Source organism: Pipistrellus hanaki (assembly GCF_964339955.1).
Source record: "Pipistrellus hanaki genome assembly, chromosome: 13".
Taxonomy (NCBI): domain Eukaryota; kingdom Metazoa; phylum Chordata; class Mammalia; order Chiroptera; family Vespertilionidae; genus Pipistrellus; species Pipistrellus hanaki.
In genome coordinates, this window is record NC_140515.1 from 52919262 (window position 1) to 53206723 (window position 287462).

Consider the following 287462-nt stretch of genomic DNA (forward strand, 5'->3'; position numbering starts at 1 on the left):
GTAAAATGAAGGATACATACATAATTAGTATATCTCTACCAGAGTACATTGGTACAAACCAGCTGTACATTTCTTACCTCTCTCCCTCCACTCCCTCCAAATTAGATTCAAACATCACGATATGAGACACTGTACCTAATTGTGACAATGTCCTTGATCCTTTGGCCTTCAGTCTTTTTCATTTCCTAATGCAGTCATTCACTTAGAGAAACTAAATTGAGCTACCTATAAAGTCCTGCCTTTTTAGGATCTAGGCTTCTCAATGTTTTGCTGACCGTTAGGTAGAAATATTTCATCACTTAGATATTAATTGTTTAGGTTTAGCACAAATATACCCAGGTTCTAGGCCAATAAGATTTGCATGCCTACCCAGTTTGATTTTTTTATTATCTTAGCAAAAGTAATTTCTCATAAAAACAATCTACTAATAATTTCTACTTTATTATTCCAAGAGCTCTTATAAGTACATGTATCTCTACAATGGCATAAAACTTCCTTTTCTCATTAAATATAAAACTTTAATTAAAACAAAGCAATGAAGTCAAATTCTAATTCCTTTAAGTAGTCAATAAAATGGAATTTAAAGAGAGATGAACAGTGGATTTTTAAATGATCCACCCAATCTTTTATTTTATTTTATATTTTATTGATTTTTCATAGAGAGGAGGGGAGAGAGATAGAGAGGTAGAAACGTCAATGACAGAGAAACACCGACCAGCTGCCTCTTGCACACCCCCTACTGGGGATGTGCCTGCAACCCAGATACATGCCCTTGACCAGAATCGAACCTGGGACCTTCCAGTCTGCAGACCGACGCTCTACCACTGAGCCAAACCGGTTTCGGCGATCCACCCAATCTTTTTAAAAATTCCATTATATTCCAAAAATAAATTATCTGAGATAGTAAGTTATTTCTTTAAAGGAGGCAGGTTTTCCAATGAAATTGTTATTATTCACTCAGTCAATATTAAAATAATCAGTTATAGGGAATACTGTGTCTACAAAATAAATGTCTGGTCTGCTAATGGACACATAATCTCTTTGCAGATCATTTCTGTATAATTTTATTTTATCTTAGCATTCATTATGGAAACAGGTAGTTCTCTCATTTTAGTGAATGCAAATACGCCAGCAGCAAGCAACTACGCAGTTGTATAACTTTCAGCATTTGTTCCACAATATTTGAAGTTTGACCTCAGTTGCCATAAAATTTTTTTAAGTTCATTTGATCTTATATAGATACAAGGGAAGAATTCTCTCCATCAATTCAATTCTGTCATTACATACCTTGGGCACTCTAAATAATCTAACTATTCTAAGTGTCTCTTCTTGTACATACTTGCCAGTTCTCCCCTTTTTAAGATAAGTGATATTTAAAAAAATTAATATGTGGCTGTTAAAAATTACATCCAACAGGAGAACCATTATCTTGAATATTAGAGGAAGCAACAGTCTTTGAAAAAACGACTTGCTGTCAACTAAAATAAAACTTAAAAAATTGTCATGCTTTATGAAACTAAAGGAAAAAGCTATCATAATATGAAAATGATGGTGCCTTATTCATGAACCCATATTAGGGTATTTGCCACATAGTACTCACTAAATAAATAGTTGTCAATTTAATAGTTGAAATTTTTCTAAACTAAGAAAAAAAATAATACTGGTGTATGCATATAAATACCAAACTTTTGGGGGGTGTGCAGGAGGCAGCTGACCGATGTTTCTAACTCTCTATCCTCTCCCTTCGTCTCTGTAAAAAAATAAAAAAATAAATAAAAAATATATTTTTAAAATCCTTATAGGTGGGGGATGGGCGAAAAGTAAAGGAATTAAGTCCAAATTGGTAGTTACAGAATAAGTCATAGGGATATAAAGTACACCATGGGTAATGTAGTCAATACTATTTTAATAACTATCTATGGTATCAAATGGGTACTAGATTTATTGGGGTGATCACTTAGTAAGTTATAGAATGTCCAGTCACTGGGTTATATACCTGAAACTAAAATAATATTGTATGTCAACTGTAACTGAAAAATAAAAATAAAAATTTTAAACAACCCTTTTGCGTTAATATTGAATGGATTACCACCATCCTGCTGGACTCAATACTTGATACTCCAGTTTGAAGCCCTTTCAAAATATGTTACTATACTTAACTTTTAACAGCATAGCACACCTATTAAAATCACATGCCTTACTAGAATACTAATAAAGTTACTGCAGCCTGAAAGAAGAAGGCACGGTTTTGAAAGGGAAGATAGATTGGCGTGTTAGAGACTCAAGCAGCTTTGCTACCTGTTTCATCCATCATCATCGCCACGGGCTGCCACCACATGTGATCAGATGGCTTAGAATAACAACAGTTTGGCAACCATTTTTCAGTAAATTTACTTTTCCCAACCATTTCCTCATCAAAGCTCATGCAGTGGAAGACAGTTAGTAATTATTTTTAGTGGACTCCTACTGTGTGCTTGACTCAATCAGCAAAGGATATCCAAGAAGTGCGTGTAATCCACATTATCGTCTCAGCTACTAAGAATAGAATTATATGGCTGTATCCACCTGTTATCTTCCAATTGTTTGCCATTTGAAGCAGCATCCTAAAGTTTGGGTAACAAGATTGGAATATGCAGTCCGTCTTTGCACTGGCAGTTTAACCACACATCTGTAGCATCCATTTTTCAGTTGCTAGACAACTACTGTGTCTAGCTACAGTGTGACAATAATAAGAAAATTAATAACGTAGACTGTTTTTCCCCAAGCCTAATGGTTTGTTTAATTAATTGGTTGCCAAGCACAGCAAAAACTATTTTGATGTCTTAAGACATTTAGAACAGGGATAGCAATCTCTAATAGAGTGAGAACCCAAGGCTTAATGGGACTCTATTGGAGACCAGCCCAAACTGCAATAACAGAATTCTAAGTTAAACATGAAGACATATGGTTTGGCAAGCGATTTGGTGACACTGATTTATAATTTAAAATTGGAATGCCTCCAGAAAATCTCAAAATCAGGTTGTCTTCGTTAAAATGTATAGAAGAGTCTTTTTTTCTTCTCTAAGAAATCAGGCATGATGAGTACTGCCTGTGTCCAAGGCATTCTGCTGACCAACAACAAGTAAAGGGGCAGGGAAATGAATTAAGTCCCTCTTCAGCCTTCTTGAGAAATCAGGAAGGGCTTTTGGCATGGAACCACAAATGGAAGAAAAACCATTAAAAAAAAAAAAAAAAAAAGCTTGCATAATACCTGGACTCAGAGAATTGGAAAAATTAGAAACTATAATTTTTTTAAATTATAAAAAATTAGGGCTAAGAATGAGATATAGGGAAAAAAGATGGCGACCAAAGGCATCTGCTCATGGGAAGGAGCAAACAGTGATATGGTAGAATTCTGTGCCATGGACAGGTGAGGCGCTGAATGGAGTCCTAGGTAGGTAAGTGTGTTTTGCAAGTTTTCGTCACCCAGAAATCCCCAATGGCTATTTTAAAACTACATGCTTAATATGGTATGTAGTATTTTCAGTTATTTAGTGATTTTCCAATGTTTCAATTAATCTTCTGTTAGGAAAGGGTATGTATGTGTATCTGGTAATAGTCTACAAAAATTATTGACTATATTTTTTTAAATATATATTTTATTGAATTTTTACAGAGAGGAAGAGAGAGGGACAGAGAGTTAGAAACATCGATGAGAGAGAATCATTGATCAGCTACCTCTTGCAAACCCCCCACTGGGAATGTGCCCACAACCAGGGTACATGTCCTTGACCGGAATCGAACCTGGGACCTTACAGTCCACAGACCGACGCTCTATCCACTGAGCCAAACCGGTTTTGGCTATTGACTATTTTCTTATTCCCTCTTTTTCTAGAGTTAATATCAAAGGTATTCACTTTTTTTTTTTCTGCATAAAGCTTTATTGCTTCCATTTGGTCCGATGGATGGGAGAGGGCTTCGGGGTGGCTAAAAGAATGGCTAGTGTTTCAGGGAGAGGCTCAGGCAAAAGCCAGGCACCAGGGGAATGCAGAGGGGCCTCTCACAGGCCTCTGGGCTCCAAAGGCTCCTCGTCGTGCCTGAGGGTGAGCCTTTTGAAGAGAAACCTCCCCAACCTGCAGAGTTGAATCAGGTGGAGCCCATCTTCTTGCTGAGTTCCATCTCCTCATCCAGGAAGTGGTTCTCCAGGAAGTCGCAGAGATGAGGGTCTGTGAGGTAGAACCCAGGGCCTGCAGCGCCATCAGGGTCTGGTTCAGATTCCTCTCCAAGGCCACGGCAGCTTCCACGGCGTCCTGAGTTTTGCCCACTCATCTTGGGGAGGCTTCAGCACGTCCTGGAAGAGGATGCGGCCACTGCGCTGGTTTTGCAACTTTAAGAGAATGCTCAGCACCTTTGCACTCCTCCACCAGCTCACAGAAAAAGTGGCCCCTGCCCTCAAGAGCCACATCGTGGAGGCCTTTAAAATAAAAGCCCGGAGAGAGGTAGGTGTGGGAGGCCAGCAGGTGCAGGCTGGCCAGGTGGTTGACGGCAGTCTCCACCTCAGTGGAATAATTCCGGCAAATTTGGGAGCTCGTGGTTGTTCGGCAATAAGGAGTTAAGATAGAAAAAACACACACGCCGGTGTGTTGGCTGGTCTTAAAGGTGGTCCTGGGCCTGTTCTATCCAAACACAGCTGAAGCAAGAGACAGATTTGGGATGGCCGAGGGCACTGTCTATTCACTTTTTAATATAGCATAATTCTGCCCACACATTCCAAGTCCCCAAGTCTCCCCTCTCTCCCTGAGGCAGATTCAGTTCTCTAAGTGGAATTATAGAAATAATCAGTTATAATTATTGTATGTTCAGTTATATAACTTCCAACAAGTAAAATTTAGGAATATTCAGAGTTCTCCTTTATGTTAATTCTTAGGGGGAAATAAGCCATGCATTAGGCTGGTGTAGTCAGTGTTGGTTGGGGTGGCCTGTCCTGGAACCCCTTTATGGGGCCAGTGAGCCCATCCCCTAGCCATTGTAGGTTTTGGCTGCTCATGGCTCTCAGCTGTCTCCTCTTTGGAGGAGAATTGTTTTTGGCCAAGGAGGCGTCACTCTGGAAATGCCTGGGAGACAGTGTCCTCTCTCACCCCCACGACTGACTGATAAGTGATTAAACTACTGAGTTGTTGAAACTAGAGAAACCTGACCTGAAGGATACAGGAAATATACAAAAGACATGTTTCTTTCCCAGAGGCCATCCTTCACAGCTTAACGGAATGAGCCACATGGGGTTCTTCTGCCCAAGGGAGAGATGTGTAACATCTCCACCAACTCCCACCTCTACAACAAGAGAAAGTAAGCAACTGACTGGGCAGGAGGCACAGACTCTAAAAGCTAAAAAACAAAAACAAACAAAGTGGCAAGAAAATGCATTTCTGGGGGAACTAAATAACTGGCAGCAAGAACTTTGAAGACAGCATTTAAGGACAGAATGCTGCTTAGGAAGCACAGAGGGGGGTGTTAATGCTTACAAATGCCTCTATTATAGGAGCAGAACTAAAATTAGCTGCAAATGGTAATAAGAATCATTACATACAAACAACAGTAATAAAAGTAACAATGTCTATTGTAGGTTGAGCACCTGCCAAGTGTGAGGCTTAGTGCCAGGCTCTTCACATGTATCCATCATAATCCCAACAACAAGTCTCCAAGGCTGGAATGGGACCAGCACCCATCTCTTCCCATTATGTCATCTGGCCCCTCATTCCATTTCAAACTCACATAGGAAAGAGTCGTGTGAAATGGGCAGGAAACGGCAAATGGAATCCTTAATATCACTTCCTTTTCCTTAGCCCACAGCGTGGTGGGACCAGGCGCTTCATCTTTCTTCGTGTTTCCCCATGTTTTCTGCATTCAATTTGTTCTTAAATAAATTGGAAAATTATGAGAATATATAAGTCTACTTAATGTTAAACTATTTTGAAATTTATGATCAATTTAATTGCTAGGTGAAGAGGTGTTTTTGTATACATAAGAGCTCATTTCGCTTTCTCATCTATCACTTTAGGCTTTAATGTGTCAGTACAAATAAGTCCAAGGTTGTGTAAATGACTCTTTAATAGGTGTTCAGCACCAAGGACAGCAGCTGCAGGATGCTATTGTGAGACTGAGGGCTGTGGCAGCTTTCCCTGGAGAAGGGGGCTTCTTTCCTCCTGCTTTCTGAACATGGAATTTCTACTTTCATCCACGGCCATGCAGATGTATTTTTTTTAACTAATCTTTTTAAAAAATATATATTTTATTGATTTTGTACAGAGAGGAAGGGAGAGAGACAGAGAGTTAGAAACATCGATGAGAGAGAGTCATTGATCAGCTGCCTCTTGCACACCCCCTACTGGGGATATGCCCGCAACCAAGGTACATGCCCTTGACCGGAATCGAACCCGGGACCCTTCAGTCCCCAAGCCGACGCTCTATCCATTGAGCCAAACCGGTCTCGGCAGATGTATATTTTTAAAGAGAGAGAAAATCCTAAATGTGTTCCTTAAGGCATGGGCCTGGGCTGAATGCCAGCTAGCAATGAATAAAAGCAACCCCAGCACATGCAATGGCTGTCAGATTAAAAATTAAAAAAATTAGGACACTAAGAACTCTACTTAGATTAAAATATACCTGGGTGCTAGGGCTCAGGTTTCTGGGATTATCGCCTAAAATTCTGTCCTTCGGTGGAGTAAGTGAAAATGCTCTGCAATGTCACTTTCTTTTCCCCAGTGAGCCACTTTCTGACAAGCAATTGGCCCTCTAACAGGTGACCTTGACCCAGAAACTAAACTGCACTCCCATTTTATAAATGAAGAAGCTGAGTCTCAGAGAACTTGAGCAATCTGCCAATGCACATAGTAGCTAGTTGAAAGCAAGACTGAAACAAGAGACCAGGCTTCCTGGTCCTCTTATGCAATTCCTGAGATGCCTCCTACTGAAGGGGAGAGTCTGTCCTGGCTCCTCCTCTTAGTCCAGAAGTCACCGCACCCTCCCATCTCCCCCAGGCCCTCTCCAGCGACACCATCACCACTTGCTTCCTAGGAGAATTCAGCACCTGGCTCACCTTGTCTTGTAGCCCTTTCCCATCCTCAGCTGACCTTTCTCCAGACTTCAGCCTGTATCCCGAGGGTCACTGTTCCACCAGATCCTCTGAACACCACTTTTCTCTGACATCACTTCTGTCTGCTGCTGTTCCTTGCAGGATGGATGCTTTCTTTCAGCTGTAATTTAATAAAGCTCAAACTAGGTTTTGGCCAAGCGGCCTATGTCAGGAGCTTAGAAACAAAGTAGCTACGTGCACTTCCTGCTTGCCCTGTTCTCAGCCCAGCTTTTCTGACAAAACAGCATTTTATTTATTTATTTATTTATTTTAAAGCAGTTTTTCTTTTCTTTTTAAAAAAACATATTTTATTGATTTTTTTACAGAGAGGAAGAGAAAGGAATAGAGAGTCAGAAACATCGATGAGAGAGAAACATCGATCAGCTGCCTCCTGCACACCCTCCACTGGAGATGTGACCGCAATCAAGGTAGTACATGCCCTTGACCGGAATTGAACCTGGGACCTTTCAGTCCGCAGGCCGATGCTCTATCCACTGAGCCAAACCGGTTTCGGCAACAGCATTTTATTTTATATTTTTTGCCTGATTTGTAGTTGTGGGGTCCTGTCCTCTTACCTACTCATGAGATCTTGCCTCCGTAACCAGCCAGCTCCTCCATTTCCTCTGAACTTGGGACCCTCACTTGCTGGGCTCCCTGGGGAAGGGTTCCTGCTTCTTAATTCCATCCTGCAGGTTGTTGATTTCATATTAGTCAATCCATATTATCCATATATTGTACTCATAAAAACGTCATTTTCATTTGGTTTAACTTAATATAGGGAAGCCCTACATGAACACCAAGACACCAGACACTGTTGAATTGTAACTGGGTGAACTTTGAAAGGAGGGTTCTCTTCTAAGTGGTGCCCTCATTTTTGGAGGGCACGGCCTCTCTCGTGCCATACAGGCTCAGGTATATGTGAGACTGTGTGTGTATATAAACACACACGTCTTGATGCCTGCTTGTTATTTTTACTGACGACCCTTTAACATGGGAACATAATAGTTTATCAATAAAAACCAAGCCAAGGCCCTCGGTCCTGCACTCTGAGCAGACACAGAGGGCCTCCTGTTCACAGCTGGGTCCTCAGTGGGTGGGTTCTAACAGGAACCACAATCTTCAGATGCTCTGATGTGGGCATGGCGGTGTCATTCCGCCATAGGCTTGGTTTCCAGCCAAGAGAGCAGCAATACCCCACAGCCGAGGAGCCGGCACATCTGCCTGCTCGGGAGGAAATTTGGCTCTGTCACCGCAGGTCTCAAAGTGGAGCTGGAACAGTTTTCCATTAGACATTCTCATTTGCATTTTTCTTACTAACAGCTATTTAGAGAAGAGCGCTAGAGATGCTAGCTGATGATTACAGGAACTGGGTGTGCTTCTATCCACAGACCTGCAGGCAGAAGGGATTTAGCAAAGCTATCATTTAAATACTTAAGGGAAAACACTTAAAAAGCAGATACTCCATCTCACTTTTGTGTCAGTAATAGCTTATCTTCTCAGGACTGTTGGGTATAGCAAATATTAGATTCCTCCACATGCCATCTGGGTGATCTTAGACAAAGCATTCAGCCTTCCTAAATCTCAGTTTCCTCATCTGTAAAATGGGGATAAGAATATGTTTCTCACAGGATTGCTGTGAGGACTATGTGAGTTAATGTTTACATTTTAGTGGGGCAGGCAGACAACAAACAGTGGTCAAACTAGTAAGTGTTTGGTGGTTTTGTGATGAATGGGAACTATTCAGGGTACCATGACAGTGGCAAATGGGGATCTGCATTGGTCAAGGGTACCAGGGGCTGCTTTATGTCTTAGGGAAAATGATGTCATTATTATATCTAGTTATTAAAAGACAAAGTGAGCATCTTGAGACTGTTATTAAAGTTTAGATGGGGAATGCATAGCTTTGGGTCAAAGAGGCAGGTAAGTGGCTATCCATGCTATCTCCTTAGTATTTCTAATGTGCTTGATTAAGCAAAATAAAGGAACTAAGTTAGAAGCAGGCTCATACTTCTGGTGCAGGGTTCTCACGGTGGCACTACTGATATTTTAGTGGGATAATTCTTTGTGGTGGGGCCTGTCCTGTGCCTTGTAGAGTGTTTAGCAGCCTCCCTGGCTTCTACTCACCCCCTAGTCCTGCTTTTCTGCTTGAGTAACTGGACACACTTAGCTTCTCAGAGGTCCCTGCAAGCTCTGACTTGTCCACCCGACTTGTGCTTCAGGAGGTCAAATTAGGGCTATTTCTCTGACCTCATGGTCCCCCTTCCAGAACTTCACTTCCCCAGCTCCTCCTGCAACTGGAATATGTCCAATTTCTAGAATAAATCCTACTCCTATTCCATAACACTGACAGCGTTTTACTGATTGACCTTTGATTATATCTCTCTCTTCCTTAGCCTTCCTCAGAACTAGAACTGCAGAAGCCACTGCTATTGAAACCATTATTATCACATCCATCCCAAGGGAGGAAGCTAAGGGCATGAATCATCACCCAGAACAGAGGCTGAGAGAAGCAGGCCGGGCCGTCACTTCCTTCCTAATTCAATGGGCACAAATATATGTCTCTCTACTATGCCTGTTCCAAGAGCTCAATTTGTTTTGTCCGCAATGGAAGATTGTAGACCAGGAGAAAACTAACTCTTTGTGGGTCGAAAGAGGAAGGCTTTCCCACAAGCAATCCCAGGTTTAGGATTTAGACTGTGGTGACAGGTTCAACAGAGCAGGGCCCACCACATCCCAACTGAAAGTGGTGACCACAGTGCAACCTTGGGAGTCCCTGTCTTAGTTCAGGTTCCCCAGAGGCAGACTGAGAGATGAGGATTCAAAGCAAGTGTTCACTTAACAGGTGGTGTGAGAGGCATGGAGAAGTGAGGCAGGCAGGCAGCCAATAAGGGGTTTGTTATCAAGCTAGTGACTGCATGGGTAACTGGAGTCAATTCCACTAGAGACCTCTGAAACCAGTATAGAATGCACTTAGTTATTCCATCAGGGGTTGATGACTTTGGGAAAGGATATTATGTTAATTCCTGATGTACACTTATGACCTGCTCAATACACAGAAGACCCCAGCTGCTACAAATGCAGATGCTGGCAGTTGGACATGGGCCAGCATGCACTAAAATGGTAAGGCCCAAGGGAATGTGCAGAGAGCACTGACAGCATTTATTACTCTCTGCAAGACCAGGCTTTGTGCCCAAGACTCAATACTCATACAAAAACCAGATCTCTGAAATGAAGCACATAAAAATGTTAAAAAGGATCTGTCCTGTGCCTTGCCTCTAATCTCAGGAAGTGGCTGACACCACTGTCTTTGAATCTGAAGTCCTGCAAGCTGGAATCGTCCCTACTCATATTCCTCTGGCCAGTTTAGAGCAATATGGAATGTGTTACATCTGTTTGTTCAGTTTATTTCCTTTATTTTTTCCTCCTGGTCTTACATCATCTTCAGACTTGATGGTCATTCCTTCTCTTCTTCTTCTATTGGTACCATTGGACCAAACAGAAAGAGGCAGGGGATTGTTATTGGAAACTCCACAAGGTGAAATTTGATCATCAGCACTCTTTGAATGTAGATTTTTTTTCTTATTGGGAAAACTGAGCCCACATCCTTTTGATCTATAAGAGGGCCTGGCTCAACTTTATATCGTGGACTTAAGGGAACATCATAGAGAAATGGCCCCTTAATTTCATTCTCCACATTGTGAGTTGGCCTTTTGGTAGAAAGGATAAGGAGATAGATTATAGGAATATCACTGCACACTTCTCTCCTGCAGGAAGTGCCTTTAGCCTGAGAGGGATTTCATGGTAAAGGGATACGATGGGCCAGGGCAGGGCTCCTGGTGCTGATAGTTCACTCTGACTCCTGAGGGCCAGCTTAGATGAAGCCTCTAAAGGAGGAGAGATAAGAGTCTTGGAGTTCCTCTCTGGTCCAGGTTATCTAGACTTGAGCATGGGATATATAAAGGGACCCAGGGAAAGGACCAAACTCAGAATGAAATGCCTCTATGACTGGAGTTCCACTTGTCATGAAACTCAAGGAAGAGAGAGCGAGTGAAAGAAAACGAGGAAGAAAAAGAGGAAGAAAGAAGGGAGAGCTGGATTAGAGCTGGATTGCCCAGCCTGTGAAATGGTGTCATCTTAATTTTGAGATGACGTCCTTAAAGCTCAGAGAGGTTAAGTGTCTTTCCTCAGATGACTTAGTCAGTGGCAAAACCCAGACTCAAACCCCATCTGACTTACTCCAAAATATGTTCAACTTTGCAACCCAACGCAAGCATTATATTTGGCAGGCAGCTGGGTTTGGTGCAGCTCCCTGCAGAGGTGAGGAGAGCCCAATAAATGCAAGTACCCAAGGGCCACTCATTACCCATTCATTCACATTATTAATGACAATTGGATAATAAATAACATTAGAGAAATTACTACATGCTATACACTATGCATGAGACTCAATCTTTAGAACAACCTCATTGCACATTAGAATTACTCAGGGAGCCTTTAAGCATATGAACTCCTAGTGACCTCACCCTAGATCAATTATATTAAATTAGAGGCCCTGTGCATGGATTCATGCACCAGTGTGGTTCCTCGGCCTGGCCTGTGCCCTCTTACAATCTGAGACCCCTCAGGGGATGTCAGACTGCTGTATTTCAGCCTGATCCCCACAGGCCAGGCTGAGGAACCCTACAGATGCATGAATCCATGCACTGGGCCTCTAGTATGCATATAAGATATTTGGTTAATCTCTTCCCCCTTTTCCCCCTCCCCACTTCTCTCTGAGATTCATCAATCTGTTCCATGTTTCCATGCCTGTGTATTGAGTGTCTGCCCCCTGGTGGTCAGTGTGCATCATAGGTATTGGTCAAATGGTCACTTAGACTTTTATACATATACTAGAGGCCCACTGCATGAAGAGATTCATGCAATAGGCCTTCCTTCCCTTGGCTTCCAGCACCAGTTTTCCTCTGGCACCCGGGACCCAGGCCTTTGCTCCGGCCAGAGTCTGCCATCTTCATCTTTGCTGCAGACTCTGGCTGCCATCTTTGTCTTTGCTGCATACTCTGGCCAGGGTCTGCTGTCTTCGCTGCAGACTCCGGAGTCTGCAGTCTTATCTTTGCTGTGGCACTCTGCTCCTGTAGATCCCTTTGCCTCCCCTTCCACCCTCCCTCTCAGCAGGTGTCCTGCCCCGCCTGGCCACTCCATGCCTGGAGCAGCAGGTGGCCGCCATATTTGGCCTTCTAATTTGCATATTCACTCTGATTGGCTGTGGGCGTAGCAGAGGTACAGTCAATTTACATGTTTGTTTATTATTAGGTAAGATAGATTCTCTTAGGATTGGAACATAGCATCAACATATTTAAAAAACTCACCTAGAATATGGAATGAACCACCAGGGTGAAGAAGAGTGGTTCCCAGACTTTAGTGTGTATCAGAATGCCTTGGAGGGTTGATAAATGATTTCTGGACTTTATCTCCGAATTTATGATTCCGTAGATCTGGGCTGGGGAACCACAATTTTGTATTTCTAACAAGTCCCCAAGTGACACTGATGCTGCTGGTCTGGAGCCCTCAATTTAGGACAACTTTGAGGAAGGTATTATAATCATTCCTACTTTGCATATTAATCAGCTTAGGTTTGGTGATGACCAAGCCAGGACTTGCACTCAGATCTGTGACCAATGCCCTTAAAATCTATCCTCTATTTGCCTCCTCTTGCACAGAAGTGATCAGGCTTGACTTTGCCAAATACTTCACTGAAAAGCAGCTCTAGCTGAATCCCAACATTGTATAAAAAAGTCTGCTGGTGGGCTGCACTAAGTCAATTCCAAATTCTTGCTTGCCAGCATTAGAAATAACAAACTAATTTAGCTTCATTAATCAAGATAATATTAATTGTTCCAACCTGCTAATGCATAAAAAACACTTCTTCCAACATGACTTCCACCTCTGGGGCCTGAAAGATCTTCCAGATAAATGTCATCTATTGAATGGACTCAGCTCTCTGTGCTGCCTGCCTAGGCACCTAGGATGTTCCTCAGGAAGCACAGCTACTGTTCCAGGTAACCCTTGGGGCAAGTCTCAGGTGCTCCAATGGAGGGCTTGGCTTATGCGGAATTCAGGAATGGTCTCCCAGGTCAATTTAGATCTTTTGTAAATGTCAGAATCTAAAGCCAAAGAGCACCACGAGCAAACTGATTACACATTCGGTTTCTTCTAGCATTTTATTTTTATTGGTACAGAGGTGAATTTCAAGGCCTTAAGAACCCAAGGGATTGCTCTTTCAACTTTAATTTTCAATTGAACTTCTAAGATGGGCTAAAAGCTTCAAGGTTCCTGAAGGAGGCCAGCCTTCTGCTTGTGTTCTCTCCCTCCCACACCCTCCCTGTCCTCAGGCTTTCTCCTTGGAAAAGTGCTCCTTGCCTATAGCAGAGGGGCATGGAGCGGAGCATGCCATGATAAGATTATTCCCTGACTCTGCTCTCTCTCTTCCATCTCCTCCCTGATCATCATCCCCCCCCCCCCAGATCCATTCAACTAGCAAGCTGATAAGAAACAGAAAGAAAAAAAAAAAGGTTTTGTGTAGATTCTCTAAAAACAGAGCCTGAGATGAATTGTGCAAATTATGAGGGAGTGCTTTTAATCCTCCTGAGAGTAAGAAAACGAGGCAGGACAGGGAAAGAACCTGGGCCAAGATGCAAGTTCAGCTGAAGTCGAGCCTCAGTCTGATCCCCTGGACAGTGCTGGAACATGAGTTGTCTCACGGTGTTCCTTCTTTTGGTGCCCCGCATGAGCCAGTGATTGGCTGCAGGCCACTGATGGGAAGAGCATAATACCTCAGACAGGGAAGGAGGGAAGGAAGGAAGGAAGGAAGGAAGGAAGGAAGGAAGGAAGGAAGGAAGGAAGGAAGGAAGGAAGGAAGGGGAAGAAAGGACTTAGTAGACTAAACTCAAAATAGTAACAAAATAGTACAGGCAGGAAAAAATTTAGGACTCCTTACTGTCACTGCAATTATATATATATATAAAAACTAGTATATGTAATATCCAATACAATTAGACAAGAGAAAGAACAAGAGATACAAGCATTAACATATAAGAAAGGCATAGGAAAAATATTACTATATGTAGATGAGAAAATTTTATATCTGAGAGTATAAGAGATCCATTGTGCTTTACAATTCAATGACAATATTTTTTCTTGGAAGCATTTTCTAATCTAGGTTTCCCTTGATCTTAACTTTACATTTATGGTGGCTTAATGTTGTTATGTGAGGTCTTTTGGGGTTAAGCAGTGATGAAAGCAGTGAGATCTCGGCTAAAGAGTGGCATGGCAAGCTAACTGCTTGCTGTCCGAGAGGTGGGCCCCCGAAGTCTGGAGTTACCTGAGCCACTCTCCTCTTTTCTTTTCTTTTCTTTCTTTCTTTCTTTCTTTCTTTCTTTCTTTCTTTCTTTCTTTCTTTCTTTCTTTCTTTCTTTCTTTCTTAATATATTTTATTGATTTTTCTTAAAGAGAGGAAAGGAGAGAGATAGAGATCTAGAAATGTCGATGAGAGAGAAACATCGACCAGCTGCCTCTTGCACACCCCCTACCGGGGATGTGCCCGCAACCAATGTACATGCCCTTGACCAGAATTGTACCTGGGACCTTTCAGTCTGCAGACCGACGCTCTACCGCTGAGCCAAACCGGTTTCAGCCACTCTCCTCTTTTCAAACTACTTCTATGATTTATGGATAGTTTAGATGAATTTGCATATTAGTAAAATACACTGTTTATACATGTGTCCCTTTCTACAAATAGAGCCAAAATATACTTTTCCCCTAAGTGTTAAAAGAAAAAAGAAGGAAAAACTGTATAATAATACTGTTGCTATGATTTTGATGCGAAGTCAACTCTCTAATACATTAAGTGGTAAAGATTTGGAAGGCAGTATCATTTCAGCTGGGAAGCCTCCAGTAGGAATAAACAGAAGGCGTGTGGGATGATAAGGAAGCAAATAATCTTGCAGAGTATTTTCAACGCTCAAAAAAAAAAAAAATCCATTTGAAAGTGAACTTGGCCACAACAGGAAATATTAGAGCCATTCCACAAGCTCATTAAACATCACCCACCTAGTTGAAAAAAGTTAGGATCACTTACTGGGAAGCGGTAATATTTTCAGTATATAAAAGTGTTAACAGTCTTTTTTTGCCTATTAACTCCAATATTGAGAATTATAAACCAATTACAAACAAAACAAAAGGGTCATAAGAAAATCAGGAAGGATCAGTGTGCAAGTGTATTTTCCGAGTTCCTCCACCTTTGTGAGTCTAGAAAAGCTACTTAACTTCTCTGGGTTCCTGTTTTTGAATTTTATAATAGGATTATTACCAATAAGGTAGTGAATAAAACAAATGAAGCAAAGGGTATATATGTTCAGAGTGTGGCAAAGTAGGTCTACAGTTACAAGAACAGGAAACACAATTTATTCTTGCATTGTTAACTATTGTATTGTTTTCCATATAAACAACTGTCACCTCACTTTTGCTACACCCTGCTACTTTTGTGTAAGAGAAACAATGAAATAAGACACCATACAGGTGTCTATTTTAAATCAATGAGACAGGTTATGGAAAGGTGGGAATGGGGTGGAAGAGTTGGGGGTCATGAACATGACCCCTTCGTGACTCTCTGCTATACACCTAGGATCTCTTCATCCAAAGTTTTCTTAACCTTTAGGCCATCAGAACGATCTAACAATATCTTGAAGGCCTAATGAATCAAACATCCAATAAAAGAAAAGCTACCTAATAATAGGAGGCCATTCCTCTATACACATACTTCTGTTAATGCACCAGGAGAGACCATGCACAGAGAGCAGCTCTTAGAGAGTGTAGTCCTAAGTGTTGTGGAGGACCAGAGGGCTGACTCATTTGGCCAACCTTACCAGAAACAGGGTCTGGGAGGCCCTCTGAGAGGACGGGACAGAGGTAGAGCAGGAAGGAAGTCTGCTTGTGCTGAGACTGCCAGAGGCCTCGGTGTAGCCAGCGCATGCGATCTAACCTGAGAGCCCAGGGAGAAGATTCCAGAAGGGCAAATTGAGAAGGATGCACAGGTCCTTCCGTTCTTCCATCTCCCACAGTAACTCAGGTTTCAAGCCTGGTTCCTAACAAATCGCCTCTATTTGTGTCAGGGGTGTACGTGATCTGCTGACCAAGGACTGCCTATGTCTTATTAGATCTCCATGCTCACAGCCTCCTGGGCGGAGAATGAGAGCCAAGACACACCACTGCTCCATGCCACCTCTGCCCTAGCTCAGATGTGCCAGGATGTGAACAATTATGTTAGTGTTACAGCTGCGGGGAGACCTGAGAATGACTGCCCCTTCTGCTGCCATTGTCCGTCCAAAAAGAAGTGGAACTAGCAAGTCTCTTCTGCAAATGGGAGTGCTTTAAACCATGCCTGGCACAAGCACAGACACCGTGGGGGCAACCTGCAGGAGTGGTATTAGCAGCGATGGTTGTCCAGGATCTCTGAGAGGATTAGCACTTAGAAAATAATCTCATTATAGTTTGCATCATCAGACAAAGGAACTCAACGGCAACATTATGAAAAGGTAAAAGGGAGCTGATATGAAGATCCAAGGCTGACACTTCTCTCCTTTATAATCAAAGCATTGAGCAGAACACACTCTTTTCCCACTGTCCTCCATCTGAATATATAGCATCTCCATCCCCACAATCCTGTCTTTCTCTCACATCCCACTTCCACCCCATCAGCAAATCCTGAAAACTCTGCCCTTCTCTCCACTCCTCTGCTCCGCACTGACCAGGCCACACACCAGGCCACACTTATGTGTGTTCCTACAGACTGGGTGTCTGGACTGTGGCTTAGGATCAGAGATAGTCTTCAACGTGGGATGGTAAGATCCTTTCTATAATGGCACTGGTTGTTAACCTTGACTGCATTTAAGAGTCACATCAGAGCTTTTAAAAAATAGCAATGTACAGTCACACCCTCCAGAGATGCTGATTTAATTGCTTTAGGTGAGTCTAAGAGTTGGTATTTCTTAAAAGCTCCCTTGGTGATTTTAATGTGCAACCAGGAGGCCAACCGCAGGTCTATATCCTTGAGTAACACGAAGGAATGCCCATTCTGGAGAGAGCCGGATCCCCAGTGTCAGGGCTGAGACCTGGGGACTGGAGCTAGTGCCAGCCCTTGAAAAACTCCCAGCTCTGCCGAGAGCATCACAGCTGCATGATCATGTCCCAGTTAGAACAGGTGTACACTTGGGGGTCTGACAGCTCTAGAGGTGCGGAACCCTTAGGAAGGTCCAGGAAAAAAATGAAAGAAAAGACTTAGGAGTCTGGAATATGAAATATATGAGGCCAAAGTCAAAAGTTAGATTTGTTTAGCCTAGAGAAGTAGAGTTAGGGGAAAAAAAAAGTTAGTAGAAACAAAGTTAAATTTACAACCATCCTTAAGTATATACATATATCCCCCCCATGAAGAAAAACCCAGTATACAAAAAATTCCAGATGTGTGAAACAGACACAGGAGAAGGTAATTATTTACACTTATACTATATATACGAACACATTAATTACAGGCAGATATTTACATAGTATTTATCAGGCACAGGATGTCATTTTAAGCTCTGTATACATTCATTGATAAAGCCCTTATAAAAATCCTATGAGACAGATACAAATATTATTTATTCTTTTAGGATAAGGAATCTGAGGCACTCAAGGATTAAGTAATGTGACTTAGTTATTTTATGGACCTGAAATTTAAATCAAGCAGACTGGTTGCAGAATCCTTGGTCTTAACCACTGCTTTGTACCATGTGTACATATGTATATATGTGAGCTATGTATGTATGTGCATACGTATATATGTATGCAAGTATAGGTATATCTATCTAGATATATGTACATCTACATACTACATAGGTAGATATGTACTGTTATATGTGAGCACACATACAGATATTCTTATACATGTGTAGGTAATGTTTTAAAGAACATATATACAGATTTTGCTTTACAAAAAGATGCACAGTTTTCTTTAAATAATAAGCATAGTTATTTAAATGATAATTTATAATATTGGGACTCACAAATGAGTAAGCAAAAATTTAAAAGAGAAAAACACTTCAATTATCATGTGATAACCCATCACAAATCCTTTGCAGTGAAAGTGTTGTTTTGAGATAGATTAAAGGGAAGTCACAAGCAGTTGAATGGAAAGTCTTGTGCATTTGTTCTGGGTTACTTTATCATGTGATGGATAAATGGGTGAAAAAATGCATTCTTTCATTTTTAGGGGAAAAAAAAAGTTAGTAGAAACAAAGTTAAATTTACAACCATCCTTAAGTATATACATATATCCCCCCCATGAAGAAATTTCGGGATTTCCCCACTAAACAAGAAATAAATATCAAAGGCTGACTTTTAAATGTTAAGGCTCTGTTAGTTGTTAGTCAGTGACTCAATGTCTCCTTGTTCTCTAATTGGCTAATTGGTGGTAAGGGAGTTGGGGAGTGGATTGTGGAGATGGCAGGACCCAGCCTGCACTTTAATAGGTCCATTAAGACCAGAGTGTGGTGAAGGGCTGAGGTGGGCAGAGCGGGGTGGAGGGGAGAAGATGGGGGGAAGCAGGGGGCATCTATAATAATGTCAACAATAAAAATAAACTAAAAAAGTTTGTGGCTGTTTCCAGATCATCGCTATTGTAAATAACGGTGAAGGCCTGGAATGGGGTGGGGTCTGGATGGAAGGGGGAAAAAGGAGGGAACTAGATGGGGGGATATCTATAATACTGTCAACAATCTATATAGGCTAAGCCAGGAGCTGCTGAGTAACAAACCGCAGAGCGGGGCAGGGAGGGTCAGGCGCCCAGGGAGAAGGGCAGGTTCACGTGTCTCCTGGTCTTTGGTGAGGCCTGTCTTCGCCATTTCAATAGCAACCTTCTCGCTAAGCCTCAGTGAATCAGATGATGACAATGAAACCTTTGAGGATTGTTAGGGAGGAGATGCACTCTCACTCACAGGCCTCTGGCTAAATTTCCCAGTATCGCTGCTAATTTTGTTAATCCTCAGGACGGAGGCAGGCTGTCAGCTGCCACACATCTCCACCGGTTCTGGGTGTAGAGAAGCAGCATATCTGATTTGGCTGTAGAGGTTATTAACAAAATCTGGGCTTTACTGGTAGGGGTAAAAAAAAATACATATATTTTTTATTGGGAAAAAATTGTAAGAGTCATAAATCAACACTCGTACGTCAGTAATCACATATACTTCTGTAAAATAACATTGTTATTATCAGTGTTTCTCACAAGCATCAGGATCCTTTACTGGATACCCTCACCAATGAGTGACAGGATTCTATTATTACTTCTATTAATACATTGTCCTTCCAAGGTAGAATCAACTTCACTAGAGAAAGCGGCAAAGCTTTATAAAAACCAATATTGAAAAGGGAACCTGTATGATAAAGTAGTAATTCTCCTAAAGTATATCTTGGAGAAAAATACAGAATTTACCAGAAATAATGTTATTTTTTCTGCATTGCTAATTCTATTTGGGCCAGTATGGTCTGTTTTGCCAGCTCGAGATACACATATGGTCACACTAGAATGAAATCTGCATATGAGGGCCGAGATCTTGGTTTTGCTCACTTTGTTTTGCTTTTTAAATTAATCACTGCCAAAGTGCAGGAAAAGCCAGCATTTCCATGTTTAAGCCTCCCACCCACCTAGAGTTGTCCAAAAGGATGAGTATGCTTAGTCCAATGAGGTCCATCCTGTATCCTTCCGGCAAGCAGAGTGGATGTGCCTTGTGGTCCTCTGTCTACTGTCTCATTGTGGGCTGAGGACTAGCTGTGTGTGGCTTTATTTGAACAAGTTTTTAAGTGAATATAAGTTTTCATTTCTCTAGAACAAGGGTCTTCAAACTACGGCCCGCGGGCCACATGCGCCCCGCAGAGGAGTCTGATCCGGCCCGCCAGGTTTTTCGGGCAGTGAGCGCAGCCGAGGTGTTACAGTAGGAATTAGTAGTTCATATAGTCCAGCCCTCCAGCTCTCTGAGGGACCGTGATCTGGCCCCCACTTTAAAAAGTTTGAGGACCCCTGCTCTAGAATAAATGCCCAGGCTGATATTGCTGGGTTGTATAAGCAGGTCTGATTTTTGTTTCAAAAGAAAGAGCCAAATTGTTTTCCAGAGTGATTTTACCATTTTATTTTATCCCCACCAGTAATGAATAAGTGACATTGTTTCTGTCTCCTCACCAGCATTTTTAAAATATTTTATTTATTTATTTTTTTTACAGAGAGGAAGAGAGAGGGATATAGAGCTAGAAACATCGATGAAAGAGAATTATTAATCAGCTGCCTTTTGCACCCCCCCCCCCCCCACCACCACCACTGGGGATGTGCTCGTAACCAAGGTACATGCCTTTGACCGGAATCAAACCTGGGACCCTTGAGTCCGCAGGCCGACGCTCTATCCACTGAGCCAAACCGGTTTCAGCCTCACCAGCATTTTTTACCCTAACCATTCTGATAGGTATAGAGTGACATCTCATTATATTTCTGATTTGCATTTCCCTAATGGCTAATGATGGTGAGCATCTTTCTATGTGTTCATTTGCCAGCTGTATGCGCTTTTCGCGTATGAAATATCTCTTCATGTCTTTGGCCCATTTTCTGATTGGATTATTTGGTTTTTACTATTGGATGTTGAGAGTTTTTTCTAAACATAAATCTTTTGTCGGATGTTATTTGATAATATTTCCCCCAGTGTATCACTTGTTTCTTCACCTTCCTAATAGTTTATTTTATAGAACAATTAAAAATTTTGATGAGGTCCTGTTTATAAATTTTTCCTTTCATTTACTTACTTTTTCCTTCAACAAATAATTATTCTTCATCTATTGTACAATTTATAAAGATAATGTTCTAGGCTCCCATGGGAATCAAAGCTGTGACCTTCCCCAAATCACTGAACTATTCTGTATTTATTTATATTTCTTGTAAAATGTTTACTGAGATGGTGCCAACATCAAGGCACTTCCAGTCTAGTTGGGGATAGTGGAGATATATCCGAATAACTAATATTACATAACAAGTGCTAAGTGCCATGGAAGAGGTAGAGATACATTTTATAAAAAGAAAATCGATTTTGGATGAGAGGGAAGTAGTAGGTGGTTTCATCACTTCTATGCCAGAGAAGGCCACAAAATGGTATAGAAACTTTCTTGGTAAACTCATTTTTTTCCAGGTTAAAATGATAATTTTTAAATAGCTAACATTAAATCTTATTCTGTGCAAAGCTATTTCATTGTATCAATTAATAACAATCTTGCAGGACAGTAGAGAGGACAGCACCATATATTTTATTTCGAGGATCTAGGATTCAATGAAGTTAAGGAACTTGCCCGAGGTCACACACACAGGAAGTAGTAAGGTTACACCAGCACTCCGGTCTAGTGATTAATGTTCTTTTAATTCTACCCAGAATCCTCCTGAGACATGTCCTTTTCCTGCTAGTATAAACTCATCAATCTTCTGGATAAGAAATGGACTGTCTGATTCACATTTTAAAAGAATACACATTTCCTTGGTGTACAAAAGTCAACGAGCTCTTCTTGATAAAGGAAGAATCCATTAGCACTCTTATGATGGTCAAGATCATGCAACAAATAGAAAATGAGCACTGCCTGGAGTCAAAAGAAAGGATGGAAATTGCTGGAATTCAGTAAAATTTTGCTGGGTGACAGCTCAGGATGGAGTAATCAAGGAAATAGCATTTCAGATAATTTTCTTGCTGGCTCATTGTGACCCAAGTCATCTTCCAGTGCCACATCTGTCGTGGGGAATGAGTTTTAAAGAATCACTAATAGCTCTGGTAAAGAATTGAAGTTGTATTTGTTCCCAGCCTAAAGGACTACAAATAGGGAAGTGGGGCTCTTTACTATTCTTAATGTAGTCTGGATTTCCATCTGTTCTTTCTCTGTGTTATTTATGACCTTGCCCAAATCACCGACCTAGTGTGTATTTGTCCTTCTTTTAAAATGTTTATAACTTAGGCAAAATGTTAGGACCTTGTAAAGAGGGGAACTTATATATTGGGTCAGTTTTACAAACACCTGCATGATGGCAAGTAACCTTTGAACCCAGCCCTCATTCTTGTCATGATGCAGACACTGTTGGGCCACACGTGGAGAGGAATCCTTTCACATTCTACATTCAAACGTTTACCCTGATGGCCTGGAATCCAGCCGCAGAAGCATAGGTCTTCACAATGTCTGCAATGAATACAAGTGTTTACCGTGGCTTACGGTAGACCAGCAGGGGGCGCCTGTAGGGAAGCATTCATGAACCACCGCAAGCATTTGTGCAGATTTATTCCCATTGCCGAGTTCACCTCACGGTCCTTGTTCACCCACGATCAGAATACCCAAGTCCTAGTTCCGTGGTTGGCAAACTGCAGCTCACGAGCCACATGTGGCTCTTTGGCCCCTTGAGTGTGGCTCTTCCACAAAATACCATGGCCTGGGCAAGTCTATTTTGAAGAAGTGGCGTTTGAAGAAGTTTAAGTTTAAAAAATCTGGCTCTGAAAAGAAATTTCAATCGTTGTACTGTTGATGTTTGGCTCTGTTAACTAATGAGTTTGCTGACTACTATCCTAGACAGCTCAAGGGGTAGAGCATGACTGAAGCAAGGCAAATGAGTTTCTCTGGGCAGTTTAATATGCAATCTGGGAAAGAGAAAACTCGCCTCAAGCTTGGATCCTGACCACTGAAGAGCAGATAAACCTGGAGCTGCGAGGTGTCATAATTTGAAGTAAATCAGCTTAACAATGAATTCCCTAGAATAGAGGACAGCAGAGAAGAAGAGGAGGAGAGAGAGAAGAGAGAAAGCAGGTGAAAGTCAGGAGATGGAGATTCTAGTTAAACTTGGGACCTCACTTGAACCCCTGATCCACATGTGCCTGAAGTTAGACCTAGCATCCTCTCTAATAAAAGAGAAACATGCAAATTGCTATACTTTTGCCACACCCACAAACCACGCCCACCAACCAATCAGGGGAAATATGCAAATCAACCCAACCAAGATGGCGGTTTATTTGCATACCCAGGCCAGAGCAAGACTGAAGACAGAGTAGAAAGAAGCCAAGTGCTGCAGAAGGGAGCAAAGCTGAGAACAAGCAAGTGGGGCGGAGGAGAAGGAAGGGAAGCAGGCGGGGTGCGGAGAAGAGAGAGAAGCCCGTGGGGCAGCAGAGACCGCAGCAGGAAGACCTATTGCAGGAATCTTCCTTCAAGGGGCCTCTAGTTTTGTATAACAAAAGGTAAAAATAAGGACACTAGACAAATGCATTTTCTCCTTCCTCTATTAGAGGACACAGAACATAATATAGTGATGGTTGCCTCCAGGGAGAGGAATTGAGAGGCTGGGAGACAAGGATGGGAACTGTGTTCCCACTTACACGTTTTAAATTTTGCACCACGCAAATGCGATCCAAACATAGACAAATAAAATTAAATAATATAGAAACAAAATACAAACTTTTCCCACTTTAACCAGTTTGTAGATAATAAAATCCCTTTAAGAGAGGAAACCAGATCTTTAGAGAAATCAACTTCTTTACCTTCCAAGTTCCCTTCTTAGAGTTTTTTTGTTTGTTTGTTTGTTTCTGTTGTGGACAGATCAACAAACGGGCAAGCCACCCATTTCTGTCTCGCAAATTTACAGAGAACAGTCTCAATCCCCCGTCATGTTGAGGATTCCAGGATTTCAGGAATCAACACAGTAGCTCCACAAACGTTTTATTCTGACGGAGTGACTCCCATCCTGCAGTTAAAACTGACAATGTGTTTTCAGAGCCCAGAGGTTGGCACTGAGGCGGTCTGTCTTGGGAAGATTCCAGGCCTTGTGCCTGATGGCCTGGAGCGGAACCTTCCAGCTCCCTGCGGCTCTTCCAAGGCCCTGGAGCTGCCCTCCATCCAGGGGGCCGAGCGCATCCCTCATCCGCAGCAATCTCGGGGCGCCCTTCTGCCAATGCGGGCTCACTCACCGGCGGGGCGACAGCGAAGGCACTTGGGGGGATTTGGCGCGCCGTGGCCCCAGACAGCTCTCCAAGCCCAGGGCGAACCCGGTCCGAGCGTCGCTAGCACAGCAGGCTGGAGAGAATGCAAGGAGTCCAGCCCGGGGGAGGGTCAGCTCGGTGACTGGTTGCCCAGGACGGACGGTGCAGTGAGCGCGACTTGTCTCCGGAGAAGGGCCACGCCGCGCCCGGGGAAGGCGCCCACACTCCGGCCCTTGGGAGAGCCAGGCCGGGCGGACCCCGGTGCCCAGGGGCAGGGACAGGAAAAACCCTCACTTCAAAGCTGGGAATGACAGGTCTCGCTTGCGGGATCCCGGGCCGAGGCCGCGACACCGCACTGCGCCACCAGGGAGCGCCCAGGAGGGGTCGCGGGTCCCAGCCCGGGCGCGCGCAGCCCCCGCCGCGGCCCCGCCTCCTCCCTCGGGCCCCGCCCTCCGGCGCGTGCGGCCGCGCTCCGGGCGCTCCGAGGCCCCCGCGGGCCGGCCGCCCTGCCCCGGCGCCGCGTCCGCGCGCCCCGCCCTCCCGCCCCGCGCCCCGCACGCGCCCCGCCCCGCCCCCCGCACGCGCTCCCGCCCCGGGCGCCTCCGATTGGCCCGCAGCCCGGCAGCACCCGGTGTCCGCGGCGGCTGCGGCCAGCGGGCCCTGGATGCCTGCGGCGCGGGCGCCTCCCTCGCAGCCGCGGCCCCGCGCTCCCGCCTCCAGGCGGCTCCCGGGTTCCCGCTGCGGCTGCGGCTCCGGCGGCCGAGCCCCGCGGCGCTGCAGATCCGGTGTGCGCGCCGGCCCGCCGCGCCCCTGCCTCCCCGCAGCCCGCAGCCTCCCGCTCCGCGCACCGCGGCAGGTGCCCCGGAGCCCCGAGGCGCGGTGGCCTGAGCCCGGCCGCCTCCGATGACCCGGGTCACGGACCTGCTCCAGCCCGGCTACCTTGCGTGAGTACCGGCGCCTCCCCGCCCCTCCCCTCCCCTCCTCTCCCGCGGCTTTGCGCCACGGCCCCTCGTAGGTTGCGGCAACTTCGGGGGTGGGTGTGTGGCGGGGCTTGAACTTGCTAGGGCGTCGTTGCGGAGTGGGGGGACCCCGCCGCTCCCCGCTGCCGGGGCCGGAGTCGCCTCTGCGTTTCCGCGGCGGTTCCATCCCCGCCGCCACGTAGCTCTCGGGCTGCGGTTCGCCGCGCACCCACTCCGCTGCGGGCGCGCCGGGGCGCCTGAACCCGTCGGGGAAGCGTCCGCATCAGCCCCACGCAGCTGACTGGACTCTTCCGGACTCTTAATTTCAGTAAAAAATGGGATCAGCAGGGACTCGGTCAAGGTCACGGCTGGTGCACGGAGTAGAAATCTGACTCGATTGCCTCTGGTCGGGTCCCCGGGCTGCCTGGAGAGGGGCGCGCGGCTGCAGGGAAGAAGGTGGTGATGGTGGTGGTGGGTGGTCGGTGGTCACCCCAGCTTCCTCCCAGTCTCTTCCTCATACTCCCTTCCCCCAGCTCCGCCTCCTTTGGAGAGGTCGGGAGCTGATCCCAAGGCGCCCCGCGGGGGGCCTTCAGGAGGAGAGCGAGGAAGCCTTGGGGCGGTGGGAACCCCTGGACCTGCGGCATTGGCAGCATCCGCTCCGTTAGCGGTAACCGCTCGGTAGGATTAGCAGAATTTGCTAGGTGCCCGCTCCGTCTCCTTCTGCCAAACGAGCCCTGTGCCCTGGAGACACGGTATCCAAGGGAATCGAACTGCACACACCAGTCTGGGCCCAGTGGCTTCCTAAGGAAGCTCCCATCAGCTTGTAGAAAATGCCTTGAGTTTAGGTTCATTTCTGCTCCCTCTTCCCACCCTTGGTCTGGATGTTCCGCCTTCTCCCAGGGGATGGTGGAGTCCGGTCTCAGGATGTGTACACGTTGTCAGGTGTGACTCTTCTCCTCCGGATCCTCTGGGGCAGCTCCTGGGGGGCTGTGACCGGTGCTCCGAACTTTGGGGAGGGGTTTGCCCCTCCTCTTCTGAGGTTATCACCTCGTCCCTCCAACTCCGTCTGCCTTTTGCCCCAACTCAGTGATGAGATGACTACTTCGTTTTTGTGAAGTTTGACAAACATCTTTGAGCCTCAACTTCTTAATCTGTAAAATGGAACGATGCCTGCCTTTTTCGTCTCCCCAAGGCAGTTGGGGGAGTCTGGGGACATGATGTAAAAGTGGAAGGAAGACGGTCCAGGAGGAACTGAACTATGGGTGGAAATGGAGGCAAATTTAAAGCAATTTTTGCAGCAGCCTCTCTAGGACCGGCTTTGCAGATCTAAACGTCCTTCTTCCCAGGGAAATTCGGTTTGGTAAGACTTTGGAAAGAGGACTTTCCATCTTCCTGTTACTCCTGTCCTGGCTAACGCACAGCGGCACAGCCTGAGCCCGGTCTCCCTTCTCCCTGCCCAGAGGCACAGAGGAGCGCTCGTCTGTGGCCGTGGCCTTCCGTCCAGTTGCTCCACAGACTGAAATACCCCACTGAGAACGGTGCATCTCCCCCTCTTCCCCGTGTAGCCTCCTGGTTATTGTCATGCTTACTCAGACTTCGGCCCCAAAGGCCAGCTAAGGACAGAAGGCTGGCCAGACCTGGGTGAGTTTGTTTTAACATCAGGTCAGCCGATTGTCTCAAACTGAGCACACCTGTGGGACCAGCGAGCAGAGTAGAGCTAGAATGTTCCCAGTCTTCCCGTGACCCCTACAGGCACTGCCACCCAAGGGTAACCACCACCCTGCTTAGTTTTGCCAGGCAGGTTTTATTTTTATGACTGTCATTTTTATTTGATCACCATTTCAAAGCAAAAAAAAAAAAAAAAAAATGAAACTGCTGGATGATTTTCTACCTCCTTCTTAAATGTGTGCAAACTCAAGGTTTCAGACTCTGAACCGAGTGTCCCCGAAACACCCTGGTCCTTGGTTCTTGGGTGGGGCAGCCAGCGGGGTCCCGGATATCACAGCGCCGACATGGATGAAAGGAGGCTGGTTTATTCAGGGAGTGGAAAATGAATTTCTGAAAGAGTGTGGTAATAAAACATGAATGAGTAAAACACGTGAATGAGTTCTCACTGGAAACATAAAAACGGAATTAATCTGTGTTCTCCAGAGTTGGGAATGGGTGAAAAGCACAGAATTTCCAGGCTGTGATTTGGGAGCTGCCTGTGCTATTGCCACAAGGTGGCGCCACCTTGGCAGGAGGAACTGCAATGCCCTCCCAGGCCCTCTGGAAGGAATCTCCAAAAACGACTTCCAAAGGCGGTAGTTTCCCCCAGTGTCTGGCAGGCAGGCCCCCCCCCCCCCCCCGCCCCCATCCCTGGGTGCCTGCTGCGCTCATGGCTGGCACGCTACCCCAGCGTATTAGGAGGGTGGCCTGGGTTGGGGCAGGTGGAGCTGAGACACTATTTATTGCCTTCTCTTGAGTGATCCCGAGCTACCATATGTCCTTGGAACTTTCCAGAGGGCCAGCTGAGAAGTCGATGGAGGTGTAGTTAGGGTCCCTTTGCTGTCCTTTCACCCCAGAGGCCCCCAAAGGCATGAGGGAAGGAGCTGTCTTTCCTGGAGCTGCCTGCTCTCCTCTCAGAGCACTGGCCCCGGTGAACTTGCAGAATAAATAGGCCTGGGTGGTAGCCAGACTGCTGCTGCTGGAAGAAAAGCCCGTGCCTTCCTCAGCATGGGGGCCAGGTTGCCAGGGAAACCCTCAGCGGGGGTGAGGATGCTGTCCCCAGCTGGGGAAGCCCGAGAGGACTGGCCAGCGCCCGTCTCCTGGGCATCACTTTCCATCTTACTGTGCCTGCGGCTCAGGGGCGGTGTGGATGATTGTATTCATGTCATGGCCGCCATGCCTCTGTTTGGTTAGTGTTGGGTGTTTGCCATTATGCTAGACACTGTATAAATATTAATCCAATCTTCACAGTGGGAGGAAGGTGGCTTTCCCACTTTATAGATGAAGTAACTGGCCTTGAAAGTAAAGCACTCTTGCCTGGCCAGCATGGCTCAGGTTGAGCATCAACCTATAAACCAGGAGGTCATGGTTTGATTCCTGGTCAGGACACATGCCTGGGGAGTGGGCTGGGGATTGAGAAGGCAGCCGAAGGTATGCAGAGGGCAGCTGATTATTAATGTTTCTTTCTCATCATTGATCTCTCTCTCTCTCTCTCCGTCTCTCTCTCCCTCCCTCCCTTCCTCCCTCCCTCCCTCCTTCCCTTCCTGCCTCCCTCCCCCCGCCTTCCTCTCTGAAATAAATAAAAATATATTTTAAAAAAGAAAGAAAATAAAGCATTCTTTCTAAGTGTATACTCTATGGCAGTGGTCGGCAAACTCATTAGTCAACAGAGCCAAATATCAACAGTACAACGATTGAAATTTCTTTGGAGAGCCAAATTTTTTAAATTTAAACTTCTCCTAATGCCACTTCTTCAAAATAGACTCCCCCAGGCCGTTGTATTTTGTGGAAGAGCCACACTCAAGGGGCCAAAGAGTTGCATGTGGCTCGAGAGCCGCGGTTTGCCGACCACTGCTCTATGGGACCTAGAGCGAGGATTGAGGCTGTTCTCTCAGAATCGAGGCAATTCTCCCTAGCTAAATTGTAAATTTGTCTTGAAATTGAAAACAAGTCTTGCATATTTCTTTAGTCTTCCCTGGCACTTAGCATAGTACTTTACATTTAGTAGCTACCGAGGCTGCGATACAGAGAAAATTCTCTGCTGAGCAAGAGGAAAATTCAGACACTGAAGGTTGAGAATTTGGGGTTGAGTCCACATAACCTGTAACACTGGACTGTGTGTACGCCCATCACGGGTAGTTTTCTTTCATGTTTAAAGTTTCAGGTCCATAGAGGCCTGTCATTTATTTTTGTGATTTACTTCTTTCCCCACCCAGTTTTTGACATGTGTTGATTACATATGTTGACAGTTGTAGGTGTAATATTTCTTTGATATCCCTTAAATAGTCCCCACTGATGGACAAATTGATGCTTTTACTTTTTGCTATTATAAACAGGATTGCGGGGGTGGGGGTTATCCTTGATAAGATCTTGTGAGGGTGCCTAGGGGTGCGTACCTCCAGAAGCTGAGTATCTGGGTAGGAGGATACTCTTGCATCAACATCTGTCTGTTATTTCAACCCTGCTAGGTTTTGTACATTGCCTCTTACCTCTCCCACCAGCTCTCTGCTGGAGTTCCTTGGGTCCTCACATCCTGGAGTGTGCCTGGCATGAACCAGATGGTCTAATTTTGGTTAATTTGTTAATCAGAAATGTATTTCACTGCTCTTTTACCAAGTACTTTCCATTCCCCTTAGAGTTCTTTAAACACACACACACACACACACACACATATATATATATATATATATATATATATAGAGAGAGAGAGAGAGAGAGAGAGAGAGAGAGATCTGGGTTTTCAAGTTTGGTTTTCTATGCATTGCTATTTTATACTAGGTAAGACTTTTAGATCATTAAACTCAGCTGAAATTTATATTTCTGTATAGTGTGAGGCAGGGATCTAATTGTTTTTCATATTGAAAACTATCCCATTATTATTTACTGAATAGTTAACTCTTTCTTATTTTGTTGTTGCTATTTCTGTCATATATAATTTCTGTTATATTTCTGGATCTGTTTCTTCACTCTGTTCTCTTTTGTGATTCCTGAGCTAATACCATTTTCATTTAATTATTAAAGCTTTGTCATCCATCTTCCCTTTTTAGCCTTTCTCTTCCAAGTTGTCTTGGCTATTCTCGACCATTTAGGCTTTGACATGAATTTTAGGATCTAGCCTAAAATACCCTTCCCATGAAAAATACTGTTACCAATGTTTGATAAAATATCAAGTAAAATTATTTTCTTTTCCTTCAAATATAGCGCTAATCAAACATTTTCACTTCGCATTCTTTACTGTGAAATTTGGTCTCCATTTTACATGGACTCACTTTAAGTGACTCTTCTCTGGTACCGGATATCCTTGAGTAATAAGGACCACATGAATACAATTTTTAAAAGCACAATTAAGATCATTTTTATTAGCCGAAACCGGTTTGGCTCAGTGGATAGAGCATCGGTCTGCGGACTGAAAGGTCCCAGGTTTGATTCCGGTCAAGGGCATGTACATTGGTTGCGGGCACATCCCCAGAAGGGGGTGTGTAGGAGGCAGCTGGTCAATGTTTCTCTCTCATCGATGTTTCTAGCTCTCTGTCCCTCTCCTTTCCTCTCTGTAAAAAATCAAAATATATTTTTTAAAAGATCATTTTTATTAAAAAACAACAACATATGAGCAGCATTAATGCCAATAATTATTCTTTGCCATTATTTTTATCTTCCTAATGCATTTTGTTTATGTACCATAATTTAGTCAACAAAATCATTGTTTAAAAAAATTTTTTTTATTGATTTCAGAAAGGAAGGGAGAGGGAGAGAGAGAGAGATAGAAACATCAATGATGAGAGAGAATCATTGATTGGCTGCCTCCTGCACGCCCCACACTGAGGATGGAGCCCGCACAGGTGCCCTGACTGGGAATAGAACTGTGAACTATCTCCTGGTTCAAAGGTGAGCACTCAACCACTGAGCCACACCAGCTGGACAACAAAATCATTCTTTTACAACATGAAGCAGTTACTTTTTATTGTATCTCCATCTTTGCACTCATCTTTATTTTCTTAGGATGAATTACTTTGTCAAAATTTGTTTACTTAAAAAAAAATCTTTGATTCATATTGCGGAATAATCTTCCAGGAGAGTGTATACGTTCACTTTGCTGTGGGTAGCGTGTGGATGTGCCAGCTCCCCATGCCTTGCCAGCAGTAAGTGTAATCATTCATCAGCATTGCCAGTTTCCCAGGCCTAGGAAACAACCCAGAATCTTGTTTTTCACTTCCCTTTCCCCCCCTAGTGAGGCAGAAGGGAGCCTCGTGTTCACTGCGGACTTCAGTGCAGAGTTTTCCAATACAGACTTCTCCAGGAGGGCTGTTTCTTTCGCTTTCTGTACATCATCACTTGGCGGTTTTGGGAGACCTCAGATTGTTTTAAACAGATTATGTTCGGATGTTAACTGTTAAATATCATTCCATCATGTGAAACTACCATATTTTATTAATCTGTTCCTCCCCGATGGACATTGGATGACTTCTCTATTTTTTTAAAGCTATTATGTTGATGTGTGCAGCAAACATCTTTGATCTACATGTACACACTTGCAAAAGAAATTCTTGAGGACATATGCCCGGAAGTGGAATCGCAGGGTCATAGTTTATGTAAAGTTATAATTTGACCATTTGGTGCCTAGGATGGCTATATTCAAACGGCCAGAGCAATGTATACATATAGTATCTTTACATTAAAGAAACAATAACACGGGAGAAGGAAGAATAAAGGTGTTGAAGTAAAAAGTGTATATGTATGTATGTTTGTATACATATAAATATCCTAAAGTTCATTTAGAAAGTTCAGAGGTTTTGGACCTTTTCATTTTGAATCTTGCATCATATATGCGATTATATATAAGTACTAGTGGTCTGGTGCATGAAATTCGTACACTTGGGGAAGGGGATACGGGGAGGAGAGTCGCTCAGCCCAGCCTGCACCCTCACAGACTGGGAGCCCTCAGGGGATGTCAGACTGCCATGGAGGTGGGAGAGACTCCAGCCACTGCCACTATTCTCACCAGCAATGAGCCTGGCTCTGGGTGATGCACTGACCATTGCCAATCTTACCCAATGGTAGTTGAGGGGCAGGACCCACTTCCAACCTCACCCAATGGTTGTTGAGGGGTGGGATTTCCTTTGGACCTCACCCAATGGTGGTGGAGGTGTGGGTCCCACTGCCAGTCTCACCCAATGGGAGTTGAGGGGTGGGACCCACTGCCAGTCTCACCCAATAGGAGTTGAGGGGCGGGACCCACTCCCAACCTCAACCAATTGGGTTCGAGGGTGGGACCCACTTCTGCCCACAGCCAATGGTTGTTGACAGGCAGAACCCACATCCAACCACAACCAATGATTGTTGAGGGGTGGGTCCAACTCCCAGCCTCACCCAATGGTTGTTGAGGGGGCGGTCTCACTTCCAAACTCACCCAATGGTTTGTTGAGGGCTGGGACCCACTTCCACCCTCACCCAATGGTTGTTGAGGGTTGGACCCTCAAACCAGTCCTCGGGCTGATGCTCTTACCACTGAACATAATTGGCCAGAGCTGTTAATTACATTTTTTAAAAATAAAATTTTTTTATTTTGGAATAATTCTAGATTTACCACACAATTGCATAGTGAGTACAGGGTTCCTGGGCACAGGTCTGCATAGCTAGTGTCTCCTGTTGTTCACAGCTTCCATAACCCCTGGCGCCAGCACAGCTAACAAGTGAAGGCTGATGCCTTGCTTGAACTGGACTATAGACTTGTGTTTCCCTAGTCTTTCACTAATAGCCTTTTTCTGTTGGAGGATCTACCCAGAACCCCGCAGTGCTTTTAGCCCCATCTGTGCATTGTCTTCCAGTGGTCTTTGAGTTTAATGACGTTAAGGAGCTCGGAGGGTGTTGTGAGGAGAGGGCCTACCTACAGCATTCGGACAGGTTCAAGACTGGGACTCAGGAGAGGACACAGTCCCCTGTTGGCTGTGTGCATGTCCCAGCTTGGAAGGCAGAGCCTCCCAGCACAATTATATCCAACAGCCAGAGTTGTAAGCTTGCGCCTGTAGGGTCTGAACACGTGGCCTCACTTGCCTGAGTGATATAGGCTGCAAATAAACCAAGTTTGATCAGGTGCATATAGTGGAGTGGGATCGAAACCCTTGAGAATGCTGTAAACATCTTGACCAAGCCCTTACTTTGCCTTGTGGCATCTGCTACAAAATAAAGACTCAGCCTGTGGGCTTGGGTGCTGTCTCTCAGGAAGCAGCATCCCACCGAGACCCAGCTTTCATTCTCTTGCCTGCCTTTTCCAAGCTTTTCAGCCGCCCCCTCTCAGGGCCATCCTGGGCCGTGTCTGGCGGCACAGTGCTGGTCCTGGGTCTTGAAGGATGCCTTTTGGATTCTCTGATGTTTTCCTCATAATAGACTGGGGTTTAGGGAAGAGCACCACAGGTATGGAGCATGCTCCTTGCACGGAGTCAGGGCACGCGATACCAACACGATTTATCCATGGATCCCTGTTGATGTTGGCCTTGGTCACCAGGATCCTGGGGTGTCTGCCAGGGTCTGCGCTGTACACCTGCTGTGATTTCCATTCCACAGTCTGAGCAATTGGAGAGAGACACATAGTGCCTCCTGGTAATGGGAAGAAGGCTCAGGGGGGAAAGTGCTTTGGGATGACACCATTGCCCCGGGTCCTTGAGGGTAGATTGGACATGAGCAGTGAGGAGGAGGCGGGGGTGGTCAAAAGGGCTGGGCCTAAAGGTGGGGGTTGTTCAGAGAGGTCTGTATTTCTGTAATTAATTTGTGCCCTGCCTTGTGGACCTACTTCCAACCACACCCAATGGTTGTTTAGGGGTGGGACCCACTTTAAACCTCACCCAATGGTAGTTGAGGGGCGGAACCCACTGCCAACCTCATCCAATGGCAGGTGAGGGGCGGGGCCCACTTCCTACCTCACCCAAGGGTGTTGGAGGTGTGGGTCCCACTCCCAACATCAACCAATGGTTGTTCAGGGGTGGGACCCACTGCCAGTCTCACCCAATGGGAGTTGAGGAGCAGGACCCACTCCCAACCTCAACCAATTGGGTTTGAGGGTGGGACCCAATTCCACACTCAGCCAGTGGTTGTTGAGTGGTGGGACTTACTTTGAACCTCACCCAATGGTGGTCGAGGTGTGGGTCCCCCTTCCAACATCAACCTATGGTTGTTCAGGGGTGGGACCCACTGCCAATCTTACCCTATGGTAGTTGAGGGGCTGGACCCACTCCCCACCTCAACCAATTGGGTTTGAGGGTGGGACCCACTTCTACCCTCAGCTAATGGTTGTTGAGGGGCGGGACCAACTTCCAACCTCACCCAATGATTGTGGAGTGGTGTGACCCATTTTGAACCTCACCCAATGGTTGTTGAGGGGGCAGTCCCACTTCTTAACTTACCCAATGGTTGTTTAGGGGTGGGACCCACAGACAACCCCACCTAATGGTTGTTGAGGGTCGGGACACAATTCCAACCACACCCAATTTTTTTTGAGAGGTGGGACCCATTTCCACCCTCAGGCAATGGTTGTTGAGGGGTTTGACCCACAAACCAGTCCTCGGGCTGATGCTCTTATCACTGAACATAATTAGCCAGAGCTGTTAATTACATTTTTAAAAATATAATTTTTTTATTTTGGAATAATTCTAGATTTACCCTAAATTGCATAGTGAGTACAGGGTTCCTATGTACAGGTCTGCATACCCTGTTTCCCCGAAAATAAGTCAGTGTCTTATTTTAATTTTTGCTCCCAAAGATGCGCTAGGTCTTATTTTCAGGGGATGTGTCTTATTTTTCCATGAACAAGAATACGGTACACATTTATTGTTAAATGAAAATAAAGGAAATTTATTACCTGTATAAGGTACGGTAGTATGGTAGTTGTCAACACAAACCAAACAAACTGTGAATCCTACAGTATCAAGAATTGACTCATTTATTCAATGACAATCATGTCATCATCTTCTGGAACATCATCATAACAATCCAATTCCTGAATTTCCTGGTGAATTTCTTATGACTCCATTTCTTTCAGAATCAGTGGACCAAATCTCTCATGTTTAGCAATAGCATTGTCTTTAAATGAGTATTTCTTGTCAAGGTAGCCTACTCACAGTGCATTTGCAATGCAACTGTCAGTGATTTTCTTCCATGAATTCTTCACCCAAGTCACAACTTCTTGCAGTTTAGGTTTCACAAAGTTTTCACGCTGATTTCTCTCCATTCTATTTTCAATGTAGTCATTAATTTCCACGGGCAAATTGTCTTTGAATGGCTTGTTTATTGCAATATCAAGAGTCTGGAGATAGGCCGTCATTCCTGCAGGAATCATTATCTGATCTATTTTTCTTTCATGAAGAAATGTCTTCATGTCTTTAGTGTGGTGAGTGCTGGCTGCATCCCAGACTAGCAGACCTCTTTGGCTCCCTCGCATAACAAGCGGCAGCATTAAATCGACCCACTTCCTTATAACTGCTTGTGTAGCCCAGGCTTTTTCAGTTTCAAGAATAAAAATGTCCAAAACACATTCAATCTTTTCCTTCTTGCCCTTAGAAATGATTAAAGGTGGGATTTTAGTGCCATCCAGATGAATTGCCAAAATACAGGAAACACCTGCACTTTCGTAAGCAGTGGGCCTAGGGGGGGCCTTATTTTCGGGGGATGCCTTATATTTCACTCAGAAGGAAACCTGTAAGGAGGTCTTATTTTCGGAGGATGTTTTATTTTCGGGGAAACACAGTAGTTCAAAGATGATGTTGTGATGAGTGCTCCTGTTTAGAGGCCAGGACTCCCTATCACAGAACTTAAATTGTGTTTGAAAATTACAATAGAATTAGTCTTTCCATTTATGTCTGCGGGTCAGATGGCACCCAGTTAGTCAAGATGCAGCCCGAGGGTTTCCCATCAGGTTCAGTTTGTTGATCCCTCATCTGGAAGGAAGAAAAGGTTAGGAATGAGAGAGCCCAGCTGGGTCAATTCTGGGTCCTAGCGCTCAAGGGCTAGCATGTGACGTCTGAGCCATCCAACCATAAGACAGGAGGGTACGTTGCAGTCTCACCGTAATCTCAGAGGAGGGGAAGAGAAACCTTACTGAGGGATGGGGGTCTCCGCAGACCTGGGTGAGCTGGGAGCAGGCAAGTCTGCTCGACCAGGACAAAGGAGCGGGAAAGAAAAATAGAGCTAATGTGTCCAGGAGGAAAGGGGTTGTATAGATAGAAGGGTTTTGCAAAAGCCAGAACAACAAGAATGATGACAAATGGTCTGGTGGAAGGAAAAGAACATTTTAATTCTCGTAATTTTAAGTAAAAGCGTCAGAGAAAAATGAAACATTGCTTTGGAGATTTGTAACCAAAGATTTAAGAACATTAGATTATAGTCTATTGAAACAATCCCCCTTCCCCCAATCACCCTCACTGTTATTAAAGAGCCAAATTAAGACCAATTTATTTACTGCATTAAGTGTAGTTTCAATGTGATGGTTTGCATGAACACAATAAGGATAGCAGTTAATTGAATGGGCTCTTTTAAAATCTGCTTTGCTGCCGATAGCTCAGTGGTTGAGCATGGACCTATAAACCAGGAGGTCACAGTTCGCTACCTTAAGAGTTCTGTAATCTTATCTATAGAATCCTGTCTACACCTTTAATTACCCTGGAGGTAGCTCTGGTAATTAAAGGATGTGTTTCCGCACCTCCCGCTGACGGGAGACGGATTGCTGAGCCCGCCATGGATCGGGCCATGAGAAAGGTCATTAAACCATCTCCCTCCTGCCATGGCGCGGAATTGGAGATTTCCTTTTGATTGCCTCACACAGCTCCACTCTCCTCTTCTTTGTCTGTTCGGTAAGATATTATCCAGGATCAGATCTCTAAAATGTTGTTGCTTATAGATCTTTGAATATAGCCACAGTTTGAAAGGCCTAGCTGAGCACAGCATCTTATTGTAAGCCCTTCTAGTATTTGTAACGATTTTCCTTTTGAAAATGTATACTCCGGTCTAGTTTAAACATTTATTTCAACTTTCACTATATTAAGGCTTAAAAAAGATAAAGAAAGCAAGCAAGCAAGCAAGCTATTTATTATTGCACTTGGACCTTGGGTCATTGAAGAAACCACAGCATGAAAAAGGGTCAGATCGGAGAGGTGTTTTGAAAATCATCTGGTCCAGAGGTAGAAAACTGGTCATCTCACCAGGTGACCTGGTACACTGATGAGACTAGTGGACTCCATGAACATGAGTCCCTGGTGACATTTTTTCCCCGTGAAATCAGTGCCTTGGTCAGTTACAGCACAGAAAGGGAAACCATGACAGGGAAATAACTGTTCTGTAAGTGCCGGATAAAGGTGCAGGCAGGAGCTTACAGGCGCCAGGCAAATCTACATGTGCCTCTTCCAGGGAGGAATCACCACCCCCTCCATGACAAAAGGGTCTAGTACAATCACTCGGCCACCAGGTACTGGACTGGTTTCCTCCCCACACATCCACTAGGCACCTGCTGTCAAGCGGAAATGGCATAGAGGAAGTCAAGCTCAAAAAGCACGGGCAGATGGTGCACCCCGCTCTGTCTCCTATGTCTGTTGCTTTGCCTCCTCCCCGTCAATCCACACCTATGTCCTCATAGAAAGTTCCCGATGATCAAACAATGTAAGAGGGAAAAACATCACAGGCCTGATTTGTGGATGATTCTCTGAGATATCATTAATGCCAACCGGAAGTGGACAACTGTAGCAGTACAGCCCCACTCAGGACCGGCTGAAGGATAGCAGTGACAGGGAATCCTCATGGTGGGCAGGATTCAAGCAGTGCATTGAGTGCCTTGTTGTCTGGACTTAGAGATGACTGGAGGATTGGACCTTCATCAATTCATGGACTAAAAGTATGGCAGGATGGGGAAGAACAGAATTGGGAGGCCTGTGACAAGGTCTGGGAAAGAGGATTGCGGATGATGGACCGCTCAGAGGAGTGAGGCTCATATGTGAACATCTTTGTGGACGTTCTCAATAATCAGGTGAACCAGAAGGCACCTAGGGTGATGGTGGCGGGTGAGGCAGCCTCTTGACCTCTTGACCAGAATGGCCATGGCAGCAGGGTCCAACCACATGGCTGCTCATGGGTCCAACCTCACAGACTTCCTCTCTGCAGGTCTACTCTATTACCACAATAGCAGAGGCAGGGAGAAGACCAAGAGGTCAGGAATTTGTGGCCTCATTCTCTCCTTGGAGTCGGATATCCAGTGGTGTGTGTGCCTCACTGTGCTGGGTAGGACATTCAGCAGAAGGGACAGGGGGGCCCAGGGCATGGTGGGGAAGACTGGTTTTGGGAGGAAGCTGCAGTCTTGTCTAGGAAACCTTGCGTAGCCACATCCGCTGTGGCCCAGGAATGACTGTGGGGCACTGGTTGGGGGAGTCCCACAGCCTGTGCATGGAAGGCAGCGAGCTGGCGACCCCCGTGTGTCCCAGTGAGAACATGTTGGACAGTTGTGTGGACAGCTGGAGCTGCTGAAACCCGGGGTCCAGGAGGGGAGGCCGACCGTGAATAAGGACCATGGTGATGAGAGTTCTCAGTGGGGTCACGGCCAACAGCCAGATGACAAAAGATAAAGAAAGAGGATAGAGCCTTAACCGGTTTTGCTCAGTGGATAGAGTGTTGGCCTGCGGACTGAAAGGTCCCAGGTTTGATTCTGGTCAAGGGCATGTACCTTGGTTGCGGGCACATCCCCAGTAGGAGGTGTGTAGGGGGAAGCTGATTGATGTTTTTCTCATCAATGTTTCTAACTCTCTATCCTCTTCCCTTCCTCTCTGTAAAAGTCAATAAAATATATTTGGGGGAAAAAAAGAAAAGAGAATAGATATGGTCAACACCAGACCAGCCCAACGTAGAAGGGCTCCATGCATATTGGTCACGCTTGCATTCTTTGCCATGAGAACAGTAAAGCCTGCCTCTGGTGCCACATGCCATCTTGGCACAGAGGAGGGAGAGGGAAGGAGTGGCCCCATTGGAGAGCTGAACTTTGAGCTGCCTGAACATTTTCCAGGAGGAAGTAGTTTTAATCAGAGTAAATAGGCGGGTGTAGTCCTTTTTCTTGGCTTTCTTCTCTTCTCAGAATGCTCGCATGAACCATATGGTGGCTCCCACTGACCTGCCTCTGTCCTTGCTCACCTCGCCATCTTCCCACCTGAGTGGCCTCCAGGTGCTCACTTGTTTAGGACCCTGCATTGGCTCCCGGGCACCTCAGGTGAAGGTCCAAGTTCTGGAACTCCCTCCATCACCTCCCTCCACAACCCTGCAGCAGATGCACCGAGCGATAGTACATCTCTGAGGGATGATTCTGTCTGTAGTCTTCCATACGCCTGGACACTTAGCCAATCTTGGCCCTCCTTAGGGCCCTGGCCCAGGCACCCCCAGCTCCTGGGCAGCTCCCCATCGGTCCCCGGTGCAGTGGCTCAGGTAGTCCTTCCCATACTGCCTGCCTGTCCTTTATTGCAAGCTGTCCAGCCTCTACTCAGCAGAGGCATGCACGCCTAGGAGAGGTCTGTGGACTGAAAACCCAGGCTCTGCAGCTGTTGTTTGCTTACACCATCACGGTGGTGTTTACACATAAACTGATACTTCTCAGTGAGTACCTGATAATGATTTGCTCTCTTTGGAAGGTAAATATTCGTCCTTTTCATCTACGATTAGTTTTCTTAATTCCTTTATTTTTATTTTTTTTAAAAATATATATTTTATTGATTTTGTACAGAGAGGAAGGGAGAGAGATAGAGAGTTAGAAACATCGATGAGAGAGAGTCATCGATCAGCTGCATCTTGCACACTCCCTACTGGGGATATGCCTGCAATCAAGGTACATGCCCTTCACCGGAATCGAACCCAGGACCCTTCAGTACCCAAGCCGACATTCTGTCCATTGAGCCAAACCGGTCTTGGCTTAATCCCTTTATTTTGATGACAAATGCAACAGTAAATGTTAGCCTACCATGCTTGATCACAAATTTAGAATTGATGACGTCTGAATTAGGGAGTTTTCATGTATATTTTTTCCATAGTCTTATGAGCTCCACTGTAATCATGTGGTCTAGTTTCAAACACAGCCAGCTGCCAACTCTTATCTTGATGCACTTTTATTACAGACAGAAGAAATGTGCCAGGCTTTCATATGGTGAAGGGGGCAAAAAGCATCATTATCCAGGTGAAACTGAAGAGCACATTCTCAGTAGGCTGAGGAATATTTTTATCGAGAGTTCATGAGGTTGTCCTCTGTGCTGGGGAACAACGTGAAATTACCCAAAGGATGGGAAGCAGTCAGGGAGACAGTACAGGGTTCCCACTGTGTTCAGAACCTCGGAAACCGAACGTAGACCCAGGGGACTGAAGGCATGGTTCTAACTCAAGGTGGCAGAGAAGTGCACTGAGCTCTAACACAGATACTGGGCTTTTGTTTCTTATAAGTACCGTCATTGCGGAGAAAGCCAGAAAATGTAATCAAGGCTTATAAAGCAGGTCATTTATTTGCCATTAATATGTAATGTGTGTATATGTGTGCATTCATCAGAGTTCTCCAGAAAAACAGAACCAATAGGATGTGTGTGTATACATACACACTGAGTGGTCAGATTATTATGATCTCTGAATGCATAATAATGCATACTGGCCACTCAGTGTGTGTGTGTGTGTGTGTGTGTGTGTGTGTGTGTGTGTGTGTGTGTATTAGAGGCCCAGTGCATGAATTCGTGTATGGGTGGGGTCCAGCCAGCCTGGCCAGGGGGAGAGAGGAGAGGACATGGGCAGTTGGCCAACCTGCCTGCTGGTCAAACTCCTGGTTGAGGAGACAATTTGCATATTAGTCTTTTATTATATAGGATATATACTGAGTGGCCAGATTATTATGCATTCAGAGATCATAATAATCTGGCCACTCAGTGTATATATATAAAATAAAGATATTTAGTCCTAACTGGTGTGGCTCAGTAGATAGAGCATTGGCCTGCGGACTGAAGGGTCCCAGGTTCGATTCCCATCAAGGTCATGTACCTTGTATGTGGGCACATTCCTAGTAGGGGGTGTGCAGGAGGCAGCTAATCAATGTTTCTCTCTCATCAATGTTTCTAACTATCCCTTTCCCTTCCTCTCTGTAAAAAAAATCAATAAAATATATTTTAAAAAATAAAAAAAAAATATTTATTATAAGGAATTACTCACATGATTATGTAGACTGACAGATCCCAAGACATGCAGCTGGAGAACCAGGGGAGCCAGTGGTGTAGGGAGTGCTCAGGCTGACACTCTATCCACTGAGCCAAACCAGCTAGGGCTTTTTTCCTTTTATATACGAAGATGTGTAATACACTTCCAGGTGTTGTAGAACAAATGAGTATTTATGGACTCTGTAACACAAGGAAAATTCCTCATTTACTTGATGTGTGGAGTTTACCGTGTTGCATCTAAGGTTCTCATTTGGCACTTAGGGTAGTAATTCTTCTTGGATGAACCTTTCTTTGCATCCTCCACCCATCAGGCTTGCACTTGATGGGTAGGAGTTATTTATATTCTTGACATGTGCTGAGTATCCTCTGGTCTTGATGCTGGTTTGACAAGGCTGCTGGCTCTGAGTTCAGTGGAGCTGGCCTTTTTAAACCAAGCCATATCTATTACTAAAAAGCTTGATATCCTTTACTGGGAAGTAAAGATTTGCTTATTGGGACATTAAACAAATCTGCTTCACATTCCTTAGTGTAGCCCACCACGTAGATATGATAGGAAACTGATATTTGCTTTTAGAAGTAAAGATGATATTTATATACTCTTAAGATGTGGGTTAGAATCAGTGGTCGCCAACCTTTCAGACCTTACGGACCACCAGGTCCGCCGACCACCGATTGGCGAACACTGGGTTAGATAAGGTGTGAGCCTCTTAGGTAGATTGGAATGATTGAAGCTGCTTGGAGGCTAACAGCATGTGGGATGTGCCAAAACATGGGACGCCGGGAACAGAAAGTGGTGGCATCTAGCCTGGTCAGGAAAGCCTTTCTAGAGTAGAGATAGATCCTGATTTGGGGAACAGTCTAAGTGACATGACTAGAAGGGAGACTTAAAGCATACATTTCCTGGGGGGACGGCAGGCGATATGGCATAACTGGTGTATCACCATGCCCAGGGTAAGCCTGCAGGTACTGCTGGAGAGCTAACCCCTATCACTCGGATAGGAAGGGTTTAAGATCTCAAGCCAGGAAGTATTGTTTTTTTCTGATCCCAGAAATCCTCTTGAGCAATGTTCAGTTCTTGGTGCTACCTTTACTTTGTCCTGAAAGAGGGAGGAAGGGGACAGACGGAATAATGTGCAGGGATGTGGATGCCAGGAAGGGTTGGATCAGACTGCACCGGGCATCATAATTCCTTTCTAAGTTAATAGCTGACATGGCACAGAATCCTCAGATGACGCGGATAGACTAATGCTTTCATTTAGCCCAAGCTAAGTCCGAGTTTCCTAAGAGATGCTTCCTCCTGGCTGTAGGACTGCTGTAAGGTTAGTAAAGCTTTTTGGTATAGTTTTTAATTTCCTCTCCGTTTTTAGAAATACTAATTTAAGAGGGTATTCTAACCAGTATTCATGTCTTTCCCCCCACTAAATCCTATAAATGAAGGAAAACAAAAGAAACAAAAACATAAACTTGAATGCAAATTCTAAGTAGTTAAAAAAAAAAATCAGTGTTTTTCATCGGCCTTACTCGTCTTTTCCATTGGGAATTCCAAATCCCAGCTTTCATTTAGAAGCGTATTTTCCATAGAAACCTGTGTCCGCTCCCTGAGCCATAGGGGAATGTGATTGCAGGAGTCTGTCTCTTCGGGTCTCAGCAGAAGCTGATCTGATAATTGGGTGATACGCTGACTGATAGGTCTCTTAGTGTGAAATGAACAATGTCATGTCTTCAGGTTTTCTGATCTTGATTCCTGCCAAAGAAATGATAACGTTGGCACTCTAGCTGAGGATCTTATTTTCTCCAGCCTCCCTTCTTGTGTCGGGGGCTGTCAGGCCTGCCGGAGGTTTACTGGAATGTAATGACACATGCCCTGGGGACCTCCGAGCTACTTCCCGCTGGAAGCCAGCGAGAGTTCATCTCATCCAAGCAGCTGATAACTTCAGGGAAGGTGGAATGTACTCTGAGAAGCCCCATGGAGGAAAATTCTAGAACGTATGCTTGGATATGTGCCAATTATGTTAGATCTTGTGCATTAGCCAAGGGCTTCAAGTGTATCAAACTGTTCTCAAGTTGGTATGTCAGTCACTTCAATTTTTTTTTTCTTAAATGTGTGTTTGTGATTCAAGTTCAAACTTGAAGACAGCATGGACTTTGGATCGTTCTTTAAAAAGTGTTTTAGACACATGGGGGCGGGCGCGGTGGGGGGGGGGGGGCGGATTTGGCCAGTGCGATTGCTTCTTACAATGACCCTCTGAGCAGCAGGGTAGGATGGTGAACAGGTTAGGAACATCGATTCGGGAGTCAAGGACCATTTATTAGTGAGTTAAAGAAACTGAAGTGATAAAAAGAACTAAAAGCAAAATGGAGAATTTATGGCAGGGATAAAAGGGCATTTCGTGGCATTCTCAGGCCGTGTTGGAGGAGGCCACCAAGATCAGCACGCTGAACGTTAATGTCATTCCCGGGAGAGTGACTCTGACATTCAGTATTGGTCCAATCAGCTGTGCCCAGTGGTCTAACCACATCTGCTCTGGGCCATTCCTGTGAAACACCTTTGAGGGTGAAAGAATGAAGGTTAGCGAGCACTGCTCACTCCAAAGAAAAGTCACAGTGAAAGTGTATTTCTTTTTTTATATATATATAATATATTTTTATTGATTTTTTAGAGTGAGGAAGGGAAAGGGAGAGAGAGTTAGAAACATCGGTGAGTGAGAAACATTGATCAGCTGCCTCCTGCATGGCCCCCACTGGGGATGTGCCCGCAACCAAGGTACATTCCCTTGACTGGAATCAAACCTGGGACCCCTCAGTCTGCAGGCTAATGCTCTATCCACTGAGCCAAACCGGTTAGGGCGAAAGTATATTTCATGTGTGGGTGTTTTTTCCTTCTCAGGCCAAGTGCCTTCCACCCCTCACCCCACACCAAGTGCCTTAAAGAGGGGAGTCCCAATATTCAGACTCCTGTGTAGGAATAAGACATTTCTCTTCAGGTCTAGCCATGGTCAAAGAGGGAAGCCTTTTTTTCTGCAATAAACACAAGTAGATTCCCTGAGCAACAAGGGAAATAGCATCTTAGGAGCTGGAGAAGCCTTACTGCCGGTGAGTCAGAGGTCACTTGCGTGTGATTTTTCATTGAAGGAGGACAGATTGCAAGCCCAGGAGGAGTGACTTTCCAGACAAAAGCAGGTTCCCAAAAGCAGGTTTGCTCTCTGTCTTGTCCATTTAGAGCCACTGTATTTATTTATTTATTATTTTTTTTTTTTACAGAAACCATTTATATAAACCAGCAGTATATACCCTTTATCACTTTCAGGACTTTGAATGTCCCAAGTTAATCTTTTTACTCTTCTCTCTACATTAGGTGCATCAACATCATCATCATCAACATCATCATCACCATCACAATCACCAACACACACACACACACACACACACACACACACACACACACACATTTTGGATCTGTAGATATCTCATTCAGTCCTTTGTCCTTGATCTTTCTGTCCTAGGTACCTTTCCAGAAAGTCTCTTGTGTAGACATTGACCTTTCATGATGAACCTTCATGTATGCATTTAATATTCTTGGAACTCTGGCTTTTGTTCATTTGCAAGGTTTGTGCTAAAACAGTGTCCTGAAAAAGTGTCCATATCCTTCCTCACGTTAGTCATTCTAGTCAGGAAGGGTGTGGACAGTTCTACCTTGGTTTTGGTCTTCTATCTCTAAAGTGGTATACATTTGGTTTCTTTTTTGAAGCCATCATCTTCTAAACTTCATCTAACTCGGTAGCTTCTTAGGATAACCACATTGAAACACAACTAAATCGATTCAGTAATCATATTGAGTAACTGCTGGGGTTTGTCATCATGGGGTGGACTTACTGCAGTATTTCCCAGATACTATATTCATTTTTTTGGATGTGAAGAGGTAGCTGTTACTAAGGAAGAGGTCTCTGAAGGCAGATTCACTTGGGAAATGCAGGGTTCCACTAAATCAAACTGGTTCTCTAGTGACAGGCGTCTCAGAGGCCCTGATAAGCTTATATGCATATTGTGCATCCCCAAGAGAGCAATACAGTTGGCAGCATTCCTCAAATCCATTCAACCGCAGCGCTCCCTTTCTCAGACCGCTTGTGGGAGCAGTAACCTGAGGAGCACACATCAGGGACATGGGGATATAATTAAATCTTGAAGTTGTATTAATTTTCTCATTAAAATGTATCCTCTGTGCTTCCATCTTCTTTTTAAAAATATATATATTTTATTGATTTTTTTACAGAGAGGAAGGGAGAGGGATAGAGAAGTAGAAACATCCATCAGTTGACTCTTGCACACCCCCTACCGGGGATGTGCCCACAACCAAGGTACATGCCCTTGACTGGAATCGAACTGGAGACCCTTCAGTCCACAGGCCGAGGCTCTATCCACTGAGCCAAACCGGTTAATGCTCTCTGCTACCATCTTCGCTGGGTATAAATCCGAGCCACCCAGGGGCAGGCACACTGACTGATGTGGAAGTCAGGAGCATCTGACTGAACCTGCTTTTGTCTGGAAAGTCACTCCTGGGCTTGCAGTCTGTCCTCCTTCAATTAAAAATCACACGCAAGTGACCTCTGACTCACCGGCAGTAAGGCTTCTCCAGCTCCTAAGATGCTATTTCTCTTGTTGCTCAGGGAATCTATTTGTGTTTATTGCAGAAAAAAGGAAGAAGCTTTTACCATTTCCCCCCAAAACAGATTTGCTCGTCGCTCTCTGTTTTGTCCATTTAGAGCCACTGTATTTATTTATTTATTTTTTACAGAAACCATTTATCTCTCCTGGGCTCAGATTCTTCTTCTTAGATTTGATATGATCAAAGCTGCCACTTTAGTCTTACTAACGGGGAACCTCAGAATCTGATTTAGAATTCTCAGAAGCCAAACACCAGTGAAGTGAAGTGAAGGAGACAGATGTGCCACCTTCTGAGAATCTCCAGAGTGCCATTATTACCGTCCGGAGGGTGTTTTAAAGGAAGAAGTCGGTCTGCATTCTCACAGTGCCCTCTAACCTGCTTCTTCCTAACCTTCAGAGACTACAAGATGGCGATGTATGAAGCTTCCCTCTTACTTTTGCAGCCCATGGTGGAGTCTGACTTCTAAGGACCAGCAGGTGCCCTAGGTTCTCTCCCTTTTCCCCCTCCTCCCCCCCGCCCCCCCCTCCACATCACTTGGGCAAAGTGGACCAAGATTTGCTTTTGACAAATCTCATTAATTAGAAAATTTTAATAGTTGAAATTTTTGTTGTGATTTGTTGGTTAAATCTCGAGATTAGTTTGCATCATACAGTCATGAGGTTTTTTAGTTACTTAACAAAAGACTTTTAAGGACTGAGACTGTTCTGTTCCCTGTGATTATTGACATTATTTGGAGATTATAATGGCAGATCACCTTCGTCCGAATAGCAACCAAATTCTGGGATCTCCTGTTCTTAGTTGTCCCATGCTAGAAAGAGAGGGCAGGGAATGTGGACCTCAAATTTGACAATTTTGGAGTGAATGTGTGGCCCCTGAGCCAGTCTGAGCCACCATCAGACCCTACCTATCGTTTGTCATTTATTTTAGTCAGAAATCTAACTATGAGTCTGCATTTTTTCATATGTAAGAGGTGGCACAGGTAGTGATTGCCTTTAGAATTTTGTGGAAGTTAAGAATATTAAATGTTATCCTATATAATAAAAGCCTAATATGCTAAGTGTCTGGTCGTCCAGTTGGCCGTTCAACCAATCAAAGCACAATATGCTAATGATATACTATGGCCACTCAACTGCTCACTATGATGTGCACTGACCACCAGGGGGCAGATGCTCTGACCAATAGGTTAGTTTGCTTTTATTATTATAGATTGTACCAGTTTGTACCCACTATCTGAAAACTGCCATTGTCCCACCCCCTGTCAACACTTGAAGACTTTTTCTTTTGGTGGGTGTGAAATAAGGTTTTAATTTGCAGTTGTGTAACTACCAATGAAGTTACACATTGGGCACTGACCATTTTTGTTTCCTCTGTACAAAAATGTGAAAGTGACTTTGGCTCTGGGTAATGGGCAGAGGCTGGATAGTGCTGAGGTACATGCCAGGAAAAGCCTACACATCCTTGAAGGACCTATAAGGAGAGATGTGGATGTTAAAGGGGGTTGTGCTAGGCTGAGGAAGGAAAGGAGAGCGGTAGAGAAAGGGTCTATCCACTTAGAGAAAACATACATCATCACGCACAGAATGTTGGTGGGAATTTGAATGTTAAAGCTGGGTCTGGTAAGATCTCAGAAATGGGGAACATGTTATTGGAATCTGGAGGAAAGGCAGTCCTTGAATAAAGTGGCAAAGAGCTTGGCAGAATTGTGTGTAGTATTTCGTGGAAGGCAGAACTTGTGAGAGATGAAGTTGGATATTTAGCTGAAGACATTTCTCAGAGAAGTGTTGAAGACATGGTCTGGCTTCTCCTTGCTGCTTATAGTTAAATGTGAGAACAGAGAGATAAATTGAAGGAGCAGTTATTTAGCAAAAGAAACCAGAACATGCAGATTTGGAAAGTCCTTAGTCTGTCCACATTGCAAAAATGAGAACATCAAGGGTGTGGATGGACAACCAATGTGCTAAAGGGATGACACGTATGACTCAGGGAACCAATCAACCATTTCAGCAAAAACCGGGAATGGAGATTCAGTTGTCCAGGAAAGATGCTCAGAGGACCCTCTGGTCTGGAGGCTTGGTTGCCTGTGAATTGCATTGGAAGCCAACAAAACCTTTGAGAACTTGTATGAACAGAAACCCCTCCAGCTTAGACTAGACAGACACAGGATGAAGTCAAGGCAGCCTATTAGACTTCTGAGATTCTGCAGGATGAGCCAATAGAGCCACCTGGCTACAAACGTGTTCTTTTTTCAAGAAAAGAGAATGATCCAAAAGGCAATTCATAGGTCTGTAGGGCTGCCACTGTCCCCATGGTCTGGGTGGGTGGGTCCATATCCTAGATTTCAGCAGGCCGAGCATTGTGGCTGCACCCAGGGTCAAGGGTGGGGCAGCTGCCCTCCTGGGCTCAGAAGGCAGGGCCACCTGGTGGGCACGAAGATAGAGCATGGAGCCAAAGAGGATTTGCTCTGCTTTCAGAGTTGCTTGAGACCCAATACCCCTTTCTTTCCAGTTTCTTCCATCTAAAATGGGAATATCTGTCCATTGACTGTCCCACCTATTGCATTTTGGAAGCAGATAACTTCTTATCTGGTGTATTTTGGAAGCAGATTAACTTCTTATCTGCTTTCATTATAAATGTGGCTTATCACCGGAAAAGAATTTTCCTTGAATGAATCATAGCTCAAGTCTCACGCATACCTAATTGAGCTGATATTTAGATGAGATCTTGGACTTAGAATTGATGCTGGAATCGGCTAAGACTTTTGTGGCTCTTGGTATGGGGTAAATGTATTTTGCATGTGAGAAGGATATGGATTTGGAGGGGGATAAAACATGGCTGCTATAGATCATCCCTAAATCCCTACTTCAGATTGAGACTGTGTTTGGAGATAGGATATTTAAAGAGACATTTCAGTTAAAATGAGGTGGTTAGGATTGGCGCTAATCCAATATGACTGAGACCCCTAAAAAGAGATATTTAGACACAGACATGTATAGAGAGAAGACCTGATAAGGACACGGGGAGGAGATAGATCTATGAGCCACGGAGAGAAGCTTCACAGGAAATCAATTCTGCCAACATCTTGATCTCACACCTTTAGCCTTTGGAACTATGAGAAAATAAATTTCTGTTGTTCCAGCCACCCAGTCTGTGGTACTCTGTTATAACAGCCCTAGCAAACCAATACACCTACCTATATGCCAGTACCACTCGGTCTTGATTAATGTAGCTTTAAAGTAAAAAGATCCAGTATTGAGTAGAGGTCATGAGAGTAGACATTCTCTCCTTTTTTGCTGATCTTAGGGGAAAGCATTCAGTCTTTTATCATTGAGTAGGATGTTCATTGTAATTTTTTTATTGTCTTTATTTTTTAATGACCTTTATACGATTGGGGAAGTTTCCTTTAGTTTATGTTTGCATAGGATTTCTATCATGAATGGGTATTAAATTTTGTCAAATGCTTTTTCTGGATCGAATGACATGATTATATTATTTTCCCCTTTTATTCTGTTAATGTGCTGAATGACACTGATTGATTTTTACATGTTGAACCAACCTTGCATCACTTAGATAAAACCCACTTGGTCATGGTATATAGGAATTCTTTTGAAATCTTGCTGAATTGATGGTCCACTAATATTTTGCTGACGATGTTTGCATTTCTGTTTATGATGGCCTTCAGTTCTGGGCTATTTGCTAGAATTAGTTATTTGATTTCATCCCTGCGTGCAGCCGTTCATTAGACATCTAGTTTCTGTAATTATTAGCTATGCACTGCTGGTAGGTATTTCTTTGAAATATTGTTTTTTTCTCCTGCTAGAAAATGGCTAAGTAAGATTTTAGTATATATTTTTTCTTTTAAAAAATATATTTTATTGATTTTTTACAGAGAGGAAGAGAGAGAGATAGAGAGTTAGAAACATCGATGACAGAGAAACATTGATTAGTTACCTCCTGCACACCTCCTACCAAGGATGTGCCTGCAACCAAGGTACATGCCCTTGACCAGAATCAAACCTGGGACCTTTCAGTCCACAGGCCAGTGCTCTATCCACTGAGCCAAACCAATTAGGGCAGTATCTATATTTTTCCTTTTGCAGAAAAGAGTTTCTTGATTTCTAGTTTATATTTTATAGTCATGTGATGAAAACTTCAAGGATATACAGTGTAAAGAGGACATTTTAAAGTATTATCATTTATTTTATTTTGCAATCACATATGGTACTTAGAATGTAAAACTTTAAACCATAAAATTTAGATTTTGGGGATATTACCTCTAGGCGTTTCATTAGAAACCCACACCCGGTCTCCTGTATCTTCATTTTGTTGAGGAGAACGACTTGTTTATTTCTAATTAAGTCAGGATGCCTGAAACCGGCAGATGATCCCTTCCTTTTCTCTGCAGGCTTGCTGAAGTCACCCGTAAATGTTTGCTGCGTAGGAGAGCGCAGCAAGATACGACCTTACGTAAACACTGCATTTAATTTTGGCAAGTCACAAAATGGGTAGACTTTATCCACCGGTAGTTTTTATCCTCCCCTCAATTTGTGGTCTCTCTTTGATTTTGCCAGGTCTTGTGTTCTCGTCTGTGTTTGGCACTGAGTCATGGGGAGGAAGCTGGACCTGTCCAGCCTGACGGATGATGAAACCGAGCATGTCCTCCAGGTGGTCCAGCGAGACTTCAACCTGCGGAAGAAAGAAGAAGAACGGCTTAGGTGAGATGCTGCCGTTGCTTGCCATCCTGGGTGCTGCGAGCGATACGTGGACAAGTGAAAACAGGTTTCCCGAGAACATTCCTTCCTGCTAGCTCTGAGCGCAGAAGTCTTTATGTCACGTCAACACACGCTTACGTGTGTTCAAGAAGGACCCCCTTCCTTTTGTTGAAAGGCTTGCCGGCTCCAGCGCCGGGCATCGCAATGCCAGTTCAGGAGTGTGACTGTTCATACGCTCAGGCAGGCTTGGGTTAGGCTACTCGCCCTGTCAATCATTAGTTGTAGAATGGGTGGGGTTGTGGTGACAGTGGCTGCTGAGCTTGCTCCGGGCTGTCGTTTTCCTGTCGGCTGGTCCTGTTGGAGCATAACCAGGGTAGTGAGCAGTTCTTGGGAGGATGACAGCCATCCCTCTGCAGTCTTCTGTGAGAAGGCTCCCTCCCCTGGGAAAGCGCTCTGGAGGCCTGGTGCAAAAGTGACCATCAGGTTGGGGGTGGGATCCTCTGGCCCAGCATCCTCCTCATCATTTCATAGAGGGGGAAACTGAGGCCCAGAGGGGTGGGGTCTTCTGACTCCTGTAGTTGATACGCCCTTGTGGAAATACTCCTGCCGCTCAGTTGGGTGAAGAAGTCCAAGAGATAGAAATGAGGCCACGTGTTGGGCCTAGAGTGTTGGACAGACGGTAAGTCCGCATCAGCTCCCCTCATCCGTCCATCTGTCCTTCCACGTGATGCCATGGTTTGGTCACGGCACCATCTTCCTCCTGAGCCACTGAGCTCCAGCCCTCAGTCTTTTAAAAAAATCTTTTTCAATTACAATTGACACACATTATTACTGTATGTTAGTTTCAGGGGCACAGCCCGGTGATGAGATATTTATATAATTTATAATATTTGCATAGAATAATTTAGAGCAGTGATTCTCAACTCTGGCTTCACATTAGCGTCACTTGGGCAAGTCTGAAAATTCCCGATGCTTTAGGCCAGTGAAGTCAGAATCCCAGGGAGTATTTTTTTTATAGCTCTGGTCATTGTGTGTCACCGCGATTGAGAATCACTGACTTGGAGCAAGGTCATCCGAACTTTCATGTACATGTGGACCGCCTGGGGATCCTGTAAAAATGCAGATTTTGACTCAGTGGGTCTGGGCTGGGGCCTGAGAGTGTCCATTTCTAGTAAGCTCCCAGGTTGCAACTGCTGCTGGTGTGTGGACCACAGGTTGAGTCCCCAAGATTTAGAGGAGTTTCTCTTGCACGTTTTATCTCCTTTACAGCTGGGATTACATTCCCCTTCTCATTCCTGATGGTCTGTAGTTCTTTCCTCTTTCTTTCTTGGAATGTTTTTGGCCAATATATTGGGAGTATTTTATTTTTTTTAAAGCAAACAAGCTAGTTAGATTTTACTTTAATTTGCTAATCCTACCCGTTCCTTCCTGCTGTCTGAATCATTAATTTCTGCGTTTATTTTTATTCATCCCTGTCTCTTATTACACTGTTTACTTTTGTTACTCATTCCTCCCTCCCCCCAGCTTTTGAATTGCTAGTTTAATTACATCTATGCTTAACTTGTTTAATGATGAAAAAATTGAAATGCAAGACTCTTCCCTCCATAGGCCTGGCTGCCTGCCACAGAACAGGGCCTCTAACAACACTCCCTGGTGAGTGTGTGACTGCAGAGCTACTCAGGGGAGAACTTTTTTTTTTTTTTTTTACACTTTTGTGATTAAGTTTTAGCTTTTTGTGATCCAAGAAGGTAAAGTTATCATTTAGATAACTTAATAAGTTTTAAGATATATGTTGGTCTAATATGACTAAATTCTTAAGTGTTTCATGAAATTTTTTTTTTGGAGGGGGTGGGGGGCAAGAGGGAATGTCTGTATGTCCTCCGTAGATTATACAATGCCATTTATTTCCATTATGTCTTCTTTGTGGGGTCACAGACATAAGACGTCTATGTTTGTAGTTAAGCCTGAGCAGGTGCTCAGAGCCTTCTGGTCTTTGCTCTGTGTAGCTCCGACATTCTCTGAGGAGCTGTCGGAGGGCAATATTGCCTGATAACCCTTCCATGGTGACCTGGGATTGCGAGAAGCAGCAACAACACATTAAAAATTCAGGGTCACACAGTGACGGACAGTCCATATAAAAATGAGCATTTCTCTCTTCCTGTTTAAAAAAAAATAGACACTCAACCAAACAATACGTCTTCCAGGTGTATGTACAACTGCATTATTGTAAAGTCTAGGGAAACGGATGTAAACTTTTGCTGAACCCTTAGTATTTATCCAACAGTAACACACAGGCAATTAAGACACTTAGGAATGTTTTTTTAGGCTCCATTTACAAATGATTATCTTAGGTTTTATCATGACATGGTTCTATTGACAATGAAAGGTCCCCCCACTTAATTCTGTCCTGTAGTTACTCAGTTTCTCCCCACAGTCTAAGCTACATGATTCACATGTATGTATCCTTCTAGAGATACTTCATACATATACAGAATCTCTCTCTCTCTTCCTCCTCCCTGTGTGTGTGTGTGTGTGTGTGTGTGTGTGTGTGTATTAGAGGATTAGAGGCCTGGTGCATGAATTCGTGCATGGGTGGGGTCTGGCCAGCCTGGTCAGGGGAGAGGACATGGGCTGTTGGCAGGCCTTCCTGCTGGTTGAACTCCTGGTCGAGGGGACAATTTGCATATTAGCCTTTTATTTTATAGGATATACACTGAGTGGCCAGATTATTATGTGTTCAGAGATCATAATAATCGGGCCACTCAGTGTGTGTGTGTGTAAATTTAATTTTTGTCCCTTTTTAATAAAATGGTATTATCCCATTGTCCCAAACCTTATTTGTTACATAACACATCTTGGAGATCTTTGCACAGCATTATTGAGTGCTTCTTCATTCTTTTTCATAACAACATAGCATTCTGTTGCCCGGGTAGACTATAGTTTATGTTCCCAGTAACTTATTGGTGTATAATTTAAACAATGTTACATGTATAACCTCAAACACATTTCATTTCAAATGAAGTTTATTTGTCGGATAATTCTCAGAGATAATGAAATTGCTAAGCGATAGGCTATACACATTTGTAATTTTGATAGTTGTAGCCGCATTGCTCTCCATAAAGGAAATAACATATATTCCCACCCAGTAATGTAACTACAGCCTAATTTTCAATAGTTCCAAAGCACACTACATGGTCCTTTCAAATTCCTGTCCCCGACTTCCTTTTTGTGTGGTCTTGCCGGAGTGTTTAGGATGGGAGTGTGACTAGTCAGATGGGCCCTGGTTTATGTCCTAACCCATCCTGGTGACTCTGTATTTTCCCTAAAACACAAAACCCACCCGATTGCTGTATAGTTTCACAGATTCAGGACACGCTGAAATGGCCAGGGTCCAGAGTCCATTAAATTTGAGTGTCTCCACAAAGCCCATCTAAATGCTAACCTGCCAGCTAGCAGACAGCTGGTAAACCCTCGGTCCTATAAATCAACATTAATGAGAATTGATTCAACAGTTTCCAAGGCCCTTATCTTATTGCGAATACAAGAAATCCCATCGGCACTCTCTCACACTGCCTAGATATTAAATAAGGCTTATGATGATTAAGTACCAGAAAAGTTAATTAAGAGGTAATTCCAGGGGAACGTACTGATCTCATAGGACAGTGGTCTTCTCCTGGATAACACAACAAAGGAGGAGTCACAAACCCCAACCAGTAGGCAGCGGCTCTGCAACCAGCAGAGCTGTGTGCCCCCCCGCCCAGCTCAGGTCAGCTGCTGTCACCGGAGAGCTTCCTCCCAGCACAGAGGGTTCTTCCTTCCACTTGAGCCTCAAGGTCAGCTCTAAAAACAGGGCCTCTGCTTGACAAACTGGACTTGAGACAACAGTGAGGTGGCTGTTCCTTGTCTTTCCCCATTGGAGAGGGCCACCATCAAACTTTAATGATATTAAACTGAAGGGTAGGGCTTATAAATATGTAAGACAGATGAGCATGTTGTCACAGATTATGGTCAGCCAACAGAGCAATTTATGCCAAAAATGTAATGAGATATAGCTCATCCAAGTTTCCGAGAGAAAATTTCTAGAGCCTTAAGACATGGTCTCAGTCATGGTGCCTTGATGAAGTCTATAGAGCATAAGAGTCCAGGTCATTAGAATGGAAAGTCTGCTCAGAATAGCATGTCATCATACCCACAGCACTGTTCCAGAGGAAACTAATACCTCGTTTAATTTCCAAAACCCCATTGGCCTCTGTGGATGAAGTTAGCATATCTCAAATACAAGGGTTAACTTGCTAATTCCTATTTCTATACAATCCACACATCAGAAAAGCCAGGCCTAAATGATCAACCCTAATTCCTAGGACAGTGGTCAGCAAACTCATTAGTCAACAGAGCGGCAAACCGAGGCTCGCGAGCCACAGTTTGCCGACCACTGTCCTAGGAGCTAGGTAAAATGCAGGGTTTCAGCGGGGTTTGTGGAACAAATGTTTATTCTGGCACAGTGTCTGGCACTTACCGTTTCTGGTTAGCGGTGGTCCTTAGTGCATCCGTGCCTGATACATAATGACCGGGTGACCACTTAGTATATAACCTTTTAACCACTGGGTTATATGCCTGAAGCGAATAGAATATTGTGCGTCAACTGCAATTATTGTAAAAGACTTTTTTTTTTTTTAAAACCCAGTGACGTGGCTCTCTGGTCATTCTGACCTGCACTTAATACTCACTTCCTATCCTGAGCGGACAGAGAGGTACTGAGTCCACGGGGCTGCTGGCATTGCCACGCTGCCTGTGGACCTCGGCTGTTTGCTTACTCAATGGTAAACAGAGCCCTTGCCAGCAGCTCTTGCCCTAAAGAGCTCCACACAGGGTGTGTTCGCTTGGCGGCTGCCCACAGGTGTCAGAGGGAGCAAACACTGGGTGGGTGACGGGCAGGACCCTCTGGAAACCAATGAGGTGGTGTCCCGTAGCCTGGGAAAGTTTCCTTTCACACAGTGCGGCCCGTCACTCCCGCTTTCAGAATGAATTTTAAGGAGGAAGACGGGAGAAGACAACCTCATTTCGTGATATACAAAGATGTTCACTGCAGCATTCTTTATGCTGTAAACATCATGAACAGCCCAGATATCCAATAATCAAGGGATGGTTACATTAAGATGCATTCATATGATATCATTTGATGCAATGATATGATATGACATTATAATACAACATAATATAACAGCCATATCTAATAACATTGGACACTGTTTAATATATTAAGTGGGGGGAAACTATATAGAATGCTGATTTGCTTTGTAAAAATCTGTCTATATAGCCCAGCTGGTGTGGCTCAGTAGTTGAGCATTGATTCACACATAAAATGACATTATCCTGTGTACTTCCATGAAGATTTATAAATATGTGATTCAATTGCATTAAAATATATACACATATGAAATGTGACCCTGGCTGGTTTGGCTCAGTGGACAGAGCATCAACCTTCGGACTGAAGGGTTCTGGATTCAATTCCAGAATAGGTCTTATTTTAATCATAAGGACTTATAACCTCATTGTAACATGGGTTGTTAGCTGTTATTCATTTCATCGTATTACCCTGTCATTAATCATTATTTTTCCCAAATCTAGGCAGCAAAAACATGAAAAAAGTATATATTTTTAGAAATTATAAATGAGTTTTTCTTTACAAACTAATATAAGTAATTTACAAAAATTCTGCAAAATACAAGAAATTATAAACCATGCAATATCCTACAATCTAAGAAATCTCTATTAGCCCCTTCCCCATTCTTTAAAAAAAAAATTTAAGTGTAGTTTGTACACAACATTATAATAGTATCAAGTGTACGATATAGTGATTTGACATTCTTAATACCTTACAATATGACAGCCCCACTAATTCCAGTTACCGTCTGTCACCATGCAAGTTATCACAATATTATTGACTGTATTCCCCTTCACTTTTTTTTAAAATTCACTTTCTGTCCTCCTCCCCATTGACATATAAAAATATGTTCAACATCACTAATCACCAGAGAAATGCACATCAAGACCACAATGAGATGCAACCTCACACCAGTCAGAATGGCTATCATAAAAACGTGAACAAATAGCATGTGTTGGCGAGGGTGTGGAGAAAAGGGAACCCCTGCACCTTTTGCTTATTCTTTCTACTTGACACACACATGTTCAGATACATGTGTGTGCTTTCTTAGATGTAATCTCAGCAACCATAACATTTTATATATTGCTTTGTCTTTTTTTTTTTTTTTTTTTTTAACTACTTGCCCATTTCCCTGTGTAGCTCCATACCCCATGAGCATCTGCAGAAAGGCCCGGTGCTGGAATGGTACCCACTCTGGTGGTTTCCCTGCTGGAAGGCTCTGCTGTGAGCTGGCTGCTCTTTTTCATCCCATCTGATGGAACTGGCCTCTTCCCTCAGAGGTTGGCAAGATAAGACAAGGCGATGAGCCCAACGTGAGCCGATTTTGTGGCTCATTGGGAAATTTATTTATGGGGATTTCAAATTTGAAATCTGAAGCCAAAGTGAGATTTGGGGGCAACCTGCAGCTTTCTCAGGTCCAGAAATTACATTTTAAAATTGGCTCCACAATGGGATGGCTGATGTATGAGAGATTTCATTAAACTATTTGACACGGGGGGGGGGGGGGGGGGCCATAGAGGGCTGACTGAGCGGAGGACAAGGAGGTACGCCATTCCAGTGCTAGTTCCAGAGGCAGTAGGAGCCAAAGGCCCTGCCAACCCACTGGGCAGGTCACTAGAAGGAAAAACCCAAAATCCAGCTAGACAGGCAGGAGCTGGGCACTGGGCATGGGAATAAGAATCAGCCAGGGAAGGGGACTTGGGATCACACACACGAACAGTTGGTGCAGAACGGGAGCCCATGCGTGGGGCTGGGACTCAGCACACACTAGGAGCCCAGCTTTTCTGGGGATTCAAGAACACTGAGGATAGAGGCATTTTACTTTCTGAAAAAGAAACTTCTTGGAAAATTAAGTTTTTATAATACAACTAGAGCCCCAGTGCACGAAACTCTAGTTGTATTATAAGGGTGTCCCTCAGCCCAGCCTGCACCCTCTCCAATCTGGGACCCACTGGGGGATGTCCGACTGCCGGTTTAGGCCTGATCCTAAACCAACAGTATGGTTTCCTAAAAAAGGACCTCTAAGCTGGAGCAAGACTCTCCCATCTGGGGGAAGGAACTTGTTATAAGTCACCTTGGGAATTGGGGAGGTTGTTGAGGAATTTCCACATGAAATTCCTCAGGGGAAGGGCCTGTTGGCTTCTGGCCACGAAGGCAGGGCCTGTTTCCAAGAACTGAAGAAGTTCGTGGAACGAGGAAGCCGGAATCCCAACAGCAGGGCAAGGAAGAAAGTGAAACTCGGGTTTCTACACTGTCCATCTGTGCTCATCACACCGTGTTTCAGATCATTTTTGGCTCAACGATATGGTACGTACCTGAGTGCCTGTGGCCGAAGAAAGGTGCTTTCATACCTGCTATAAACACAAAATAAGACTTTTCATTCTCTTTCAAGTCCTGAGTGTTTTGCACCCCCCGTGCCAAAGAAAGGCCTTCTGCAGCCAGAGGCCTGGGACCTGGAGGCCATGCCAAGAACTGGAGCCTCAGAAGTGTTATCAGAGCCCAGCAGGGTTCAACCTCTGGCGTTGGCAGTGGAAAAGTAAATAAGATCAGGAACTTCGAACCACAAAGGCAACCCAGTAGAAAATTGTTCTGAAAGAATCTGGGGTGCTGGGGAGAATGTATTATATCCAGAATTCAGAATCTGCCCGTGAGTAACAGACAGATTTGAAAGTGAAGAGAATTCGCATCAGTCCCTTTTTTTCTACATCACAGCAAACTGGCAGCATCAAACCCTCCCTGGCCATTTGTAAAGACAGACCCCTACAGGCAAGTAGGTGATCGCTTACAGTTTTATGGTGCCAGAGACAGTATAAAAAGTCTAAATACGAGGTCATTCTTTTTTTTTTTTTAATATATATTTTATTGATTTTGTACAGAGAGGAAGGGAGAGAGATAGAGTTAGAAACATCGATGAGGGAGAGTCTTCGATCAGCTGCCTCTTGCACACCCCCTACTGGGGATATGCCCGCAACCAAGGTACATGCCCTTGACCGGAATCGAACCCGGGACCCTTCAGTCCCCAAGCCGATGCTCTATCCACTAAGCCAAACTGGTTTCGGCTCATTCTAAACTTACATATCATTTCAAAGGCCATGACATACTTGATCAACCGTTAACTTCAGAGGGACATCCAAGGTTTGATTCTGTCCTGAGATGCACAAAACCTCCGCGGTGGCTTTGACACAACTCCTTGTGCTTTCCTTCCTAATCTGTGTGTTAAAGCCACAGTCAGCGTGCTATCCTGGGGCCACCTTCACACGGCAGAGATGACAAGACTATAGCAAAGGCCACGGAGAACAGATTAGGTAACGAAGACTTTGGCTGGGTCCTTAGATACCCATAAACCTCTGAGAGAAAGGACCAGCTCCGAACAACAGTGAACAGAAAGCTTGCTTTTGGGTCCTCTACCTTCCAAGCTGCCTCACCTGGCTTTCCAAACCACTGCTGTCCGAGTAAAACATAACGTGAGCCGTATCTATCAAGTTTCCTTAAATAAAGAACCAGACAAAATCAATTGTAATTGTGCGTTTTATGTAAAATGTGATTTAGATACACGTCAATGTGTCTTTAATAGAAAAATGTATTCGTAGGACACGTGACATTCTTTTTCCTGCTAGATCTTAGAAATCCAGAGGGTGTTATACTCTTAGATTCCATCTCAATTTGGACAAGCCACATTGGCACATGTGGCTAATGACTCCTGCAATGTCCCAACTCTCCCCCCTCCTCCCCACATCCTGATTTAATCCCTGCTACTTCCCCATCCCTACACCTACCCAAGTCTTTGCAAGGATGTGTACCAGATTTTCTAAGAAGGCCCTGATTTCACCCACTCTGTCACATGACGTTCGGGTGCCCCCATTTTCATTGCCAGGGACACGGCGCCACCCTGGCTATGGGCCCAGCGATGAGGCACCCCACAGGCTGGATTTGAATCTACCCCTCACTGGGTGCAGCCAGAGCAAGTTATTCGCATCTTTTCAGAGCCTTCCTGTCCCATTTTGGAAATAAGACAACAGAGTTTTTCCCAGGGCTGCTGGGAATGCGAAGAGGTGGTATTCCTGGAATTTCACACTCAGTGTGATCAGCAGCTGGCAAAGTACTTTCTTCCTCCCCTCCTTTCCCCCCTCCCCCACCCCACAGGTCCTGATGGGGCTTGAGAAGACATGTCCTCTTGTCTACCCTTATTCTGTTGCCCGGGGTGCTCCCTGCTGCCCGGAACTTTGTATCCATCCACTTACATAATCCGGCCTGTCTCTCAAGGATCGGATGGCATGTACCCTTCTCTGGGAAGTCTTCCTGTTCCTGCCTGCCATCTCGGAGCTGGAAGTATAAAATTGTGAACCCCTCCCTCTCTCTCCCTTCCTGCCACTGTCTCCACCCTGCACCGCCTTCACATTGGTCCAGGAGGTTCCTGACCTTTGCAATATCTAGCGAGTGAATATCTAGCAGCTTTGGTTTAATATACTTGACTTTTTCATTGTTAATAAATAATTTCAATAATAAATAGAAAGGAAACTTTAAAAAAAAATCATCTGAGGTCCCCTGTAGCTTTGAGATTGATACTCTGTACCCTCCATTCCTCCCCACCTCACCGGGCCCCACACCTGCCCTTCCCAAGTGTCCAGGGTCCCTCCCAGTACCTCCCAGTTCTGACTCCTACCGGGCCTTCCTCATCACAAAGTGACCCTCTTACAGAGCAGTGTTAGGCCCGCCACTCACCAATGAAACGCACTGCTCTGGGTTCTGCTGGCTCAGGGCCCGGCCAGGTGACTGGCTGGCTCACCTGCTCTACCAGTGCAGAGGAAGGCGTCCCAGCCTTGCGGCCTCCCCCTGCTGAAGCAGCAGGTGCGGGAACCGAGTAGGTTAACGCCACAGTGTCCGTGTGGCATCTCAGTTCCCCAAGGGGCCAGTGAGGAGATGCTGGTCAGGTGCATTCTATGCACACACAGTTGTTTCATAAGCCATAGGGCATGTTTATTCCAACTGAGTAAAGACAAGGCGGTCCCATTTCAAGAAGGATGTAACCAGGAGTACTTGTTAACGCATTGGATCAGTTTAACTCTCTGAAGAACACTGAGGACAGAGGCATTTTACTTTCTGAAAAAGAAATTTTCTTGAAAAATTAAGTTATAATGCAACTAGAGGTCCTGTGCACAAAATTCATGCACTGGGGGAGAGGGGGTTCCCTCAGCCCTGCCTGCACCCTTTCTAATCTGGGACCCTTCAGGGGATGTAATCAGTCAGATATCCCTCTCACAATTCGGGACTGCTGGCTCCCAACCACTTGCCTGCCTGCCAGTCTGATCACTCCCTAACCACTCCCCTGCCAGCCTGATCAATGCCTAATTGCTTCCCTGCTGGCCCAATTCCCCCAACTGCCCTCCCTTGCTGGCCCAGTCACCCCCAACTTCCCTTTCCTGCTGGACTCGTCACCCCTAACTGTTCTCCCCTGCCAGACTGGTCATCCCAAACTACCCTCCCCTGCCAGACTGGTTGCCTCTAACTGCCCTCCCCTGTAGGCCCGGTCGTCCCCAACTACCCTCCCCTGCTGGCCTGGTCACCCCTATTTGCCCTCCCCTGCTCACCTGATTGCCCACAACTACCCTCCCCTGCCGGCCATCTTTGACCACATGGGGGCAGCCATCTTGTATGAGGGTATGAAGGTCAATGTGCATATTACCTGTTTATTATATAGGATTTTAATTTGTGTAAAAGGAAGTGGGTTTTTTCCTCTCTAGTAAATGGTGATTTCCTCAAAGGAGTTTCTGTATAACAGACTAGACACACAAATCCTTTCTGGTTTTGAGAAGAGGCTTTGCTTCCCTGCGGTGATTCTTCCACACCCCCTGGCAGGTCTTCCTCATTTCCTTACGACATTGAGACTTGACTCTTGGGGGGTGGAAGATTGCCCCCCACAGGCCATGCCAGCAAGTGAGGAATTGAAACCATTAGGGCAGCAAGTGCATCTTGTTCCCTTTCTGAACAGGAGGAAGGCGGGTACATGTTACAGCTAGGACGGCAGCAGCCAAGACTCTCAGGAAAGGACTAGGCAGGAAGTCTGTTGCCAGGGTCTCATTCTCCTACCCTGGCCCTCCCTTCCTTCCCCTGGCCCTGGCCTCGCCTGGGCCCAGCAGGCCTTGGCAGGTGTAAGTACACTGTCAGCTCAGCAAACCCCGACAATTAACGGCCAGTCGCAGTTACGGGAAACAAATCCATCAAACCTAACCCCTGCTCCCTCACAGACCAAGTCCATTAGAGCATCAGCGGACCTTTGGAAGTTATCCAGATGCTAACTATCTTCTTGCAAGCATATGATAAATGAGAGATTTTTCAAGCCTGTGGCTATCTCATTAAATGTCCCCAAGACTCAATTTGAACACCAGTGCAATTAACAGTCATTTGAAAAAGCACTTTTGTAAATGTGTAACATCATAGGGTGTAAATTATGATTCCAATATAAATCTGAAGATCTTTCCTTTTTTTTTTTTTAATGTTTTTATTGATTTCAGAGAGGAAGGGAAAGGGAGAGAAAGAGAGAAACATCAATGATGAAAGGCGAATCACCGATTGGCTGCCTCCTGCATGCTCCCTGCTGGGGATTGAGCCTGCAACCTGATGTGCCCTGACCGAGAATCAAACTATGAACTCCTTGGTTCATGTCAGGACTTAACCACTGAGTCATGCTGGTTGGGCTAAGTCTGAAGATCTTCCCACAAGTGTCTTCAACTACCTGAGGGGCCAGATGGCAGAAGAAGACCAGGAATCGGGCATCAGCAGCCTCCCTTCCAGGCTTTACCTGTCACTGCCTGTGTGCCCTCCGACCCTACTTCTTCAGCTACCAAGTCAAGGATGGGGGCATGGATGCTCAGGTCCCTTTTAGGTCTCACAAACTATATTAGAGTAACTAATACCAAGCTATGTTTCTATAACAAGTAAACTCCCAAAGTCTGAGTGACTTAACCCAACAAAGGTCTCTTGCTTCCTCACACAAAGTTCCTTGTGGGTTATCGTAAACTCTCCTCTATCCAGTGTCTTAGGGACCAGGCTCCCTCATTTGCGATGTCTCAACACAGACCTCCAAGGTTCCCACAGCAAGACTTGCACCCAGATTTCTGAAATTGTACCCTAACTTGTTTCTCCAGGGCTCCTCTTGCCTTTCTAGAATTACTTCCACACATAGCAGCCAGAGTGATCCTATAAAACTGATGTCAGATCGTGTCACTCCTGTACTCTTAACTTATATTTTCTAATAGCCATACGAAAAGAACACGTAGAAAATTTTAATTTTTAATGTTTTTTTTAACCTTGTATATCCAAAATAATGGAATTTCAAAATGTAACCAATGTAAAAATTATCAGTGAGATATTTTACAATCTTCTACTAAAATTTTGTAGCCGGTTACAATTACAGTACATCTCAGTTCAGACTCGTCACAGTACACGTGCTCAGCAGCCACACCTGACTGTTGGCTAAGGTGTTGGTCAGCGCAGCTCTGGAATATTAAATCCATGGGGCAAAGACCGGTTTAGCTCACTGTTTTAGACATGACACCTAGAACAGATAAAGTAATGCTTACTATGCTAAAGAAATTGGGCAAATATCAAAATGAATAAAGAACAAAAACTTAAAGATGAAGAGAACTCATTAGGGTGAAATACATATTGACTTACACTAAAACGCTAATCAATGTATTACATAACAAATTAAACACAGCTTGAGAGAGAATTAGATGAATTCTTGAAGGCTAGAATGCAGTAGAGGGAAATGGAGGTGAGAAAATAAAGGAGAGCTTAAGAGTCAAAGGGAGGAGGGGGTAAGGGGGTCTACCAGAGTTCCAGAGGCAGAAGAGAGAAAGAATAGAATGGAGACAATATTTGAAGAGATTTTTTTTTTAATGGAAATTTCCAATAACTGATGAAAGACTCCAATCGAGATTTTCATGAAGCCCACAATTTCCAAGCAGGGTAAATAAATCTACATCTGGATTCATTTTAGTGAAGTGGTAGAACACCGAAGACAAGCAGAAGATCTCAAGAGCAGCCAGAGATAAGAGATATATTTCAAAAGAGTAACAACCAGAATGACACTTGATTGTCAACAGCAGAGGGACTATGCCTTACATCTGCCAAGAGTTATTTCAGAATAAAATTGGTAGGCTTAGGTGATGGATTGAATATGGGATCATAAAGGAAGTATTTGAAGAGTACCTGTCAAGTTTCTGGAATGCACAAGATACCTTCACTGAGATAAGGAATACTTAAAGAGAGCCAGGTTTGAAGGGGGATTTCATGCATTTGCTTTGGACAAGTTGAATTTGAGATGCTTTGAGACATTCAAGAGAAGATGAAGATCCTTTTCTATCCCATTATCTAGCGCATAGATTTTATCCTGTCTCAAAACGTATTACAAGGAACTTGGTCCTATGTCTTGCTGAAATTGACTTACAATATTGGGGAGGGCAAAGTAGGCTTACAGTTGTGAATACATGAAACACAGAGTTTATCCTTGTATTATTATTTATTAGCTAGAGGCCTGGGGCACAAAATCTGTGCACAGGTAGGGTCCCTCGGCCTGGCCTGCACCCTCTTGCAATCCGGACTGAGGGACCCCCACCCGAAGTGCACGCATTTCATGCGCTGGGCCTCAAAGTTGCTATATAAAATGCCACACATTTTAATGATTCATAGCGCCTCAGAATCAGCTTCTTTTCCAAGTGCTTATTACCCACCTGTTCTATTAACTGCCTGTCTAGAGTTTAATCAGGCATTGCTTTCAAGTTTTATATTTAAACAGAATCTACCTTCTCTCTTTTGAAAAGTGGAATCCTATTGATCTGAATCAGAGCTCTTAGTGCCTATCCTCAGAGACCATTCATGGTGGTTTGTAATCACATTTCCATGCTCTTTCTGGACCCCGTGATGTGATTTGGCTCAGGTGGGCAATTTGATGTCAGTATCAGGCTACCTGTGTGCTTTTTTGTTTTCACTAATTTTATCTCTTGTCTCAGGGTTCCAGTTTCTTATCTTATCTGGAAAATAGTCTCTTCAGTGGAGAAGATGGCAGGGGAAAAAAAAATATGTTGACGAGTTCTGAATTTCTCACTAGCATCTGTTAACTAGCATTACACCATCTGCCCTAGCAGTATCACTTTGTTTCTTATTTCTATGGCCCCGGAACATAATTTCAGACACAAGTTATTTTGAATGTCTTAGCTCATCCTGAGCTTTTCTGTAAATATTCTTATAGATCTCTGCCATTTATTTACTTTTTAAAATATATTTTTATTGATTTCATAGAGGAAGGGAGAGGGAGAGAGAGAGAAACATCAATGATGAGAGAGAATCATTGATTGGCTGCCTCCTGCACATCCCTTACTGGGAATTGAGCCCACAAACCAGGCATATGCCTTTGACCAGAATTAAACCTGGGACCCTTCAGTCCACAGACTGACATTCTATCCACTGAGCCAAACCGGCTAGGGCTCTGCCATTTATTTTTTATGTTCTTTTATTTTTAGCTTGTATTTTCAAAAAAAAAAAAAAAAAAGAGAGAGTTCTTCCATCTTTAATTTGTGCTTTTCAAAGTATGATCTTAAAGGGATGACCATACCATAGCACTTTCTTTGCATGTGGTAGATATTCCATGTTTGTGTGAATTAATGGACAGATGAATTAAATAATTTTCCACATAACCCATTGATTATTAAGATTTCTTCCCTTTGCTTCCTTATCAAAGGCACTCAATTATATTAACCACTTTCACTTGTGTGTTCTATTCTTTTTTGAACTTTTAATAATACATATACTTTTCACATGTTTTAGAAAAATGTACTTCTTTGAGGTCCTTTTCTGCATTTGATTATGCCCCGTTTTTCCTTTCTTCACTGTTATGTATTCCAAGATGGCACGATCACCTTCAAGGTTTCTGTCACTTTAGCATCACAGTGATTTTACATTTTTGGTATCTGGTTGCAGCTGGGATAGCTGGGATGACTGGGTCTCTCTTTGCATTTGGTCTTTCTCTGCAGTGTTGTAGTCTTGGGATTTTAAAGGACCTATGAGTAGAAGTTGCAAGGACTGTTGAAATCAAGGATCAGGGTAAGGCTAGTAAATGCCAATTCTTTTTTTTTTTTTTTTAATATATTTTATTGATTTTTTACAGAGAGGAAGAGAGAGGGATAGAGAGTTAGAAACATCAATGAGAGAGAATCATCGACCAGCTGCCTCTTGCACACCCCCACTGGGGATTTGCCCGCAACCAAGGTACATGCCCTTGACCGGAATCAAACCTGGGACCTTTCAGTCTGCAAGCTGACGCTCTATCCACTGAGCCAAACCAGTTTCGGCAAATGCCAACTCTTGATGAGAGGAGATGCAAAGAACAAATGACCATAGTTAATCTACCATGTATGCTGTTTGTCATCCACTTTTACTTATTTACCCAACAGTTATTGTGTACACTGGGCCACATAATATAGAAATCTAAAATGAGTAAAAGTAGTGGAATCATCAGAAACCTTGGCATTCTATGTGATTTCCAATTATATCTTTTTGTTTTCAGGTTTTTGCTCTTACCGGAAACCCTCCTTCTGGAAATGCTCTGGCTTAGAGAGGCTGGTTATTATGATCCACTCAGTTAATGTATGTGGGAAACACTGACCGGGGAACGGTGGCCATATGGTCCCTTCTCTCTGGGAGACAGTAGAACAAGCTAGTTTTGTCACAGATAGGCCTTTTTAACCTGCCAGTGACTCAGAGTTAGATCCTTGATCAGAGGCTGTTTTGTTTACTACATTTTCAAAACTTGATGTGCTGTCAGTATATTAAAATAAAACTCAAGCCGAAACCGGTTTGGCTCAATGGCTAGAGTGTCGGACTGTGGACTGAAAGGTCCCGGGTTTGATCCCGGTCAAGGGCATGTACATTGGTTGCAGGCACATCCCCAGTGAGGGATGTGCAGGAAGGAGCTGGTCCATGTTTCTCTCTCATCAATGTTTCTAGCTCTCTATCCCTCTCCCTTCCTCTCTGTAAAAAAAATCAATAAAATAAAAAAATAAAAATAAAAATAAATAAATAAATAAAACTCAAGCCCCCTGGTCTTAGCTCCATGGATGATCTAGATTCTAGAACAGTGATCCTTCGTCCTGGTGAAATGCTGGAATCACTTAGAGAGCTTTTTAAAAACCAGGTTTTCCAAAGATTGCCATGTAATTAGTTGGGAGACAAGGCGGGGATGGGGTGGGGAGTGGAATTCAGTTGAGAATATTTTTTTAAAGCTCCCATGTCAATCTAGTGTGTATTCAGAATAGAGAAGCTGCACTTAAAACAGGGGTCAGAAAACTGTTTCTTTAAATGGCACTATAGTAAATATTTTAGACTTTGCTAAAATATTTACTATAGTGCTCTGTGACAATTACTCACCTCTGCCTCTTGGGGAAAAAAAATAGCCATAAGACAATATGTGAACAAATGAGAATGTCTATGTTTCAGTTCACCTCATTTATGGATGTTCAACCTAGAATTTCACATGTCATGAAATATCCTTGGGTGGTCTTTTCCCCAGCCATTAAAATATGTAAAACCCATTCTTTACTCATGGACCATACGAAAACAGTTGGTGGGCCTCATTTGGCCCACCTGTCAGAGTTTGCGGACCCTGCTGTAGACCATCTCTGAGTGATCTAGAAGGTAGAGACAAAAGTTCTCTCCGCCACTGAAAACACTTCTTTCATGGTCTTGGAGGAGGTTTTCATCATCTTGTATTTTAAAAACTCATCATTTTTGAGTCATTGTGATATTTTTCCTTTTAAACATCTCTATGGTGATATAATTTACATGCTCTAAACCAGTGGTTGGCAAACGGCGGTTCGTGAGCCACGTGCGGCTCTTTGGCCCCTTTAGTTTTTAGCAAAGGCCAGCATAGGAGTACCCTAATTAAATTAATAACAATGTACCTACCTATATAGTTTAAATTAAAAAATTTGGCTCTCAAAAGAAATTTCAATCGTTGTACTGTTGATATTTGGCTCTGTTGACTAATGAGTTTACCAACCACTGCACTAAACTAACCCACTTTAATTATGCCATTCAACGATTTCTAGTAAATTTGTAGATTTGTGCAATCATTACTCGGATCCAGTTTTAGAATATTTTCTTAACGCCCAAAAGATCCTAGTGACCATTTGAATTCATTGTCTTTTCCCACCTCAGCCCCCTGGGCAATTAATAATCTGCTTATTGTTTCTATAGATTTGCCCTTTCTGGACATTTCACATACCTAGAATCATACATATGTAATCTTTTGCACGTGGCTCTTTTCATTCAGCATACTATTTTTGAATTAATCCATGTTGTATCATGCATAACTAATTTATTCCCCTTTATTGCTATATAACATTCTACTGGGGAGATGTATCTCATTTTATCCATTCACTCATGGATTATGGGGCTATTATGACTAATGCTGTGAGGAAATTCCTTTCTATTTCTAGTTTATTGAGAGTTTTTATCATGAAAGAATATTGGATTTGATGAAATCTTTTTTCTGCATCTGTTAATATGATCATACATTTTTGTCCTTTTCCTACTTAATGCATTAGTGAATTTTCAGAAGTTATAAATCACACTTAATAATGGTACAATATATAATCCTTTTTACATGTGCCTGGATTGGGTTAGTTAAATTCGTTGAGGATCTTTGTGTCTATATTCCTGAGGGATATTGGTCAGTAGTTTTCTTTAATCATTATTTCTTTGGGTAGTGTTGGTATCAGAATAATAGTGACCTCGAAGAATGAGCTGGGAACCATTCCTTCCTCCTCTGTTTTCTGAATGAGTTTGGGAAGAATTGGTAGCAATGAATACTCTCAATGTTTATTTCTGGGAATGTCTTTATTTTGCCTTCACTTTTTTGGAGGGATAGTTTTGCTGGATATTGAATTTTTGGTTGACAAGAATATAGGAAGAGTCGGGGACCTTTCCAATCTTTCCTAAGTGTGCATGCAGCTTTCCAGACCCCAGGGATATATTAGAGCTGATTACAACCCACCGTGGCTATATCACATCCCAGACCCCCCTGGTAACCTCTGCCTTGTCAGCTGATCTGTTTGTCCCAAATAGATATCAGCCTCTTTGTCATTCCCCATTCTTTTGCTTCTGGAATTGTTGCTCTGACAGTGCCCAAAAGCATAAAGTTTTTCTGTGCTCTGCTTCAAATCTAATGCACTTCCTTTGACAGCAGATCTGCAGGTTTTGCCGGGTTGGGGTGGCTTGGTGGTTGAGTGTCAACATATGAACCAGGAGGTCATGGGTTCGATTCCAGGTCAAGGTACATGCTTGGGTTGTAGGTTTGATCCCCATTAAGGGACATGCAGGAGGTAACCGATCACTGATTCTCTCTTATCATTGATACTTCTGTCTCCCTCTCCCTTCCTCTCTGAAATCAATAAAAACATATTAAAAACAAACAAAACAAAACAAAACTGCAGGTTTTTATGGCTTGCCTTGCCTTGGTAGAACTACCAACTTGTAGTTGTGAGAGGGGAGTGCAATGCGGAGGAGGGCAAAATGAGTAGCCCTAAACTAAAATACCCCCAACCCCCACCCCCATTCTTACCTGGGCTTCAATAGTTTTATTTGAATAAATGCTTCCAATTTGCTATATGCCTTTGCTCCATTTCCAGAGTCCCAAAATAACTGTTTTTGATATATATATTTTTTGAATTTTGTTTTTGTCCTCCTTGGTCTACCAGTGTGAGCCAGCTGACCTGAGCACTCCTGATACCAGGAATAAAAAAAATAGGAAAAAAACCGAAACCTGTTTGGCTCAGTGGATAGAGCTTCTGCGGACTGGAAGGTCCCAGGTTCGATTCCGGTCAAGGGCATGTACGTTGGTTGCAGGCACATCCCCGGTAGGGGGTGTGCAAGAGGCAGCTGGTCGATGTTTCTCTCTCATCGACGTTTCTAGCTCTCTATCTCTCTCCCTTTCTCTCTGTAAAAAATCAATAAAATATTTTAAAAAAAAAAAATAGGGAAAAGGACTATTGGGTCCGGGGGACCGAGCAGGAATAGGAGTCAGTTCCCTGAGCCTCCACACACCTCCCATTCCCAGTCTCAAGGAAGGCTGTTGTTTTGGTCTTGGCGTTATTTATGGCAAAAATGGGACCAGCAGTGGATGTGACAGTGATTTGCCATTCCAGCCCCCAGCGCTGGCTCCGGGGATGTCTGAGAGTCAGTGGGTTTGGGTCTTAGAAGTTAGTGAGATGTGAAACCCACTAATCCTACATCATGATCACAGTTCAGGCTCTCCTGCCCCATTCGTTCCTGCGCCTCCCCTATCTTCCTCCCAGTCAGCCATCGCACCAAAAGTGGGAGTCAGTTCTCAATGGAGCATTCTTTCCTGAGACCCTCTTGTAAAGAGCAGGAGACTGGTCAATAAAGCCAGTATTTCATTTTAATGGAGGAGGCAGAGTTTAACAATAGAATGCAGTAAACTGGTTTTTGCTTACAACAACAGGGTTGGGTTTTTCCCTTTATTTCCCTAATCATAGCATTTGTAGTTCATTAACAGGTTGACTTGCTCTCCTTTCCTCCTCCACCAAACTGAACAGCTGTGCAGAGGAACAATATATGTAAAGACAGCAGTGCACCTGCAGTTCAACTAGCGTGACTCGCTCACATATCCGTTCAATGCAATTGGCACCATATAGGGGTGGGCAAAAGTAGTTTTATAATTATTTATATGGAAAAAGACACACAGCTAATGATTATTACAGTAACCTTATTAGCTCAAAAGAGTAAACTCTGTGTTTCACATACTCGCGACTATAAACCTACGTTTGCCCACCCCTGTACATGAGTTGTGTGTTTCTTTTGGCAAAGTTACAACTTAATGAAAATTGAGTATTCCCGGGCACCATGTGGTGGGTTAGGCATAACAGGTTGCTAATGTGGGAATCAAGACCGAGGCAGACGCTGCCTTAAATAGGAGCTAACAGAAGCCACCTTCGTCAGTGCTGGCTTTACACAATTGCATTTCTTAGGAAGCAAGTTGTACACTGGATCTTCCTCCTGCAAAGCAGCCATCTTCCTCATGAGGGGTATGCTGTGCAGGCAGGAACCGCATGGTGAAGGGAAGTGTCCCTTTGATTGTGACCATGCTTTCTTTCTTTCTTTTTTCTTTTTCTTTTTCTTTTTTTTAATATATTTTGTTGATATATTGAAGGGAGAGAGATAGAGAGCTCAGAACATCGATGAGAGAGAGACATCGACCAGCCGCCTCTTGCACACCCCCTACCAGGGATGTGCCTGCAACCGATGTATATACATGCCCTTGACCGGAATCGAACCTGGGACCCCTCAGTCTGCAGACGGACGCTCTACCACTGAGCCAAACCGGTTTCAGCACGGCCGTGCTTTCCATGCCACGCTAAAGGGAACAGCACTTTGCAATCTCTCCACCGCAGCAGTTTCCTCTTCTCATTCAAGGCTGAGCACACCAACATTCCCCTAACGACCCTTGGAATCCAAAATGTTTTTCTGGCAGACCTGTGCGTGCTGAATTCTGGAAGGAAATCTAGCTTCTCAAAACCGCCTTAGAACATTGTGTCCAGGGTTGCAATCAAGGAAATCAGCTCTCATGTTTCCCACACGTTTTGTTTTCCAGGCAGTCCTTCTTGAAATCTTTTTTTTTTTTTTTTTGTGGAAGAGGTTAGAAGTGCATGTTCGTGGAAAGGAATGGTAGCAGGAGATTCAGGGATCCCAGGCCCCCCAACTCCCCATTTCCCTAATGATATTTACTGGGTGCATTTTACCTCAGTCTTACTTCAGAAAGGATTTGAAGTGGCTTACTGATGTCACTGCAATTCAACTAGAAGAGCCAGGCAAAGGGAAATAGTGGAGAAACAAGAAGAGATCAACTGGCATTAATCACTCTGGAGAGAGTCGTTGGAGATTCCTGTCATTCAGAGCCCATTTTCCTCCCGTGTTCTGGGAATTCAAGCAGGGAAGGCAAGGGTTGGATCTGGACACTCCATCTGGATGGTTGAGGCACTGGCTCTGCAGAACAAGACCAGCCACCACACTCTCATTTCCTGGCCTGACTCTCTGGATGCTTCCAGATTGGGGTTTTGAAGTCACCCTTCCATTGTTAGCTGAGGTACCTAATGTCAGAGGGCCACCCCACAGCATCCTTCAGTTCAATGGCATCATGTCTGGGTTTGTAACTAGCTTCTTCCGCAAGGCACCTTTTTTCTATTCTGCTGTGAGGTATGTACTTCTCATCATAGCCGTCGGCCACCATTAGTTGGGATTAAAAAGAATGAAAGGCATGCCCTGGCCAGTGTGGGTCAGTGGTTAGAGTGTCAGCTGGCCAGTGTGGGTCAGTGGTTAGAGTGTCAGCCCGCACACTGAAAAGTCGAGGGTTCGATTCCCAGTCAAGGGCATGTACCTGTGTTTTTACGTTTTCCTACCTACTTGCCAGAGAGAAATAAGAAAACTAGTAAACTACCCCAATTTGAATGCCATATCCCTCCTACTTACCTTATGATGGAAAATGTAAAGAGCAGAGAAAATGGTCAAAAGATTTAGGATCAGAGGCGAGACACTGAGACTAATGCACATTGCCTGACTTCACTTTTACCATAATCTGGTATGATTTTATAACAACTGCATTAGGCCAGTAATAGCATCGCGATATAATAAATGTGCCCACATCTGTAATTTCTCTTCTCTATAGTATTTAGGATTACCAGGGAGGATTTATAGATAACATAGTCTATAGGTATATGGAAAAAGACATATATCTTTTTGAAGATATGAAGATAGTATTGATTGTTACACTTCATCTATAAGCATGATTCAAATTATAAGTCAAATAGAAACCCAATGGAAACATCTCTCAAATTCATCTCAGAGAAGGTTCGAAGGGAACCTGTTGTCTTTGCAAGAAAGAAACCTGCACCTTCAGGGTCCTGGGGACATGGCTCCAAAAGCATGCTGATTTTGAAGGAAGTTTTTACTCCTAATGACAGGCACCTCGCGCTGTCTGCACGGGTGGGCATAAACCGGGTCTGAAGTTTTGCTAGTTTATCATCTTACACCCAAGAAGAACTCATGAGCCATCTGTTGACCAGAAAGCCAGTCAAGGAATTCTAGCAAATGCATGATTTCCCCTACCTACGGTGCAGGCACTGGCACTGACAACCCTCCCGAGCAGTCAGGTGCCAGGAGAAATGGAACCGGCAGCCATGGTCTCTGCTGCTTCCAAGCATTCATCACCTCAGAGCACAGGATCAGGTGTCTCCCTCTCTGGACTGTTAGCAACAAGACGTTGGTAGCATGCTGAACGCCGCTTAGTTCTTACAATATCTTATAGTCCCCTAAGCAAGACGTGGTGACTCACAAAGACAGTCGGCAGTCAGTAGGGATATGCACCCTGGAATTTCCTCTTCCGATGGCAGTCATCATGAACAACACTGGCTGCTTCGCTGAGGCGGTAATTTTTGGCAGTTTCGTTCTCATTCAGAATGTACTGAGGATGTGCTTATTCTTGGTGCTGCTCTCTTCCCCACCACGCAATGGACGATTCACGTGTTAACTTCTTTTTTTATTGGGTGAAAATAGCAAGAGGGATGTGCTCTTGAAGTATTGCTGACACAAGATGACTTTTTAAAAAAATAAATTTTATTGATTTTTTTACAGAGAGGATGGGAGAGAGTCAGAAACATCGATGAGAGAGAAGCATCGATCAGCTGCCTCCTGCACACCCCCTACTGGAGATGTGCCTTCAACCAAGGTGCATGCCCTTGACCGGAATCAAACCTGGGACCCTACAGTCCCTAGGCTGACGCTCTATCCATTGAGCCAAACTGGCCAAGGCTACAAAATAACTTTCACATGGAGTTAAACTTTAACTGATAGGATTCAGAATTGCTTTCAAAAATCATCAATGTTATTAAAAAAAAAAAAAAAAAAAGGAAAAAGGAAAAAAAGTCATAAATGTTGGCGTTTGGGACTTCCTGATCATGCTGGAAAAAGAATAAGGAAATAAATATATTTATCAAACTCGCCAAAACCGGTTTATCTCAGTGGATAGAGCGACTGCTTGCAGGCTGAAAGGTCCCAGGTTCGATTCCTGTCAAGGGCATGTACCTTGGTTGCGGGCACATCTTCAGTGGGAGGTGTGCAAGAGGCAGCTGATCAATGATTCTCTCTCATTGATGTTTCTGACTCTCTATCCCTCTCTCTTCCTCTCTGTAAAAAATCAATAAAATACATATTTTTAAAAAAAGAATCAAACTCCTTTGCCTCTCACATCGATGTTCCTCTCTCTCTATTTCTCTCCCTTCCTTCCTCTCTAAGAATCAATAAAAGCATTTGTTAAAAAGTGAGCGATACGCACTGTAAATATTGGGGCGTCTGCACTGTGGGGTGTGGCTGATGTCTTCCACCGAGGTCTCTTGTGTCTGCCTGTCATTAGGGGGCCTTGGGGCTTGGCACAGGGTCGGCCGCCGCTCCCTGGTTAAAGGCCTCCGGTCTCGCTTCCATTGTAAAAACACCTGTGGGCATGAGGCCCCACCCAGGGTGGTGCTTTCTCAAGGCCAGATGTTTGTGCGACATAAACAGTCTTCCCAGACATCGGGCCTCAGCCTGGCCCCATGCGGGTTGGGAGCAGGACTTAGAAATCACCAAGCAATGACACAGGGAGAGGAGGAGGCCCTCTGTGGGGATGGCCCGTGGCCTCATCGGACACGCGTGTGGACTGCTGACAAACACATTAACCACGGAAAGCTCAAGGCCTAACTTTTCCCATACACTGGAGTTTTGTGGAGCACACAACCCAGGTATTTAATGAGTCTGTGCCTCTGGGGATCTGCAGTGTTATTAAAACAAAGCCGCTCGCTTGCCGAATCGCTCAGGTGGACAACCTTCGGTCACGCATTCTGCCAGAGGAGGATTTCATGGTGTTTCATAGGTGACTTTTAAATGGCAGGTCTATTGGTGATGGGTTAGATTTTCAAATGAACACAGCCACCGCAGAAATACTTTGTGGCCCTTAATGAGTATCCACGTGATGCTTTCGCCAGGAAAAGTAACCTCAGTGGTGAAAAGATTCTTACAGGATCTGTTTCAAGTATTCAGGGGGTGCGGGTGGCTGTGGTCTGTGCTGGGGAAACAAAGGGGAGTCCAGAGGTTCACACTCTGGTGGAGGGGGCGGGCAGCAACTAGAGACTCGCAGAAGGAAGTGTACAATTACAATTGTGGCACAGGTTATGAAGGAGAAGGGTCATGATGCTGCTTAAGATGAGTTTTCTTTTTAAAAAAATATTTTTTTTAATTGATTTCAGAGAAGAAGGGAGAGGGGGAGAGAGAGAGAAACATCAATGATGATGGATCAGCTGCCTCCTGCGCACCCCCCACTGGGGACTGAGCCCACAACCGGGGCCTGTGCCCTGACTGGGAATCGAACCGTGACATCCTGGATCATAGGTCAATGCTCAACCACTGAGCCGCGCTGGTCAGACTAGGATGAGTTTTCTAGCAGCAGAGCCTGAGGCAGGGATTCAGATGCTGATGGTTTGGTGGGGAGTGCTCTTGGGAGCAGTGGTGTGTCCACGTGAGGCTGAGGCAGGGAAGAGTGAGGTCTCAGCTGGACCAAGTTTCAGTCTGATCCCATCGGGAGCTCTGGATCATGAGTTGCACAAGAATTGTCCCACCTTAAGGTGAGGGGCTGGCCTTTATAGTCTCCCCATCTCTGTGCAAGTCAGACATTGACCTAGATCTGGCCTGGGGGTGCGGGTGTGCATGGCCATGGGTTGGGGGGGGGGGGCGCGTGCTTTTGTAAGACCAATTTCCCAGGGAAGGAGGGCACCAAGTGAGAGAATGAGAGCATGGAGTTGAGTACAGCACCAATCGCATCCACTACAATGTTCTTCTTTGTTCCAACCCTCTGGCCTCACGTGTGACTCAGAAGAGCCGGTTCTCTGAAAAGGACTGCCAAGGCCTGTGGGACCTGGGGCGCACCCTGACCTTATCTCATGGATGTCTGTGGGTCTCTGCTCAGTTGTTCGCGTAACCCTGATTATTCTGGCTCACCTTGTCGTGGCTGCACTCTCAGTTAGCTTTTCTATTTCAACAGCAATGTCTCTTTGGGGCATTTTTTCACATTTCATCCGCATGTGTTGAGCCACCCAGTTCTCTTGTCTTGCGCTTTTATCCCCAAGATCTGTAAGTGCTCTAGAATTTGGCTTTAACACTTGACATATGGTATGGCTTTTCTGGGCTGTAGAGAAATCTTTCTTCCTTCACCACACATGATCAGAATTACTCTCTCCGTTTGAAATTGGCTCACGGTTGAAGATAGAAAAAAAGAGCCTTTGAGATCAAAATCTTTTTCTTTTTTTTTAATTTCACCCAAAAGGGCTGCTAGATACAATAGCTTCCTTATCTGTGTTTTCTGATGGTCTTAGGCGCCCCTGCTAGCGGTTCTCAACCTGTGAGTCTTTGCTGTAGAGCCTAAGACCATCGGAAAACACAGATATTTACATTACTATTCATAACAGTAGCAAAATGACAGTTATGAAGTAGCAACAAAAATAATTTTATGGTTGGGGGTCACCACAACATGAGGAACTGTATTAAAGGGTCAGGGCATTAGAAAGGTTGAGAACCACTGCTTTAGCCTCCGGCCTTACTCACGGTCCATGTGGTTGTGGTCGTGGTGCATAGAGTCCCTCTGGCGATAGCACTGTGGTCCTTCTTTTGAGGTGTTTTGAGACATTTGCATCATCAGCCTGGCTGCTAGATTGGAAACACGGCCAAGTTCCCGGAGTGACAGTTTTATCTGACAAATGTCTTCCAATTTTGGGACATCTGTTACTTAAAGACATACATCTAAGGACTAATTTCACATTGGAGGTTAGGACACAACAGCACATGTACATGGAGAGCCTGCTGTGTTGTAGCCATGGGCCAGGGTCGGGGGCTTCTGACACCCAGGAGGAGCTCAGAAATCAGTGTAGGTTGATAAAACAGAACCAGTTTGGTTGGAGAATGCAAAGATAAACAAAACATGGTTTCAAAAAACTCAAAATACTAGAAGGAGAAGTGGACCTGCAAACACACAGTTATGACGTGGTGGAGTATGCCTTCATTTCCTCATCTTACATTAGGGTCAAGATCTGTCTTCGGAGGGCGTTAAACGGTGCATGTAAAGTGCTCAACAGAATGACAGACGTGCCCTAGCCGATTTGGCTCAGTGGATAGAGTGTCAGAGCATGAACTGAAGGGTCCCGGGTTCGATTCCGGTCAAGGGCACATACCCAGGTTGCAGGGGGCACATACGCAGGATGCAGGCTCGATCCCCAGCAGGGGACGTGCAGGAGGCAGCTTACCAATGATTCTCTCTCATTGATGTTTCTACCTCACTTTCCCTCTCCTTTCCTCTCTGAAATTAAAAAAAAAAAGTATATTAAAAAAAAGAATGATGTATTGTCTACAGAACAAGGAGGAAGCAGTTGATTCTGCAGAGAGTAGTGGGTGGATAAGCTTATCCAAGAGAACCTAATAGACTCTGTGCCTGAGAGTTGAACAAGAGTTCGTGGGTCTGCCATCCACTCAGGATCCCATGCTGGCAGCAGCACCCATGTCTGTTGGTGGCACCATATATGTTTTTGTGGGGTGAGAAATTGGGCTCCTGTAGACAGGTGTGAGCCCCTACTATTGCTTAACATTTTTGTTAATGGAATTGCCAGTTTCGTTGCCAACGGAAATTACCAAAGGAACCACTTACAACCTCGTTTAAATACTATTTACAGATCCTCAGTGGTCTTGATTGTGCAAAACAACAATAATTGCTGAGCGTTGTGTTCCAGAAGCCTGCCAAGTCTCTTGGGAATGATACAAAATATTTTGGTAACAATTTGAGCTATTTCAGCATTATAAAATACCTACTAGGAAAAACGAACCAGTAAATATTATCACTCTTAAACATATTTTAAAGGATGGGTGTCTTTTTCGTGTCTGCTTAGCATTCAAATCTTTTCCCCCTCTTGTTGTTGCCTGACTCATGATCCTAATTACGAGGCTTTGTTTCCCCTGAAAATGGAATCCTGTTTCTGAGACACAAATATACTAGGGTGAGTCAGCAAACATTATCATCCTCAACATTATTTCTCCAGTCAGTCAAGCTCATAGATAAGAAAATATGTCAACTTCATTTCCCATAAGCTGGAGTTGTCTAGAGTAATATAGAAAAGCAGCTATTATGATGATGAATGGCGTGGTTTTCTCTAGGTGCCACCAGAGGCTTTTTAATTTTATTTGGGGGATAAATGGGTATTAAGCGTTTAATCAAATTTGAGAAATGTCTAAAGGAACTCATTTTTTCAGAGATCTTTTTCAAGTTTTACTTTCGACCAGGTTTAATCCATAACCAAATACCATTGCTGAATACAAACCTGAAATACAGGTTTCTGATATTTGGAAAGCTGGGCCTGGCTCTCCTTTCAGCCTACCCGTGATCCATTTGCTTTTAACCTGTGCGGTGCACGCGGCGCTGAATTAGATGTTGTCGGGGAAAAGGTGAAATCGTCCTGCAGTAGAAGAGAGAAAACCTAAAACCAAACAAAGGGTAGCAGTCGTCCAAACTGTCTCCTCGGATATCAGGCACACGGGTGCCCATTTGTACCTCTTTGCCATATAACATAACTTTTAACCCTTCAATCAGGGGGGCTACTGATTATAAATGTTCTGCATCACACATTATTCGGTTTTGATTGCTATGCTAGATTATGCTGGCCCTGCTGATTTTAGCTCCTAACATTCTCCTGCTGCGCCACATCACCTAACGCTTGACCAGCTATTCTACTTATTTATTCAAAACAAGCCGAGAGCCTGGGACTGGGCCCTGCGGGCAGGCCGGGCACACAGTGGTGAGTCACCCACACGGGCCGGCCCTCCTGGAGCCCCAATGGGGACAATGCACAAGGAAACAAATGAACAGATAGGCCACGTCAGTCACTGCACATTGTGATAAGGGCAGGGGCAGAGAGAACTAGAGTTCGAAGAGAGACACGTGTGGGGATGCCATCTCTACGGGGCGTTTGACAACAGGAACCTTTATGGCACTGGGTTACCCAGTATAAGCTCCACAGGAGAAGTTTCATGTAGAATTGGGTTCTAGGAAATGTTACCTGTTGTGAGAAAACGGTGAACTTCCTTCTTTGTGAAACTGAAAATCCCATCAATATACCCTTTTCCCTCTTTTGCTGTGGCTTTTGGGAAGCTAGGAGAGAACTTTGATGCTCAGTGAAAGCGTGAAAGTACCTTTTCTGGCGCTGGCTGCGGTGGCTGAGGTGGTTGGGTGTTGTCCGGTGCACTAAAGAGCAGTCAGTTCAATTCAGGACACACGCTCGGGTTGCAGGCTTGATCCCCAGGAGGCAACCGATTAATGTTTTTCTCTCACATCAGTGTTTTTCTCTCTTTCCCTCTAACGATCGATTTAAAGATCTATTAAAATAAAAAAAATAAAGTATCTCTTCTGGTCAGTATATTTGTGCAGCAGATGAGCCAAACACCCCCTGGCTCCTGCACCCCCCATCCCAAGGATGTGTTTGTAAAATTGGTGGTTCTGGGGCAGTCCCGGACACACCGGGGACACGAGTGTTCAGGCCAGAGGAGATGTTTGAAGGGCAGTTGATAAAAGGAAGTTTTCAGCCACATAGCTCACACCTCCACTTCCGCACAGAGCTCTCAATAAAGTCGACGTTACTCTCTGGTGTCTGCCAGGAATCGGTTTTGTGGTTTGGAGATGGATACACGTGTTGAGGCTGGGCTGGAACTGGCCATAGAGTTAGAGCAGATGCCTCATTCTGGTTATATTTGGTTCCTGATTTTTAAAAAAATCTCTTTTCTTTTCCTAGTGACTTCATTGTACTTACATATTTTATAAATAAGAACATTGGTGATAACTGCAAACCTAAGGCAATCATAGAACGTCTTTCAAATTCAAACCTTTGGCCCTGATCCCTACCAGCAACACCCACGGACAAGATGCTTAGTAGCGGGGGCTGCAGTGGCCTGCCCAAGTCCCCTTTGCTTGTCCAGGACACCCACAGCCCAGGGTCTCCAAGTTCTGACTGCCGATGGCTCCCAGCTGCTCCCAGCTGCTCCCAGGTCAGGAGAATTTTTCTCCCTAGAGGTTACACCCTCTTTGGGTCAGGGTGGAGTGGCTTGCTGCTACAGGGCTGACTAATAACACAGGGGCACAAAGGCCATCCTCTTTCCTCAGCGTGGGACCTGCTCTGTAGTACAACCCGTGCTCCCTGGATCAGACCACGTCTCTGCTCGCCGCCTCCCTCTTTTCTATTCTGTTTCTCTTTCTCCCCTTAGTTCAAGAGTGCGCCTACAATACATCATATACACAAGATTCCCTGTTCTCTGAGCTCTGCTCTCTCTCTCTTGCTCACTTTTTCCCAGCTACCTGTCCACTAGCTGGTTCTCCAGCACAACAGGCTTTCTTACCTGTAAAGTGAAAAAAGACTTAAAAACAGGCATTCAAGAGCTAGTATTAACTGTTGTTATGAGGTAGGGCCACATCCCATGACTAAAGAAATGCTGAGAAACTGAAACCTTACTGAAAGATTTCAGAGTGTCTTGTTATTCATTCTGATCGTTCTAGTCATCATGGCCCAATAGATGACACAGTCTGGTTGCTAAGTGATCATCTTTCCCCATCTCCCCCATTTCTAGGTGCAGGGTTGCCCTCTAGTGGACTCTGAATGAATGTTAATTGAGGGTAATAGGATATGAAATACAACTCCTGTAGCTGCATAGTGAACTGAATAAAGATTAGTCTGTCTAAACTTCAGTCTCAGCAAGCTCCTAGCAGCCTCTAGTATCACTGGCAGCTGGACTTTCCAGTGGCGGAGACCTTAGTGGCCGAGAAGAAAATCTCTCCATATGGGATTATGCCGAGTTGTCTCTTGTTTTATGGAACCATCTCCAGAAGTTTCCATATCCTTGGCCATTTGAGAAACTGTTTGATGGGCTTTGCCTATTGAACACATCTCTCTCTCTCTCACTGTGAGTCTGTAGGCAACCACTTTCATAAATTTTGCCAAATGCATATATCAACTTTGTTGCTATTTACTTAGTATTTTCCTCTTAAACATCTCACTTAAAAATATTAAATAGAATTTCAACTAACTCTAAGCATTTACATCTCTGAAATGCCAGGCTAACAATGTTTGTTAATTTTTTTCCTAATCTGTATTAAAACCAAAACATAATTTATTATTAAAAAAAAAGTATTTAGTCCTGCACCACCCACGTTCGTCTGGCCCATCAGCAGTGGTCCACTTTGGTGGTGTTCTAGGGAACACCACCAAAGGGATTTATGAAAATTAAAACTGAAATGCAGATGCTTCCCATGTTTTCCAGGGATTCAGATCCCGGGTAGGAGGGAGGAGAAGGCACGCTACCCTGTTTCTAATCTAAGAGCATCGTTAGGAAACATGGACATCGGTGTACCATTTCCATCTGTAAAACCTCTCAGAGACCAGTCCCCACAGTGATGGGCTGCCCAGGGCTGTCTGTGCGGATGACCGGCCACACGGGAAGGCCTTTGTGGAGAAATGGAGGAGGGTGAACGGACTGAGGCTGAGCTTTCAAGAAGAGAGGACGTGTAGGAAAACCTCAAAGAAAAAAAAGACAGGGCATTTTCAAAGATCAGTAAGAAATGGAACAGGCTTTGTGGCTCTCGCACCCTAAGAGGAGGGGGTGCGTTTGGAGGCACCCGGGCCATGTGGGTTCCTGTTTTGTCTTGGGGGGAACACTGGAATCTGTAAAGCATGTGAAGCAGGTGGGTGATCCAACCAGATGTTCATACTCGAAAGGACTTTCTTGCTGTAGTTGAAAGAAGAGATGGGGGAAGAGGGAGAAGTTTAGGAAGAGCCTGTTCCCCTGGTCTCGGGAGAGATGAGGCCACGTTGGACCAGGGGTGGGTTGGGGCAAAGCAAAGATGGAGACAAGTGAATGAATGCCGGGTACTTTCTATTTGGAAGATATAATGTATAGAGCATGGATTGACCATGATGTGCAAGGAGGGACAAGACCAAGAAAATGCCCGGGTCTGGCTGTAGTCGTGGGTGGATGGAGGGTCCATTCACTTAGCCCAGGAAGCTTGGGGAGGAGCGGTTTTGCAGAGACTGATCAGATTTGCTGTTTGCAGTCCTGTGTATCACGAAACAGAACTCATGAAGCTCCAGGGATTCTGTAGATTGCGTTCATAGAGCTTTTTTGATCCCCAAAGACTTTCCTTCCTGAGTGTGTTATCCCATTTAATTTCGTGTCTGTGAAATATCAATAGAAGCCGGTCCGTTGCCGACGCTGTTCTTGTGTTGCTTACAGATGTCAGAGCCGCTGATGACTTCGTTCTTCGGTTCTAAATCTGAGGGACCGGATATCAACGTCTTCGTGCCTGAGGACAAAAACACTGTCCTGTTCCCCAGTGAATGTTCTGTTCATCAAAGTGCATGTCATATTTTACCGCACAGGATTATTAGTTGACCTGATGTGGCCTCCCCTTTCAATACTGATTCAGCCTTTCCCTATTACCCATCAGGCCACAGAGCAGCCAGGGAGATGGCTGTGCAGGGCAGCCAGTCCTGCTCACGTATTGGCCGATGTGTCAGCCAGCCTACGTCACCGGAGGCTAACGCTGCAAACACTCCCCGAACTGCCGTGGAAAGATGTTTGTGATATGTTGTTGTTAAGTGAAAAATGAGGTTATAAAACCACATGGAGATTTCCAATTCTAATAGGAGGGTGGGATGAACTAGTGCAACCCTTCTTTATACTAGAAACACATAAAAATACTAATAAAATATGAGGTTTAACATAAGAAAGAGGAAATATTTGCAAGTCATAAAACTGATAAGGAACTTGTATCCAGAATACATTTAGAGAACTCCTCCAACACAACAATAAAGAGATGAATAATCTACTGTTAAAATGGGCAAAAGCTGTGAATAGATTTCTCTTCGAAGAAGATGTACAAATGGCCGATATGGATATGAAAAGGTACTCAGCATTATTCGTCATTAGGGGAATGCAAATCAATGCCTCAATTAGATAACACGCCATACTCCCTGGGTATAATGGCTCTAATAGAAAAGGCAGACAACAGCAAGTGTTGGTGAGGAGGTGGAGAAATTGGAACCCTCAAATACTGCTGATGGGGATGTAAAAATGGTACAGCCATTTGGAAAACAGTCTGGCAGTTTTTTAAAAATTTAAACATAGCATTACCATATGACCCAGTGATTTTACTCCTAGAATTTAAAAGATATATCCACACAGATGAGTGTTCATAGCAGCATTATTTATAATAGCCAAAGAATAGGAACAGCCCAGATGTCCATCAGCTGATGAATGGACAAATGAAATAAGGTATGTTAATGGAATATTATTTGGCAGTAAAAAGGAATGGAGTGCTGATACATGCTACTGCATGGATGGGCTCGGAACACATGCAAAGAAAGAAGCCAGACACAACAGGCCACAGGCGGTATGATTCCTTTTGTGTAGTATGTGTCCAGAATAAGCAAAGCCATAGAACCAGGAAGGAGTTGGTGGTTGGCAGGGACTGAGGGGCTGGCAGTGAGGAGTGACTGCATAATGTGGGCTTCTTTGGGGCTGATGGAAATGTTCTGCAATCAGGCAGGGGTGGTGCCCAACACCACTTTGTGAATGAACTAAAACCACCGAATTGTACAATCGGAAGGGTACATTCTATGGCAGGTGGATTATCTCTCTCTTTTAAAAAAAAAAAAAAAAAAAAAAAAAAGTTGGCAGGAAAGGTAAGAAAAGGAAATTCCCAGGGGGTAGAAGTGAAGAGGGAACTTTTAAAAAATACATTTTCATTGATTTCAGAGAGGAAGGGAGAGGAAGAGAGAGAAACATCAATGATGAGAGAGAATCACTGAGTGGTAGTCCGCAACCTGGGCATGTGCCTTGAGCGGGAATCGAACCATGACCTCCTGGTTCATAGATTGACACTCAGCCTCTGAGCCATGCCGTCTGGGCATGAAGAGGGAATTTAAACCGGATGGATCAGCCTGGTCCGATGGGGAGTGCTGGCCGGGGGCTCTGCGGGCTAGCGGCTGCGGCGTTCATTTTGGCGTGAGGCAAGAGAGGTGGCCTGGAGCCTTCGAGGGAGAAGCAGCTGAAAGAGAGAATCTGCATAAAGTTTAGAGTAAAACGCTTAGGCTCAACTAAGCAACATTTACAAAGAAAAGGGGGACAAAATTACAAATAATTACTAATATAGCAGAGGTCTTTTTTAAAAATATATATTTTATTGATTTTTTTTTCCCACAGGGAGGAAGGGAGAGGGATAGAGAGTTAGAAACATCGGTGAGAGAGAATCATCGATCAGCTGCCTCCTGCACACCCCGTACTGGGGATGTGCCCGCAACCAAGGTACATGCCCTTGACCGGAAACGAACCTGGGACCTTGCAGTCCGCAGGCCGATGCTCTATCCACTGAGCCAAACCGGTGTCAGCTATAGCAGAGGTCTTAAAGTCATAAAAGAAACCTGTGCACCACTTTATGCCAACACACTTGAAAATCTAAACAAAGATAGACAATTTTCTGGACTTGAAAATCATCTCATTTTAAAAATATGAGGGCAGGGGGGAGAGAGAGAGAGAGAGAGAGAGAGAGAGAGAGAGAGAGAGAGAGAGAGAGAGAGAGAGAGGGAGAGAGAGAGAGAGAGAGAGAGAGAGAGAGAGAGAGAGAGAGAGAGAGAGAGATACATAAATAGTTCAGGTAGTAGAAATCAGGTAATTCTAACATTTTCCCTTTTGCTTACCTGTTCCACGCCTAATGGGTCAGGCAAGGGAAACTCCTACGTACACAGCCTCTGTTGACCACTTCTTAGGTCATGGATTTTGAGAGTTTTCTTTTGGTCCAAGGCTCTGAGGCTCTGAGGGTTGTGTTTTATGCAGCCCTGACTCACCACTGCTTAGGAGTCCTCCACTCAGGTTGATTTGAAAGGCTTTTAAGATCCCCCGGGTGCTCCCGTTCCCAGGGATGCTAAATAGGGCCAGCACCGCATCGATCATATCCCCAGCAGGGCTGTTGGGAGGATTAATGTTTTAATACAGTAGCATAACAACACGATCTCCGGCTCCTGTAAGAAGGTGTTAATTACGTTAAAGGTTTCCTTTTCTGAAGTTGTACTTAGTTTTCTAATGATGATACGTGTCTCTGTCTAGGGTCTGACATGTAAGTAGCGGGCTGTTCGTGCTTTCTCATAGAAAATGTGACATACAGACGCCCCCAACGCTGACCCACCTGGGGGGCTCCTCTCTGGCTCTCTGGGAAGCCAGTGTGAGCTGTATTGCTGTGCAGGAAGGCCCTCCACGTGGCTTGGTCTGTGGCCGGGCCGGGGTGGGAGTGCTCTGGGGAGAGAGCCCCCTGACCTGGTCCTCTCTTCCCTTGTCCGCCCGCTGCAGTGAGATGAAGCAGAAGCTGGACGAGGAGGGCAGCAAGTGCAGCATCCTCTCCAAGCACCGCAAGTTCGTGGAGCACTGCTGCATGCGCTGCTGCTCGCCCTTCACCTTCCTCGTCAACACCAAGCGCCGCTGCGGGGACTGCGCCTTCAACGTCTGCAAGAGCTGCTGCTCCTACCAGAAGCACGAGAAGGTGTGGCTCTGCTCCGTCTGCCAGCAAGCCAGGTGAGTGGCCGGGCGGGCCCCAGGGGCCTCGTCTGGCACCGTCCATCTTCCTTCAGCCAGGTAGGGCGAGCAGCGATGGACGGGCACACAGTCCTGCGAGTAGTAGGTTACCCAGGTGAGGGGCCGCAAGGGTACTGTGTGAGCTGATATCACATTTCTCAACTTTCATTCATTCATTCATTCCACAAGTACGTGTGGGAGTCTTAGGAATGATGCTGAACCCAGAAACCATGATTTGAGCTCCATTCCAGTTTTTCTATGTTATTCAAGTTCATGGTCAGAACCTGTCCGCTTTCGGGGAGAGGGGCGGTGTTTGAAATGCACGAACGTTGCAGTGCCGCACCCAGCTGGTTGGTTGGGTGTGTCGCGCACAGCACTTGGTTCAAATGTCCATGAGGGCACCACGGTGCTGTCCAACCCGTGGTGGGTGCCTCACGGACAGGGACTGTCCCTGTCTTACTCAGCTCCATGTGAAGCACCGTACATAGCCTGGCATGTAAAAGGCACCCACATCTTCGGGCCTGAATACTAGGCCAGGGCAGTGTTCAATAGTAGACAAATGCAGAGTATGAAGGAGGTTTCGGGAATTTTAATGACCCTGGTGGTCATTAAAGAGAAAAGGATCCAGAGTGTTGGAGTGTCCTGAAGAGGTTTCATGAAGAGGAAGGGACCCTGGGTGGAGCTCAGAGAGGAGGAGCCACAGGGCATTCTTGGACAAGGGGCGGCATGAGCAGGGACCACAGCTCCCCGGGGTGTGGGGGAGGCCTGGAGCAGACCCTTGCGGAGGCATGGAGAGTTGGCCAGTTTGTGTGAAGAATCGGGGTTCGTTCCTCAGGAGGTTATGAAATCATTGAAAGTAGCAGTTGAAAACCATCGGAATAGCACTTTTTAAGATACGCTGTTCTTTCCTGTCCTTCAATATATCCACGCCCCACACAGGAGGACATAGCAGTACCGACATAATTTTGTTTCTTTTGGTTTTTCTCTGTTCCTCTCCTCTGTGGCTCAAAAAAAATCTCCAAATTTACTAAGCAGCCAATAGTCATAGCATACAGTCCCATCCTCTCCACCCCATATCCACCCTGAGTCACAGAGTTTATTATCAGTTACAATTAAGCGACACAGCGCTGTCACGAAAGAGCAGAATTGCTGAGTGACGGGTGCACGAACTCAGGCACATCACTTACAAATGGAAGAATGTGGCCCCAGAAGCCAGCCTTCTGATTCCCATCCTGTGCTGCTTTCTTCCTACAAGGCTGTCTCAAGGAGCAGCCAGATATTGAAAAACAAGTTGTCAAAGGACAGCACATGGCTCCTAAGGCTACATTTTAAATGTCCATTTCACATTCCTATCATTTCCTGAGGAGGCAGGAGGATCAGGGAATCCTGCAGAATAGTCCTGTGTTATTTCAGTGTAAACACTCCACGGCAGTTCCCCGAGTCTCAGAGGCGGACCCTGGAACATAATGGACCACACATAGCAGGATGCCTGGAAAGACATCCAAAACACGAATGTACATTTGTTCTGATTATTCTAAGAAAAGGGACGGTCAATGAGGGATCTTCTATGTTCCGCATGTCTAGCGTAGCTAGGACACACCAAGGTGGTTTAATCGGAATTGGCAGAAAGAAGTTGCTGAGGAGAAGCTGGAATTTTGCTCTTTTCATCTTGAATGATGTCTGGTGGGGGCATCTCAGGAGTCTTGGGATTATTATTTTCTGAAATCAAAGGGGACAGGAAATTTGAGCTCATTTCCGGTTTTTCTGTTATTCAAGTTCATCATCAGAACCTAGGAAAGAAGTTCCTGGGATACATGTGGTAGGTTTTTGCTTCTGGGCATTTCTCTTGAAACTGATAGAGAAGAATGTCCAGGTCAGAGTACCTCAGTCTGACCGGTTGTTACACTTTGCAGGATGTCTCAGAAAAGTCCATTTGATGTGTATAGTAACAAGCTGTCCAACCCCCAGCATTACACGAGCATTTAAGGCATATTTTGACTTGAATCAAGTATGGAAATTTCCAGATAAATAACTTTAAAAACGTCCGCAGTTTTTGAAACAAAACAACAACAACAACACAGTTTACAACAGATGGTTTAGACTTTAAATATTGATCTTCTGTAGAGAAAACCGGTGTCGTGCTGGGGGATTGTGTTATGGGGCACTCCGTACCGCCATCCACTGTGTCCCTCAGACTCTCTGCCCCTCGTGCAATCTACAATTCGCCTCTTGCTTTAGAAGTGATTTACTTCAGGTTTCAGTCTTCGGGATGTCCTCTGAGCATATTCATATCCAAGCAGTTGGATTTAAAACATTGTATACGTCAGATTCCACAAAGAACCTATTGTGCATGTGCGTGTGCAGCCTCAATGAAACGGTAGAGAGCGGCTCTGAGAAGGTGCAGAGATGACCACTTTAGTGAGGTCACTTTCAGAACCAAGTTCCCTCCCCACAGCCCACGATGTACTTTTCCTTTCCCAGGAGAATCAATCCCATGTTTGCTGCATTGGTTTCATCTCTAGCGGTTTATCCCATGGCTACCATATGCATGGTTTTTGAGATACCGTGGAACCATGAATAATTATAATAATAAAAATGTTTGTCCACAAATAACTAAGGAGCGAAGAGTTGAGGGTAGATGTTCCTGGGAAAATATTAACAAGTTGCATCAGAAGTAAGTAACTGTGTGAGGCCCCGGGGCCTGCCTCTGTGTAGCTCTAACTGAGAGACTTGCATTGGAAACGTGGGGTTCATCAGGGAGGACCCAGGGCCTAGTCACTGTCACTGCAGCTTTCTTCCTTTCCATCTCAATGAAAAAGAGCCATATGTCTTAGTGTTCTGTTTGGTTATTTATCAAAGAACTTTTATTTTAAATGAAAATTCCCTTTTCACGGTCGTTGCTGAAATTATGATCAATTCTTTTGCTCTATATGTTTTGCATTAAAATAGGTTTCTGTTGTTAGTGTCAGTTTAAAATTTTTAACCTGGGGGAATTAACAAACACATGAATTTATTATGGAATGAATGATGGATTACTTTTTTATAAAAAATGTATTTTTATTGATTTTTAGAGAGAAAGGAGATAGAAGGATAGAAACACCAATGAGAGAGGAAGACATCAATTGGCTGCCTCCTGCAAGGCCCCCACCAGGGATTGAGCCCACAACTCCGGGCATGTGCCTTGACTGGGAATTGAACTGGTGACCTTTTGGTTCCTGGAATTCAACTGCCAAGCCACATCAGCAGGCTGTTTTTGTGTGTGTTTTTTAAAAGTATATTTTTATTGATTTCAAAAAGGAAGGGAGAGGAAGAGAGAGAGATAGAAACATCGAAGATGAGAGAGAATCATTTATTGGCTGCCTCCTGCACACCCCCTACTGAGGATCAAGCCCGCACCCTGAGCATGTGCCTTTGCCCGGAATTGAATCTGGGACCCTTCAGTCTGCAGGCCAACATTCTATCCACTGAACCAAACCAGTTAGGGCTGGATGACTTATTTTAGAAGTTATAGAATCAATGGGATATTACTGAATCATCCCCTTTGTCATTTTTTTGGTTATACATAAATTTATGTTCTTGACCACTTACTATACATATTCTTTCAAACATTGTGTAAGGACATGTGGTAGTTGCATTTTGAGGTCTTCTGCAGGAAATGAAACTTTCAGAGTGAGCTCAGCCCATACATCTCAACCATTATTATTTCGGGTCAAATGGATTCAAGAACAATGTCTCTAATTTCCTTGGGAACAAACTGTCTTTCTAGTTCTTTGCTTTATTATAAAAATGGTTCTCTCTGATTTTTATCATTTTGTACTATTACCTTTAACACAGACCGGCTTGGGAGATTGTTTTCAGGGAATGAGAGAAAAAAATTATTCTTGGAACTGAAATCAAAACACATCTCCTCATCATGCCTGTGTCATTCGCTTTGGTTTTTCTGAGACAACTTAGGACTTCATTACTTTCCTCTTGGAGTTGGAATCTTGGATATCTGATCACTTATATTTTGGTATTCACACAGCCCACATGATTCACAAATTTGTATACTGCCCTTTTGGTATAAACTTCACAGTATGTTTTAGAGATACCCAATGGGTGTGCAATATCTCTAAACAGATATAACATTTAAAAATGGTCACTATTGGATAAGGACATTTACAGGTTAACAAATATATAGGTAAATATTGAACCTCACTAAAAAGCAAGTTTGTGCTTCACGTAGTATATTTTCCTCATTGGTAATTTTTTTCTTTACTCATCACACAGATTGAAAAAGGCCTTCTCATTGCTGGTAAAGTCTAAGTGGCCATAACCTTTTAACCAGCATGTATCAAGAGCCTGTAACATGTCCAAACCCTTTTACTCTATAATTTCATTTTTGAAAACCTATACCTAAATAGGAAACAAATTATTTTTTAAGTGCTGTACAAAAATGGGTGACTTATTTATAATATAAAAAAAAAGACGGTTGAATCTCAGATGAAAAGCAGGGGTGAGGGTGGGAAGAGAGATTAACCAAAGAACTTATATGCATACTAGAGGTCCAGTGCATGACATTCGTGCACTGTGGGAGGAAGGGCTCACCTCAGCCCAGCCTGTACCCTTTATCAGTCCAGGAGCCCTCAGGGGGTGTCTGACTGATGGCTTGAGCCTAAGCCATCAGTCAGACATCCTTAGCGCTGCTCTGGAGGTGGGAGAGGCTCCTGCCACCAAGGCTGTGCCCACCAGCCATCAGCTCAGTTTATGGCTGAGTGGCACTCCTCCTGTGGGAGAGCATTGACCGCCATGGGGCAGCTCCTGCGTTGAGAGTCTGCCCCCTGGTGGTCAGTGCACATCATAGTTCTTGCACCATTTGGTTGATTTGCATATTACCCTTTTATTATATAGAAATATGCATAACCCATGATACAGACAATAATATGGTGAAGGCCTGAAAGAGGGTGGAAGTGAGGTGGAGGGGGTCAGTGGGGAAAAGAGACATCTGTAATACTTTCAACAATAAAATTTTTTAAAACTAATAAAGATACATTTTTTAAAAATGTATTTTTATTGATTTCACAGAGGAAGGGAGAGGGAGAGAGAGAAACATCAATGATGAGAAAAAATCACTGATGGGATGCCTCCTGCATGCCCCACACTGAGGATTGAGCCTGCAACCCAGGCATGTGCCCTGACCAGGAATTGAACTTCGACCTGCTGGTTCCTAGGTCAACGCTCAATCACCGAGCCACATCGTATGGGTAATAAAGTAAAGTCTTTTAAAAAGAGAAAAATAATCTAAATGCCCAACAATAGAACAGTGGATGTAAAGTGGGGTACATTCAACTCAACTGAATGTGATGAGACCTTTAAAATAATGTGTGTCTTGGGTTAACGTGGATGAATCCTTACTTTAAACTGTTAGATTTAAAACTGCAATACAAAATGCACATGTAATATAATTACTATGTAATCAAGAAAATATAGGAAAAGGACTGAAAGGAAATTAACAATCAATGCTGTTTACAGTAATTAGGAAGTGGACTTATGGGTACTATTTTTCTTCTCTATTTTCCATTTTGTTTTCAAGTTTTTCCCATTTTGGACACGTGCTTTTATAACCCGGTATAAATAAGATTAAAATAAAAACACCTAAGATTTGTTCCTTTCCTTCTCGTCCCAAAATCCCCTCCTGCATCACCCAGTGTTGCTGTCCCCCAACCACCCCACTTTACACCAGCGTTAAAATCACCCAGTTTCCTAGGGAAAATGGAGCCATTGAAGGGGACTTGTATTTTGAAGAGACGGTTAATGGGCAATTTCCATTATTGATCTGTCTGTAGCAGATCTCCATAGAGACTGTGACTGCAGTACTCAGTCTAATCATTGTCAGAGTGACCTGAGTCATGAGGCAGCTGGGGATTTTTAAAATTGAAATTGCCCCCAGTGAAAGCTAAGCATCTATTTTCCGTTCACCAATTCTTTACTATCAATAGATTAAACAACAAATGAATATATCAAGAGTGCCTGCTATGGACATGGGATTGAACTTGCCTTTTCAGACGAGTTATTTCCTCTAATCCTTATAAGAACTCTGTCAGGGGCAAGAGATTAGCTCCATTTTTGAGCCTTGAAACTCTGAAACTCCAATAGACTATGTGGCTAGTCAGGGTCATCTTGTTAAGTCTCAAGTTCAGGAGTCTTCTTACCATCAGGAATATAACCTGGGCCCCTAGGCCCCTGACCTTCAGCTGCCCCACAGGCCTCCTCGCTCAGCCAGCTACCCGGACCCAGAAGCCCAGCGAGAACTTTCTTTGTTGTCCATCCTCTATGAGCGCGTGCTCTCCTTTCCAGGATGAATATGGCCATTGTCCCAGCTGTCGGAGCGGCAAGCTTTATTTAGAGAGAATTTTATATAACAGCCGCTTACATAACACTGTGTGCTAGGCAGTGCTCTAGGAGTCTTATAAATATTAACTCTTCAATATTCACCATGAAACGATGAAGTAGATACTGTTATGATCCCCATTTTACATATAGGGAAACTGAAGCATGAAGACGGGAAAGAACCTGGCCTGAATGGATTCATCTTCATGAAACATGTTTGGTTCAGTCGATGGGACGGGATTGGAAATTTTGCTGCTGTGACAGCTGGGACCACGGCCATATTCACCCAGGACAGGAGAGCATGAGCTGAGAACCTGGGGCGGGGAGGACCGGGAGGACAGAGAGCAAAGAAAGTGGTCTCAGCACATCATCTACTCAGAGGGAGGAGACCTTCCTGAAACCACTCTGTCCGCGTGGTATGTTGGAAATAGCAGGCTCTGGAATTCCTTGAGTTCCAATCCACCACGCTCTGTGCAGAGTGGGGACGATAATACCCACCTCTTGGAGTTGTTTTGAGAATAAATCGAGGGAACCTGCTTCAGTGCCTGATAGTTAGGTGTTTAGTGAATGGCAGTTACTGTGAAAACTGTGATTGTTGATCCTGGCTGGTTTGGCTCAGTGGATAGAGCATCAGCCTGTGGACTGAAGAGTCCTGGGTTCGATTCCAGCCAAGGGCACATGCCTGGGTTGCAGGCTCAGTCCCCAGTGGGGGATGTGCAGGAAGCAGCTGGTCAATGATTCTCTCTCATCATTGATGTTCCTATCTGTCTCTCCCTCTCCCTTCCTCTCTGAAATCAATAAAGAAATACATTTTTTTAAAAAAAAACAACAAAAAACTGTGTTTGTTGTTGATGTCATGGTCACAGCATTGCTGGTTCTCTAGAGACCCTAAAGAGCAGTGCCCTTCGCTTGTGGAGCACACTTGTATCGACCCTCCAGACCCACTCCCACCCCTCATCTTCTCTCCTCCCACCCCCATGCCTGCCTCCTTATCCTCTGGATTCTGGCAAGCTCTGTGTGCACAGGAAGAGCCCCCGTTAAGATTTCAGAAAAGCCTAAGCAAAGGCTGCCTCGAGCCAGTAACCTTCAGGCTTTCCTGTGGCCTGATTCACCCAAACAGGCTTGTTACTGTGATTGCATTTTGGGGCTAAGGCAACTTGGTCTTTCAAGGGGGCTGGAGTTTATAGGGGGAAAATGATCGAAAAGTATAACACAGCAGAGCCTTTGAGTGGAACTAAATGGCCATGAACAGCTCTGCATGGTAACCTAGGCAGATCCCGTGTGTCCTCTGCTCATTAGCGAGGAGAAAGACGTTGACCAATGACCAGTGGTACCAAGAGCCTTAGGAACTCCCAGCAAGTCCTTCTCAGGGGCCACAAGGCTCCTCTCAGCCATCTCTACCCCATAATCCATACTTCCCCTAGCACGGTGGTGTGCACGTGGAGTGATGGTGCCTAAAATATGGGGTGATCCCCTACCCTGGAGTCTTGTGTTGATGGGGAGCCCAGAATTTCCTGTTGGCAGCATCTCCCAGAGAAAGGGGTTAGGATTGGTGGTCTCTTGAAGTCCTTTTCCACCTGACATTCGTTCGCTACACCCATGTGGTCTACACCGGACCTCAGGATATTCTCAAAAAGGTTACTGTAAAGAAAAAGAGAAGATGCATGATCACTTAGCAATGCCTAGACCCATAGCTGGTAGCTGTTATTATGTTGTTTTCCTCGCGAGGTGGTTAAATAGCTTTTTCCTTTACTTTATGAAATATTCAGCACAGTGTTATTGCCGATGAGCATGAAAGCATTTTCTCAATCTGTAATGCCTCTTTTTTTTTTTATAGCACAGCAAGAATAATTTAATTTTGATAATGAATTCTATAGTTTCTTCCCCGGCTTTGACCCAAGGCAGTTAAAGATACTGCCGCTCGGGGATCAACAAATGAGACATGTGCATCTTCTGAAAGATTTTCCAGAATCGCTCAGTGAATGTGTGAGGATATTAGGATGCAAATAATCATTTAATAACCCTAAGTGTGTGTAACTTTACATTTTAGTGCTCATAAGCTCATATGCATTAAAAAAGGCGTACAGTAGACCAGCTTCAGTACCGATGTCAGGTAAAAATATTGGTACTCTATCAAATAATACATTTGATATTTTTTCTCTTCTCCCATTATCAGAGGATTCATTTTTATTTTTTTCTTGATTTGTCATAAACCCAAATGGCGGTAGATATGTGTTCTATTGACGAGTACTCGATTTTCTTAAACTCACTGCGTCCTTTAATCTAGAATTAAGATCTTCCTTTATTTAGGGAAAACCTTTTTCTATTATAACAAATCTTCAACTTGAGTGTGCATCAGAATCACCTAGAGAGCTTGTTAAGACAAATTGCTCGGCCTTACCCTAGAGCAGTGGTCGGCAAACTCATCAGTCAACAGAGCCAAATATCAACAGTACAACGGTTGAAATTTCTTTTGAGAGAAAAACTTTTTAAACTTCTACTAATGCCACTTCTTCAAAATAGACTCGCCCAGGCCATGGTATTTTGTGGGAGAGACACACTCAAGGCGCCAAAGAGCCTCATGCATGTGGCTCACGAGCCGCAGTTTGCAGACCACGGCCCGGAAAGTGTCTGATTTTAATAGATCTTGGAAGGGCCTCTAAAATTTGTATTTCTAAGAAACTCCCAGGCAGTGATGTTAGGCCATGTATATCACTGTGAGAGCGAGAACCACTGCTCTAACATACCGTCACACATTGGTTTTCTCTTGCTCTGACGTTACTCTTTTTCAGGGACCCCAGCTTTATGAACAGTGGGGTACATCTTTCCATCACCATCATGTTATCTCCAGTCCCCTCTAGCTCCTCTTCACTTAGCTTTCTTTTCTCCAGCCCGTCCTCTATGTGGGCACAAAGGGGCCACATGCTCACCTGACCAGCTCAGGGAGGCCTGTGTGGTGGCCTTGCAAACTCAGAGACCTAAAATGACCACAAAGGATGCTCTGGAATGATAGCTTCTTAACTAAAAGCAGTTATGGTGGGTAGTCAGGTCCTAAGCCGGTATCCTCCCTGACCAAGGTCAATCTTTACCTTACCTGAGCCTGTCTGTTGTCTTTTTGCATCTACGATAATATATCATTGGAAAGTCAAAGTCATTTTCCTTTTCCCGGACCCCTGGAAGCACAGTCCCCTCATTGTGACTGAGTTCATCGTTGACTGTGAACTGTCCACACCCACCTGAGTAAAAGAAGTGTGTGTCTATCATTTCACTTCTTACCCAATCCCAGAGGTTTCCCCGCTTTGCTTTCTCCCGCCTCCCTCATCTGTCACCAGTGGGGTCCATGTAACCCACTTACGTCTCCTCCTTTGATTGTAATGTATAAAATAAGGTGCAAACCTGCAATTTTCTGGAGCATTATCTCAATCCATTAAGATTGTGCTTCCCAGCGTTTGTCGACAGTTTGGCTCAAAACACTCACAGATAATTCTTCCCGGTTTTGAATGATTCTTACATTGACATCCTTGACAGGGCTCTCATCAATGTCCCTTCTCTTTGCCACCACTCCTGCGAATTTCTGTCATGTGCTTTTGGTTTCATTTCTTTCCTGAATTCTGCTGTCTCACTCTTTAACTATTTCTGTTGTTTCCTATTCTCTTCTTTGGAACTTTTTTTTTTTCTTTCTTTTTTTTCTGGTCTGAATGTTTTGTCTGGCTATTGTGTATAATGTTCTTGTTTTGTCTTCTTTTATATCTTGAAGTGCCTTTATGAACATTATGTGATGGTTTCTTGGAAGTATTTCACGTTTTTGAGTGGAGGAGAGCATTCTTCCTGGATCCACCCTTTTTGGAATATTTATGTGGCAAGGGAACCTTAAAAAAAAAAAAAAAAAAAAGTCCAAAGAGAACAGCAGTTCACCTGAAATTTAGGTCTGACAGAACACTTTTTCAAATGCTCACAACAACTTGCGCACACTTACAGCGAGCCTTGCCCCCACTGTGTGTGTGTGTGTGTGTGTGTGTGTACATGAGTTGTCCACATTTACTTTTGGACAACTAGCTGTCTAAGAGTAGAGTCTTGAGAGACTAGCTGTCTAAGAGCAGAGTCTCCTTGGAAGCTTGCCTACACTTTCTCCTGATCCTGCCATAGTGACTGCTTGCTCCTTTCCAATGTGGCTCCCTTTTCCAGCTGCCCCTATCCTGCCAATCACGCCGTAAAACATGTTGGGAGGCTCTCCTATCCCACAGGTCCCTCAGCCTTGCTGGGAATCCCACTGCCCTCCGGTGCCTGGGGGGCCATCTTTCAGACATGGGACAGTCACGGGCCAAGAAGACCTGCTCCCTCCAAAGAACCAGGAGGGTCCTTCTGAGCAGCAGCAGTGCGCTGTGCTGAGCAGGTTTCCCCTAAGTAGGGAGAGAGTGAGGGGGAGGGTGTCAGGCTGGCTATTGCACTCAGAAGGAAGGATAGGCCCGCTTCTATTCAGAGAGACCCAGTTGGCTCCGCCTCTGTTGTGAAGGGAGCTAGTCCCTATGAAACCCAACTTTCTTTTTCCTCTTCCTGATGCGCCCTAGACACTCTGAAAGGTGGCCTCAGAGGCAGTGATAACAGCACCAACGTTGACATTTATGGAGAGCTCATCAGAAGCCAGGCATGGTGAATAAGTCACCCGTGACCCTCTCTCCTGAATGGAATTACCTTCATGTCTACATATTATCATCCTTATAAACCCATATTTTACATGGTGATCATCATGGTAATACCTACTCTTTCTATATGATTTTACTTAAATACATCCATTCTTATCCATACTTCTATACAATATTCATCATTGAATGCCGATCTAATAGTCTATCATGATATGGTGCCATGATTTATTAACCCATTTTTATAATTTTAAACATTCATATTTCTTTTCTTAATTTTATTGTGCACCTACAGATAGTGCTCCCACGAAACATCTTTATGCAGATGTCCTTCTGCGTCTGGTTATTTTCCTAAGAAAATTTCCAGGAGTAGAATTCTTGGCTCAGAGTCTGTGCTTGTATTTTTGACTCTCCTGAGAGAGTGCCATGTTGCTTTCTCGCAGAAGTGTACGATCTCATTCCGCATCAGCCATAAACATCCAGCTCAGCACGAACGCCGCCGGTGTCGGGTTCGCCCGTTTTTTAAAATGTTCACTGCATCGCTGAGAATAAAACAGTTTTGCTGTAGGAGAGTGAAAATATGCCAGTGATTTTTGAATGTTTTCCTCCAGCTTCTTTAAAAGAGTCTATTAACCTCTTGAGATGATTGAGGACGTAGTGTCAGATTCGTGACGCTAAAACCCGGGTTGCTACTGAGCATTGTATAGAATTTTCTCCCAGCAAGTTTATTTAGCCTTGAAAGCCAAACAATAGCTCTGCACAAAACACCATAATTCATTCATCTTTTCACCCCCTTGGGAAGCTATGAAATGGAATCACGCACAGATCGATCAAGGACAAGGCATTCAAGTTACGCATAGGACAAAGGAAAAGATCCCCCAGGCTTAGCCCCTGTGGTTGGCAGCGATTCACTGAGGGGAGTGATAAGCAAAAGGAAAATATACATTTTCTCTGGCTTTAGTTCCAAACCCTTTGCTGTGTGTGTGTGTGTGGGGGGGGTTTAGTGCTTTAGCATGTGATGGTTACACTATCATGTGCAGAAAACCATTGAGACTTGTGTTGACCATGGAAGGATGGCATGTTCGTTTCCACTGGACACTGTCAGGAAGGCTGCAAATGCATCAAACCTTGGTAGATGCTCTATTTGAAAATACTGTGTTTGGTGTCACCACCTGCAAAACCCGGGCACAGCCCATTTTACCCACCCCCGTGTCATTAAAAAAAAAAAAAATTGAAAAGCAAACCCTGCCTTGTCCTGTATATCTAAATATATAATAATAAGTCCTGCTTTTCTAAATAGAATGAGTATATTGGTAGTTGGTACTCATAGGACAAATGATTAAAGAGGACAAGTGGATTGAATAACACGGCTCCTTTGGAAGAGCAAAAGTTGTCACTCATTTTAGGGGTGCACCTGGATATCTCTTCTCCCCCATATTCTGGCAACGACTGCACAGATGCCACACACACACTACCCACTTTTTATCTTTACCGCCATTACATGTGTTACCCTTCAGGTACTTTTCGTTTGCTCATTTCATCAAAGAAAAAATTAATAACACATTTCAGTTTAACCTACCTCCAGGCCAAATCTCACAAGGTATATATTATTTTACTTTTTAAAATTGTGGTCAAGTATATGTAACACAAACCTTGCCATTTTAACTATTATAACTATACAAGAGGCCCGATGCACGAAGATTCATGCAAGAATGGGCCTTCCTTCCCCTGGCTGCCAGCAGTGCCTTTGCTCTGGCCAGAGCTACCTTTCCATCTTCGCGTGATGCCCAGAGGCCCGGAGCAACTGGGGTGGTGCAGAATGCCTGCGTCGTCACCATGGCGATGATACAAGTGTCCCACCCTGCCCCCAGCTGCTTGATGCCTGTGTATGCAGATTAAGCTTACATCTTTGTTGGCTTAATTTGCATACTCGCTCCTGATTGGCTGGTGGGCCTGGTGAAGGTATGGTCAATTAACATCTTTCTCTTTTATTAGGAAGATAGTTCCGAGGCATTAAGTACATTCATGCTGTGCCTATCATTCTTTTTAGGTAATCTGCCTATATACACTGAGTGGCCAGATTATTATGATCTCTGAATGCATAATAATCTGGCCACTGTGTATTTATACCTCAAATGGGTATCAAAAGTATTCTAGACTTTTGCTGGAGATCAACCACCTATTTGCCCTGAGCTTTCTATCAGCTGGTACAAAGGAGAAAACTGATCAGGTGCACAATTTACAGTATCTTTGATATCAAATAAATGAGGTACTCAAGAGAAGCACACTGAGTGGCCAGTTTATTATACGTTCAGAAATCATACTAATCTGGCCACTCAGTATATATATTTAATTTGTTTCAGAGAAGAAGGGAGAGGGAGAGCTAGAAACATCAGTGGTGAGAGAGAATCATTGATCAGCTGCTTCCTGTACACCCCACACTGGGGATCATGCCCACAACCTGGGCATGTGCTCTGACCAGGAATTGAATATGACCTCCTGGTTCATAGGTCAATGCTCAACCACTGAGCCACACCTGCTAGGCTGCCCTTTTTTACTCTAGATGCTTTTAAGATTTTCCCATTCTTTATTTTCTTCAGTTTTACTAAAATATATCTATGCATGAGTTTTAAAATGTTTCTTATACATCTTTGGACTGCTTAAATCAGTATATTGGGATGTCTTTCATTGGTTCTGGGAAATTAGCCATTTTTCCTGGGTCAGCCACCAATAACAACTATATACTGGGAAAGACATCAAAGAATATTTTGGGATATCTAGGGTGGTAAATGCTGTTGACTAGTTATAATACCATGTTTCCCCGAAAATAAGACCTACTTACAGGTTTCCTTCTGAGTGAAATATAAGGCATCCCCCAAAAATAAGGCCCCCTTCTAGGCTCTGTCTCAGAATGCTATTGCTAAACATGATAGATTTGGTCCACTGATTCTGAAAGAAATGGAGTCACAAGACATTCACCAGGAAATTCAGGAATTGGATTGTTATGATGATGTTCCAGAAGATGATGACATGATTGTCATTGAATAAATGAGTCAATTCTTGATACTGTAGGATTCACAGTTTGTTTGGTTTGTGTTGACAACTACCATACTACCGTACCTTATACAGGCAATAAATTTCCTTTATTTTCATTTAACAATACATGTGTACCGCATTCTTCTTCATGGAAAAATAAGACATCCCCTGAAAATAAGACCTAGTGCATCTTTGGGAGCAAAAATTAATATAAGACACTGTCTTATTTTCTGGGAAACAAGGTATAAGCCCTCCTTTATAATGCAATCAGGACTCACGGGTTTGTCAATCTCAGGGGAATGATCTTATTGAAGTATGTGTGTCTTAAACCTTTTAAAACTTGAAACGTATAAATATACATTTATTCGGTAATACTTCAATAGAGGACTAAGGTATGTTTCTTGATTGTGGATGTGGTAGGATTACATATAAATTCCAATAGCAGCTTCTTTAGTTTAGAGCAAGAAGTTAAAGATACTTGCAAAGCATACTAAAAGCAAAATTCTAATGTATCTAGTTCTTTCAATCTTTTACAGTTTTCTTGCCCATATTTAATTTAGTCTACCCAGGCTTCCCCAGACTTTCAATTTCATTTTAAAAGAGCAATTCTCTTTCATTTCACACACCTTTCATTATTTTCCATAGCATTTAATTAAGTTATGTATAACTGGCACCAACATAATTAGATGCAGATTCTTGATACAACTCAACTGGCAGAGGCAGAAATCTCTGGTGTCTTAGAGAGTAGACAACTACCTGTGATCATTCAGTGTACCTTGAGGGTCATTGTGTTTTATAGGGAAAAAATGGGGAGACAAAGAGTATTGACTGAGCGGAGATTGGCTAAGACAGCATCTCCCTACTACAACTCTACTTCCTAGAATTCATTACCACTAGCGCTTTCTCTATATCTGGACCTAAACTGAGAATTCCAAAAGTCATCAAAAGGGCTTCAGAGCACAGAGAAGAAGTTGTATACAGTATTAAGATAGCACAAAGAACAAAACAAATTACAAAACCTGAACATTTTAGATCAACCTAATTTATGAATGTTAACATAAAGGATTCGCTAATAGAATCCAGGAGTGCATTTAAAAGAACAATACATCATAACAAAATAGTATTCACCTCAGAAACACAGGGAATTAAGAAATCAATCTAGTAATATAACATCACATATTAATAAGCCAAAGAAAATCAGCCATATGAGTCTCTGAATAGATGCTTTAAAATGCATTTGACAAAATCCATTATCCTTTTTATTTCGAAATCCATTCTGGAAAAAGAAGTGCCTGTTTTCTTACTGATAAATATGTGTGCATGCTTACCTACTCTCCCCCTCCCTCAAGCCAAAAGGCAGCATCAGACTCAACATTAAGTACGAGGAGCCTGGGTATTTAAGTCAAGATGTTTACAATCACCACTGTTATTTAACACGAAATAAAAAGATATAAAGTATCTAAAAACGTAAAAAGAGAAGGTAAAATCTTTTTTTAAAAAATATATTTTATTTATTTTGTACAGAGAGAAAGGGAGAGAGATAGAGAGTTAGAAACATCGATGAGAGAGAGTCATCGATCAGCTGCCTCTTGCACACCCGCTACTGGGGATATGCCCGCAACCAAGGTACATGCCCTTGACCGGAATCGAACCCGGGTCCTTCAGTCCCCAAGCCGACGCTCTATCCATTGAGCCAAACCGGTCTCGGTGAGAAGGTAAAATCTTCATTATTTCAGATGATGTCATTGTGAAACTGGGAGGTGGGACCCCTAAAAACCAATTACAATCATTCAAAGTAGGTATATAGCTACCATGTTAAGATACAAAACCCAAAAGCTTCCTTACACAGAAACAGTTAAAAATATCATAGAAAAGAACATCCCATCTGTAACAGCAAAAAGGATAAGACACCTCAAAATAACTTAACAGGAGATCCATAGACTCCATATGAGAAAAATAAAAATGTTGTAAAGAGCTCAGTTCTCTAAATCAATCTGTAACTTTAATTTGATCCCAATATAATTTTCAACAGGATGTTCCTTAAAGTTACACGAGCTAAATGTAGAAGTTCATATGGAAAAATAATGCAAGAAAAACTATGAAACCTCAGGGGGAAAATAGAAGATAATTAAAGAGCATTCTTATCCTAGATATTAACCATGCAATAAGTATGACAGTTTCATACCAGCACTGAATAGATAGCTATGTGGAACAAATTGAGAGCCAAGATGTAAGCCACATAGAGAGGGGTGAGATAGATGAATCCAGTTTGTGAAACCTATGGCATTTCAACTTGGTGAAGAAAGGTTTAATAATGGCATTTGGTTTAACTGGCCAACTTGGAAGGGGGCGGAGGGCTGTATCCTTAAGTTGCTTCTTACATCAAAATAAATTCTAGAATTCTAGATCAATCAAATATTTAAATATTAGAACTGAACTTTGTAAGAAGTAGATAAAACGTAAGAAAACATAATCTCAGAGGAGTTAAGTCCCAAACCAAGAAATTCTAGCATAAAATACATCTTACTTTGACTACATTAAAATTAGAAATTTTTGTATGATGAGAATTACTATAGACAGTCAACTACCAAGAAATAACACACGGGGAAAAATATCTGTAACATAAATTCAAAGGGCTAATGTTCTCAAATTATAAAAGTAATATAAAACAAAAAAGATACTGAAATAGAAGAAAAAAAGGTATATGAACAGGCAGCTTACAGAAAAAGAAAGAGCTATGACTGATGGCCAAAGATAATTAATATTCATTATAATTGAAACAATGCAAATCAAAATGGAAAGTAATTTTTTACCTATCAAATTAGCAAAATGGGATATCTGTAATACTTTCAACAATAAAGATAATTTTTTTAAAAAACTTAGCAAAACATTAAAGTTTTGTTGTTATATATATAATTGATTTCAGAGAGGAAGGAAGTGGGAGAAAGAGATAGAAACATCAATGATGAGCCCTAACCGATTTTAGAGAGTGTCAGCCTTTGGACTGAAGGGTTCCAGGTTCGATTCTGGTCAAGGGCATGTACCTTGGTTGTGGGCACATTCCCAGTAGAAAGTGTGCAGGAGGCAGCTAATCAATGACTCTCTCTCATTGATGTTTCTTGCTCCCTCTCCATCTTTCTTCCTCTCTGTGAAAAAATCAATAAAATAAAAAAATATATAAAAAGAAACATCAATGATGAGAGAGAATCATTGATTGGCTGCCTCATGCACGTCCACACTGAGGATTGAGCCTGCAACCAGGACATGTGCCCTGACCGGGACGGGAATCAAACCATGACTTCCTGGTTCATAGGTCAACACTCAACCACTGAGCAACAACGGCTGAGCAAAACATATTAAAATTTAACCCTTTGCACTCCGAACCATTCTGGACATTGGCTACCAGCTACTCGACGCTACTTTGCGGCGGAAACGTGCGTTGAAATAACTCAATTCCCCGTAATCACTAATAAACTGCAATGTCCCCTGAGAGGGGACATCCGAGTGATATGCTAGAATTCCGATGTCCCCTGAGAGGGGACAGCGGAGTGCAAAGCGTTAACAATATCCAGGTCTGGTATATATATGGGAAACAAGCATTCTATTCTCAATTAGTGGAAATATAATCCAGTACAAACTTTCAGAGGGCAGTTTATACATACTTTCTGAGTCAAAAATATGCACTCAAATAATTTACCTAAGAAAATACAAAGGTACAAATATGGCGATGGTATCCCATCAGCTGACCCAGCGAAATAATACAGCAGCCACCATGAGGGCGATTGTATTAACATTGATGGTCCCTTTTCCACGGTGTGTCACACTTCACCCTGTAGTTGTATGACTTTCTCATTTCAATTAGAGGACAGGACAAAACCATGAGCCTCGTGTATAGTGATTGTTGTACCACATTTTCAAATGCATTTTTGAAATTTAAATGGTATGTATCCCAAAGCACTGCTGAATTCAGGACCTTCCTCTTCCTCTCGACGTTTGTATAGGGACAAGCCTCCCAGAGGCACCTTGCTGCTGGGAGTCAAGAGCCCGCTCAGCTTCTTTCCCTTCCTCGCCCCTCAAACCTCCCAGAATTGCATTTGTGACATTGCTTTTTATGCTTCAGGAGGCAGGCTGTTCTGCCAAGAATTGGCTGTGCGCCAGAGAAAAGAGCCCTATTTTGAGAGATACTACAGGCCTTCCGTTCTGCTGAAGGAGATGGAGAGGGTGGTGCTAGGACATCTACCTAAAGGAGATTTTTAATGCACCATTTTCAAATCATGTTTATTCCACTCATCACCAAATGTTTTTTGCTGCCCCATTCTGCATGATGGGTTTATTTCTTACATTAAACGTATATATAACCTGATGGGGTCCAAGCCTTATATGAAGGGTCTCTTTTTAGATTTCTCCACATTGGTGGGAGCCCTAAAGTTTATTTCTTGTGCCTTGTACTCACCGAGCTGTCCAAAGAGAAACTTCAGGTTGTCTGGATTCATCTGAAACCTTCTGGCCATAAAACACCTCCATGTTTGCTTGATTCTTTGAATTCTCATTTTTGCAGAATGTTTAGCTTTAAAGATTTCTCATTGTCTTTAGTTGTTTCCAGGGGGGTTATAATGTAGGGTATAAAATCCACTGTACTGCCGAAGCTGGTTTGGCTCAGTGGTAGAGTGTCGGTCTGCAGACTGAAAGGTCCCAGGTTCGATTCCGGTCAAGGGCATGTACATTGGTTGAGGGCACATCCCCTGTAGGGGGTGTGCAAGAGGCGGCTGGTCAATGTTTCTCTCTCATCAATGTTTCTAGCTCTCTATATCTCTCTCCCTTCCTCTCTGTAAAAAATCAATAAAATATTTTTTTTTTAAAATCCACCGTACAGCTAGAAATGGGAGTCAGCCTATAAAATGTTTAGGTTATGATGCGACTAAAGGTCAGCAGTATTCTGTTGGACAATTCTCTCAGATCCAGCCCGGCATCTCGGAGCCCACCCTCTCCATCTGCGAAACCTGCATGTAACACGTCCCAGCAGCTTTGAGTGTGGTTTTCATTAATGGCTCAGTCCATGTATATTTAATTACCCCAAAGGCTAAATGTCAAGCTTATTTATATCCTGGGCCAGAAATCAACAATCCATCTCTAGCATTTAGCGCCCCGTGTGCTTTTCCTGTGGCCCTCCGGCTCCGTGGGCTGGGGAAACGCTGTGCTTCTCACTGGAGCGTAGGTGCCAGCTTATTTCAAGCATAAATCTTACTGCAGCCACAGTGGCTGAGGAAACACAAAAACAAGGAATGTTCACCCCGCACATCATTACCTGGCTCTTTCCCGTGGGGCCTCCTCATCAGAAAGGAAATGTCAAAACACAGGCAATCGATGCCTTCTTCATCTTGACTCTCAGTAGATCAGCTGCATTCCTTTAAGCAGATACATTCAGGGAATTGGTTCCATAACTCATTCTATAATAAAACACTTAATACGTTTATAATCAATGTGTGTCTGCCCATGCAATAATCCAAAAGAATACTAAATTGTTTTGTTTTAAATATATTTTATTGATTTTTTTTTTTTTTTACAGAGAGGAAGGGAGAGGAATAGAGAATTAGAAACTTCGATGAGAGAGAAACATTGGTCAGCTGTCTCATGCACACATACACACACACACACACACACACACATACACACACGCCCGAGGATGTGCCCACAACCAGGGTATATGCCCTTGACCGGAATCAAACCCAGGACCCCTCAGTCCGCAGGCCGACTCTATCCACTGAGCCAAACCGGTTAGAGTGTACTGGATCATTTTTGAGTGAATAACCAAATTTAAAGAAACTGAGCATTACCTTACATTTAATAGACCTTTGAGTTTTGCCATGATGAGAAAACACAACCTCTCGGCAGCTTATGTGGGAGGTGACAGGGATTTAGTCACTCACTCAACACCTGTTTGATGGGTGGCCACTATGTCAGGGCAGTGAGGTCCAGCCTTAGGGATTCAAAAATCCAGACACAGATTCTGTGTTCATGGAGCTCACAGCCTCGAAAGGGAGTAAATAAGCCACTGTGTGATTCTCTCTGGGGTGAGTACTGAAAAGGAAAGATACAGTGCTGCGAGCAGGTCCTCATTTAGACGGTGGGGACCAGGAAAGTGACCTTTGAGTTCCCCTTAAAGGGTGGCGGGAGCTGGTAGACGAAGGCGGATGGTGGCACAGCGTGGGAGGCAGGCAGAGGAGACACACATTCCAGGGGAGGCCAGACGTGCCCAGGATGGCTTGCTTCTTAATTCCTCTCTTTTTCACTTTTCTCTCCTCTTCATTTCAGTTTCCATCCTCAGTAATAAAATATCGTAGTGGTGCTAAAGGCAAATGGAAGAAGAGTATTGAATTATCAGAAGAGTTCCTGCATTTGGGCCTCCTTAGATAGCGGACCTCAGTGAGACCTCAGGGGTCGGCAGCAGAGAGAGGTACCACCTCCTGCAGGGACCCTCACAGAGAGCTACCTCCAGCAGCCTGCTTTAGAGATACAGTTTCTAGAACCTCCCACCAGAGTCTGCTCTTCTTCTCCCATCTCTTCCTGCTTTTTTCTCCTGGTTAGGACTCCCCTTGGTTCCTTGGAAGTGCCCATGCCCTAACTTTCTGGGTTATCTCCGTGACAATTCTGTGACTTTGCTTCTCCATGAGTTACAGGCTCAAGTTCAACTAAGCATCCTTCCTCCTGCCAGCACAGGGCCCAAGCCTAAACATTGGCCTTCCCAGGCCCTGTGGGCAGGACTCAGACAATCTTAGCACACCTGCTCCTTTCGCAGGGCCCAGTGTATCACACCGCTAAGTGTTTTATCTAAAAGAAAGCCAATCGTATTTAATCTGGGCATCGACTTATTCCTGCTTACCCTCTGGGAGGAAGCATGGTTCCCATGTATGGAGTTGGAAGGCAGTAGTAAAGTGCCATGGGCAGGACGAGATGAAGGTGACAGATGTGGTTTTGCACATGTTGGGCTTTGAAATGGCATATCAGATGGGGAGCTGGCCAGCCTCAGAACTCATAAGTGCCTGGATGGTAGCGAGGACCAGGAGGACAACACCAAAGAGGAATCATAAAGTGAAGGCAGAAGAGGGCCTAGGATGAGCCTGATGTTAAAAATTCAAGTTTCTGTCCAGCCAACGTGGCTCAATGGTTGAGTGTTGACTTTGGGAGTCAGGGCACATGCCCAGGGCTCGGGCTCGATAACCAGTAAGGGGCATGCAGGGGGCAGGCAATCAATGATTCTCTCTCATCATTGATGTTTCTACCTCTCCCTCCCAACCCCTTCCTCTCTAAAATATATATATAAAAAATTCAAGTTCCCTCAAAAGAGCCCACAGAACATCAAGCTAAGAAATTAAAAGAAAGGTTTGTTACCCCAGCATTAAGAGGGGGCTAGCCAGTAGACAATACTATTTCACTTTATAAAAACCTTAAAAAATGTAAATCTATAGAAATGTCCTAGAGAAATAAAGCCTAATTTGGACAAGGCAGCATTTGGCATGAAGACAGTTCAATTCGGTAGAAGATGATGCTGTATTTATTCTTAGGAGCTTAAACAAACATCTCTTAAAGTCAAGATTCAAAGCTGCTGCAGAATGCTTTTCAGTGTCTTGGATTCTCATTTGGGTGTGGGAGCAAATGGCCAAAAGGAGGCAAACTTGAATTCAACATCGACCAACACATTGGCTAGGGAAGTGGGCCGCTTGGCCTGGGGTGGGTGACCTCCATTGCCTTCAGGGTTCCTAGGAATCCTGCCTGAGGTGTGAACTGCTCTCAGAATCATCATAAAGGCCCTAGAATATTAAGCTGTCTGTAATTCAAAGGAGCATTAGCAGGGGAGTATTTGGGAATTCGTTGATAAGGAAAGAATGGAAGAGGCTTGTAGTTTATCACAGTAGAAGTGAGGATGTGAGCTAATTAAGAAAAGGGGATTTAATTTATTCTGAAGAATGGTGCCAGGGACTCCAGTCAAGCAGCTTCCACAGACTCATCGAAATGAAACTACACAAAGACATCTGCCTTTTCCGAAGTTGTGTGTCTCTCGGGATTTGTGCAAGCTGAGAAGTCTCACTCCAGCCTCTAAAATGAGATCTCTCAAGAGACTCGTAGAAGTGGCCTTGTAGACTCAGGAAGTGTAACAAATTTCAAATAAGCTAAATAACTCTAAAATGTCTTTGTGGCAGCTGTGCCTCTCAGATGCAATCATAAAGCACTAAATTTTTTCATTGCTTTGAATCAATTTAGCTTCTATCTCTAACTTTGGGGAAGATAATAGACCATTCAGTAGGTAGGCTATGTCTTGGACATGATGTATTAGCCAAAAGAAGTGATTTTCTTTTCTCAACTTTTTAGAAATGTCCCCATGTATTAGATTGGTTTCTTTGTGCTTAAAAATTCCCTTTAGTAAACCAAGATTTGTTTTATATCCTCATATAAATAATGTTTGTGTGTTTTATTTATTTAGTGTTTACATCAACTTGTGAAAGAGGAAGGAGAAGGCATCATTTAAGCACGTATTTGAAAGCGGGAGGGAGCCAGGCAGAGGAGCAGTAAAGCAGGTTGCAGGTCATGAAAGAGAATGTCTTTCAATGTCAACAGAAAGGGGTGTGGCTGGGGAAACTGTCCTTCAGGAGTGAAGGGGAAACCAGGAGCAGGTCTCACAGGGTGGGAGATATATGAGTGTGAGAGCCTGTGGTCCCCCAGTATGACCAGAGGCAGAGGACCAGCCAGGGAGTATGGAACAAATGTGGCCATCAGCATCTTTTTAAAAACTTTATTGTTGAAATAAAGTCCCCTTTTTGCCTCTATTGATCCTTTCTAGCCTCTCCCTCCTCCTACCCCAGGCCTTTACCACCCTAGCCATCAGCATCTTCATCCTTGACCGAAAACTGTGGTTGGCAAACTGCAGCTCACGAGCCACATGCGGCTCTTTGGCCCCTTGAGTGTGGCTCTTCCACAAAATACCACGACCGAGGCAAGTCTATTTTGAAGAAGTGGCGTTAGAAGAAGTTTAAGTTTAAAAAATTGGCTCTCAAAAGAAATTTCAATCGCTGTACTGTTGATATTTGGCTCTGTGGACTAATGTGTTTGCCGACCACTGCCCTGAAACAACTCTAGGTCGGTAAGAAGAAGGCAGATGTAGCTTATTTATTAGCGAATATTTTTTGCTTGCATCGTTTTGTTCTAATTCCTCAGCCACTGATGAGATACCTGGAACCAACATTCCCACCTTGTAGCTGATGAACCTGATGCTTGCAGCGGTGGTTATCACATCATCCTTGTCCTGCATCGCCCTCAGAAGCTCTCACTGAGCTGGGTAGCTCTCCAAGCTGGAATCTTAAGATTCCGAGATGTGCCCTTGGGGTGCAGGACAGGGTGTATTCACATAGAAGGAAAATGTTGATCCCAGATATAGTTGGAGCATGCCAAAATGCTGGAGGACTTGTCTGTGCCTCAAAAAAAATAAAAATAAAATATGCTATAACTCCAACAAGAACCTCCCCCCACAAAATAATAAATAAATAATTGACAAGAAACAAAAACTCACCCCAGAACCCCAAACTAAAAAAGTACACGAGGCTTAACGGAATTTTCTCCCAGGCTCTCAGGAATGCAATCATTATCATAAAGCTTTTGTACATGAAGCTCTGAGGCGCATGCCTCTTTGCTGGACATTTCTGGGCAGTGAGCAGCTTGTTATGCAGAATTGCATTTGCTTCCCTAAAACCGCACTCTGTAGTTTTCTATTTTCTTCTCTCAAATTATGTACAGGGTTTTCAGGCGAAGGTGTGTGTGGCCATGAATGTGTGAGAGCCTATGAATCTATTTCGCTGGGACAAGGTCAAGGAAAGTCACTTCCTATGCTGTGTGCATCTCTAATAATAACATGAAAGTCCTTCTCTCCATCCTTGTATTTCTGACCTTGGGACAATCTCTCCCCAGAGCTTACCGACAAGTACCTTGCATGGCGCTACTGGATGCTGAAAAGCACTCCACGGGCACTGGTCGTGTTCAGAATTTCATCAGGAAAAGTCAACGTGTCCAGTTTTGTTTCTAGGCAGACTTCTTTCTTGCTTGGCGAGCTTTGATACCTTGTATAAAACCCCTGACCATTCTGGACCCCCCATAGGAGGCTGACAGTGCTGGGGGTGCCTGTAACGTGTCCCCCGAGTGCTCGGGGCTGGCCAGGAAGGAGCTTGGCCAATGCCCTGTGTGGAAAGCTGCCATGTTGTGAAGGGCCACTGTGTGAAGGGCGGTGGCTGTGTTCGGATGGCTTCGTGCACTGGGACTTAGAGGGCAGTGTCACCCCCAGGACAGCTGGGGAAAAAGAAGGGGAGGGACAGCAGAGGAGGGTGCCCTTCGCTATGACAGGCGCCCTGGTGTGAGGCAGACATCTGTGGACAGAGCCCTCTCTCCTTGTTGACCAGCCAGACTCTCTCCTGATGCCAGTTCTGCTGAAGGATGGTTTCTGGTCTCCAACTCAACTCTACGTTGACAGGATAGTGTTTCCCTTTTAGGAGAAGAAAACCCACCTCCGCTGGCCAGCTTCAGGGTCAGGCTGTTAGCGTGAGACTGCGGAGTTGGGTTTCCTGATCCACATGTGTCATTCTTCCGGCGCCAGACACTGTATTTTTAATGAAAGAATACGGTGTTTCTCCGCAACAGTAGTTTTTATGTGTCTTTTTAAACATTGATTGTTTTTTAAAAAAAATATATTTTATTGATATTTTACAGAGAGGAGGAAGGGAGAGAGATAGAGAGCTAGAAACGTCGATGAGAGAGAGTCATCGACCAGTTGCCTCTTGCATACCCCCCACCGGGGATGTGCCCGCAACCAATGTACATGCCCTTGACCGGAATCGAATCCGGGACCTTTCAGTCCGCAGACTGACGCTCTACCACTGAGCCAAACCGGTTTTGGCGTGCAACAGTAGTTTTAATGGCCATGTGACAAATCAAAGACAACACGAACCTTTCCATGTTTTCTTTTCCCCTTTAAAATTTTATTTTTCAACAACAGTTTACATTCTATGTTATCTTGTATTAGTTCCAGGTGGACAGCATGGTGGTTAGTACCTACCTGGCACCATATGTAGTTATTACAACACTAGAGGCCCGGTGCACGAATTCATGCACGGGTAGGATCCTGCCAGCCTGCCCCGATTGGGGACCATTTGGTTGGGCTGGCCGGGGGAGGGGCCATGAGTGGTTGGCAGGCCAGCTCCAGCCCCACCCCTTGGTAGAACTCCAGGTTGAAGGGACAATTGGCATATTAGGCTTTTATTATATAAGATTATTGACTCTACTCCCTATGCTGTACTTTACATCCCGTGTCTACTCTGAAAAGGCGTCTCTGTGTTTGATTTAAATCACCGGGCACACATATGAGCAGACAGTCGCTAAGTACACTCTTAGTGGGCTTGTATTTTATCTGAAATCACAGGCGAGAGTGATTTAATGAGTATTAGCGTCATGGCACAGGGCATTTTCCTTGTCACTTCCAATTCTCACATTTAATAGCATGCTTGATCTACCAGTTAGACTGTAGGCTTCGTGTCCAAGCTGCATCAAGAGCTGGGGAGAGTAGGGAGAATTCAAACAAGAAAGGGGACCTGTTTGGATTGCCTCCTCCTCTCCCCAGAGCCCCCCCAAGGAAGGTGATTGTTGCCCAGGGAAGTCTTCACCTCCCCCTCTCCCCGGTGATGGTGCCCAGGATTGGAGATGGCATTGCAGACACGCGTTAGGATGCATTTCAGAAGCTGTGACTCTGGGCGGAGGCCCTGTAGGCCTGGAGGTGGGCTCCGCTCTGGCTGAGCCTTCCCTTGCCCGGCCTGCTCGTTCCTGCTCATTCGCAGGACAAGGCCACTGCCCTGTGACTGCACAGGGGGTGCTCCTGGGGCTGCAGCCTCTTCTCCTCCAGGTTCTAAAACTGTCACTAACTCTCAGTTCACAGACCCTGAGGTCTTTGCAGCCTGTTCGTGGTCAGCATCTCAAAACCCCAAAGATGCCCCCTCCCCAGATTATTTGCATCCCTCCTGGACTCTCTCTCCTTTCCCCTTGATCCCAGCCAGCCTGCCCCAATTGGGACCCCCCCACCCTCCCAATAAGGCATGGGTTACATCTCCCCACATCCCTCCCCCAGGTGAATCTGACTCTCAAGACAAGTTCTCCTGCTGACTGGGGGTGTTCTAGAATTATCTGGGGCTTTGCTCTGGGATGCTTTCAGCTGTGCCTAGGGCTGTCACGGGCTGCCTTGTCACATGGGACTCCAGTTGGCCACCCGGAACCCTGAGAAAGGAGGGAGAGGAGAACTGAAAGGCATGGCCCACTTCCTGAGTGCCAGGCATGCTGTATAGGTTAGCTCACCAAGTCCTTAGAAGCCTGCTATCCCTGACTCACAGGGTAGGAGATGGGCTCAGAGAGGTTAGTAACCTGCTTAGAGTCACGCAGCTGATTAGATTCTGAGCTTGGATGTGGAATCCTCTCTTTGACTCTGAAAGCCAGAATCTTTCCACTGTCTCATGTTGCTTACCTGCGGGCATGATGCTACCCCCACTGGCCTCCGGAGGCAAGTCCGTCTCAGGGGCTGCCACCCCAGAAAGTGGAGTTGGCCACTGGGCTTCCCGTTCTGGGAGGTCCGGGTCCCTTGGTACATCACAGCTTTGGAGTTGGTGGCCCCTCCCCTCCAGGAAGCTGAGCCCCTCGCCTACTCTCTCTGGCCCTTGGCTGGACCCTAGACGCCAGTCTGCCATGGCCCACCAGCAGCTCCTGCCCAGCACTGGAACAGCAGGGCACGGCAGCCGCCCTGTCTCGGCATTGCTCAGGCACAGAGGTGAGGTGCCCCCAGCTTTCCTTTTGCTTCTCTCCTCATCGCTGTTCTCAGCCTGGTCAAAACACCATCCCACTTGCACGCAAAACCAGCAACAACAATATGCATGGCTTCCAGGAAGACCTCCTGCGCCAGAGCTTCCCCAGGTCCCAGCACCCCCCCTCCCTGAGCCGAGCGGGTGAGTCAGCTTCTAGCTGCTGCCTACACAGGTGGTGCAGCTCTGAGAAGCCCCAGCCAACATGCCCCCCACCACCACCGTCCCGAGGGCGGACCAGGCCCGGCAAGTGGGGCAGGACCCTGGGGCGCCTCCTCATCCTCTGCCTTCACACGGGGAGAACCAGCTGTGCTTTGGAGGCAGTCGGAGGAGAGAGGTCCCCAGAGCCTTGCCTGAGCTTCGCCAGAGCCAGAAGCTTTCTGAGGAACGTGTGGGAGTGAGCACACAGCCCCTGGTCATGGCTGATATACACACCACACACTCACAGACACGGAGTCACACATACACAGGTACCCTCTCTGCCTCCCTCCCTCCCTTCCTTCTCTGGCTCTTCTGCCTACCTCCTGTCCTCCTTCTCTCCCCTCCCCCCATCTCCTTCTCATCCACAATATGCTCTCACACGACATCTATCTCACACACTCCACAGTCCCTCTTCCTCCTCCTCCTTTTCCTGTCCTCCCCTCCCAGTTCTCCTCTTCTCCTTCCCTTCCCCTGCCTGCCTCCTCATCCGACCTGCTCTGGAACCTGTATACATGATAGGCATAGTGTTAGTCTCTTTCTCATTCTCTCACACACACACCCTCCCCCTTTTTTCCCAGATACATTTAGGCTGTACAGCCTAACACCTCACCCCTCTTTTCTTCCTCCCCAGTCCCCAACATACACACACTGACCCTAAGTGCTCAGACCATACCTGTGACCTCTAACCCTTCACAGGTGGGCTTCCCTGGTTTTGCTTTCTCAGGCTATACCACATCTGGACATGCCCCAAATGGCAGTGAAATCCTACACTTGCCCTGGAGGGATCACTCAGTCAGCTGGAGCATTTTCCCACACACCAACAAGGTTGAAGCATCATTCCCCAGTCTGGGTGTGTGCAGGAGGCAACCGACCGATGTTTCTCTCTCTCTATCTCTTTCTCTATCTTTCTTATCTATTTCTTTATCTTCCTTCTTTTTCTAAAATTAATAGAAGCATACCCTTGGATGAGGATTAAAAAATTTTTTAACTCATGTTCCAACTTAAACTATAATTCCATCTTCATGTGGTTGTGGAGTGCCCGAGATAAGAAAACCATGCTCAGCGAGAGCAGTGACCTGAGCGTGGTCACATGGCGGCTGTGTGACAGAGGCGGGCTGGAACCAGCTCTCTGAACCTAGGCTGGGATCTGTTTCCGCTTTTCTCTTCTGACTGAAGGTGCATCTGCTCTGCCCTAAACCTCACTGTAGTATGAGACGAAGTCGAGTTTAGCACACGACAAAGGCAGCATGGCAATGCAATGGGGAGATCTCTGCAAATGATTCCCAGCCCCTGATTTCAACTCTCCTCCAACAAAACCCTCCTCTCAGTGACCCAAGAAATCACAGATTGTTTTCAACGGGTCCATGATGGCAGGGAGGCTATCCAGCCAGAACCCCTGTGTGACTTCAGGCCAAGAACTGCATACAGGAGTGTCTGGACCAGCCCCAGGTGAGCTGCTGTGAGAGCAGCTGGGCATATGGGGCTCATCCCGGCAGATCTGCCCAGAGCCCCCCTCCCATGTCGAAGCAGCGGGCTGAGAGCACAGGCAAGGATGAAGCACCGGGCAAAGGCATCCGCCTCTCTGAAAGGGGGAACATGTCCTTTGCCAGGCACGATGACAACTGCAAGGAGAATCTGGGCGCTCCGAGCACAGCAGCTGTGCTCCCTGGCAAAGCCCCTGCTTTAATGTTTGGGTGAAGCAGCGCGCTCCCCCATCGTCCTCGCTCCTCCTGTCTGCATCCGTGTGCCGGGGGATCAGCAGCCCTGCCAGCGCCCGGAGAAAAGGCTCCGCTGTTGCCATGGAGGCTTTCACCGTCTTCAGAGGCTGGGCCTTGGCTCTCTGATCCCACTGCCAACCACAACCGAAAAGGCTTGTGGAGATGGGAAATCGCTTTTGTGTGTAACCGCTAACATCACTGAGAGCTTACTCTGTGCCGAATCCCTGTTCTGAGGTTACCCTCATAGCCACTCTATAAGGCAGCACTAATAGTGGTGGTGCACCCATTTGGCAGATGCTGAAACTGAGGAAAGGCTGGGTCAAGGAACTTGCCCGAGATCCCACGGGCAGGAGGTGGTCAGGGTTTACTCAGGGTCTCTAGTTGACTCGCTTACCCTCTGCATGCGGTGCTCTCAAGAATTTGGAAATCTGCCGAAACCGGTTTGGCTCAGTGGATAGAGCCTCAGCTTGCGGACTGAAGGGTCCTGGGTCCGATCCCGGTCAAGGGCATGTACCTTGGTTGCAGGCGCATCTCCAGTAGGGGGTGTGCAAGAGGCAGCTGATCGATGTTTCTCTCTCATCTATGTTTCTGACTTTCTTTCCCTCTCCCTTCCTCTCTGTAAAAAAATCAATAAAATATAGTTGTTGTTTTTTTGTTTTTTTTAAAGAATTCGGAAATCTGAAGATTTTCAAAAGGATAGACCCTGGGGTTCTTCGTCGAATCCTGGGCAGTGGTTTCAGGTTGGGTGAGCACAGCCAAAAGGCCCCTCCAAGAGCAATTTATTCAAGGCTTCTCTCAGGAGGTATTTTTGGCTACAGACAGATGTACCAGATCTTGCTATTCAGAGCCTTGAAGTCCACCGTGTGGAGACTGCTAACATAAAATAGAAAACAGCCCACCGCCGCCACCTCCATGCTTGGCATCTCTGGCCCGGCTCCCGCTCTGGAGGTGGGATTGTAAGAAATGTGCACGATTTCCATCCCCGAGGAGAGTGTCCTCAGCCCGACCCCCGAGCTCAGGCTTCCCGAGTTTCTCAGGAGGCAGCCAGCAGCAGAGAGGCTTGGGATCGCCACAGAACCTACCAGAAGGTCCCTTCTGCTCAAATAGCTTGGACACTGGGAAGGGGATGTGTGATCCTCTGTTATTAACAGGCACAAAGGGGCGGTGTGGACCTCAATGAAGATGAGCTCCATGACTTAGGAGAACAGGAGTGTTGCTGGAGGGATGCAGCTGGAAGAGTGCTCGAGCACTGCAATGTCCTCCATCTGCTCTCCTCTGTCCACCCCTGGACCCTCTCTTTGGGTTTACCACGGCACTTCCTGTGAGTCAGACCCGCTAGCACCTTCACCGCGCATGACAAGCCCGGATAGATTGGCCGGTCGGATGACTCGTGTTGGGCCCCTTTCAGAGATCACGCCACGATTTCAGTTTATTTTTCAAATCAATCAACAGCAGCAACCTCTTTTTGGAGATTTACCATTGAACAAAAATACGTAAAGTTCACGTTTGATTTGCAGACTGCAAATGTGTTCCTGTTTGGGTAAGAAGTGGCCATGGCTGAATTTTTGCATGAAAAGGAGTAGGTGAGGCCTGTGCCTTTTCGGAGTTTGCATGTAGATCCTGTGTAAGTGGACAGAACCTATTCCTGATGCAATGCATTCCAGCAAAATGTAGACAGAATTCTGCACACACACTCGTCTGGAAGAAAGGGACCCACCGGCAGAGGGTGGGGTTAGTTGTCAGCGGGCAGGAAAACCAATCTCCTCCTCTCCTCCTGAGTGCTCTTGGTTTATCTAAGGTCCTTTGCTCAGCAGGCGCTGTCTGTGTAACAGTGGTGAGCTGTGCGCAGGAGCCTGGGTCCCCCGTGGGTACTCTGAGTCATGCACACGCAAGCACACAGGGGTGGGAGCTCACGTGATGACTTGCAGAATATTCTACCTGCCGCTTCACAATCATGAGAAAAGCACATTCTTCAAAACCATGCCTAGATCCTGTAGAGAGAAGCATCCAACTCTTTCCTGTCAAATGTTCTGCTCCCTTTGTGCGTGTGTGTGTGCATGCATCTTTGTGTATGTGTGTGTGTGTGTGTGTGTGTGTGTTTGATCAGAAATTTTAAATCAAGACCTTCTGTTTTATTTAGCCCCAGGATGAAATCTTACCTGAAAAATCAACCCAGGTCTTGGGCAGAGAGCAGACTGGCCCACCTGGCATTGGGGATGGCACTGGGCAGTTAGGAGATGTTTCTGTAGAACCTTCTGTGCTGGTGGCCTCCTGAATTCATCCTCCCTACACACAAGGGAGGGGGGCTCGCAGCAGGACGGGAGGGCCGTTGCAGGGGTCACATTTCAAGCAGGTGCCTGGGGTCACAGAGAAATGTTCTGTGATGTCCCCTTCATCATCTGTGTTACCCGTGCCCGTTGCTAACCGTGCTTTGCCGAGGAGGTGGTACTGATAGGCGCAGTCTAAAGTATACTATGTGTTATAAAGCGCCACAAGCATGATGGTCTGTTCTGATCCTTCCAACAAGGTGGCAGTGGGAATGATGCCTATTGAATAAATGAGGATGCTGACACTCCGAAAATAAACTGCCTGTGGTCACAGCCAGCGTGAGGTCTTCACGCTGTGGCTACATGTGCACACGCTGGAGTCAGTATGAACGGGGCAAAACATGTGCACACCCTCCTGTGCCCCCCCGGAACAGTGCCCGCTCGCCCTGCCCAGAGAAACCCCCTGGTTTCTCTTCCACTCCTCCTCCCCCTCCTCCCCCACTTTTCTGGCTCTTGCTGCCATGGCAGGCATGTCTATGTTGAGAACATTTAGCAAAGCAGACCCGATGGTCTGACTCATGAGAAAGTACACGATGAAACCACGTCCTGGGTGCTTCTCTATCACAGGATCTGGAATTTACAAAGCAAGAGAGTAAAACTAAAAATAAAAATCAGCCTGGCCAGCGTGGCCCCGTGGGTGAGCATGGACCTCTGAACCAGGAGGTCACGGTTGAATTCCCAAACAAGGCACCTGCCCGGGATGCAGGCTCGATTCCCAGTGAGGGGCGTGCAGGCAGCATCCGATCAGTGATTCTCTCCCGTCATTGATGTTTTTATCTCCCTCTCCCTCTCCCTTCCTCTCTGAAATCAATAAAAAAAAATATATTTTTTTAAAAGTAAATACGAGCAAACATTCACATGGCATTTCCCCACAAAGTGTTATTCAATTGGGCAGCCTTAGATGAGTTTTGGTCCCTCTCCCTCCCGCCTCGCACGCACGCACGTGCGGACGGGTTTTTCTCAGCTTGGATGTCTGCGGTTTCACAGCTCGCGTCGCCTCCCTCCGAAGCCGGTAATAGAAACAGATGGTGGCAGTGTGCTGTGCGCCGCGCCTTCCTTCCCTCGGGGGGAGCTCTCTGGCAGGAGCCCCAGGTCTTCCTCAGAAGGATTCTTGGTTCATGCTCTGTCTTTGGGTTTTCCTGGCCAGGAGGACATGGAGTGAAGATTGGGGGACCCCTGTCCCCCCGTTATCTATGCCCTGGCATTTCATTCCATCTCAAGACACCTGAACTCCATCTGGGTAGAAGAACGTGCCAGAGAGAAACCCTCTGCTTCCGGTAATTTTCATCATTCACCCCTATTGACTTGCCCTTTATTTCCACGCTCCCTCTTATTGATTACGTACTATCGTCCTCTGCCATCGGCTGCCTGGTTGTTGTCATGGATGTCTGTGACAGGACGGGATCATTTGGGTCCTGTTTGGTGCATACATGTTCAGTGTTTTGCGTATGAGCATCTGTGCAAACATTTGCACAATGGATTTAAAGGGACATTTTGTACTACTGGTTTTATTTTATTTTTTTAATGGAAAAATGTATTTCTCGTCTCTTGATTGACTACACTGCAAAGGCAGGAAGAATGCATTCGGCTGCTGCTCAGACAGCCCTGAGGTGGCGCGTGCTGGCAGGTGTTGCTGCCTGCCCTCCCTGCAGTCGGCTGAGTCTGCGGCTGGGCTCCCGCCGCATTCCAGCCGGGAGCCGGAGAGCCAGGTCTGAATGGAAGGGTGCTGACCTGTTCCAGGCAGACTCTCCACTCAGGCTCTGTGGGCAGCAACTGCGGGGACATGTGTGTTCCCGGGGATTTCACTGTGTAAGCCTGGATTTCCACATAGCTCCTGCAGAATGCTAAGTGTCTGCCACCAGAAGGGACAGTAAGGGACTTCTCAGGGACCTTAAGCTAAGAGCTCAATCCTTGGATCTGTGTTTAATGTTCTTGTCATCAAAGTCATAGATGCACCTACACAAAATGTCAGCTGGTCCTCTTAATGGATTGTACAAAAAAACCATAGCTATCCTCTTCCCCCCCACCGCCACCCTAGTCCTGCTTGCTAAATACAATCATCTTCTACGTTAGCTTTCTTGTGATATTTATCTCTATACTTCTAAATGGCTTGGTACATCTCTGTATTCCTTAATATGAAAAGCTTTCATTCTGTTATTCCTCCAAACTCCCAACACAGACAAGTCATTACCAAGGGCGGAGATTGAGAAGGGAAACAGGCATTCTGAAAGTCAGAGAGAATCGCGGGAGCCAGAGGAAAAACAGCATTTCGGAAACAGTGAAGGGGTCAAACACATCCATTGTGGGCTGGAATGGCACCTGAGCGGAGATCGATGGCATGGCCCGTTGCCTTCACAGGCAGGTCTGGGACCACGGAGGGCAATGCCGGTGGAATACGCATGGGATTGTTTGAGGAGGGGGTGGGAGCGAGGGCGTCAACACTACTTGTAAGCCATAGAGACTCCAACAACCAGCGTGGGCCTTCACTGGAAGGGAACACTCCTCACTATAGAGCATGATGTTACCACTAATGGGACAGGTGAATCAAGCAAAAAGGTGGGAATTGGGCACATTTCTTAATGTGAACGTGAAGATGTTATCGGAGCGGAACTGGCACGTTGATGCGCCAGGACCTGAGAGGGGAGGCCGTGTCAGATGCAACTGTGTGGAGCTGGAACTTCAGTTGCAAAAAGCTGTGCTCATTTGTATTCTGAGGACGAGGGAGATGAGATGCAGGGAGATAAAGCGACATCTCCAAGGCCACACGCTGAGTGATGAGGTTGGGGAAGAATCCGTTAAGTGTTGACTGTTCTTTGCTGTCTCGGTCATACTAATCAGCATGGGAAGATGCAGGCTTTTCCCTTCTGGGCCAGTGTAGCTTGGAGTACAAATTCCTGCCGCTAGAGCAAGAACTGCAGCTCTTCAAATGAACTCTGTTGAGTTCTCTTACCTCAAGTTGGTTCTGACAAGTAAAAGAAGGCAGTCCCAATCAGCTTTTGAAATAAGAAGGCAAAAAAAAAAAAAAGCCATATTCACATAACCTTTATTCCTGCCTCCAAACAGCTGAGGCTAAAAGATATCATTTCACTCCCCCTCTCCCCTCCCATCCTGCTGGTTGACAACTGCCTGGTTGTGTATGAGTCAAACTCTGAACCATACAAAGAGGAATGAATCAAGCATGGGAGTGGAGCCGAGAGCTACGGAGATCACCTGAGATATAGGAAAGTTCAGGGAGGTCAGGGCCAGCAGCCTCAAGTCTGGAGGAGGCTCCGTGAGGGCCAGATAGGGACAGTAGGGCAGGTCCTGCCCAAGGCTGCTGGGCCCAAGCCCTGTGAGTGACACCTGGGCAAGTTCTAGAAGAAGCTAGAGGGTATGCTGGCATCCACCACCAGGCCGTTTCAGAAATGGATTCTTACATAGACCTTTCTATGGGCAATGGTATTTCTGTTGTTTTTTGTTTGTTTGTTTTAATATATTTTATATATTTTTTACAGAGAGGAAGAGAGAGGGATAGAGAGTTAGAAACATCGATGAGAGAGAATCATCGATCAGCTGCCTCTTGCACACCTCCTACTGGGGATGTGCCCTCAACCAGGGTACATGCCCTTGACTGGAATCGAACCTGGAACCTTTCAGTCCACAGGCCGACGCTCTATCCACTGAGCCAAACTGGTTTCAGCTCCGTTGGTTTTGATCCCTTCCATTCCAGCCTCCCTCAAAGCTCTTCTCCCATCTCACCCCCATGGGGTTGCTAGGGCACGAGTCTCAACAACTGATCTGTGGAATCCATAGACTCTCCCCCCACTCTCCAGGCAGCAGCCTTTGCGATCCACCATTCAACAATCTCATCTTGTTATTCTGATGTTCTCTTCTGTAACTCTGTGTTTTCCTCAGGCTTCTGCGGACCCAGTCCCTGGAATGGTTCTACAATAACGTGAAGAGCCGTTTCAAGCGCTTTGGCAGCGCCAAGGTCCTGAAAAACCTGTACAGAAAGCACCGGCTGGAGAGCGGAGCGGGCTTCGACATCCTAGGTATGCTGGCCGCCTCTTACTCCCGGAGTCCTTAGAGGGATGGGGGGGATGGGGGGTAGAAGAAGGCCTTGCTTGGAGGCCCCGTATGCTGAGGCACACTCACCTGGACAGGACAAGCTCCTTAAATATCCCCCTCTAGTGAGGAGGCAAAAATAGAACCTCAATCAAAGCTTCTGTTAAGTTTTGAGTCCTTCGGTTCCAGCATCCCCAGTGGGCTGGGTATATTAGGAGCAAAGAGGACTGAAGTATTTCTGCAAATCATGGACATTCTAAATCTGGATCCTTAGAAATAAAAGATTCTTAGTCATCTTTCCCTAAGGATTTAAGCATCAGCAAGGCATCTTGGGTCGGTTGAGTAGACTAGGTCTGCACTCGGATAATGTGGCCCCCACTTCCCTTTCCTCCTACTCCAAGATGCTCCTTATACCAGACTCCGAATGTGAGGGAAGGGGAGAGTGAAAGAAAGGATGACGCCTGTGTACGCTGTTTTATTCAGTTCACACAGCCAATGTAGGGAAGCCAGAATGAGGAAGTATATGCTATAGCTCTAGTAGACCAGCCAGTACAAAGAAATTGTTGTCAGGATATGAAAAGCACCTCATCCAAAAAAGTCTGTTTTTTTTCTGTCTAGAGGGAGGTTTTTCCCCCATTACTTTGCTGACACGGATGAATGCTTTTTATTCACAAGAAAGAGGTAGAGATGAATCTCCTCCATCTCATTTAGAGCTTTTTCACCATCATTATTTGGTATTCTCCAAAATAGGATGGAAGCATTAAACCTGGGGTCATTAGCGCCTTTTGTGGTGGTTGTTAGAATCTCTGTCTTTCTGCCTATGGCAAAGAGGGCAGTGCCCAAGATTGCCACCTATTATTTTTATCTTCTCTTTGTGGGGTTTTCTAAAAAAAAAAAAAAAAAATGTTTCTAGGAATGGAGGCAGAAAAGAGAACTTTAAAGTAATGGTGTTCACAGTAGTTTTTCAACCCAAAAATATTTCTCAAGAAAGTTCCAGAATAGAACCGGCTCACTCATATGCATGTCGTCTATCCTGTCCTCTCTTGTGCACCCTCTGGTCTGCTTTACGGACCCGTTTCCATGTCCCCAAATTCAGATCTCATTGGTGTTCTCCAGGGCTCCCTGCAAATGGAAAGGAAAGCAAACCCGTGTAGAGACTCTCACAGCACGAAACACAATTCTCATCTCCTTCCATTTCTCCCCATGGCCCCACTGGTGGAGCAGGCTGACAGGAATCCCAAGTGGGCCAGCTCAGGGCTTTGAAATCCTCCAGTGTCACTTCAAAGGGTAATCGTTTGCTGGGAATAACTGTCCTCCATGATGGGAACAGATGTAGGTCCCGGGCCTTCTGTGAGTCACCACTTCTCTCACCCGGCGCTCAGTCACAGCTCTTAGCACTTTGCATCCGGTGATGGTTGACTAAGCTGGGCCCCTGAGGGGCCACGTGGCGACAACAGCTCCTTTGTCTCTGTGTTCTCAAAGCAAGGCCTAGTGCCCGGCATATATTATGATCTCCATATTGCACTAGCTAGTTCAATCTTAAAGCGTTTTGTAGGTACCAAGACATTTCATAGAAATATTAGAATTGGTTGCTTTAATACAATTGGTATTAAATCATTTTATTGATGATTTCCTCTTGATAAATAATGAAGTCAAGCAGACGGGAAACACTTTATGAGATGGTACTCAAGCCTGTAAAGCTGTGATCATAAAATGAGATTTATTCTGCACTCCACCTAGAAAAATTTAGTTCCATCTCAAGTGCTTAGGTGGCCTCCTGGTTATGTTCGATGAGTGGGGAGTCATTACCATTGTCTTCTAGCTACCACCCAACAGCCTTGTATGGTTGTCATCTGCCATCCTCAATCCTGACTACTCATTAGGACCCCCTAAGGTGTTTTAAAAAAACAATCCAGTGCCCAGATCATCTTCCAATGCTCAGTCAGTTACTTCTGAATCTCTGGAGGGGGACCCCGTTCAGATATTATTTAAAGTTCTCTGGGTAATCTTCAGGCACAGCCAATTTCTCTATAATTTGTTCAGGAGAATTCTGAATAAATGGTTCCATCTTCAATTCATCTAAGGGAACTTATTTTCAGAATCTTTTAAAAATATTTTTTTATTGATTTCAGAGAGGGAGATAGAAACATCAATGATGAGAGAGAATCATTGATTGGCTGCCTCCTCATGCCCCACACTGGAAAACAAGCCCCCAACCGGGGCATGTGCCCTGACCTGGAATTGAACCAGTGACCTCCTGGTTCATAGGTCGACGTTCAAACAATGAGCCACATCAGCTGGGCCATTTTCAGAATTTTGATTGTCATATCATGATATGCAACATCTACAGTGTGTAAGGCCTGTGCTAAGCTCCAGATCTCTCAGTGCAACTGTTAGAATCAGTGCCATGGATGTAGCTAAAGAGCAGACATACAAGGTCTCATCGCCATCATGAGGAGAGCGCTCTTGTTAGTCCTCTTCTTCAGTGTCAGAGAGGTCAGGGTGCTTGCTCAAGGTTACATGACTAATACAATAATTTGCAGGTCAAAGGAACTGACCTCACATTTCTCTGAATTCAATCCATTTTTCTGTCTTGGACTCCACATTGCCTCCAAAGAAGGTATTGGAAGAAAGTTGGGGTGGTAGCAATGCTACATCAGGCATCATCAACGTGAGAAGAAAAATGTGATTGATCCAAAGTGTAGTATTGTTGTGTAACCCAGTGATTCCCTAACTTGTTAGCAGGGCTAACTTCAAGTGGGTAATGGTGGTCTGCCAACTTAGTGCATGTTAATTATGATATCTGAAGACCTTTGATAATCATGATCCTCTCTCTCTCTCTCTCTCTCTCTCTCTCTCTCTCTCTCTCTCTCTCTCTCTCTCTCTCTCTCTCTTTCTCTCTTCTTCCCCATCCCCCAGGAGGAAGCTTTTTTGAGGCAAACCTGGAGAATGAAGGAAGTGTTTCAGGAAGTGATTCAACATTTTATAGGCAATCAGAAGGTAAGCTTGCTTAGGAATTTACAGCTAATGGAAGGTTGGAAGAATAGAAGCACCTTCAGATACTGTCCACATCTCCCAGTAGCATTGTAAACACTTGATACAACTATGTATTGCCGGATGGGAGTCTCTAGGGGTCTTCCTGTTGTTGCCTCTTATATGGATCCATCATCAAAACAGATGAGTAAATCCAAGGCGTGGCCTAGAGAAGAGCATTTGCTACCCAGCCACCGGATACCTGGTGACCAACTAGTGAGTGTTTGGAGTTGGAATATAAAAATCAGTATACCTGGGCAATTCATAGTGAAGTATTCTTATAAAGAATGTACCACTTACTGATTAACTTCCCCCTTTTTTATACCATTCTAACAGTTCCCTCAGAGCAGAGGTTAAAAGCAAAAATAAATTTCTAGTTGCAAGTAAAGCCTCCTCCAACACTTCAGCTCCCTCTCCAGAGCTCTGAGCAGAAGAGCTAAGCAGAGCTTCCAGTGGAGCCATCGTTTTACTTGTCATTCCCTTTCAGAAAGTGACCTCTGTCCTGTTTCCTAGGACACAGCATGATGGACACATTGGCTGTTGCCTTACGCGTGGCCGAGGAGGCCATCGAGGAGGCGATTTCCAAAGCAGAAGCCTATGGGGACAGCCTGGTATGGACCCCCTTCTCCTCTCTGGGGCGGTGTGGGGCGGGGTCCTGGCTGCCAGGAAAAAAGTGCTGGTTGTCAGGAAACCAGTGCCAACCTCTCCCTCCCACAAAGTGACTGTACCCCAAACCTGCCCAGCAATTGGCCATTCTCTCCCCTCCCTCTGCAGGACAAGCAGAACGAGGCCAGTTACCTGCGGGACCACAAGGAGGAGCTGACTGAGGAACTGGCCACGACCATCTTGCAGAAGGTAGGTGGCCCCACCATCCGATGACCGCGGCTTACCACCCTGGCCCCGAGCAGGGCCTCCTGAGAGCTGCAGAGCAATCACTGGCACGGCTGTTGTCGTGGGCACCATTTCTGTGCCTTGTCGCTCTGTCCTCTGTGCTCTGGAGGCTAACGCAGAGAGACTGCACTGCAAATCTAAGACCAAGGGTGGAGTGTGTTTGCCTTTAGGGATTGAGCTGCGGGGGTGGGGAGCCAAGAATCCAGCAACTGAGCAAGTTACTCACTGGCTTCTTGTTTCGAGCATTATGTGTGTGCATGCCTGTGTACCTGTGTGTGCGTGTGTGCATGTGTGGGTATCCTCCTCTTACACTTCTCAGTCTTTTGCAGAAAAAGCTCACAGTCATCCCCTGCTACCTACGTTGCCTAAACTCCTTTACCGGGTGTGTCAGTAATGACTACTTGGAAACCACCCACCCCGAAACTCTGTGGCTTTACATGGGATTATTTCTGTGTTTCACAGCCAATGCTCCACCCCATAGAATCCAATTCAGTTCTGACACTAGGCAGCATTAGCACAGACTCCACACGTGAGGGGCTCAGTCCCACAAGATGCCGGTGCAAGTCTCTGGAATCCCCACGTCACCCACTTCTGCCCAGCCCTCCACAAATTCAGGGCTTCCCCATGACTTCTCTCAATTTGGATCATTTGCTAGAAGAACTCATAGAACGCAGGAAAGTGATATATAATACTTACAATGACCTCTTTATTATTATGAAGGATACAAATGAACAGCCAGTGGAAGAGATAATAGGACCACAAGATCTGGGGGGATGCGTGTACAAATGTTCCTTGTCCTCTCTGTGCCTGTGCCAGCCAGGAAGCTCCCCCAAGCCTCAGTGTTTTTAATAGATGCTTCATTTAGTAGGCATAATTGCTTAAGTCATTGACCACCTGAATGAACTCAATCTTTAGTCCCTCCCCCCCCCCCCCCCCCAGAGGTTGGGGTAGAGCTTAAAGTTCCTTGGTTTACATGATTGGGGTTTTAATTGCTTTTCAGTTACAGTTGACATACAATATTATATTCATTTCTTATTACAACATAGTGATTAGACATTTATGAAATGGTCACCCCAATAAGTTTAATATCCATCTGATACCATACATAGTCATCACAGAATTATTGAGCATGTTCCCTATGCTGTACTTCACATCCCCATGACTACTCTGTGACTACCAATTTGTACTTCTTCATCCCTCACCTTTTTCACCCATCCAGCCTATCCTCTCCAATCTGGCCACTATCAGTTTGTCCTCTATATCTATGAATATGTTTCTGTTTGGTTGTTCCTTTATTTTGTTTTTAAGATCCTACATGTAAGTGAAATAGTATGGTATTTGTCTTTCTCTGGTTGTTTTTGTTTTGTTTTGTTTTGTTTTTTAGCCACCAGCCTCCTTCTATCTAGTGGCCTTGGCCATGAGTCACCTCATTAGCATAACAAAGGCACTCCTGTCACTCAAACTATTCCAAGGATTTTTGAAGCTCTGTACCAGAAATCAGTCTAACAGCAAATATGTTTTTTTATTGTACCACAGTTTATTTCTCGCTCATGCATCTGTTCTGGCTCCATCTAAAGCAGTGGGTTGGGTCAAGTGTGTTCACTCTGGGGCCCTACTGAGGGCACATCAGCTACTCATGGCCATGACCAAGCACAAGGCAGCAAGAGGAAGCCAATGACATCTATCAAGGCCTAGGCTCAGCCATAACTCCCTGTAACCCACTCCCTCCTCACATGTCATTGGCTAAACCCAGGCACACAGTCAACACAAAGCCAAAGGTGGGAGGTACACCTGACCCTTGAACAATGTTGGGGTTAGGGGGGTAACCACCTGTGCAGTTGAAAATCCATGTATAATTTAAGTCAGCTTTCTGCTTATGCAGATTCTCAACTGCAGTAAGAAAAATACAGGTAAGCCTGGCTGGTGTGGCTCTGTGGTTGAGTGTCAATCCATGAGTCAGGAGGTCACAGTTCAATTCCTGGTCAGGGCACCTGCCCAAGTTGCAGGCTAGGTCCCCAGTAGGGGGTGTGCAGCCGATTAATAGTTCTCTCTCATCATTGATGTTTCTATCTCTCCCTCTCCCTTCCTCTCGGAAATCAATAAAAATATATTTTTAAAAAAGAAAAATACAGTTGACCCTTGAACCATATGAGTTAGAACTGCATGGATTCACATATATGTGGATTTTTTAAAAATCTGCATTTAAGTAGACCCATGGAGTTCACACCTGTGTTATTCAGGGGTCACCTGTATATTCTCCCTGTCCTGGGAGAAACACAGAGTCACACAGAGTCACACGATGAAGGAAGCATTGGACAAGTTCAGTCTTCCCTTTGGTCACAGTAATTCATGTCTCTTCCCCATGACGCTCTTCTCACCTAAACACCCCCAAATGCCTCATTCAATAACAGATCAAAGTTATTGTACATGTGATTCAGAGTCAGGTCCTTTTAAGATGGAGACCTATGAACTGAGCAAACAACTCGTCTGTCCCCATACACCAACATGCAATGCTGGAATAGGACAGCCAACCACCCCACCCACCTGCAGAGATGGGAGGTGACTGGCCCACAGCAGTTCTGAAATCCTGCTTGGTGCCCGTGCCAGGTCCCCACTCTGCAGGCAGGGGGTGCGCCTTGATGAGGCCCAGGTCTGTCCCTGTGGGTGCACTGTAGTTCGTTGCTCTTCTTGGCTCTCAGCCTTCCTCTTCATCATCTTGTCTGGTCCAAAAAGGCTTTGGGGAATACGCTCATCTTGGCAGCTCAGCAGTTTTCTCAGCTACTTCCTGCCTGTAGGAGGTTGGGAGCCCAGAGACGATTGTGTAAATGGACTCATTCAATCCCCATGGCTGTGCCCAACACAGCAAGCGGTGCAAAGCCAGCTGAAGCCAGCCCTGATGACTCCGGCTATCTGCCCCCTGCATAGGCCTTCCCGGTGCTTCCTAAAATCAAGATTTAGAGCCAGAGACTCTGTTTTGAGACCCAGCTCCACTATTTAGGAGCTGTGCATCCTTAACTGATAAGTTAACCTCTCTGAGCCTGTTTCATCATCTGTAAACCAGGTGGAGTTACCGTCTGTAGCTCTTAGCAGTGTTTTGAGGATTAAATGAGGTAAAGCATCTATGGTGCCCGGCCCAGAGTCTGGCACGTGATGGCCATCATAAAATGATTCTTTGTAAACTGTCAAGTGCCGTGGACTGTTCAAGGCTAGAGTTGTACTGTTTTGTCATAAGGCAGATCTGAAGGAGGCTGGCGTTCTGTGGAAAGCAAGCTCTTGCGTGGCTGAAAGAAAAATCCCAAAGGTGGTCCCGGTTGCTCCACGTAGCAGGACTCTCCAGTAACTCTCCCTCTCTGTCACCCACCCCCTCCCCAGATCATCAGGAAACAGAAGAGCAAAAGTGAGCAGCAAATGGACGAAGAACCAGAGTGGTCACAGCCGCAGAGCTGCAGTGTGAAGGTGGCTGACGAAGGGACCTCGGCCTCCCCGGGAGGCCAACCTGCCTCCAGCATCCCCTGGGTGAGTCTCCAGGCCGTAACGCAGGTGTCCTGCCCGCTCTCCCCGGAAACCGGGGCAGCACACTTAACCATCTGTAATTAATGCCTGTGCCCCCCGGATGGCATAAAGGAAAAGGGTGGTGGGCAGGGGGAGAAACTGAGGAAGAGTGTGTGAGAGTCGGGGTAGAAGGGCTGAGGGAGGAGAAAGAAGGAATAGATGCAAAGGGATGGTTGAAGAATCCAGAGGTGGGTTTTTCCACAGAGGCCAATCTAGGGAACATGGAGATGTCAGTAGGCACTTTTTCATTCATTCCAGAAAGAGTTATTTACTAAGTCCCTTGAGTGGGAGGAAAAATCCATATCAGGAAGATCACTTGCTTTTCCAAAACAAAAAAGGGACAGCAAGAGAATGGCCACCGCCATCTGAGTCACCAAAATAGCCACACTGAGACATAACCAGGAAGTCGAGGTGTGGCTCAGCCTTCCTGTCTGTTACCCTGAGACTAAGCCAAGGGCGCAGTCTCGAAGCACAGTGCCCTTCCTGTGACCGGCCTGGGCCTGCTCTGTCTGCAGCAGCGGCACCCGCCTGTGGAATCCAGGCTCTCCGGGTGCGAGGCCCCAGCGGAGGGCACGCAGAGCATGGGAGAAGCAGAGGCTGAGCCTGGGGAGACTCAGCAAGAGGAGGACTGGCTAGTTGGGCGTGGGTTCCACAGCTCCAGGTGCCAGCAGGCAGAGCATGGGGCTAGCCCAGTGGTCAGCAAACTCATTAGTCCACAGAGCCCAATATCAACAGTACAACGATTGACATTTCTTTCGAGAACCACATTTTTTAAACATAAACTTCTTCAAAGTAGACTTGCCCAGGCCGTGGTATTTTGTGGAAGAGCCACATTCAAGGGGCCAAAGAGCCTCATGTGGTTCGTGAGCTGCAGTTTGCCGACCACAGGGCTAGGGCAACACACAGGTACAGCTTAAAACTAGAACGTCAAATGAGTGGGGAGCAGGGGTGCAGGTGGGGGGCAATGCATAGTGCTTACCCAACTCCTCCTGGAGGTTAGGGGCAAGTGCCCCCTTTCTGAACAGAGGGAAAGAAGGGTATGCAGAGCAGCCACAGGGCAGACACGCCATCCCAGAAGGGATGGGCAGCAGCCTCGCCTGCATACACCTGCCCGGGGTTCGCCAGCCGCCAGGCCCGTGGGGATGACAAGGAGCCTGCTATGGCTTTATCCGAGCTTTAACTTCCCTGGCTGATTGGCAGGCCCTTCCCTCGTTGTCGTCACCGTGCAGTCAGCGTGTGTGTGTGTCCCCGCCGCCTTCCCTAAGGGAGCCTTTTAGCGCAAAGTTCCCGCCTGGGTTCCAAACCAGCACCTCTCGGGCCTTTCTCTTCTGGTCGGAGATCTGTCTTGCCAGACGCCTGCCTCCCACGCGGCGCGGCCTTCACTCTGGCTTCGACGCCGAGGTAGACAGCGCTGACTCATTCCTTACTCTTTTCCTGGGCAAAGAGCAGAATATGGTCTCTTTCCCGATGTTGGTATAGAATAGGGCCCGGGGAAGTCCCTCTGTGACTCTCAAACATCTTTTGAATCTCTTTGCAAGTTATGTGCACTCCCCAGGATCAGTCCACTTTTGGGGAAGGGGGGCATCACAGAGGTATCAGGAGATAGAACCTCGAGTTTGTAGTTTGAAATAAAAGCCCATAAAGGACATTGGTGCACCCCCTTGGGTAAGCACTTCTTCCGGTTAACACTTTAACCCCGGGTTATGTGGCCTGGCAGGGGAGTGGGCACCGTACCTCAGGGACAAGATCACTACAACCTTCATCCTGAGCTTGGATGTTTCATCAAGGCGTCTCCTCCTGTCCCTTCCTGCGAGTTCTCCCCAGGCCGTGACTGGTACCATGGAAACAGCATGTTTTCACCTACAGTGCTCAGTCAGGAGACGTGAACGCTTGCCTTTCTGCAGCCACACTATGCTCATGGGAACCGCCCCACACAGAGCAGCCTGACTCTGGGAATAAAGAGAAATCCAGCATCCAGCTCCGCCCGGGGCACAGTTGCCCCCCCCTGAGCATCGTGATTGCCAATGGTCACAGGCCCAACTTCCCTTGGCCAGGACCCCTTTTCCTTCCCCTCTAGCCGGCACCACAGCAGGGCCAGCCTGGGGCCCTCGAGGTGGGGGCACATCTAGTGGACAAGGATCAGCTTCCTCATGGGTTCCATGCAGAGCATCTGGGCACACTGCCCACCCACATGGGCGAGGCCAATGCTTCCCTCCCCTCCCTGCCGTACCCCTGCCCCGCCTGGTCCACTCCAGGCCCTAGACCCCTGCGATGAGGGAGCCTTTGCTGGGACCACATTCGGGAATTGGGGCCTGAGAGGGACTGTCAAGGCCACCACATTGCCTGACTCTGGCTGCCCCATTCACCTGGAATACAATATGAGGAGCAACCCCAGCGTGATGGCCACAAACGCTGACGAGGCCCGAGTGGGAGGGGACAGGAACCATTGCTGTGAGGAGCAGGCACTCTGTTTGCCCATCACAAGATGGGGATGCAGGCATCATTAGACCCATTTTACAGGTGAGGAGACGGAGGCTAAAGCTTTCACATAACTTCCTTAAGGTCACCCACGTGCTAGTGGGTGGGGCCAGGCATTGAATACCTTTTTCCTGCTCCAATGCCCTTGATCTAGCATCTTCCTCTGTACAGCTCGGGGAGTAACTGCTCCGAGTTCGGAGCGCTGCAGGCTCCCTGGGCCTAACTGCAAATCCCAAACTTAATTCATTCCCATTCAGCCAGGGTTTCTCATCTGTTCTCTTGAAAGTTCAGTGTGATTGTTCTCTTTTTAATTTCCTCCGTTATTGTGTGGTTCTCTGCCTGCAGGGGGTCAGCGCCAGCCACCTTTCAAAGCCTATGATGCAATATCCTAAAAGGTCCAGCCCAGGGTTATCATTCATTCAGTGCCTGTTCCTTTGGGCGCCTGTATATAAAAATGTGTCTCCGTAATAATACGATGATCCTCCTGATATCATGATGGTGGCAGCAGGGGCCAGGCACTCGGGATGTGCCAGTGAGTAAGCCTGGCCCTGACTCTCTCTCTGTCTCTCTTCTTTTCTATTTCCCTCCCCCGTTTCACTGTATCACTGCTGTTTTCTGCCTCCCAGTTGCTCTCTCCTTTGACAGGCTGTCCCACAGACCTGAAGTCATTTTTATTATTGTTATAATTATTGGATTGAATTCAATGGCTACGACTGACCCTCCAAACACAAAGCAAAGCTGTCTCAATTGTTGAGTCATCTGACCGCTATTACCGGTCCCTTAGCTCCCAAACCCTCGATGCTAAAAACGTTCTGTCCCTGTTTTATGCTGTGAGCTCCTTGACCGTGAAGACTGTTCTGATAGGGATTGGTGCCTCGAGGAGCCTGGCAGGCCATGATGACAATTAGAGCAATCATAGCGCCGTTTCTAGAGGTGTAGGTAGAATGCGCTGCTGCTGCCCACTCAGGACGCAGCGACTGTAAAGGAAGGGGCCGTTGGCCCTTGAACAACAGGGCTTGACCTACGCAGGCCCACTTCTATGTGGATTTTTCCCAACAAATACTGTGACTGTATTTTCTCTGCCTTATGATTTTCTTTCCTCTAGCTTACCTTATTATTAAACACACACACACACACACACACACACACACACACACACACACAATATACAGCCCAGCCAGTGTGGTTCAGTGTTTGAGCATCAGCCCATGAACCAGGAGGTCCCGTTAAGATTCCTGGTCAGGGCACATGCCTGGGTTGTGGGCTTGGTCCCCAGTGGAGGCATGCAGGAGGCAACTGATCAATGATCCTCTCTCATTATTGATGTTTCTATCTCTTTCTCCTTCTCCCTTCCTCTTTCTGGAATCAATTTTTCCAAGTTGTTTAAAACATAGAAAACAGCCGAAACCGGTGTGGCTCAGTGGATAGAACGTCGGCCTGCGGACTGAAAGGTCCCAGGTTCAATTCTGGCTAAGGGCAATGTACCTTGGTTGCGGGCACATCCCCAGTAGGGGGTGTGCCAGAGGAAGCTGATTGGTGATTCTCTCTCATTGATATTTCTAACTCTCTATCCCTCCCTGTTCCTCTCTGTAAAAAATCAATAAAATATTTTTTAAAAAATAGAAAAACAGTATATAATCTCTCTATTTAAAGCCTAATATGCTAAGTGACCATCTGGGTAATGACATTACATAGCAGTGCCCAACTTCCTCTCCCTAGCGGTAGCCTCCTTAGAGTTTCTTCAGCCTAGGAACACAACTTGCTTTATAGCCAGGTGGAAACATTGTACACTGTAGTCAAATGTCTGTGAAGTGTTTTCCCATGCTTCATCTCATTTGATCCTTACCGAGGTTCTGGAGTAGGTACGAGACTCAGTGGAATCCTATTTTATTTTCATTAGCCAGAAAACAGAGATTTAGACAGCTTAGACCCGACTGAAAAGAAGTAAGAAATGGTGGACCTTGAAAGTGACTTCAGGTTTTCTCACTGTGCAGAATATAGTCAAACACTGCTGCAGTTAAATATTTTACCCTTTGTTCTCCCCGAGTGATCTGCAATAATAATCTGCTTCCTGTTGATATTTACTGCTGTGTTACCTGAAAGAGAAGTTGGGGTGCTTCACTGTGCTCGAAAAAGTTTAGCTAAATCAGAAAGCAGGTCTAATTAAGCAAGTTTATTCTATATCTATAAAAGGCTAAGTTGACTCGTGCATGCGTGATACATAAAAGCTCTCGCTGTGCCAATTGCATGCATGTGTATCCATCTGTCATTGTCGATCATGAATTTGGTTGACATTTCTATTATAGAGAAAGGTTGAATAGCAATACTAAAATATTTCTTCTAATTTCCTTTCAATGTGCATGAATTCGTGCACCAGGCCACTAGTATGGCTATAATACAAAATATGTTAATCAACTGTTTGCATTATCAGTAAGACTTCTGGTCAACTATAGGCTATTAGTAAAGTTTTGAGAGGGGTCAAAAGTTATACATGGATTTTTCCACTGCACGCGGGTCAGCATCCCTAAGCCCCACATTGTTCAAGGGTCACTGTATCCCAGAGGTAACTGGTGATCACATTGGGTGTCTCACCCAGAGCTGCAGAGCCAGAGAATTCCGTGGCAGGTCCTGCTGGGTGCACAGTAGCCATGAGTGCTTTGCACCCATGCTTCCAGAAAAGGCTCAGGCACAGCTCTTGGAGGGCATGGAAGAGCATGGACTTGGAGCCAGGCAGACCTGAGCTCAAAGCCAGCCTCAGTTGACTCATGCATACCCAATCAGACTGAGCGAGAGGATGGATAAGGTGCCTGGCTCAGTGATAGGCCTTAATAACTGCTCTTATTTTAGCTACTGTTTGTTGAGTGTTTTCCATGTGCCCGGCCTGACACTGATCCATTTACATGAGGAAACTGAGGCTTAGCATGGTTGAGCTTTCCCCCAAGATTCTACATAGCAAGAGGAGGAGCTGGATTTGTCCTAACATGCCACCCATAGCCAGTGCCTGCAGAGTTAAGAGGCACAGCATGTTTGAAAGCTCAGATTCTCATGTCCCTCTTTGCAAGGCCCTGCTGGCATGCCATTCTGGCATTCCTGGACCACAGGCTCCACCAGCCTTCTCAGCCCTCCTTGTGTAGATGTGCAGACTCTAACTCAGGCCACCCTCCAGACATCACCAGCCCTGCTTCTTCCACGAGCCTTTGGGTAGGTTAGAGGAAGGGAAGAAAAGTAGAGTCTATGGGTGGGAAAGAACAGGCACAAGGGGCCCAGCCCAAGGTTATGAGCAAATAAATTACTCAAGTAATCCCATCACTTCCCAGGAGCCACCCAGCTTGAACTAACTGGTCGATAAAAGCATTATTGTGGCGCCATCTACTGCTCAATGTGTTTATTGCAACACATTTGTGGTAAAATCAGGTCTGGGTCTCTGAATGGGTTTCTCTGCCCTGGCTGGAGACCAGGCCAGCAGTGCCCTGTGACCTGTTACAGACACTCCTTTGGAGCCTTTTGCGAATATCAGGAAGTAGTTTTTTTTTCTAGTGGGGAAACGATGCTTGTCTGACATGGATTATAAAAGCCTGGCACCCCCAGCTTTCCCATGAAGAATGTATATCCCATCTCCCCTGTTGGGACCAGCGGGGGACTTTCTATTTTTTGGCCATGGCTTTTGTATCTTGGGGGACATTATTGTCTCATCAAAATGACCCCAGCCACCTCCTACAGACACACATGTAGATGCATCAAATACTATTTGGGCCATTATAAAATGAAACATTAAATATTACTTTCCCCCCTTTTTTTAAATATACATTTTTATTGATTTCAGAGAGAAAGGAAAAGAGAGAGAGAGAAACATCAATGATGAGAGAGAATCCTTGATCGTCTGCCTCCTGCATGCCCCCTGCTGGGGATTGAGCCTGCAACCCGGGCATGTGGCCTTGACCAGAATCGAACCGTGACCACGCTGGCCAGGCTACTTCGCCCTTTTTTGAACATACACTCTGCACGACTTACTTAGTACAGTGAGGAGCTTAGAGATGGGGATAGAAAGTATCTCCTGTGAGCCCGCAGAACACTGTACCTGGCAATAGGCTGTGAGCTCCTCCAGGCCAGGCCTGAGCCCCACACATTCACAAACATGGGACTGAGGACCCCCCTAAAAGACTCTCCCGGCCTTCAGGGAGCTCACGGTCTGTGGAAGAGTCGAGAAGTTGTGTGGTGTCGCATGGGCACGAGATTTATCAGGGTGACCACTTCATACGTTATATAAATGCCTAATCACTATGTTGTGCACAGGAGCCTAATATAATTGAATGCCAACTGTGATTGGAAAAAAAAACATTTTTTAAAAAGTAATTCAGTTAGCTGACCAAGGTATTACAGCAAAGGCCCAGGTCCAGCTGACTCCTGAGTCCAGCCCAAACCACCGAGGGCCCGCCCACAGCTCTCCTCCTGGGCCCACCCCAACCCAGGCCCCGCCCACAGCTCCCCTCCTGGGCCCACCCCAACCCAGACTCTGCCCACAGCTCCCCGCCTCGTCCCCCTAACTTCCCATGGCCTGCCCACAGCTCCCCGGAAGCACTCTCCTTTGTCTCCTAGCACCTCCTTTTGCCTTCCTTGGCCCCGTGGTAGGAGAGGAGGCGTTGGCTGTTGCATGGACCAGGCATAGGGCTTGTGGTCTGACCATTCTTGGCTCCCTTGTCTTTTGCAGCACTTACGTTGTGGCTGTCTGTCCTGCTGAAACTTAAGTTCGGAGTCTTCCAGGAAAAGATGCTTTCACTTCTATCACATGCCAGCAGGTGGAGACAGACTGCTCGGTTGGATGAGCATTAGAGAAGGTCCTTGGTTTCCTAGATGTTTCGGCCACTTTGCCTCGTCCCTGGCCTCTCCCTCCTCGGTTTGTCAATATAAAAGGAGAAACTAAATCACCAGTGAAAGAGAATGCCTTCGTTAGATGACCAGAGAACCATGGGTCTCTGTTGGATGAAATTCCTTGTCTGTAACATTTGAGCTTTAAATTCTCTATAGATAATGTTTATAACATATTTAAACATACAGTTGCAACAAGTTTCCTGTCAGTCATTGGAAACCCCATTTCTCCCACTTCTCCTTGGATTGGCTTTTATTTTCCGTTCTTTAATTCGGGAGCCAACTCGGACTGTGCCACCGTAGTTGTGGGCTTGTGGGCGGGTCATCCTTGGCTCACTTGTCTGTCTGTTGCAGCACTGACTAACTGCTTACTGTCTAACTGCTGAGACTCAGGTTTGGAGTCTCCAAGGAAAAGGTGCTTTTACTTTTATTGCATGCAATTGGCCCTGAGAAACACTGGCGGGGGGGATGGCTGGATCCGGAGCCCAGTGAGAACTGGCTCTGTCTGTTCCATTACTGCAGGCTGGCCGGCTTGCAGTGGTATAAACAGGAACCGTTTCTACCAGGGTATGGCTGAAGGTACTGATTTAGCAGCTTTTAACCAGAATGCGAGAAAAGCCCACACCGTCACGTCTCCTCCACGCTGCGCAGTGTCAGCCCCAAAGCTCACAGCATTCCTCCCGGGGCCTGTGCCCCCTGGGGTCACCCTTTCCCCTCCTTCCTTCCCACAGCGGTCCCCGCCCGAGTTCTCCCCCACCAGAGGAGATGCCCTACAGACCTGTTCGCTGGAAGCTGCGTCAAGGCAGCCGGGGAGCCTGGGCCAGCAGCCCCGGGAGGAGCCGGCGTGGCCCAGCTGGAGGAGCCTGGACAGTCCGGACCAGGCAGGTGAGTGTTTGAAGCAGGATCTCGTTGGCCGGTGGGTGAGCAGTGCTGTTCTGAGGCTTCTGGCTGCCACGTGACTGCTTAGCTCTTCTCCTGCCATCTGAGCAGCGTGTGCCCATTGTGGGCAGCATGGGCAGTGTTCTGTGAGACCCGTGGGACAGTGCGGGGCTCCTGGACATGTGTGTGCAACTCTGTCCGCTGCCTGTAGAGTGGACGGAGACGAGGACTGGTCCCTGGCCCGTGGACAGGGGGAAGGATGTCTCATACAGGCCAGGAACGCTAATCCAACCCAGCAGACATGTGAGCGTTCAAAGGGATGTGGGCCCCGGTGTCTGGTTATAAGCGTGTCCTTTCTGAAGCCTGGCGTATTTGTTAGGGTGACACTTGCTATGCCAAGGGAACCACACCTTTAGGTGGTTTGATGCCATAGTTTTAGTTCTCATAGGGTAGCCATGCAGTGCAGGGTCCTGGCTGCAGGAGACTCAGAGGCTCCTCGACCTTGTGGCTCTGCCGTCCCCTAGAGAAGTCAGTGGACCTACTGTCTAACCACTTCAGCAGGGAAATGACACATGCACTACCTTCACTCCCATCCCATGAGCAAGAACACATGGCCCCACCTTGATGCAGGGGATCCTGGGAAATGTAGTCCTGACTGGGAAAATGCATGGCTCTGTCACGGAAGTGAGGGTGGATGACATGATTTCCCCCCCCCCCCCCCTCCGGCCACGCCGGAGGAGGGCATTGCTGTTCCCTCTTCCTGCACCTTCTCCTGGAATGCCCCACCTCTGTACAGGGCAATTGAACTTCCCTCTGCAACATCCATCACACACAGTCCTTTATTAAGCTGCCAAGTCATGTGACCCCTCCCAACCTTAGGGGCCCAAATCAGTTGAGTCCCTTTCTCAGAGACACACACACATCAGAAGGCTGCCAGCTGCTTGGATCACCGGGGAGCAGCTGAGGGCCGGGAAGCTCCATGCCCAGGTCAGGAAGGTCTCTTGGGCCCCAGAACTGTGGGATGAAGATGCTCACCCCACCCCACACAGGTCAGTTCCTTCCTCACCTAAATGTGCATACCTGGGATGGAAGCTAGGAATGTTTGTCCCCACAAGAGGGAGCCATAGAGAGTACTTCCACCCCATGTTATCCCCCCAAATCTCAACCTTTTTCCTCAACAGAAACAATAAATTAGCAGCAAAATACCCACCATGCTTTCAAGGATTGTGCAGTCCCTTGTACTCTGTCAGGGCAAAGACTTCACTAACAGCTATATAAGCCAATCCCCTTGTTATCACAGTGCAAAGAATGAGAAACATGAAGTATTTTTTTAACAGTTATTCTGAAGACCTTCCGAAAGAAATTTTTTCCATGCTAACCTTTTAGGACCTGTCAGTAGAAATTGCAGAGATTCTGTGAGCACATGAAGTGTTCCTTAGGTATGTGTGTGGTTTTGGGTTTACTTGAGCGCATTTTCCCTTTCTAGATATGTTTTCTTCCCCCTGCTGTTGCCCAACAGACACACGTTCATTCATCCGTTCATTCATTCATATTTTTTTTTCTTCCTCTCTCACCTGGATGGAATATTCTCACAGAGAAGGGACTCTTAGGTTCCACAGGACCTACGAGAACATCATATAATAGATCTTCACAAAAGAGTAATAAATAAATAACTTTTAAGAATCGCTTTACAAGGTACAGAGGCCATCTGCGGGCCCTATTGTATTGATTCCTCGCACGGCATTACTGAGCACTGCCATTATCCCGTGTGGACAGGGAGGGTGAGTGGCTTGTCTGGGACCCCACAGCTGGGAGCTCCCTGGCCCTCACATGCAAACGCCGTGGCTCCGATCGCAGCCTTTTCAAATTGGCAGTGAGAGTCTCTCCACCTAAAAATCAAACAAGCAGCAGTGACAAGAACAGCATCTCAGGATTCACACGTATACACTTGTACACTTATTATAAACCTTCTAAAAGACACTCCAGCCCTAGCTGGTTTGGCTCAGTGAATAGAGCACTGGCCTGCAGACGGAAGGGTCCCAGGTTCAATTCTGTTCAAGGGCACATGCCCAGTCGGGGGCATGCAGAAGGCATCTGGTCAGGGACTCTCTCTCATCATTGATGTTTCTGTCTCTCTCTCTCTCTTCCTCCCTCTCTGAAAGCAATAAAAAATATATTTTAAAAAATAAATAAAATAAAAGGCCACTTCACAAAACAGTTCCCCGCTGAATTACGAGCACTCCAAACACATTTGCAGAGGGCTTTGCTTTTCAAAACATGATTGTGTACATAATATTCGGTAAAACAAGGCACCTACTTATAATTCATCTGTACATCTATGTATGCATAAAACTTAGTTCAACAATATCACACACACACACACACACACACACACACACACACATTTCACACTCAGCCCAAACATCCATGCATCCCTCAGGATGAAGATGGAAAACGAAAAATAAATAATAAGTAAAGGGCTTGTGTAGAAAACCACTGGTTTTCCTGAGGAATGCTGGGCCCTTGGCTTGCTGAAATGTCCAGGCCAATCCCAGAGGTACTGGCCGCTGTCTGATGTGTAGAGCAGGAAGCACATCACCCTGGGGGTGTGGCTCAGCCTTAGCGGAGCAGCGATGCAGAACAGAGGCGGCCTGGAGGTGGAGGTCATCGTAGAAGGTTCATGACCACTGGGCTGTTGTCAGCAGCTCTGTTTATGCGTCAGGGGCAGGGTTGGCCCTGGAGCCTGACAGTCCACAGCTGGGATCAGTGCTGGGGGCACTGGGGGCTGAGTGAACCACAGCAACTCTGCCTCAGTCCTGACAGCACTCACAGCAGCTCCTGGATCCCCCCAAACACACACGCTCACTCAGAGACCTTGACCGAGCATCTCCTGTATGCACAGCTGGGACGTGAAGATCCTGGGATGGTCCCTGCCCCCAGTTGCTCGCTGACTGCCGTCAGGACAACCAGGAAAGGGTGAGAATTTGGACAGAGGAGGGAGTGGCGAGGATCAGGGTCCCAGAGGATGTCCCCGGTGGACAAAGAGAACGTGGTCTTGGAGCCCAGGTGCAGCGCTGAGCAGTTCCCATGAGGCAGCTTGACAACCAAGGTTCTCGTAGGGTTGAGTGTTCACCGAGACGTCTGTGCTCTTGCCGAGAAAGATGTTGGCCAACTTGTGGCTTCCCCAGGGGAACATGGCATCCTGGGATTGCCAAAGGCAGGGAAGAGAGGAGCAGGCACCGGGCTGCCTCCCGCGCCATCTGTCAAGGCTGTTGTGAGTGAGGTCTGTGCAACTGCTGAGGGCCAGGTGTGCTAACCTGTGAGGGCGATAGGCAGGTGATGGAGTCATCTCCCATCCAATGAGGAAAAGGAGGATCTAAGAGACAAAACCATAGCCAAAGCCAAAGAGCCAGGCCCTGAGGCTGCCAGCAGCAGCCTTCCCCTCTCCCCGTCTCTGCCCAGGCCAGCGAGGGCAGGAGTGGGGCGACTCTCGGAGGCAGAGGGGACCATCTCCCCAGGTGGATGTGGAATAGGAGTCAGATCTCTGAGTTTCTCTTTGTCTGTGCAGCCCTGGGGCCCTGGGAGGCCTCCGGGGACTTCGTGGGGACCTTTAAACATGTCTCCTTTTAGGTGTGCCCCTAGGGACTTCCTAGAGCGGCTGCTCCCCAAGACCCCAGGAGCCAGTCATGGGGCAGTGGCAGGTGGCAACCTCACCTGCTCTAAGCTGATAACAGCCTCCCTGGTCTCTCTCTCCCTCCCGCCTGCAGACCGGGCCCCCGTTTTGCAGAGCCCCGACGGGAACTGGGTGGCCCTGAAGGACGGCGCTCTGCCCCCCGCCCGCCTGCTGGCCAAACCTAAGGGTGGCGCCTTCCAGGCCCTGGAGGCTGCCTCCAGCGTGGCCTCCGCCTACGATGAGATGGGCTCCGACAGCGAGGAGGACTTCGACTGGAGTGAGGCCTTGAGCACGCTGTGCCCACGGCCCCAGGATCTGCCCAGGAACCCCCAGCCTCCGCCCACACAGGCCCAAGGCTTGGACCAAGCCCCCTCCGCCACCTCTGCTCCCTCCAGGCTCTCCCCCCACCTCGAGGCCACGTGCTCCGACTCAGAGACGTCCTCCACGGGCTCCTCCCGGGACACCGGGCACCGTCGGGCCAGGCTGTCCTGGCTGCAGAGGAAGGCTCCTAGGACCCCCGCGGCTGAGAAGATGCACCTTCAGGGGGAGCTGGACGTGAACTTCAATCCCCAGGCAGCCAGCAGGGAGACCTCGGACAGCAGCGAGTCTGAGGAGGCCCCGCATGCGCCAGACCGGCGGGCCCGGAGGTGGAGAAGGGCCCGCGTGGGCTCAGAGGAGCCAAGCAAGGAGCCGTCTTCCCCCAGCGCCCCTTCCCAGGAGCTGAGCGCCCACCAGGTAATAAACTAGGTGCGTGCACGCGCGCACACACTTTCCGGGAGGATGTGCCCTCCCTCAGGCACGGGTGGCATAGAGAGTCCGGGTTAGGAATTCAGACCCAGATTCTCATCATGGTGTTTGCTGCTGAGTAGCTGAGCGACATAGACAGGTCACGTCAACTCTCTGGCATTCCACGGCCCCCTCGGAACTGAGAGCTTAAGAGTTCAAGGTGGGTTTGCAAGGTGTGGCCCCAGACCAGCAGCATCGGGGAACTTGTTGGAAATGCAGGTTCACAGGCCCAATCCCAGTCCTGCTGGATCCAGCCATCTCTGTGGCCATGAACTCCCCTGATAATCCTGTGCATGCAAGTGCACCGGCGTAGGGGGAAGGGCCTGGGGTCTAGAGTCAACCTTCCTGGTTCAAGTCCAGCTGTATGACTTGGACAAAGCATCCCTCTAGCCCTCAGCTTTCCCGCCTGTAAATGGAGCTAATATTAGAACCCACTTCAAAGAAGGGTTGAGGGAAGTGACTGTCATAGAATTTGGCGTCAGTGCTACCTGACCTGTGAGTATAGTGCCTAGAAAAAGGCCCTTATTTGGCGTAAGCTCTCATTTTCTATGTAAAGCAAGACCACTAAAAGTTGATCCGGGGGTTGTTGTGCCGATAGAGTAAATATAAAGTTCTGTGCAGCTGGGAATCATTATTATCTAGCTCAAGGGCAGACTGCTTTCCCGAAACTGTAACTTCCCTCAGGGATATTCTTGAGGGTCGTCTGCACACGTGCAGGTATGAAATGCCACACGAGCACCATAAGCAGGTGCCTGGAGCTTTCTATTTATTCTGAAGTGGCTTGGAAGTCCTTTTGGTATTCATCTTTGCAAGGCGTCACTAGAGAGAAGGCAAGCGCCTGGAGAAAGGTGCTGGGACCAGTGTTGTGTCCGCCTCCCCTGGCAGTGTCCTCTCCTCTCCACTAGGTGGCGATGGCGTTGCACTTCCGGGCACTTCAAAACTCTGGTCTCCGGATCCTCCCTTCTCTTTAGTTTACTAGTAGTTCTCATGTATATAAAAGTATGCAGTTAAATAAATAAATATATATGCATACTTTTAAAGTATAAATTTTAAAACACAGATATCATCTCCCTTTACCACCATCTTCCCCCAAATGACTACCATTGTACTTGTGCATTTATATGCATATAGTACATCTAGAAATATAGTTCTGTAAATGCATCTGTGTGTTTTAGCAAAACCAGCATCTTTCTATCCGTATTCTTCTTCCTCTTTCTCTTAACAGTAAGTTATGTCAGCACACACAGAACTGTTGCTCGTCGTACCTGCAAAAGATTGCATCACGTGTTCCCCGGGAGTGTGGGAGTGGGAGCAATCCATCGGGGTGCAAGCAGTGAGGGTGCACTGCCTGTAGGGAGTTCATACACACAAATAAACCTGACAAAAGTCAGTCTCTTTCCTATAGCTCTGGGCATGCATGAAGAAGGCTAGGCACTGCTAGTGATGGAAGGCTTCCCCCTGGGGGCAGGCTGCTCCCAGCGTCCACCCAACCCCCTGGGCTCTCCACTCCCCATGGTGGGGAGGGACCAGCCATCCATTTCACAGAAAGGTGGATATTCAAGACTTTTCAGAGGTTGGTGTTATAAACAATGCTGCATAGAATATCACTGTGCAAGGCTCTTCATACAAGTACAGGAAGTACAATTGCTGACTTGAGGTATATGGAGCTTTCGTTTTAATGAGTACTTGCCAAATGAAGTTCCCAAAACCTCATAGCAATTCACGCGGCCAAGCACTGTTTGAGTATGTTTGTCCACAATACTTGGTGCTGTCAGTCTGTGAAACTGTCACCAATTTATGTGAGGGGGGAAATGCATTTCTTTTCAGTTAACATTTTCATAGTTACGACTGAGGTTGAGCATTTTTTGCAATATTTAAAGCTATTTGCATTTTTTTTCTTCTGTGGAAGACACACTTATCTCCTTCTATTATTTTATTGGACCACTTGCCTTTTTCTTACTGATTTTTCTGAATGAGTATTATTTGGTGATTATATTGTACATTTTAGTTTTTTGACGGTTACACATTGAAAATATTCTCTCCTTGTTTATCACTTTTGCCTTAACTTCATTTTGCATGCAAAAGTTTTTGTTGCTAATAATTTGTCTATCATTTTTCTTAATAATAATTTATCAATTACTAGAGGCCCAATGCGTGAAATTCATGCAAGGGACTCGGCCCTTAAAGCCCAGGCTTTGTCCGTAAGGTTGTCCGGAAGGTCATTTGGCTGTCTGGCCTAATTAACATATTATGCTTTTATTAATATAGATTTGCTTTTTTTAAATTATTTTGTACCTTGCTTAAGAAAGCTTTTTAAAAAAAATATATTTCATTGATTTTTTACAGAGAGGAAGAGAGAGGGATAGAGAGCTAGAAACATTGATGAGAGAGAATCATGGATCAGTTGCCTCTTGCACACCCCCTACTGGGGACGTGCCATCAACCAAGGTACATGCCCTTGACCGGAATTGAACCCCGGGACCTTTCAGTCCACAGGCCCTATCCACTGAGCCAAACCGGTTTCAGCATAAGAAAGCTTTTTAAAAGACATTTTATTTATTTTTTAATCCTTACCCAGGGAAGTTGGTCCGAAGGTTGTGGGTTATTGTTAAGCTGATTAATCCTTACCCAGGGAGATGTTTTCATTGATTTGAGAAAGAAAAAGAGAAGCATCAGTGTGAGAAAGAAGCATGAATTGGTTGCCTCCCAAATAAACCCGCAATCTAGGTATGTGCCCTGGCTGAGAATCCAACCTGCAACCTTTTATAAAATTATTATTATTATTTTAAATAGCAGGTTGTCAAGGTCTCTTTCTTTTTTTAAAATGTTTTTATTGATTTTCATAGAGAGAAAGGGAGAGGAAGAGAGAGATAGAAATACCAATGATGAAAGAATCTTCCATCAGCTCCCTCCTGCATGCCTAGCACAGAGGATCGAGCCCGCAACCCCAGAATTGTACCCCAAGCAGGAATCGAACTGTGATCTCCTGGTTCATAGGTCAACTCTCAACCATTGAGCCACACTGACCAGGCCAGCCCTTAACCTTTTGTTCTAACCAACTGAGCCACCAGGCCAGAACTGTCACAAAACAGGATGGTCCAGATTCTGGTTGCAAATGTGTGTGATGAAGCTCTTCCTGTCGAATGATTAAGTGAAAATATACTTTCTTGTCCTCATGAATACAGTGTTTGCTCATGGATTCTTGAGTTTCAGATAAGTCACGTAGAACCCTTCCACTGAAGACTGTTGGCCTAAGATTTTACTCATGCAGTCAACCTCACCATCATTGTTAAAGTCTGGAGAGCTGTGTTCCTCTGCCAATTCATCTTCTGAGTCACCTAATAATTGTGAAGCATTGTTCTCTGTCCATTTCTTCTCTTTGTCATTATGAAATTTTGAATTCTCAACTATATGCAGTGAGCTAAAAACCGACTCAAAATGGTGATGATTTATTTCATTATTGAATCATTCTTCGAGGCAATTCTTTTCTTCCGTATTATTATCTCAGTCTCTGGCATAATTGGGAATAACTGATGAGTAATCATGAAAAATATCTCTCAGGGTGGTAAAACAGCAAAATATTTCAAAAGGTGGGAAAAATTAGATCATGAAGATCCTGCATGAACCTTAGAGTTACAAAAGGGCCCAGTGAACCCATGTAGTAAATGCAAGGTAGAATGTTTTATTTTATTTAAAATACTAGAAGCCTAGTGCACAAAATTTGTACATGGGGGTGTGTGTGTGTCCCTCAGCCCAGCCTGTACCCTCTCCAGTCTGGGACCACTCAAGAGATGTCTGACTACCCGTTTAGGCTTAGTGGGATTGGGCCTAAATGGGCAGTCAGACATCCATCTCATGATCCAGGACTGCTGGCTCCCAACCACTAGCCTGCCTGCCTGCCTGATTGCCCCTAACTGCTTCTGCCTGCCAGCCTGATCACCCCCTAACCACTCCCTGCCAGCCTGATCGACACCTAACTGCTCCCCTGCTGGCCTGGTCACCCCTAACTGTCCTCCCTGTAGGCCTGGTCACCCTCAACTGCCCTCCTCTACCAGCCTGGTCACCCCTAACTGCCCTCCCCTGCAGGCCTGGTTGCCCACATCTGCCATCCCCTGTTGGCCATCTTGTGGCCACCATCTTGTGTCCACATGGGGGTGGACATCTTTGACCACATGGGGCGGTCATCTTGTGTGTTGAAGTGATGGTCAATTTGCATATTACCTCTTTATTATATAGGAAAATTAAATTTGCTATTTATTCTTTGGAAGCCATTCACAAAATAATACAAGTCATGCGATATCAAGCCTTATAGACTGAACAACTCAACGAGGAAACTCAAACACTAAAGTTGAGTCTAATAGACCCTGATGGTGTGCTGAGGGTTAGCTTAACATTCCATATACATATGTCCACATGAAGGCCAAGAATAAGTGAGAGGCACAGCCTCCATGTGCTCCTGGAGTTCCCAGGCCTTGTCAGGGACTTGCTCATAGAGAAGCTAGGAGATGTTCATCAAGTGGAGAGTAGGCACCAGTCAGTGTCATCACTAAGCTAGAACTGTAATTATCAAGGGAATTCCTTATAGATGTTCAAGGACCTTGCTCCATCTCAAAATCTTTGCCTAGAATCCTGCTCTTCCCTCTCTGCCTTTTAGCTAGGTAGCTGCTATACTTTGATTCTCAACTCAGACATTGATTCCACAAAGAAGGCTTTTGCCTAATCCCCAGTGTCTCCCAGCAAGTGCCCCTTAGTGGCTGTCAGAGCATCCCTCCCTCCCCACCCACTTCTCTGCACACGCCATCATGACGGTTAGTATGGAAGGTTTGACTGTGCCTCCTTCTCTAGGGGTGGGCCAGATTTGCTCAGCCTTGCCTTATCAGCACCAGCACAGTACTGCCCAGGCTGGGCGCTCAGCAAGTATTTTGTGCCTAAAAAATCCTGATGGATTCCAACGTGTTTCTGAGTACAGATGCTCACCTGTCCAAACCCTTTAACCAAGTGTTTGAGACAGATGCATGTGTTTGAGAAAATAAAAGTGAAAAGTAAAAGCCTATCTGTCGAGAAAGCAGACCAGGTCATAGAACTGTCACTTTCCTTCATGGATGCCATTGGGGACGAACCACGTGACTGTAGGAGAGGCGTCCTCAGCTCACGATTCCGGTTTTCATTCAGGTGTTGGGTGACTTATCAGAGACCGACCCTGGCAATGAGATCCAGCACCCCTGGGCCCACACAGACACCACGGAGGAGAAAGTGAGAAACAAGTTGTTCGAGTTGGCGATGAAAATGAGCGAGAAGGAGACTTCTTCAGGGGAGGATCAGGAGTCCGAGCCCAAGACGGAGTCCGAGAATCAGAAAGAAAGTCTGTCCTCTGAAGACAACAGCCAGAGCATCCAGGAAGAGCTGAAGAAGGTAAGGGCTCGGTGTCTGTAGCCGGGTCTGGGGAAAGGTTCTGTATTTGCACAGAGATGGGTGGGGTCCTCAAAGAGCTCCCTCTAAAATGGTCCTCCCCGTGCTCTTAGAGGAGCCCAGGGGAGCCTCCGGGATGAGCTCTGAGCAATTCAGTCAGGAACCCAGGGTTGTGTTTTACGGAAGGCTCCCAAGACCGCTCAACTCTCACGAACTATCCTTCATCGGCACAGCCCTTCGGGCTCAAGTCTGTAGTTTCGTGCTGTGATCTCTCTCATAGGTGGGGAGCAGGGCTATCCCCACCTCACCCTGGGGAATTCTGTCTGTGGTTTGGGATCATCTACCCATCCCTCTTTTAGTCAGTGATGAAGCTCCACGCGTGGTCTTCGTGTTAAAGTGGCCTTCTGGACCATTTACTGCTGCACTTTGCAGAACTGTGTTTGTTTGTCTGAGCCTCAGAATCCATATGTGAAACTCCAGAGTTTTAAACAGGTTAAAAGCACTGCTACCCCCAGGGTTCCCAGAGCCCCAAGCACCTCCTCCCGCTCCCCCACCCCCACCCACCAGCCAGCGTCCCAAGCAATGTTGTTTGATAACCACCGGAGGAAAGGGATCCCAGACTCCCCAACTCCGGTCAGTGCTCTGCCCCCCCCTCCTCCATGTGCCTGGGCTCCCTCGGCAGCTTCTTCCGGTACTTTCACTCTGAACTTGGCCACGTCAGTGTCAGGAAACCCCTGATACCTCCAGTGGAGGGGAAAGAGGCCAGCACTTGACTGTGGCCTCTGTTTACTTCATTTAGTAAAAACCCTTGGAAGTAGATACTCAGGAAGGCACTTCCCCCAACCCACATCTAGCAGGTTTCAGAGCTGGAGCTGCACCACACACCTACTTGGCCTCAAATCTCCAGCTCCTTCCTTCACAACGAGCTGCCTCATCTGTAACTCAAGAGAAGCTCTTGCCTGGAAACTTCTAGATTTCTTTGCATGTGTAATCAGTCTCTTTCTGTTTTGAGAATATGCCATCTGCACCAGCAGGTTCCTGGTCACCCATGTGCATGGGTGAATGAGCTCCCTTCGTCTGCTCAGTGGTCAAAGTGAGGCACCAGGAGGAACCAGGCCAAGCTTCTGTAGAGAGCTTTATCCAGACGCCACTGGTCCTCCTGCCTCCACCCCTGACCTGCTCTCTGAGAGCCAAGCAGAGGGATGTGCACTTCCCCACAGGCACAGTGACACCAGTGGTAGCTTAGTGTTCTCAGTGGAAACCCACCTAGGAATTAGGGCTTCAGATTCCTGTCCAGCAGTAGCAGAGCCATTTCATAAACGCATTTTCTCCTGATTGGACTCAGCCCTTTGCTGTGAGCAGACTTGGCCCTGGAGGCAGCTCACTCTGGCTGGCCGTTGGGAGCCCAGTGATGATTCAAGGCTGGTCATTGATGCCTGCATTTTAACTCGCTGAAGAATGAGCTTCTGGAGCTTGGGGCCCGTCCAGAAGCCTCCCGAGAACTGGGTCCCCAAAGGATCATGTTCTTTCTGTAAGTCGGCTTGTTCCACGGAGCCTCAGGAGTCAGCCTTCCAAACCAGCGGGTCCTCAGAGCCCAGAAGTAAGCAAGCTCTCGTTTCTCCTCTACCACCGGGCAGGTGGCCCTGCCAGTGGTTCCGAAACTGAGTCCTGGCTGCATTGGTTCTTAGAACCATTGGCCTCTAGGTGTGCAGGTGCTGTGTTCCTGAAAGAGGGGCGCTGAGGTGGGCCAAGTACTCCCGCCCTGAGCTTGGAGACCACATTCAGGGGCTGGATATCCCACAACCGCTCGCCAGTCCACGTCTCCCCCCCCCCCCCCCCCCGCCGCCCCCCCAATCTTCCTAGGCATGGAACAGCGATCCCCAAGTGCCCTTCTGGCTTCAAAATCGCATGTAGTGGATTAAGTAGGTCTCTGTTTCCTGACTTAAGTATCATTTGTGACACTATTTATGGCAAATGATGTCCTGTGTGTCAAATCTTTAGGACATAAATGTTTGTTGAGGGTTTGCGTTAGTAGATTTTTGCGTTATCGCCAAATTTTTACATCCAGTGTCCTGAAAACATTTCTATTTAAAGTGTCTTTGTTTGTCAGTTCTTATCACAACTGGCTGAGTCATTGTGCTTTATTTTCACAAAGACATCACAGACTGGCTGATAGCTCCCATATTTACAGTTTCAGGGAATAATACTAAGACTTCTCTAAACTAACCAATGTCACTGTGCACCTTCTCATGGCTGCTCCCCTCTGACTAACATCAAGTCACAGAGAAACACGTGCTGCTCAGTGGTCGGGGAGGCAGGCTTATTGATGCTGTCTGAGAAAACGCAGAGCCTTGGGCTTCTGAAGCTTTGTGTGCTTGTGACCAACTTTTGTTGACATGACAGTGTTGACATAAAACCAAGTATGGTCTGCGTGTAGCTCACCCTTGTCAAATAACTCGCCCTCCACAAGAGGACTGGCTGTCCTTCCTCTCGGGTAGCTTTTTATTTCAGAAGAGCGACTTGATCTTTAGTTGGTGCTGAAGTGAATATGGTGTTAGATACTAACTTGTAGCCTACAGACTCTGCTGACCTCAGTAGGCCATGTGTCTATGGAGGAAGTCATATCTCTTTTCTAACTCTCTATTTAACGGTTGCCCTAGGGCAGTGGTTGGCAAACTCATTAGTCACCAGAGCCAAATATCAACAGTACAACGATTGAAATTTCTTTTGAGAGCCACATTTTTTAAACTTAAACTTCTTCTAACGCCACTTTTTCAAAACAGACTCATCAAATGTTCTCAGTTCTAGTTAATTCCATACTAGTTAAACTGTTCTTTAGCATTAAAAAATTGAAAGTATCCAAGTTCATTTTATTTATTTTAAATCTTGGTCTGAATCTGACCCAAAAGTCAGATATCACTAAAAAATTACATACTAACTCACTGGTTAATAATGATTCAAAAATCCTCAATTTGTTAGCAAATGTTTCCAACTACATAATAAAATAATAATTTACAGTGGCCATGTAGGATTATCTATCAATAATCACTCTAAATGTAAATGGGTTAAATTCTCCAATCAAAGGATATTGAGTAGCTGAATGGATATGTATATAAAAAAAGAAGACCCAACTATATGCCTATAAGAGACTCATTTCAGCTTTAAGGACACACATAGGCTGAAAGTGAAGGGATGGAAAAAAGTTATTTTATGCAAGTGAAAATCAAAAGAGAGCATGAGTGATAAAGGGGCCAATTCGTCAATCATAACAATCATAAACATATATACCCAACATCAGAGCACCTAAATATACTAAGCAAACACTAAAGGATCTAAAGGGAGAAACAGACAACAATACAATAATAGTACAGGACTTCAATATTTTCAACAGATCATCCAGACAGGAAAGCACTAAGGAGATGTTGGACTTAAACCCAACATCAAATGAACCCAACAGGCACAAACAGAACATTCCATGCAACAGCAGCGGAGTATCCTTCCTTCTCCAGGACGCACAAAACATTCTTTAAGAGAGAGCATATGTTAGGATACAAAACAGTTCTTACCGAAGTTAAGAAGATTGATGTCGTACCAAATATCTTTTCCCAACATTATGTTATGAAAGGAGAAATTAATAGCAGGAGGAAAATTGGAATAATCACAAATATGTGGAAGTTAAACAGCACACTCCTGAATAGCCAGTGGGTCAAAGAAGAAATCATTGGTAACTTGGTTACTCAAAGCCATCAAAGTCTACATACCCTTTGATCCAGCAATCATACTTTCCTTCATTTATCCTAAAGGAGAGCAATTGGGTAAGCAGCCAAGGGTATCACAGTGCAGTTCATCAAGCATTGTTTTTGTATTGTAGGAAAAGATTAAAACACCCGAATTGTCCAGCCGTAAGGGAATCTTGGGGGAAAGGAAGGGATGAGGTCCAGAAAACATCGGAATAACAAAGACAGATTGGTCCAGATACTAGCCAGTGGGGAGATTTGATGTCAAGAAGTTGAAGAGGTTTTCTTTTATGTTGTGTTTTTTTCCCCTCCTCTCTCTAGCTCTCTGACTAGAAGGTGGGTTTTTCTTCTGAAGTGAGGGGATAAGGGCATTGAAGTTTCAGGATTGTGGAGAGGGTTTGAAATAGCTATAGAATGGAAGAGAAAATAATGTGGACAGAAAGGATTCGCAGGCAGCAATAAAGACCTGGATAAATCAGAGGTCAGGGACATTTGCCTGAGATATATAGAGAGTTTGTAAGAGAATTCCTCAATCTTGCAAATAAATGAAAAATTAAAACCCATTCTATTCTAAGAGAAGGTCTGTTAGCAGCCGGTCTGCTCATAGATCCACATCACTCAGCATAATTACACAATACAGCTCAAATGGTTCTGGGATTCAAGCTAGAACTCCCTATGTCAGGAGTTTTTAGTTTAGCCATTAATGTGCCATCAACTAAATTGCAGATAAATCTCAATCCCGGTGAGGGGAAGTGGAGGGGTAAAATGGAAATTAATTCCACCCATAATAGAAGCAAAGAATGTGAAATGAAGACTTAGCAAGAAAACTACAGATCTCCAAATCTAGCAGTTTGCTATTAGGGAACGTAGTGTAAAGATGAATTCTTCCAGAGTTAAGGCAGAATTTTTTAAAAAAATATATTTTATTGATTTTTTACAGAGAGGAAGGGAGAGGGATAGAGAGTTAGAAACATTAATGAGAGAGAATCATCGATCAGCTGCCTCTTGCACACCCCCTACTGGGGATGTGCCCACAACCAAGGTACATGCCCTTGACCAGAATCGAACCTGGGACCTTTCAGTCCGCAGATGGACGCTCTATCCACTGAGCCAAATCGGTTTCGGCGCGGACAATTCTTTGGGGTTGAAGTACTTCTGCTCCATTGATGACCTTGGCCCAGATCTGGAGCCATGAATGAATGTAAAAGCTAGAAGCAGCTGTGTCTGTTAGGAATATGTTCAGCCATAAATAACAGAAAATGTGGCCAAGAGTGACTTCAACAGATAGGAAATTCTTTTTCTCCTGTAACAAAGATGTTCAGGAGCAGGTAGTGACGGATAATGCTATCTGGGCTTCCCAGTCTTTCTGATCCACCTTACTCAGCATTTTGGTATTTATCCTCACCTTTCTCATAACTGCACATCTGTGATCAAGGTAGAAGTAGGGAAGGGGAGCATCAGCTGCATCTATTCACCTGTTAGAAAAAAAGAAGCTTTTCTAGAAACCTCTGCAGTAGGCTTTCCCTTCAGGCTCATTGGTCAGAACTATGTCACATGATTGCCCCTCGCTGCAGGGGAGGCTGAGAAATGAAGTATTTTTCTATTCAGCCTCTATGCTGGAAGAGCCAGGAAGAATGGACCAGAAAATAGGCTAGCAAGACCCTGCAGTAGAACTCTTTTTTTCCAACCTTTTTTCCAACACGCTCATTGTACAGATGACCACACTGAGTTTCAGAAATGGGGTATAACTTGGCCAAGGTCCTGTAACAAGATGAAGTTAAAGCCAGATCTAGAGCCCAGGTCTCCTAACTCCCTGTCCAGAAAGCTGCCCACTGGACCACACTGTGAAGCTCTGTGGAGGAAGCAGAATATCATCCAGAAAGTGAGGTGATGGATATAAAATTCTCAGCAATGGGCAGAAGACATGTAGCTTCCTCTTGAGCTTTCCTTCCTCCCTTCCTAAGACTCTGAGATAATTCAGCGTGAGCCTCAAAAGCCAGGCCACGTCAAATCAGGCCTCCCATGAGCCCCCGCTGCTGTGTAGATTGCTTAGCTTCTCGTTCCTTTGGCGCGTTTGTGTCTGTTCCAGTGGAAGCAATCTCATGATGAGCGCCATGATAATGGAGAATTTCCACGTCGTTGTTAATGTGCTGTTCTTGTCTTCTGTCTCCTTCCGTTGTTGGACCAAACAGAAGTATTCTGCTGTTTCTCTCTGCAACATCTCCACAGAAGTCCTGAAAGTCATCAATGCCACGGAGGAGTTGATAGCAGAGTCCACAGGGCCCTGGGAGTTCCCACCTGGCCCCCCTGACAGAGAGAAGGGGACATTTCCTCTCGGGACAGACCAAGTGAGACTGGATGAGCAGCTGACCTCGCTGGAAGAAAACGTAAGATGGTGTGGATGAGCCTTGTCTGGGGCAAGCATGTGTGAAGCAGCGGTTGGTGGAGTTATAACTCATCACACACACACACACACACACACTACCACCACCAGAGCAAATCCATTCTCAGGAAGGGTCTTGGGCTGGCGTCCTGAGATGAGAAGGTGCCTACAAGTGATTTGGTAAGCAAGTGCTTCCAGGATGGCTAGTAAGGGAGTGAGGAAAGAAAGGGAGAGGGAAGAAGCCAAATGAAGAAGGTATGATCTTAGACCAAGAGTAGCTTCCATCTGCTCCTGCAGGGAACTCAGGTGGAGGTTGCCTCTCAGAGTTGTTTGACCTACGAAAAAGGAGCGGGCCCTTCATTCTTTTTGCTTGCAGCAAGGTGTCTACAGTAGCCCCAGGGCAGTCTTGAGTGTAGACTTGAGCTATTGGGAACAAAAGCGCACTGACGGGAGCTCACAGGCCAGGGTCCGTAATGTCCTGCTCCCCTGCCCAGCCCCTCGAGGCTGCCTCTCCTGTCCCCAAAGAGTTAACCGCCTTCCTCCTCCTCCTTCCCCTTCCCTTTCCCCGCTCCAGCTGCCAGCTTCACCTCAGAAGCAACTCTGTCTGCGTGCCTTTGAATGTGAGGGGGTTTGAGTCCAAGAAGGGACGGCTTTTCTTTCTCTCTTCAGTTCACCCGGCCACAGCGCCAGCACAGGCTGCCCAGCTCTGCGGGTTCCAGATGGGGTTCATCGGAGCGGCAGGCGAGGGCAGGGCTGCTGCTCAGCTGGCCTCGGGGTGCAGCTGATCTCATTAAGCCTCGCCTTTTGTCTGGCTCTTCTAAAGAGCGCCCTCGTTCCTCTGCACCTTTCCCCTTTGTGCCCGGGAACCCGGGACTGTCAGAAATAGACACGGCGACACCTATGCTCGCCTTCTGAACATTGGCCGCCACAGACCAGGACTCCTAGATGAAAGAGATGGCTGGCTTAAGAACGTTTCGCCTTTAAAAATACCTCTGAAGGCTTCAGAGCTGCCTGAGATAAAAATGTCACATTTAGATGTCGAATCTCCCGTTTTTCATAAACTGCCTCGTTCATCCACTTAATTAGAGGGAGGCATGGGGATTTCAGAATCCCCTTCGTCTCCAGCTTTGACACTTCTCACCTGCTGTTGGAGCCGGCCCTGTGAGATCGGCCCTTTCTCCCCAAAAGGCGGGAGGAACCTGGGCCAACCCCAGCCTCCCCTGCACACACAGTGGGCCTTCAGTTTCTTGGGCTGAATGCCTGGGTCTCTCAGTGCCCTTGCTGAGAGCTGTGAAGTATAGGGCTCTATTGTGCCTGTTGGGGTCTGGCTGGAAGAGGAGAGTTTCAGGAAAAGATGAGTAACTGGGGTGTGATCAGGGTTAAGGGGTGCTGTAGCATCCAGAGAGTAGCCATAAGAGGAAGCCGACACCAGCCCTAAACAGTGTAGCCCAGGGAGAACTGGATTCTGGAAGAGCGCCCCCTAGTGGAAGCTGTCAGCATGGGGCCCAGGCAAGGAGAGAGCCCAGGAAGGCTCTAACTTCTGTCTCCTCCTGCCTTGGATATCTTGCTGGTGTCTCCCCTTGGCCAAACCCATCCCAGTCAGCAAGGAAGCCCTTGGTGATGAAGTTCATGTAGACCAGCCCTATATAACACAAATCGGGGCAGAGAGATGGGAAATGTATCTGGGGATCAATAGAGAACCACTAGCATGACCATTCCTGGGCCTATGGTGTAAACACCAGGGACCAACAAGGGCCGCCTTGTGAGTGGGAGGGACCAGTCGGCTCCCTCATCCTCCCATCCCCATCTGAGCACCTTTCTTATTCTTGTCTTTGCTAAATGGCAGAGACAGCCTGAGGTGCCCCGTCACTCCCAGCCACAGAGGCAGTGCAGGGACCACCCAAACTTCCCGTTTAGCTCTGTTCTGTAACTCTCAGCAACCCCGAGCATGTTAGCAATGCAGTCTACAACCAGTGGCAACTGCCCCACCTGGACCCAGCTCTGCCCTGGAATCCAGAACCAGACAAAGAATGTTGTCCTCCTCTGGTAAACCCCATAGCACGGGAGAGCATGCAGCACTGTGCTTCTCAGGTGGTTCTCTGACCTCAGAGAGCCAGGAAAGAAAGACTGTCCCTCAGTGTCTTACATCCCCTAAAGAAGGTTTCCTAGAAGCCACACCCAATAAGATGCTCTGAGATCAAAGAAGTTTGAGAAACCGGTATACTCTTTCTAGGAAAACTGAGATACATGTTAGTACATGAAAGACCGAGACGTCCTTCAGTAAAGAAATCTGCTTAATTCTCTTTATTCCAGGGGCTTTGACCACAAAGTCCTTTTTTTTTTTTTTTTTTTTTAATGAAACATCTGTTCTCATCCCTTGAGCCATGTTGAGAAAGACCTGCTGAGCCAGGAGCCAGTCAGTGGGGTCACTGTCATCAGTGATGAGGGTGTGGAGAGGACAGACTACTCAGACATGGTAACCATAGCTTTCACCAAAAAATAGGCCTTTATTAAGCAAGCAATTCCGGGTTAATGTTTTTCAGTGGGTTATTTTTTAAGGTTGGAATAACGTTTTCATTATATAACGTGCTCAATGTTATTTCAGCCCTGCAACAGAGCCAATGACATGTCCACCTCTGACCACATTAATTCTAGTACCTGTATGTCGAAGTTTGAAATGTCAAAGTCATAGCATTCCAGAGAAGATGATCCCAGCATCACAGGGCAGGGTGGATTAAGGCATGGGCTCCACCGCTTCCCAGCTAGGAGACCTGGGAAAGTTCCTGAACGTCAAGGACACAATGTTCTCACCTCTCATGCAGTGATGGTACTAGAACCCACCTCCAGGGTTCATGCCATGGGCATTAAATAAGTTGCACAAAGCCCTTGGCTCAGTAAGTATGTGTCGTTGTCATCATCGTCGCCATCACTGTCCCGCCGGCGCCACCACCTGAGCTGTGAGTGCCTGTCTGTGCCAATCCACAGACTCTCCTGGCGCCAGGAAAGCAGGGGCACAGAGTAAAAGATGAACTGTCTGGCCTTCAGCTTTGCCTTGGGTCTGCAGAGCTGAGCTCACGGCTGTGCCTCCTCTGCAGGTGTACCTGGCGGCAGGCACTGTGTACGGGCTGGAAGGCCAGCTGAATGAGCTGGAGGACGCCGCCCGCTGCATCCACAGCGGCACTGGTGAGACCGAGCTGGCAGATCTGGAGGACCAGGTGGCCACGGCTGCAGCCCAGGTCCACCATGCTGAGCTCCAGGTGAGAATGCTCCTCTCTGCCCAGAGGGGAGGTCGCCAGGCAAAAGGAGAGAGCAAGAATCATTTTGAAGTCCTTATATCTCTCAGTTCCTGCATTTCCAGCTCAGTTGCATGGATATGATCCTTCAGGGTGGATTTCTTTTAAAGTGCAGGCTTCCTTTGCCCAAATTATAGCTGTAATAATATATCAGACTTCTCTTTAAAACCTATGCCACTTAGGGTTCGGGTTTAGCGGGAAAAAATATTATTTATGGATGTTTGGGAAGGTTTTGTTCTAATAACAGTTGGTTACTCCTGCTTCCAAATTTTCCTAGGCTTAAATTATTGGAACCAAATTTTATGGCAGGAAATCCTGGAATCCAAAATATCCTATGTTTGAATGTGCCTATTAATTTATTATTCATGTCTGAATTTTGCAATGTTGTTATTAATAGCTAATGTTCAGTCTGCCTTACTCTGTGCCAAGGGTTGGCCTAAGGATGCTGTCCACTGCATTATACAGGGTCACGGTGTGGGCGAACCTGGGGAAAGTCTCTCTTAACTCTTAGTGTCAGGAAAAGCGATTCTTGGTCTTTATCTTGTGAACATAGGCTCCTACCCTGATCTCTTTGCTTTGGCTCCCAGGAAACTCAAAGCAGGAGACTCCTCTTCTATCAAGTTTAAGGGTTATTGGGCATGCAGTCTTAGGCGTACAGTGAAATATAACTAGATGGATGGATGGATGGATGGATAAATAGACAGATAGACATAGGCAAAAATCAACCCTCAGTAGTCTCCTCTCTTTTTGTCCTTTGCCCTATGGATTAAAACTTGAAAAATTAATCCCTGCAGAAACCGGTTTAGCTCAGTGGATAGAGCGTCGGCCTGCAGACTGAAGGGCCCCAGGTTCGATTCCGGTCAGGGGCATGTGCCTTGGTTGCGAGCACATCCCCGGTGAGGAGGTGTGCAAGAGGCAGCTGATCCATGTTTCTCTCTCATCGATGTTTCTAACTCTCTGTCCCTCTCTCTTCCTCTCTGTAAAAAAATCAATAAAATATTTTTTTTTAAGAAAGAAAAATTAACCCCTTCTTATCCAGAACCTGGCAGTGAGCAAATCAGGTCAGCAGTTTGCTCTCCCATTGAGCTGTCTCCCAGAGCCCTCGGAGCAAGGCCCTCTAACAAAACTCTGGTCCACACCAGTTGCAAATGACCGATAAAAGTTTAGCCTGCAACCTCTCTCGGAGGCTTGGGAAACTTATTGGACTGTAAACCCAAGCAGTGCAGCTCCCAGTGAAACTTGAGGAGTCAGACAGGAAGGCCTCTGGGAGCCCGGGAGGGGCGGGGGCTGCACCCGCTGGTGGCTGGCTGCACAACAGCTCTCCTTGCATTCTTTCACCAGCTGCCCACGGCTTGGCCGTCACCTACCTCCTCTTCTTTCTGACCAAGGCAGCCCCTCCTTGGGGCTAGAAGAAGCATCTCCCAAATTTGCTGACTTTTCAGTCCTTCTCTCTGCACTTCTTATAGCACCTGTCCCAGTAGGCTTTGTCCATAGAAGCCCTCAGTAAATGACAGTAGAATTAGAGCTTGTCTTGAGCGGCACCAACAAGCTGAGGGATGGGGAAGGCAATGGGGACCTCAAGGTGGAACACTCACATGGCTGCTGGGCCTACGTTCACGTTACTTGTTTCATGCCCCAGCACCATTGTCTGCGCCTTGTCAGCAGGTCAACCGTGATCCCCACCTCCTCCCTCAACTCTGCCAGTCTTCTTCTGCCCCTTCCTGTGCCTCCCATGCCAGCCTTGGCACGGCCTCTGAGAATGTGGCAAGAGCAGGAACACTGGCATCAATTCCAGTGTCTGCCCCAGCCCAGCTGTGAGATGGTGGGTATATTACTTATCCCTCTGAGCCATGGCTTCCTCATCTATAAAACCAAGGAATGGTTTCCTATGCCACTGGATTATGAGTGAGTTCATGAGTGAAGCACACTTAGCATGGTGACAGCACATAACAATGCCATTTCCTAAGAGTAGGGACTGTGTCTTCTTTATCCTGGGGGCAGGGATGGACCAGGTTCTTTCTGGAACTGAGTGGGCCCTTCTGGCCTTCCAGTGTTATAATCAAGGAAACCGATGTCCAGCGAGAGGACGGAGTTTCTCGATAGAGGAGATGGACTTGAGCTGGCAGTTGCTGGGGATCCCTCCTAAAACTCAGAGCTGTGCTTTTGGATTCATGATGCGATGGGAAAACGAAGCCAGACTGCACATCACACTTGCCTTTCAAAGCTCAATCAAGTGTTCCCTCCCATGGAAGCCTCCCCTGACCACCCCTCCCTAGATGGCCCTGGGCCAGGCTTTCCAACGGGCCGTGGGCTCCCATGTATCCCTAGGGGTACTCTGACACGGCTGACAAGCTCTAGAGCCACCAACTAGAAATTTAAACATAGAACAGCCTGCGTTTTATTTTCTCACTATAGCAGTAGATAGAGAAGTGCTTGGTAGAAGTTGAATGAATAAATGAGCATATATCAAAGCAGATTTGTTCTTTTTTTAAAAAATGATTTTATTTATTAGAGAGGGGAGAGGGAGAAGGAGAGAAACATCAATTGGCTGCCTCCTGCACACCCCCTACTGGGAATCAAACCTGCAACCCGGACATGTGCCCTGACTGGGAATTGAACTGGTGACCTTTCGGTGCATGGGCTGACGCTCAACAAACTGAGCCACACCAGCCAGAGCAAACCCAATTTATTTTTTTGTTGTTGTTGTTGTTTTTTGTTTTTTTACTGATTTGTAACACTTTTAACAAAGATTCTCCCACCTGTGCTTTCTTCCTACGATTCTGTCTTTCTGCTCCATTAAGATTTCTGATATCGAGCGCCGGATTTCGGCCCTGACCATTGCAGGACTCAACATAGCACCGTGTGTGCACCTCACCAGGAAACGAGATCAAAAGCAAAGGAACCAGGTGCGTTTGTCCCTCACTCCTGTGGAAAATTTGGAAAGTTTAGAAGATAACGTTTTCTGGCTTTGAGAAGGTGTGTTGATTGCTATGTTCTGTTTGTAGGTACAAACAATAGACACATCAAGACAGCAGAGGAGGAAACTGCCTGCTCCACCGGTGAGAGGTAAGCTCAACTAAAACCACAAAGCAACCAAGAATGAAGCACCTGTCAAACTCAGAAATCTTGAGTTTGAGGACCGAATCCAATGGGAAGTTCTCAACTAGGGTTGCTCTTGTGGAGGGTCTTTCTCAACTTGGATCCCTCAAGAAGCAGACCGTGGGACAAGGATGTGAGTGCCAGTAGTTTATCTGGGAGGTGACTGCAGTGAGCACTGGTGGGGAAGGGAGGAAGGACTCAGAGAAGAAAGGTAAGCCCACACAGGGTAGTACATACTGCTGGGGACTTCCGGGAGACGGTGCTGACTGCACCTCGGAGTTTCTTGCCCAAAGAGTATGAAGACAAGGTATTTCAACTCCCATCATCACTGGCTGAAGGTGACTCCTGCAGATCATTAGCTTCCTGGTACTTCTGACCTGCCCCATGCATGGGCAACAGAGAGTGGCAGGGCTTGCCTAGGATGTGTCAGAAGGTGCTGGGATAGTGACTGTCAGGGAGAAGTGGGCAGAGCACCCAAAGCATCTAACTTGGAAGGGAATCTAGTGATACCAGGTGTATCACCCTTATCCTGGACATTTTCAACAACTTCTCTGGATTCAGGAGCCACATGATGATGATGATGATGATGCCAAAGTAGAAATCCTAGATTTACAAATTAGAAGAGTAGGAAGTCAGCAGATATATGTTGAAGTCTTTTTCCGCCATTCATTGTTAGACAGTTATTGAATGACTATAGACCACCAAAACTTATACAATTAAAATGTATTATAGATCCATGACATCTTGTTTGATAGCCTTAGGTCAGTATGTGTTTCAGAATTTCTTGGACATTAAGGGAGAGGGGGGTGGGTGGAGAAGGTAAAGGGATTAAGCAATACAAATTAGTAGGAACAAAGTAGTCACAGAGATGTAGACCACGGCCTAGGGAATATAGTCAATAATATCGTGATAACTATGTAGGGGGCCAGGTGGGTGCTTGAAGCATCGGGGGAACTCTGTAAAGTACATGATTTTCTAACTACCATGCTGTACATCTGAAACTAATACAGAATAATACGGAGTGTAAACTCTAATGGAAAAGTTAAAGAAGAAAGGTAGTATGATGTATATACTGTATAATTTATAACAGCCTTCCCACCCACCCACACACACACCCCTCACCATGGTGTCGGGCAGCATCTGATAAACACAGCAATATCCTGGCAAGAAGGCGTGAGAATGTTCACACCCCATGGGGTGGACAAGGACTTTTAAGGGCCGCGTGTCCATTCAAGTTACATTTTGCCCAGATAGTTTTGGCTCCAAAGTTATAAATATACGCACTTTTTAGAGGATTTTACATTTCCCAATGGCAAATAAGAATTTATGAACTATATTAGATTATCTCTAAACTACCTTTTCCCAGAAAGCTACTATGCCCTATTTGGTTCATTACGAAAAATGAACACAAAGCCACCGTCAAACCCGCGGACCAGAATGAAATCCTAAGTCCAGAGCACAAGCCTGGGTAATCTGGACCCCTGGTCTTTCTTCCTTAACTGTCGGTCCAGCTCTGGGTGACATTCTCATGTGTTTCCTTTTAGCTGAGAAAATGGAGGTATCTTCAGTGACCAACACAAAAACATTCAACCGCAACTTCATTCTCCAAGGCTCCTCGGCAAACAGGAAAAGCACCACCAAGGACTTGCTGGTAAGTGCCATCTCTGTCCTAAAGCCCATCTCTTTCCCCAGAGGTGGTACCTCCATTCTGTAGCCCTTCAGTCTGTGGCTTCCCTGGTTGAGCCCCAAGGCCCATCTTTTCTGAATGGTCTCATGGCCTGTTGCTGGGGGTGATGGGGATCTAAGAGAGGTGACGAACCCCCTGTCGGACATTGCCAAACTCTCTGATGTATGGATACAGCCTCGCAACTGCATATCCACCTCCTCGTAGGAACCAGTTTTGATATAAGAGAAATAAAAATGTGGGCACATGAATGTAAGGTCGGGTTGAGGTGCAGGAGTCTATGCTGTTTTTGAACCATACTCACTCTTCCTTAAATTTCCCATCGGCCACGAAGGTCCTGAAAAAAGGCAGCAACTGCCCCTAAATGAGGCAAACAAAGGGACAGAAGATAATTTGCACAAACCCTGGAGGTCATGTAGAGGTCGAGGAATAATAGATTATTTGCCTAAACACCAAAATATGCTTCAGAATTTTGGCTTGATGCTTGATGCTACTTATAAAGGATGTGACGATCCAGCTAAACTGCCTCAGTAGTACCATTATGCTACCGGCAGACAGTGTCTGGCGTGACAAAACCAAAGCAAGGACAGGTATAACCTTTGACCTGTCACCTGTCACTCCCTTCCCCTCGTCTCCTGTCTCCTGAGGGCAGCACCGGGTAACGGGTAATGGTGCAATGCGGGCCGTGCCATTTTGAATTACAACCACTGCGTCTTTAGGCCCCCATGGCCGCGTGCAGCCTGCTGCCTTCCTTCTGCGGCCAGCCACTACCCCCGACCTTTCAGAGTCCAATTACCTTGCTGCTGGCTGTTTCTTCAAAGAGCTAAAAGATTCATTATTACACTAAAAGGGCAGACCACCAGGGCTGGGGAAGAAACCTGTTATAAATCAGGTGGTTAAAAATAAATTACCTTTCATGGAGCTAGAACATAGATCGGTGGTTGCCAGGGGCTGCGGGGACGGGGATAGTAGGTGAGAGATCTTACTTTACAGCGAGGGGAAGCTTTTGAAACCACAGAGGTGGTGGCGGCACACACTGTGAACATACTAAACGCCATGGAACTGTTCACTTCCAAGGGGTTAATTTTATGTGAATTTCACCTTAATAAATTATTTCTTAAAATAAATTACCTTTAAATAACAAGTTAAACATGAAAACATGGACAATATTTACTAAAGAAGTGCAAACAAAAATGGAAATACTACTTTCAAGCAACGTGGAGTTTAAGACAAGAAGCATTTGCAGAGAAGGCAAGGAGGGAGGGTGTTTTAATTTTGGTGAAATAAAGTTGATAACTCATGAGCCTTCCTTGATTTGGGAAACAATAGAGCAAGACAATTTATTATCCCATGGTTGGTGGCTTGAAAATTCCCTGAATTAAGATATTTATTTAATTGTATATTTTTCAGCAGGTTCACTTTCTTTCCAGCCATCGATGGGCCATTTATAAAAGCTGATTTTTATACCAGTTACAAAGGAAATCTCAAAAAATTCCAAAAGGTAGTCAGTATAAAACTACCTGCTGTGACCCCGATGACAAAAATAATCTAGAACAGTACACTGTTGAGTAGAACTTTCTAAAATAATGGAAAGGCCACTTGTGGTAGCCACACGTGACTACTGAGCACTTCAAATATGGCTACTGCCTTGGAGGAACTAATCTTTACATTTTCACTTAATTTTTAATTAACCTAAATGTAAACAGCCACAAGTAGTTAGTGACTACCATATTAGACAGAGCAAATCTATAATAGAAAATTAGAACAAAAGTAAAAGTAAACAAAAATCCTATTTTGATTTATAAAGCATACACAACTATATGTTTATACAAACATACACATGTGCACACTTTGACACACACATTTCCAAGGAACTATGAACTAAAGAGCAAAGTAAATCCACAGAGCACTTAGAACATGGAAATGTTACATATTGAAACAGATGGGATCCGTATAAAACTACACTAGTCATATTTATAATATTAAATGTTTTCTTTGTTAGTAAAGAAGGAAGAAGCAAAACTAATGAAATAAGTCATTGAATTTCAGACATCAAAGATAAATGTGATAAATGCAAAAACCAATTAATTAAAACCAGAGAACTATAGAAATTATCATAATTGAAGAGTTTGTCCTTTGGAAAAAATGCAAAATAGAATTTCTTTGTAAGCCAAATCAAGAAAAAAATAAATAAAAACATGAGACTATAAAAGAGATATATTGATAAATTTTTAAATATATGTGATGTAAAACTATATTAATAAATTTTAAAGTCTTAATTCTAATAAAATCAGAATATTAGTGAAAAATAATTAAAGAAATAAAATTTTTTAAATTGATTAAACCTTAAAAAAAAGATTCTCTGGCCAAGTGATTTAGCTGATAAATTTTGAAGGAACAGTTAATTCCCAGGCAATGTAAGTCACATCAATAGTTTAATAAGAAAAGTCATTTCTCCAATTAATTTATGGTTTAATCCAGTTCTCATAAAAATCTCAGTGGGACTTTTTTAAAGTTCACGTAGGAATAAATCAGAAAGAATAGACAAAATCATTTTTGCAAAGTTAAAGTGATTTTCCTGACAGATTTTCAAACAAATTAAAAGCTGTAAAGCAGCGATTTTCAACCTTTTTTATCTCAAGACACACATAAACTAATTACTCAAATTCTGCAACACACCAAAAATATATATATATTTTGCCAATCAGACCAAAAAAATAGGTATAATTGTGATCCATCACACTGGATGGTTATTGTTATGTTGGCTGTTATTTTTTATTTGACAAGTTAAGGCAGTGGTAGGCAAACTCATTAGTCAACAGAGCCAAATATCAACAGTACAATGACTGAAATTTCTTTTGAGAGCCAAATTTTTTAAACTGAAACTTCTTCTAATGCCACTTCTTCAAAATAGACTCGCCCAGGCCGTGGTATTTTGTGGAAGAGTCAAAGAGCCGCATGTGGCTCACGAGTCACAGTTTGCAAACCACGGATCTAATGGAAGGGCGGTCAGCACCCCTGACTAAATATTCAGAGACTGCATGTTTTAAAAATCCTTGCTGCATAATGGTAGAAAACTGCTTCTATAAAGGAATTAGTGATGAGTGGGATAGATTAGAAAGCTCAGATACAGTGCAGGCACACAGAAAATGTATTATGTGAATCTTTCAAAGCATTAGGAACTAGTAGGGAAGGTATAGATTTTCTTTTTTTGTTTTAATGTGCTTGGAAAACTGGCCAAGGGGTGGTAGTGGAAAGGGCACCTACTTGCTCCTAGTCCATGTACCCAAATAAATTTCAGGTGGTAAAAATGCACCAATTTTTAAATATCGTGAACCACTTAACTGGTCAATGAGCATGAATACCCTCAGCCGTTCCCCATCGCCTCGCCTCCCTCCTGCCACGTGGCTGACCGTGTGCTCCTTGTCTGGCCTCAGGAGCCCGCTCTGGAATCCGCTGTGATGTATTAGTGCCACGGAGCTCCACTGCCAGTGACCCACTGCCTCCGGCGTACACGACAGTGCCTTGACCCAACAGCCATTGACTACTGGATGGATCTCCACCTGAGGAGAGGGCCTGGGGAGCCGCGGTGCCCAGGGCTGTCCTGATACCTCACCCAGAGAGCGGGCCCAGGCATCGATCGGCGTGGCGGTCCTGCCCGCTCTCTGCCTCAGGCTCCTGGGAGAAGCCAGGACAGAACACGGAGATGCTGGCTTCGCACAGCAGAGCTCCACGTCCAAAAACGTATCACATCCCTGTCTGCTTTGCTGTGTGTCGTCTTTGTGATTGTTTTTTTTGTTTGTTTGTTTGTTTGTTTTTATCCTTTTGATTCAACCAGAATGACATATCAACAATTTGTCCAAAGAAAAATGGTTGGGGGGGGGGGGGTAGGGGTGGGGGTGGAGGGAAGGGAGATGGGTATCTTCATTTAATTCATTATCAGTTCTTATTCATCTCTCACAAGCATCTTCTCTTGCAAATGCTGAGGGAAAAGGTGAAGATGCCCCTGTGAGAACACTGGGACTGTCCCAATGGGAGAGTGCTCGCCCATCAGGCATGCAGGTCTCCTTTCAGCCACCCCCTTCCTGCTAGGCCCTCAGCCCACCGCACCACCAGCCATTCCCACTGCTTTGCGATCACCAGCCACAGAATAGAACGCTCTGCCTCACCCATGCCATGCCCAGGCCCGTTTGAAACTACGGCTCATTGAGAATTTAGGTTCTTCCTTGGACTTCCTGAGACTTTCCCCACTCTGGAGTGGAGAGGGGCTTGAGAAAGCCCATCACTGGCTTAACTTTAGGGCACTGTCCAGAACCAACGTGACATAGGTTAGTGATGACCGCCTCTGAATGAGGTGTCGCTCAATGCATTCTCGCAGACTATAGCCACAGGAGAAAATGTCGTCCTCCAAAATCTACTTCCCAATAAATATTCAGCCGAAGTAGTAAAATGACCGTAAAGACAAAAGTAGTTAAGGAATAGCCAGAAAACTTAGAGGACAGACTGTGAATTTAATGGACACAGAGTTGACACTCACTCTATGTTTCAGGTCTCAAATGCATGACTGTGTAGACTGTGTTTATGAAAGCAAATGGAACTGGAATGTCACTCGATCAATCATTCTGCTAATATATTCTGAATCTAAGGAAGAAGGCAAAGATGGGAGGCAAGGGAACAGTATGACATATGTTTATTCTTCTTCTCATTTGAATCCTTAGAGCGACCCTATTCAGTAGGTATCGCCATTTTTTAGATTTGGAGACTGAGGGCCATAGACATTAATTTGCAAAGTCACGCCCGGAAGCCGAGTGTAATTAGAATGCCTCACGCTGAAGAGCCTCCCTCTGTCTCTGTGTTGTTTCCAAGTCTATGTTCTTTTGCTGGTAGGCACATTACCAGACCTGACTTGCCGCTGATATGTGCGTTGTGGTGCATTCCTGATGGGGGTCTAACTACCTTCCAATAATTACTCTTGCTGATGCTGTATGTCTTCTCCAACAGAAATAATGCCTTTGAAGTAAAGTAAATCTTTGGTCTTTCATTCTGTTGGTATGGTTCAAAGCAAACAAATTCAAATTTGAAAAACACAACAAAAAAAGATCTGGTTCCCGATAGAACGTCTTTCTTTAGGAGGCACGAAAAGCAGCATTGTTGTGTTACAGTGTTAAAATATTCCGTTTTCCTTGACGAAAATGTGTACTGTGTGAGCCTTGCAAAAAAAAAAAAAAAAAGAAAGAAAGAAAGAAAGAAAGAAAAAGAAAAGAAGCCTGCTCTATGGCTTTTGAATTTTTATAAAGGTTTTCTTGTGCCAAAAAAAAAGTACAAAGATTTAATTTACTATTAAAAACCATAAGTATATGTTACAGTTCCAGAAGAATTATTTTGTCATCAAGTGATTTTGATCTTCAGTGTCAATATTTATATTTAGATTAATTTTTATAAATGAAAATATTTTAATGGTTTGAGAAAATGAGGATGACAGGACCATTTCTTTGATGACGTCTGAAAGTTATGCTTGCCTTCATGTTATATGCACATTGCCGAGAATTACTGTCAAGAGAAATGATAAAGAAGTAAAGTCATTTATGAAAATAATGTTTGTAGGTATGTGATTTTTTTGTTTGTTTGTTTGTTTGTTTTTTGCTTAGGAAAGGCTGGGAGAGAAGATGGGCTAGGGAAAGAAGTCAATGGATAGTCGCCACAGGGGCCAACATTCAAAGTCACAGTTGCCCTGTACCCCAGTCCTTCCAGTCACCTCTCCATGGCTTGTTCTTCTGAGAGCAGAACTCCCAGCAATCACCTCTACTGAGTGGTCACCCAAGTAAGACCAGCAATTCTCCGGCAGAGGATCGGAGTGAGGGCTTAGGAGTGGTGGTGTGATTGGGCCTCTTAGAGGACACTTTTGATCACCATATCATGGAGGGGTCCTACAGTGGCTAGTGGCCAGGGATGCTCCTAAACATCCTACCGTGCACAGGACAGCCCCCCACAACAAAGATCATCCAACTCCAAATGTCAGTCGTACTAAGGCTGAGAACTTGGGTTAAAGAGGTAAGCCTGGGCATCCGTGGAGAAGCCCCTGCTAATCTCTGCCGGGACCCTGTGGCTGAGCGGGGAGCAGGTCAGGAACTCCCCTGGAGTCTTGCACAGGCTCAGGGCCGTTGTTGCTCCTCTGCGTCTGGCCCGTCCGGAACACTGAAGCCAGACACTGTCCCCCGCCGTCCCCGCCTGGGAATAGGAACCCTCCACTAACCTGAAATGAACGTGTGAATGAAAACCACCTTTCTCTGCACTGCCGTTAACGTGCCTGGCGCAATGATGTCCGCCACTCCCGACAAACAGGCTCACACTGAAGCAGACTGGGCATTTCAGATGGGTGAGGTGTGAGGTGGGGAAGACAATATCAGTAGACCCATCTGAAATCCTCACCAGGTAGCATTTCCTGGCCAGAATTCCTGATTTCGCCATCTTCCCACTCCACAGCCCCAACCCCATAAGGCAGCAAGGCAATAAAGAGGGACTAGTTGTCCTCAAGTTACCTGAGCATTCAGCCTCTCTAACCCAGAAGCCCCGAAAGCATGCACTGAGCAACCAATCTGCATGGACCACCTGAGTATGCTAGAGAATCCATCTGAGTCAACAATTTGAGTAGCAAGAGTGATCGAAGCTAGGCTAAAAAATATACACAGCTCTGCTTGCCTTGAGGTAAAAAGGAACAGTGTAAACATAATGTTTTCCCCTAAGAAATAAGTGCTTGATTTTCCATGACACTCACACACACACACACACACACACACACACACACACACACACACAAATGTGACCCAATATTCAAAGCATAGAAACTTCCAGAAAAAAAACTAGGCCTCACTCTTAGACTTTCTACTTACCAGCCCTGCAGCCAATCACCTCATGTGTAAAATGGGGTCACAGATCTCTTCCTCATGGTGTTGTGAAAGGTTGAATGAAATAGCAGATGAGAAACCCTTCAGCAGAATGTTTGGAAACTATAGATACTCAACGCTTGTGTCCTCCTTTTTCTCTTAGGATAAGAAAGTCACTTAAATATCAGCACCATGACTTATTAAGAAAATTGTTTCGCCTCGATTTTTCTATTGTTAGTAGACAAGATAATTGTTCTTCCAATATCCACTCCCTCTAACCCCCTAATTCTGGTAGGAGTGCACTACCCCGCCCCACTGAAGACAGGCTTGACCATGCCACTTGCCTTTATGGTTGGTAGAGCGTACTTCTTTGTCTTAGTCTGTTCAGGCTGCTGTAACAAAACACCAGAGACTGGGCACTTTATGAACAACAGAAATTTATTTCTCCCAGTTCTTAAGTCCAGGATTAGGGCGCTGGCTGGACCCCCGTAAAACCTGTTGCAGACTACCTACCTACACTGTTTCCTCACAATAGTGGAAGAGCTCAAGGGATCCCGCTGGGGCCTCCTTTTATAGGACACTTACCCCAAGCCTGAGGGAGGAGCCCTATCGCCTCCCAATGGCCTCACCTCCCAACATCATCACCTTAGAGATTAGGTTTCAACATATGAATGATGGAGGGACACAAACCTTGAGACCACAGTATTCTCCAACCCTTGGTTTGGATTTGGCCATGTGACTTGCTTTAGCGAATGAGATGTGAGAAGAAGAGGTACAGAAGGGGCTTGAAATATGTGGATGGAGTTGGGTTTGTCCTCTTACATGTTGCCATTCGCCATGAGAACATGGCACAGGGAGCCCACTGGTCCAAGGGCCAGACCCAGACTCAAGATGAAGCTTGCAGCCAAGCTCAGTGAGCCCAGCCGAGATAGCAGAGCCACCTCAGCCAACCTGCAGACGTGAGCAAGAATAAGTCACTGCTTTGTGACACCATCAAAATTTGGGGTGGCTTGTTATGCAGCAGTGCTACCTGAAAAGATAGTTTTACCACCTTAGTATAGTCCTTGTGTTAGAGATGACATGAAGACGAGTATAAAAGCAAACGCAGGTGTCAATGGTGTATATAAACAAACAGTGTGCTATTTGTTTTTGGTGTTTCAGAATTTATATATGAAGCTTTGGTTACATTTTGGGCAGCGCATCTATCTGTCTCCATGTGTGCTTGTGTTGATCTTCCACAGAGGTTCCTCTATTCACTGAAATTTTGGATAAAACTTTCAAGTACCGGAGACATTTGGTATAGTCCTTTAAAAATAACTTCTCGCATGATGGCCGCTCTCTTTTCTCCCAGAAGCATTCCCCATACAAAATTTGCATTTGACAGAACAGTTGGTCGCGTGAGCCTTCTGTCTCTGCAGCCGAGTTATAATTATGACAAAGTGCAGGTAAACAGAGATGCATTTAAAAGAGCTCTCTAAGGACTGGAGAACTTTAATATCCACTTCAAACACTGGAAACCTCAAAGACGTTATTCAGGTGGATCCAGTTTGTTGGAATCAAGTCCTAAAATAGAGAAAAACTTTTGTATCAAAGCTATCACGTTCGATAAAGATGAAAGATTTAAGACCATGCCTCTCAAATTTTATTTATTTATTTATTTATTTAAATATATTTTATTGATTTTTTACAGAGAGGAAGGGAGAGGGATAGAGAGCTGGAAACGTCGATGAGAGAGAAACATCGACCAGTTGCCTCTTGCACACCCCCTACTGGGGATGTGCCCGCAACCAATGTACAATACATGCCCTTGACCGGAATCGAACCTGGGACCTTTCAGTCTGCAGACCGATGCTCTACCACTGAGCCAAACCGGTTTCGGCTTGCCTCTCAAACTTTAATGTGCAAATTCTGATTCAGCAGGCCTGGGATGGGACCCAGGATGGGGCATTTCTGACAAGGTCCCGGCTGATACCAGGGCTGCCGGCCACACTGTGAGCAGGGGGGGTTCGGTAAGGTCCCTCTGAGAGTCCCCCGCAGAACTGAGGCCCGGTTACCCACAGTGCTAACCTACGTGTCACTGGCGCAACTCTTGTGACGTTTCCTCCCTTCATTGTCTCACGTCCCCCTCCTCGGCATGTGTCCTGGGGTCACGGCCTGCTCTGGGGAAACCCCTAACCACATCACTACCCAGGCCCAAGGCAATAGTGAGGCTGTAGGTAGGTGCTCACCAGTAGGAGGTACACGGAGGCCAAGCAGAAAGGGAAGGAGGGAAGGAGAGGATGAAAAGGCCCCAGGTTTCTCACCAGGGCTGGAGGGTCAGTGGCAGCTCCATTAGCTGAAACGGTGGAGTCGATACGGAAAATAGTAGCTCTTGCTTTTGCTCTCAAGTTGGCTCAAATTTTTGTTTGCACTGATTCTGCCATCTCCACACGTTTTAATTGGCTACCCGGGAAGACACCTAAAATGGTCATTCTGAGTAACGAAAAGGGGTCGTTCAGGACCTGGCGGTACATTTCCACCGTTATTTGTAACCCAGCATCCCATCTGCACAACAGGGCGGCTGAGTTATAGCTAACAATTGGTGTTTGCACGACATCCTAGCTCATGCATGAAAACGAACCTCATTCCATCTGTTTTTTCCTGCTAATGGTCAGTGGTGTTTCTGCAGGCTAATTACAGCAATTACATCGAAAATAATGTGTTTATTTTGAGACGCCAGATTTGGTTTTTGTGACTGGGTAGTTTTAACAAATACACAACTCTTTCTAAGAGGGTAAAGGTCTTCACTTTTTATCATCTATTTTAAAAAAAAACAAAAGAAACTACACACCACATGAAATCTCTTTCTGAAGTTCCCATGGAAAATGCTATTGAGGATATTGCCTGTTACATGGCCGGGGGTCCTTTAATTTTAATTGTGGAATTATACTCCAAGAAGCAATGACATTTCCGTCCAAAATCTGCTCTGTTACTGACAGCTCTGCAAATTCTCATGTTTTTATTAAGCAGCATTATTATTATTATTAAAGAGGCCTAGTCCGCAAAGGGAATTAAGGTGAGTTGAATTAAAGAGTAGACTTTTTTTTACTTAATTTAATGTTTTATTACTGTGTTGTATACCTAAAACACTAATAGTGTATGTCAACTGTAATTGAAAACATATTTTATACTGATTTTCTTACAGTCTCCTTGTCCTACCCTTTTCCCAAAGATGTTTTTGGTAAAGAATAACTTCCTTTTTTAAAAAAAAATTTTTTAGCTTAAGGAGAAATTCTAATGCATTTCCTTTTTGCTCATCACTTATTGCAACCATGTAACCCAAGTAGAAATGAGCTGAGACCCTCCCTGATCTCGTGAATGTTTGAAAACTGTCCTCTCTATTTCGGCTCTGACGCCTCATCTTGACACCATGATGCCACTGAGTGCAATTATGGACAGAACTATCCCCTCTGCTGACTACCAACCACTCCTCACCCAGCCCCTTGGGTGCCTACTTCTTTTCCTTGGCTTCCAGGCCATTGCCATCCCCCGATTTCCCTCCTGTTTGAAACACTGCATTGGCACAGTGTGAGTAGACAAGGAGCCAGCCAAAGAGTTGGAAATGGTGTGATCAATGACATGGAAAAAGGCCAAGAGAGTGTGATCTCATCGAAGTCAAGAGAAGAAAGGAGTTGTTCACTTCCGGCCTGCTGCAGAGGGGTCTGGTAAGGTAAGAACGGGGAGTGGCACTGGGTTGGCAATAGGGAGGTCAAGGAAACGTGACATGAGTGGCCTCAGCGTAGCAGTGAAGACAGAGGCCTGCTTGGAGGGCTGGGGAGGAATGAGTCCTAGCAAGGAAAGGAGACAGGATCAAGGGAGGCTATGGTTTTTGTCTTTTTTAAGATGGAAGATCCTGGAGAATAGTTGCATCCTGGTGGATTGAAGAGAGAGAGAGAGAGAGAGAGAGAGAGAGAGAGAGAGAGAGAGAGAGAGAGAGAGAGAGAGGAGATTATAAATGCAATTTCCTTGAAAGAGCAGCAGAAGAAAACTGGGATAATTCATCTATTTTAACAAGGCAGACAGTGGTACAAATGGAGGAAGGTCTGGAGTTTGGTGTCTGGGTGAGGTTTGCAGAGCTGACTGCCCATCTGAGATCTGGGTTCCCGAGTTTAGGATGAGGGTGGCTGAGGAACACAGAGACGGTGCATGGAAACTGAGTCCAGACCCGGTATCCAGCATGCACTCTGTACCAGCTGTTCCTCTTCTCCCCGTGAGTATTTCTTTCTTGTTTGCTTATATGAGATTCACTCCAGTCAAAAAAGAAACAAGATCTGGGGTGAGGTTGTTTTATGAACATTAAAAACCCATTAAGTACAAACCATGTTTACAATAAAGTAAGATTAAACTTAAAGTCGTGAAAATGTAGAGCCTGGGCCTAAGAACCTGACAGAACATGAAGAGGAGGCCAACAGTTAAATTGCATTTTGTGAAGATGCGGTGCCATTGATCTGCATCTGGATGTGGCTGCCCCAGAGCTGTGCGGCCTGTAATGTAAGCTCATGCGTGGTTGGCCTGGGATGACGTACAGTCGGGTGGTGGGCGGACGGTGACATGGTTATACGGAATCTATACAATAGCTGCTGGCTTGGTTCAAAGAGTAACAGAATCGATTAAGTAGTTTTTATATTAAAATGAGCTAAGAAAAGAATTCAGGGAAGCTATTATTACATTGAAAATACCGGCATAAAAATTTGAGACTCAGAAAAGTCAATGGTCTACCATTGAAATAAGAAGCAACACTCTCCCCTATCACCCCATTTCCAGAAAGTTCTAGGATATCAAATAACACACAGCTTTCACCCACCCATTGTGGTCTTCTGCCCTTCCCTCACTGGGAAAAAACGGGGACGAGGGGTATTCTTGGAACTTAGAATCAGGTGATCAAAATCAATTTTTTTTTTTCATCTTATTGAAATGACCACAGAGCTTACGTCCTTTAATTTGTTGATATATTAGGGTACGGGTGGACCATCTCTTCACAATGTGGTAGAGTATCCTGTCTGTAACTGGAAGTTAAACCTCAAAAAATAATACTATGCCCTAACTGGTTTGGCTCCGTGGATAGAGCATTGGCCTGCGGACTGAAAGGTCCCAGGTTCAGTTCTGGTCAAGGGCATGTACCTTGGTTGCGGACACGTCCCCGGTCGGGGGGGTGCAGGAAGCAGCTGAATTGATGTTTCTCTCTCATCGATGTTTCTAACTCTCTATCCCTCTCCCTTCCTCTCTGTAAAAAAACCAATAAAATATATCTTAAAAAAAACAAAAAACAACACTGTGGCTTCCCAAAGGTATACACAGTAAGTATCCCTTTTCGAAGAGCTTTTTGGAAGTTAACTGGCTCATGACCTTGATTTCTACCTTTCTTTCCCAGGCTGTCAAGGGGGCACAGCGCCTCCATCTGAGAGATGTGAGGTCTCCCCCTCCTCTACTCAAGTTCACCAAGTCTCCACTTCCCTCCTGAGTGTCCCATGGACTCTCTGACCTTGCCGACTAAAAGGCAGCTCCCAGGCGCGGTCTTGGTTATATTTATGTTGTAAAGGCCTGTTGCTCTGACGTGTTAAAGGACTCGGGGTGTGGAGGGTTCCTCAGCCCCTGCCTGGTGAACCATTCTCTGCAGTCAAATAGGTTTCCGGGGACATGATTTTACTTTTGACCTTCGTGAACACTGATAATGAGTTTTGCTGTAACGGAATCCTATGTTCAATGATAAGTCAAGGAATGAAACCCTTCTTATCATGGATGGAATGTTTCCTGCATTTCATTTATGTCACACGTTGCTAATAGAACAACCAAGTATGACAATTCAAGGTTTTCACTCACTTCTAATGGACCTGAACACTACCAAGTGTCTAAAAGGTCTAGACATATAGTGTATTTATTGTACCTTTTCAGAATAAAAATAGATGGTACCTATTGCTTTCAATGTACAGGTATTTCGCCTGAAAAAGTTTTCTGGGGAAAAAAATATATCATGACAGTATATTAATTTGAAAATGTAACAAATAAATGAAGCTAATAAGCTCTGTGAATGTCACGGAGGCAGTAAAAAGATCCTAGAAAGAGCCTCTTCTCATTTTGTGTGTGGGGGGGTGTGCAGGTAGTGGGGGGAGAGGGCAAACTATGGATGAAGAAGGACCCAAGGCCCTCACCTGACAGCACGTCCTCATGACCAGCAGGCATCAGAAACAGCTGCATAAAACCCACCATTGTCCTCAGGGTGGGCACGGCGCTGGGATGCTGGGTAATACATCACAGTGTCCCCTTTGTGAGGGCCCGCAAAAATATCCCCTGTGCCTCAGGGCCGGGCAGTCATTCCTCCTGCACAACTGGTACGTTCTCACCCTGTAGCCATAAGGACTTTCCCGCTCATTTCTCTCTCCCTCTCCCTCTCAGCCTTTAGGACAGGAAAAGCCAGTGTGGTGACTATCTCTAGCTTTGGGGGCTTTTATTCTTCAACTATTCCACTTTTTTTTTTTTTTTTTAATCTTCCCTGATTCCTTCAGTCCATACTACTGTGCTCTGCTAGTGATCTACACTTCCTTCTGAAATAAGGCAGAATAGCATCATCCTTAAACTAGACTGGGACCATTCAGAACTAAACATGCTAGGTTTTAAGTATTTTCATTCTCCTTGCTTTGGAACCAGCTCTAAAACTTCACGCCGTAGTTTGGATATAAATGTGTCATTCATTTACATCAGGACTAGAGGACCAAAAATGTAGTTGGATTCCTCAGAGTTAAGAATTTAATTTTTTTTAGGCAAATTACTTAACCTACAAAAGCCTCCATTTCTGCATCTGTTAAATAGGGTAATAACTACATCATAGAATGGTTATAGATTAATAATACTGTATATAAACCTTACAATAAAACTGTATATAACCCTATTAATAATACTGTATATTAACCTATTAATAATGCTATCTATAAACCGGACACAGACCTCAGTAGTAAGCACTAAATAGTACCTATCACCAGGTTTAATTACAAAAGATTATTAAATCCATATATTCTAAACCTGGGGTCTGCAGATCCTTGTCCATGGATAAATTGTGGGGAGAAGGGGGAGAATTCCTAAATTAGACAGGAAAAAGGCTTACACCTCCATTTTCACTAACTCCTAACCGAAGTTTAGTATTTCCTTCTTTAGGAATGCTGGGGACATCAGAGCAGTATTAGAAGGACCTGTCACTTTGCCCCAGCAGAAGTCACAGATATATTCCTATTTCTGATGTTTCAGATATCTCAAAATATCTTACCACCGTTTGAAATTCTAGTACTTAGACCTACTGCTAGACCTTGTGAATGCAATGATAAAGAAACAATACTATGTTACCCATGTATGGCTTTTTTAGTTCACTATAATTGGTTTCCTTTGTAACCCTAGATGTTTTATTTCATGCACTTAAAGCATATTCTGAGAAGGGGTCCAGAGGCTTCAAGTACAAGACAGTTATGGCATTAAAAAAAAAAAAAAAAAAAAGGTTAAGAATCCCTCCATGTTAGTCTATCTCTTCGCTTCCAGAAAGCCAAACCATGGAGCCCCCTTGAGGCCCGCTGGGATGAGCCCATTCCCAAAGTTTCGGTTTGTTTTTCTGGGTGTAGCTTGATCCCCTCTCTGGTACCTGACTCAACATCAGTTAACCTTTTGGGGGAGTTCACCTTCACTTTCTATAAGGCGCCTATCCTGTTCAAGGTTCTGTGTTCAAATCGACAGGCTGGTTTTCTGGTACGTTCCCTTGGCACATTCTGACCCCTGGGAGCTTTGCTAGATTTACAAATTCTCGGGTCACACCCTGACCTCCTGAAACGGGGATGCACGCAGGAGTTTGAAAGCCACCGCGCTAGGGAATGGGGCCTCGAACCTCAGTGGGACTAATGGGGGTTCAGCAACGCGGGGGGGGTGGAGGGGGAGGAGAGGCTGGAATTTCGATGCTGGAGATGCTGAGGGGCGGCCGTCGAGTCAAAAAGAGGGGGGCTAAAGGCTTGTGCTCCAGCCCCCCAATTTTATTAACATTACCCCAGCCTCCAGGGTGACCAATGGAGAGTATCCCCCAGCGCTGACCTCTCGGTGCCACCCCTGCACGGCGAGGGGAGCCTGCGAGCGCGCAGAGAGGATACCTCTGCAGCCACCTGGACCGTCCTGGTCCAGCGGGTCAGCGCTGGGCCGCGAACTCCCTGCTGGGAATTGCGGTTCCGGAAGCCCGCCGGCCCCAGGCTTCCCGAGCGCTTGTTGCCGCTAGGAAACTACAAGTCCCAGAATTCCCGGCGCGGGCGAGCACGTGGGCGGGGCGGCGGGCTCTGCTAAATAGTCTCCATCGGCCATTTTGTCGGAGAAGCCGCAGCGCCGCCTCCTCTGTCGTGTCCTCGCCTCCGGCGCCGCCACCGCCTCTTCCCCCGCCTCCTCCCGCTTCCGCCGCTGCAGCCGCTCCTGCCGCATCCCAGCCCCGGGGCGAAGCATCTCTTTCATTCTCCCGTTTTCTCGCCACTGCAGCCTCTTGACACGGTGATCCGGGCGGGCCCCGCAGGAATTTTATCCCCTCACCGGCCTCACATTAGTATCGCATGTCCACTATCCAGAACCTCCAATCTTTCGGTAAGCTCCGCTGGCCGCCGGCCCTGCCCGGCCCCCGCCGCCCCTGCCCCAGGCCCCCTCCCCGCCCTCCGGGACCCCGAGCGGGGCTTTGTCTCGGAACCCAGAAAATGGCGACGGGTCCCCCGGCGCCCCCTCCCCGAGCCGACCGGCCCCCCAGCCCTGCTCCCCGGGCCCCCGGCGCGGCCCCCGACATCCCCGCGGCCCGCCGGCTGCCCCTCGCCTGGCCCCGCCGCTCGCCCAGGCGATGCTGGGCTCGGGGATCGGCATCCCTTCGGGGTCCTCGGAGCCGCGGGGGAGCAGGTGTCGGGGGGCGGGGAGAGACATTGAGTGAAAGATGCGGAGACAGACCTCGGAGGGGCCACGGGGTCTCCCTTTTCTCCGCTGGGCTAGTCATCTGTCAAATGACGCCCCTTGATCTGCGCACACACAGAAACACAGATACACACGTGTGTGTATATGCATTCGTGTTTTTTGTTGTTCCTTTTTGCACGGCACCTTTCCGCTGCACTGATTGGGGGGTTTGAATGTGCCTGTGGTCACCAGGATGTCATCGAGGTGACGCACATTTTTATAGCGGCCGCACGATGAGGTCCCCGCGTTGCTCGCCGCGCTCAGCGGTACCGTTATCTGCCGAGACCGAGGCTGTTCTGCCCGGATGTCCGCGGACGTGCCCGTGTACAGTGCTCTCCTTTTGTGGGAGCACCTTGGAGGCTTTAGTGACGACCCATCCCCATCCCCACCCGCGAAAAGAGCAGAGGCGCTAGAACCTTCTTGGCTGGCTGTCTCATAGACTGCGGTCTACCGTATACCTGGAAATGAGCTACGAAACGGTATTTTTCTGCTTTTGATGGGTTGCTGTCTCCCTTTGCAGACCCCTTTGCTGATGCAACTAAGGGCGACGACTTACTCCCGGCAGGGACTGAGGATTACATTCATATAAGAATCCAGCAACGCAACGGCAGGAAGACGCTGACCACTGTTCAGGGCATCGCAGATGATTATGACAAAAAGAAACTTGTGAAAGCTTTCAAAAAGGTAAAGGCGTCAGAAGGGGGAGCTTAAAAAGGGGGTTGCTGAGGCGCACCTCTCCGCATCGGATGATGGCTCACACCTTACGGTGCGAGGGAACACGATTGGGTCCGGGAAAGCCGTGTTCCTTCTCTCGCTTTTAACAATCAGCTGTTGGTATCTGGTCTCCCTTCTTATAACAAGATTTTCGCGGCCTTCCAGCAACACGTGAAATAATTTAGTTCTTGATTGGTCCAAGTAACATCATTGCCGTTAGTACGTGACCTGCTGGTTCATTTCACATTTCCTTGGGAGGGTTGGGGATTGCAGGGGACAAACGTGTTTCATAAACGTAGTCAAGGCTAAGGAGTAGTTAATTGTAGTCTTTTGGTGAAAAGAAAACCTCGTTGTATTTGACTCAGTTCTGTTGAACATTTGCATACTTCTCCAGAAATTTGCCTGTAATGGTACTGTGATCGAACATCCCGAATACGGAGAGGTTATTCAGCTTCAAGGTGACCAAAGAAAAAACATTTGCCAGTTTCTCTTGGAGGTGAGTGACCGGGTGCTGGGTGTCCATCCTTGAGATTGCTTTGTCATTAGGATGGCTGGATCATGCCTGCTGCTACACGGGGTGTTTTTTGGGGTTGTTGTTTTTTTGTTTTTTTGGCATGTCGAGGTATTCAAATGTGAGTGGAACTGTTTGTTGTTAACAGTTGGTGCCACCAAAAAAAAGAAAAAAAAATGTGATAAGCTATTAGCAATGCTTCTTCTTAATGGCTGCTCCATGTTTTCTTAGGGCTGCATTTATATATTCCTTAGAGTGATTCTGCTAAATTAAGTTTTATTTTGCAGGTTGGCATTGTCAAGGAGGAACAGCTTAAGGTTCATGGATTCTAAAATGAACCTAAATACATGGAGAATTTCTTGAATTTTATTCTCTAAATCCAGTTTGGCTGCCTTGTGAAATGATTCTCTGCAGTAAACGGACTTTTCATTTATTTAATCATTCAAACTTCCATTCACATCTGCATGATTACAGAAAACATGGGGTATGTAGGCTAGAAACACATAAGAAAATTGCAGTAAGATGGTAACGAAACCCCATATTCATCTTAACATGTTTCCAATGGAAAATATTTTGTTTTGAGTGTTTTATTTGTTTATTGTTCAGTTTATTACTTTTCACTTGATTAAATGTTTTTTGTTGTATTAAACCATGTATGTTGCAGCTTAACAATAAAATCTATGAATTCTTCTGTGAGCAGTTAGGGTCTCAGATCTAAACAAGATGCACATATGTTTTGTCTTTCATAATTGGTGTTCTCATTCTGTAAGTATTCTTTCTAATTAGCTTCAGCTTCTGTTAAAATCAAAGTTAGAAGATAACATTTGTTAGATGTACCTTGTGTTCATTTACTGACTTAAAAATAAGAATAGAAACAAGAAGTATAAACTCAGCCAGGGGAAAGAATCTGCCAGAATATAGTGTTAAATTTAAAAAAAAATAATGTGAAGTAGCCCTGGGCCGGATGGCTCAGTTGATTGGAGCATCGTCCCTACGCCAAAAAGTTGTGGGTTCGAGATTAACAAGGATTAAAAAAACAACAGTTGTTTTCATTTTTGTAGGAGCACAAAAAGAAAACAACTGATTAACAAGGATTAAAAATTAACATGGATTAAAAAAAAAACATCAATTAAATCAATTTAATCCCTGATTAACATGGATTAAAAGTTAATAAGGATTAAGCTGAAACCGGTTGGCTCAGTGGATAGAGCCTCGGTCTGCGGACTGAAAGGTCCCAGGTTCAATTCTGGTCAAGGGCATGTACATTGGTTGCGGGCACATCCCCAGTAGGGGGTGTGCAGGAGGCAGCTGGTCGATGTTTCTCTCTCATCTATGTTTCTAGCTCTCTATCCCTCTCCCTTCCTCTCTGGAAAAATCAATAAAATATATTATTTAAAAAAGTTAAAAAAGGATTAAAAAAACATCAATCAGTTGCCTCCCATATGTAACCTAGGTTTTTTTTCCTTCTCTCTGTAAAAACATATCCTTGGGTGAGGATTAAGAAAAACAATATGTGAAGTATAATTTAAATTTAGGTATTGGCACATAGAATTCTTTTATATGTTTTTTATTGGTTATGTTACTGCACTGCCACTGTAAGTATCCCCAAGTGCCAGGTAATATAGTAGGCTTATGACATAATAAGTGTAGCCACAGGCACTGCCTTGCAAGTGTGGGTGATAGTGTTACCACCTTAGAGCTGGAAGACACTGGGGTTCAGGTTAATTTCCCTGAGTGCCAGAAAGTGACAGCGTCGGAATGCCAGCCCAGGGCTTCCAGCCAGAAAAGCCATATTTCACTGCATCATGATTTTGGTGTGTTTCACCAAAGGAAGTGAAAGCCACCAGTTGGGCTCCAGATAAGGAAATGGGTAGCTACACCTCATGAAAAACCAACCTCATTAGGTCACCCATACAGACCTGTTTGATTGGCCCTGGGAGGATCTGCTGTGCCAAGCCAGGCTTCCTTGTGGGAAGACATGAGGGAGGCATGGCTCTGCTGTGGCTAAAACCAAGGAAATCTTCACTTCCAGTGGACTGCTCCCAACTGCCCTCACCTGACATGCAGGCGATAGCCAGGCCACATTGTGCTTGTCTGGGACCAAGAGAATCAATTATATGAGCAAAACCATATTGGGCCCTCAGCATTGACAGCTCCTTTCACACAGCGATGCCAACATTTAACACCCTTTTTATTTGGATACCGGGAGCTTGGAAAAAGAAGTCATATATTGGAGTAATGGTTGTATTTCTCTATTCCTGGAACACCATTCAGGGTGCAGTGAGTGCAGTAGAGGAGGGAATGCCAAACTGGGCATTGCTGTGCTGGGTGGCATGGCCTGTGGGGGTTCTCTATGGAGCAGTTAAGTGGCAATTGAACCTCTGCATTGGCCATGTGGTGCCAGTGTGGGTCTGTTGTCTCACCTGTTAGCTCTTCAGTCTGGTTTTGAACAGAGCAGGAGGAACTGGATCTGCTGTGTCTGTATCTGTTTTCCCGAAGAACTAAGGGCCTTATTGTTCTATCGTAAATCAGAGGACGCCTTAATCAGTAAGCCAAATTAATTTGGAGTCTTTTATTATTACGCTAGTACTAGCGGGCTCAGAGTAAAGTGTCTCTGTTAAATTCTGGGCCCCAAATAGAGGAAATCTTTCCTACTTATACTTTTTTCAGTCCTTTGTCTTCCAAATTTGGAATGAGACTTCCAGATCTTCTGAGAAGTCCTATGTGCTGGGAAGGGGCCATGAGACCACATCTCAAGGCCTGGTCTGGTGCCAGCACTGACATCTGTCTGGGACATAGTTTATGGCTTCTCTGGAATGGGAGTAGACTTATTTTCCCCTCTCACTTAAGCAAGCAAATGTTTACAGAAGCCAGAAGAGCAGGGTTAGAATTTTAAGCAGTTTTTATCCAAGCTGGAGGTTACTGTGCTTCATTATCTGAATCTCGGCAGTGCCTTCATCTCAAACTTCATGCACAACCTACAGACTTTCTTATGCAAAAAAGCAATTACTTAGAGATAGGCCCCATTCATTCAAGGCACAAAGTTCAAAGCCAGAATCCCCTACAGGGAATCTAAGTGACCTGGGCCCCCAAACTGCTGCAGCTGCAGCCCCCTTCGGAGGGTTTCAAAGGGCCTCTGGGCCTACCAAAGGCTGGCTGTGAACCTGGGGTTTGTCTCCAGGTGTCCCTCACCCACTCTTATCAGGACCCCAAGACCCTGCTCCTCAGTCCATTGACAAGAAACAGCATGCAGTCTGGAGAGCAGAGAGAGAATCAGACAGTACTTTAACCTAGGGGTGTCGAACTCAATCAGAGAAGGGGCCAAAATCTAAAATCCAGCCTAAATCGCGGGCCGAATGGTTTGCTGAACAGTCATAAACTGACAATGTCATAAACTGACAGCGGAGTGCAGTGATGACAGCGCGGTGCGGGCCACATTGCAAGGCCAGGCGGGCTGGATTTGGCCCACGGGCCTTGTGTTTGACACATGTGCTTTAACCCATGTCAGCCAGGACAAGTTCGGGGGGGGGGGGGGGGGGCATCCACAAGTCCACTCGGAGTGCTTTATTGCCATGGACTTGTTAGGTTAGACAACTTATTTGATACACCAAGATTGTTGAAATGAAACAGCATCAGGTATCCAAGAAATGATAAGTTGAAAGGGGGCAGGGGGTGGTTTGGCAAGTATGTAGTCCTTTCACCCCCTCTTGTGGCCATTTGAAAAACTAGCTAGTTCCTGGCAGTTGGGGTGAATTATGGGAGGTTTAAATCGTTGCAGGCAATTGAAGCACCTGCTGGCAGGTTTAATTTTGTCATCTCTCACATGTTATGCAGAAATTGATCTAGCCAACCCTTTATTCTTGAAATCCATAAAAATCTATTTGCTTTTACCTGGGAGAGACCAAAAAATGCTTTAACAGTCTTACCCTGGGGATATATAACACCACTTCACCCGTTATCTACCACAATGTTGTTAAGAGGAATTTAATTGAAATGTAAATACAGGCACCTGTTTATGGCCTCCAGAGACCAGGTGATTAAGTAGAAGACAATCAGGGCTCCTCCTAAATTGTCACAGGCTTTGGAACACTATCTGGAATTGCTAAATATGTGGTGTGGTGGTTTCAATCTAAACCTCCTCTTAGACCAGCAAACAGGCCTTTTGGCCTGCTGGGGACACGCCCACTGAGTGGGTCACTTGAAGACCAGCAACTTCTCTTTGGGAAAAGTAGTAACTAAACTCCTTTAAAGACTCTAAGTCCACAGTCCAGGCACACCTCCGAGATACTGTTTCCAGACGAGCACAGTGAAGCAAGTCATGAACTTTATATATATATATATATATATATATATATATCCTGTTTCCCCGAAAATAAGACAGTGTCTTATATTAATTTTTTCTCCCTAAGTTGCGCTAGGACTTATTTTCAGGGGATGTCTTATCTTTCCATGTGCTAGGTCTTATTTTCGGGGAAACACGGTGTATGTGTGTGTGTGTGTGTGTGTGTATATATATATATATATATATATATATATATATATATATATATATATATATTTTTTTTTAATTTAATTTTATTTATTTTTTTTACTAGAGGCCCGGTGCACAGATTCATGCACTGGTGGGGTCCCTTGGCCTGGCCTGCGCCCTCTCACAATCTGAAACTCCTCGGGGGATGTGGGACTGCTGGTTTCAGCCTGATCCCTGCAGGCCAGGCAGAGGGACCCACCCATGCACTGGGCCTCTAGTATGCATATATGTTCTTTGATTAATCTCTTCCTGCCCCCACCTCCCCCCTTTCCTCTGAGATTCATCAGTCTGTTCCATGTTTCGATGACTGTGCATTGAGCACATGCCCCCTGGTGGTCAGTCCTCCTCATAGCTAATGGTCAAACAGTTGCTTAGGCATATATACCGTGTTTCCCCGAAAATAAGACATCCTCCGAAAATAAGTCCTAGTGCATGGAAAGATAAGACATCCCCTGAAAATAAGACCTAGCACAACTTTGGGAGAAAAAATTAATATATGACACTGTCTTATTTTCGGGGAAACGGTATACACACACATATATATATGGAGAGTAAGGGAGAGGGAGAGAGATAGAAACATCAATAATGACAGAGAATCACTGATCAGCTGCCTCCTGCACACCCCCATGAAGGATTGAGCCCACAACCCAAGCATGTGCTCTTGACTGGAATCGGACCCGGGACTCTTCAGTCTGCAGGCCAACATATCCACTGAGCCAAACTGGCTAGAACGAGTTATGATCTTTTTGCTGGTGGAGAGTCTTGCCTTCAATTTGTAAAAACAAACAAACAAAAAAAAACACACCACAATGTCTGAGAAGCACAGTACAATGAGGCGTGCCTGTACAGGGAACCATTCTGTTAGTTCTCGGGAACCTAGAATGGGGCTCAGAAGGCTGGTCGTTATCACACACTCACCTGGAGAGCCTCTGGCAGATCTCACCTTTATAAGCAGGGAGGCCTCCTGAGAGTCCATGGAAACCCAGAAATTGTCCTTGAGGGGTTTGGTTCCACCGGAGTCAATGTCAGCATCCCGAGATGGGACCCTGTGCATCCCTGACGTGGGAAATGGCCAAGATCCACTGGGAGGTGTTTCTTCAGAAAATTGGCTCTCTCACAACAGATTCTTTGACCCTGCCCACATTTCACCCCCTCGCCCTCCCTCATCTCTCACTCCCTTGCAATGAAGTGAAAATGGCTAACCCTTTTCAACACCTGGAGCGCTGAGTGCTCTGCATGCGTCAGCCTGTGTGATTCTCAGACTTTGTGACCCAGCGCAGATTCCCTGGTTTCCCATTGTGGCCACCCCGCCCCTTCCATGGCTAACAAATGAGCCTATGTTTTGTTTTCTTCAGAAAACTTACTTTACACAAAATTACCTTTGTTTTTGCTGGTTGACTTTCCATCTCCCCACCCCCACTAACATGTGAGTACACAGAGACGCCTGTAGGAGGTGCTGTCAGCACCTCACGTCCCCTTGGCACCCACCATTCCCGTGCTGTACACCAGGTGTTCAGCCACAGGCATCTGTGACCTTCGATGGAGGGTCTCTCTGGTCCCAGGAGTACCGGGCCCACACAGGGTAGGATGGAAGACCGGGGGTTAACGCCTGCCCCCACCTCTGCTTGAGTAGCCCTCCACCAAGGAATGATGGGATTTTCTATAGAAGTATTCCAGCTCCCTCAGACTCTGGTGGGAAAACTTGGAAGCCACTTCTATCCTGGCTCCCAGAATTCTCCAGCAAGGCCAGGCCTCCGCTATCCACCATGGTGACCTCCCATAAAACACCCTTTCCTGTCTCGTTTCTCCATACTTCTATCAGTGCCTTCGGAGATCACCTCCCAAATTGGCAGAAGTAAGGGACCTTCCAAGACACCTCTATGTCTCACCCCTAGTGCTTAGAACAGGGTCTGGAACACAGTAGGTGCTCAATAAGTATTTGTTGAACCAATGGCTAAATCTCCCGTCCTCTGACTTGCACGTACCCTTTGGGAAATTCCAGTCTAATTATCCTATAGCATAGCTGTGGATCAGTCTCAGCTTAGAAGGCATTTGGATCCTGTGTGTCCCTGAAGTTGGAAATGGCTAAGATTATTGTCATAGGATTCTTCAAACACAATGATTTCTGGCAAGCCGTCTCCTTGCTCCCACCTTCCATGTGAACTCCCGGGGAGTGGGGGAAGAGGAAATGATTGCAGTTCCAGGAGAAAGAAAGTTGGCAGAATGCCTGGCAGAGGCATATTCTACCAGGGACTTGGAAAGACGAGGGTTCCAGGAGTCCTACCCAGACCCCAGATTCCTACTCCAGGGAACTCCTCCTCCAGCCACCGCGCCTCACAGGCTGCTCCTGGCCCGTCATTCACCCAGGCCCTTGTCACACTGTCTTCTTTAAGTTTTACTGAGATATTCACCTGCCATAAAATTCAACCATGGAAAGTGTAGAGTCCCCTGTGTTATGGTACAATCACAAGCTTGTGTGACCATCACCACAAGTTCAGAACATCTCATTGCCCACAAAGGAAACCTCATACCCATCAGCAGTCAGTCATTCCCCATGCGTGTGTTCTCCTCTGGGTGTGTATCATTTTGGCTCTTCCCAGTTAAGCCTTCGGTCCATTTTTAATTAAGTTCTGTGTATCGGTGTAAATTCGGGATATAAATTCATTCTTTTTCATGTGGCTATCCAGTCGTCCCAGCATCGTTTGTTGAAAAGATTAGTCTCCCCCATTGAATGGTCTTGGCACCCTTGTCGAAAGTCAGTTGGCCACAAACGAGAGTGTATTTCTAGAATCTCAACTCTTCCATCGATCTGTGTATTCTTAGGCCAAACCCACATTGTCTTAATCACTGTAGCTTTGTAGTGAGCTCTGAAGTCAGACAGTGTGAGTCCTTCTGCTTTTCTTTTTTTCACAAGGTAGCTTTTCTTATGTCACAAGATGCTATTCTTCATTTGATGTTATCCTCAGCTATTCAAACATAGAAAATCTATTCTTTCTTAATGAACTGGCCATAGAAAAACAAGTGACAGGGACAGATTTGGCCCAAGATCCATAGTTCGAAGATGCTAATTTAACTCGACCTGGGAATCGTGGTGCTTAAAGAAGTCACATGTTGAACCGAGAAACTGGTTAGCAGCTCATGCCCACTAGCATGGTGTTTGCAGAACCACAGTTGGCGCGGGTTTTTACCTGAAGCCCCTAAAAGGAAACCAGTAACAGTAACAGTAGATGAAAACCTGGGTAAAGAGGCATTTCCAAGACAGGCAGGGAGGGAGACCTGAGGGACAGGCCACTTGGCCTCCGAGGCCTTAGGGACCTGCCACAGGTAGTCAGGGCCCTGCGAGGGCCTACCTCCAAGGCCAAAGTTGCATCCATGGGTTCATCCAGAGTCACAAAGCACATCCCACTCAGTTTGAAGAGGGAGTGACAAAACCAGATGTGCTGTGTCACTGGGACTTTTTGTCAAAGGGCCTGGATTCTGCTGTCAGCTGGCTCTGTGACCGGGAGAAGCTCCAAACCCCAACTGCTTGGCAAAATCCGCGCACAACCTCATTCTGTGTGTTGAGGGGCATAGTAGCTGAGGTCCCAAGCCTCCGTTGCCTTATCCATAAAATGGAGATGATGATAACCTCAGAGACTCCTTGTGGGGATTACTTGCACGGTACTTGACATGTAATAAGCATTACCTATCAAAAGAGAAAACATCGGTCATGGTAACTTTATGGAAGTCAGTGAAGTAAGTATATGTTGTGAACATATAAAAGAGCTAAAGTGGAATTTTAACCGTCTCTTTACAAGCCAGGCCTGCAGAATCCTGGGGTCTAAATAAACATGCTAGGCTGGTGGCAGGACACAGCAGCCTTCAGAGAACTAAAGCATGAGCTTTGACCTTGAGCTGCTTAATCTCTGGAGCATTGTAGTTATGGCTTCTCTTTTATTCTTATTCTCCTCTTTTCTCTTCCTCTTTTTTCCTTGATCAGTGTTGCCACAAGCTTATCAGTTTTTCATTTTAAAAAACGTCTTTGGCTTTCTTAACCCTCCCAATTATACGTTTATTTTTTCTGTCTTATTAATTCCTGCCCTTATCTCCAACACTGTCTTCCTTCCACTTTCTTTGTTCTATCCTTTTTATAGCTTCTAAGCTTAGACACTTAGCTCATGAACTTTTAACTTTTCCTCATTTCAATTGTAAGCATTTGAGGATATAAATTTCCCCTGTGCAGCTCACACTCGGCCTTCGATAGCATTTTCATTGTCATTCGCTGAAGAACATGTTTTAGTTTCCGTCACATTTGGTGTTCTCCACTCCTTGGGGGCCTCCTCTGTGGTCCACCCACTCTGCTCAAATCTGCAGGAAGTCCACACCTGCTCTCAGCATCCTCCTGCAAGTTCATCCTCACGGCTTGTGCCAAGCTGTCTTCAAATATTGTATTTGGAGATAGCATTATCTTGTTTGTTTCTCTTTGTTACTGTGTGGCAGGGATATCTTGACTCTGCTTTAACCGCAAATCCCCAGGTGTATTGTGTTATTTTACTAAATTGAAAAAATTAGTAGATGCAGTTCCCACATCTGACCAGCTGGTGATGCTATTGACCTGTTTACCGCTGGCCCTTAACATTTCCACGTGTCATCTGCTATTTGCTTGCTCTGCGTTATGGAGAAAAGACCCAAACCTCCAGGGGGTGCTGGTGATGCTTTGGGTTGCAAGAGTTCGTAGTGGTGGGGGGGGGCATAATAACAGGAGTTCCGTGTGGTGGCTTCAGAGAAGCCCCGGGATGGGGTTCCGGAGCAGAAGTCTTGCATTCAAATCCAGACTCCACCACTTCCCAGCTGTGTGACCGGGTCAAGCCAGCTAACTCTCGGAGCCTCGGTTTCCTCAGCAGTGACTTGGGATAGTTCGCTTAGTGACGCAGGGTCCACTGTCAGGGTGAAATGGAGTGATGGGAGTATGACAGTTTGCCATGAAGGAGCTGTGGGGTTTTTAAGAAATGTGAGACTAGCTGGCAAGGTGAACACTGGTGTACAGCGCCCTGAACCACGCCTGGTTTGTCATGGAGACGACATATGGAACCACTTTCCAAACCCACCTGATCCGTAGAATCACCTGGGACACAGTGAAATTTTACCAACTCTTGAGACCCATCATATCCCCGAATCTAGAATCTCTGGAGGGGTGTGGCTTATGTTTTTAATAAGCGCTCAGCCGGATTCTTGAGGCCAGGCCAGTTTGAAACATTAAATATAAATATAACAATATGGAAGAACTTGCCTCCATTCTGGAAATGGGGGAAATAGGCCCTCCGTTATAGCTGCATTTCCCCGTTAGCTTTCTTAAAGATGGGGTCAAAGGCAGCCTGGAGAGACAGCCCAACCCTCTAGTGAAGGAGGGAGGAGGAGGAAAGTGGGGGTGCCAGTCACCAGACAGCCCCACAGGCCTCTTACCTCGGAGGAACAGGGCCGGGCTGGGCCAGCCTCCAGGCTTCCATCCACCGGGCCTGTGCACTTCCGGAAGGCAGAGCCGAGGCTTCCTGCTTGGCCCTGCACACCTGTCCTTGCCCGGGGCTTCTGCTTCAGGGTGAGTGGGGGAGGTAAGGGAGGAGTCAGTAGAATCACTGCGATATCATGATATTGTGCCAGACACTTCATCACTATCATATCAAACTTTAATATCAGCCAAAAACCAGTTTGGCTCAGTGAATAGAGCATCGGACTGAAGGGTCCCAGGTTCAATTCTGGTCAAGGGTATGTACATTGGTTGCGGGCACATCCCCGGTAGGGGGTGTGCAGGAGGTGGCTGATCGATGTTTCTCTCTCATCGATGTTTCTAACTATCCCTCTCTCTTCCTCTCTGTAAAAAAAAAAATCAATAAAATATATTTTTAAATGATTTAATATCAGATTTCCCTGGAATTCCATTTCAGGGCAGCCTTACCTCATGTGAGCCTCCAGGTGAGGTGGGGCAGGAGACCTAACCCCCATTTCACAGGTGAGGAGACGGTGGCTGGAGGCACCTTGGCCTTCCCCGGCCAATGTGCGATGCAGCCCTGGCCTGCACCTAGTAGGTGCTTTTCTGATCTTCCAGGGACTTCCCTGAGTCATGAAGTCAGCTTGTCAGTGGATGGAAAAGCCAGCTTATCAGCCCCAGTTAAAAGCATTGAATAGTTTTCTCTGCGCCCTAATTATTTTTCTAAGAAATGAGGTAGGTGGATAGCAGCTTTTCTTCAATTGGTTAGTCAATTACTTAAATGATATGACCAGAGAGCAAAGTAATAGAAATAATAATAAAAGGAGATGAAACAGAACTCTCTTTAAGCTTTTCCTAGGACCTTGGTGATTCTTTTAGGGGGAGGGGGGAAATGTAATCATAGAATTAAGGCAATGCCCAGGGTGTTGAGGGGACGTTAAGGGGTGAGGTTGGATGATGTGATCTCTGCTTGGCAGCAGGAGAGTGCCATGTCCACCAGGAAATCTTTGCCCCCTAACAATGGAAGCGTTGCCTGGCAAAGCCAGGACAATTACAGCCGCTACTCATTTGTAATGAACGCTTGTAATGGGAGTGGAAAACACCAAATCTAATCTGTCAGTAATGGACAAAGCATTATATCCATGGAGACATCCACTGCAGATAAACAGTGAGCAGTATCTTATGCCTTCCTCCGTCTGCAATGACTGCTCCTTAGGAATGGCAGCCTCCTTGGCAGCAGAACCATCACCGGCATTAAGGACATGTCGAACCATCAACTACTTGCCCAGAAAGAAAACAGGAAGCCTCGAGAGCCCAGGGTCACCCCGCAGTCAGGCCTGGGGTCGGAGGCCTGCCCCCCATGAAATGACCCACGCCATGCTCCCTTCCACACACGGAGCTCACTGGCTCCGTTAGCAGGACTTCATGTTCCACTGTGCTTGTTCGTATAACTGCCATGCCGGAGCCTCCTGCCTGGGAATGGCTCCCAAAATGGCTTCCTGATTCCCCCTTCCCCCCCCACGCTTTCTCCTGTCCATCCCTCACCTCTCTTGAGGCTCTTACTGCCATGGTCCCTCCAGCATGCCTACTCCCACAAATCACGTGGTTGGCCTGAACAGTCAAGGTGGCTCCTGGTCCTTGGGGACAATTCTTTTCTCCTTGTCAGAGCTGCTCAGTGAGTTGTTGACTTTGTGAAAAGTCACGGAGCACATTTCCAGAAACTTCCTATGGAAGGGGTTGCAGAGTGTCATCGTCAGCAGCTCTTTGACACCTCTAATAACTCATTGCAGGGACCCAACCAGATTGGAAACTGGTTTTCTCCTCAGTTCTGTGAATAGCAGCGAGAGCCCAGGCCAGGTGCTTCATGCCCCTGGGACCAGCTGCAAAGGTAACTCCTAAGGGGGTCTCCGGCTCCAGAACTGGTTGTTCCACCCCCCAGTCCTTTGATTAGTTGGCATCACAAAGCATAGAGAGCATCTTGCCAATGCACTCCTGCCAGCCTCACCCCTCCTCTCTCGCTTCTAAACATAGCCTGGCATTGAATATGACAGGCAGTCAGAAATGTCTGATGTTTGAACCGAATGAATGAATATATCGAGGATTTTAACAGACTACCAGAAGCCTCTTTGGTCCTGGATGCAGCAAATGACAAGCCAGTCACGGAGTTGTTAGGACTAGCTTCTCTCACCTCTTCTACAATTAAACAGGACAGCCTTTGAGGTCTTACTCCTGTTCTCTGCCCTTCCCCCACCTCAGTCCCCACCACCTGCTAGATATCATGCCTGGGAACGAACCCTGAGAGAGCCCTGGGGAAGAGTTAACCAGCCCTCGATGAAACACGCTGTGCTTAATAACAAGTTATGCTGCTCCCAAATTGCATCTTGTCTTTACCAATATCTATAATTGACTTTTCGGTTATCTAGCAGCCAAACTTATCATTAGCTCTGGGAGAGAGATCTATTGTCAAGTTTTAAGGACAGAACATTCAGCTTGAAGTCAGCATTCTTCCAATTCTCAAAGTGGCAGCAAATGTAAGAAAGTTAAAATCAGCCCTGACCAGTTTGACTCAGTGGATAGAACGTCTGTCTGCCTGCAGACAGAAGGGTCCCAGGTTCAATTCCGGTCAAGGGCATGTACCTTGGTTGTGGCACATCCCCAGTAGGGAATGTACAGGAGGCAGCTGATTGATGTTTCTATCTCATCAATGCTTCTAACTATCCCTCTCCCCTTCTCTCTGTAAAAAAAATCAATAATATATATATATATTTTTTAAAAAGTTAAAATCTAAGGCCCATGGCAGTGACAAGGGATCAAAAGTGGTAGCTATTGTAAATGTGTTGGTTTTTCATTTAACAGTATGACTATTCCCCCTCCCCCCCCAAAAAAAAAAATTGTTACTAAAGCACTATTAATGTCAAGGAATTATTAAATTAACTAGCATCCCAGTTCATGGATTTGTGCATATATATTCTGTTGCACTGAAATTAATTTATTTTATTGGACCATGAGAACTGCATACCTCTGCAGACTTTCTTTTTGCTTTACCTTCCTTTACACTAATATTCATCTTAACAAAAACAATACAAGCAAATGATCTTTGGAACACTATGCAGGAAAAAAAATGTTGGTTGCCTTGGCAGAGGAGAAGAATATAGGAAAGGGCAGAAAAGAAGGCAGATTTTTTACTGTATTATTTGAATTTTGAAGCATATGAAAATACTTTCTGTTATAAAAAATGAATAAGAAGATAACATAGACACATAATTTAAAAATGAATAGTATTGAGAGACAGTCTCTGCCCTTCTCCGCACCTTGTCCTTCAAAAGCATCACTTTCAACTCTTTCTGTTGCTTTTTCTTTTACTTATTCTCACATTTTTTAAGTTGAATGTTCTTATTGCTACTTCTAGATTTATCTGTTTTAGAGAGTGTCTGTTAATTTCTAATTATGGCATTTGAAATTGTAGTTCTCTTACATCCCATGACTATCTGCTTCTCCTTTTTCAACCTCACAATATGGGTTATATCATAGGTTTTTTTGTTTTGTTTTGTTTTGTTTGGCTTAAAAATAGCCCACAAATGTCTTTCCTTTGGCCCATCATAATTTTTTTCTCTCTTTCAAATCATGTTAAAAACGTGGCAAGTGAAAATATGAAAAGCAGACTCAAACTTGTGCTACCATGATTGCTTCACACAAGCATGATCTAAGGCAGTAGTTGGCAACTCATTAGCCAACAGAGCCAAATAACAACAGTACAACGATTGAAATTTCTTTTGAGAGCCGAAAACCAACTGCTGCGCATGGGCCACGAAGTTTCAATCGCACTGTACGTGGGCGCCCGCACGTGGTATTTTGTGGAAGAGCCACACTCAGGGGGCCAAAGAGCCGCATGGAGCTCACGAGCCACAGTTTGCCCACCATGGATCTAAGGTAATGATGACACCGATTCCAAAGAGCAAGGATGGTAAGAAGGCTTCAAGGCTCACAGACTGAAAAGCTTGGTTTCGGAAAAGTCTCCGAGGGGCCGCAGGTGGCAGGAGAGACATGAAATGTAAGGGACCTTCACAATGCTGGGTCATCAGCACCTTGAAACGTTTCTTGATGGTGACTCGGTGTGGAGAGGATTTGTCGTCTGGGGAGAACCGAGCAGGATGGGCCGAGCAGGCCTGTTGTCCCATAGGATCAACTTCTTCAGGGCGCAGACCGGCCTCCCTGTTCATTGAGTTGATGCTGGAGAAACATGATCTCGCGAAAGCAGGAGTTCCAATTCTGCACTTCTCTGTCTCCTCATAATTTTTCCTTATATCAGATGAGCAAGGCAGGTTTACAATTTCAAAATAAAAACGAACTCAAAGAAAGGTGAGCCCAAATAGGTTCACTTCTTTAGTCTTGCTGTCTTCTTTGATTCCCATCACCCATGGTTTGATTTATTTTGGTATTGAGTTCATGCTAATGTCTGTGCTGTCAGTATAATTACCGAAGTCATCTTAACTGAGAGGGTTTGAGACTTGACATTTCTATATTTAAAAACAACATAATACATCCCAGTTAAAATTAAAATTTTAAACTTTAGAAAGCTCGGCCGGAAGGCTACCCATCACATCTTCTGACTTAGCTCGGGAATGATTTCTAAATTATATTATTCAAGGGAATGCAGTTATCTCCTCTTCTCTACAAAGAACAAGAGACAGAGGAACTTAAAAATGGAAGCACCTGAGAAAGGCCCGGAGGATGAAATGTGGTTCATCCACCTGCGAATTTTGTCTCCTTCATGGCATGAGCTGCACTTTTGAGTCTATCAGAGTTCTATCTCATTAACATGTATCATAACCAGCATTCCTGATTGTATCCAAACCCGTCTGAGCTATGTGAAGACCTCTGTATCTCCAGACCAGTCAACACTATTGAAAGCCCCACCTATAGTCTTACCAAATCCTTTAAACAAACCTATATCCTAATCATGTATTGAATATTAACATTGTCCTAGGAACTTGGCATACATTAGTGAACAAAATTAAGGTCTCTATTGTGAAGACTTGGTTCAATATAATTTACATACAACTAAAGAAGAGTCAGGTTAGGTTGAGTATAATTGAATGGTCTGCATGTTACTAGCCGGCACTTGCATTAGTCTAACCGTTAGACTATGCTGAGATAACAAACAATCTCTAAAATCTCAGTGGCTTAACCTAACACAAGTTTCTTTCTGACTCACTACCTGTCCAGTGAGGTTGGAGGAGCTATGCTTTACGTGGTCACATGGGAACGGAGACTTCAGAAAGCATCGCCCACCTTGAAGATGCACCAGTGAGAACACATGACTTCGTCAGTCTCCTTAACTGGGAAGGAGTAAGCTGGGCAGTCACCCACTGGCTCTAAAATGCCCTATACTAGAAGGGACAGAGGCCACTCCCAGCCATCCCTGATGGCCCAAGCCAACCTCAAAGCTTTACCTAACTGCCAGGAAGTGAGGAAATGCAGGGAGCCCCCGGGCTATTCGTGAGCTGTAAACGTCCCTCCCACAAAACTTATTTAACATTTATTGATTTTATTTTGTAGTTTTCCTTTTATATTTCTGAGTCAACCATTTTTTTTTTTCAAGCCACAACTATTTTTAAAAAATATATTTCTTGATTGATTTCAGGGAGGAAGGGAGAAGGAGAGAGAGAGAGAGAGAGAGAGAGAGAGAGAGAGAGAGAGAGACAGAGAAACATCAATGATGAGAGAGAATCATCAACTGGCCACCTGTGAAGAGCCAGAGACTCCAAGCACTGTTTTATAAGCATCATGTCTGTCTCTATGGAGAGCTTGTTAAAAGCCAAGCACCGCACAGGAACTTCTCTATGTGTACAGGACTGTCAGCTCATTCACAGCAACCCTGTGGCCTAGGTCCGATGCCTGTCCCCATCCCGCAGTTGAGGAAGTGGAGGCACGGAAAGGATGAGTCACACAACTAGTGACTGGCAATGCCTGATTTGTATCTCCGAGTTACCCTGCCTTTAGAACATGCGGATAAGGCAGCCCGTGAAACATGCTGTACTTATCTTTCCTGCCTGCACCAACACTTATGGTAACACTAATGAAAGAGGAGAGAAAAGAAAGGGGGAAAGCAAGACTCCTCCTGCCCAGTTCAAGACCAGCAGCCGGCAGTTCTTGTTTTCCTTCGGGTGTGTTTCCACCCTGCACGGCGCTATAAAGAGACAGGGGACCTGGGGATGCCCTCATCCTTCAAAAGCTTAGCATGTCAGTGCCCACCGCGCTCTGCCTTCCCATCCAATGCGGGGAGATCCTGACTCACCAGTGCGGTCCCAGGGGAGTTCATTTTGTTCCCACTCGCACGTCTAACGCGATTAAGGAATGGGAGTGATTAAACAGCGTGAGTTCACCAAGGTAATGATTCTCCTGATCAGGCCCAAAGCAAACACAAATGCAGCCAGCTCACTGGAGAGGGGGCCATACCCCACACCTGGCCATTAGAGGTCTAGGAGACCCATGACTCAGCACATGCTTTCACACAGCGTGTCCTTGATGGCTGGGTTTCTCTCGCTGTGTCACCGAGGATAAACAAGACTCGGCAGGACCCGGCCTGCACTGGCACGCACACGCTCGTTCCCTAGAGTCAGAAGGCGCCCCCGAGAGCCGCCTGGGCCATTCCATTTATATCAAGTTCAAGAACAGGCAGACGTATTTATGGTAACAGACGTCAGAATAATGATTAATCCTGGGAAGAGGAACCAGGGAACATTCCGGAGTGAAGGAAATGTTCTATATCCTGAATTAGGTGGTGTTTCCACATGAACATTCACCAAACGAAGCACCTAACATTTGTGCATTTTATGTATAAAATATACCTCATAAATGTACTGTACTCCCCTCCCTCACCAGAAATCACTCACCAGATAGTACACCATTCCACCATGGTGGGGTCAGACAAGCCAGGAGTCTCCTTTACACACATTAGCTGGTGATCTTGGCTAAATCACCTGCTCTAGCTAAGCTCCAACTTCCACATCCTTAAAAAGGAGCTAATGACTGTCTGTTCCTTTAGGCGTTCCTACCAACACACCCCTAGCCCCAGGCACAAAAAGCTATGTTATATTTATTTATGAATTTATATATCTCTATCTCTCTATATCTATTGTATGTCTCTCAATATATCTCTATCTCTATATATCTATATCTATATCTATCATCTATATCTATCATCTATATCTATATCTATATCTATATCTATCATCTATATCTATATCTATATCTATATCTATATCTATATCTATATCTATATCTATATCTATATCTATATCTATATCTATATCATCTATATCTATATCTATCTACCTGAATAACATTGATGGCCCTTCAGTATTGGAGACAGAATCAATTGCACCCAACAACTGGTTCACGGTCCCTAACGGAAGGAAGAACTTCATCTCAGTCCCAGAGATGCGTAGGGAGGAGCTCAGGGGGTGCGCCCTGAAACTCCAAGCTTGGAAGTGGAGCCAGTAGAAGTTACCGAGACAAAAAGGCAGAAGTGGGGAGTGAGGAGAACCCTCCCCCTCCGGGAGGCCTGTGCCCCTCGCCAGGCCCAGCCCCTGTGTCCGGCTGTGTGGGGTGCTCGCTGCTCAACTCCAGGGCTGTGGTCCATGGGAACGGTGCCCCCGACGCTGTGCTTGCAGGACCACTGTGAGGAGCCCCCCCAAAGGCTGCGGTCTCCCGGCTCCAGGAGAACCTCACCTGGGCTGCATCAGCCCTCCCCCGGGGGATTTCTCACAGGAGCAAAACCCACCACACGGGGACTTGGCTCCATCCCGGTCTGAGTGCCTGCTCCATTCAACTCACCCGGGAATGTACCAGGAAAACTGAAATGCAGTGGTGGCCGGGGACACCACGGTGGTGAAGGTGTGAGACCTTGCGGTTGTACCTGGGGAGGTGGGAACCTTTGAGCTGAGCCAACGTTAGTGGCCCCACCCCATTGCATCTGCTGATGGCAGTCATATTACTGTTCATACCGAGAGACCTCTACCTGGCTGACTGGGGGCTTTGATATGTACAGCACAGCTACAATACAAATGAATTTTTAATACAAGTCAAAATAAGTAAGGAAATGCTGCCATAAACACAGAGAGACTCTGAGGCCAGAGGAATCTGTATAAGCTAAAAATTACTCTAGACCAAGAGAATGTCAGACCCAAATATAGACCTCAGAGGCTGGAGGAGGCTGAAATTCCAAAAAAAATAAAAATAAAAAATAAATGTGACGGCAAACTAGCTGGATGAGCCCCCTACACAAAGCCCAGATCCTCTGAGAACTGCCATGTCCTTGATAAAGACCCTTGAAACATTTTGCTCACCAGCCTGAGAGAAAAAGCAAAGAAACGTATTGCTGAGACCTTGAACCCATGTCCAGCCTTTAACACCATTAAAAATAGGGAAACCAGCCCTAACCGGTTTGGCTCAGTGTCAATAGAGCGCCGGTCCTTGGACTGAAAGGTCCCAGGTTTGATTCCGGTCAAGGGCATGTGCCTTGGTTGCGGGCACATCCCCAGTAGGAGGTATGCAGGAGGCAGTTGATCGATGTTTCTAACTCTCTATCCCTCTCTCTTCCTCTCTATAAAAAAAAAATCAATAAAATATATATTTTTAAAAATAGGACAACCAGACATTATCCACTGCATGATATGGTCTAATAAGTAGTTAGTGCCAATAACCATCTATTCTTGTCAAAATAAATTGAATCTAAATCCAATAAAGCTTCTACATCTAACTATCAGTTTACAGATAAATGACACTACACGAAAACTATCAGCCAAATCCAGAATATGGGAAAGTCTTGGCCAATGGCCCAGTTTGCCCAGTAAATCAATGACATGGCAGGGGGTTGGGAGGCAGAGGAGTGTGGACTATAATAGAATAAAAAGACTTGAGAGATAAAGCAATTAAATGCGATGTCTGGACATTATTTAGACCCTGATTCAAATAACCCATAAAAAGGCACCTGTTAAGTGATATTATTACTGCTAACTCTGTTATGTGGAAGGGAATTGGAGATTTTTAATGTTTTTGTCAGCTTGCCAGGGAATTGACATACCTGATATTTGCTTCAAAATACTGCAGGGGAAAAAATGTTGACTGGGAGAATATAGAAGAAACAAGATTGACAAAGAGATAATTATTGAAACTAGAGTTCACGACCCTATTTTCTTTATTTTATATATTATTGAAATTTACATAATAAAAATTATTTTATGTATGTATTTATTTTTTAATTTCTTTATTGAGTTTAGAGAGAGAAAGGGAGAGAGAAACATCGATGTGAGAGTGAAACATTGATCTGTTGCCTCCTGCACCCACCCTGACCAGAGATTGAACCCATAACCTGGGTATGTGCCCTAAACAGGAATGGTACCCACAACCAACTGAGCCAAACAGTGTGAGAGACCACTGGGATGTAAGGCATAATTTTTTTTAGATGAAAAGACACTTCATTGTCATTTTACTAAATAACATATTAGTAAATAAACCTGGTGCAGGCAGAGTTATTTTTTTAAATATATTTTTATTGATTTCAGAGAGAAAGGGAGAGGGAGAGAGAGAGAGATGAAAAATCAATGATGAGAGAGAATCATTGATTGGCTGCCTCCTGCATGCTCCCTACTGGGGATTGAGCCCACAACCTGGGCATGTGAGGTTGGCCGGAATCAAACCCAGGACCCCTCAGTCCTCAGGCCCACGCTTTATCCCCTGAGCCAAACCGGCTAGGGCTGCAGAGCTTTTTGTTGTTGTTGTTTTTTAAAATATATATTTTATTGATTTTTTACAGAGAGGAAGGAAGAAAGATAGGAGTTAGAAACATCGATGAGACAGAAACATCCATCAGCTGCCTCCTGCACACTCCCTACTGGGTATGTGCCCGCAACCAAGGTACATGCCCTTGACCAGAATCAAACCTGGGACCCTTCAGTCCGCAGGCCTATGCTCTATCCACTGAGCCAAACCAGCTAGGGCTGCAGAGTTGTTTTTTAAAGTGCCCACGAAAGAGAGGCAGAGACAGAGAGAGACAGAAGCACCCGGAGAAGGAGATACACGTGTAGAGGTTCTATCCCCCCAAACTGAAGCTCCACCCCTCAATGTGGCTGTTTGTTGAGATAGGGCTTGTGGGGAGGCAGTTAAGGTTAAATGAGGTCATAAGCTAACCATTTTGCTCGAGAAGTTAGAAAAAGACCAGCGAGCATTTAAAAAATGGAAGACGGAGATAAAAGTAAGAACAAAATTAGCTGTAATTGCCAACAAAGGAGAGAGGACAGTGGAGAGAGGACGGTTAATAAAATGACAACAGAATTGTGGCTGACAGACAAGAAAACTATAAAAAAGAATGCAAAAACCAATCAGGCAGGGAAGAAAAAGATCAATTGATGCCAGCCAGTGGAGAAGGAAATTAGGCCTATCCCAGCTAAGGGTGCTGAATTTCATTTCCCCAAATCAGGTGATAAAAGATGGAGAGAGATTACAATAGAAATTGGTGCTCAAGGATCATGTGAGGCACTTGCTTATAAATCTCCTCCCCCCACCCCCCTACCCCAAAGGATTGGGCTGGGCCTGCCCGGGGCTGCCAGGCCCCTGGCATAGGCAGGGCAAAATTCTAAGAAAGGGCTTAGCATGTGCCCGTCTGTGACTCAGATAGAACTGGCCTGGCACAGAAGTTCTGAGGATCCCAGAGAGCTTTCGTTTTCATGGGTTGTAGCTCTCAATCATGAATGCATTAAAATGTAAACCTAGAATTTAAAAAATACGTAGTTTTTGTTTTTTTTACAAATAACAAGAATGAATTCGATCATTGTTTACCAAAAAATGAGAACAATCCAAATAGCCACAAATACCGAAAAGGCCAAGCGCACTTGGTTTATTTACGCAATAGAATATGGTGCAGCTTATTTTATTTTATTTTATTTTATTTTATTTTATTTTATTTTATTTTACTGAATCTATAGATAACTACATGTTAACAACAAATCTCGGGGGTGGGGGGGGAGAAACCCTTTTGAATGAAAAAGGTAAGTCTCAAAAGGATAGAAAATAAAATACCATTTCTATCCATTTTTAAGGCAGAAGATATTCATTGGTAAAGTGGGTCTTTGACGAGAGGCTAAATTGGGACCTGCTTCAGGAGGCAGCTCATGAATGAGTTGTCAGAAGACTTTGAGCAGGAACGCCACACCTCTGCTATGAAAATCGGTCTAGCGCATCCTTGCACACACACACACTTCAGGGGGCTTGTGTCCTTGCCTGGAGAAAAATATACCTTCATTTTCAGGAAATGGAACATTTCCCTTATGAATGGCGTCCACAGAGCTCAGTGGTATTGGCAGGAGCTGTGACTGTCACTGATAATTGATAGATCCTCCCTTCCCCCAGCTGATGGACGGAGTATGACACAAACTGCACCGGCAGCCTGGACATTCCTGAGCACCTAACCAGCACCTTATATGGAGTGTACGTCGAACCACCAATCAGCACCTGCCCAATACCCTAAGCCCCCATGCCTAACTCCCTAATCATGTGCCTTACATGAAACCACCAATCAGCGTGTGCCGAGTACCCTAAGCCCCATCCCCTCCCTTTCCTCCCCTCAAAAGGCGTGTTCAGCCCCACACCTGTGTTCTTTCTCCCTGTGGAAGGCAACCCGGCAGGGGTCTTCTCCTCTAGTAAAGCCTGTGTCCTGGTTCTGCGGCCCCTCTGTCTCATCTTTCAATAGTAATCGAAGATATTTCCTATCACCTTACAGTTATGGTAAATGTTTTAAAATATCCCTGCACTCACCAGAGCATGAAGTCTGCTGCTGGATCTCATTACTTAATGGCTTAATAAAGATGCACATCTATATTACATCACAGATTTGATTTTTAAAACATTTTGAAAATACACACACACACACACACACACACACACACACAAGCTTGGAACCCTCTGAGCTCAGCTCCCAGGCCCGGCTCTAGCCGAGGGCAGGCAGCCCAGGACTGAGCAGATGCCTCGGCTCCTTCCTCCAGACAGCCAGGAGCCTCAGGAGGGGTGGTCCAACACTAGCAGGAGGGCCTCTGGCTGGGATCATTGCAAGGACCCCAGGGGTCACTCAGGGTTCAGGAAGCGGCCTGCCATTTCCTTGCATGAACCACAGACTCCAGGGGCACTGGAGTCTCTGCGGCCCCCATGCCGCACTTCTGTCACGTTCCCTCTTTGGCCTCTTCCAGGCAAAGCCCATCTTCTCGTTTGGCCTAACGGCTCCCCTATAAAATGGGGGCAGGGAGAGCATTGCTCAGGGACCAGTGAGAAGGCCCCTGGGCATCATGGCCTGGGTAGATCTGCTAGGGTGGGCTGGGCAAAAGGAGGTTTACACTTGCGGGTACGTGAAGCAGTTTATTCTTGTCTTATTTATACATTGTTTGTATTATTTGTCATTACTATTTCATATCCTTATTTGTGATTTATTCTTTATTAACGATGGCTGGTAATGTAAAGTGCTTTTGCGCCGTACCTGAGAGACAGGTCTCTGCATTAACTTGTGCCTTTGGCCCAGGTGACCAGGCACCTGTCTGCCTGCTCGCCGCCCGCCCAGCCTCGCAGGTGCCGCTTGGGGTGAAGGTGGAGGAAACCAGAAGAGAAATAAAGAGGTTCTTGGCGGAGGGAGGGGGGATCGGGGTGCTCCCCACTCCCAACCATCCACCCTGCACCTCCTCTCCCACCCCACGCCCTCACAAACCCCACTCCTTTCTTTTTAATATAGTTCATTGATTTTTTTACAGAGAGGAAGAGAGTTAGAAACCTTGATGAGAGAGAAACATCAATCAGCAGCCCCCTGCACACCTCCTACTGGGCCCGGGATGTGCCCGCATCAAGGTACATGCCCTTGACCGGAATCGAACCTGGGACCCTTCAGTCCGCAGGCTGACGCTCTGTCCACTGAGCCAAAGCGGTTTTGACGGCCCCAGTGCTTTCTGCGTTGGTCCTGCTGATGGAGTGAGAGCTGCCAGACCAGGTGAGGAGGCGCTCAGCCCGGCCCGGCTCAGGGGCGGTCCCAGCCTCCCGCCCCGCCCCGCCCGGCGCCTCCGCAGCCCGCACGCCGGCAGCCTCTGCGGCAGCCGGTCCCTCCCCGCCGCCCGCACAGGTGCCCCGGGAGCCCGTCCGGCCCGGAGGGAGGAGCGGGAGCCGCGTCCGGGTGAGAGCCGGGGGGAAGGGAGCGTCACCGGGAGGGACTGCGCAGAGGGCCGGGGCGGGAACGGAGGGAGGCGAACCCCAACTCCTCGGCGGGCGGCTGGGGGACCGGAGGGGGAGGGGGGGAAAGGAATGGGGTCCCTGCCCAGCCGGGCGGGGGGCTCGCCTCCCCCCGAGCTGAGCGCCTGTGCGCGGCCGGAGATGCGCTGGGCGCTCCGAGGCCGGGGACTGCGGGGGGACCGGGGCCTCCCGGATCCTGGGGCCCTGGCTCCGGGGGTGGGGTGGGGGGCATCCCCTGACAGCTGTTCCCAGCCCGGGGCTAACGACACCCCTCTGGGTCTTGAAAGGACGACCCCGGGCTCGCGGGCCGCGACCGCGCACGGAAACCTCGCTGGTGGCGTGTTTTGGAGAGGTTTGTTCTGCCTGGAGCTGCGCGCAGGTGGAGGAGATTCTGCAGGAAAAGGCAGACTTAGTTCTGATTTTGTTTTTGTTTTTTCCAATGTGAACATCCAGCAAGCCCGTTTTTAACCCGTTTCCTTGCGCCTGGGGAGGGGACGCTGGAATGTAAGCCGCAGCTTTGGGTCTATCCCTGAAGTTCTAGGTTCACCGCCAGCCCCCGTTGCCCCCGGCCCCCTCCCCCGCCGCGGGGTTGGACGGGGAGGGGGTGGGTCTGTGTGTTAACCGCGTGCGAGGGTTTTGAACTTGAGCCAGGGGCCATGGAAACGTGACCAGCCTGCGTCCTCTCACCCGCAGCCGGCAGGAAAGATGTTCACGGTGCTGACCCGCCAGCCCTGCGAGCAAGCGGGTGAGTGTCTCCCCGGGCCGCCGGCGTGGCTCGCCCCCATCGCAGGGGAACCCCAGCATCGGCTCAGGGTTCTGGTCCCCGTCCCCCCGCCGGCGGCCGTACGGTATCATCCTCTCCAGCTGGATGCGCACGGCTGCTCCCCGGCTCTCACCACGGGCATGCCTCCGGGAAAAGTAATGCTTTCCATCCAAGCGACACAAAACAAGGGCGAACATGCAGGCTCCGAGCGAACGGTCTTTCCGGTTTGCACAATCCGCTCATTGGGCCCTTGTGGTTTCCCTTACCCCGCGGTGTGTGGGGTTGGCTCCAGGATCGTGTTGATTTTGCGATGAACTTCAAAGTGCTGGGAGCTTTTCCTCCTTCAAGCACAGCACCCTCCAGCCCCCACCACCGGCAGCATTGTTCCTGTGGATGCTCCTGCAGGCACATGTGTGGAATTCACACACACACACACACACACACACACACACTTCCAAGTTTGCCCCACCTGCCTGCCTTTAGCCTCTGGCCTCTCCTCTCCCAGGTGGGCCCGTGTGTGTGTCCCGCCCTAATGATATAGCACAGCCCTAGGCCCTGTGCCCTACATGAATGAGACCTGCTCTAGTCCATCTTGCTTCGTGAGAGATTTTTTTCTGCTGGGGCAAGTGTTTGCTTAAGGTAATCACAGCGTTTTACCCCGAATCTGCTGAGGCGCGGAGGACTGGGGAGGCCAGCGTGTGGCTGTGGTCAGGAGACTGCTTCCCTATGACCCCGCCTCCCGCCGGTGGCCAGATGCTCTTTTTTTATAAATATATTTTATTGATTTGTTTTTTACAGAGAGGAAGGGAAGAGGGATAGAGAGTTAGAAACATCAATGAGAGAGAAACAGCGATCAGCTGCCTCTTGCTCACCTCCCACTGGGGATGTGCCAGCAACCAAGGTACGTGCCCCCTACCGGAATCGAACCCGAGACCCCTCAGTCCGCAGGCCCTAGCTCTATCCACTGAGCCAAACCGGTTTCGGCCAGATGTTGTTTAGTTGTGCCCCACCGTTGGGTATTCTTGTCTTCCAAGAGGATATGATGGTAGGATAGTGGGGGCAAATTCATACCATTTAAAAAAAAAAAAAAAAAGGGAAATTGTATCTAAGGAGCTGATTTACTTTGATCTCCAGGTTTTCCCCTTCACACTTTTGACTTTTTAACACCGATCTGGTAACATCACACCTACAGACTGACTTGTTACATTCCTCCCACGGGACAAGTTTCACCTGCAGATTAAGCTCCACCATGTCTTGTTAGGGGTGGGGGTGTCCCTTAAACTAACACTGACAGGTGTTTTTTTTAAAAAGTTGATTCAAGAGCTGAAACCGGTTTGGCTCAGTGGATAGAGCATCGGCCTGCGGACTGAAGGGTCCAGGGTTCGATTCCAGTCAAGGGCATGTACCTTGGTTGCGGGCACATCCCCAGTGGGGGGTGTGCAGGAGGCAGCTGGTCGATGTTTCTCTCTCATCAATGTTTCTAACTCTCTATCTCTCTTCCTCTCTGTAAGAAATCAATAAGATATATATATATTTTTTAAAAGTTGATACAAGAGCTTGCCTCTGTGGATAAACTGGTTCCTGGTGGTCTCCAGCGTCAGACAGTGACCAGGACCTGACGGTCCTCCATGGTGGCTGGTCCCCTTCAGCTGCTGCTACAAAGGAGCCAGCAGAGAGTAACTGTGTGTCATTTTACACACACACAACTCCCGCCTTCTGTGGAATAGGTTCCCAGGGGTGGGATTGCCAGTCAGATGGCACACCTGCGTGCTATTGTCAGTAAACACTGGCACTCTGCCTCCCACTGGTGCTGTGTTAGTGCTCCCTCCCAGGGACAAGGTAGAAGAATGAGGCTGTGAAGCGACCACCTCTGACGTTGGGAAATGTCTGCGGCAGCGTCGACACAGCAGGGAGATCAGATGGGGCAGAAATAAACTTCCATGAGCCCACACTAGTTGGTTAAGACCTAATCTGCTTGTAATCGTTCAGTTAAGCAATATTAGTTTAAATTTAATAGACATAGTTCATTATGATACATTATGTATTATACAAGTAGAGGCCCCATGCAGGAAATTCATGCATGGGGGTGGGAGGTCCCTCAGCCCAGCCTGCACCCTTTCACAATCTGGGACATCCCTCACATTTCGGGACTGCTGGCTCCTAACCACTTGTCTGCCTGCCTGATTGCCCCTAACCACTTGTCTGCCTGCCTGATTGCCCCTAACCACTTGTCTGCCTGCCTGATTGCCCCTAACCATTCACCTGCCTGCCTGCCTGACTGATCACCCCTAGCCGTCTCTGCCTCAGCCCCTGCCACCGTGGCTTCATCTGGAAGGATGTCCAGAAGGTTGTTCCGCTGTCCAGTTTATTTAGCATAGTACTCGTTTATTATGTAGATATGTATATACATTATATGTTACACAATACATGCAGTTATATAATGATCTTTTCTTAGTGTCTATATATTTAAGAGTATTCGTGGGCTTATTTATTTTTCGCTTTTAAATGGGTAGAGTTTACATGTTATGATTAAAATACAAATCCCAGCAATTACATGATCCCTTTGGGACGAGACATGCGGATTGGGGTCTAGTTTGTCTTTGTGAAGATGTAGGGAGACCTAATGCCTTCACTGTAGACACAGCAAGCATCACTGAGTGTGAGTTCTTATTGGGAACCCAAATGCTTTAAGAATTTAGACATGTTATCATTTGCTCTACAATAAGTCACCGTGTAGTGAATCATTAATTATATCTGAAGTACCATATTAATTTCTTCTTATTTATCTGAGATTAATTTTAAATGAAATATTACCTGCTTTAATGGAAAACCCATGTTTTTCTAATCTGCACTGAAACAAATGTTATTGTAAATCTTCTCAGGGACAACCAGTAATATGCATAACATATTTTGAGAAATACCAGAAAACTAAATTGTGCATACTGAAAACTAATATAATACTGTACACAATATATATGTGTATATATATAATGTAAAATATAATATATGTACAAGTTTTATTTATATGTATAATAAAAACTAACACACACACATATATAAATTAATATATATATAAATATATAAATAATATATATTATATATAAAAATATATAAATATTATATATATATATATATATATATATATATATATATATATATATATATAACTAATATGATGCTACATAAAACTGAATACCAGAAAACAAACCATGCAAACACGGTTTAAGTCCACTCTTTGGAGGAAAGACAAGTGGGTACTAGAGCCCAATTGCTTCTCCACCTTGAGCGTGTGGGCATCTCTACAGCCGGAAGTGACTTGTACCCATGACTGTGCACCCAGCTCCTGGGCTCTGCAGAGATGGCGAGTGTCTGGTTCCTGCTTCCCCCGCGTAAGTCTTCTCGGTCTTCCCGTTTCAGGCCTCAAGGCCCTCTCCCGCACGCCAGTGGTCATCGCCTTGGTGGTCCTGATTGTGAGCGTCGTGGTCCTCGTGGCCATCACCCTCATCCAGATCCACCAGAAGGAGGTCCTGGTCCCGGGCCTGAAGGTAAGCGGGGAGGGGTTGGCCGGGAAGGCACGCAGTGGGCTATGGCATCACTCATTCTAACGCCGGGAGTTAGGAGAGGAGAAAAGCATTCTCCCCGCCTCCAGCTGGAGCCTGGGAAGACGGGGTGAGACCCCAGGGAGAAGGTCTGGGCATGCTGGGTTTGTGATGTTTGAGGCTCCAGTTTGATTGAAGATGGTGTGAGACCCCAGCGAGAAGGTCCGGGCATGCTGGTTTTGTGACGTTTGAGGCTCCAGTTTGATTGTGGGGACCCCTTTCCCAAGGACTGTGTGGTTTTGCTTTGACCCCTGACGATTGGAATCAAAGCTAGTCTTTGTGGCCAATAGCAAATGGCTGCCAAAGACTTACCAACTTGTTGGTTTCCCCAGAGCACACATCTCTCCCTGATCACGAGTGGAGGGCAGGAGAGCCAGGCTCCTCCTCTGGGTGAACAAAAACTCAAGGACTTGAGAAGATCTCCTGGAACTGTGTTTGGGCCTAGAAATGTGCCATGATCCCTCTAACTCTCTCCGCCCCCCCCCCTCCGCCCCCCAAAAATTTCTCAGGACCTTATGCTCTGTTCCAGAGACCTCTCTCAGCCCGTGATACATAAGTGCATCCCAGACGGCCTCCTGGAGGACTCTGGCAGGCTGAGAATCATGAATATGCCCAGCCTTGGCTGTAAGAATGATGGGAGGGGATCCTATAAGGGACTGTCAAATGAAAGGCAGACAGAGTCATTGATCCCTTCTGCCACGTGGGTAGAGGTCGGCAAACTTTCTGCGAAGGGATAAATAGTACATATTTTAGGGTTTGAGGGCCATTTATAATCTTGTTACTCATACTCTCTTTTGTTTTGTCTTCTTAACTCTTTAAAAATGTCAAAAACCACCTGGCCGGTGTGGCTCAGTGGTTGAGCATTGACCTGTGAATCAAGAGGTCCCCGGTTCAATCCCTGCTCAGGGCACATGCCTGGGTTGCAGGCTCGATCCCCATTAGGAGGCATGCAGGAGGCTGCTAATCTATGTCTCTTATTAATGTTTCTCTCCCTCTCCCTTCTCTCTCTAAAATCAATAAAAACATACTTTAAAAAAAAACAGTTAAAAATGTAAAAACCCTTCTTAGCTGGAGAGACATAGGGCCAAGCTCATCTGTGTTATTTGAATTTGTGCGTTCATTGCATGTGCCCTGACCAGGGATCAAACCTTGGCGTATCGTGATGATGCTCAGACTGACTGCACTATCTGGCCAGGGCCATTGGAATCTCCTTTAGCCTTTACACTTGGCCTCACAAGTCCTTCTGCGTCTTCCTACTGTTAGTGACTGCTCAACGGCTATATTTGAAGTAGATGTTTTTAAAATATATATTTTTATTGATTTTTTACAGAGAGGAAGAGAGAGAGATAGAGAGCTAGAAATGTCGATGAGAGAGAAACACCGACCAGCTGCCTCTTGCACACCCCCTACCGGGGATGTGCCGCAACCAACGTACATGACCCTGACCGGAATCAAACCCGGGACCTTTCAGTCCGCAGACCTACGCTCTACCGCTGAGCCAAACCGGTTTCGGCTGAAGTAGACGTTTTAAAAGATAAGAAACTATTAATACTATCGCTTTGGCTCGGGGTCTGCAGGAAATGTAGACAGAGCATGGATGTGGGGTCTGAACTGTCCCACCGCCTGCAGTCAGCAGCCAGATGCATAAGGCCTCTACTTCGTGGAATTGCCTGGGGTGGGAAAAGGACCAGTGGAAGGGGTGGGCAGGGCAAACGCCTTCATCTGTAAAATCGCCCCTTGGGCCCACAGAAGCCAGGCATGGGCTGGTGAAGGCGGTTGCCAGCCGCTGGCTCCCACTCATTCTGGGAGGTGAGAGGTGAGTCCTCTGTTCAGCCTGGGGGACACGAGGGGTTCGAGGCCTGGAAGAGGGAGCTGAAAAGTAGAGCCCGAGGCATACGGAGGGCACCATGGAAGGAGAGGGCCACCCATGTTCAATGCTACTGCCCCGGGTGGGTCCCCTTAACAAAGATCTGAGTGCAAACAGGTCATCTGGGGATGGTTCCAGAAGCACAGAGAGGGGAGGGGGATGTGAGGCAGGAGGAAGGCAGCCACCGGGGGGGGGCCTGTGAGCCAGCAGGTTACCCCGTGGGCACCTGGGGCTCGGTCCTGCTGGGGCTGCCTGGAAGTCAGCGCAGAACCCACGGCAGGGCTGTCCTCCCCAGAGGGGGAGGGGCACACGGAACACCTGCCTCCAGCTCTCCCTCTCTTGGGCGTATTTACGCGCCAACACCCATCACTCATCAGTTGAGAGGCAGCTGATGGATGCTTCTCCCCGGGGGACGGTAACTCCGGTGTTTCTGGCACATGATGTGCGCAGGTTGGCTCAGGCCACGAGAGAGAGAGGGTCTGCGGACAGGCGGAGCGTGCAGGGTTGGCCATCACGGCGGGAAGGTCTGAGGGACCGTGGGCAGGAGCCCCCGTGACTGTTCCCTGTAGATACAATTATCATTACCCCCCTTTGCAGGGGAGGACATAGAAGGACAGAAAGGGGAATAATTGGCGTCCCAGAGTTACACAGATGGGACAGGGCAGGACTGGTATGGGAGGAAGAAAAGGGTAGAGCATTGGCCTCAGGCCAGAGTTTGGGAAGACACACCCTCACCGATTAGCACACAGTTCAAAGAGGGGCTTTTTGAGAGAGAGAGAGAGAGAGAGAGAGAGAGAGAGAGAGAGAGAGAGAGAAAGGGAGAGATCAATTCATTGTCCCACTTATTTATGCATTCATTGGTTCATTCTTGTACGTGTCCTATCCGGGCTTTGGACCCCAAACCCTGGTGTATCAGGAAGATGCTCTAACCCACGGAGCCACCTGGCCAGGGCTCAGAGAGGGGCTTTTTCATCCCTGCAGAGTCTTGCTTCGGGCCCAGGCACCCTTGTCAGGGACAGGAAGTTGTGTAGCGTTGGGAGGTTGGCTCAGACGGGCCCTTCTGCCTCACCGGCCCATTAACATGAGAAAAGACACCCGCTCCGGGCCAGCTGAGCCAGGAGGAGGAGGACAGGCTGGGAAGAGAACGTCCACATGCAGCTCTCCTCAGCGCCAGCGGGCTGTCCTCTGGCTGGGTGTGCGGGGAGGAGTGGGAAGGGAGAAGGGGGAGAAGTGAGGCGGGGGCTGGTTAAGGCGGGGGACGGGGGAAGGGGAGGGTTGACTGAGTAAGAGGGCTTTTTCATTGTCATGTTTATGTTGTCATACCTGGAGCCCCCTTTTCCTTGGTGCACACCTGACAGTTGGTTAGGAGGGGCCAACCCCACACTGTGGCCTGTTGGGGCGGGGGGGGGGGGGCGAGGAGGAGGCGGGGGTGCTCCTCAGGACCCTCATGAAAGGTCACGGTGTCTGGCAACTCAGTCCAACCAGAGCTTTCCTAACCAAGGCTTGCCTGAGTTTAAGAGTGCAACTAGTAAGACTTAGTTAAGGGTCAAAATGTCCCCCGGTCCCCTTTTCACTGCTACTGGTCCGACCTGCTCTACCAGCTGCAAGTGTAAACACGGTGACATCACCGTTCCTTTCACTCAGCCCCCACTGGCTTTGGTATCAAGTCCCGGATCTTCCTCCTGAGCCTTCCTGTCCCCGCCTCCCATCAGCCACTGTCCCAAGCCCTGGAGCTGCTCAGGCCGGTGTAGCCCATGATGTCACTGTTGAAGAGGGAGGGGCCTGCACCATCTCAGGGTTCCCAGGGGCGCAGCTCTTCAGCTGTGACATGGGCCACTCTCCCTAGCTTTGCCATTACTGTCCGAGGCACAGCCACTGGGCCCCTCGGCGTTGAAACATTCCTTCCGACCCCCCTCAAACTGGGGCCCACAGCCTGGCTCTCTGGGGCCCACCTGCCTGCCCCTGGGAGGGGGACAGTTGGTTTCTTCCTTTCCAGAGAGCCTGGGCTCCTTGTCCAATGTGGACCTCCTCCCCAGCCAGACCTGCATCCCGCGTAACCAGGAGTTTGCTTTCAGAGACTTTTTGTCTGAACAGCCGGTCTGCCAGGCCGCCTCAGGCACCTCTTGGCTAAACAGGCCCCCCTGCTAGACTGAGCCCTGGGAACTCGATGGAAGCATGGGGAGTAGGAGGACAGGTGTGAGAGTCTGTGAGACCCAGGCTTGATCCCAACGCTGTGCCCATGGGCAGTTACCACGGGAGCCTCGGTTTCCCCATCTGTTTAATGGGGATGATGGAAACGCCTGCATTATATACGCAGAACTAGGAAAGCACGTGGTGCAGTGCCTGGCATATTAATAAGTCCTAAGTAAATATTTGCTACTACTTTTATTCTCTTATAGTAACAGGAATGATGACGATGATGGTAATACCGCTGCGACTCCCGACAGTAAAGAAATCTGAGGAAGCTGAACTCATGACCTTCGCTTTTGCTCTTGCCAGAAGCTCACACGGTCCTTCCGTTTGGGGCCACGGGGTCCATGAGGAAGGCTGTTCCCCGTGGGCTAACCCAAAACCCAGCCCTGTTCCTCTCTGAAGCTCGTTAGACAGAGGGTTCCTTACTGTTTCTCACCCCAACATCACCCATCCGGCTGACCTGAATGGAATTCATCCCCTCTCCCCTCCTCCATGGAGCCACACTGAGTCCCACCGATCGAGGCAAAGGAGCTCTGAAATCTGGTCACAGACCCATGTTCCCACTTTTGAAAATGTCAGTGATCGGTGATGGGGGGGAGGATCGGTGAGACTAGAAGTAGCGCTGGGCCTCAAGGCTGACCCCTGTCCCCACATCAGCAGGTGCCCTTGGGGCTGCCATCTCTCCAGGCTCACCAAGCCGAGTCTCTGGCTCCCCATCCCAACCCCCACCCTGTAAGAACTGGATTCCACATGAGAATGGATGTTCTTCCTTCTCCCTGACTTAGGCCCAGCACTCCCGGGCTTCAAACACAGGCAAACGCATGCTTTGTGAAGGGTTGGAACAGAGACGTGGGGAGAGGCAGGGACCCCCTGGAAGGAGCCCCTGTGTCCTTATTCTCTCTCTCCTGGGGAAGGGGGATGCGGGGAGAGGGAACCAGGCATGGAAGGGCCGGTACAGGGGTGCGGATCAGCTCCACAGTGGGAGGGAGGAGAGAAAGCAAACATAATGTGGAGCTCAGGCCTCCCTCCTGCCTGCTCTCCCTCCTGCCTTCGGGTTTCGACCGGCACTTTAATCTCTCCGAGCCTCTGCCCATCTCTCTGCCCGGGAGGGACGGCGAACAATGCCTTCCTTCTTCCCCGCGGAAGGTGTCGGGTCAGGATCCCGATCAACATTCATCAGACTGAAGGGCTGAGATTAAGAGGCTGCCCAAGTTCAAATACCAGTGAACACAGGATGTTCTCCCTCACGTCGCGGAGAAGCTGGGATGTGGGAGCCAGAGCAGCAAGTTTTTATCATTTGGTCCCATTTCAGAGGAAGCAGAAATTCGCGCAGTAGAAAGTTGGAAGCCTCCTCCATGTCTGGAATCAGGGAACCGGTTCAATAAATTACTGTAAATCTGTCAGCGGACGCGGGGAGTGTACTGAAAATGGCTCTATTGGCAGGGAGACAGGTTCCTAAGATCATTTTAAGTAAGAGAGAAGCATTGGAAAAGACTACGTACACTATGTTCCCGTGTTGTTTTAAAGACATATGTCTAGCCCTGGCCCGAGTGGCTCAGGAGGTTGGGTGTTATCCCGTGCACCGAAAGGTTGCTGGTTCGGTTCCCGGTCAGGGCACGTGTCCAGGTTGCAGGCTCGATTCCCAGTAGGGGGCGTGCAAGAAGCAGCCGATGGGTGTTCTGCTTTCACGCTGATGTTTCTCTTTCTCCTTTCTTCTCTCTCTAACGATCAATAGAAGAATCTTTTTAAAAAAAGGAAAAATAGGAATACTTTCATTTTGAGGGCTGATTCAGATATTCACGCGTCTCCCTTGTGCGAACACCCCACCTATAGTTCCCTTTTGGTTGTTTATTCCAGGAAGACAGGCCTGGAAGTCTGGAGCGTAGAGGGCAGCAGGTGACTGACTATTCATTTCCCTCTGTCCCCGACCTCAGAGGTCTGGAGGAAGGGGACTCACGGGCCTGTCTTTGTATCCAAGGTCCATCCTCGAACACGACGTTTCAGCCTTGGCTGCATGAGGAGTCAGTCACCAGGGGAGTTCTGAGAACTGCTGATGCCCAGATCCTCTCCCAGAGATTCCGATGGAGAGGGTGTGGGGCACAGGCTTGGCATTGGGAGCTTCCAGAGCTCCCCGAGTGATTCTAACGTGTGGCCACGGCTGAGAACTGTGCCCTAGGACATCGGCCCTGCCTCCCTGTGTCCCCTCCCCACCCCCACAGTCCAAGGGGACAGCACTGGTCTGGAGCACTTGGTGTTTTCTTCTCAGTCAGCCCTTACCTACGGGAAGCGGTGTGGATTAAGCTTGTGAGAGTGTTCGGGGCCTGCTGGGGAAAGCAGTTTCCAGAGAAGGCCAGCCCATTTCTGACCCCTTTCCCTCCCCCGTCGTGCAGTACGGAATCGTGCTCGATGCTGGGTCTTCCAGAACCACCGTCTACGTGTACCAGTGGCCGGCGGAGAAGGAGAACAATACCGGAGTGGTCAATCAGACCAGCAAGTGCAGCGTGAGAGGTAAGGCCCCGGTGGGGCTGGGGGCCCAGAGGGAGGCAAAGGGAGAGGCCGGTGTCCTTGAAGGCCGGGAGGGGTCCCGAGAAGCTGCCTGGACTGGGGGGCCAGGAACCGGCGAGATCTTATGCCAGTGCTGCTACTCGTCAGTAACTGTGACCTTGAGTCAGTCACTGCCCTTCTCTGGGCCGCTGTGTTCTCATCTGTGAAACATAGAGGCCTGCAAAGACCTTGTATGCATAGATGCACAACCCATGGACACAGACAATAGGGTGGCGAAGGCAGGGGTGGGAGTGGGCTGGAGGGGGTCCGTGGTGGTGGGGGGAAGAGGACATATGTAATACTTTCGACAGCAAAGAATTTTAAAAACAAATAAATAAATGAAACAACAGCAACAAAACCCACAGAGGTTGGGGGTGGGGGGTGGGGGGGCGTGTGAAGAACTGTGAGCGGTCTGAGAAGTCACCTGCCGCGCTCTCGTGGATGCTGGCGGGAGACACACAGATACAGGGCCGTTGGTTATTCATAGCAATGGCAGTAGCCAGAGCATCAGCGCGTCGTCATAGGCTGGTTCTCTGAGGAGGGTGCAAAGCGGGCCAGACAGTGTCTGCTCGCACAGTGGGCTGCGTTACAGAAGAGGAACCTGAGCTGAGGGAATCTGAAACGTTTATAAAGGGCACTGAGCGTGCCTGCCTTCTGCGCGGGGTGCAACTCCTCGCTGTCCTCCGGGCCTGTCCGCTGTGTAAACATCCTTGAAAAATAACCCAGAACAAAGGCAGTCAGTGTCTGTGCTCATAAAACATGCAGGAACATGAGAGACACGTTGTCTCTCAGCAGGGGTATGGGGGGGGGGGACGGGGGGGGGGTTAGGGGGGATGGGCAATACAGAAACAAGTAGGCCTGGCTCTGTCCCAGTGACGCTTTATGCATGGACCCCGAGATTTTGAATTTCGTTTCATTTTCACGAGTCGCAAGATACTCTTTCTGCTTCTTTGAACTCCTCTGCCCACCGTTTTAAAATGTAGAAACTGCCCTGGCCCGTGTGGCTCAGTGTGGGTGTTGTTCTGTGCACCGCAAGGTTTCTGGTTCGATTCCGGGTCAGGGCACATGCCCAGGTGGCGGGCTCGATCCCCAGTCGGGGGCGTGCGGGAGGCAGCCGATGGATATTGTGCTCTCACATCGATGTTTCTCTCTTCTCCCTTCCTCTCTCTCAAAATCAATAAACTATTCTTTAAAAAAAAAAAAAAAAAAAAAAAAAAAGGAGTGGGGGTAAGTACTATTTTATCTTACAGGCTGCACACACACAAAAAGATGATGGACTTGATTTGGCCCATAAGCTGCCAACCCCTGAAACAGCACAGTATCAGCATCTTTATATAAATATAAATATATATATATATATATATATACACACACACACACACACACACACACACACACACATATATATATATATATATATATATATATATATATATTTTTTTTTTTTTTAATTGATTTTTTACAGAGCGTCAGCCTGCGGACTGAAAGGTCCCAGGTTCGATTCCCATCAAGGGCATGTACTTTTGTTGAGGGCATATCCCCAGTAGGGGGTGTGCAGGAGGCAGCTGATCGATGTTTCTCTTTCGTCAATGTTTCTAGCTCTCTATCCCTCTCCCTTCCTCTCTGTAAAAAAATCAATAAAATATATTTTTTTAAAAAAACAAAACAGTCACCTAGCGCACTCTGACCTTTGAGGTGGCCTGGAGCTTCCCAGTTAGTGAGTCCTGTCTGGGTCAGATCCTCCGGGTCAGCCCTGCTGGCCCTAAGTATCCCCTTGCTTTCTCTCAATGAGCTGCTCAAGTATTAGAATGTCTTGGGGGTCATGGCATTGGATAAGTTGAGAGGCAGCCTGGCCAGCATGGCTCAGTGGTTGAGCATCGACCTACAAACCAGGTCGATTCCTGATCAGGGCACATGCCCAGGTGGCGGGCTCAATCTCCATTGTAGGGCATGCGGGAGGCAGCTGATCAATGATTTTATCTTACCATTGATGTTTCTCTCTCTCTCTCTCTCTCTCTCTCTTTCTCTCTCTCCCCCTCCCCCCTCCCTTTCTCTACGAAATCAATAAAAGAAAAAGTTGAGATGCAGAATTAGCCTTTCCTAACAGTCTTCTTTTGAAAACAAGGGAGAATTCTGATCACCTGCTCTGCTGTGGAGAGCATCCTGGCCTGGTCTACCCTGATGCATAGGTGTTCCAGTTGGTTTTCAGCTAGGGGTACCAGGTGGTGACTAGAGACCCATGCCTTGTTGAAGGAGGGGGTAAGAAGAAAGATTAGGCTGAAGCCAGTTTGGCTCAGTGGATAGAGTGTCGGTCTTCGAACTGAAGGGTCCCAGGTTCGATTCAGGTCGGGGGCATGTATTGGTTGCGGGTATGTCCCTGGTGGGGGGTGTGCAGGAGGCAGCTGGTCGATGTTTCTCTTTCATGGATGTTTCTAGCTCTCTATCCTTCTCCCTTCCTCTCTGTAAAAAAAAAAAAAAAAATCAATGGAATATATTTACAAAAGAAAAAGAAAAGAAGGATTAGACAGAAGAGTGATAAAGTGCAACACAGGCCTGGCAAAACTTCAGCCAATCGTAGTTTTCTTTGGACTGAAATGGCCTGGAGTGGCTAGGTAGCTAGACAGTCCTTCCGCCTCCAGGCCTTCCTTGTTGCCACCCTGGGAAGAGACAAGCGTTGAGCAGGGCAGCTCCCTACGGGGCTGAGGCAACCCCTGACGTTGCTGGTGGCTGGGACAACATGTCTTTATGGGAAGGGCGTCTGCGTGGCACCCCTCTGGGCTCATCATAACGAGGAAGTTGGATGTTTCCTGGGGCTGCTTGTCGCCTTGCTCCGACCTGAGCCAGAAACCCCATCTCTGTTCTCCCGATGTCTGCGCTGTTCCCCCTGGGCGTGAGAGAGAGCACCAGGGTGCTTGTTTAGAAAAGAGAGGCGGCCCCCCCCCCCCCCCCCATTTTAAGAAGAGAGGAGAGTGGAGAATAGTGGTTAAGACTTCCCCTCATCCCTGCTGTGAGCTCTGGAAAGGTATCTTGACCCCACTCATCCTGACCCCCTCATCTCTCAGACAACATGAAGCATAGCAAGAGCAAAGCCCCCCCCCCATAGGAAAGATTTGAAGATTAAATGGCATCATACATGGAAAGCAGGTAGCAAACGCCTGGCACACACTGAGCACTCCATACGTGTTAGCTGTTATTGTTCACGGTGCCTCACACGTTAGGTCCTCGGTGCCAGAGTTATAAGGTCTGTTCGACCCGGGAAAGCTACTTAGCCAGATCAGCCCTGATGTCCCTCTGCCGCGTAGGGAGATGTGCGACTGTCATGGGAAGGAACACGGCAGCCTCTCGGGGGTGGGGGCCTTGGGCCACCCGGGGTGGGATTTAAGGGCGGAGCGGGGTCATGGAGCCACACCGCCTCCATAAATGGATCGTCCCTCCTTTGATCCCAGAAGCCTCAGTGATCCACGTTTACCCTGACCGGCCAAAGGACCACAAGCGAAGGCTTAATGACAGAGCTGACTTTGGTTAAGTGTCACCCCCTCGAGGACATGTGGCTTCTCCGAGGATGATTTGGGTTTCTGGTTTCTCAATTGCAAATTTCCCCCGGGACTCCCCCGCCTTAGGCAATCCCAGTGGATGGGGAATGCTTGCATGCCTGGCTGTGTTTCCCGAATGCCTGGGCCCTCGGATTTGTATTTCCCGGGGCCTCCCTGGTGTGTGTCAGTCTAGGTTGCTGCTCTTTTCCGGGGTTCACTGAGTGCTGGTCCCTGTGCTGGAGCTCTTATTGGGGGGATTGGTTCCTTGAGGCCCCTCCTCTGTTTCGCTGTGGGCGGCGCTCTTGCCTGCTGCTGCCTCCTCCCACAAGGGACACTCGTGTTTTCCATTTACACCGGTGCTTAGGACCTCCTCAACCCCCACGGGAGCCTTCTCCTCTATGGAAACCCCTCCGAGAGTCACCCCAGCGACCAGCCACTCCGGTGTGGACAGCACCCTTTGCTCAGACACGTGTGTCTCATGCTGCTGTCCCACCGGGAGTGAGTTTTGTGTCGTCTACCCACCCCTCTGTCCCCAGGTTGGAATACAGTTTTAACTCTGTCCTTGGGGTTGAGAATCCCAGTGTCCCATGAGCCTATGAGCCCAATCTTTTTTCTCCTGTAGAGGTCTTAAGGGACCTTATGTGAACAGGGGACATGCTCGGATGTTCAAAGGGTGGACATTCTAGCAAGGCTGCTAACCAGTCCCCATCCAGAGGCCGGCTCTGCTAGAATATAGTTTGTTTGCTGCAGCTGGGAGCAAAGGAATCCCTTCCTTAGAGTTGCATGCCGGTTGATCCTTACTTCATTCTTTTATTAATAAACTAGAGGCCCAGTGTATGAAATTTGTGCATGGGGACAGGGTGCTCCCTCAGCCTGGCTTGCACCCTCTCCAATCTGGGACCCCTTGGGGGACATCCCTCTCGCAATCTGGGACCACTGGCTCCTAACTACTTGCCTGCCTGCTTGCCTGATCGTCCCTAACCGCCTCTGCCTGCTGACCTGATTGCCCCTAACCGCCTCTGCCTACCCACCTGATTGCCCCCTAACCACCCTCCCCTTCCGGCCTGATCGCTCCCCCATGCTGGCCTGATTGTCCCTAACCACCTCTGCCTCGGCCCCTGCCACTGTGGCTTTGTCCAGAAGGATGTCCAAAAGATGTCCGGTCTAATTAGCATATTACCTTTTTATTAGTATCGATGTTACCTGCCATTTGCCAGTAACATTTCTTGAGACTGGGAATTGTGAAACAAACAAAATATACAGTCTCTGCTGTTACAGAACGTACATTCTAATGAAGGAGATAGATCATAAACAGATACGTCAGGGAGAAGTTCTGCGAAGAGAAATCAAGCCAGGCAGGTGGACAGAGAGTGATTACGCTATTTTAGACATGATCTTTGGGGAAGAACGAAAAAGGTGACAGGTAAGCAGAGACAAAAGTAGGACAAGAGAGTGAGCCATGCAAGTTTCTGAGAGAAGAACATGCTGAGCAAGCCAGGGGAAGGAGCTGCTCAGCATTTTTTAGGAAAAGCAAAGGGGCCAGGGTGGCTGGAGCAGGAAGAGGAAGAGGAAGGGAGAGAGAGGAGACCAAAGCTGAAAGCCACTAGGAGAATCTGATCAGGGAACTAACATGCTATGACTTATCATTTTATTTATTTATTTATTTATTTATTTATTTATTTATTTATTTAAATATATTTTATTGATTTTTCTACAGAGAGGAAGGGAGAGGGATAGAGAGTTAGAAACATCGATGAGAGAGAAACATCAACTAGCTGCCTCCTGCACACCCCCCACTGGGGATGTGTCCGCAACCAAGGTACATGCCCCTGACCGGAATCGAACCTGAGACCCCTCAGTTGGCAGGCCGACACTCCATCCACTGAACCAAATCGGTTTTAGCATGACTTATCATTTTAATGGATCCCTCTGTTGATACAGAACATGTGGTGATAAACAGTGCGGGTGACAGATGGTGCTGTGATGGTCTGGTGGACAGGTGCTTCTCAGCAGGGGGGGATTTCCCCCCATCCGCCTGTTCCATCTACCCCCAGGGAACATTTGGTAATGTCTGGGGACATTTTTGATGGTCCCAGCTGGGGTTGGGGAAGGTGCTGGCACCTAGTGGTAGAGGACAGACTTGCAGCTAAACATTGCACAAGGCACAATTCAGCCTCCACAAGAGAGTTATCTGGCCCAAGGTGAGCAGTGCTGAGGTTAAGAAACTCTGGTCTGGAATGGCTCTGGGGGACGGGGTGAGGTGGGCTCAAATTGGAAAGCTGTTTTGACAGGAGAGCCAACAAGAATTAAGGATAGATTCAATGTGAGGCATGGGGTTGATGGTGCCTGAGCATCCGTTCTGAGCTGGTAACTGCAGGTGATGGTACCATTTCCCTGGAGTGCAGTCAGCTGGGGACTTGCAGGGATTGAGGAATTTGATTTTGGACACAGGAACTGGATGGAGGGTCCTAAGTCAAGCTGGCAAATGTTTTCTGTAAAGAATTAAGTAGTAGCCCTAGCTGGTTTGGCTCAGTAGATAGAGCGTCAGCCTGTGGACTGAAGGGTACCAGGTTCGATTTTGGTCAAGGGAATGTACCTTGGTTGTAGGCACATCCCCAGTGGGGGGTGTGCAGGAGGCAGCTGATCGATGTTTCTCTCTCAGTGATGTTTCTAACTCTCTATCCCTCTCCCTTCCTCTCTGTAAAAAATCAATAAAGTATATATATATATATATATATATATATATATATATATATATATATATATATTTTTTTTTTTTTTAAGAGTTAGGTGGTAAATACTCTTTACTTGTTGGCCACATGGTTTCTGACATAAGCATGTAACTACCACGTGAGCATGAAAGCAGCCACAGTCAACAGGCAGACAAAAAAAAATGTATTTCAAGAAAGCTTTATTTCTGGACACTGTACATGTCTAGTGGGATATTCCCCTAGGACAGAAAGAACTTTAAAAAAAATCTTAAACTGTTTTCAATAATGATACAGTCTAAGTTGTTGGTAGTGCAGTGTTATCATACTGAGACTTGTGTGTGGACTGTGAAATAAAGCAAATGAGTTGTTAAGTTGGAGTGCTAGCAAGCAGGATTTGTAGCATAGAAAAAAGAAGATGAGGATAGGAAAATCAAAGAATTTCAGTAAAAACTTATAGTTTTGAATTAGAAGCACCAACAAGAATTCATGATATATTTTTCTCTTGAAATCAAAATTTTCCCTAGGTCTCTCCTCTGAGAAAACTTACAGTGAGCACTGTAGCTTCCAAACTTTGGGTGCTAAATCATTACTCAGTGAAAGCAACCAGGGCTCCTTGGCTAAATAGCTGGGCCCAGAGCTGGGGCAGGAAGTGTATACGGTCACTGACACATCTTATCATGTCAGAAAGCAAAGAACATCTCAGGGGACTCAGGGCCAACTGAAGAAGGCTCAGTGAGAATAACTGCAATGAATTGAAACACATCAAATATGCCTTTCTATGTTCAAAAGACACAAAGCAAACAAAATCCTTCTTTGACTAAGGGAGAGAGATATTGGAGATGCAGTCTGTATTTTTAAGCTGGTGAATAAGGGAACGAAATCAAGCACTTATCCTTATCTTCTCTGGACAAACGGTACTCTAGGGCAGTGGTTGGCAAACTGCGGCTCTCGAGCCATATGTGGTTCTTTGGCCCCTTGGGTGTGGCTCTTCCACAAAACACCACGGCCTGGCAAGCCTGTTTTGAAGAAGTGGTGTTAGAAGAAGTTTAAGAAATTTGGCTCTCAAAAGAAACTTCAATCGTTGTGCTGTTGATATTTGGCTCTGTTGACTAAGGAGTTTGCTGACCACTGAGACTAGGGCATCCAAGTGGTGAATGATGGTGTAGCTCTTCTCTAGCATTTCAGGGGGGAACTATCACCATTTTCAGGCCCTACTGGACCGATGGTTCTCAGCAGTGATCATTGGTGCCTGCATCTGAAAAGAAACAGCCAGCCGAAACCGGTTTGGCTCAGTGGATAGAGCACCAGTCTGCGGACTGAATGGTCCCAGGTTCGATTCCGGTCAAGGGCATGTACATTGGTTGCAGGCACATCCCCAGTGGGGGGTGTGCAGGAAGCAGCTGGTCGATGTTTCTCTCTCATCGATGTTTCTAGCTCTCTATTCCTCTCCCTTCCTCTCTGTAAAAAATCAATAAGATATATTAAAAAAAAGAAAGAAACAGCCAGACACTGGCGCCTCCTATTGGAAGTACACACTCATCCCTATGAATTCTTGCTTCTGATGTAGTTCAAACCTGAGTCTGAGTAAGCCTCAGCATTCAGTTTCCAATTCCTAGGAAAAACAGGGACCAAAGAGCATGTTAAATGAACCGTGGGGAGTCGATTAGCAACTTCTAGGCTGCGGGGAACTCTACAAGCCAAATTAAATTGGGAGAGGAAACATTTTTTAATTACCAAGAAAAAAATAGAGAAGCACAGCCTCTAGATTAAAAGAGACCTAAGAGATCTACCGACCAATGGCAATGGGTGGGGTTGATTTGGACTCTGATTCAAATAAACTAGAAAGAGAGGGGTGGGAGCGAGGAAAAATATGACCAAAGAGGACATGTGAACCTTAACTAGATATTGGATGATATTAAAGGACGATTGTAAGTGCTTATAGGTATGCTAGTGGGGTGGTGGTTATGCTGCTTTAAAAGAACTCTTGCCTTTAGTGATACGTGCTGAAATATTTACAGGATGAGAAGATGCCATGTCTGCGGTTTGCTTCTGAGGAGAGAATGGGGGCGGGGGTGCAGGTGGAGTAAGAGGTGATCATGGTTGAAGCTGGGAGGTGGTGCACGGGTTCACTGCATTGTACTCCCTACGTTTATGTACATTTGAAATTTCCAGAATGAGAACATTTTTTTTGTAAAAATACATTTACTAAGGCAGCATACTATTGGCATAGGGTAGACTGAGGCTCTCTAGAAGGTGCGGTCTGGATATATTTTATTGATTTTAGAGAGGAAGGGAGAGGGAGAAAGAGAAAGAGATAGAAACATCAAAGATGAGAGAGAGAATCATTGATTGGCTGCCTCTTGCACACCCCCTACTGGCATGTGCCCCCGGCTGGAATCAAACATGGGACCCTTCAGTCCGCAGGCTGATGCTCTGTCCATTGTGCCAGACCAGCTAGGGCATGGGTATATTTTTTTAAATTGAACTTATTGAGGTAGCCTTGATTAATAACATTATGTAAATTTCAGGTGTAAACAACATAATGCGATATCTGTGGACTCTATTGCGTGCTCATCACCCAAAGTCGTTTCCTTCTGTTACCATACATTCTACCCCTTTACCGACTCAACAACTTTTGTAAGCAGGTTCATCTCGCCCCGCCCCCCCCCCCCCCTCAGTTTTCTCACCTTTGTCATACCCTCCTTCCTATAGTGGGAGTTGACGCATCCTGGCCCCTAGCACACCCACCTATTCTCAACCCCCTCCTAAAACCTCTTCATTTCCAAAGCTGACTGGTTTCATGTTTTGTTTTGTTTTGTTTTTAATATATTTTTATTGATTTTTTTACAGAGAGGAAGGGAGAGAGATAGAGAGCTAGAAACGTCGATGAGAGAGAAACACCAACCAACTGCCTCCTGCACACCCCCCCACCGCGGATGTGCCTGCAACCAATGTACATGCCCCTGACCGGAATCGAACCTGGGACCTTTCAGTCCACAGACCGACGCTCTACCACTGAGCCAGACCGGTGTCGGCCAAAGCTGACTGGTTTCTTATTTGAAAGTTGGGCTGCTCTTGTGGGCTCCTGGGGATGCTAAGCAGTGCTGGCTGCTTACTCTTTAGGCTCGGGGATCTCCAGCTATGGGAAAAACCCCCAAGATGCCCCCAAAGCCTTCGAGGATTGCATGCAAAAAGCCAAGGCGAAGATTCCAGCCCACCTACTGGGATCCACGCACGTCTACCTGGGCGCCACGGCGGGGATGCGCCTGCTGAGGTAAGGGCGGGAAGTGCACGGAGCTGCCCGTGGGACCGAAATAGCCAGGAATGCGCTGGGCTTGCCAAGAACGTAACTATTTCTGGGACCAAATCCCAAAGGCAGAAGCCCATATTCTGCCATAAATGTGGGCTTTAGAAGTTGGGAAACTTTTCGTCTTTATTTTAATACCCAGGAAGAAACGGTTCTGAAATAGATTCCCCTGCCCTCGGCAGTTCTAATGAGAACTCTGAGGAAGAGGAGGGTGATATGAAATCTGTTCATGGGGTTGACTCTAGTTTTTAGAAAAGTAGAAACTTCCGTTGTTTTTTTTGTTTTTTTTTAAATATATATATTTTATTTCAGAGAGGCAGGGAGAGGGAAAGATAGCAACATCAGTGATGAGAGGGAATCATTGATCAGCTGCCTCCTGCACGCCCCTTACTGGGGATAGAGCCTGAAACCCAGGCATGTGCCCTGACCAGGAATCGAACCCTGCCCTCCTGGTTCATAGGTCAATGCTCAACCACCGAGCCACACCAGCTGGGCAAAAAGTAGAAACAGTGTTTGACAGCTGGTATGTTGACACCTGTGCACAACCAGCTCCACTAAGGGCCACCCATAGCTATGGAGCTTGTACCCAGGTACAAAATGTCACTGAAATCTACTTCAAAACCATGACATTTCTGCACCTTGCCCTGCCTCATCAAAGCCTTTGGCGTTACTATGAAACAAACGTCTCATTTCACCCAACTAAGCAGTTCCTTCTAGATTTGCAGCCAGGACTTAGCCCAGTTGCATTGTTTCTGAATGCCATTTATCTCTATTTCTTCATTATCATAGTCCATTGGCCTTGAAATAAAAGACAAAATAGTTTGAAAACCCAACAACATGAAACTCAAATCTAGCTAGGGTAGAAGCTGCTCCAAACTTTGAAAATGAGACTTCATCCCCAATAGATGACACTCATTCTCCTCCCAAGCCCCCTTGTCTGTGATCCCAGTATTTAAGATCGCATGTAGGCATGAAGGAAACACAAAGGAATGAACAAACAGAGCCTCTTTATTTAACATCACCATAAATTTTTTTTTTTTTTTTTTTTTTTTTTTTTTTTACTTGGATTGGGCCTTTTCCTTGCAGTTTTCTGACCCTTGTTTCCATTCCTGAGTCATGGTTGACCAAGAGGATCATGGGATCTCCTGGAATCTGCCATGTTTTAAAATGATTGCGTTTACCTGAAATAGCAATGATATAGCAATTTCTTCCTTCCGCCTTTTCTTTTTTTCTTTTTTTTTTTCTTTTTTAAAAATATATTTTATTGATTTTGCACAGAGAGGAAGGGAGAGAGATAGAGAGCTAGAAACATCGATGAGAGAGAGTCATCGACCAGCTGCCTCCTGCACACCCCCTACCGGGGATATGCCCGCAACCAATGTACATGCCCTTGACCGGAATCGAACTTGGGACCTTTCAGTCCCCAAGCCGACGCTCTATCCATTGAGCCAAACCGGTCTCGGCCCGCCTTTTCTTTCACATGCAAACAAAGAGCCCAATGTTTACTTCGCTGCTTTTCCCCCCTCCCAATCCTGAGTAAGAAATAACTACAAGGCGCTGTAATGTATAGCCCCTGACCTACACGATGGGTGGGAAGGTCAACGCTTGGGAGAAGTGAATGAGTGTTCCATTTGAATAAATGAAATATGAACTCCTCCTTCTGATGGCGACCCATTTCTTCTGAGCAACTAGCTGGCATTTTAGTTGCTAGAAAAAGTCAGATATTTTTTTAAAAAATTAATGAGAATCATCCTGGATGAGAACAGATGAAACTAGGGAAACTCTGAGTTATTTTCCAAGCATCGATCGCTTGCTACTGCTTGTCACACTGTTTTTTCTTCTTGAGCAGTGGTTCTCAACCCTCCTAATGCCGCGGACCTTCGATAGCAATTTTCGTTGCTAATCGTAATGTAAATATCTGTGTTTTCCGATGGTCTTAGGCGACCCTGCTATTGGTTCTCAACCAGTGTCATGACCCGCAGGTTGAGAACTGCTGCTATAGAGCCTAAGACTATCAGAAAACACAGATATTTACATTATGATTCATTAACAGTAGCAAAATTACAATTATGAAGTAGCAAGGAAAATAATGTTATGGTTGGGGGTCACCACAGCATGAGGAACTGTATTGAAGGGCCGCGGTATTAGAAAGGTTGAGAACCACTGCTCTTGGGCCAAGAGTGAGCCCACGGCCCTGGCTTTCTTACCAAGGGGTGAAAGGGAAAACAAGGCCCCAGTCAGCTTTCTTCCGAAGGGTGAAATGGCAGCAGATGAAGGGTATGATCACACATGTCCTGGGCGACATGAAACTCCTATGTTGCCACCCCTCCGAGGGCAGCATGCTAATGGGTTTCCATCCCATGACACGCCCCTGAGAGTCATCATATCCCCCCTGGGGAAGCACTCCCAAAGAGCAAAGTAGGGACAGCTGGAAAGTCCACCCTCTTCCTTTCCCCGCCCCCTCCTGGGCTCCCCTTCCTTCTGGCTTGATGAGGGCTCCTTCGGATGGTGCCCCCAAGAGATGGCTTGTACCACTTCTGTGCCTTCACCCCTTTCCTTTCCTCTGCTGACCTGAGACAGAGCAGCCATGATGAAGCAAGGGGCTCTTGGGACTAGCTGGCGGCTGGAGGGTGGGACAGGAACAGGTAGGGGAGGAGAGAACAGGGTGCTTTTACTGGAATCTGTTTTCCTGCTCGGCAGGCTGACAGGTGACAAGGGCTCCCTGTTACCCAGAAGCCTCCGCTTGCAGAAGGAGTTGCCTTGTGTGGCACACATCTCGCCCCTGTCAGCAGCGGGCGGGGCGGGTTCGTCTGTTCACCTGCGTGAGGTTATGCTCAGGCTCCATGGTCTGGGCCCTCAGCCTTGTGTGTTCTGTGCCTTGCGTAGGTTGCAAAATGAAACAGCAGCCAATGAAGTCCTTGCGAGCATCCAAAACTACTTCGAGTCCCAGCCCTTTGATTTTAGGGGTGCTCAAATCATTTCTGGGCAAGAGGAAGGGCTATATGGATGGATTACAGCCAACTATTTAATGGGAAATTTCCTGGAGGTGTGTGAAAACAAATGCATGGTTTTTCATCTTGCTATGGACCCCCTTCCCCCGTGGGCGGTAGCTTAAGCAGAGGTGCATGCCAACAGGGGCGTCTGTCCCGTGTCATTCCTATGGGGTGGCGCATTAGGGAAACACGTGAGACCATAGGTGAGAAAAGACTCGCTAGCTGGTGCAAAGCCTTGGATCCTAAGCAGGACCAAACGCATGGGGGACAGGGACTAGCATCCCTTCGCTAGCAGATAAAACACTGGGGGAGGAGGAGAGACTCTTACCCTGGGCGGTGGGTAATAGGAAGGGCCTCTGGAGAATGACTCTTCTAAGCTGGTCCAGAGCCACCCAGAACGTACAGAGCCTCAGGGGGCCCGCTCCGCGGGCCCCGTGTCCCCAGGTCTCCGTTACAGGCCAACCCCCACACGCCCTTCTCCTTTGGTGCGGAGGAAGGCTGAGCCCAAGAGACATCACGGTGTTACAGAGACCATTCCCAGCCCAAGCCCTGTTCTGTTCCTCCTCAAACACATGTTCACATTTTCCGTTCATTGCCCACACTTAATATTTGGAAAATTTTCACATAAAAATTCATAGCTTCTCCTGACCCCACTCCCTCCAAGTGCTGGACTCACATTCCCGCATGGTGCCAGCCAACTGGGACGGAGGGCAGCTCCCCAGTTTGCCAGAGTCCCCACCCTTCCCTGGGGTCCACACTGAACCTCCTTTGCTGGTTTCTGTTGCCGGCCCAGCTCCTGTAGGCATGTGAGCTCACCGCCCCTGCCATAAAGGAGAGGTTAGGCCCCGAGTGCTTCCCCCTGTGTGCTCGTCCTTAGCAGTCAGAGATGGGTCTTAGGCGGAGAGCCCTGGGCAAACGGAAAGGGCGTCTCGGGCCTGCTTTCATGCTCTCTTATCCCGCCGTGCAGAAGGACCTATGGCGCATGTGGGTGCGTCCCCACGGAGTGGACACCACAGGCGCCCTGGATTTGGGCGGCGCCTCCACCCAGATATCCTTCGCGGTGGGAGAGGAGGTGGAGCTGAACACCAGCGACATCATAAAGGTGTCCCTGTACGGCTACGTGTACACCCTCTACACCCGCAGCTTCCAGTGCTACGGGCGCAACGAGGCCGAGAAGAGGTTCCTGGCAATCCTCCTGCAGGTACCCGGGGGGCGGCGGGAGCAGGCGTTTCCGTGGGGGTCTTAGCTGAGGGGAGGGTGCCTTGCCTTCCGGGCCCCGTCCCTTCCACTCCAGTGTGAAGGTGGATGCAATCAACAGCGTTTTCCGGTTTACTTGTGGGGGTCTGTGCTCTCTCTCTCACTTTCTGTCTCTGTCTCTCTGTCTCTCTCTGCCTCTCTCTTTCTCTCCTTCATTCCCTCTCCCTTCCTGGTTTACTTGTTGGGGTCCAAGTGCTTGTGCTTGCATATTCTCTCTCTCTCTCTCTCTCTCTCTCTCTCTCTCTCTCTCTCTCTCTCTCTCTCTCTCTCTCGTGTTGACCACTTCCAGTGTATTTGAGTCCGAATTCCAAGGAAATTCCAGAGCTCCAGACATTTTATAAATGATTGAGTCCCGGGATCCCTTTATGGCTGGGCTGGGGACCGTCAGCCACAGGGCTATATAAGGCCTTTGAAATCCTTTGGTCTGGCCCTGCCAAGCATTAAGTCTCAGCCAGCACGCCTCTTTCCGGGAGAAAAGCCCTGGAAAATCCTCTTTTCTCAACCTCCTGTTATTTCAGGCAAAGCTTCATGCTCCTTCCTGCAGCTCTGGCCCTGGCGGGGGAGGGGAAGGGGAGGGCAGGGGGCTCCTCAGAACTGGAACAAGACAGAAGGAGGCAGGTGAAACCATCCTCCCAGGTGAGCAGGGGTCAGGGAGTCTAACCTTCTCAAGTCAGCTGGCCCTGAGGAGGCGCACCTGCCTGAGGACCATTTGCATATGAAAACACAAGCTTCCAGGGGTGAGTCCAGGACTGGGGGCAGCGGTGTGCGAGCCCAGCCTCGGCCTGTGGACAGTCATCTCTCAGGGACCAGCCACCTCTCCCACGTGCCTGGTCACCTCAGGATGCTGAGAGGGTGGCTCTGCCCTGAGCCTCTGACTCAGGTGAGGGAAACGATCGGGTGTGATGAGGATCACCCACACATGGCGTGCCCGGACCTGCCTGGCCGGCACTTTCATGCGCCAAGTACATGCCAGCAAGCCCGACCGAGAAGTTCACGCAGATTATGACATCATGCTCACTGGCTGAGTCTGCGTCTCATTTCCTCTTCTGCACCATAAGGGCCTGCACAGTGTGGTGAGAAGGACACCTGGGTGATACGTGGCAATTATCCTCTTATTAGTGCACAGGTAGGATCCCTAGGCCTGGCCAATGTGTGGAGTCTGTACTTATTCTTCAATAAATTTCCACCTTTGCTATATATATATATATAAAAAAAAAAGAAACAGAATAGTGTGTAAGGTACTACCATTTATGATTTTAGTAAAAGAAAGAGGGAAGCTGAAACTGGTTTGGCTCAGTGGATAGAGCATCGGCCTGTGGACTGAAAGGTCCCAGGTTCGATTCCGGTCAAGGGCATGTACCTTGGTTGCGGACACATCCTCAGTAGGGGGTGTACAAGAGGCAGCTGATCGATGATTCTCTCTCATCGATGTTTCTCACTCTCTAACCCTCTCTCTTTCTCTCTGTAAAAAAAAAATCAATAAAATATATATTTTTTTAAAAGATAAAAAGAAAGAGGGAAGAAAATAAAATGTTTCACATATGCACACATGAAGTACAGACAAAATCTCTGGTAGAATAACACAAAAACTGGCCACAGAGGTCACTTCCAAGGAGGGTGTCAGGTGGGTGGCAATGAGGAGGATGGAAGCTAAATTTTCACAAGTCATGTATTTGTCCCTTTGGAATTATTTTATTAGGTGGATAGATAATACTCCAGTCAAAATGGCTGATTAACCTAAGCCTGTCTTGTTTTCTCATCACAATGGAGTTCATAAATCCTGCCTCACAGGCCTGCCGTGAGGGCCGGATCTGGCCATGTGCGCGAGAGCCTAGCATTGCACCTGGTACAGGTAACTGTCCCCTCACTGCCACCTGAGCTACCTAGACCGCCTGGGAGTTGCCTTCCAAGTAGCCACTGACACAGAATGGCGTTTTCTCCATTTCCCTCTTGGCATTAGAGGGTAGCGATAATGAGAGTTGGTGAAAGGGAAGTACTTGGTCCCCCACAAAGGAGTGGCTTCTAACAGGTTCACTCTTGTGCCTACAGAATTCCACCACCGACACCAGTGTCACCAACCCCTGCTACCCTCGGAGTTACGTCACCAACTTCACCATGGGCCGCCTCTTTGACAGCCTGTGCACGGAGGACCTGAGGCCTGGGGGTTATGACCCCGATGACACCGTCACTTTCGAAGGAACCGGGGACCCCTTACTATGTCGGGTGAAGGTGGCCTCCCTCTTTGCCCCCAGAGCTTGCCACGACCGAGAAACCTACTGCTTTGACAGCATTTATCAGCCAAAAGTTAAAGGATCTTTTGTGGTAAGAGCAAAAACCATGGAAAGATTTGTGGTTGTTTTTTTTTTTTTCCCTTCCCATTGCATATTTATTTCTCACCTTTCTGTTTCTCTTCTGCTGACCTGTCCCCTGCTTTTCTTGCCTGCCCTAAAACCTCCATGGTCGGTGCCGTTCTGAGACATGATGTCCTTCTGTTCCGCTTCCTCCCAGGCCTTTGCGGGGTTCTACTACACCGCCAACGCGCTCAACCTCACGGGCAGCTTCTCCCTGAGCGCCTTCAACGCCAGCGCCTGGGACTTCTGCTCACAGGACTGGAGTCAGGTCAGTGAGTCAAGAGAAAGTAGCCCTAGCGGCACCAGCAGCAGAGCAGATCTATCCCACTGTGCACATGAGAGTATATGTTTTGAATTTTGCCCTATGCTGTTCTGTTTTTAACCCCCCAAATGGGGCTCTCAGGGAGCCATCCCTGCTTGGTGGTTAGAACCGTGTTGGGCACATCCTAAGCGCCCTGTACACTTAAGAGATTGTCCTTGCATGATGTTGTTCTAGGGATATAGTGGTTGTTATTTTAAAATATATTTTATTGATTTCTTACAGAGAGGAAGGAGAGGGATAGAGAATTAGGAACATTGATGAGAGAGAAACAACCATCAGCTGCCTCCTGCACACCCCTCACTGGGGATGTGTCTGCAACCCAGGTACATGCCCTTGACCGGAATCGAACCTGGGACCCTTGAGTCTACAGCTCACGTTCTATCCACTTAGCCACAGCAGTTTTGGCAAGGGATATAGTTTTAATATTATATCATTCCATTCCTTAATGCAGGAGGCAGCCGATGGATGGTTCTTTCTCATTGATGTTTCTCTCTCTCCCTTCTTCTCTCTCTCAAATCAATTTTTTAAAATTAAAATTAAAAAAATATATGAAATGCTGGGTGATACAATTTTTTTCAGATAGGCCTATGGTCCTAAGGTGTTCCAAAATGTGCATTTTTTTTAAACCCTCCTGCCCTTCCCTGCTTTGACCTCCTCAGCTCCCGCAGCTGCTGCCCCAGTTTGATGAGCTGTACGCCCGCTCGTACTGCTTCTCGGCCCACTATATCTACCACTTGCTCGTGAACGGGTACAAATTCACCGAGGACACCTGGCCCCAAATACATTTCAAAAAAGAGGTAAGTCGGAATACAAATCTCTTCCTCTCAAAATAGAGGTTTGCGCGTATGTGCATGAAAGAAGAGCCTTTGATCCCCAGTGACCTCCCAGAAGGGACGATGGGGGGTTCACCGCAGACCCTCCCCCTTGAGCAAAGGATTGGAAGCCAAGGACCCGGGGGCTCCGAGTTCCTCCGGGCAGGCCTTGTGTTATCATCCTCAGATTCCCAGCATCCAGCAGGTGGGCGAGAACCTGGAAGATGTTTAGGAAATATTTGTTGAGTGAATGAATAAATATGTTAAGGGTTTCATCCTAACATATTTCCATTCTAAAAAAGAAGCTTCCAATATACAGTGGTGCCTCGCATAACGAACGCCTCGCACAGCGAACTTTGGACAGGTTTTTCATGAAACCATCGGCCAAAAAGCAGAAAATGGATGAAGATGTGCAAGATTCAGTAGACTCTACTTAGTCTGTCTTAAAATTAAAAAAATGTGTGTTTTTTTTAAAAAAAATTGTTTTTAGATGTATCTAAATAAAAATATGTCATCATGTCATCTTAGCATATTTTATGCTACAGAACGAATTATTTTTTTTAACATGTATTGTTATGGGAAAACGCGTTTCACATAACGAACTTTTCGCATAACAAGCTTGCTCCTGGAACGAATTAAGTTCGTTGTATGAGGCACCACTGTAACAGTTTGTATTAAAAAAAAAAAAAAAAAGAGGATGGTAACTGCCCTGGCTGGTGTTGCTCAGTTGGTTGAGCACCATCCCATGTACTGAGAGGTCACTGGTTCTCTTCCTGGTCAGGGCACAAGCCCTGGTTATGGGCTCAGTCCCCAGTAGGGGTCATGCAAGAGGCATCCAATTAATGATTCTCTCATCCATGTTTCTCTCTCCCTCTCTCTTCCTCTCTCTCTCTTTAAAATCAATTAAAAAGTTTTTGTTTTTTTTTAAAAAGAGAGTAGTAACTAATTGCTCTCCATTAATGCAGATGTCAGAGTAAGATACAGGCTTTAGAGCTTGAGGGATTAAATAGAATTTTCTCTTGGAATGAGCCTGAGGCCCTGTGTTTACTGTCAAGTGTCTGGAATGGGCCGAAGCTGAAGCCTCAGCTGTTCCCAGGTGACTGTGCGGTGACGGGGCTGGGGCCTGGCTTTTGGGCAGAGGCAGCCTTGCTGACATGCCCATCCGGCACTACGTTCCCGGGTTCTGGGAGGCTTGTCTGGTTTCAGGAGGAGCTGGTGTAAAGCCTAAAGCATATCTGGAGTCAGTCTGTTCGGTATTAGCTTTGGCTGATTAGATTAAACCAATCAACATCTGACATTAGGCCCCTGACTGTCTATTTTTACATAAATGAAATCAAATCATCTACCAGAAATGAGGATGTCTGGGAACATATGAGGATTGTTGTGGGCATGTCCTCTCCCGGCTTGACTTCATGATCTCATTATCAGGAAAGTCCGTTATGAGGATGGAGAATCACTTCCCGCTGAGTACCAGCTTGCATGCCCACAGAGTTCTAGGCATCAAGTTCCTTTCCTTTATTCGAAAGGATTTTACATCCAGCCAAGTTAGTATCCGAATGTGAGGGCCCAAAACAGACTGCAGAAGATTGGCCCTACACAGACTGCACATCAAAACTATATTTGGAGGAAGTAATGAAATAAGACTAGAAATAATCCAGATGTTATAGAAACATATGAAGTAAGAATAAATAATGTTGGGGCTGTATATATATATATATATATATATATATATATATATATATATATATATATATTAATATATATATTTTATTGATTTTTTTACAGAGAGGAAGAGAGAGGAATAGAGAGTTAGAAACATTGATGAGAGAGAATCATTTATCAGCTGCCTCTTGCACACCCCCTACTGGGGATGTGCCCCAAATCAAGGTACATGCCTTGACCAGAATCAAACCTGGGACCTTTCAGTCCGCAGGCTGACGCTCTATCCACTGAGCCAAACTGGTTTCGGCTAAAATGTATATTAAAAAGAAAAAGAAAACTAACACCAAATAAAAGGGTAAAAGAGAAGAATTCATCCATACACCAGAACAACCCAGAATTCAAGTATAACTAATGTTCAATGTGATGGGGATAGGATCAGGGGGTCATAGGCTACAGGAACAAAGAAGTGGCCTAAAATGCTAATTTTTTTAAAGGGAACATGTACACACACAATTATAAGACAAGACAGGAAAAAAATAAATATAGGAAAATAGCAACAATTAAAAATTTAAAAGTAAGATATTAGGAGTCCAAATATATCAACCATTATAATAATCATAAATGGGCCAAACCTACCAGTTAAAAGACAGACAGTGCCACACCTGCTTTTTAAAAATCAAATATATGTAATTTATAAGAGAAACACTTAGGCTTCACACATCAGGATTTGGAAAAACAAAGTTAAAAAAAAAAAAAGATTTTTTTAAAACTGTCAGGCAAACATCACCCAAAAGAAAACTGCTGTAGCTACTTAATATCTGAAAATACTAAGTCTTTAAGATAAAGAGCATCATTCAAGATAGAGAGGATTACAACATAATGTCAAAAAAGTTCAATCCGCCGGGACCAGTTTGGCTCAGTGGATAGAGCGTCGGACTGCGGACTGAAAGGTCCTGGGTTCGATTCCGGTCAAGGGCATGTACCTTGGTTGCGGGCACATCCCCAGTAGGGGGTGTGCAAGAGGCAGCTGATAGATGATTCTCTCTCATCGATGTTTCTAACTCTCTATCCCTCTCTCTTCCTCTCTATGAAAAATCAATAAAATATATTTAAAAAAAAAAGTTCAATCCATCATGAAGATTGCAAATTCAAAATATTTATCCATCTAATAAACCAACCCAAAAATGTACAAACCAAAAATTGATTGAATTGCCAGAAGAAATTGACAAACCCTGTTTCTTAGAAACTGGCCCTTGGTTTAGCGAACACACTTACCTTCTTTCTTCAGCCGCAGACACTCTGTACAGCCGGCAACAGACAATGTTTCCTCTGTGACCAACTCTGCCCTCTTCCCCCTGGGCCATGACGAGGTTCTGTGGGCTAGTTCTGACTTTTCTGCAGTGCTGAGTTAGGGCCCTCGAGCCTTTGGGGGTCCCAGTGACTTGGATTCTAGCCCAGCCTCTGCAGTGTCTGAACTTGAGCAAGTCCTTGGACCTCCTTTCCGGTGGGTGTTTCATGGTGGTGACAGTTATGTGCCCCGGGTATGGCATTCCCACCTCAACCCCTGCCCTAAGAACTGAGCTGCCTCCTCCTCCTCCTCCTCCTCCTCCTCCTCCTCCTCCTCCTCCTCCTTCTCCTTTCTTCTTCTTCTTCTTTCTTCTTCTTCTTTTTTTTAAAGTACATTTTAAATTTTATTTTAAATAATATAGCCCAGCTGATATGGCTCAATGATTGAGCGTTGACCTATGATCCATGAGGTCACAGTTCTATTCCTGGTCAGAAAACATACATGGCTTGTAGGTTCCATTCTCAGTTGGGTTGGGGTGGGAGCCTGCACTGAGCCATTTTCTCTACTTCACAGGTGGAAAACAGCAGCATAGCCTGGTCTCTTGGCTACATGCTCACCCTGACCAACCAGATCCCAGCCGAAATCCCCCTGATCCGCCTGCCCTTGAAGCTACCTACCTTTATGAGCCTCCTCGCCTTCTTCACGGGAGTGGCCTTGCTGTGCCTGGCCTTCCTGGTGTACCTGTATGTGATGTCTAAGAATCAGAGGCGCTCCCAGCATGCTTTGGACCATGCAGTGGATTCCGAGTGAGCCGAGTGAGCCGCTGCAGGAGCTCGAGGGCTGCCCAGGTCCAGCCTGGGTGGCACCAGACAATGCAAGTGAAATGGCCACCTGCGGGAAACACCACCACAGTCCAATACTTAGGTCATGCGCCTCTCAGATACTGATGTTTGCCAAAGCACCTCCCGGGGAGTCCCTCAACCGATCTGTGCACACTGCTCCTCAGAGACCCCACCACCCAACGCCCTCGAGGCCGGCTCTTTATTCCAGGGCCCCAGCGGAGGAGGACGCAGAGATTGTGACCGTTCAATGTTGAAGAATTGACCCCAGGGCACATTTTGCATCCTGTCCTCCCTTAGAGATGCCGTATTCCTCCTGGCACAGATGCCCACTAAGCATTTGACCCAATCAGATATCTCACTGTATGGCTTTCTGCCCACTGATCCTCAACTGAGACTTTCCTTTAGCAATCCTGTGAACACTGTGCTCCCTCAGGTAGGTAGAATATATGGGGGAGAAGACTGCTTTACACCCAAGAACAGTGGCCATAGCTTCTGTCATGCAGGCAGAACGCACAGCACGTCTCCCAGAAAACAGCTGGCCGTTCCCCCAGTGGGGTTCCCTCCCTCTCAGGGCTCTGGTCATTAAACCGCAGCCCATGTCTGTATCACTATCCTCCCAGCCCCTTCACATCGCTCCTGTCATCCTAGAAAACATTTGCTGCCAGCGAGGGTATTGTGTCCCGGATCTTTTTGCCTTTGTGAGGCTTTTGTTTTGGGCTCTCTTTCCAGAAATCGTTAGCATGGTGTGTACATTCTGTCCACCATTCCACAGGTGTGCTTGATGCTGCCACAAGACGTCCTAGTCTATGATTTGCTTACCCGTTACTTTCCGGGGGGGTAGACCTCACTGCACAGCAGCCATAGTTCTTGACTTTGGAGAAAGAGAAGGAAGCTGCAGGGACATTTAACTCCTAAGTGGGATGGGGGAGAACTCTGGCATGTCCAGTGGCCACAGGCTAACAATCAACATGGTTTCAGATTGTCGTGTGGTAGCTCAATGTGGAATAAATGACGCGGATTTTGTTTTGACTTGCAGAGGGTGTGTGTGTGTTACCTTGCACGTAGTAGGTGCTTTTTCTCCTAAGGTCCCAAGGCAGCATTGTTGAGAAGTTTTAAAAATTGAGAACATTTTCTTAAGAAAACCTGCCTAATGAATTAAGAAAATTATGCATTATCATCACTTTTATTTCAGAGAGTTCAAAGAGCTCCCCTTTGTTAAGCCTTTGGCTCCTTGAGATACTAGCAGTTGTGTTGAACATTTCTTTACCTCATTTGACAGTCAAAGCTTCTGTGAGGCCACAGCCTGCCATTTAGATATTTTCCTTTTCCCCCTTTTTCTTTTAGCTCTTGATTCCCACCCAGAATGGCTGCTCCCGTCCCAAAATGCACCTTCGCTCACAGAGTTCTCCCTACCTAGACTGGGTCATCCTCTAATCCATCCAAATAATGGATATTTCTCAAGGCCCAATTTTAGCTCTATTTCTTTCACAAAGCTATCCTTACACACACTATGGCCTATCTCCTGCATCACCTTTTAAAAATGAATTACAACATAAATTCTTATATCATTATTCGTCTGTGTGTGTGCATATGGCTCTAAAATAGAGGTACAGTGGATAGAGTGTGGGTCCGAGGACTGAAGGGTTTCGAGATTTTGAGATCTTGAATAAGGAAAGGGATTCTTAACACACATACACAAGAGCCTTAACCATAGGAGAATACTTGGTATTTATTTTAATATAATAAATAGTGATTACATTAAAATTAAGAATGTCTATTCATCAAAAACACCATGAAAAGAATGAAAAGACAAACCACAGAGTGGAAGAAGGTATTTGCAACATATATGACCAATAAAGGACTAGTTTCTAAACTACATGAAGAATCCCTACGAATCAGTGGGGGAAAGGCAGATCATCCATTTTTTTCTAAATGGGCAAAAAACTTGAAGACACTGTACAAAAGGAGAAATGTAAATGTTCAATAAATGTAAAAATGTGCTCAATGCCATGAAATAGGTCAGGGCAACACATATCAAGACTACAATAAGATAATACAATATGCCCATTGGTTTTGCAAAAGTTAGAAAATCTGACCATGTAAATTAATGTGATCACTCTGAGAAACTGTGGTACTGTCTAAAAAGTTGAAGATATGCATACCTCATAACCTGGAAATTCCAGTCCAAGGCATATACCTTAGAGAATATGTGTTTTAAGATATGCATGCCTGTATACACCAGGATGCACACCTAAGAATTTTCTTACTGGCCACCAACATGCCCATCCCATAAAATGAAAGAATAACTAGTGATATAGTCTGTGCTAGAAAATGCCATCTGGTGTGAAAACAAAAAGAACTACAAATATGTTCAATATGGATGGATCTTACAAACAGGATAAAAAGCAAGTATAATTCCATTTATGTAAAGTTCAACAACTGGCAAAACTAAACACAGAAGATGAAACTAAAGAAAAGCAAGAAAATTACTGCTCTTGAATTTGGGGGGGAACAGAGATTGTGTCTGAAAAGGAATAAACATGTCTTCGTCTGCTAGGGCTGCCATAACAAAATATCGGAGACGGGATGGCGTAAACAACAGAAATTAATTTCTCACAGTTCTGGAAGCTGGGAAGTCGAAGATCAAGGTGCCAGCTGATTCAGTGTCTGGTGAGAACTCTCTGGCTTGTAGACAGCTGCCTTCTCGGGGAGTCCTCACAGGACCTTGTCTCTGTGCTTGTGCAGAAAGAGAGGGTGAGCCCTCTGGCGTCTCTTTTTATAAGGCTACTAATTCCATCATGATAGTGGGCACCCCCTCATGACCTCATCTAACCCTAATCACCTCCCAAAAGTCCCATACCAAATACCATCACATTGGGGGTTCGGACTTCTAACATAGGAATATCAGGGGCACACAAAAATTCCGTCCATAGTAACAGAACTTTCGGGGTGATGGTGATTGATATTCTATAACTAGGTGGTAGTTACAGGTGTTCCCTTTTTTAACCATGTATGCACTTTCTGTATGTCCTATATGGCATTTCAAAGATAAAATTATAGATCTGGGTTAACTCAAGAATTTGCTATTTGCTACCTCTATGAGCGTCATAAAGTCTTTCCATCTCTGGGGCTAATATCTACTAGTACCTCATGGGATTGTTGAGAAAAGAGAAATGTAGCCCTTAGCCAGTGTCTGGCAGGGAGTACAGGCAATGAATAAGAGTTTTAAAAAGTATTTCTTTCATCCATTTACTTACTCATTCATTCATCCATCCATCCGTCCATCATACATTCGCCAAAAGTTTGCTCTATGCTAACACACGGGTCATGAAGGCCCTCTGCTGGAGCCATGGAGAAAATATTTCCCAGGTTGGGTCCTATTTGTTTCAACCTTATTAATGATGCTAAAAATAAACAAACAAACAAACAAACAAACAAACAAATAAATAAATAAATAAAAAATCATTAGTTCAAGATTATTTTCAATATTATAAAATACTGAGACAACTGGAAATCTGAGCATTTGCTACAAGCATTCCTCCTAATTTTTGTTTAGTTGAGAGAATGGTCTTGTGAATTCCATCCCCTTCTCCCCTCCTCTAGTCCCCAAGAATCCTTACTATTTACATACTTGCTAAAAACTACGTCCAGATGAAAAGATATACCTGGTACAGCTGTCAGGGTTTAACCAGAGAAAGAGAACCAGTAGGAGATATATGTTAAGCGACTGTTTTTGCAATCAATTTTTTTTGCGATTGTAGGGACTGGACAGGGAAGTCTGAAGTCCCCAGGGCAGGCTGCTCAGAAGGGCAGACTGAACTCTGGGCTTGAGCGACAGCGTCTGCCCACTGGTGGCATTTGTTCTTTCTTGGGGAGCATTGGTTGACTCTGCCCCTAAGGTCTTTCAGCTGATGTAGTCAGGCTCACTAAGGATACCCAGGCTAATTTCCCTTACTTAAAAATAACGGATGTGGGCTTTAATCACACCTACAAAATACCTTCACAGCAACACCTTATAGAATAATGAATATCTGAAGATTGTAGCCTAGCCACATTGACCATCACATCTATGAACTGATTCAGAATTATCTGTCCCATGTGGTTGGGACAGGACTAGCCAATTCTCCCAATGATTGGACGAGCCAGTTGGGTGTTTCAGAAGGGGTGTAGCCGGCCTATGAGAGTTCTGCTTATGCTTGGTCTGATACTTTGGTTTCTGATGTAGTAAGTACCGTAGCTGCTAATGATTATCTTGCCTATTTCTTCGAAGCCTATGTGTGGGGTTACTTAGGGTTATCTTGTCATTATCACAGAGCTTCAGAGAAATCTGAAAACAGCCTGGGGCTGCTTGGGAAGGGATCTCCAGATGCTTCTTCAAGGACAGCTGTAGAGGAGCACCTTCTAGGAAAAGGGAGGCCGACTATGTGAAAAGCTGTCGTGCAGGGCAGAATTGTCGTGCAGGGCCTTGAATGCCAGGCTGGGTAGTTTGGACTTGATTCTGTAGAACAGAGGATTAAAATGAACATTTGGAGGACTTTAAATAGGGTTGACTTAATGAGATGATGAACTTTAGAAAAATAATTTTGTAACTGGAGAATCCGGAAGTGTTTGCCAAAGTGTGTTCAGTGAATCACTGGGGAGCTTGTTTTTGTTGTTGTTTGTTTTTTAAAATATATTTTTATGCTTTCAGAGAAGAAGGGAGGACAGATTAGAAACATCAATGAGAGAGAATAATTGATCGGCCACCTCCTGCACACCCCAGACTGGGGATGCAGCCCATAGCCTGGGCATGTGCCCTCTCCAGGAATCTAACCATGACCTCCTGGTTCTCAGGTCAATGCTCAACCACTGAGCCACACCTGCAAGGTGGGGGAGCTTTTTAAAAAAATGATTCTTGCCCCTCCTCAGAGCAGCAAATCAGATTCCCTTGTGTGAAAGCCAGAAAATTCCATTTTAGAAGTTGTTTTTGTGTGTGCGTTTTTAAGCTACCACTGATTTGGGGGAAATAAATGTACCAACCCTAAAGGTAAAGCTATGAATTTCGACAAGTTGATCACACTCAGGTAGCCAACACGCAGAGGAAAATGGCCACCAGCAGCTCAGAAGTCTCTCTTCACCTCCAGCTGCTCCGGCCTACTCCAAGGAGAAACACGTTCATTCACTTCTAACAACCAAAGATGAGTTTGCCTGTTTTGAACTTTTTTTTTTTTTTTTTTTTAATATATTTTATTGATTTTTTAGAGAGGAAGGGAGAGGGAAAAAGAGTTAGAAACATCAATCAGCTGCCTCCTGCACACCTCCCGGGGATGTGCCCGCAACCAAGGTACATGCCCTTGATCGGAATCGAACCTAGGACCCTTGAGTCCACAGGCCGATGCTCTATCCACTGAGCCAAACCGGTCAGGGCTGTTTTGAACTTTATAGAAGTGAAATCACACGGCATATACTCTATGTGTCGGACTTATTTCACTGTTATGTGTGAATGCGTCCATGTTCCTCGTAGATGCTGCTGACTCTATTATAAAGACTTCCACAATTTATCCATTCTCTTGTTTGTGGGCCTTTGGATAGTTCCCAGTTTGGGGTTCTTACCACAACCAGTCTGCTATGGATGTTCTTATTCATGTCTTTTGCTTTGTAAATTATAAAGCAGGATACTAAAGCCTGAGACTCAGTCATTTGCTGCCTACTTATTGAGCCCCTTAGGAGGCATTATGCTAAGAAAAGATGGTCAAGGTTCTGCCCTCATAGAACTTACTTTAGTTTGGTGCAAAACTACAGCTAAATGGACAGAAAAAAGGAGTCAAACAACTGTGGTAAGAACTCTGAGGAAAACAAAAAGCTGATCTAGTAAAGGGACTGCTTTTTTTTTTATGTGGCAATCATGTAAGGAGTACGAGCATCCTTGGCAAGGGAGACATCCTGTACAAGTCACGGAGAAGGGGAGAGCTTGTCCTACTCAGGAAGACCAGTGTGGCTGAAGCATGATGAAGGGGAACAAGAGATTTGTGTGTAGGAGGATACGATGCAGGCCGGAACAAGCAGTTATGATTTTATTCTAAATAGTGTAGAAAGTCACTGAAATGTTTTAAACAGAAAGACCTGATTTTGTTTATTGATTTAAAATTTTTTATTGATTTTTGGATAGGAGAGGGAGAGAAACATCGATGTGAGAGCAGAATTTAGGTGGGCTGCCTCCTGCACACCCACTTCCAGGGACCCAACTGAACCAGCGAATCAAACAATCTACTGAATCAAACCAGGGGCAACCCTTCAGTGCCCTGGCCGACACCCACCCAATTGAGCCACACTTGCCAGGCATGGTTTGTTTTTGAAAAGAGCCCTCTGACTTCCGGGCAGAGAATAGGTTAAATGGATCAGTGGGAAAGCAGATCACTTTAGGAGGCTGCTTAGAACAGCCCCAGAATAGATGCTGGCATAGATCTTAGAGGAAACGACTGAAATAGATTTGGAAATTGTCGGCAAAATAATCACAATCTTAATCAAGTCATGAATAGTAACACTGCCATAGCAACACTGCCAAGGAGATACCTTGCATGTGTTCTGATAGGATGCCATCAAGGGCACAGCATTTTTACCAAAAAGGTATAATCTGAATGTAATCATGAGGAAAATTACAACAAATCCATATTGAGAGACCTTCTACAAAACAACTAGCCTGTGTTTAAAAATGTCAAAATATCATTATTATAAAAGATAAAAGCTTAGGAACTGTTACAGATTAAAAAAAAAAAAACAAATAGAAAACTAGACATGGTTAACTAAACACAACTTGTTTCGATTAGATTGCGAACCTATTGCATTTACTCTCACTGTAAATGGGACAATCAATAACATTGAAATAGGACTGCAAATTAATGAACAGACTATTCGTATTACTTTCCAGGTTATGATCATTTTATTACATAAGACATGTCTCTTTTTAGGAAATAACACATTTAATAGTGTAGCGATAAAGAAACATCATGTCTGCAATTTTCTCTCAAATCGGTCACAAAGTGCAAACATGAAATGTTAACCTTGAGCACTTACGGGGATTCCCTATATTAGCTTTGCAACTTTTTCTGTAAGTCTGAATCACTTTAAAATCAAACGTTAACAAAATTACTGGAGTCACTCTGGGACAGGAAAAAAAAAAACAACAAAAAATCGGGAGAGGGATGAGTGGTGGAAAGATGGAAGAATGTTAAAAAAGAGTCAAATGGAATGTGGACTAAGTTACACTGGAGTCAAAGCTTCTGTGCTCCTCACTCTAAACTACTCGAGAGGACTTTCCCTTCCGCCACTCGAGCGCCGGGTCACCGAAGGGGAGCTCATGGCCGTCTTGAGCAAAAAGTCGTCCACGCTCCCGCCGGCTCCGCCATGTTTTCCCAGTGAGCATGCGCGCGAGTGCGCGCGCACGCCCGCCCCAGTCCTAACCAATCAGCGCCCACGTCGGCGTTCCGTCCAGCGGAGGGGCGGGGCGGCTTTCTACACATGCGCACGGCTGGGTTGGGCCTCTTTCCTTCTCGCCGAGCGCCGCCAACATGGTGAGTCTCACTGTCGCGGGCTCTGGGGTCCGGCAGCCATGCAGCTGCACCACCGCCTGGGCCGGGGCGCGGAATGGCGCCCAGCGGGCCCTACGTAGCGCACGGTGAGGGTTCCCGGGCCGATGGAGCACGTAGTTCGCGGGCTTCCCGGGCCCGCGGTCGATGAGCGCGTGGAGGGCCCGGCGGGCCCGGCGCGCCTGGGCCACGCGTGCGCGCAGCCGCCGCCCAAGCTGGAGGCCCGGCGGCCCGGCGGCCTGGCGGGGCTGGGGCTGGGGCTGGGGCTGGGGCTGGGGCTGGCGGGGTCGTGGAAGTCGGCGAGACCCCGGCTTTTGCTGCCGTCCCCGCCTCTGCGAATTTCGCTTCTTCAGGTCGACCCGTGGCGCTTGGGGAGGGGTGTTTCCCTCCACGTTCTTTTTCTCTGTTCTGAGCCTCTTCCTTTAAACTGCAGGGCCTTGTAAATGTGGTGACATTTTAATTCGTTTCGCTTTCCTCCCTCCCTTGGCAAATTGTAGGTGTTCAGGCGCTTCGTGGAGGTTGGCCGGGTGGCCTACGTCTCCTTTGGGCCTCATGCGGGGAAGCTGGTCGCGATCGTAGATGTCATCGATCAGAACAGGGTAAGTGCAAGGAAAGGGTCCCGACTTGACGTGGGGTGGATGGCACGCTGTAATGACCCCGGAGGTAGGGGTTCTGTGGGTGGGTGATGGCTTTGTTGTAGTTTGGGTGTTGAGGGCTTTTCAAGCACCGATTTGAGTTGGCCAGTGCTACTGGGTTTGAGTATTAACCTCTGCCGCTTAAACTAGCCAGAACTAATTTATGGGCAAAGCATTGGTGAGGTTTAAATGAGTTACTATATATATATAGCGAGTTTGGAACAAACCAGGCCTCGTTTGCTATTGTCAGTATGGAGAACCACAAACTTAAGGGATGGACCAGAGGCTGTGATTGAACATTAAGTTGTTTGTTGGGAAGGTAAGGACTGAAGACTTAAAATTGTCCAGTAAATTATATGTAGTTAGGTAACAGGCTGTACTACTGCTAATAATTAAATCGCTTAAAAAGGCATTTAAACAGTAGGGATTGGGACATGCACAGACTATCCTGTTGAATGCTGTTAGGTTTTGCACTGAGGCTTGATCTTATGTATTCTAGGCTTTGGTTGATGGACCTTGCACTCAAGTAAGGAGACAGGCTATGCCTTTCAAATGCATGCAGCTCACTGACTTCATCCTAAAGTTCCCACACAGGTAAAACTCACCTCCGGCTTTGATTGTGCTAGAGCAGCGGTGGCTACTCTTTTGGACCTCGTCCGGGACCATCGGTTGGCGACCACTGTGCTAGAGAACATTTTCTTGGCTTAATTTTTTTTTTATAAAAAGTTTTTGTTTGACTAGTTTTCCCTCGAGAATATAGTGAACAGTGTTGGAAAACAGAGGCAATTCAGATTTCCAGTCGCCATTGTTTCCCTTTAAATGTGCTGGGATCTGGTAGTCCTCTGGCTCTGCCTGGATGCAGATTAGCCAGCTTTTGTTTGTATCAGGATTTACACAACGAAGACTTTTTTTTTTTAAAGGAATTCTGGTTTCCAGTTCATATTTTAATCACGAATTGTTGTCTCTTCCAATACTCTAGTTATCCTTAGTTGAATGTTTCCTATGTATCAGAAGTATTTAACATCCCTAGCGAGTTTTGCTCAGTGGTAAGAATGTCTGCCTGCTGACAAAAAGGTCTCGGGTTCAATTGCCAGTCAAGTGTATGGACCTGAGTTGCATGCTTGATTTCTGGCCCCAGTAGGGGCAAGTATGGGAAGCAACCACATCAACATTTCTCTATCCCCGCACCCCTCCCCTCCAGTCTCTCTTTAAAAAGATCAATGGGGAAAATATCCTCGGGTGAGGATTTAAAAAAAATGTAACATGCATCATTTTGTGACAACTGCTGAAGTGGTTCTATTCCTAGCTACTTACAAGGAATTGAGAAAATCATTCTTTCTTGACATGCTTGATGTAGACTATGGACGATAACTACTGTGTTGCTGTACAGTTATCTCAACTACACTGTCAGGTGTAATGGGAAACCTACTGTAACTACAGGTTTACTTTAAAGTATGCTGGGTTTATTGTGTGCTTGAGATCTAAGACATCCAAAGATGTGTGCCAGGTGACATTTGTTCTCTAGAGACGAGAGCCAGAAGTACAACAAATGGAAGGGCACTTCTGAGATTATTTTGCTTATGCTTTTTAACCTGAGGGGGTGTCAGTTCTGCTTTTCAGAGGGCCAAAGCTGCCCTTGGGTTTGTGTTGCTTCAAAGCTGATTTCTTCATCTCTAGTCTTGGCTCTCTCTAGTGCCCGCCAGAAGTATGTCCGACAAGCCTGGGAGAAGGCCGATATCAACACAAAGTGGGCAGCCACAAGATGGGCCAAGAAGATCGAAGCCAGAGAAAAGGTAATAACTTATAGGCATGTGAATTCTGACCTTTTCTGGAGGGTTGGAAGGTGATATAAGAGTTTTGTGTTTTGTTTTTTACAGAAAGCCAAGATGACAGATTTTGATCGTTACAAAGTAATGAAGGCAAAGAAAATGGTAAGTTTTTAAAATTAGTACAGGAATATGTTTTAACCTTGAATTTGTTTATAGGGTAATTCTGTTTGCCCATGGTTAATAGAGCAAAGTTGATTGATTACATGAGGATCTTAAGACATTAGGGTTTTTTCTTATACATCATACATATGTATATGACAATAGTTTTTGTATGCATATGTTGTAAATACACTTACATTGAAATTTTTCAGAGGAACCGAATAATCAAGCTTGAAGTTAAGAAGCTTCAAAAGGCAGCTCTCCTGAAAGCTTCTCCCAAAAAAGCACCTGCTGCTGCTAAAGGCGCCGCTGCAGCTGCAGCAGCTGCTGCAAAAGTTCCAGCAAAAAAGGTGACCGCAGCAGGCAAGAAGGCTCCAGCCCAGAAGGTTCCCGCTCAGAAACCCGCAGGCCAGAAGACGGCGCCTCCAAAAGCTCAAAAGGGTCCGAAAGCCCCAGGCCAGAAAGCACCCGCTGCTCCCAAGGCATCTGGCAAGAAAGCATGAGAACACGAGGGGCCACTGCAGATGTATAATAAAGGTTCTTTTTAGCACGTGGCTTCTGCTTACTGTGGATGGGAGTCTGCTGCTGGGCAGGGAGTGCCAAGTGTATTGATAGTGGGATGGTTGATGTTATTGTTCGAAATCAGTTCCTTTGTCTCATTCTACCTGGTTTCAGATAGTATAAAGCCATCACACTAAGTCAGAGGTCTTCAAACTACGGCCCGCGGGCCACATGCGGCCCGCAGAGGAGTCTGATCCGGCCCGCCAGGTTTTTTGGGCAGTGAGCGCAGCCGAGGTGTTACAGTAGGAATTAGTAGTTCATATAGTCCGGCCCTCCAGCTCTCTGAGGGACCGTGATTTGGCCCCCACTTTAAAAAGTTTGAGGACCCCTGCACTAAGTGATAATTAGAACATCAGGTTTTTTTGTTTTTTTTTCTTGTACAAATATATTTCTCATAAACAAAATTCTAGCAGCTTTGGATGCTTGAGGGTTTAGTAATATATAAGTCTGGTTGCCTGTAATTTCTAACCAAAAGCTGATTGCCTGAACCTGACTGGGAAATGGTTAAGATCATTTTGGCTTGGTATTGTTTGTCAGGTGATAATAGTATAATAGCTTCTGTGATAAAGGAAATGCAGGTAGTTTTGGGTTACCTGTTCTTGTGTGAGGGTTTAAGAATCAAAATTATACCCTTTTTTGGGGGGTTGGGGGGAGGTGCCACATAATTTAGTCATTAATGTGTGGCATGAGATGAAAAAGGTTGAAAATCGCTGGTCTAAACCAACTAAGCGGTGGTAGTGCCATTCAGTAAGTAAGCTATTTTACTGGTTGCTTTATTGCTCTTGGATTCATTTTCTGGTTTTCCCTTACTGCATCCTCTAGTGCAGTGTTTCCCAACCATCTCTCATGATGAGAATCACCTGGTGGAGTTGTTAAAACACAGATTCCTGAATCCCAACTAAGAAGTGCTAAACTAGAATTTTTGAGAACATAGGTAAAATTGCATACCTAACTTAGTGCTCTGTATATAAAATCTGTCTTAGAGCACTAGTTAAGTATACAATTTTACCTATATGTTCCCAAAAATTCTAGTTTAGCACTTCTTAGTTGGGATTCAGGAATCTGTGTTTTAACAACTCTAGGTGATTCTCATGAGAGAAGTTTGGGAAACACTGCTCTAGTGTTTCATCCAGTTAGGTTTCATAAGTGATATACTTTGCTTGTCTGTATTTTGTCCTTATATGAACTATTGTAGCATTTCTCATAGTAAATGTATGGGTTTTATCCTTGACATCAACCAGTTCAATTCTGACATGTGACTACCAAGATTAACATCAGACCCACAGGTTTACCGGTCTGTTCCCCCTTAAGATGCAATCACAAGTCCCAGGCCTTTTGAGTGACCAACTATAAATTGGACTGCCTTAACAGCTCTTATGTCCAAACCTGCTGCAGGCATTTGCAGCCACAGAACCCAGGCAGCTCTGGCACACAATGGTCCTCGGTGCCTGGCAGAGCAGCCCTAGTGGCAAACGTCAGAGAAAAGGGAAAATCAGAATTGTAACTTATGTATGTGACTCGAGCTGGGCGTCCGATTTCCCTGGAGGATGGCCCTGCAGGACCCGAGCGTGGGGCCGGCAGCAACTTTCTGTCCGTGAGTTGGAACAGGTCTTGGCAGCTGGGATAGGGAACCATAGAGATGAGCGGGTTCCCAGCTTTCTAGAGAGGAAGCGGTTCACACACTTCCGGCTGAGCCGGCCCGCGCTTCCCTAGAGAGGACCCACGTCGTGTTCCCACGCTTCCCCTGCGCCTGCGCCGCGTGGGTTAATTCAGTTCAAGTCGGGGTTCGCGTCCCGGGTTGGCTAACAGGTTTGTTTGCCGGCGCGGGGTGCCGGGTTTTCTAAGCTCTTTGCCTTTAGGCTGAGGAGGTGGCGGGAGGAATGGGGCCCAGGCGAACAGCACGTGGGCAGGATGCGAGGCAGCATTCATTTTACCTGTGCCTCCTTATTTTCTCCCCAGTCTCACTTCTCTGCACCTGGGGGGCGGTATGGTCCAGGCCACCAGGTGAGACACATCCTCTCGGCCTCTGTTGATCCCCATCCTTTTGATATGTCAATGTAAGAAGCCTTCAAACCTGTTAGTTTATTCAAGCCAAACTGATAAGCATTGACAGGAAGCAGGACCTCAACAGATTGAGAAAATGCCCTGGAAAATGATAGTTTTGCATCTTATTATTATTTTTAACACACACATATATATATATATATATATATATATATATATATACACACACACACACACACACACATATATATATATATATATATATATATATATTTATTTTTTTTTTTTTTTTACAGAGAGGAAGAGCTAGAAACGATGAGAGAGAAACACTAATCAATCTGCTGCCTCCTGCATACTCCCCACTGGGGATGTGCCTGCAACCAAGGTACTGCCCTTGACCCTTAGGTTCACAGGCCAACCATCTATCCACTGAGCCAAACCGGTTTCGGCGATAACCAATTTCTTGAAAACTGTTGGTTTATGTAATTTTCTTATCGAGGTTCAGGCAGGGGGTTATAATCATCGTTGAATCCCTGTAGATGAGAAATGAAGTTTTCCCTTAGCATTTTGAAAAACAATCCCTTTTGCCATGTAGTCTCTTGCCATCTTGCCTCTCCAGCCTCCACGTATGTGTTGTTTTTCCTTCTCCAAAGCCTTTAGGATCTTTTTCATGTTCTCATTTTTCTGAGACTTCCCAATGCTGTGCCTTTGTGTAGATGTTTCTCACTCATTGTCCTAAATAACTTGCAGGCCCTCCCTACTCCCTGGTGCTTTTAAACGGAGAGAATATTTTACCAAAATATCCTGAGCTCATCCTTGGTCCTGTGGTGTGAATTGATCTTTTGGTTCGCTTTCCCTTCTGCCAGCAGTTAAGATTCAGCTTTCTCTGCTTTTCTAATTTAGATACCATCCACCCTTTATTTATATCCCTCTCCCCCCTCCCAAGTCTGTAACATGGGTCCCAGCTGGCAGGGGCTCCACTCCGGCCAGCGACGGCGCAGGCAGGGACCCGCCCCCAGCCCCGCCCCTTCCGCCGCCGGCCCGGTCACGTGGGGGCGGGCGCGGGGACCATCGAGACGGGTGGCCTCCGGCGGCCTAGAGGGGCGCTGAGCGCATGCGCTCGCTTCCGCATGCATCGGCTTTTAGCCGTCAGCTTTTCGTGGTTCGGGGAGGAAGCGTGTGCGTCCCAGCGAGTTCTCCGTGCCAGGTCCGCCCGGCGCCGCCTCCTCACTTTCCCTGGCGCCCCGTCCGCGCCCGCGCCCCCGCCCCAGCCCCCGAGCTCTGTCCCTTTGGTGGCTGCGCGGCCCCCCGAGCCCGGGTCAGCCCCTGCCCACCGCAGCGCCATCCGCTTTCCCCCCCAAAGAACGTGGCCCAACACTCTCCTGCGCCCGCTGCTGAGTTTCTGTGTTTGGCGTCTCGGCCGGCATTACCCACTAGAACACTTTTATTCTTTACCCGCAGCCAACCATCCCTGTCCTGCCTTTCCGTAGGCACCTCTTTGGGGTCAATGTCATGGTCCCTGTAAGAGCTTTTTTAGTTTTTAAAAAAATATGTATATTTTATTGACTTTTTTACAGAGAGCAGAGAGTTAGAAACATCGATGGGAGAGAAACACCCATCAGCTGCCTCCTGCACACCTCTTACTGGGGATGTGCCTGCAACCAAGGTACATGCCCTTGACCGGAATCGAACCTTGGACCCTTCAGTCCGCAGGCCAACGCTCTATCCATTGAGCCAAACCAGCCAGGGCTTTTTTTTTTTTTTTTTTTTTTTTAGACTTTTAGGTTATTGTAGGGACACGGCTCTTCTTGGACCTCAGCCATCTGGTGCCCATGGCTCAGCAGACTGGGGGCTGAGCTGGCAGGTGCGGGACCGCGCTGAGGTCCTGGTGGAGCACCTCATGCGGAGGTGGGGGCCAGCAGCCAGAGGGCGTCCGATGGCGGTCCTGTCGGTGCTGGGAGTGAGCCTGGGAGGGCCACAGGCGGCTGCGGGTGATGCAGAACTGAGCGCCCGGCACTCATGGCTCTTCTTCTCTTAGTTTCTAAGGTCCTTGCTTTTCCAAACCCAGAGGACAGTGCCAGGGGACACCAGCCATGCTCCAAACAACTTGGCCTCAGGTGAGCTGAGCTTCCTTTCAGTCATTTCAAAAGCACTTTAGTGCCTGGCTGGCATGGGCCTTAGGAACCAAGAGGTCAGGTTCCAGGAGATCACGATTGGATTCCTGATGAGGGCCCTGCCCCCGGTTGTGGACTGTCGGACTGCGGACTGAAAGGTCCCAGGTTCGATTCCGGTCAAGGGCATGCACCTTGGTTGCGGGTACATCCCCAGTAGGGGGTGTGCAAGAGGCAGCTGATCGATGATTCTCTCTCATCGATGTTCCTAACTCTCTATCCCTCTCTCTTCCTCTCTGTAAAAACTCAATAAAACATATATTAAAAAAAAAAAAGTCACCTTCGCTCTCAGTTCAGAAAGGACCAAGAAGGCCTATTGTGGCCAGGCTCTGGTTTTCTCTTTGCGCCTGTCCCCAGGGCGATGGCCGCACATAGCAGGCGGAGGAAAGGAGAGTTTTGTGTGTGAAGAGGGATGAATTTGGATGTGTAGGTTTACGTGTAAGAAGCCTAGAAATCCGCCTTCACTGTGGAAATCTAGATGATCTACAGAGAATAGGCGCCTGCTGAGATCGGAGAAATTCTTCCCCACAAATTGGAAACGTTTCCCAGAGAGAGCAGCATTGTTCTCCCTGTATGCCCTTTCTAAATGCCGGGTGCATAGTGTTGAATAATGCGCACAAGTTCCCTTTTCTCATTAGCCAAACAGACAGTCTGCAAACAGATACACAAGTTAATACCCATAATTCCATGTTGCAAAAGCACAATGCTTCTCAAGAGCGTGGTCCACTGGCAGTGTGGGCATCACCTGGGAGCTCGTTAGAATTGCAGTCTTGGGCCCCATCCTAGATTCAGTAAAACTGGGGAGGAGGTTGGCGGGGGGCCAGGGATCTGTTGTAAACACCATTCAGGTGATTTTTATTTTATTTATTTTTTAAAAATATATTTTATTGATTTTTTACAGAGAGGAAGAGAGAGGGATAGAGTTAGAAACATCCGATGAGAGAGAATCATCAATCAGCTGCCTCTTGCACACCCCCTACTGGGGATGTGCCCGCAACCAGGGTACATGCCCTTGACTGGAATCGAACCCGAGACCCTTCAGTCTGCAGGCCAATGCTCTATCACTGAGCCAAACCAGTTAGGGCTGTGTGTCTTTTTAAAAAAAATATTTTTATTGATTTAAGAGAGGAAGGGAGAGAGAGATAGAAACATCAATGGATCAGTGCCCAGAGACAGGGTACTGCCGGCCTTGTTTGAATGCAGGTGGTTCAGAGAAGAGGCTGGAACTGGCAGATTGTGGGTTTTCTTCAGAGCTAGCTTTTTGACAAAATAATAAGGCATGAAAAGAAATTTGCAAAATGCTGGAAAAACTTTTTAATATATTTTTATTGATTTCAGAGAGGAAGGGAGAGGGAGAGAGATAGATAGAAACATCAATGATGAGAGGGAATCATTGATCGGCTGCCTCCTACACACCTCCCTACTGGGCATTGAGCTTGCAACCCCCGAGCATGTGTCCTTGACCAAAATCGAACCTGGGACACAGGCCGATGCTCTATCTATCCACTGAGCCAAACCAGCTAGGGTTGGAAAATTTTTTGAGGATTGGCTCCTCTGTAGAGGGAGCTAGCTGTGTGTGCGTACTTTATTATTATTTTTAATGTTAATCTTTAAAAAAAATCTATTTTTATTGATTTCAGAGAGGAAGGGAGAGGGAGAGAGAGAGAGAGATAGAAACATCAATAATGAGAGAGAACCACCGAACGGATGCCTCCTGCACGCCCACTTTGGGGAATCGAGCCTACAACCTGAGCATATGTCCTTGACAGGCATCAAACCCGGGACCCTTCAGTCTGCAGGCTGATGCGCTATCCACTGAGCAAAACCAGCTAAGGCTGTGCGTGTGTATAGTGGTTAGTGTATAGAAATAAGGTGACCAGATTATGGAGTACTTGAGATAGGAGATGCCAGAGGGACAGATCCATAGGGGTGGGTGCAGTCACCAGGCAGAGAGCCCCAGATGCCAGGCTATGAGATCAGGATGACTTAGAACAGAGCTGAGCGGATGGGAGCGTGTTGGGGTTCCATGTTTGAAGTGGAACCATTGGCTGAAAGCCATCTTCTTGATAGAGCAGGCCTTCCACCGGGCTCAGAGTTGGGGGACCCTGCTGTTGAGGCTGCCTCCCTCTGCCCTTCACTCAGAGCTTGAGCAGGAACCTGTTGTTTCAGGAGTCCGTGACCTTTGAGGACGTGGCTGTGTACTTCACCCAGAGCCAGTGGGTCAGCCTGGACCCTGCGCAGAGGGCCCTGTACAGGGAGGTGATGCTGGAGAACTATGCCAACGTGGCCGCCCTGGGTAGGTCTCTCAGCGGCTCTCTGTGATAGTGGGACATCTTCCTCAGGTATTCGGGGGGATCCTGGTAGCCCTGGGTTGGATGACTCCAGCGGGGAGCTCTGCAGTCCCAGCCTCTGGAGATGTTGGGTGGGGAGATCCCCGGAGCTCTCTGGTTTTGAAACGAGACTTTCTTCCATCTCAGGGAAGAGTGAGGTTCCGGGCACCGAGTGGAAGGACTTCCTGGTGCCCTCGGTGACCTGTTCCTCCATCCTTCCATTGTCCTGGGGTTGTGGGTCCTCCCCTCTGAGAAGGAGTCTCCCAGGCTCTAAGGGCATATATATCCTTCCTGAGGGGTTTTCCTCTTTGAGGAGTCAGGGCAAGGTTGAAATTTCCTTGGAGAATGGCTCTCTTGCTGTCATTCCCCTGGACTGCTTTAGAGTCCATCCTCAGAACCACTTGGTCTCCTAGGCCAGTGGTCTCGGCAAACTGCGACTCGCAAGCCACATGCGGTTCTTTGGCCCCTTGAGTGTGGCTCTTCCACAAAACACCACGGCCTGGGCGAGTCCGTTTTGAAGAAGTGGCATTAGAGGAAGTTTAAGTTGAAAAACTTTGGCTCTCCAAAGAAATTTCAATTGTTGTACTGTTGATATTTGGCTCTGTGGACTCATGAGTTTGCCGACCACTGTCCCAGGGGGTCCATTTCTCTTCCCTCCCAACTAGCCCATTAGGAACTGGGCCAAGAGAGATCTCAGGAAGAGGCCTGGACGTCTCCTTCAACTAGTCTGTCTGTTTTCTTCCTGAAGTAGCATTTCCAGCCCCCAAGCCGGATCTCATCTCCCAGCTGGAGAGCGGGAGCGCACCCTGGGGCCCCGATCCTTGGGAGGCAGAGGATTGGAGAGGCATCTGTCCAGGTGAGTAAGAGAATACAGCAGCTTCTGGCTTGGCCTTCCGGGTTTACTGGAAATGTTCCTTCCGCAGCAGAAAACAAAGCTCCCCGTTGTCTGTAAGGCGGCGGCAGTCGGTGCACTCTGACCGCCACTGAGTTCCAGCCCCGAGCCCAGGGAGGCCAGTCCCCGGAGCGCTTGGCCGCACACTGTCGGCACACACGTGTGGCTGTGCTCCCGCGGAAAACTGTGGCCCGGGAGCTCCCGAGCCGCTTTCTTTCTCACCAGTGGGAATATTTAATTTCATGCCAGTTTTCATGACAGAGGAGTAGGGTTTCTGCCACACTTTAAGGAAAATTTGATTCTGTGGGTCAACCTGATTTCTTGGTGCCACGGCTATGAATTTTATTTTAATTTGCCTTTTTTTGGTGCCCTTTAAAGATTCCTATGCCGTAGGATTTGGGTTTACATTGTACTGTCCGATACGGGGTTGGATAGGAGAAGGCAAGGAGTAATTCCCCCGCCACGGCACCCGGCACGCACAGAGCACAGCCTCTCCTTTCCCAGGGACTGCTTCCCGGCCTCGGGAGCTTTTCAGTTCTCTTCGCTTTTGAGAGACAGTTTCAGACCCCACTTCTCACATGGACTGTGATTTTTGTAATTAATGGCTTGTTTAGCAACGATGCCACTGTGGCCTACAGCTCTCCAACTTCTGTTTCAGCTGATTTTTTTGGAGGACTCTTTTATCTCAGGATATTACATGGAAACATTCAAAAATGGAACTTTGAGGCCATTATTTAGAATTTGGAATGCGGGTGGTTTCCTGGCCGGTAGGGGGCGCATTATGATATGTTGTTTGCTCACTTGTGTTCCCAGCCTGCTCCGCCTCATCTTTTTTTAATCCTCACCCAAGGCTCTTTTTCCACTGATTTTTTAAAAAAAAATACATTTTTATTGATTTCAGAGAGGAACGGAGAGGAGAGAGACAGATAGAAACATCATTGAGGAGAAAGAATCATTGACTGGTTGCCTCTTGCATGCCCTCTAATGGGGATCAAGCCTGCAACTCTGGCATGTGCCCTTGACTGGAATTGAACTTGGGATCCTTCAGTCCACAGGCTGACGCTCTATCCACTGAGCCAAACCAGCAAAGGCCCGTTGATTTTTAGAGAGTGGAAATAAGAGGGAAAGACAGAGAGAAATGTTGATGTGAGAGAAACACATTGGTTGGCTGCCTCCTACACGAGTCCCGACCAGGGCCCAGGCCAGGGAGGAGCCTGCACCCCAGGCATGTGCCCTTGACCGGAATCAAACCAGGAATCCTTTGGTACTCAGGCCCATGCTCTGTCCACTGAGCCAAACTGGCTAGGGCTCTCTCCCATTCTTGAGTTCTCCTTCTGCCCATCTTACCTGCCTTTGTGCCCCCAACTCCAGCCTTCCTTACAGGAGGCACTTCCTGTTTCCTATGTCATTACTTCTCCAATCGTATGCTACGACAGTACTTTCCTTTTTCTCTCTTGTCCTCCTTTATGGATGCTTAGAGCCATTTCATGGGTATGTATTTTAAAAAAATCGCATCCTACAAGAGAGAATCGGGACCCCATGGATTCTGCTTTCTGTCCAGCCCAGTAATTTGGAGTGCTCGTGGTTGCTTTGGTCAGGTGACGAGTCCTGGATCAAGGCGGAAGAGCCTGCTGTGAAGCAGGAAGCCACCGGAGAAACAGAGCAGCAACTCAGAGTGCCGGGAGGTGGACTCCGAAATGTGTCTCGGCACCTTGATTTTAAGAGCAAGGCCACGTGGCCAAGTTTCAGCCTGAATCCGAACCTGATTCTTCGAGGGGGGATGAAGTTCTATGAGTGCAAAGAATGTGGGAAAATCTTCAGGTACAACTCCAGGCTCCTTCGGCATCAGATGAGCCACACCGGGGAGAAGCCCTTCAAATGTAAGGAATGCAGCAAAGCTTTCAAGTCCAGCTACGACTGCATCATACACGAGAAGAACCACGTCGGGGAAGGGCCCTACGAATGCAAGGAGTGCGGCAGAGGCCTGAGCTCCAGCACCGCCTTGACTCAGCATCAGAGGATCCACACGGGGGAGAAGCCCTACCAGTGCAAGCAGTGTGGCAAGGCCTTCCGCAGGAACTCAGCCTGCCTCCAGCACCAGCGGCTGCACACGGGGGAGAAACTCTACGAGTGCAAGGAGTGCTGGAAGGCCTTCGGCTGCCGGTCCGTTTTCATCGTCCACCAGAGGATCCACACGGGGGAGAAGCCCTACCGGTGCCAGGAGTGTGGCAAGGCGTTCACGCAGAAGATAGCCTCCGTTCAGCACCAGAGAGTCCACACGGGGGAGAGGCCGTACGAGTGCAAGGTGTGTGGGAAAGCCTTCAAGTGGTACGGCAGTTTTGTGCAGCATCAGAAACTGCACCCCGCGGAGAGAAAGCCCGGCCCCCCGGCCAGTCCCCAGGGCGCCTCTTCAGCCTTGTTGCCGGGTCCTCCCGCTGTGGCCACGCCCTCACTGACCTATCCGCAGGCTGTGCTCCTTCCTGCCTCGGGGCCTTTGCTCATGCTGCTGCCCACATCCGGGGTGCCTCCGCCCCCTGTCCAAATAGTGCAGGTCTTCCAGGCCCTCGCTCCCATTGTCAAGCCCTCCCCAGTCCATCTCTCTTCTCGCGAGCTTCATCTTGCCACGCCTGCGGCTCTCACGCCCAGCAAAACTCTCATTTGAGTTTCATTTGTATTTTTTTCCCCCCCTCCACGTTACATGAAACCGTTCAGCGGTTTCAGCACACACGGCGTTGTAGTCTGTCTCTATACATTTAAAGATGTGTTTATGTAATATGTTCTCTTTTCTTTTGGGGATGGAAATACTTGATCTTTGCCTTGGCCCCTTTCTGGCTTGAAAAGTAGTGGCTGTATCTGTCTCTGTATTGTAGGGATGCTGGTTGGACAGTGGAGGGTTAGAGACGTTTGGGAGAGAGCACATCCCCGTGTCAGGCCATTAAGAGAGAAGCAACCTGAGAGAAATGGAGGAGAGTAGAGAATTGTAATAAATATGCAACAGCAGACTTTGGACATGAACGCAGATTGTTTAGAATAGTGCCGGATGGTGCAGTAACGCAGCTGAAGTTGCCTTGTGCTCGGCTCGGATCACTGAGGATCTCATGCATCTATGCCACAGCTCGTGGGAAAGAACCAGTCGGATTTTGTGCCTTCCCCCAAACCAGTGTCCATCGTGGTGAGACTGAGAAGCAGGCTGGCAGAGACCTCCAGGAAGCATCAGCAGGCCTGAACGTAAAGTGCTGCCTGCTCCTTAGCGACAGAGCAGTTCTAGGTGCTTAGTGACAGAGCAGTTCTCAGATAAAGTGGTGCTTCCCTAACACTAGTGACATTCACGACAGTTGACGCCACCTGGTGGGTCCATTAAACAAACCCACCCATTCGTTCTCTTTAAAAATATTGGGTGTCGCCTGTGTGCCAGGCACTGTCGGAAAACCAGGGAAATGATGGTGGACGTCTTCACCCTCTTGAATCTTAACAGTTATTTGGGGAAGACAGACAGTGGGGGAGATGCTTTAACAAGTGATTCCAATGCGAAGGAAATGTGTGGGGTGTTGTGCGAGAATCCTGAGGGAAAAGCAAAGGTCCTGAGGTAGGCAGTCACGTGGCTCATCTCAGATCCTTGAAAGAAATCCAATCTGGCGGGGTAGTAAGTGAGGGATGGAGAAAACAGTGTTAACATCGAGTCGTTTTGCTAGCACAACCCCGCTTACTCGTTACACGGAGATTCTTCACGGTCCACCCTAGAGCAAATAAATGTGGCCCAAATATCTTACCCAACCATTTTATTTTGAAATTGTTAAACTGTAGAAAAGTTGAAAGGATGGTACAATGAACACCTGTATACCTTCCCTATAGATTAAACAACCGTTAACACTATTTTCACATTTGCATTTTCTACCTTCATACGTATGTATGTATAGTTTTCTAACTCATGTCAAAGTAGGTTGCAGGCATCAGATACGGCCCCCCCTGACTTCTTCAGCTGTATCTCCTGAGAATTTAAGGCAATCCTCCCACATAATCGTAGTAGCATTCTCACACCCAAGAAAATGTACCACAATGTGGGGGTACCAACTGATTTACAGTGCATTAAAAAATCTCCTGATTTCCTCCATACCTTTTCTAAAGCTGATTCCCCCCCTTCCCCCAATCCAAGCTCCAATGAAGGTTTTCCATGGATTTGGTTGTTACATCTTTTCTAGAACAGTCCCCTGATTCAAAATGAGCCCTAACCGTTTTGGCTCTGGATAGAGCGTCGGCCTGCGGACTGAAGGGTCCCAGGTTCAATTCTGGTCAAGGGCATGCACCTTGGTTGCAGGACATCCTCGGTAGGGGGTGTGCAGGAGGCAGCTTATGGATGTTTCTGTCTCATCGATGTTTTGAAATATCCCTTTCCCTCTCTGTAAAAAAATCAATAAAATATATATTAAAAAAAAAAACACCAAAATGATACTGTTTAAAAGTTGCTTTACATATACTGAGGTATATTTTACACATATAGGATACACCCATTTCAGGTATACAATTCAGTAATTTTTATTTATTTATTTATTCATTCATTCATTCATTTATTTATTTTTAAATCAATCTTTATTATTCATATTATTACAAAGGTTCCTCATTTCTTCCCCCCCTCCACCAGGTTATTATTTTTTTAAAATAACATTAAATATGACCACAAATCAGTGTAACATTTTCATCTAGTAAGGTCCCTCCTGCCCAAGCAACCACTAATCTTTCTGTCTCCATAAATCTTTTTATGAACAGTTGCTATTTTTTATTTAAAAAGTTTTTAAAATTGATTTCAGAGTAAGGAAGAGGGAGGGAGAGAGAGAGAGAGAAACATCTCTAAGAATCATTGATTGGCTGCCTCCTGTACGCACCCTACTGAGGATTGAACCCACAACCCAGGCATATGCCTTGACCAGGCCGGTGACCTTCTGGTTCATAGGGTTGATGCTCAACCACTGAACCACACTGTCTGGACAACAGTTTCTATTTTTAAAAAGTGCTTTTGGGCTTTCTAGCACAATATGATGTCCATGCTTAGCTGGTACTTTCTAGCCCTAGCCCTGGAATCAGCCATTTCTCCAAGGAGACCTGATGCAGGACATGATATTTACAAACCAGGAGCTGGGGACCAGATGTCTTACGGTATCTTGAACATGGATGGCCCGAGGCTGGGATTTGTACGTGTTGGCTAGTTCAGGGCGGGGGGGGCTGTTGGGCATTCACCTGGATCCTCTGTGATCTTGGTGCTAAAATATGACAAGAGGCATTGATTTTGGTTCTTATTTGAACTTGTCACCATTATGGTGTGTGTATGTGTGCGCGTGCGTGCACGTCTGTAAGAAAAGAGTAGATAATCTGTGATTGGCTGCCATGTCTAATACATTCGATTTCCAGATAACTGACATGTTGAAGGTTTTCAATAAGTGCTTTTTAAATAAATTACCAAAGCATTTTTGTACAAATAGTTATTGCCTTCATCATAATTCATATATACCTCGCCTCCTCAAATAATTCAATTTGTTTCTATTGAGATGTAGTTTAATGTCACCAGAAGGCTAAGCAGTAAATAAATAGAGATTCATGAGCTATAAATTGTACAACAGGCCTCATTATGTATTAAAATGCATCGTAATATCTGTGGATCCTAGTTTGTTTATAAATGGAAAAAATTATTGCCATAATTATAGGATTACAGCAAAAGTGATCTTAATACAATAAGTGGATATTGGTAGATAAATGTTTGTCACAAGCAAAAGGGAAGTGAACAATGTGAAGAGCAATAAGTTTAATCTTTCTCTGTTAGTGCAGAAAGGGGCAAAATTCAGCATTGTTTATAAACTTTTACCTGTGCCTATATTTTAAGCAAGTGGCATTTTAAAATATATATATATAAATATATATATATATATATATATATATATATATATATATATATATATATATTTGATTTCAGAGGGAGGAGATAGAAACATCAATGATGAGAGAGAATCATTGATTGGCTGCCTCCTGCACGCCCCACACTGGGGACCAACCCCACAACTGGGCATGTGCCCTGACCAGGAATCGAACCGTGACCTCCTGGTTCATAGGTCGACACTCAACCATTGAGCCACACAAGCCAGGTGAGATAGTGGCATTTCTAAGAAAGAGTGAATTTATCATCTTGGAGAGCTCAGCAAGCATTAGCCATGGAAGCAAAGGGTAGGGAAAAAGATGGAGTTATTTTAGTTCTAGATGTATATATACCCCGCCTCCTCAAAGAATTCAATTTGTTTCCTTTGAGATTGATTTGAGAGGTCTTCTGACCTTTCTGGGATGCCAGTAATCCAGAGAGGGGATGGAGCCCTGTTCAGGTCTCTGCCCTCATTTTCATCCCGTTTGACGAGAGATTCACACAGGCCCCAATTTGTTAAGCTTCCACATTTGGTCGTCCTCCTCCTCCTCCTCCTCCTCCTCCTCCTCCTCCTCCTCCTCCCCCCCTCCCCCCCATCTCTAAATACTTCCATGGGTACATCCAAGAACAAGAATCTTTTCTTAATGTAACTTTAATATAGTCATCAAATTCATGAAATTTAACATCGATCTACTATTTTCTACTTTATATTAAAATTTTTGCCAACTATCCCATTAACGTTGTTTACAGCTATTTGTATTTCTATCCAGGATCACAGATTACATTTAGTTCTCGTGTCTTTTCAGGGCCCTTTGATTTAGAACACGTCTTCAGCCTGCCTTTGTCTTTCGTGACTTGGACTTTACCTAGTTTGGGTTTGTCTCATGTTTCCTCATTATTAGATTCAGATTATGCATTTTGGCCACAATGTCCCAGAAGGGATAATGTGTCCTTCTCAGTACATCTTATCTGGAGGCATGCCTTGTGGGTTGATTTCATTGTTGAAAATAAGGACGTTGACCATTTGGTGAAGGTGGTGTTGATCAGATTTTCCACTGTCCAATTACTCTTTTTCCCTTTTGTGGTTCATAAATAGTACTTTGGTGGGAGGTATTTTGAGTTTATGTAACTATACTCCTTAGCAAACTCTCACCTAGTCTTGCCTGAGTCATACCCTACATTTTAAATGGAGATGGTATGGATCCATCAGCAGCATCTGTGAAGCAGAAGAGAGCACCTGGATCAGGTTTCATGATGCTGTTAAATTATCTTTGGCAGGTGAAGTGGGTGCGGAGTGCCAGCATGCTTCACATTCTTTATTCAGGAGACTGGCAGCCCAGCCAACCAGGTGAGAGCTGCCAGATATTTTTAAACAGAGCTATAAACAATACCAGCGGAAGACAGAATACATTCAGGCTGAGCCTGGGGCCTCTGAGTCCTCAGGTGATGGCTCTCCAGTGACTCAGGGCCAGGTTGACCCTGTAGGTGACCCGTCACTATTCTTAGGACTGGGAAGAACCTTCATCCCTCTGTCGAGTTCCTGAATATTTATTTTCAAATTCTACTTAGTTTCTAAAGCTGACGTCGTTTCCTAGGGAGAAGCTTCACCTCTCCTCCTGCCCCCCCCCCTTTTTTTTTTAAAAAAAAAATATGTATTTTATTTATTTCAGAGAGGAAGGGAGACAGAGAGAGAGATTCATCAATGATGAGAGAATAATTGATCAGCTGCCTCCTGCACGCCCCACACTGGGGATTAAACCCAAAACCCGGGCTTGTGCCCTGACCAGGAATCAAACTGTGACCTCCAGGTTCGTAGATTGTTGTTCACCCACTGAGCCACACCGGCCTGGCAGCCTTCACCTCTTCCTGAAGAATCCTTGCGTATACAAGGAATGCGTACTGGTCGTATCCACCTGCCCCGCCAGCACCAGGCAGTGAAGGGCCGAGGGTGCCTGGCTTTACCGGCTCAGCGGGGCTTGGGCTTCCTCTGTCTCCCTGCTTACGGTGCATTTATTCCTCTCCAGAGCGAACCTTTGCTTTATATTTGTTGGTCCTGTGCGGTACGGTCCCTCAACACACACAGCACAATGAAAAATGGTGCCTCCCGCGGAAGATCCCGAATGGGGTGATTTGTCAGTGACAAAGTCCTGCTGGGCTCTTCTGAGTAGTTGTGGCTCCGGATGGAGTTCTTCTCGCAGCTAAACAGCAGTGCAGTTATTCATTTAGTCACCAGCAGAGAGGACCAGTGCCTGCGGGCTTGTACAAAGATTCAAGTTCAAGGAGAGTCTTCATTGCGTTGGCCGTCAAGAGAGCTGGGTGGCCAGCGTACATGTTCCTCAAGTTAAGGAAAGAACTGCTATGCCGGTAAGAGGCCAAGCCTAGTTTTTACTGAAACAGAATTAATATCCAATGAGATGCACGTATCTTGAGCCTGTGGTGAGTTTCGACCATTATATACACTGTGTACCATCACCAAAATAAGATAGAGAACATTTCAAATATCCAGAGAGTTCCGGACCGTTCTGGTTCCTGTCGCCCTCTTTCCTTGCAAGCTGGCTACTGTTCTAACTTGTAGCTCAAAAGACTGGTTGTGCTTGGTTTTGATCTTCATATAAAGGGAACCATGCATTATGCACTCTTTTTGGGGTCTAGTTTCTGGACTCAATATTTTTGTATGAGATTCATCCATGTAGTTGTCACGTTTTAAAAATTGCCTTGCCTAAACCAGTTTGGCTCAGTGGATAGAGCGTCGGCCTGCGAACTGAAGGATCCCGGGTTCGATTCCAGTCAAGGGCATATGCCTTGGTTGCGGGCACATTCCCAGTGGGGTGTGTGCAGGAGGCAATTGATCGATGTTTCCCTCTCATCGATGTTTCTCTCTATCCCTCTCTCTTCCTCTTTGTAAAAAAAATCAATAACATATAAAAAAAATTGCTGTGTAATATTTCCCAGTATTACCTTGAAGCAAATTGCAGACATCATATTTCATCTATAAATATTCAATAGGCAACTCTAAAAGACAGGTAGTCTACAAAGACCCTGCAGCCCAGTCGGTGTGGCTCAGGGGTTGAGCGTTGACCTATGACCCATGAGGTCACTGTTCAGTTTCCGGTCAGGGCACATGCCCAGGGTGGGGCATGTAGGAGGCAGCCAATCAATGATATTCTCTCGTCGTTGGTGTTCCTATCTCTCTCTCCGTCTCCTTTCCTTTCAGAAGTCGATGAAAAATATTTTTTAACAATATAAAGACCCTACATTGTCACATTGAAATCAGCATAAAGGCTGTTAACGTATTTCCGGTCCTCTGTATTTCCCGTGGCAGTGTTGGGGGTTGTGGTCCAGGTTGGGACAGGAACATGAGGAACTGACTAGAGCAGAGGGTTGCAGAGGAGGAGGAAAGCATTTTGAAACATGCAGTGAGGTGCTGGGAGGGGGGAAGCACGGTGAATGAGGGACTGGGAGGATGATGTCATCTGTGGTCCGGGCTGAGCCAGGAACACTGGGGACTCGGGGCTTGCTAAATGTAGATGGAATAAACGAGGGGCCATGGATGGCATCAGGGACCATGGGTGGCAAAACACCATTTTCTCTTCTTTCTGCTTTTTATTCTGGGATTCCCAGCCACTGAGCGTATACCTTAAGAAGCATTTATTCTGAGGTGTGTTTGTTATGCTTAAAGATTCAACTGGCCTGCCTTAGGACACATATTATCTCTCAACCCCAAATACCTTTTCTTTTCTTTGTTTAAAATGGCTCTTTGTTCACACTCCCACCCCTTTTTTTGTTGGAATTTATTTTGACTGGAAGAGATTGGTCTCATTCCCAGGTTATTTGGAATCTGCCTGCATACTGTCTTCTCTTGTGCATTAAAAAAAAAAAAAAAAAATTCTTTCAATTTCAATTTTCTCTTTCAAAAATGCTGTGTGTCGGCCAATCCAATATGCAAATCCGGCGCAGCACGTTCCATGTTCCTGGGATGCTTCCCCATGCTGGCCGGCATCTCGCAGCCCCCCTGCTGTTCCCTGCCCGTGTGTCCTTTCATTCCGCTGATAACTTTCGTTTTGGTTTCCTCTTCGCATCTGGCCCTTCACGCTGGGCTGCGGCTCTGCACTGTGGCTGCGCAGTTCCGGGACTGGACTCTCTTCAGCCCCCACCGACTGCTGTCTTTCTGTAGCACGAAGATGAGCTTAGGACGTCTTTCATATGATTCCTTGAATGACATTTTCTATTGATACATTGGGTGCCAATGCCCATATCAACGTGCTCTGTATTGAATAATAATAATAATAATAATAATAATAATAATAATAACAGAAAAAGCACACACTTTTAGCACCATCTTTGAACAGAGCCATCTCCATTGGCAATATATTATCTTTCAATAATACTCAAAGAGGTCTATAGATTATATTGTGTTATATTCTAACATTTTTAAAAAATATATATTTTTTTATTGATATTTTACAGAGAGGAAGGGAGAGAGAGAGCTAGAAACATCAATGAGAGAGAAACATCGACCAGCTGCCTCTTGCACACCCCCTACCGGGGATGTGCCTGCAACCAATTTACATGCCCTTGACCGGAATCGAACCTGGGACCTTTTAGTCTGCAGACCGACGCTCTACCACTGAGCCAAACCGGTTTCGGCATATATCCTAACATTTTTAAATTTGCTATTATATCTTGTATCATTTCCTCTCTCAACAGGAAAGAGTATTTAAAAATTAGAATTGTTCTAGTTGATGGCCAGAATAAGTTTTCTTTTTTAAAATATATTTTTATTGATTTCAGAGAGGAAGGAAGAGGTATAGAAACATCAATGATGAGGGAGAATCATCAGTTGGCTGCCTCCTACATGCCCCCTACTGAGGATCAAGCCTGCAACCCAGGCATGTGCTCCAATCAGGAATAGAACCATGACCTCTGGTTCATAGGTTGACACCCAACCATGGTTTTCTTCAAGCTAAAAATATAACTACTATGATGGCAAGAGACTAGACCTAGTTTTTATTGAAATATAATTAGCATACAGTAAAATGCACATAGCCCAGTCACTTGATGAGTTTTGACAATTATATATGCTCATCCCATGTACCATCACCAAAACAAGGTATAGAATATTTTTATCATGGTAGAATGTTCTTTCCTGTCCCTCTCAGTCAATACCCAACACACAGAGCCAGCCATTATGCTGTTTTCTATCACCATACCTTAGTTTTGCCTGTTCTTGAATATTGCATAAATACATTACATATGCTTTTGTCTCTGGTTTTTTTTTTTTTTCTTAAATATATCTTTATTGATTTCAGAGAGCAATGGAGAGGGAGAGAGATAGAAACATCAATGCTAAGAGAGGATCATTGATCAGCTGCCCCCTGCACGCCCCATACTGGGGATCGAGCCCACAACCAGGGCATGTGCCCTTGACTGGAATTGAACCTGGGACCCTTCAGTATGCAGGCTGATGTTCTATCCACTGAGCCAAACCGGCTAGGGCTGTGTTTGAGTTTTTTCACACTTAATATCATGTTTGTAAGATCCACTCATGCTATGTGTATCTCTAGTCCATTCCCTTTTATAGCTGAATGTTCTGTTGTATATCCACACAATTTGTTTACCCATTCATCGGTTGATGGGCATTGAGGTTGTTTTTAGTTTTGGACTATTTTGAACAAAGTTGCTATGAACATTCGTGTACGAGCCTTTGCACGAGTGTGGCAGAAGACTCTGTAAGATGGAACCAGTGATTCCCCCTCCTGGCATTCATGCCATTGCATAACCTCTTTCCCTTGAGTGTGGGCAGGATCCATGACTTGCTTCTGACCCAAAGGTAATGGGATGTTGCTCCTGTTCACCTTCTTGCAGGCTATGATGAAACAAACTGCCCACTAGATAGGCCCTCATGGCAAGGGACAGAGAGTAGTCTCTGTCCGGTAGTCATCGAATAACTGATGCCCTCAGTTGAGGGCCTTCAAGGAACTAAGTCCTGCCAACAACCATGTGACCTCAGAAGTGGTTCCTTCCCCAGTCAAGCCTCAGATGAGACCTCCACCCTTGCCGGCACCTTGATGGCAGTCTTGTGAGAGATACTGAGGCAGAGGACCAGCTAAGCCATGCCCAGACTCTGGACTCACAGAAACTGTGAGATAAGCAATACATGCTTTGCCAGCTGCCAACTCTGAGGTATGTTGCATAGCATTAGGTAACAAATACAGTGGGCTGTGTTTTTATTTCCCTTGGATAACTCTCTGTGAATGGAATGACTAGATGATAGTAGGTACACATTTAACTTTTGAAGAATCTGCGAAGCTCCTTTTCAAGCCACTGCATATTTTTACTTTCCCACGAGCCATGCGTGAAAGTTCGCTGGCTCTACATCCTTGATAATGTTTTGCATTGTCAGTCTTTTTGATTTTCCATTTTCACAGGCATAAAATGATATCTCACTGTGGTTTTTAATTTGCATTTGCTTGACTAATGAATGACTCATCATTGATGTTTCTATCTCTCTCCATTCCTCTCTTAAATCAACTGTTTGGCTCAGTGAATAGAATGTCTGCCTGCGGACTCAAGGGTTCCAGGTTCGATTCCAGTAAAGGGCATGTTCCTTGGTTGCGGGCACATCCCCAGTAGGGGTTGTGCAGGAGGCAGCTGATCGATGTTTCTCATCTCATCGATGTTTCTAACTCTATATCCCTCTCTCTTCCTCTCTGTAAAACTCAATTAAAAAAAAAAAAAAGCACACTTGGGTGCTATACCCAACATGTGCCACTAGATGGAGCTCGGATACAGGCATACAGGGCATTGAGGTTTTTTGCAGTGGCTGCACCTGCAGAGGGTGAGTGACTGTGCTGGTGTTTCTAACAGAAACCGTGATGGAGGCAGGGAGAATCAGACACCTTCAAGACGCCAATCTCCACTTGTGGGGCTGCCAAGATCTGTCTCAGTCCATTCACAAGCCCAGAACTGAATGTCCTTGGCCTCATCAGGACCGTAGGCCCTGACATTAGCAGGCAACCAGAAATAGGAGGGTGGGGTCCCATCCTTGCCCTATCTGCATTTACCTACAGGGAGCCACAGGCAGCTGGATTTGGACACTGGACAGATCCCCTCCCACACACATGTAAATACAACCCTGAACCTACAAGCCCCTCAACATGCACGGTACGGGGAGTGTTTCTAGATTTTCTGATGGGGAAATTCCGGATGGCCTCATCAGACGTAGTCTCCTTTCCTGATGTCCTGTCCATTGGGAAATCCTGTGGATGGCAAGCAGGTCTCCCGGCCCTTGGAAACCTGAGTTTTCTTCTCTGCGATGTAGGGATAATTACAGCTTGCACCTCTCAGGGCCTCTGAGCATCATAGGAAAGAACAGAGCCAAGGGAGCTTCGCCAACTCCAAAATACTGTGCTCACTGTCTTTCTGTGGTATTTGTTCCTCTTCCTCCTCCAGGAGAGCATGCACCACCGGCCAGGCACAGTTGTCATAGCTTCATCACCCAGAACCTCCACGCCCTGGAGGCAGTGCTCCTGTAACCACAGCAGGCTAGTTAGTAGCAGAGGGGCCCTTCAGACCCAGGCTGTGGCTTTAAAACGTACCCCTCACAACCACCCCGATGGCCCCTCCTGCTCAAAGTCAAGTTGCTTCGATGCCAAAGCCCACGTGTCTCATGTCCCACATTTTCATTTACTTCCAGGTGAAGGCTTAAGCGCCTCGTCCCCTGTGGTTCTCACTTGTGTGTGTACACACCTGCAGCCTCAAGGCCCTCCCTGGGCCCAGGTGATCTCCACTCCCTGCCTGAGATAGAGCAGGAGACAGGAGGAGGCTGGAGGGCAGAGCTGGGAAAGCAGGATGGGGGTGCCCTGCTCTCTGTGGGTCCTGCTGCGGCGAGGCTCAAACAGGCGAGGGGGCCCCCCAGCCATAGGCACCATTAAGCTTCTGCTAGGAACAGCAACACTTCCAGGGTGTATTTGTCCTTGACCTGTCCGGGCCCTGTTGACTGGAGTCACACTGGGCCTGGGCCTGCAGAATCAGGAGATGCAAGACATTTCCCGCATGTTGGCAGCCTCTGAGCCACCTCAGAGCTGGCACCTCCCACCTGGGGCCAGTGAAGCGGCCTGGAACGGTCCCTCCCTGGGGTCTGAGTGCCTCCCAGGTAGGGCTTCACCTAGGAGACCAGGCAGGGTCTGTGCCAGGTGGGCGTTGCACTTGGCACCTTCTCAGGTTTTGTCATTTCATGGAGGGATTCCTGTTTTAAAAAGGCTCCTGGGTAGCATTTGACACTTAAATCCGCTAAGAAAGGAGCGTGTGCGCAGCGGAGGGTAGGACACGTGTCTTGTAAAGGCTTCTGGCTCAGCACCATCGCCCACTGAGGGAGGGAGCCAGCTGGCAGAGAGGGTACCGGTTGTGGGGGGGGCCCTTTGTCCTTGGATTCTGGGATCAGCATCCATTTGTCTTCATCACAGTGGAAATGGCTGATACAGTACGGAGCCACCCTTCGATCTTTCACAGGAACCATAAACGAGGCTGCTCTGGGCCATCTTCTCCGGTCAGCACTTTGGGGAGATGCTCCCCGCAGCCCCCAGCTGAACTGTCAAGAGCCTTCGGCCACCTCTTCCGAGAGGAGCTGGCCCTGGGTCAGGCCGGCCGGGGTGGCCCTGGAACCGGGGCTCAGGGACAGCCTCCCGCGTGGCCGCTCCCCCCTCTGACCAACTCCACTGAAACGAGGACGACGTGGGCCCTCTCCCTGCCGCCTGGGGCCGGGGAGGGCGCGGGGCCGGAAGGACACCTCCTCTCCCAGGACCATCCCAAAGGCGGTGACTTCATCCCGCGGCCCCATCCACTCCAACTCCCAGTCTCCAATGCAGGGAGGGCCAGGCGCGGAGCGATCAGGGAACCCACCCACAGCGGCTAAGTGTTTCCGGTTGGTCTCTACGCAGGAAGGTCTTACGTCATCACGCAGGCCCGAGGTCAAGGGCATGCGTGATGACGTAGCCGTGGCGGACTGACCGCGCAGGCGCACAGGTGCGAGGTGCGGTGGCTCGGGGCGGGGCCGCCGCCAGTGCGGAAACGGGAGGAACCGGAAGAGCCATCTGTGCGGAAGTGACGAGTGGGGACAAGTCCGAGTCAGGCAAGTGATGGAGGGGCCGTAGGGCTCCCAGGCGAGGAGCGGCCTGTGCGAAGGCCCGGAGCGGGGAGCCAGGGCGCGTGCGCCGGGCTGGGCAGGCAGCTCTGGCTGGGCTTTGGGGTTGGGGTAGGATGGGGTGGGGGGTGCGAAGCCCAGTGGAAAGATGGGGTCGGAGAGGGGAGTGGGCCACCTGGGGAGGATTCAGAAAAGGAAGGAATAGTCCTGGCCAGTTTGGCTCAGTGGATAGAGCGTCGGCCCGTGCACTGAAGGACCCCGGGTTCGATTCCGGACAGAGGGCACTTCCCTCCCTTGCAGGCTTGCTCCCGGCCCCGGTCGGGGCTTGTTCAGGCAGCAACCCAATCAAGGTATCTCTCTCACATTGATGTTTCTCTCCCTGTCACCCACCCCCCTCCCTTCCACTCTCTCTAAAAATCAATGGAGCCCGGCCATCACGGCTCGGTGGTTGAGCATGGACGTTATGAACAAGGAGGTTACAGTTCCATTCCCGGTCAGGGTTGCAGGCTCGATCCCCAGTAGGGGGCGTGCAGGAGGCAGCCGATCCATGATTCTCTCATCATTGATGTTTCTCTCTCTCTCTCTCTCTCTCTCTCTCTCTTCCTCTCTCTGAAATCAATAAAAACATAATTACAAAAAAAAAAAAAATCAATAGCAAAATATCCTCTGGTGAGGATGAACAAAAAACAGAAAGAAAAGGAAGGAATACCCAAGGGTCCAGGACAGAGTCTTAAATCGCCAGCGCGGGCCGAAAGCCACAGGCTCTGCGGGGCGTCTGGTCTTGTCCCCGGGCCGGTGGGGAGCGGGCAGGCCAGCCAGAGGCCGCAGAGCAGGCTGGGCTGCTGGGGCGGAGGGGCCAGAGGTCCTTTCACGCCAGATTAGACATGAATCACCCGGAGGGTCCTGCCACGCCCGGCCCCTTCTAAAGGTCACGGATCCCCAGAGTCTGGCATTAGAATCTGTAGCTGCCGCTGGTCCGGTGGGAAGTCCCAGGGGGTCAGGGGTCATGTCAGCATCCTGTTTATAGTCGCCCCGTGTGAGGGCGGCCGAGGCAGGGGAAGACATGCAGGGCTGTCAGCAGACCCCAGAGGCAGGAGGGTGTGGCCTGGGTGCTCCTGGCTCTGCAGACCCTCCGCAGCCCTGCTTGGTGTGTGGGAATCCGGGAGCCTCTCCCTCCGGCCTCACAGCAGCCGTAACATCCCGAATCCGGGGCCACTCCCAGTGTGAGAACACTGGGGTACAAGGCCCCCGCCTGGCCCTGTGGGCCTCGAGGGCAGGGCAGCCTCCTGGCTGGTCAGGTCCAGTTTGTATAACGGAGCTCGCTTGATTTTCCGTAAGAAGGGAATCCCAGCACGGTTCATAGGGTCCTAGAAGAGGCATTGGTGTCAAATGCCAACGCCCAATAAACCAGGCACATCGCCTGGCCATTGCGCTCAGCTTGTCTGGACCTGTGGTTTCTCATTTATAAAGAGGGTCAGCCCCCCTTGCAGGGTTCAATATTGACTGAGACGAGGCCTAGCTCAGTCTTCCAGCCACCGGCACCCTGCAGAGAGGGGTCCACTCGCCTGCCTCTCTGGTTCAGCCCAGGGACCCCAGCCTGGGCCGGCTTTCCGGCCACTCTGCAGCTGTGGCCTGCAGGGGGCAGCAACGAGACGCCCGGCCCAGGCTGCTTGCCTGCCTGCCTGCCTGCCTGCCTTCCTCGCAGTCTGGGGTAGAAAGTTCTCTGCGTCAGTGAATGCAGTTTGGGTGGATTTGTTTTCAAATGGGTGATGTTTGAGATTCCTTTCTGAAAGCCCTCCACATCTGGCATTCAAAGAAAACCACCCGTCTAGACGCTCGGGCCGATAGCAGCTCGTCTGAAATGCAGGCCCCTCTCCCTGCCTCCCTGCCTCCCTGCCCCCCGCCGCCCTCCCTCCTTCTCTCCGCGTGACCTTTTATCTCAGCGGGAGCTCTGACTAGAAAGAGGATTCTGGAAATGTGGTGTGTTTCTCATTAAGTTTCTGCAGCACAGCAGTCACGTGACAAAGCGCCCCCCCCCCCTTCTCCTTTCTTTATCGAGCGTATCTACAATAACTCCTGCCGCTGAGGTTTTATTTCATCTGAGATGATTGGAGACTGAAGTCTTGTTGATAGGGAGATTTTTAAAAATCTGTTTCTAGGGTGCTGGTGATATGCTCGGTTCCTTTCCCCTTGACATTGAAGGGGTCAAACAGAATTCCGAATGGAAGCAGTCCTGGGGGTGGGAATGTCCCCTTGCCCTTCTCTTTCCAAACCTGAACCTTTCCTTTTCTCACACTCCAGGCTGTGCCCTGGGAGGTTTTAAGGATGGAGGCTGGGGAGGGGGCCCTGGCAGCTGCAGGGAGCCCGGTGGCCGAGGAGGGTCATTGCTATGAGCCAGCTGCTCCCTTCCCTGCAGGTGTGAGAGGCTGTTGTCAGGGCCCAGGGGTCTATGGCAACGGAGGAGAGAAGAAGGAGGAGGAGGAGGAGTAGGAGGAGGAAGATGCGGGCCCTGACAGCTGCCTCTCGCCTTTGCCTTCTCCCAGGCCCTCCTGCCTCTGTGAAATGTAAAGCCGCAGGTCAAAGTCTGCTCAGCTGGTATCTCAAAACGCGCCCATAGCTTCCAGCCTAAAGCCAAGTTCACGGATCAGGTCACACCTGTGCGGGTGAGCACTGCAGGCGAGGAATCTCTCCCCACACATTGCTCGGCCACCCTTCCCTCGTCCTCGCCTTGGCCTTTGTGGTGGGAGTGGCTGGCCTTTCATTCTCCTCGGAGCAGTAGGGGGCTGGATCTCCAGGGGCAGCATCTTGGGCCCTGCCCCTCGCTGCACGGCTCCGCGGTGACCCACAGGCAGGCATGCTGATGGCCGGCTCCATGCCGGGGTGTCTGTGAACCTTTGCCCTTCCCTTCCCCCTTCCCCCCTCCCCCTCTCCCCCCCCCCCCCCCCACATCACGACACCCTCTATTCTAGAAGCCTTTAGGGTTCAGCCCCACCCACTGCACAGCAGAATGCAAACAAGGAGTGAGTGTCCAGTTCCAGTCCAATTGCCACTAACTCCTGTGGGACCTGGGCAAGTCTGCTCAACCCCCCCCCCCCCCCCCCCCCCCCCCCCCCCCGTCCTCCTCTTTAGGATCCAGCTTGGATTTGAGGTTTGCTCAACTCTCAGCTCAAACTGCCTGACAACAGCAAGCTATTGTCCACAGCGGCTGTTTGTCCACATCCAGTCTTATTGGCACGCAGCCCGCCATCGCGGACACACTGCCCGTGGCTGCCTCTGTCTGCACCTGCAGCAGCAGAATTGAGTGGTTGTGACAGGGACCCGCTGCACGGCCCACGGAGCCCCAGGTTTTACTACCTGGTGCTCCACAGAGTTTGCCGACCTCTGCTCCGTGGCTCAGTCTCCTGTATTTTCCCTGGACCGGGGCGGAGTGGCGCCCAGAGCCCGGTGATTTTACTTTGGTGACAGGACACTGGAATGGGGCCGAGGAGGCCTTCCCGGATCCCAGCCAGAGAGCCGGTGAAGGACTGACTCAGTGTTAGCCCGCTCGGCCGCCATAGCAAATACCACAGACGGCATGGTTTAAACAATAGACATTTATTTTCTCCCAGTTCTGGAGGCTGGAAGCCCATGATCACGCGAGCAAATTCTGTCTCTCTCTTGGTCCATAGGCAGCTGCCATTTCACTGTGGCCTCACATGGCCTCTTCTTGGTGTGTGTGTGTGTGTGTGTGTGTGTGTGTTTGTTTGTGTGTGGAGACTTAGAGAGAGAGAGAGAGAGAGAGAGAGAGAGAGAGAGAGAGAGATATGATTTGTTGATTGTGTGCTGGCTCTCTGGTGCTCTTTCTGTTGGATTGGGGCCTCACCCTTATAACCTTGTTTAACCTTAATTATTTCCTGACAGGCCCCATATCCAAATACAGTCACATTGGAGTTGGGATTTCACCATGTGAATTTGTGGGGAGGCAGGGGTAGAAATACAACGTAGTCCATAGAAGAACCTTCTCCTTTTCTCAGGAGACTTTCTCATTATGCCAACAGGACAGAGGGGGAAACTAAGGCTTTGTGTGTGTGTGTGTGTGTGTGTGTGTGTTGGGGGTGTGTGTGTCAGATGCTTGCTCTGAGCCTTAGGACTGTTTCCCCAGAGGCAAACCCTGAGATGAGGACTTACGTGCTAGTGATCTCTTGGGGATGTGCTTCATGGGGGACTCGTCCGAGAGTCAGGGAGAGCTCAGGTGCGTCCTCGTCCTCGCAGGTCAGTCACTGGCTACGGGCTGCTCTGGGGGGACAGGCATTGCCATCTCTGCAGGTGTGGGCAAGGCAGCTCTAGTGGCCTGAGCACAGTCCCTCACCGGGAGCTGCAAGATCACGCAGGAGCCAGCATGGGGAGGACCACACAGCAACTGTAAAAGGGACAGGAGGGCATCCGGGCAGGGCACTGGCTGCGGGACTACATCCCGCAAAGGAAAGCCCGTGTCAGTAACAAAATGCCCATGATGGGTGCCGGGACCAACTGGGGAGAATGGAATTGGGCACATCTGCAGGAACGTATGAAGCCCTCTGAGGAAGGGACTGAGCCTTTTGCATTCTTGCGTTCCCAGACCTGGCACACAGCAGGTGCTCCGTTAGGCTGGAGGGCTGCCTGCGGAGTGGCTGAGTGGATGCTAGGGGAGGGGTTGGCGTGACGGGACAGGCTGGGATCAGACGCAGAGGGCCAGCCCACACCAGGCCCTTCCTCACAGCTGGGGCGCCTGCACTCACGTGACATCCAGGAAGGTTTAAGGTTTGAGTGTTTGCCCCCCAAAAGGTCTGTTCTGAGTCTGGGTTTCAAAGACTTCCTCCGCCACACAGGGCAATGGCGATGGCCTTGGCCGCGGGGCGGGGGGAAGGAGGGGGGCACTGACGTGTTGGGGGTGGGGGGGTGGGAGCAGAAGACTCGAATCTGGCCAGAGTGGGATTTTGTTTCTAACTCATTGTTTCCACACGCCTCAGAACAAATAGCACGGTGGCTGATTTCACCGCTCTTTGTCATATCGCCTGGACCGTTCTTTTTCCTTTGGGAGAATTGAACTGAAAAACTATTAGAAATAATGAGAGTTCAGTACGGCAGCCTGTCACAAAACGAATGTACAAAAATCAATAGCTTTCCTATTTCCAACAGTAACCACTGAGGGAAAAAAAATAATGGAAAAGAAAGATCTGGTTCCCAATAGAAAAAAAGAGATATTTATCACCTCCGAGCCGCGTTCTGGGAGAAGGCACACGGGCCACACCCTCCTCCCTCTGTCCCAGGCCTCCCTCCGGGACGGAAGAGACAGCTGTTGTGACCTTGGTTGGAGGCCTGGTCCCACCCGCAGGCCTCCGCCAGGGGGCAGGACGGGTGGAACCAGCATCCCCTCACCCGGGCTCTTTGCGTGGGAGGGTTTTTTGCCTCCTCCGGGGCATATTGAAGATCCAAGCTCATGCCAGCTGCTCTGGGCAGCTGCCACGGGGCTGCTGGGCCTGCGGGCTGCCCGTTGTGGTTGCTGTGGGTGGTCACCCGCGCCTGGACAGGGCCGGGAGGCAGGCCTTCGGCTGGAGCAGGGAGCCAGAGGATGAGGCTGTCTCCTGGAGCCCTCTAGCTCTGGAAGGCTGCAGGGTTGACCACTCCGGGGTGTCCCGATGGACCAGCTGAGTGCTGGGCACAGAAGATATCAGCAAGCGTTTCTCCTGTAACCAGGATGCTTTCACGTCTAGGATGGGGTTAAATCAAGGAAGAAATCCAGGGCTTTAAAAAAAAACCAAAAAAAAAACCCAGATCAATGACGAGAATCATTGATCAGCTGCCTCCTGCACTCACCCTACTGAGGATCAGGCCCGCAACCCGGGCGTGTGCCCTGACCAAGAATTAAACCACGACCTCCTGGTTCATAGGTTGACAACCACTGAGCCACACCGGCTGAGCCCAGGGCTTTTTAAAAAAAAATCTCAGGGATATTCTAGGATCACCTCTAATTTGGGTGGAAGTATCACATACATTAGTCAGGTCAGGATGTTTTTCCTTTGCAGATGGTAGAAAGCCTATCGCTCCTCACAAAATGAAATAAAAATACAGAACAAAACAGCAGTATCCCACCCATTTCTCTGCACAGGGCACACCAGCTTGTCTGCCCACTGCCAGCCCCCTTGGTTGCCTAAGGAGCTTGCTTCGCCCGTTCTCATGGCAGTCCAGGAATGAAGGGGTACCCATTGCTCCCAGGCCCAGCGGACAGTGACAGGCAGGAGAAGTGGATCAGTGCCCCAGCTTCCTTGCCTCTCAGGCAGGTTGGCTCTGAAATGTGTGCCCCAAATGGTCTCCCAGAATTCCTAGCGGCACTGAGCCCAAGTTGGCCTTTAGCCGTTACTGCTCAGGAATGCACCTTATCTTCCTGGTCTCACCTCTTCTCTTACTGGGTTTTCTGGCATCACTTCTCAAATAAACTTTGCAAATGAGTGTTTTAGGGGAAGCCTGTGGGGAGAGAGAGAGAGAGAGAGACAGAGAGAGAGAGATATTTAGCCCCATATAACTGGAGTCCAGGCATAGATTTGGCTTCAGGTGGGGTTGGAACCAGCAGACTCAAATAATATTAGGACTTGAATGCTCTCTCCACATCACTTGGGTCTGCTTTCTTTTGAATCAGAAATTCTCTGCGCAGTGGCTGCCAGGAGTTCCAGGCTGATTACTCTCCCAACTAAAGCACCGAGGCAGAATAAAAGAACTTTTTTGCCAGTAGTTCCATGAAAATCAGAGAGTTACAAATCACCGTCCTGACTTGCACACCCCGGCGCCATCCCCGAGGCCGGGTGGATGGATGGTCTGATTGGCCAGTCCCCAGTCTTCGGCCTGTGGTTCCCTTTCAGGTCCTCTTCTGCGCACTCCCATTCGGCGTCCCCACCCACGCCATTGCACACCCTGCAGGGGCCCGAAGCAGGGACGGGGGCTTGTGTTCCGGAGGTAGTCGAAGGCGGGTGCTCGCCCGTGTGCACATGTTGGTGTCTAGTTATAGAAGGGAGGGGCCTTGAACTCACCTGAACCTCTAGAATGGGACCCCTCGCTGACATCCAGGTGACATTGGTGGACATTTTCAGTGTCTGTGGGTAAGCCAGACCACTCTTTCCCCCCACATTGTGAGGGCAAAGGAAGAGGAACGTCCCAGCTGAAGTGCTGCATCCCTCTGCTGTTCAGGCTAGTGGTTTCTGGAGGAGAAAGCAGTCTTGGTGGAGAAAATCGAAGGTGGGAAGGGAACTAATTCCTGGAGCGTGGCCACTGTGAGCCGGACATCATCTTCGCCCCGTAGGCTGTGACCCATTTAATACCCACCGGGCGCTGCTCCCCTTAACCTGGGAGATGTTCCCTCAGGTGCCGAAAAAGGCAAGACGGGGGCTAGGCGCCTGGGCTGTTGGACCCTCGGCTACTGTTCCCACTGTCCTAGGTGCTTTCCCTGCGAGAGGGAAGTCTGATCTGCGGGTTCTGTGGCTGAGAGAAACTCTCCCCCCTGGTCTGAGCCCTGTGATATTGGAAAGGAACAACCTTAACCAAGTGGGGCATCGTGGTACGTGGTGTTAAGAATTAGAAGCAACCCATCGATGCCTGTGAAACCACAGAAAGCTTAATAGCTGAGAGTAGTAAGCAGATCGCTCAGATCCAGGCCTGAGGAACGTGTCATCCGTGTCATCCACCTTGCAGGCAGGAGGGACAGAGGATGGCGTGGCCCCGAGAGCAAGGACTCCGCCTGCGTCGTGATGACTTTGTCCCCGGAGCCCAGCACGGTGCCTGACACGCAGTGGTGCCCGGCGTGTACGTGGTGAGTGAATGAACAAGTGGACACACGTTGGTGCCTTTTTAAAAACAACAGTACTGTTTTCCAAATGTCTCCCTGGGACAACAGACACGTTATTTCTGATGGTGGCATAACAGTTCCTCGTGATTCAATTTATTGAACTCTTTATGAGCAGCTCAAAATTATCTTGATATATATAACTACTTAATGTCCTATTTTTGAACAGTTGGGTAGCTTACATTTAAGGGGGTATTTTTGTGGATTATTGTTTAAGATAAGCGTGGGTAAGAGTTGAGCATTGTTGCTTGCTGATTACTAACGCCCTCCTGTTCGGTGCATCCTTGGTGACTCTGGAGAGAGAGGACCAGTATTCTGTCTCTGGGCCCGTGCCACCGCGTCTCAGTTTCTCTCCTGCTCTGCTTCCTCCCACCCCCACAACCGCGTCAGTGCCTCACGCAGGACCCGGATTCCAGAAATACATGTGGAATTAGTGTTGGCAGGCGCGTGGGAGACCCAGACTCGGCAGACCGTTGGTGGGAGTGTTAATTGGTGCCGCCGCGGGGAAGGCAGTTTGGCAGCATCGGTGAGAGTGTAGCATGTGCAGGCCTGGGACTCAGCCGTCACACTGCCCGTGGCTCCGTGGGAGGACCTTGTGCATGTGCAGACGGTCCCTGCAGCACGGAGGAGCAGTGAGACTGGAAACCACGCAAGTGTCTATCGATGGCGGTGTGTGTGTGTATGTGTGAGGGGGCGGGGAGAGGGACGCTGGGGACGCTGGAGGGATTCTCTGCTCTGTAAAGGTCAAGGAGAATGAACTAGACCAGGGGTTAAACATCAGGTCCTGTGGCTCAAGTCCAGGCCAGCGACGTCTTTTATTAACATTGCAGTGTTTTTGCCACATATAATCTGCAACTGTTTGAGTACAGTTGATTCTTTTTGTCTTGTTAATCTTCATCTGAGGGCATTTTTTCCATTGACTTTTAGAGAGAGTAGAAGTGAGGGAGAGAGGGAAGGAGAGAGAGAGAGAGAGAGAGAGAGAGAGAGAGAGAGAGAGAAGAGAGAGAGAGAGAGAAACATCGATGTGAAGGAAGGAGATATATTGATTGGTTGCCTCCTGCATGTGCCTCAACTGGGCCAATGGAACCTGCAACCCCATGTGCATGCCCTTGACTGGGAATCGAACCCAAGACCCTGTGGAACGTAAATCGATGCTCTATCCGCTGGCCACACAGGCCAGCACGGAGTACAGTTGATTCTGCTTAAGGTGGTTCTGTTCTGTCAAGTCACTTCAAACACTGAGTCAGCAAATACTGAACCATTGCTCCCTGGGTGAGGTCCCAGCAAGGCTCCAGCCACATTGCCATCAGCCAGTAAACACAAGACTTTGTTTCATGTGTCTTTGTTTAAAGAGGCCTTATCTAATACGCTGAACTGATTCATTAACATTGAACTCATGGCCCCAGGGCACAGGGGAAAGGTCTCAGGCCAGGAGAGCAAGTGATGGGGGGACAGCCTGCCCGCGTGCCCAGCACCAGTGCTGCCGTTTGCACAGCAGCTGGGATCGGGGCACTCTCCTTCCCATCATGTTACTGTGCCATGTCTGCCGATGGGCAGAGGCACCTTTGAGTCCTGGGGAACTGGCGGTGGGGAGAAGGACTGAGGGCGCTGTGCAGGGGGCCCCATTTCTTCCATGCTCATGGAGTCTGCCCACTGTGGACAGAGCGGCAGCCAGCGGGCTCCCCAAACCCTGTTGGGAATCCCTTTCAGTCTGCACCCCTGCAGGGAACAGGGGCATCGTCTGAAAAATAATTTTAAAAATGGCCTTCTCAGCCCACAATGGAAGGAGGCGGCACTGATGGGCTTGACTCCCCACATTTGGGTATGCACCCCCTTTCTCTCCCCTCCCTTCCCAGCTCCCCATCCAACATCAAAACGCACTAGAGGGGATAGCATGGTGAATGGAGGAAGGAGAGGGAAGGAAGGAGAAAGTGGTTGTGCTCATCTCCCAGTGGAGCCACTGCCCTTCTCAGGAGAAAGGAACTGATCTGAGGAAGGCAAGAGCAACAGTTTGGCACCAGAACAGAGGTTTGAGGGCCTGGGTTCAAATCTAGGTCCTACTGCTTACCAGCCATGAGCCCCGAGGCCAGGCCTCTGGCCTGGAGCCTTGGCTTCCTCACATGAGAAGAACAACGACCTCGGAGAGCCGTTGGCAGGTTAAGACGTGCATGCGAAGAATCTGCACATAGTAGGTCTTCATAAATGCTATTGTAGCTGTTTTTATTTTTATCGTACACCTGATTGCAGCCTTGTGCCGAAGGCCGGTGGACAGCCATCTGCATTTTCTGTGAGGGCCATGGGGTAGGAAGACAAGAAGAAAAAGGCAGGGCTGAGAGCGGAGGTCTTGGCACCTGCGCATTGGCTCGTTCCATTGAAAAGCCAGCTTCTTGGTAAGCCAGTGCGGGGATACTGGGAGGAATCCGACTAGCTCTGGGGACAGGCGTGTTGTGTTCTCTGACCCTCAGCCACCTTGCTCACAGAGGAAGCTGAGCATGGGGCAGCCTTATGGATCTGACTTCTGCTTAGCTGGGTTCTGGGTGTAACTGGATGGGGCCTCAGTGTCCCTCACACAGGACCCTCCCTTCTGGACAGGGCACTGCGGCCCTAGCGATGCTGCTCTGAGGGACTTCAGTGGCCTTCTCAGGACACACATCTCTTAGATTATTCAGGGTGTGTGGAGTGGTGTGTGTGTATGTGCGTGCGTGTGACCTATATCAGATTAGTAGATATGATTTAGTCGATCCCCCCCCCCCAAAAGAAACAAACCACACAAAACACAACAAAAAAATGAAGCAAAGGCAATAATAACTTTAAGAAGAGATATATTCTCTCTCTCTCCCTCCCTCCCTCCCTCCCTCCCTCCCTCTCTCTCTCTCTCTCTTTCTCTCTCTCCCCCCCCCCCTCTCTCTTTCTCTCTCTCTCTCTCTCCATCTCCCTCAGTCTCTGTTGTTTTGGTGAAATCTTGGCCTTCTTGAACTCTCCATGAAGGTTATGACAGGGTCATTTTCCCGCATAGGATGGAGTTGTTTTGATGGATGAGCTGCCCAGGGTGAGCGCAGAGCAGGGAGTACTGGCAAAGTCAATGGATTTGACCACAGTTGGCCTGAGCTTGAGTCCTGGCCCCCAGCTCTGGGGCCGTGTGACCTGGAGGGAATGACTCACCTGCTTTGAGCCTCAGTGTCCTCCACGTGTCAGTGACCTTGCTCTGCTCACTTTTCGTATGTGCCCCCCTTGTCTGCAACATTTATGTTCTGTTGAAACGGGAGTTGTGATACGTCTCGAAGGTGAATAAAAAGCAAACGTCAATTTTGAAATGTTAGGTGATTATTTGTAATCATACCTTGGAATGTCTGGCTCATGTCGGGGTGTCAGGGAAAAGGCCAACCATTTCCTGAGGTTTTACACTGGGCAAGATTGAGAGGAACTGAAGATTTTGGAATAAGGAAAGACAAATGAATATCGCTCCTTTTTAATGTCTAGAATCAGAGCATTAAAAAGACTAAAGATACCACACTTGCTGGAGTGTAGACCATGGCCATAGGTCATGGAAATACCAATCTGACCCAAACCTTGCTCTTCTCTGTGGGGTGGCTGGGTACTTCAGTCTGCGTAGGGCTGGTTTTTTTCTACAAGTCACTGACGCTGCTCCAGGGCTGTCCTAGGCTGGGCAGAGCCCGCTGTTTGAGATTCCTTCACAGGAGGTGGACTCGTGGGGAGACTGGGGGAGTTTCACAGTGTTTCCTCTTGGATTGTGTCTCCCAGAAGCCTGCTCCTGCTTTGAGAGCCTTGGGGATGGAATGTTTAATGGGGATGGGAGGGTGCTGGGCATGAACTCTTGGGTTGAATCTATGGTAAAATGTATGAGTGGCCAGGACCTTAGGAGCTCTGAGTTGGGCAAGTACCAGTGACTGTGACGGTCCCAGTCACCCCATAAATCTCAGCATCTATGATGGAACTACCCCCAGGGAGGGGAGACATCGGAAGTTCTTGGCTGCCAGTTGGCTTGTCCAAAACCTTCTTCAAAAAGTCTTCAATGTATTGTTGTTGGTATGGGGGCACTTGACCCCAGAGGACATGCCCTAGTTTTCCCATCATAGCTCCTTGCCTTTGGGGTCATCTGTCAGAAGAGGAACAAAGTAAGTGCAATAGAAGTACTTAGTCAACAATGCCCTTTATGCACCTTTAAGCTGTTGTAACAATGATCATTACATCGATCTTCAGTGGAGTGCTTTTATTCATCTCAAACGGAGTGGAGAGAACCCTCCCTGTGACAGTTGGATGCAAGTTCTTGTCACAGTTTCAAGAAGGAAATTCTCCCAGGAACGTACTTTATGGAATATTTGCCCGATGATGCCTTTTTCCTCTCAGTGTTTACTGGGGAAGCCCTGGGAGCAATATTATCCCCTGGACACCTTAATGTGGGTAATATCCGACCTCTTATTCCGCTTAGCAAGGCAAACAACCTTGGTAGTTTGCTCGCTGTGCGGTGGGTGTGACACTTCATCATCTTTACTAAGCCCTGCGAGTTTAGAACAAGATGAAATTTCATTTCCTGGCAAAATGGAAGATTCGAGGTTCTCAAGCCCTTCTAATTGCAAATAATGGAAAATGCTAGATAAAACCCAAGAAACAGAATTGTAAATGCATGGGTGACCTCACAAGAAAATGAAGGGAGCCTTCAGAGACCGGGGAGGAGGAGCGGGTGGGAGCGACTGAACACCTGCGGCCACAGCAGTGAAAGGAGACAGGACACCACCAGCCCCCGGGAGAGGGAAGCGGGCCCTTTCGAACCACTCCCTACCTGTGTCTCAAATTGCAGTTCTTTGTTGTTCCTGAATAAACTCACTTTACCGGGAAAATATCTGGCAGTCTATTTTAGGTCAACAGTGTTTATCGTTGTAAAAGTAGCCACAAGAACCCTGGATGGAGATACAGCCTCGAGAGCCAAAAGCCTGGGAAGACCTGATGTCATTTGTAAATTGCTGGATGGAGCGCTCTGTCTGTTTCATAAAGTCCTCACTCCCGCCCGGCCGGTATGTCTCAGTGGTTGAGCGTCGACCTATGAACCAAGAGGTCATGGTTAGATTCCCCGACAGGGCACATGCCAGGGTTGCAGGCTCGATCCCCAGTAGGGGGCATGCCAGAGGCAGCTGATCCATGATTCTCTTTCATCGCTGATGTTTCTGTCTCCCTCTGCCTTCCTCTCTGAAATAAATAAAAATATTTAAAAAAAAATCCTTGCTTCTTTCTGGGAGCCTCAGCACTGGCCCAGAGGGAGTCATTAATCAGCCCTATTGCCTTAATTAAAGCTCTCCAATATTTCATTGGAGATTAATATCTGTTTGCAAAGAGCTGGAGTTTCAACTGTCAGGGGCAATGAGCTCAAACTCTGAGTCTCAGCCACTCTGAATTCCATCAGCACGTCCAGGGCAGAACAATGCATAGGATGACTTTGGAGGTCTTATGGGGTGCTTTATGCATGTGGAATAATTATTACTCCTAAACACCACCCCTAACCTCCATCCTACCGCTATCACCAAGTGCTAACAGCTACTATTACAACACGCCAGGCACTGTGCAAAGCTCTCTGTATGCATTATCTCACTTACTCTTCACAACTATCCTCTGAGCTAGGAGTTATCCCTGTTTCACAGCTGAGAGAGTTGAAATTTCAAAAGGTTAAGTAACATGCCCAGGAGCAGAGCTAGTGAACGTCCCGGTTGGGGTTAGAACCCACAACTCTCACCCTCGGTTCCTGTGTGAGTTGATTGCCTGTCTCTCCAAGACTGCCTCCCACCCTCCCTGCTGACTCTCAGGTTTCTACTCCTTCTGAGGGTAGGGGGTGCACACAACCTAGAGATTCCTAAGAAAGGACAGCTGGGAGGTAATTTTTCTCATTTCCTCGTCACTAAAAATGATGTGATTCTCCTCCGACGGCTTTAACTTTCATTGATCATCCCTGTTCGAATCACATTTCACTCAGGGCTGCAAATTGGAAGATTTTCTAATTTTTTCATTACTCCCACATTGACTAGCTAGAATTCTTCTGTAAAGAAGTTCTTCTTGCTTTATTTTTTAAAATAATCAGCTAGGTGCAAACTATTATTCCTAAGCAGCAGAGAATTGCTTAATTCTTCCCTTCTGTTAATTTTCAGGGTAAGGAGTTGGTACAGGTGTCTCAGGTCAGGTGTTTTTTTTTTTTGTTTTTTTTTGCTTGTTGTTTGTTTTCTTAATCGTCAGTTGAACATATTTTGGAAACAGAAAGCAAAAAGAGCCGGGCTGCCCTTCAATCGGGCTGATGCATAAGCCATCCACTGTGACCTGCGGATTTCTTCCTGTCTGGGAGTCAGGACAGGAGGGTCCTGCACCAAATGGATTCAAACCCCAGGCCTCGCCTTCAGACAGGTGGAGGGAGAGGCAGACCTCGCCTCTCGGGAAAGCCGCCCGCCTCTCCTGTGGCATTGCCCAGAGAATATATATCCTGGGCACCAGCTTGACCCACTGCCATTCGGGCGGTTTAAAATTTTATGCTCCAGATGTTTCTAGAATAATTGCTGTGTCTGCCTTAGCACAGCCCCCCTCAATGCCCCCCGCAGTCCCCCGAAGCCCCGTCGCATGTGGGACTGTGCAGAGGATTCTAAATGACTCTCCAGTCCTATTTGGCTAATCCGTGGTGTTACAGTGAGTCCCCCGGGCTTGGCGTCCACTGGAGCTTTGCAGGGGAAAGGAGAAAAAGGACATTTACAATGTTTTGTAATCCTCTCATCTCTTGGACCCAAGTTTGCAATTTCTCCTTCAGAGGAACTCAAGCATGAGCATTCTGCCTTGCTTGCCCCAGGGATCAAACACCCCCCGAGTGGCCTCCTTCCCCGGTGGGGGTGCATATCTCTACACCTTGTCCTGCTCCCCCAGGGCTGTAGATTTCTCTCTTCTCTCAGCACAGATCTGGGCCCGCTGCTGTGTTCTAGACCCTGGGCTGGTCCCGGAGCTGTGGGGCTGGGATGCAGATGGTGTGGCCACATCCCGGGGTGGAGGGTCAATGCCACTCTTCCCCAGAGAGCCTCTGTGGGCAAGACACACTGCTCACCAAGAACTTTCTTACCAGGAAATGATGAGGGGGACTGGGGAGAGTCCTGCTCATTCCGTGCCGTGCACGGCCTGAGCAAGGATGAGGCTGTTGATACAGAAATACCAGCTTCGCCGAAACAGGTTTGGCTCAGTGGTAGAGCGTCGGTCTGCGGAATGAAGAGTCCCGGGTTTGATTCCGGTCAAGGGCATGTACGTTGGTTGCAGGCACATCCCCGATAGGGGGTGTGCAAGAGGCAGCTGGTCGATGTTTCTCTCTCATCGACGTTTCTAGCTCTCTATCTCTCTCCCTTCCTCTCTAAGAAATCAATAAAATATATTGAAAAAAGAAAAAAAAGAAATATCAGCTTCTCACAGCTACGCCCCCCACAGGCCATTCTGAGGTCCCATGCCTCCGCATAAATGGAGTGAGAGTGGGGATCAGACAGGAAGCCCAGTGCTCCCAGCGGGGATGAGCCGTGTCCTCAGGATTGGGAAGACGTTGGGAGAAGATGCTTTACCCAGGATCCCTTCTGGGCATGAGGCACCGGAAAGGCCGCACTCACGGCTCTCCGGACTCTCACCTACTTTGCCATGTTTTTCCTTTCACACTGGAATCGATTTATTCATGTATCCCTAATACTTGAATATTATACAAAAAAAAAAAATTCAGAACTATAGAGGAAGTCCAAATGCTCTCATCTCATGGAGCGAACCATGTTCATAGCCGGATTTACAGTCGTTCAGACGCCAGCAGTGAATGTGTAGACAGGTCAGTGACTTAAATTGTAGGTTAGCCCTGAATCTCTTTTATTCCCTTCTCTCCCGCTATGTACATCCTTCCGTTTCTCCTGTGTCCGGCCAACCCTGCGTCACCAGCATCCTCTCAGGTCTGCCCATCTCCACGTGGAATTCTGTGGTCTGGAGTTTTGGGTCCTCCTCCTTCCTCTGCTGGTCTGAGGACCTGAGCGGGGCTTCCTTATGGGGTTCCTGCTGACTTCTTACCCCAACACGCTTCCCTAAGAAGGACCGGTGTATCTGGTTTAGCGAATGTTTTCCTCTCCCCAGTACCAACCAGGGTGGACATCCGAAGAGAAAGTGCTCACCCCGGAGCAGGAGGGCCCCACAGCACAGCGCCAAGACCCTGAGGCGTGTTTTGGGGTCTCCACAGCCATGTACTGCTTCCTCTCTTGTTCTCTCCCAGAGAAGAGTCTGCAGAGCTGGGAGCCCGTGTCTGCTCCTCTGCTCTGGCCTCCTTTGCCTCCTCATTTCATCTTGGACTGGAGTCTAACGGATACAGGAAGGTGCCCACATCTGATATTTACGTATCCCATAGAGGTGGTCACATCCATGTATCCACTGCCCACCCAGGTCAAAGTGCTGACGTCCCAGCCCCCCGCTGCTTTCTCCTCTTGGCTTCCTTCCACTGGCCCATGCTGCAGAAGGTCCGGCCGCCTGTCAGGCCACCACCGGGCCCAAGAGGCGCACAGCTGGGCCACTGCATCTCCTACCCCCATGTCACTTCCTAAGGCTCCCCATCCCTCCCCAGGACTTTCCCAAACAAGTCACCGCTTCGGGGTTCTTTTTCCTGCATCCCCACTTCAGCGTGGACCCAGATCCAGACCAGAGCTCCCGGCAGGCCCCCCCACCTTCTCCCCACCCCCACAGCCCAGCCACAGTCCAGAAAGGGTTAAGTTCGGGAGAGCTCCCGCAGTTAATCCGGGATTCTCGGCACTGATCTCTGTGCCTGTCATTTGCATTTCTCTCCTTTGTGAGGGCTTTTCTTCCTCCTTTTCCTCTGGCCCCAGCGCCCGCATTAGCATACCGAGCCGGCTGCAGGGGGCCCCCTGCTGTGTGCCAGCCTGAGAAATCTGCAGGCGCCATCAATTTTTCAGCACTTTCCTCATTTCTCATTACAGTCAGGCCCGAGCGAGCGGCTCCCCGCTCCACACCCTCCCCAGCCGTCCTGCCGGCAAGCAGGCGAGCAGGGGCTGTCACGCCCCTCCCAGGCCCTCCCTGGCATGCACTTGCTTGTTGAGGCGCCCACCATAATTAATCATAGTACAGTATTAATCCCGGCCAAGCCTGTCTGCCTGAATAATTATGTCAACACGCTCGGGTGGCTGGCCCAGTCTTACCCACCTTGAGCCCCGGATGGAATCTCTGCACCCAGGACTGGCACAGGGGCCCGGGCTGCCCTGCGGGGTGCCCGCATGCATGTGCGCATATACATGCACACGGGCCTGCTCACTCACACTTACAGGCACATACTTGGCACGAAGCCGGGAGGAGCAGAACGGTGGAACTCTCGATAAACAGCATTTCCTTTCAAACCAGGAAACATGGCCGCCCCAATGAAGTTATCTTTAGGAACCAAAGTGGGTGGTTGTCATAGCGATGTGTGCATTATGAAGAGCGTGTTGCTCATCCCCGCCGCTCGGTAATCTCATAATGAGGCTGGCTCATTATCAGGTTGAGGAGAAGGTTGGCTTTTGCTCTCCTGTCTGCTGTGGGCCTGGGGTCCAGTGGGGTCCCAGGCTCCAGCTCCAAGCTGGATCGCTGACTCCCAGCATGCATCTGTTATTTGGTTCCTCTCTCCTCCTTCCCTGCCCTTCTGGGGAGGAGAGGGGGGCGGGGAGGCAGATACAGGAGGATGGGGCTGGGCAGGGCTCGAAGCCTGCCACAGCCTGTGGATCACTTAGTGCCTGAGCGCTGTGTTGGCCCAGGCAGCTGGGGCCTGTGTGGATGACGGTTCCAGATGGGCCTGGAAACCATCACTTCCTCTCTTGCCTCCGCACCTGTTTCTCTGGCCCAGTCTGTGCCTGGGGAGACCAAGCGAAAGGACCCAAGAGTAGCTTTGCATCGTGATCACCATCTAACGGGGATTCTTCATTTCCCAGGGGTCAGTCCCGTTCTGTGAGCCCCCGAGACACACTGAAAGTCCACCATCGGGTTTGGGCATCTGGCGACTCACGTGAGGACCAGATGTCCGGCTAATTGTAAATCAATTTGGAGATTGTTGGCCATTCCTTTCACTGTCTCTCTCTGCTCGGGTTTTTTTATAGATCGCTGTGGAGGTCCTTGGGGCTCAGGTTTGGATTTCATACAGCCTGTGCTTTTCATCCTCCCCTTTCTCTTCAAATTAAGGCGTTTCTGATTTTGCTCACCGTTCGGGTCCGGCGAGCACCTTCTACAAAGGGAAAGGAGAAAGCAAACAAGGCAGCCGCTGCTGAGGGTGCCATCTGGTGGATGGTGGCCGTGGACCTGAGTGGCGGTCAGGGAAAGGAGGTGGCGTGTGGTTTTATTACCGCGCTTCGTGCCATGGCGAGCAGGGGAGTTGCCTATGGCGCACAGAGGGCCCCAGAACTGCCCATCCCCAACCCCGATCCTCCAGAGCCCCGGGCAGCCTGCACTGCATCCCAGCGGTGGGCTAGCATTTTGTGACAGGTTTTCTCGGCACAGTCCAATGACCGGAGACTGGCCCGGGGACTGTTTAAACACAGATGTGAGAGTCCCCTGACCAACTGGAGCAGGCATTTTTAACGAGTTCCTCCGGTAAAGAAAATGCACATAGATTTTTTTTTTTTGTAAGCCTCTTTAATTTTTAAAAAATATGTTTTTATTGGTTTTCTAGAAAGAGGAAAGGAGAAGGGGGAGAGAGATAGAAACATCAACGAGAGAATTATGGGTTGGTTGCCTCTTGCACTCCCACTCCCTGGATTGTGCCCTGACCAGGAATGTAACCCATGACCTCTTGGTTCATGGGATGATGCTTAAACAACAGCCACACTGGCTGAGCTCTTTGTTTAATTTAATACGGTTTCTCCCCTGCCCGCCCCCCCCCCCCCCCCAAAAAAAAAGCAATATAGGAATATAGTGAAGCAATAGTCCCTAGTTCTCAGGCTCAGTCCTTAGGAGCTCCTTGTCATTTTTAAAAAGTGAGGTGTTCTTTGGATTATCTATAACAATGAAAACATAATACAGTATGCAAATCAACTGAACAGCCGCACAGCAGAAGGACTGTCGGATGACCATGCTGTGATCGCACTGGTACCAGGCCAGCCAAGGCAGGTGCGATGCGAATTGTCCGGGTGGAGGGGAGGCCTGCCATTGCCTTATGATCGCCCCACAGAGGGAGGCCCAAGCCACCAGCCAGGGGGGTGGGGCCTACAATGGTGGGGGATCTCTGCGGGGTCCCGTCCCCCTCCCCCTGCAGAGGTAGGCCCAGGCTACCTGGCCGGCAGCACTGTGGCAGGTGGGCGGGGCCTCCCTCTGCCCACTATGGGGCGATGGATCACGAGGCTCCCAGACTAGACTGTGAGAGGGTGCAGGCTGGGCTGAGAGACCCCCCCCCCCATACATGAATTTCGTGCACTGGTCCTCTAGTTTATATATAAATCCTTTTACACCCACACCTGGCAGCATCCTAAGTGCACTGTTCTGTCACTGGCTTCCTTCACTACGCAGTATGTCTTGGCTGTGGTTTCATATCAATATATTGAAATCTTCCTCATTTTTGAAAATGGCCACACGTAACATTTTGTATGGGATGTGGCATGTTTCATGGGTTTTGAAGACAGCTGGCGTCTGCCCCTAATTGGGCACCTTTCTCTCCTCTGACTTTAAGAATCTGGCCTCATAAACCTGCAACAACACCAGGAAAAGGGAGGCAGTTGATTTTTTAAAAGCCCTACTTTTTATTTTTTTATTTCATTATTATTTTTTTAAAGCCCTGTCTTGATTTGGGTTCTCCAGAGGCAGACCCTGAGACCAGGGTTCCAGTGTGCGTAGATTATCTGGGAGGTGATTACGGGGGATCCCCGAAGGGGAGAGGGGATGAGCTGGACGATGCCGGCCCCTGAGTGCAATTCTACGTTGACTAGCCCTGCCGTACAAATGATGTGGGTGGCGTGCTCCATTATGGTCCTCCAGTGTAGGTGGTGGTCAGGTGTGTGATCATGGCACTCACATCTTCATACTCTTAATTAGTACCACAGACGGTGGGAGTTCCAGTCTTTATCATCAGCATGGCTTTATTTGAGCTTGGAGGCAAGACCCAGGCTTCGGTAGATGGAATTTTGGGCTCTGCATCCTTCACCTTGCCGTCTGTCTTCATCCTTGCTGTGGCCCCATTGCAGGTGCGATGAAGTCCCCACCTCTTGACTTTGGGACTTCTCTGGGCCAGAAATATCTGGGCAGTGATAAAAGGCCAGTGTTAACCTGAGCCTTAAGAGCCCTCAGATGATTGTGATTCTACTCTTGTGTTCAGAGACCATCTTCTAGATATCAGTGTCCCTCTTAGCTAGGGGACCTGGAATGAATACGCTATTGAGTAGAGATGAGCCAAACCTCACTGAGAGCTAAAACGAAATGCATCCAAAGTTTGAGATAGAGCTTGCCCAACCAAACCCTTCCTGGTCCAGCCAACCCTCAGCTGACCCACAGACACAGAAGTGAGAATGCATGATCGTTATAAAGGTTAAGCGGCATTATTGCAGCAACAGTTAACGAATACCTTAACCTTCTAATAGAAGGCCACCGTATATTGACCTTGGACGCCAGACATGGCAAGGGCACAGGAAGCACCCCAGCAGAGAGGCCACTCTCTTTTTGACTCGAGGGCTGGGAGAAAGTGTGTGACTCAATTAAGACACAATGAAGAGCCTCCTCCATGGTCTCCCTTTTATCTTCTGTCCTCATTATCCCGCTTCCTTCTCTTCTCACCGTGGGAATGGTGCGGCGTTTGCATGCTGATGAGCGTGTCTGCGGCCCAGCTTCTGAACTAGAGATGTCTGGGTAATTAATTTGGATTTAAGCTTCTCTAGCCAGCCCTTGATAGACCTACAACTGAGTGCATGGGAAGGTCTTGATTTCTCCTGGGCATTTTTGGGGGTACATAGAGGTCAAGAGTCATTTGGTACCTGTCTATTTAAAATCAGTCTCAAAGTGAGTTTTGAAAAATGTATGAAAATGTACAGTTGTTTCAAGTGACTTCGCTTCCTCCTGGGACCTCCCCATAACCCCTTAATACTATGCATTGTGGTTTTTTTTTTTTTTTTTTTTTTTTTGCATTTCATCTCTACAATTTGGTTATAGAGCAAGTCTCCCTCATGAGAGTATAAGGTATTACCTAGGCAGGAGGCTTGACTGGAGCTCAGGCGGAATGTGGGCCATGACATAAAGCCTCCATCCAAGGAAGGGACGAGCAGGTAGAAATAAAAATATGAATTGAGAAGATAAGTGAGGGGTTAACTCAAGAAATAATAGCCCCAGGTTTACATGTCAGTTTCTGGGTGTACAATGTGCTTTCCAACTTTCCATATTTCTTGACCATCTCTCTACCTCCTCTTAAATCTCCTCTGAGGCCTAGTCCCATGGTTGGCAAACTGTGGTTCATGAGCCACATGCGGCTCTTTGGCCCCTTGAGTGCGGCTCTTCCACAAAATACCACGGCCTGGGCGAGTCTATTTTGAAGAAGTGGCGTTAGAAGACGTTTAAGTTTAAAAAATCTGGCTCTCAAAAGAAATTTCAATCGTTATACTGTTGATATTCGGCTCTGTCAACTAATGAGTTTGCCAACCACTGGCCTGGTCTTTCTACATTTCATCAGGGTCAAATGAAGCAACTCGTGTTCTTTAAGTCCTGGAGTGCTTACCACAATGGCTTTCAAAATGTGTGCTGTGTCTCACAGTAAGAAGTGAATTTTGCATCGGTTTCT

At 46.7% G+C, this 287462-nt stretch overlaps 5 protein-coding genes across 14 annotated transcripts; all 5 read left to right on the top strand.

Annotated features, from left to right (window-relative positions):
* The first annotated feature begins 24753 nt into the window (after positions 1–24753).
* On the top strand, positions 24754–165564 carry MYRIP (myosin VIIA and Rab interacting protein). Of its 2 annotated transcripts, XM_084902844.1 has the most exons (17): positions 24754–25118; positions 50273–50416; positions 85101–85322; positions 120386–120522; positions 123455–123535; positions 124082–124179; positions 124343–124423; positions 127832–127975; positions 136087–136240; positions 140002–140642; positions 145866–146105; positions 152032–152226; positions 155318–155479; positions 158317–158421; positions 158521–158581; positions 160159–160265; positions 163736–165564. In XM_084902844.1, the coding sequence occupies exons 2-17, from the start codon at positions 50307–50309 to the stop codon at positions 163766–163768; spliced, it is 2571 nt and encodes an 856-aa protein (XP_084758970.1). In that variant the 5' UTR covers positions 24754–25118; positions 50273–50306; the 3' UTR covers positions 163769–165564. The 2 variants fall into 2 exon arrangements, with proteins under 2 accessions (XP_084758970.1, XP_084758971.1); XM_084902845.1 differs by lacking the exons at positions 24754–25118; positions 50273–50416; positions 85101–85322 and adding an exon at positions 117640–117768.
* Positions 165565–175530: 9966 nt separating this feature from the next.
* On the top strand, positions 175531–178088 carry EIF1B (eukaryotic translation initiation factor 1B). The gene is made up of 4 exons (XM_084902763.1): positions 175531–175816; positions 176688–176851; positions 177276–177377; positions 177680–178088. Exons 1-4 carry the CDS (start codon positions 175786–175788, stop codon positions 177722–177724), a joined length of 342 nt encoding a protein of 113 aa, XP_084758889.1. The 5' UTR covers positions 175531–175785; the 3' UTR covers positions 177725–178088.
* A 22041-nt stretch (positions 178089–200129) lies between these two features.
* ENTPD3 (ectonucleoside triphosphate diphosphohydrolase 3) lies at positions 200130–233726 on the top strand. 3 transcript variants are annotated; one of them, XM_084902848.1, is made up of 11 exons: positions 200130–200417; positions 201347–201398; positions 204834–204961; positions 211466–211583; positions 220987–221137; positions 224057–224216; positions 225131–225364; positions 227470–227742; positions 227929–228039; positions 228753–228890; positions 232429–233726. In XM_084902848.1, the coding sequence occupies exons 2-11, from the start codon at positions 201359–201361 to the stop codon at positions 232663–232665; spliced, it is 1590 nt and encodes a 529-aa protein (XP_084758974.1). In that variant the 5' UTR covers positions 200130–200417; positions 201347–201358; the 3' UTR covers positions 232666–233726. The 3 variants fall into 3 exon arrangements, with proteins under 3 accessions (XP_084758974.1, XP_084758972.1, XP_084758973.1); XM_084902846.1 differs by lacking the exon at positions 200130–200417 and adding an exon at positions 200484–200597; XM_084902847.1 differs by lacking the exon at positions 200130–200417 and adding an exon at positions 200517–200597 and having other exon boundaries at positions 200941–201398.
* Positions 233727–240142: 6416 nt separating this feature from the next.
* On the top strand, positions 240143–243375 carry RPL14 (ribosomal protein L14). Its single transcript, XM_084902237.1, has 6 exons — positions 240143–240247; positions 240760–240861; positions 241397–241491; positions 242591–242690; positions 242775–242828; positions 243038–243375. The coding sequence occupies exons 1-6, from the start codon at positions 240245–240247 to the stop codon at positions 243326–243328; spliced, it is 645 nt and encodes a 214-aa protein (XP_084758363.1). The 5' UTR covers positions 240143–240244; the 3' UTR covers positions 243329–243375.
* Positions 243376–244975: 1600 nt separating this feature from the next.
* ZNF621 (zinc finger protein 621) lies at positions 244976–254058 on the top strand. Of its 7 annotated transcripts, XM_084902853.1 has the most exons (6): positions 244976–245195; positions 245346–245443; positions 247429–247507; positions 249731–249857; positions 250640–250747; positions 252382–254044. In XM_084902853.1, the coding sequence occupies exons 3-6, from the start codon at positions 247484–247486 to the stop codon at positions 253443–253445; spliced, it is 1323 nt and encodes a 440-aa protein (XP_084758979.1). In that variant the 5' UTR covers positions 244976–245195; positions 245346–245443; positions 247429–247483; the 3' UTR covers positions 253446–254044. The 7 variants fall into 7 exon arrangements, with proteins under 7 accessions (XP_084758979.1, XP_084758975.1, XP_084758981.1 ...); XM_084902849.1 differs by having other exon boundaries at positions 244976–245443; XM_084902855.1 differs by having other exon boundaries at positions 244976–245443; positions 250643–250747.
* Positions 254059–287462: the final 33404 nt, after the last annotated feature.

What these genes read in the sequence shown, in the direction of transcription:
- MYRIP (XM_084902844.1), top strand. Translation starts at nt 50,307, where the DNA reads ATGGGGAGGAAGCTGGACCTGTCCAGCCTGACGGATGATGAAACCGAG. An exon ending in GGACAGTCCGGACCAGGCAG is followed by an intron (nt 136,241 to 140,001) that starts GTGAGTGTTTGA and finishes TCCCGCCTGCAG; the next exon opens with ACCGGGCCCCCGTTTTGCAG. An exon ending in AGGAGCTGAGCGCCCACCAG is followed by an intron (nt 140,643 to 145,865) that starts GTAATAAACTAG and finishes GTTTTCATTCAG; the next exon opens with GTGTTGGGTGACTTATCAGA.
- EIF1B (XM_084902763.1), top strand. Translation starts at nt 175,786, where the DNA reads ATGTCCACTATCCAGAACCTCCAATCTTTCG. An exon ending in CCAGAACCTCCAATCTTTCG is followed by an intron (nt 175,817 to 176,687) that starts GTAAGCTCCGCT and finishes CTCCCTTTGCAG; the next exon opens with ACCCCTTTGCTGATGCAACT. An exon ending in TTTGCCAGTTTCTCTTGGAG is followed by an intron (nt 177,378 to 177,679) that starts GTGAGTGACCGG and finishes TTTATTTTGCAG; the next exon opens with GTTGGCATTGTCAAGGAGGA.
- ENTPD3 (XM_084902848.1), top strand. Translation starts at nt 201,359, where the DNA reads ATGTTCACGGTGCTGACCCGCCAGCCCTGCGAGCAAGCGG. An exon ending in CAGCAAGTGCAGCGTGAGAG is followed by an intron (nt 211,584 to 220,986) that starts GTAAGGCCCCGG and finishes CTTACTCTTTAG; the next exon opens with GCTCGGGGATCTCCAGCTAT. An exon ending in GCTCACAGGACTGGAGTCAG is followed by an intron (nt 228,040 to 228,752) that starts GTCAGTGAGTCA and finishes TGACCTCCTCAG; the next exon opens with CTCCCGCAGCTGCTGCCCCA.
- RPL14 (XM_084902237.1), top strand. An exon ending in ATGTCATCGATCAGAACAGG is followed by an intron (nt 240,862 to 241,396) that starts GTAAGTGCAAGG and finishes TATGTATTCTAG; the next exon opens with GCTTTGGTTGATGGACCTTG. An exon ending in ATCCTAAAGTTCCCACACAG is followed by an intron (nt 241,492 to 242,590) that starts GTAAAACTCACC and finishes GGCTCTCTCTAG; the next exon opens with TGCCCGCCAGAAGTATGTCC.
- ZNF621 (XM_084902849.1), top strand. Translation starts at nt 247,484, where the DNA reads ATGCTCCAAACAACTTGGCCTCAG. An exon ending in TCCAAACAACTTGGCCTCAG is followed by an intron (nt 247,508 to 249,730) that starts GTGAGCTGAGCT and finishes CTGTTGTTTCAG; the next exon opens with GAGTCCGTGACCTTTGAGGA. An exon ending in TGCCAACGTGGCCGCCCTGG is followed by an intron (nt 249,858 to 250,639) that starts GTAGGTCTCTCA and finishes TTCTTCCTGAAG; the next exon opens with TAGCATTTCCAGCCCCCAAG.